The sequence below is a fragment of the Gouania willdenowi genome, chromosome 7, assembly GCF_900634775.1.
Source record: "Gouania willdenowi chromosome 7, fGouWil2.1, whole genome shotgun sequence".
In the NCBI taxonomy this organism is placed as follows: domain Eukaryota; kingdom Metazoa; phylum Chordata; class Actinopteri; order Blenniiformes; family Gobiesocidae; genus Gouania; species Gouania willdenowi.
The window spans coordinates 3,786,324-4,041,843 of NC_041050.1; the positions used below are offsets into that span (position 1 = coordinate 3,786,324).

The 255,520-nt window shown below is 36.8% G+C and overlaps 9 protein-coding genes across 14 annotated transcripts; 4 read left to right on the forward strand and 5 right to left on the reverse strand.

Moving 5' to 3' along the window:
- Positions 1-3,531: 3,531 nt before the first annotated feature.
- Positions 3,532-27,238, reverse strand: hipk1a (homeodomain interacting protein kinase 1a). Of its 2 annotated transcripts, none has more exons than XM_028452286.1 (16): positions 26,930-27,238; positions 24,910-25,640; positions 11,501-11,874; positions 9,913-10,036; positions 9,712-9,831; positions 8,422-8,508; positions 8,176-8,357; positions 7,940-8,093; positions 7,132-7,336; positions 6,643-6,761; positions 6,431-6,582; positions 6,212-6,346; positions 5,545-5,697; positions 5,283-5,476; positions 4,520-4,632; positions 3,532-4,083 (listed from the first exon to the last, which is right to left on the reverse strand). In XM_028452286.1, exons 2-16 carry the CDS (start codon positions 25,636-25,638, stop codon positions 3,712-3,714), a joined length of 3,213 nt encoding a protein of 1,070 aa, XP_028308087.1. In that variant the 5' UTR covers positions 25,639-25,640; positions 26,930-27,238; the 3' UTR covers positions 3,532-3,711. The 2 variants fall into 2 exon arrangements, with proteins under 2 accessions (XP_028308087.1, XP_028308086.1); XM_028452285.1 differs by having other exon boundaries at positions 6,431-6,585.
- A 1,099-nt stretch (positions 27,239-28,337) lies between these two features.
- On the reverse strand, positions 28,338-118,955 carry LOC114466662 (arf-GAP with coiled-coil, ANK repeat and PH domain-containing protein 3-like). Its single transcript, XM_028452287.1, has 25 exons — positions 118,556-118,955; positions 78,253-78,310; positions 74,351-74,470; positions 73,817-73,870; positions 62,087-62,145; positions 61,734-61,917; positions 59,889-59,933; positions 59,648-59,743; positions 59,316-59,390; positions 55,967-55,978; positions 48,985-49,097; positions 46,992-47,043; positions 46,572-46,672; positions 44,589-44,700; positions 43,106-43,320; positions 41,646-41,715; positions 40,090-40,184; positions 39,788-40,005; positions 39,616-39,705; positions 37,860-37,952; positions 36,474-36,700; positions 36,264-36,373; positions 35,444-35,554; positions 35,289-35,350; positions 28,338-28,962 (listed from the first exon to the last, which is right to left on the reverse strand). Exons 1-25 carry the CDS (start codon positions 118,600-118,602, stop codon positions 28,856-28,858), a joined length of 2,526 nt encoding a protein of 841 aa, XP_028308088.1. The 5' UTR covers positions 118,603-118,955; the 3' UTR covers positions 28,338-28,855.
- A 12,404-nt stretch (positions 118,956-131,359) lies between these two features.
- LOC114466676 (uracil nucleotide/cysteinyl leukotriene receptor) lies at positions 131,360-134,372 on the forward strand. The gene is made up of 2 exons (XM_028452309.1): positions 131,360-131,493; positions 132,522-134,372. The coding sequence occupies exon 2, from the start codon at positions 132,539-132,541 to the stop codon at positions 133,502-133,504; it is 966 nt and encodes a 321-aa protein (XP_028308110.1). The 5' UTR covers positions 131,360-131,493; positions 132,522-132,538; the 3' UTR covers positions 133,505-134,372.
- Positions 134,292-149,402, reverse strand: ints11 (integrator complex subunit 11). 2 transcript variants are annotated; one of them, XM_028452298.1, is made up of 17 exons: positions 149,192-149,402; positions 148,899-148,996; positions 147,352-147,425; positions 147,009-147,237; positions 145,199-145,297; positions 145,086-145,120; positions 144,868-145,006; positions 144,719-144,783; positions 143,741-143,930; positions 143,580-143,663; positions 142,411-142,500; positions 141,380-141,542; positions 141,198-141,308; positions 139,871-139,932; positions 138,909-139,051; positions 136,981-137,110; positions 134,292-134,595 (listed from the first exon to the last, which is right to left on the reverse strand). In XM_028452298.1, the coding sequence occupies exons 1-17, from the start codon at positions 149,217-149,219 to the stop codon at positions 134,530-134,532; spliced, it is 1,806 nt and encodes a 601-aa protein (XP_028308099.1). In that variant the 5' UTR covers positions 149,220-149,402; the 3' UTR covers positions 134,292-134,529. The 2 variants fall into 2 exon arrangements, with proteins under 2 accessions (XP_028308099.1, XP_028308100.1); XM_028452299.1 differs by lacking the exon at positions 141,198-141,308.
- Positions 149,403-150,561: 1,159 nt separating this feature from the next.
- Positions 150,562-154,286, forward strand: cptp (ceramide-1-phosphate transfer protein). Of its 3 annotated transcripts, none has more exons than XM_028452314.1 (3): positions 150,562-150,633; positions 150,724-150,884; positions 153,243-154,286. In XM_028452314.1, exons 2-3 carry the CDS (start codon positions 150,742-150,744, stop codon positions 153,763-153,765), a joined length of 666 nt encoding a protein of 221 aa, XP_028308115.1. In that variant the 5' UTR covers positions 150,562-150,633; positions 150,724-150,741; the 3' UTR covers positions 153,766-154,286. The 3 variants fall into 3 exon arrangements, with proteins under 3 accessions (XP_028308115.1, XP_028308116.1, XP_028308114.1); XM_028452315.1 differs by having other exon boundaries at positions 150,562-150,629; XM_028452313.1 differs by having other exon boundaries at positions 150,568-150,884.
- Positions 154,287-158,932: 4,646 nt separating this feature from the next.
- ubxn10 (UBX domain protein 10) lies at positions 158,933-160,563 on the forward strand. Its single transcript, XM_028451977.1, has 2 exons — positions 158,933-159,405; positions 160,287-160,563. Exons 1-2 carry the CDS (start codon positions 159,116-159,118, stop codon positions 160,561-160,563), a joined length of 567 nt encoding a protein of 188 aa, XP_028307778.1. The 5' UTR covers positions 158,933-159,115.
- Positions 160,564-161,910: 1,347 nt separating this feature from the next.
- Positions 161,911-171,281, reverse strand: ddx19a (DEAD-box helicase 19a). Its single transcript, XM_028452301.1, has 11 exons — positions 171,081-171,281; positions 170,915-170,978; positions 170,654-170,834; positions 169,333-169,425; positions 169,154-169,256; positions 168,973-169,087; positions 167,799-167,973; positions 166,178-166,415; positions 164,631-164,793; positions 162,225-162,413; positions 161,911-162,143 (listed from the first exon to the last, which is right to left on the reverse strand). Exons 1-11 carry the CDS (start codon positions 171,144-171,146, stop codon positions 162,082-162,084), a joined length of 1,449 nt encoding a protein of 482 aa, XP_028308102.1. The 5' UTR covers positions 171,147-171,281; the 3' UTR covers positions 161,911-162,081.
- Positions 171,282-173,351: 2,070 nt separating this feature from the next.
- On the forward strand, positions 173,352-221,150 carry vwa5b1 (von Willebrand factor A domain containing 5B1). The gene is made up of 22 exons (XM_028452316.1): positions 173,352-173,505; positions 176,966-177,125; positions 177,213-177,374; positions 179,585-179,804; positions 181,584-181,738; positions 186,679-186,810; positions 188,178-188,302; positions 191,296-191,472; positions 195,084-195,194; positions 198,885-199,087; positions 202,435-202,549; positions 202,691-202,876; positions 204,660-204,858; positions 205,539-205,735; positions 207,843-208,074; positions 208,976-209,269; positions 210,898-211,035; positions 212,896-213,030; positions 214,235-214,306; positions 216,295-216,364; positions 218,557-218,680; positions 219,851-221,150. Exons 2-22 carry the CDS (start codon positions 176,987-176,989, stop codon positions 220,418-220,420), a joined length of 3,756 nt encoding a protein of 1,251 aa, XP_028308117.1. The 5' UTR covers positions 173,352-173,505; positions 176,966-176,986; the 3' UTR covers positions 220,421-221,150.
- A 16,226-nt stretch (positions 221,151-237,376) lies between these two features.
- mul1 (mitochondrial E3 ubiquitin protein ligase 1) lies at positions 237,377-242,949 on the reverse strand. Of its 2 annotated transcripts, none has more exons than XM_028452303.1 (5): positions 242,847-242,949; positions 241,102-241,234; positions 240,031-240,118; positions 239,788-239,908; positions 237,377-238,468 (listed from the first exon to the last, which is right to left on the reverse strand). In XM_028452303.1, the coding sequence occupies exons 2-5, from the start codon at positions 241,219-241,221 to the stop codon at positions 237,736-237,738; spliced, it is 1,062 nt and encodes a 353-aa protein (XP_028308104.1). In that variant the 5' UTR covers positions 241,222-241,234; positions 242,847-242,949; the 3' UTR covers positions 237,377-237,735. The 2 variants fall into 2 exon arrangements, with proteins under 2 accessions (XP_028308104.1, XP_028308105.1); XM_028452304.1 differs by having other exon boundaries at positions 241,102-241,229; positions 242,847-242,932.
- Between the last annotated feature and the right edge of the window lie 12,571 nt (positions 242,950-255,520).

The window sequence follows — 255,520 nt, forward strand, 5'->3', positions numbered from 1 at the left end:
CTTTAACACACGGTAGGTGAATGATGTTCTGTCTCACTCTGACAAAAAACAAGATCTAGACACAGCAGAAGGAAATGTCTAACTGTCCTATGTTGGTATCTTGCAGTCCGCTGATGTGCAACTGTCCTACGTTAGAACCCGGTGCTGGAACCCTCCTGGCAACTTTCCTACGTTGGAACTCGACGCTGGAACACCCCTGGCAACTTTTCCAAGTTGGAACTCGACGCTGGAACCCTCTTGGCAACTGTCCCAAGTTGGAACCTGGCGCTACAACCCTTCTGGTAACTAACTCTAACCCAGCTTCACCTAATTATTCACCATGTTATTTTTCTGTCTGCTGACATTTTTTCTTTTAATGCATGTCTGCATTTGTTTTCTTAGGTTGACCCAACACGTGGAATGTTTTTCTTCCCAAAAAAAAGCCTGATTGTTTAATATTGAAAATAAAGTGTTGGACAATACCTAATATCAAACACATCTATCAAAAATGAATAATAAAGATTCAATTAAATGTAGAAAACTGTCCTGCTTGGGTTTCATTACATTTTGATGATTTGTCTTTTGAAAGTACTCATTTAGTTTGTATTTTCTAGACTGCAGGAGTTTTAAGCAGCTTTGGTCAAAGACACAATATGCAAAATATTACCAGTTAAGAGCTTCAGTTAAAAATGTTTTTATTTGATTGATTCATCTTGTTTATTTCTCAATTTTTTGGTTTAATTTTAACAATTTACAAAGCCACTCAAACTTTTATTAATTTTTAGTTCATGTGATTAAGATTAACAGTTGTTATTAAGGTACAATAGGCTGTATTATTGTATATCCAGTTATGTGACCCATTAACAGTGACTTTGAGTAATGTAATTTGTTGTAAATTACATAATTTTAAATAAATTAAGTAAAAAATCCTGCCCTGTCATTTGGAATGCACATGTTTATGCTGAGGCTTAGACTAGTTTTTATTACAATTACAGCTTTTTATAATAGTTTAAAAAAAGTTTTTAGTAATTGTCAACTTCTTAAAGTAGCTGAAAAGACTTGGTGTGTGATTGTCTGTTTCAGGAATATATAAAAAACAAACTATCAGCGGATGTAGAGAAACCCCAATGTGGCACAAGGAGAACATGCAAACTTTACACAAAGGTTTCTAATCTTTCTTAGATTTGCTGAGAATTAAATCTTGCACCCATTAATCTGAGTATTAACTACAACCTGGTACTGGACTAAATCGTTTTTCTGCTAGTTTCTAAATTAGAGATATTTATACATGACTGTTAAAGTAGGTTTTGTGTTTTTTTTTTTTTTTTTTTTCTTTGTGTGTTTTGAGTTTTTTTTAATACAGTATGTTAATTTGTAATTTTCTGTATTTTTGTGCTCCTTTTTTCATTTTTCTTTTTAAAATTGTCATTTTGCTGTGATTTTGGGCGTTTTTCTGTCATTTGGTTCATTCATGGCATTAAAAACAGATTTGCATTCCATCATATGTCCATAAATGTTGCTTTTAACACAGCTTTAAATTAATATTTAGAGAAGTCGTGGCTTAAATTAAGGCTGTGTTTGTATCAGCTCATTATCATAATAATCAGGTATGCAATCAAAAAATATAATCATGACTCAACCTTTTTTAACGGGTTTCTTAGTAGATTTTATTGCAGGTTAAGGTTTATTCTATGTCCTTAATGTAACGTCACACATCACAGTGGGAGGGTTAAAACCACCCTTAATACCTCAGATTAAATATTTATACAGTAAATTATATAATTTAGAAATGACCAGGATTTTGTTCTCATGGAAAATGATTTATTTTAACTTTGTTTCAATATGAAATTCAATGCTTCACATCACAGACGTCACGAGAAACATTGTCTGATATTATCGTCTCAGTACAAATAACATCACAAATCCATCTGCCAGTTTCACAGTGAATTCTACAACATGTTGCACACATTTGGGTGGAAAAAAATAAAATGTCTGTGAAAGCATTGTAAGCACATAAAAACTGAAAGTTTTTCAAAATAAAACTACCAGAACATGAAATAAAAAAAAAACACCTTTAAAATAAATGTCAGCTTTACTCTTTCTTTTGTCTGAACACACACTAGTCAGTTGACATTTTAAACATTTAAACATGATATAAATATTTCAATGATTTACATTGTAAACACAGTGATGTGTTCATATACAGTACGTAGATTTACATTTTTTATAGTGCAGTTTTAACACAGAAGAGAATTTAAAAAGGAAAGAAAAAAACTCAACACGTTAGTTTTTGGGAGAGTCTGGATTTGAACCATCACACATCAGTAACAAGTGGAATTAACTCACATGTGCTGTCCCTAATGAAAGAAAAAGCATAAAGTGCAGCAACATTGTGCAGCTAATAAAATTGCCTGTTTGGCTTTTTTTTTTTTTTTTTTTTTACAGCAATGACTGACACAGTTTTTCTAATAACAGATGATTTTTGGGTCTATATGGTCTAGCTCTAGCAGAACGGTTGCTCACATGTAACAGACCTTCTCCACGCACCAAGTCTTTTCAAATTAAATTGTCAGAAATTTAAGTTTACATTTTTTTGAGATAACCAGAATACTTGCCACACTGTGTGTACAGTAAATAGGAAGGTTTTCCTTTTCATTGATTTGTGTGGAATACATTAAAGCAGTGGTTTTCAACCTTTGCAGCCCGCCACCTTCAAAATAAAGGTTCTAGAGACCGGGGACCCCACTGGGAGAACATTTTGGGGCCCATCCAAGAAGCAGAAATGATGGTCCATTGTTACATATCCGTGATAACCACGTTTATTTATTTATCTGAATAATATCCACTGTTATCCAGGAAGTTTTGAGCCCATAGTGTATAGTCATAGAGATGTAAATCCTTGTTTTAATCAGAAATAAAATGGGTTAAAAGTGACCAAAAATGGTGGAAAAGGTGGTGAAATGGGATTTTACAAACACAAAAAGTTGTAAAAAGGTTTCAAAGTGTCAATATTACCTTAATAGTGGCAGAAAAAAGTAGAAACAATTGGTTTAAACGGGCAAAAAATGGGCATGACAATTTGTAAATGTGGTTAAATAAGCATGAAATATGGTGAAAAGCAGTTAAAATTGACAATGGGTCAACATATGTGACATTAGTGCCAAAATGTCTTGAAAGTGGATAAATTTTGCAGAAAAAAACAGAAAAAGAGTTCAAAATGTCAATATTGGTTTAAAAGTGGCAGAAATAAGGAGAGGAAGGGTAATGTAATTTAAAAAGTAGAAACAATTAGTTGAAACTGGAAAATAATAGTATAACAAATCGTGAATATGGTTAAATTAGGAAAAATAAGCATGAATAAAAGTGAAGAGATTAAGTGACAAAAATGGGTCAACATAAGCAACATTAGGTTGCAAAAGGGTTTAAGTGCTGAAAATATCTTGAAAGTGGGGGAAAAATATGTTAAAGGCATTGAAATATGATGACATGTCAGAAATGGGAGTAATGTAACAAAAATACATTAAAAGAAACAAAAAAATGGCAAAAAACATTGCTGAAAATAGGTTAAAATATGGCAAGTTTGTTAAAAATAAGCAAAAACAGGGTCAAATTAAGTTTAAAAAATAAATATTTTGTTTCTTGAAGGCATCTGGCGACCCCCTCCCAGTGTCTCGCAACAACATGGTTCAGAACTCCTGCATTAGAAGGTGATTAACATCTAAACCAGTGATCTTACAGGTAGGGATACTGGTTTGGTTTTCTCTGGTAAGCAGCACTGGAGCGATGGAAAGGAGGGGCTCCCAGTGATTGTGACTGGTTTCCGTACTGTCCCACTGGGCAGCCCCCCAGGACCAGGCTGTTCTTCTCCAGCAGGGCCAGGGAGGGGTACGCGCTGCCCCCCTGCATCTGATCCACGGCCTGGGACACTGAGGCCAGGGCGGCCGACGCTGGGTAAGCGTAGAGGCTGGGGGCGGAGCTTAAGAGGGTGCTGTCATTGAGGCGATAGGAGGAGGAGGAGACAGAGGGGGGGTAGGGGGGCTGCTGCCTGAAGGAAGCTCCGCCCACTGTCGGATCATGGCTGGATGATGTCACAGACAGCTGAACCTGAAGAAGGCAAACACTTTATACACTACATTCACTAAGCAGAAACAATTATAAAGAAGATACCACAGCACACCTTCAAACGTCTAATGAGGGCCATTTCTCAACCAGTTTGGGTTCTATTGAGCAGCAAAAAAATTATTTTAAGATAACAGTGGTCGTAATGTAAAGTAACAAAATACATGTATATAAGATAAATGTAGAAATGAAAGACTACTGTGTAGAATAAACACAAACGTACGGTATATCTATATGGTAATTAAAAAATGTTATAAATGTTAGAATAACATTTTCTTATCTTTGTCTCACCAAATAGTTCTGACACTCCTGTTTTATATTTACAGATTTAAAATACTAAAATCAATAAAATGATATATTCTTAATATAATTTTTTAGATAATCTAAATGTGTGTATAAAAATCAAAGGACTCATCAATACCTGACTGAGGTTGAGAGGCTGAGGTTTGCTGGAGACGCTGCAGTGATGACGATCTGAGGTCGTTTCTCCACATTCACCCAAACACTGAACCACAGACTTCTTCTTTCCAACATCTGAACAGGAAGTGCTTTTGTTAGTATCTTGTGTGTTCTTGTCCATTTTTTTAGGTCATTTAATGTAATCTTGTGCTTCTTTGGAGTCCTTTTCTACATTGTTATTTTGTGTGTTGAAGTGGTTGCTTAATGTGTCTTTGTTGTGATTTTGTATGTTTCATGTGTCATTTTGTGTTTCTTTGTGCATTTTTGGAGTTATGTTCTTGATCTGTGAATTTTTTGGTCATTTTATAGCTATTTTGTGTGTTTAAGTAGCTGTTTTATGTGTTTTTGCTGTCATTTTGTGTATCTTTAAAATCTTTTTGTTTTTGTCATTTTCTGTACTTTTATTGACACTTTTTGGTATATTTGTGTTGCCAATTAGTGTGTTTTTGAAACAATTTTAAACCAAGCAGCAGCCATGTTGAAAGTCTCAGCTCTGTTTGTACCTGAACCACAGAGATTCCTTGCTTTATAGATAGATTTTGTGCATTTAATTGGTGTTTAATGTGTCTGCTGTTTTGTGTGTTTTTGGAGTTATTTTGTGCTGGTTTTCATGGTCCTTTAAACTTCTTGCATTTAGACTTTTGGGGGCCACACTAACTTAAACCAAGAGCCACACGTGTCTGTTGTGTATCATAAAGTATTGGATACATGTGCGTCACACACACCTGGCACTGCTACAGACTTGTTGGCTGAACTCTCTCCTGATTGGTTCTTCACTGACGGCGTGACCACGGCCAGCGACTTGCACGTCTGGGCGGAGCCTTTGGGGCCCAGGGGGCTGCTATTGGACGAATCCGAGTCCTGGGAGTCGTGCACCGTCACACAGCTGATCACATTGGTCCTCTGACTCGTTCCAGAGCTGAAGGTCAAAAGACGTGAAGTGAAACGTTCTGAGTTAGAACAGAACAGGAAGTGACGTGATCTCACCACTTAGTGTCTCCCTCGTCCTCTGAGTCGCTGTGGATGGTGATGATGCTGACTGCAGGGCTCGGTGTGTCAGAGATGATGATTGGCTGAGACTGGTCACCAGCAAACGAAGGGTTGTGGACCACGGTGGTGGGACGGACCAAGGACACCGGCCTGGAGCACAGAGAGGAACACACATTAGATTAAACATAGAATAAAGAGACGTGAGGAAAAAAGAAAGAGCAGTTCAAGTTTTATACAAAAGGCTGACATTGCGCTGTCATTATTAGGACATGATACCTGTTTGTCATTTTGTGTACTTTTATTGACATTTTGTCCTTTTCTGTGTTTTGGGAGTTATTTTGTGTGTTTAAGTGATTGTTTAATGTGTCTTTGTTGTTGTTTTGTATGTTTCATGAGTCATTTTGTGCATCTTTTATATCTTTGTGCATTTTTTGAGTTTTTTGTGTTTTTTAATTAACAATTGGTGTGTTTTGGAAACCATTTTGTATTTTTTTTTGTCATTATTTTGTATATTTTTGAAGTCTGTAATCTTTATTTTGGGAATATTTGTTGTCACTTTGTGTTTTCCTAGTCAAAACTTTAGAAATATATCTTTTATTTTTGTGAAAAACTGTAATGGAAACACAGCGTGTGTGTTAGCTTAGTCCTATGTGCGTGCGTGTACCTGGCTCTACTCTCAGCATGTCGACCCTTCCCTCTCTTGCCCTGCTGGGGTCTCTGATGAGCTGCTCCTGCAATGGGACGTCCAACACTTGAGTCTTGCAGGCTGACGTTGTCGTACTGGTTGCCATGACGACCCCTTTGGAGAGCAGGAGCAGTCGTTTTCTTAGGGATTCTGTCAAACGTTCACCTTTGTAATCCTGACAGACTAGTGCACACCTACCTCCAGCCCGACGCGTGCTGCTGTCCGTCAGGGACCTGGGTAGTTAGGGTCGACTCTGGAACCACAGCTTGGCCCGTGTTGTGAATGGCCATACTGGGCATCTGCTGCCACGTGGAGGGAATGAGGATCTGCTGCGTTCCTGCAGGCCAGCCCTGCTATAGAGAAACATTGAGTCAGAGTGGTGAGCGTAGAGTGACGTCTACGGTTGGTACCTGTGTCAGCATGCTGGGCTGGATGTGAAGGGACTGGGAGGACTGGTTCTGAGAAACCAAAGGTACAGAGTTGTCCATTCTTACTGGGTAACCCGGTGGCTTATTGGAGGTTTGAAGACCTGGACAAGAAAAGAAGTAGATTAAACTTTGTACAGAAAGGTCCATAAACACATATTAGTAAATGTGGAATCAGGGACTGAATCATTTTACTGGCGTTTGTCTGTTGGCAGGATTACTTCAAAAGTACTGATCTACATTTGAACCAAAGATAGACCTTAGGCTATAGATTTTTTGTTGCGTAATCTCACATGATTTTAGCGTAACAGTAATCTGAAGCATATGAAAATAAAATTAATAACAATAGGTGAATTTAGTATGTTTGGTATAATGTCAGGCAGTTTAATAGCCAGTTCAATCTAAATGGAAAAAGAAAATGAAACAGACACAATGTCAGACCATGATCAGTGAGTGTAAAGTGTTTATTCTCACCCTGGATGGTTGGAGGACAAACGATGAGCGTCTGTTGGAAGGGTTCTGTCTGCGTGCAGAGCTGCGTGGGGCGGCTCTGCAGAGGAACGCCCTGCTGGGTCAGACCAGGGATGTTGATGGTGGCCTGCTGGTAGAGGCCCGGCTGGTAGTTGAGTAGTGGAACGTTACTGCTGAGGGATAGGGACTGACCTCCAGTGGAGCTCATCTGAAACACATCAAGGACATAAAATAATGGACATCACATATAATACATATAATATACTGCTTTGATAGTTTATAATAATAGGTTTTTTGGGTAAAAGTCCAATTCCTTTGCAAGCTTGGAAAACGGACGCGTCGCAACACAGATATAATAATAATCAAACATTTAACTTGCTTGTTTTTGTCCCAAATGTGCAAAAACGTGTGACATTGTGAATATATGTATGTGTGTACGTCACATTATCAACATTGATGTCAGCATTTGGAGTAATGACTTCTGAGCATTTATACAGGAACAAATTATGGGTTTCTGTGTTTTTGTACTCATTTTGCATAATGTTCTCTAATTTTATGTGCATTTATTGTTTTGTGTTTTTTATTTAATTAGTATATTTTTCTTGTCATTTATGTGCTTTTGGAGTCATTTTGGATATTTTTTTTGGCATTTTGTTTATTTTTCTCTTATTTTGTGTATTTTTGATCCATTTAGTATATACTGTATATATATTTATTGTGTTTGTACTCATTATTTGTGTTTTACAAGTAATTTTGTGCATTTGTGTTGTATATTGTGTTTTTGAAGTGAATGCAATGGGTGCGTCCTCACTTGATTGTGCTGGTTTAACTGGCTGCTGAAGGTGACTGTGAGGTTAGTGGCTGCACTGGGAGCGTTGTTGTTGCTCGCAAACAAGTTCTTCCCATTTTCAAAGGCGCTGCATCTGCGTTTGCATATATCCATGTTCTGGAAGCAGGACTTCACACTGAGGAGGAAAACGTTCCATCAGGACTAAGAATCTTTGCTACATGTGAACATCGGAAGTAAAAGAGGCTTCATGGTTTTACTGAGAGCTGTGAGGAAAGTGCAGCAGGTGTGTCATGGTAACAAACGGGTGGTTCAGGGTCTTCATGGGGGTGATCCTTTTATCTGCGTCCAGCGTCAGCATCTTCTTCAGCAGGTCTATGAACTCCCGCCTGTCAGCCTTCTCAGCCAGGATGTCTGTTCCCTCCAGGTTGGTCATGTTCACCTGCAGAAAGGCATCATTAGCATCTGTTAGCATGTTAGCTTCAACAATTAAACCAGAGCCCCACCTGCATCATGTCATCCAAACAGTTAAAGATGTATTTTCTGGCCTCTTTGGACTTGATGCCCATCTCTGCCTCGTGCTCTGCAGGAGTCTAAAGAACATTCACAGAATGATTCAATGATTGATTGAAATGTTTATTTCAAATATGTAAACAAAAAAGAATAAAAAATAAAGCAAAACATTTGAACATGAGACACTGAATATGCATTTGAAAAGGATAGAGAAATATGATTTCTAAACTCCCTTATAAACTTCTCAACTAATGAGTTACAATGGCAATGTTCCATACTTGCTATGTCCTCAAAATGTTGTTGTAATTGTGTTTTCATTAACTTCTGTGTGTGCCAAGGAGTTTTTTCTCCTAAAGTGGCACAGTTTGGGACCTGCCTTTTCCCCCTCTTCTTATCTCATGTTTTTCCACTTCTCATCTAAGATACAGGGCGCCGCCCTTGTGGCGACCAACAGTGCTCTCGCTCCTGTCCTCTCATGTTATGTGATTGTCTTTTCACGTTTCTTGGACAGGATGTAACTGCAATGCAAATTTCCCCGTTGTGGGACAAATAAAGTATATCTCATCTTATAAATGCAATGAATGCACCTCAGCATCAGAAGGCACAAAAATTGTAATCTAAGAAGTCGAAAAGAAGATAAAAAGTCAACATAACACAGAAAATAACTTCAAAAATGCAGAAAACCATAGAAAATGACTACAAAAACACACAAAATGTCTACAAAATTACACAATATGATGGAGAAATACACAAACCAACCATAAAAAAAAAAAACTAAAGAGAAACAAGAGCACATGAAATAATATAAACACACCAATTGACAATCATTTCCCCAAATGACAGAAAAACAAAAAACACCAAAAATACATAACATAACTCAAGACGAATTGCACTAGAGGACACAAATTTTCTTCAAACAACTACATTTATACACAAAAATAGCAGAACAATTAAATCAACAATATAGATATGCAAAACATACTCAAAACATACTGTACATAACAAAAATAGAAAGATGAAAGAATACTGTATATACAAAGCGACAACATAAATACACAGAATGAGTCCATAAACACACAAAATAATGAAAAAAAATGCACATAACAACACAAAAACATTCAAAATCTGAGAAAATATACAAAACAATAAAAACAGACTAAACTCTTTAATGTTCCCTGTATTAATCTTCAGATTTGTCGCTATTTTAAACGCTGAGATGTTATTGAGATATTGACCATGTTGTGGCCCCTCCCTGTCTTAGTGTGAGCTGCAGTGTTTCCTACTTTGAGTTTCCACAGTGGATAGCTGGAATCTGGGCCTCTGTTGAAGAAGCGGCTGGTTTTGGTTCCCGCACTGAGCAGGTATTCTGCTGGGAGGCCCTGGGTCTGAGAAATGTAACGAATCTAAAAGAAAGAGGAAAAAAATGCATCAGTAGTTGTTCATTTTAGCTTAGCAGTTGTTTATACAGTCATAAAAAAGATGACCTGGTCATATTCAGAGGCACCAGGATAAAGTGGCCACCCCAGGAAAAGCTCTGCAATGACGCACCCTAGAGACCACATGTCGATAGCCTCACAGAACGGAAGGCCCAGGATGATCTCTGGAGCTCTGGAACCACAGAAAAGTCCAACAGAGGAGAACGTAATGGATTACATGTACTCACGTTACTGTAATTCAGTTGTTTTTATGGGTATTTTTTCAGTATATTTCTAAATCAGTTATTTTATTTGTGCTTAAGTACACCTAACCGTTACTTAGTAAATTGTTTTTATTTTTTTTATTTAAAATGATCAATGAACATTTGAATCAAAAAAAGTTTTATTCACCAAGTACAGTTGAAAAACATTACAAGGAATTTAACTTGGTGGATGGTGTGAACAAAAAACAAACCAGAAACACTATGTAATAATAAATATAATAATAATAATAATAATAATAATAATAAATATAAAGGTAAGGCAAATGTATTTGTATAGAGCATTTCATACACAAGGCAACTCAATATGCCTTGTGTATGAATAAAGGATGGATATACAGTATATAAATATATAAATAATGCAGGTAACATTGTGAAACTATAAAAAACTAAATGACCAGACCATTGACCAAACAGAAAACTACGTGTACTTTTATAACCCGAATATAACCATTTTACCTTGTATTTTTATACCAAATATTGATAGTACACTTGTCATTTTAATTGACAATTTCTGAACAGAAATACTTTTATTTTCATACATAAATGAAGTATTTTTACTCATAGTTTTATTAAAGAGAAATTAGCTTTATTTTAAATTCTAACACATTTGAGCTCTACTTAGTAGGATACATCAGTCAGGGTTGGGGTCAATTACATTTCTCAGTTACAATTACATTTTCAATTATCAATGTTCAATTATAATTCAATTACAGTGGCCAGCATTTTCCCCAATTACAATTAAATAAAAAATATTTTTTTTATCCTTAGAATGTCAATTACAATTACAATTAATCACAATAATTGAGCCTGGAATAAATAACCTAATAAAAGTTAACCTTCTTGTGTTAGCTTTCTGTTAGCATCTCTAATGCTAACGGGTCCTAAATCAGCTGTAAAACACACTAAAAACAATTATCTATCATCTCATTTATTTCCTATCTATTGGTTACCTTGTTTTTAGGCTTCCTAATCAATAAAAATATAGGTTTTAATATTTATGGTGTGGACGTCTGAGCCTTTTTCATGTCAGTGTACCCCTAGATTTATATATATATTTTAAATTGTAATAAAGCTTGATATGGAACATATTTTAATAATTGTTAACTCCATACTGTATGTGTAGAACTGTACATAGAACTGTAATTTGCGTTTAATTATAATTGACGATTTTTATAGAATTTTCATGGCAATTACAATTACAAAGTCAATTATCTGAACTCAATTACAGTTATAGTTACAGTTAATTATATTTACACCATGATTGTAATTAATTATTATTGAGCCCAACCCTGACATCAGTATTCTTCACACCTCTGCAATGACAGAGATCCAATCAGAGAACATCTAGTTTAATGCTAATGCTGGGTTCTCACCTGTAATATCGTGACTGTAGGTAAGTGGAGCAAACAGCTTTAGACACGTGGCTGGCTGAGCCAAAATCAATGACCTTCACCCTGTAGGGCTGCCTGGACGGGTCCACCAGCATGATGTTCTCAGGCTTGAGGTCAGCGTGGATCAGACCCAGGCTCTTCAGCTTCATGAGGGCGGTGGCCACCTGCTGCAGGATGGGCCTGATGCACTTCAGCAGCAACGGGCTGAACTTACTGTGCTTCAGGAAGTCGTACAAGTTCTGCTCCAGCATCTCAAACACCAGGCACGTGTGGTTCTTGTGCTGGAAACACTCGTACGAGCGCACAAAGTTGAACTCGTCAGCGTTTTCTGTGCTCAGCCTGCTGAGGATGCTCACCTGAGGAGAGAGAGAGAAGAAATGACATCACTCATGTTTCTTTCTGAGATGAGACTATAATAAGGCATGAAAGTTTTCAAGGATAAGGCTATAGTAAGGCATCAAAATGGAAAAGCCTAAAAACAAGCATAAAGATCGAAAAATCACCCAAAATATACATATTAATGAAAAAAAAATTTAAAAAGTTGCGTTAAAACAATCATTAGATCCTAAAAACGACTGTAAATATAATATGCATACTTCAAATGGGCTAAGAAAGCAGTAAAGCAAAAAAACGACAAAACTCAAAAATCACCCAAAATCGAAAATAAGGCTATAATAAGGCATATTTTTCAAAAATTAAAAAAAACAAAAATTGAGTTAGGACCATCGTTAGACCCTAAAACTACTGCAAATATAATGCACATACTTAAACAGGGCTATGAAAGCAGTAAGGCTCAAAAAATGACAAAAATCCCAAAACACCCAAGATCTAATTTTTTTTCTAAAATTTCAAAAAAAAGAAAAAAATTAGTTAAGACCATCATGAGACTCTAAAAACTACTGCAAATATCATGCACATACTTAAACTGGGCTAAGAAAGCAGTAAGGCTAAAAAAGCGACAAAAATCCCAATCACCCAAAATCGGAGGTAAGGCTGTAGTAAGGCATATTTTTCCAAAATTTCAAAAAAAAAAAAAAAATTGAGTTAAGACCATCATTAGACTCTAAAAACTACTGCAAATATAATGCACATACTTAAACAGGTATAAAAAAGCAATAAGGCGCAAAAATGGAAAAAAAAAAAAAAAAAAAAAATCACCCAAACTTGAAGGTAAGGCATATTTTTCAAAAAATTCAAAAAAAAAAAATTTAAAATTGAGTTAAGACCATCATTAGACACTAAAAACTACTGCAAATATCATGCACATACTTAAACAGGGCTAAAAAAGCAGTAAGGCACAAAAATGAAAAAAAAACTAAAATCATCCAAAATCAAAAGTAAGGCTATAGTAAGATACATTTTTTACAAATTTCAAACACATTGAGTTACGACCATTAATAATCCCTAAAAACTACTGAAAATATCATGCACATACTTAAACGGGGCTAAGAAAGCAGTAAGGCTAAAAAAACGACAAAAATTCCAAATCACCCAAAATTGGAGGTAAGGCTAAGGCATATTTTTTCAAAAAAAAAAAAAATTGAGTTAGGACCATCATTAGACCCTAAAAACTACTGCAAATATCATGCACATACTTAAACAAGGCTAAGAAAGCAGTAAGGTACACAAAAAAAAAAAAAAAAAAAAATCACCCAAAGTCAGAGGTAAGGCAATTTTTGTTTTTTTATTTTAAAAAAATTTAGTTTTTTAAAACTACTGCAAATATCATGCACATACATAAACTGGGCTGAGAAAGCAGTAAGGCTAAAAAAAATGACAAAAATCCCAAATCACCCAAAATTGGAGGTAAGGCATATTTTTCCAAAATTTCAAAAAAAAAAAAAAAAAATTAGTTAAGACCATTATTATACCCTAAAAACTACGGCAAATATCATGCACAAACTTAAACAGGACTAAGAAAGCAATAAGGCTAAAAAAACGACACAAATCCCAAATCACCCAAAATCGAAAGTAAGGCTATAATAAGGCATTTTTTTCAAAAATTTCAAAAAGAAAAAAAAAAAAATTTATTGAGTTAAGACCATCATTAGACTCTAAAAACTACTGAAAATATCATCCATATACTTAAACAGGTCTAAGAAAGCAGTAAGGTACAAAAATAAAAAAAAAATCACCCAAAATCGGAGGTAAGGCAATTTTTGTTATTTATTTAAAAATAAAATGAGTTAAGACCATCATTAGACCCTAAAAAGTACTGCAAATATAATGCACATACTTAAACAGGGCTAAGAAAGCAGTAAGGTACAAAAAATGACAAAAAACTAAAATAGCTGAAAATAAAAAGTAAGGCTATAGCAAGGCATTTTTTTTTGAAAATTTCAAAAAAAAAAAAAATTGAGTAAGGACCCATTAGACCATAAAAACTACTGCAAATATAATGCACATGCTTAAACAGGGCTAAGAAAGCAGTAAGGTACAAAAAATGACAAAAAACTAAAATAGCTGAAAATAAAAAGTAAGGCTATAGCAAGGCATTTTTTTTTGAAAATTTCAAAAAAAAAAAAAATTGAGTTAGGACCATCATTAGACCATAAAAACTACTGCAAATATAATGCACATGCTTAAACAGGGCTAAGAAAGCAGTAAGGTACAAAAAATGACAAAAAACTAAAATAGCTGAAAATAAAAAGTAAGGCTATAGCAAGGCATTTTTTTGGAAAATTTCAAACAAAAAAAAAAATTGAGTTAGGACCATCATTAGACCCTAAAAACTACTGCAAATATAATGCACATACTTAAACAGGGCTAAGAAAGCAGTAAGGCACAAAAATGACAAAAAACTAAAATCACCCAAAATAAAAAGTAAGGCATATTTTTGAAAATTAAAAAAAAAAAAATTGAGTTAGGACCATCATTAGACCCTAAAAACTACTGCAAATATAATGCACATACTTAAACCGGGCTAAGAAAGCAGTAAGGCACAAAAAATGAAAAAAAACTAAAATCACCCAAAATAAAAAGTAAGGCTCTTGCAAGGCATTTTTTTGGAAAATTTCAAAAAAAAAAAAAATTGAGTAAGGACCATCATTAGATCATAAAAACTACTGCAAATATAATGCACATACTTAAACAGGGCTAAGAAAGCAGTAAGGCACAAAAAATGACAAAAAACTAAAATCACCCAAAATAAAAAGTAAGGCTCTTGCAAGGCATTTTTTTTGAAAATTTCAAAAAAAAAAAAAAATTGAGTAAGGACCATCATTAGACCATAAAAACTACTGCAAATATAATGCACATACTTAAACAGGGCTAAGAAAGCAGTAAGGTACAAAAAATGACAAAAAACTAAAATAGCTGAAAATAAAAAGTAAGGCTATAGCAAGGCATTTTTTTTGAAAATTTCAAAAAAAAAAAAATTGAGTTAGGACCATCATTAGACCCTAAAAACTACTGCAAATATAATGCACATACTTAAACAGGGCTAAGAAAGCAGTAAGGCAAAAAAAATGACAAAAAACTAAAATCACCCAAAATAAAAAGTAAGGCATTTTTTTTGAAAATTTCAAAAAAAAAAAAAATTGAGTTAGGACCATCATTAGACCATAAAAACTACTGCAAATATAATGCACATACTTAAACAGGGCTAAGAAAGCAGTAAGGTACAAAAAATTACAAAAAACTAAAATAGCTGAAAATAAAAAGTAAGGCTATAGCAAGGCATTTTTTTTGAAAATTTAAAAAAAAAAAAAAATTGAGTTAGGACCATCATTAGACCATAAAAACTACTGCAAATATAATGAACATGCTTAAACAGGGCTAAGAAAGCAGTAAGGTACAAAAAATGACAAAAAACTAAAATAGCTGAAAATAAAAAGTAAGGCTATAGCAAGGCATTTTTTTTGAAAATTTCAAAAAAAAAAAAATTGAGTTAGGACCATCATTAGACCATAAAAACTACTGCAAATATAATGCACATACTTAAACAAGGCTAAGAAAGCAGTAAGGTACAAAAAATTACAAAAAACTAAAACAGCTGAAAATAAAAAGTAAGGCTATAGCAAGGCATTTTTTTTGAAAATTTCAAAAAAAAAAAAAATTGAGTTAGGACCATCATTAGACCATAAAAACTACTGCAAATATAATGCACATACTTAAACAGGGCTAAAAAAGCAGTAAGGCACAAAAAATGACAAAAAACTAAAATCACCCAAAATAAAAAGTAAGGCTATAACAAGGCATTTTTTTTGAAAATTAAAAAAAAAAAAAATTGAGTTAGGACCATCATTAAACCCTAAAAACTACTGCAAATATAATGCACATACTTAAACAGGGCTAAAAAAAAGCAGTAAGGCACAAAAAATGACAAAAAACTAAAATAGCTGAAAATAAAAAGTAAGGCTATAGCAAGGCATTTTTTTTGAAAATTTCAAAAAAAAAAAAAAATTGAGTAAGGACCATCATTAGACCCTAAAAACTACTGCAAATATAATGCACATACTTAAACAGGGCTAAGAAAGCAGTAAGGCACAAAAAATGACAAAAAACTAAAATCACCCAAAATAAAAAGTAAGGCATTTTTTTTGAAAATTTCAAAAAAAAAAAAAATTGAGTTAGGACCATCATTAGACCATAAAAACTACTGCAAATATAATGCACATACTTAAACAGGGCTAAAAAAGCAGTAAGGCACAAAAAATGACAAAAAACTAAAATCACCCAAAATAAAAAGTAAGGCTATAGCAAGGCATTTTTTTTGAAAATTTCAAAAAAAAAAAAATTGAGTTAGGACCATCATTAGACCATAAAAACTACTGCAAATATAATGCACATACTTAAACAGGGCTAAAAAAGCAGTAAGGCACAAAAAATTACAAAAAACTAAAATAGCTGAAAATAAAAAGTAAGGCTATAGCAAGGCATTTTTTTTGAAAATTTCAAAAAAAAAAAAAATTGAGTTAGGACCATCATTAGACCATAAAAACTACTGCAAATATAATGCACATGCTTAAACAGGGCTAAGAAAGCAGTAAGGTACAAAAAATGACAAAAAACTAAAATAGCTGAAAATAAAAAGTAAGGCTATAGCAAGGCATTTTTTTTGAAAATTTCAACAAAAAAAAAATTGAGTTAGGACCATCATTAGACCCTAAAAACTACTGCAAATATAATGCACATACTTAAACAGGGCTAAGAAAGCAGTAAGGCACAAAAAATGACAAAAAACTAAAATCACCCAAAATAAAAAGTAAGGCATTTTTTTTGAAAATTTCAAAAAAAAAAAAATTGAGTTAGGACCATCATTAGACCATAAAAACTACTGCAAATATAATGCACATACTTAAACAAGGCTAAGAAAGCAGTAAGGTACAAAAAATTACAAAAAACTAAAACAGCTGAAAATAAAAAGTAAGGCTATAGCAAGGCATTTTTTTTGAAAATTTCAAAAAAAAAAAAAATTGAGTTAGGACCATCATTAGACCATAAAAACTACTGCAAATATAATGCACATACTTAAACAGGGCTAAAAAAGCAGTAAGGCACAAAAAATGACAAAAAACTAAAATCACCCAAAATAAAAAGTAAGGCTATAACAAGGCATTTTTTTTGAAAATTAAAAAAAAAAAAAAATTGAGTTAGGACCATCATTAGACCATAAAAACTACTGCAAATATAATGCACATACTTAAACAAGGCTAAGAAAGCAGTAAGGTACAAAAAATTACAAAAAACTAAAACAGCTGAAAATAAAAAGTAAGGCTATAGCAAGGCATTTTTTTTGAAAATTTCAAAAAAAAAAAAATTGAGTTAGGACCATCATTAGACCATAAAAACTACTGCAAATATAATGCACATACTTAAACAGGGCTAAGAAAGCAGTAAGGCACAAAAAATGACAAAAAACTAAAATCACCCAAAATAAAAAGTAAGGCATTTTTTTTGAAAATTTCAAAAAAAAAAAAATTGAGTTAGGACCATCATTAGACCATAAAAACTACTGCAAATATAATGCACATACTTAAACAGGGCTAAAAAAGCAGTAAGGCACAAAAAATGACAAAAAACTAAAATCACCCAAAATAAAAAGTAAGGCTATAGCAAGGCATTTTTTTTGAAAATTTCAAAAAAAAAAAAAATTGAGTTAGGACCATCATTAGACCATAAAAACTACTGCAAATATAATGTACATGCTTAAACAGGGCTAAGAAAGCAGTAAGGTACAAAAAATGACAAAAAACTAAAATAGCTGAAAATAAAAAGTAAGGCTATAGCAAGGCATTTTTTTTTGAAAATTTCAAAAAAAAAAAAAATTGAGTAAGGACCATCATTAGACCCTAAAAACTACTGCAAATATAATGCACATACTTAAACAGGGCTAAGAAAGCAGTAAGGTACAAAAAATTACAAAAAACTAAAATAGCTGAAAATAAAAAGTAAGGCTATAGCAAGGCATTTTTTTTGAAAATTAAAAAAAAAAAAAAAATTGAGTTAGGACCATCATTAGACCATTAAAACTACTGCAAATATAATGCACATGCTTAAACAGGGCTAAGAAAGCAGTAAGGTACAAAAAATGACAAAAAACTAAAATAGCTGAAAATAAAAAGTAAGGCTATAGCAAGGCATTTTTTTTGAAAATTTCAACAAAAAAAAAATTGAGTTAGGACCATCATTAGACCCTAAAAACTACTGCAAATATAATGCACATACTTAAACAGGGCTTAGAAAGCAGTAAGGCACAAAAAATGACAAAAAACTAAAATCACCCAAAATAAAAAGTAAGGCATTTTTTTTGAAAATTAAAAAAAAAAAAAAAATTGAGTTAGGACCATCATTAGACCATAAAAACTACTGCAAATATAATGCACATACTTAAACAGGGCTAAAAAAGCAGTAAGGCACAAAAAATTACAAAAAACTAAAATCACCCAAAATAAAGTTTTTTTTTTGAAAATTTCAAAAAAAAAAAAATTGAGTTAAGACCAATGGAAACATTATGGAATTTTTTTCCAAGATGCCTTACTCAAAAAAATTGAGTAAGGCATAAAAAATGGGGAAAAAATGATTGTTTTTTTCTGAGGTAAGACATAAAAATTAAAACATTTTCAAGGTAATTCCATTTAGCCATACCTGCATGTCATTGGCTGATCTTGTTAGATTTAAGAAGCTAAGCAAGGCAAGGCCTGGTCTATAATTGGATGGGAGACCACTGAGAAGTCATCTGAAGTAAAGCATAAAAAATTAGAAACATTTTGGATTTTTTTTCTGAGAAAAGGCATTGTTTTCCCCCCAAAAAAAATTAGACCCTAAAAACTACTGCAAATATAATGCACATAGTTAAAATGGGCTAAGAAAGCAGTAAGGCACAAAAAATTATGAAAATCTAAAACAGAGGTAAGGCATCATTTTCAAAAATTTCAAAAAATAAAAATTGAGTTGACTATTATTAAACGGAGGTAAGGCATAAATTGGAAACATTACGGAATTTCTTTTCCAAGATGCCTTACTCAAAAAAAATTGAGTAAGGCGAAAATGAATTTCTTTTCTGAGGTAAGGCATAAAAATGGAAAAAATTTCCAAGTAAACCCATGTGGTCATACCTGCCTGTCATTGGCTGATCTTGTCAGATTTAAGAAGCTAAGCAGGGTCAGGCCTGGGTAATGCTTGGATGGGAGACCTCTGAGATAAGACTGTAGTAAAGCATCAAGATGGAAACATTTTGGATTTCTTTTTCTGAGGTAAGGCATCATTTTCAAAAATTTCAAAAAAATTGAGTTAAGACCATAAGTAGACCCTAAAAACTACTGCAAATATAATGCACACACTTAAACAGGGCTAAGAATGCAATAAGGCTAAAAAAAAAAACGACAAAAATCCCAAATCACCCAAAATCGGAGGTAAGGCATAAAAATGGAGAAAGAATGCAGATTTTTTTTTTTGTGAGATAAGCCTAAAGCAAGGCATAAAAATCGAAAATGTTGGAATTTTTTTTTCTGAGGTAAGGCATATAATGGAAATATGTCCAAAGTAAATCCATGTGGCCATACCTGCATGTCATTGGCTGATCTCATCAGATTTAAGAAGCTAAGCAGAGCCAGGCCTGGTTAATGCTTGAATGGGAGACCACTGAGAATTCTTGTCATTTATTTATAAAGTGCTTTTTGCAGATAAAATCACAAAGTGCGGTACAGAGCTGTGGTGAAAATACAAGTGCAACATCAAAATAGAATAAAACATGGGTTCATATACATCATAAAAGAAAAAAAAAAGCGTTTAAAACCCAGTTAACTGAAAGCTTTTCTGTAAAGTGTAGTCTTCAACAGTTTTTTAAAAGTGACCACACAGTTGAGCTCCTGGAGAGACTGGTGCAGGTCATTCCAGAGTCTGGGGGCCACAGCCTGGAACGCCAGGTCTCCTCTGGTTTTAATTTAGTTTTTGGGATCTTTAAAAGACCCTGACCTGAAGACCAAAGGCTTCGCCCTAAAGTGTAGAGGCACAACAAGTCTGAGATATATTGAGGGGCCTGACCATGTAATGCTCAGAAACTATGCCTTACTGTAGCCTCTGAGATAAGGCATAAAAATGGAAACATTTTGGATACTTTTTGTGACTTAAGGCTATAGTAAGGCATCATTTTCAAAAATTAAAAAAAAAAAAAAAAAATGAGTTAGGACCATCATTAGACCCTAAAAACTATTGCAAATACAATACACATACTTAAACAGGGCTAAAAAAAAAAAAAAAAAAAGCAGTAAGGCACAAAAATGAAAAAAAAAAAAAAAAAATCACCCAAAATTGGAGGTAAGGCATATTTTTCAAAAATTTCAAAAAAAAAATAAATAAATTATTGAGTTAAGACCATCATTAGACTCTTAAAACTACTGCAAATATCATGCACATACTTAAACAGGTCTAAGGAAGCAGTAAGGCTAAAAAAACGACAAAAATCCCGAATCACCCAAAATTGGAGGTAAGGCTATACTAAGGCATATTTTTCAAAAATTTCAAAAAAAAAAAAAAAAAATTGAGTTAGGACCATCATTAGACCCTAAAAACAACTGCAAATATCATCCACATACTTAAACAGGTCTAAGGAAGCAGTAAGGCTAAAAAAAACGACAAAAATCCCAAATCACCCAAAATTGGAGGTAAGGCATATTTTTCAAAAATTTCAAAAAAAAAAAATTTAAAAATTGAGTTAAGACCATCATTAGACTCTAAAAACTACTGAAAATATCATGCACATACTTAAACAGGTCCAAAAAAGCAGTAAGGCACAAAAATGGAAAAAAAATAAATAAATAAATCACCCAAAATTGGAGGTAAGGCTACAGTAAGGCATATTTTTCAAAAACTTCAAAAGATTTTTTTAAAAATTGAGTTAAGACCATCATTAGACCCTAAAAACTACTGCAAATATCATGCACATACTTAAACAAGGCTAAGGAAGCAGTAAGGCTGAAAAAACGACAAAAATCCCAAATCACCCAAAATTGGAGGTAAGGCTATAGTAAGGCATATTTTTCAAAAATTTCAAAAAAAAATTTTTAAAAATTGAGTTAAGACCATCATTAGACTCTTAAAACTACTGCAAATATCATCCACATACTTAAACAGGTCTAAGGAAGCAGTAAGGCTAAAAAAATGACAAAAATCCCAAATCACCCAAAATTGGAGGTAAGGCTATAGTAAGGCATATTTTTTCAAAAATTAAAAAAAAAAAAAAAAATTAATTATTGAGTTAAGACCATCATTAGACTCTTAAAACTACTGCAAATATAATGCACATACTTAAACAGGTCTAAGAGAGCAGTAAGGCTAAAAAAACGACAAAAATCCCGAATCACCCAAAATTGGAGGTAAGGCTATACTAAGGCATATTTTTCAAAAATTTCAAAAAAAAAAAAAAAAATTGAGTTAGGACCATCATTAGACCCTAAAAACAACTGCAAATATCATCCACATACTTAAACGGGGCTAAGGAAGCAGTAAGGCTGAAAAAACGACAAAAATCCCAAATCACCCAAAATTGGAGGTAAGGCATATTTTTCAAAAATTTCAAAAAAAAAAAATTTAAAAATTGAGTTAAGACCATCATTAGACTCTAAAAACTACTGAAAATATCATGCACATACTTAAACAGGTCCAAAAAAGCAGTAAGGCACAAAAATGGAAAAAAAATAAATAAATAAATCACCCAAAATTGGAGGTAAGGCTACAGTAAGGCATATTTTTCAAAAACTTCAAAAAAAAAATTTAAAAATTGAGTTAAGACCATCATTAGACCCTAAAAACTACTGCAAATATCATGCACATACTTAAACAAGGCTAAGGAAGCAGTAAGGCTGAAAAAACGACAAAAATCTCAAATCACCCAAAATTGGAGGTAAGGCTATAGTAAGGGATATTTTTCAAAAATTTCAAAAAAAAAAATTTAAAAATTGAGTTAAGACCATCATTAGACTCTAAAAACTACTGCAAATATAATGCACATACTTAAACAGGTCCAAAAAAGCAGTAAGGCACAAAAATGGAAAAAAAAAAAAAAAAAAATCACCCAAAATTGGAGGTAAGGCATATTTTTCAAAAATTTCAAAAAAAAAAAAAAAAAATTGAGTTAGGACCATCATTAGACCCTAAAAACAACTGCAATTATCATCCACATACTAAAACAGGGCTAAGGAAGCAGTAAGGCTAAAAAAAACGACAAAAATCCCAAATCACCCAAAATTGGAGGTAAGGCTATAGTAAGGCATATTTTTCAAAAATTAAAAAAAAAAAAAAAATTGAGTTAGGACCATCATTAGACCCTAAAAACAACTGCAAATATCATCCACATACTAAAACAGGGCTAAGGAAGCAGTAAGGCTAAAAAAAACGAAAAAAATCCCAAATCACCCAAAATTGGAGGTAAGGCTATAGTAAGGCATATTTTTCAAAAATTAAAAAAAAAAAAAATAAATTATTGAGTTAAGACCATCATTAGACTCTTAAAACTACTGCAAATATCATGCACATACTTAAACAGGTCTAAGGAAGCAGTAAGGCTAAAAAAATGACAAAAATCCCAAATCACCCAAAATTGGAGGTAAGGCTATAGTAAGGCATATTTTTCAAAAATTAAAAAAAAAAAAAAAATTGAGTTAGGACCATCATTAGACCCTAAAAACAACTGCAAATATCATCCACATACTTAAACAGGGCTAAGGAAGCAGTAAGGCTGAAAAAACGACAAAAATCCCAAATCACCCAAAATTGGAGGTAAGGCATATTTTTCAAAAATTTCAAAAAAAATTTTTAAAAATTGAGTTAAGACCATCATTAGACCCTAAAAACTACTGCAAATATCATGCACATACTTAAACAAGGCTAAGGAAGCAGTAAGGCTGAAAAAACGACAAAAATCCCAAATCACCCAAAATTGGAGGTAAGGCTATAGTAAGGCATATTTTTCAAAAATTAAAAAAAAAAAAAAAAAAAATTGAGTTAGGACCATCATTAGACCCTAAAAACAACTGCAAATATCATCCACATACAGGGCTAAGGAAGCAGTAAGGCTGAAAAAACGACAAAAATCCCAAATCACCCAAAATTGGAGGTAAGGCATATTTTTCAAAAATTTCAAAAAAAATTTTTAAAAATTGAGTTAAGACCATCATTAGACTCTAAAAACTACTGCAAATATAATGCACATACTTAAACAGGTCCAAAAAAGCAGTAAGGCACAAAAATAGAAAAAAAAAAAAAAAAAAAAAATCACCCAAAATTGGAGGTAAGGCATATTTTTCAAAAATTTCAAAAAAAAAAAAACAAATTGAGTTAGGACCATCATTAGACCCTAAAAACAACTGCAATTATCATCCACATACTAAAACAGGGCTAAGGAAGCAGTAAGGCTCAAAAAACGACAAAAATCCCAAATCACCCAAAATTGGAGGTAAGGCTATAGTAAGGCATATTTTTCAAAAATTTCAAAAAAAAAAAAAAATTGAGTTAGGACCATCAATAGACCCTAAAAACTACTGCAAATATCATGCACATACATAAACTGGACTAAGAAAGCAGTAAGGCTAAAAAAATAAAAAAAAATCACCCCAACTTGGAGGTAAGGCTATAGTAAGGATTTTCAAAAATTAAAAAACCCTAAAAACTACTGAAAATATAATGCACATACTTAAACAAGGCTAAGAAAGACGACAATAATTACAAATCACCCAAAATCAAAAGTAAAGCTATCGTGAGACAAATTTTTCACAAATTTCAAACAAACTGAGTTACGACCAGTAATATTCCCTAAAAACTACTGCAAATATCATGCACATACTTAAACAGGGTTAAGAAAGCAGTAAGGCACAAAAAATGACAAAAAACAAAAATCACAGCTAAATTTTCAATAGGTTTTGGTCAAAATGGAAGTTCAAAAATTTATGGCTGTCTTTTGATGTCCCACTTCTCTAGATGATCTCCAGCAACTTTGAGCCCATCAGTGAAACGCTAAAACATTTGTCTCATATTAAATTCTCTTCACTCTGTAGGGAGCGCTAATGCCCGTTTTTCCACGTTGAGCTGGTTTAGGGCCGGGGGTTTAACAACTGATTCACATTTGATGGAAATTTGAGTTCATATGTGCAAATGAGAGCATTCTCCAAAAATGGAATATTTTGTCATTGTTGGCCAAATTTCACGGCTCCGCCCTGCAAACTTGTCCCACTTCTCTAGATGATCTCCAGCGAACCCTGTCAGTGAAACGCCCTAGGAGAAATGTGTTAAAATACAACGTGAGCAAAAATAGCAATTTTGCAATTTTCAACTCAAGATTCTGGACTTCCTGTGTATTTTTTTCTACGATTAATGCATTTTTTTTGGCAATTCCTATCTCGTAATGCATTTTTGGCGTACTTGGGGATGCTGGCGCGTCAGTTTTTTGCATTTTTAAAATCGGAAATAGCCAAAAATTAGAGATGCTCACAATTTAATTTTGTTTGAATGATTGTGACTCTACATGATGGTTTAGTGGGTGAAAAGTTGGTGAGTTGGTTCCGACACCGGGAAAGAAAGAAAGAAAGAAAGAAAGATATTCGAGCACAATAACAATGTTTCCCCCTTTTTGAGTACCATGAACTATACATTTTCGGAAAGCGCGAGGGCATGCCTACGACATAAGAAGGGTCCCTGGTCACTGACGGGCACGGTGCGTTTGAATAGGCTCCGCCCCTTCCCTCGTAGGGTGGCCACTATATGAGAGCAAGATGCCCTTCGCCAGCTCGTGGCGCTCGGGCCTAAAATAAAAAATTGTGGAATTTTTTTTCTGAGGTAAGGCTATAGTAAGGCATAAAAATTTAAACATTTTTGATTTTTTTTTCTGACTTAAGGCTATAGTATGTGACCTACTGACCAATGTGATGTACGACTGACTTATGTGACCTACTGACCTCTATTTGGCCCTGTCGAGCATAAGATGGATGGTTCTTGAGTATTTTAATGGCCACTATCTCATTGGTGCCACGTTTCCAGCACTTTGCCACCTGACCGAAGGTTCCCCGCCCCAGGAACTCCAACACCTCGTAGCTGTTGGACATGGAGCAGAGGATCTCGTGCTGCACCAGTTGGTAGTCGCCCTCACTGTGGGAGTTGGTGCTCTTGGCGGTGGAGGCGGAGTGCGCTATGGACTGAGCCGTGGTGGTCCCGCCCCCTCCACCTGTGCGGTTGGAGACCACGGGGGCGGACAGTTCCTCCAGGATCTGGACGCTGTCGCTGCTGTCCACCTCCTCGCTCTTCCTCTTCAGGCTCAACGGCTTCTGGTGAAGGTTGCACGGCTGCGACGACGACTCTGCGTCCTTGATGCGACGGCTAGAGGAGGAAGATGACGAAGACGAGGAGGGCGGTCCACGGAGGCTCCCCGTGCTGTCGGCCGCCCGCACCACCGCCTGTTCACGTGAACCGGCCATCGGTGGGCGGGTGGAGCCGTAGGCCACCGTGCTGAAGCTGGTACCAGAGGTGGAGGGTGCAGCAGAGTGGGCGGGGCTCTGCTCGTAGTAGCTACACTCTCCATGCTGATTGGATGAATCCCAGACCGAGTTCTCCACTTTGAGCCTCTTTGAGCGACAGTAGGCCGTGGAAGAAACGGAAGGAGAGGAGAAGGTCTGGAGCTGGGACGCCATGACTGAAACCATCAACAACAAATATGGGATTAAGGATTTAAAGTGTGAAACATCAAAGCATGTCCATCCTCTTTATAATGGTTGTTACGGTTACGGTACAGGAATAAAACATTCAAAATGGAAAAAAATGGAAAATTATGATTTTACTATGTAATAATAATGTAGGAAAATGGGATAAGCAAATTGAAATTGTTACAAAATTTGGTAATACTTTTCATGAAGTTTTATAAGTAAAGCTAACATTATGCTGTCATTACGTCATTAGCATGAATAAAGTGTCATAAAGGTTTTTGTTATTAAGCTGTCATTAAGTGTTGTTTGATTTAATTTTATTTCGAACATGAACACAACAGTAGTGTATCTCACAATGAAAAAAAAATTATGATAGCAATAGTTAAAAATAATAATAATAATGAATTCTCCTACATTACACCTAGTTACTTCATGCCCCCTCTCACTTTACTACATGATTACGATCCACGTGTAATATGTATGTGTGTATTTGCATGTGTATGTATATATGTTTTAAGTTTTTTAGTTTTTTTAATCTTCAATTAATATTTTGTTCAATATTTTCACTTGTCTTTTGATATACATTTTTGTGAACTTTGTTTTCTATATTAGTTGTCCTCATATAGTAAAGTTTAATTGTGCATTTTGTGTCAAGTGTTTGTTCGTTTGTTGACTTTTATTTTAAATTGTTTGTGTTTATAGAAAGGGGCGGAGCTCTCATACAAGCCGTTTGGGCTTTGTTCCCTCCTTGCACCGTAAATGTAGCTTTTCTTAATGTGCGCTAAAAAAATAAACAAAATGAAATGAAGTGTGTGCTAACCCTGACCTTCCTTTAAACAAGCCACACTACAAAACTCACTCATACGTGCTGTCCCTTAGAGGAGAAAAAGCCAAAAGTGGCACATATTGTGCAGCTGTTTGTTAATTAAAAAAAATGTGCCTGTGTGGCATTTTTCATCAATAAATGTAACCCTGAGTTGTTCTTCTGGTCAGATTTAATTTGAATTAAAATTATGAAGATTTATATCGTACATCGCAATTTTGAGAAAGAATATCGAGATTTGGTCGATTTCGCCCAGCCATACCACGAGTTGCATTTACACACTGATTCATGTTTTCTCTGTCATTTTTACTTCTCCTGTGGGCCGAATTCGATGCCCCAAGGGGCCGGATTTGGCCCCCGGGCCTTGAGTTTGACATAAGCTATTGACTTTTTTTTTTTTTTTTAATTGCATAACATTTTTTCATTGTTATGTTGTATGATTTATCTCCTCTGTACCTGTCTCTGATGATCCACCACCTAGGGCCTCCTCCTCCTCATCCTCACGCCGGGCTCAGTGCGCTGTGATGCGGCTGACCAGCTGCGAGGCTCCGGTCGGAGCTCCGGTCCTGCTGCTGCTGCTGCTGCTGAGCTAACAGCTACAGCTAGGCTACAACAACCTTCCGACTCATGTCCCGCTGTCACATCGTGATTCAGGCCGTTTTAATGAGCCTCAAAGCGCTGGAGGTGTCGGGCATCATCCTCTGCATCGGGCCGATCGGAGCTCCATCATCACGGACTGAACAAACGGCCCTTTTCCGGTGCTCACAGCGGAGTGACGTCAGTCACCACGCCGCAGATTGACTACTATCCCTGATTCTCTGTTTTTAAATATTACTGATACAATCATTGTAATAATGCTACATGCAAAGCGTAATATAAAGTGTTTGTGGCATTGGGAAATGTAATTTCTAGTCATGTGTGTGTATTTTTGTTTTTTGTGTATGTTCTCATCCGTCCATCACTAAAAAAACACAAAATCACATTTTTAATGTTGAAGTATTCCAAAGTGTCCAAGGTGTTTGAATAACATGCATAAAAAATAAAAACACACAACAGAGTGAATGTACATTTATTTTATTTATTTAAAAACATAACTTCTATGGGATGTAAAAACTTAGTCACTGTTTCATAGCTGACATATTCTAAACATTTTGCTCATTTTCCTCATATTTAGCTAATTTTTCTTTCATTTGAGACAAACTCATGTAAAACAGCATGTTCTATGTCATTGTTAAAAAATGTGCACACATGGAAAATACATCTAAATGTAAAGGTTACATATAAATGATAAATGTAAATTCTAAATATTAAATGTAAATCTAAATGTTAAGTCTAAATCTAAATGTTAAATCTACATTTTTAATCAAAATATAAATGCTAAAATTAAATCTGAATGATTTAACATTTACATTTATTTTTCATGTCTACATATTTTTAACAATGATATAAAACATGCTGTTTTACATGCATTGCTGTCTCAAATAAAAAAAAAATGAGCCACAATAACAGTTAGGCTAAAACAGTATATAAAAAACACACTAAAAGTTCAAATTTAGCTCATTTTTCTTTCATTATGGCAGAAATGTATGAAAAAAAGCATGTTCTATAACGTTGTTAAAAATGTGTCCACAGGATAAATAAATCTGAATTTAAATGTTAAATCCAAATCTAAATCTAAATGTTTAAATGTAAATCTCAAATCTAAATGGTAAATTTAAATCTAAATCTAAGGCACTGTTCCAAATGAGATGTATTATGTGAGGAATACTGTATGTTGGCTATGAAACAGTGACCGAGTTTTTACTTTTCTTACCCCATATACTAGGTAATGTTGAACCATTCATAAAGAAGAACAAACACGTCTTATCCTCCATCTTTTATTCAGATATATTATCATTTCTTTGTTTACAGTCGCCGTCGCACTGCTTTAATAGTGGTACGTTTGAGAAAGACACAACAACGTGACTACACCAGTGTAGTCGATGCAAAATACACCAATGGACAAAATGTCAAAAGCTCATCAAGAGACTCCAAGATAATCTAAGTAGAAAAAAACACAACAGCTGGCACATTTTAAACCAATAAGTGGAGTATAAATTGTAAGTGAACTACATGCATTAAGTATGAATAATACATAGGTAACTGATGCTAACTGTAAATGAGCAAATAAATCAAAAAAACAAGTGCTTATTAAACACACACAGAGGAAATGACCAGCAAGTCCTCCAGCAAAACCATCCTATCAAAATAAAAGTTGAATCCCATTTCATATCTTTACACTTCATGTTTTCTCAGGAACATAAAGCAGGAGTTTCGTGGCTTCTCCTCATGACCAAAGTGACACTTTCAAGTACTTTGTCTCGTCTGCGGAGGCTCGGAGCGTCACCTGAAGGAATGTCTGAAATGCAAACTCCTTCGTTTCAGCTTCTCCGGGTTGTGTGAAGCCATGTGGGAGAATTCACGCACGATGTCCAGGTACGTGGCGTCTCCTGATGAAGCAAATCACACAAAGTCAGGAGGAATTCTGTGCTTTTAACTCAGTAAAGATGATAAAGTGACCTCGAGCTACAATAAAGACAAGAGGTGAGACGCTGTAAACTCTCCAGGTAATCTAAAGCACATGTGTCAAACTCATGGCCCGGGGGCCAAATCCGGCCCTTTGGAGCATCCAAACAACAGAGAAAACATGCATCATAAATGTTAATGAAACTCAACAATATTTGCAGAGGTTCACAGTATTTCTGGTGCTTATATCGCATGATTGCAGTTATTTTTAATATTGAACTTCAATTTTCCTCAAATTATTACATAATATTTCCTTTAATTAAATAGAAATTGGTCACAAAATCTAGAACATGTCAAATGAAGATCCTGTTAGGACTGAAATCTGCCTCTTATTGCATGGATATTGTCGGTTTCTTACATAATTTGTATTTTATGTATGCGTGGAAGTGCAAACTATAAAGTGTAATATAAAATTTATATAATATTGAAATTACTTGTTTTCCTGCATACAATCTGTGGCCCTCTCGAGATCAAACTGCTTCATATTTGGCCCCTGGACTTAATTCTAAAGACTTGAATGAATGTAATGTGTGTTTTAGTTTAGTTTAAGTGAGAAGATTGGAGAGATCATAGTGAGAACATGCAAGATACCAGATCCAGCTGGAAAGAAGTCAGGAGAATGGAAACTTTGGGGCCCCCTAGTGGCTCCTGGGGCATCGTCCTTGTGAATGGTCTGATCCAATGGTCAAATTATCAATATTCATACTTGCATTTATAATAATGACCAATCTCAGCATTAATACAGAAAAACAAAACAAAAGGTTTGTGTGTTTTTCTTGTCATTTTGTGTATTTTTATTTTTGTTTCGTATATTTCTCTGTCGTTTTGTGTTTTTCATATTTTTGTTTAGAATATTTCTAATTTTGTGTATTTTTATTGTCATTTTGCATATTTTTTATTGTCGTTTTATGTATTTCTCTGTCATTTTGTGTATTTTTGTTGACAATTTTGCAATATTTTTTATTGTTGTTTTGTATGTTTCTCTGTCATTTTGTGCATTTTTGTCATTTCTGTTTTTATTGGAGTCATCAAGTGTGTTTTGAGAGCATTCTTGTCATGTCGTGTAACCTTTTTTTTAATATATTTTTCTTGTCATTTTGTGTATTTTTGTTGGCCCCTGTGTGTTTTGTGCATTTTTGTTCTCATATTGTGTATTTGTTGTTGTCATTTTGTGCATTTTTCTTTCATTTTGTTGTTATTTTGTGTATTTTCCAGTCATTCTGGGAACACTGGGAGCCATTGTACAACACATCCTATTGAAGCTGATCAATAGGTTTTTAGACAGAAGAAGAAAACCTAAAAACACATTAAAGCATCCCAGTTAAATCCGTGCAGTGTGAAAACACTTAGTGAGAATATTAGTGATCAGAAAGAAAAAAGAAAGAAATAGTTAATGTTCAGTCACACTTTGTTTATTGTTAGAAGACACTGGGAGGAAAACATAAATATCCGTTAGTCTCACTATCAACATGGATTAAATACACAAATCATTTCATGACAGTCATTGAAATGAGAACAGTCATAGACAGAAGAGATTAGATACAAAGACAAGGTTAAAAAACAGGTTGGAAACAACATAGGTTCATAGGTTTTACTTTACAACAGTCATCGTATAGACTCAATAAACTGTACAACATGGTCCGTCAACGCCTTTTTACACAGGTTTTTATGACTGTTTATAGTATTAGTTGTGAGAATTACAAAGCCTTTGCACCAAATACCAATTACTAAAATCTTAATAAAATATTAGTGAGCGGGCGTGATCTCTCCCACCACAAACAGAGAATCCGTACGGATGAATCAGGGAGTTTAGACAGAAAACTCATTCCTTTTCCAATTAGTAGGAATTCAGAGGCCTTTACTATGGACACACAGTAGGAATAAAGGAAACTAAAGCCAAATTTAGTGTGAAATTTGAGTCCAGGCTACCAAACAAACGGCCATTTTAGCAAAATAGCTTATTTTCCAAGCAAATCGCAACTGCATCTATTCAAAGTGGAAGATGAGAATAAGGGTGGCCTCTAGTGGCTATATCTTTAATAATCCTAGAGACAAATGAAACTACACTCACTCTGGGACTTTTTGGTGACCTCAGGTCAGAAAAGATATAAACAGTGTGTTGATCTTTGGTGGGAAATTATTGCAGTTTCTCGTGATTGTGCCAAGCGGTGTTAGTTTACATTGTACAGTTTGACTCTGATCCCAGTTTATGATCATTTGGATGTATAGCAGTGCTAAAAACTGGCTGTAATTAAAACTGAATTATTTGGTCATCTACACCAGGGATTCTCAACCTTGGGGTCAGGACCTCATTTGGGGTCACGAGACACTGGGAGGGGGTCAATTTGAGCCCATTTTTACCCTTTTTCTGCAACTTCACCAAACTTGCCATATTTTTGCTACATTACTCCCATTTCTGCCACTTTCAACACATTTTCAGCACTTATAAACCCTTTCCACCACTTTTCCAACTAATGTCACATATGTTGACCCATTTTTGTCACTTCTAAAGTCTTTTCACCATATTTCATGCTTATTTTTATTTTAACCACATTCACAATTTCTCTCACTCATTATATAGTTTAAACGTTGTTCCTACTTTTGAAGTTACATTACCCCAACCCCCACCCCTTCCCCATTTCTGCCACGTTTAACCCAGTGTTGACATTTTCAACCTTTTTTTTTACCAGTTTTTCTGTGTGTTTTTGGCCACTCATTTTCAACTTTTTAAAATAAATCCCATTTCACCACTTTTGGTCACTTATAACCCATTTTAAAGTAATTTACATCTTTAAGATGACTAATATACTATGGCACAAATAATAATAAACTTTCTGGATAACAGTGGATATTATTCAGATCAATAAATAAATGTGGTTATCACAGATTCATAGAACAATGGACCATCATTTTACTGACTTTATGGATGGACCCCAAAAATCTCTCCCCTTTATTCCCCCTGATAGATGACCCTGTCTCCACATGACTGTCTGTCCCTGGGTACCCGGTCACCTTTATTTTGGGGGTCGCGGGGCTGAAAGGGTGAGAACCACTGCTCTACACAATGATTTATGTTTACTCAGTAATTTTTGGGCCAAATTACTCTAATCGTGCACTTCAGATGAAGAAATAATTGACTATAAACAACATTTGGTCTTGAGGTAGTGATGCTAGCACGTTAAGTTCTTCTCTAATAATGAAGTGACCAATGTGGGTAATGTGTGCAAAGTTTCTGCCATTTCATGATTTGTTGCAATGATTCAGAAGATTAGCAACTTAAATCTTAGCATTAACTACCAATACCAAACATGTACCACTCACATAAACCCACTAAAAGCCACAGTGCTTCAGAGAAGTTGGACAAAAAGCCAGTCATGCATTAAAAAAAACTAAAAAACAATGCTAGAATGGCCAAGGAGTGAGACACAACACTACAAACAACAACAGCTCGCCGTACAAATACTGTACACGTAGGAATACACGTTGAGAGCGTGACATAGAAAAGTCCACGTTAGGTGCAGATTGTCGTTACCACACAGCTGTGTGTGTGTGTGTGTGTGTGTGTGTGTGTGTGTGTGCCGAAGAAACGCTTAAAAAAATACCCTCTGCTTTGAAAAAAATACTGATTATCTTGAGCTGACGGACTCATTGCACTCTTGCTTTTTCCTTCTTCAAAATAAGAAAATGAAAAAACACTGAAGGTGAGAGAAAGTGCATCACGGTATCGCTTTGAAATAAATAGAACAGCTTCCACCTCGAGGTTAAAGCCATGAAATGATTCAGGGATTCACACATCTGGAGATTCCTCCATCGTTTGACCACATCTGCATCTGCATCCTTCAATTATTATAAGGGTCATTCCACGTCACTTAGTTTGTTCCATGATTATTCAATAGACACACTGTACATTTTTAGTTTGATAGGATGAATACATTTTGAGAGATGAACAATATAGTGATGGGGGGATGTGTCGATTTTTGTGCGTCATTTTTCTTCCATTTTCAGCTTCCAATATCTCAGGAACTACATCACATAGGAAACTGAACTTTGGTATAGTAATACAACTCCACCTACTCTCTCAGAATATACAAAAATATCTGCTATACATTTTATCTGGTGGACATGCCAGCTCCTTGAAATTGAAAGAAAGTTTCTCAGGGTTTGGGTCTGGAACATGTTTGGGCCTTCAGTAAACTACTTAGCATATGTCTCAGCTCCCTGTAATTTAATCAGCTTAGAGCTATGAACATAGACTGTTCACATCACTAATGATTAGTCACATATATGCATTGGTTCTTGGGTGACAGTCTGTTGAAATCCAAACTTTTTTTTTTCCTATTTTCATTGGCCCATAACTGCATGTGGAAATGTAAGAAAAAATCAGCTCTGTTTTAATTTATAGTATAAAGATTACTCTTTCTTGGGGTACAAAACTATTTTTCTTTATGAGACTTCTTCATTTTTATTTTGGACCCCAACTTTGGGTTATTTCACTACTCGGAAATATTGAAAATTCTTTACGAGGCCATTGTAGCTTGCCTCCGTTTCTTATAATCGAAACAATTGGTAAAAATTTGACAATTTTTTTTAGACCCAAGTGTGTAAGATGTCCTGAAAATTTGTTGAAATGACATGGAACGATCATTAACTGTTGTTACCGTCACATGGAAGCAGTTTTTGGTTACTGATGTTTTCTAGGAATCGTTCATTTGTCAATCAGCTTCAGAAAAAAGGTGTAAAATAAAATGTTTTGACCACATTTCCTTTTAGAAATTATGTATATTTTAAGGAAACTTAATATCACACCATATCTACCAAACTGCATGTCAAATATTTTGATTTGTCTGGAATTTAACCTTTTTTTGTTGGTGGTTTGTTATCACATTTCATCGTTTACACTGTGATTTGTACAAGCAGACGGAAAAACCCTAAAAACCTGGATCGTGGGATGTTTTCAGGGTTGAAAATTGTCAAATAAAAGAAATCCGTGTCTGTCAAGTGTTCTAAATAACACGAGCAATCTTTTTATGCCTCTAATGAATATACAATCTCAGCTTCTCACCATAATGTGCTTAATATTGGGAGGAGATCGAATTAGCAAACTTTAGAGGCAATTATTTGTGATCCTGTGGTGCTTTCACAGCTATAGTCCAGTGGACTGAGAAGAAGAAAAAGAAGAAGAAGAAGAAGAAGAAGAAGAAGAAGACGACCAAATCTTTGCGGTCCTGAAGTTTAAAGTCCGTCCGTTTTTATTCACTGAACACACGCAATTTTGTTTGCGTTTCCTTGTCCTGATGATGTTTCCGTTTCAACGTCACGTCCTGTTTTTGGTCCTACTTCCTATATTTGGTCCAGGTTTGCGTTCTAACATCATAAAAACTGGCTTCACTTGAGACCAACCGAGACCCAAACTTTACAATGGACCAGACTTCAAAAAAGCTTTCAAACCAACGCAAACAACGGACTATCTGAGGAAATGAAGCCTGCTGCGGTCCAAAGAGGTATAGTATGTGAAAGTCAATCACGTTCTATGTTAGGGGTTTGTCAGTTTCAGGGGCCAAATACAGACCAGTTTGATCTCAAGTGAGTCGCATATTTTAGGTGGGGAAAAAAAAGAACAATTTTAACATCATTGTGCCCTAATTATTAATATCAGTTCAATTCACTTCAACATTTTATTGATTTTGCTACCAATTATTGTGTAATTTAGAGTAAATTTGTGGAATTGTTTGTGAGAAACTGGCAAAACTGAGAGTTCTTTCAACAATTTACAATTTAAAATGACATGCATTCATGTGATGTAAACACAGGACAAATGCAAGCCCCCACAAATATTGTGGAATTTCATTAAATTGGTCAATTTGAGATATCTACAACTGAATTATTTGGTCATTTACACAATAATTCATGTTTTCACTGTCATTTTTACTTTCTCTTGCGGGCTGAAATGGATGCTCTAAAGGGCTGGATTTGGCCCCCGGGCCTAGAGTTTGACACGTGCTCTATGTGGTTGTCACAGAAGTGGTCAAATGTTTTAAAGGGAACTCCAAAGGTAACTAGTGTGCAGTAGAGTGAGACACTGGACATATCGAGGCTCAGAGACCATCAACATGTCCAACGCCAGCTCTGTTTTAGAGTGACTACACACAGTTAGCTGTTAGCAGTTAGCATTCAGCTAGGTGAATACAGATAAACTCCTGAATGCATTTCTTATACTGCTGCTCGGTGGGGCTGCTGATGGGGTATTGACCTGGTTGTCCAAACGGGCCTTCGGACTCTCGCATCTCCTCGTTCATCCTGGCCAGTCGCAGCCTGGAGGAGAGACAACAGAAGCATTAGTTCTGGAGGGGTTTGCTTCAAATGGAGTCTGTTGAGGGGGGGTGGGGGTGGGGTGGGGACACCTACAGGGTGACGATGTCTGCGTTGGCTTGGTGGACAGCTATACTCAAAGGGTCGTGGCCGTCTGCATCACCATCGTTCTGTGTAGCTCCTCTTTTCAGGAATAAACACACCTGTCTGAAATTAGACAGTATTTCATTTAGAGAGGCAGAAAATACAAAAGTAGTACAATCACGTCGAGTAGAACAAGGGTTCTCAACCTTGGGGTCAGTAAGTAAGATAATTTTTTTTTAACAATTTGAGCCCAATTTTTCTTATTTTTACCCCTTTTCTGTAACTACACCAAACCTGCCATATTTTAACCTATTTTCGTCACTTTTTCTTGCCATATTTGTCAGTTCCTACTTTTTAAATGACCCTGGCACCTTGAAGATAATGTAATAGTTCCAGCGAGATTCATTTTGTCTTCTTTTTCAATAGTATGTAAGTCGTAAGTACGTGAATGAAACTCAACAATATTTGCAAGTGCTCACAGTTTTCACGCTGCTTATATCGCATGATTACAATCATTTTTAATGTTAAACAGTTGGGAAAAAAACCCTCAAAATTTCTACAAAATTATTCACAAAATATTGGAAATTTTAAAGTGAACATCCTGTTGGGACTCATATCTGTCACTTATTGCGTGGATATGGTTGGTTTTCTTACATATTTAGTATTTCATGTAAACGTAGAAGTGCATATTTGGCCCCTGAACTAAAATGAGTTTGACACCCCTGATCAATCACATCAAACAATGACATGATGAATAAATCATCTCTTTATAAAACGTGCATGTGATCAAAGCAATGCATGGAACAGACAGTTCTGGCTGTCAGTGACTCACCCCGTGTGTCCCAGATATGTGGCGTGGTGCAGAGGGCCCCTCCCTCTGGCGTCTCTTTGGTTGACGTCAGCAGCGTTCTGCAGCAGAAACTCGCAGGCGATCAATGAGCCCTGCACACACACACACACACACACACACACACACATACACACCATGTCGTCACTCATTCCAGAATCCCAGTGAATCACGTGTTCCTGCAGATCCACTCACTCCGATCACGGCCTGTATGAGCGGCGTCTTTCCTTCCTCGTCGTCGTTAGCTGAGTTTACGTCTGCGCCGTGAGCGAGCGCCTCAGCCATCACCGGCAGGTTACGAGCCTTGGAGGCTTTGTAGAGCAGCGCTCCGGGATGGAGGTCCCTCACGTCCTCCGGGTCGGACGTCTCTGGCTCCGCCTCCAGCTCGGTGTCGCCGCTGGAGTCGTCCGACACCTCGCACTCTGACGGGCCCACAAAGTTAGAAACACATCAATGACGTGTGTGCATGTGAGTCAGGGTTGGGGGTCAATTACATTTTTAAATTACAATTACTTCTTCAATTATCCATGTTCAATTACAACTCAATAATGAATACGGTGACCAACACTTTTTCCAATTACAATTAAAATGACAGTTTTCCCGCTAAAACTCAATTATAAGTACTTTCTCAATTACTAAAGTTAAACTAGAATTCATCACAATTACTGAGTCTGAAATAAATAAGCCCATAAAACTTAACCTTGCTCTTGTGTTAGCTTTCTGTTAGCATTTCTCAGTTTTGAGTCAGTTTTGACTAATGTCTTAAATCAGCTGTAAAATACACAAAAAAATATTATTTGTTTTGCATCTGTTGGTTCCCTTGTTAAGCTTCCTAATCAATGAAAATATTGGTTTGAATGTTTTAGGTGTGGGAGTATTATTGTTTCTCATATATATATATATACACATTGTTATATATATTAAACACATCAATGATGTGCATGCGTGTAAGGGTGTAATAAAATAGTTTTGTTGATATATTGCGATATTTCACCGCTCGATTATTGTATCGATCCAAAAAATGTCCAAATATATTTTTTTAATGTTGTTTTTTAATAAAGAAACTATTTAATTGCGCTAACATTTGCATAGCATGTAAACGCCTGGTCACTAGGTGTCAGTGAACCACATCAAACCCTGTTAAACTACTTCACTCCTAAATGCATTTTAGCTGAAAGTTGATGACACTTTATTTTCATAAAACATATTGGATTCTTTTATAGATGTACATGGTTACTGCTGTTTTTTTTTTTATTTATTAAGATTTTAAAAACTTAACAGAATCAGAATCTGTTGTAGAAGCAAAAGTTAAACTTTCTTGAAAATCAACCACTTGTTTTTGTTGTTGGTACTTGAATTACTGTTAGTTACTATTTACATGTTCTCGCAAGGTAAAAAAAAAAAACTGTATTCTACACCATTTTGTACTTGTAAAGGTGAAATTTATTATTATTGATATTGCGATATATCGGCATATATCGTATCGTGACATGAAAATCGTGAATTGTAAGGTATTGCCAGATTCATGGTAATGCACACCCCTAAGTGCGTGCGGTCGGGCTCCAGGCTCCACCCACTCACCCTCCTCTGTGACGCTGTCGACCACTGAGCCAAACACCAGGACGTCTGAGCTGCCGTCTGTGCTGCCCCCCAACCCGCTGTCGCTGCTGAGGCCTGTTGGACCAGGACACGTTAGTCACCTCTGCCGCATCACTATTCTAGTCTGCTTACTCACACTTACAGTCAGCCAGGATTTTCAAATTCAAACAAACACCAAATATATTAGAAAGTAAAAGTGATTATTAATCAGAAAAAAAGGTTATTATAAACAGTCGATGTCAGAGATCTGGATCAGTGATCCTGATCATGCTGCCATTATCATTCACACTTTAAAGGTTTGGAAGAAATTTCTATCCCCATTAACAACCATAAAGTAGGTCACAATGTATGGTAGCCTCCATTTTATTTTGAAAAATCTTGATAAAGATCTGATCCTGATGAAATGTAGTGGTACCAGGTATCAGGAAAACCTCTGTCATTCATCAAACCAAACTCCGTCAGATGAAACTTCCTTAGGCTTCAAAATAAGAGTCATCAGAATAAACGGCTGCAAAAAAAACCGCCTCAGCCCGTAAAACACAACGTGACGTATTTTGAAGAAATAGAACATTGTGCTGCTTTGGATACGAGATTAAGTTGTAAGCTGTTATTTTCTATTTATTTTTAAAGGTTAAGCTACATCAACGTTTCATTTAACTATATATTTATTAATCAAACAATATGTTGATATATCTTAAAGGTATTGTGGAGGATTTTTTTTTGGCGTCTAATTCCAGGTGGATCATAAAGACTATTGGTCCTCTTAATTGTCAATCATTCTGGTGATATGTTTACGTAAAGCTCACCCCTATCTGTGCATGCGTACTTAAAAGTGTTAATGTGTCTCGTCAGCTACGGTTTCAGCCAATCACTGAAGCTCGCCGTTCTTACGGGGTTAGGAGATTCTTTCACACGATGGCGTGCGCTGAACGCACAGGTTGGGCTTCCCACTGATGCCTCAGTCGTAGGTAAAGTTAGCGTGTATGAGCGATGCCGACACCAACTTGTAAACAGAGCTGTGCACGCTCTCTCGCACACGTTTAATAGGCGTTCCCTCTTGGGAGCAGGTAGAGTGTTGCGCATGTGCATTTTTTCAAAAAGTAGAGAGGGCGTTTCTTTTCTAAACTAAAATCATCTTCTATACCTTTGACTTTTAGAAAATAAAAGGGTTCCTTCAAAAAAAAAAAAAAAACACCATGTCATGTTTTACGTCCTGAGGCCGTTGAGTCTGATTACTTTTATTTTGAAGCCTGAGGACGTTTCATTTGACGGCGCTTGGTTTGAAAAGTGAGGCCTTTTCATCGGACTGAGGTTTTGTTGAGTCATGACTCAGTTTAGTCTGATAAATGACAGATTTTCCTGAAACCTGAAACCTCAGTCTGAGACCTGAGGATGTCCTAAAAAGTGCACCGTAATGTAAGCTTTTATGTATAAAACTTCAAATAAAGTGTTAACAAATCACTTTTCAGATCCAGGAAACTGGGAATTGTTAAGTATCAAATCGGAGAATTAAAGTGTAACTAAAGCCCAAAGCCACTTTTTACTGCCCTCTATGGGTTGAAATGAGTGATTTTTATCACTTTGCAGATCTAAGAACTACAACTTTACCAAATAATTCCACAATACTTGGTATTTTTTTGCTAAAAACCAGTACAAATGTCCCTGGTTCCCACTCTGCTGGTTGTTTGTCTGGTACTTCTGTGTTGGAAGTGAACGGGGGAGATGATGAGTGTCTTACTTCGAGGTCCTGATCCCGTGTCAAAGTAGGAGAAAAGAGAATCCAGCTCGTCAGGACAAAACAGCGACTCTCGTCTGAACTTTGCGGCTGCTGCGAGAGAAACAGGTTGGAAGCGTTTCATTGGACGATGGCGCTGCATTAGAAAGAAAGAGTGATGGGGATTGGCTGGTACCTGCAGAGAGGGTGGAGGGGGAGGTGCTTCCAGCCTCCTGATGGTATCTCCTCCGTGCTTTAGGCACCGTGGTAGCACTGTTGTGTCGTCTGCACTTCTTATCACTCCACCTGCGGTCAGACTTCCTCTCCCCGTTGATGAGGATCTCTGTGGGCCCCAGCTTCTTCAGGAACTTCCTCTCCACGTATTTGGCTTTGATCCAAGCTTCCTTTTCTTGTCTGGATTACACAACATCAGATTTTAGAGGCTGACTAATCGATGTGAAACACGCTTGTTATCTGACAAAGAAGAAGGTTTTGAACCTTGAGCTGGTGGGCAGTGGTTTTTTCAGCCCTTGTTCTTGGTACGACCCTTCATAGATGTGGTTGATGATGCCGTTTCCGAGCTCGCACATTAGCTTTGAATGAGAAAAGGATGACGTAATGTGACGAGAAGGTTTTCAGTATCATCAGGCAAGAGTTTATCACGTCAGGGACCAACATGTACAGGTATGTACTGGTCTGTGTCATAATAACCGTCACTGGTTCACAATATTTCCATTCTGGAACACTTGTCTTTGCTGGAATCTTTACAAATAACCTTTTATTCATTTTTCTCACACATTCAATATTAGAAAACATGAACGACCTCTGAAGACAAGTACATTTTATTTTATTTTAACAAATATTCATATTTCTTTTTACCAATTGTTCTGTGATTATTCAATAAGGCCACTGTACATTTTTAGTTTGATCAGACGAATATACTGTATTTTGAGGTTTGGACAATTTAGTGAGGGAGGTATGTGTCCATTTGAAAAAAAAAAATGTTCTTCCATTTTCAGCCAACAATATCTAAAACATTACATCACATAGGAATCTGAAATATGGTATAGTAATATAGCTCCATCTACTTTCTCAGAATATCCAAAAATATCTGCTATACATTCTATATGTGAACATCTCAGCCCCTAAAATTGGAAAAAAGTTTGTCCGGGTTTGGGTCTTCAGTAAACTATTTAGCATATGTCTCAGCTCAAAGCTGATGAAATTACAGGGAGCTATGAACATAGACTGTTCACATCACTCATGATTAGTCCCAGATATGCTTTGGTTCTTGGGGTGACACGCTCTGGAACTCCGAAAAAAAATACTTTGGGTTACTTCACCACTTGCTGATATTGAAAATCTTTTACATGAGGCCATTGTAGCTTTCTTCTATTTCTTATAATCATAACAATTGATAAAAAAAATTCACAATTTTTTGAGACCAAAGTTCATGAAACTGTTGTTACTGTCACATGGGACCAGTTTCTCTTCACATATCCACATTTTCCTAAAATAAAGGCTCATGGTTAGGGTGTTATTTTCAATGAATTGTCCTTTTGTCAGCCAGCTTTAGAAAGAAAAAAAAAAAAGAGTAAAATAAAACATTTTGACCACTTTTCCTTTTAGAAATTTTGTATATTTTAAGGAACACCTGATATCACATCATATCTACCAAACTGCACGTTAAATACTTTGATTTGTCTGGAATTTAACCTTTTTTGTTGCTGATTTGACACAGTTCATCATTACGCTGTGATTGTGAAAGCAAACAGAAAAAGGCTAAAAAAACCTGGATTGTGGAATGTTTTCAGGGTTGAAAATGTTTCTTTATGCAACTTCATTTTTACTTTGGACCCCAATTATTAATATTAAAAATCCTTTACATGAAGCCATTGTAGCTAGTCTCTGTGTCTTATAATCATTTATTGTTTATTAGTTGTTCTACTAGTAACACAAAAAATATAATAAAAAAGAATTTCTCTTTGACATGGAATGACATTATTGAAATAAATACATTTAGAAATCAGATTAATTTCCTGTTTCTTGGTTACCTTCAATAGTTCTGGTTCCCACGAGTCCAGTGTGAGGGAGCGAACCTTTGAACAGTGAACCCCGAGACTCCTGTAACACACACACACACACAGACACACACAGACACACACACACACACACACACACACACACACACACACACACACACACACACACACACACACACACACACACACACACACACACACACACACACACACACACACACACACACACACACACACACACACACACACACACACACACACAGTGTTTTGCAGACAATGAAGCTGTAAAATTAGAGGAATTCCTCTTTAAAAAGGCCGATGAGGCCAACAACACAACAGTACGTTTTATTCTTCAAATGTCCAAAGGAGGGGCTTCAACGTGCACTTTGAATAACTGCAACAGTGTTTTTCCACAACTTTCAGTGTCATGTAAATTTTCCGTCTGGTTTCCAGGGAACCGCTGCGTGAAAGGGAAGAACGCTGAGTGAGGGCCCAGCGAGGGGCCAGAGGGTGGGTTCACACTTGTGTTTTTTACACAGGCACTGATTATTGATACTTTGAACATAAACAGAAGAGGCTCTTTTAGGCCCAAAGCCGTGTGATGCAACAGCAGGATGTGACTCAAGCATGACATCATCACCATCAGGGTGGAAAAGCTCATTCATAGGATCGCTACTATGGTTGAGGTCAATTACATTTTTAAATTACAATTACGTCTTTAATTATCCATCTTCAATTACAACTCAATAATAATTACAAATATCTGGATTTTTAAAAATTATGATTAAAATCAAAATTTTTTTTTTCAATCCAATCAATTTTTCTGTCTGTATTGCCCTCGATTTACATTTTTTTTAAAAATGCTATATTGATCCTTAGAGAACTGACAGGTAAACTTGATATTAAACATATTTTAATAATTGATAATTACATGTGTAAGCCATAAAATTATAACGTGGTTCCTCAGGTTTGCGTTTAAATTTTTATATAATTTCCATACCAATTACAATTACAAAGTAAATTATCTGAATTTAATTATGATTATAACAGCAACAGACTTCTTCCAGTTACAATTACAATTTTGCATAATTTCAATTAATTAACAATTATGCGACTGCCATTATAATTGAAGTTAGAAAAATTTGGGAACCAATTTTGCTCAAATTTATTAGGCCCTTGACTCCTCTTCTATTTAGATATGTTTATGAATTTATTTTTCTGTTACTATTATTATTGTAATTATTATTGCTTGATGTATGTATGACTTGTGTGTGGATACTTTTATGACTTTAATTCATCTGTATTTGTACTTATCTTTATGTGCATTACATCTCGCTGTTTTAAATTAAAAAATGTTCTGAATAAATAAAATATAAAAAAATAAATAAATGTTTATCATAACCCAAACAATCTGAATTGAGTGCAAGTGCGTCTCTTCCCAGCTGATTAGGACGTGGGTACGTTCTGTGTACCTGTGGATGCCGGAGCACTCGATGCACAGCAGGACCCCCAGGTTGATGGAGGCCCAGCGAGGGTCGGCCTGGCCACAGTCACAGCATCGCTCGTTGCCCGGCAGACACTGGATCCTCTGCAGGATGGTCTCCACCCGGACCCCGCTGCTGCGCTCCCTCGGCTCGTTGGCTGAGTCGATGCTGCTGGTGGATGGAGACGCGGTTCTGTCCAGGTTCTGGAAATAACATCACATCCACTTTTTGTTGAGTAAGATTTCAAATGTAGCCAAAGGAAGTCATTAGCATTATTATTACTTACTTGTGCATGTATCAGGGTTGGGGTCAATTACATTTTTCACTTACAATTACATTTAAGTGTATTTTTCTGTTGTTTTGTTCACTTTTCAAGTAATTCTTTGTGTTTTTGCTGTCATTTTAAGTTGTGTATTTTCATGTATTTTTCTGTCATTTGTGCACTTTTTAAGTCATCAAGTATGGGTAATTTGGTTTAATGTTGTATCTTCTGTGTGTATTTTTTTTTTTTTGTAATGTTGTGTAGTTGAAATGTTTGCATACTTTTCTTGTTATTTTGTGTGTTCTTGTTTCTTATACACCTGGGTATTTTTGTGCATTTGTTCGTCTTTTTGCTGTATTTTTCTGTTGTTTTGTGCGCTCTTCAAGTTATCTTTTGTGTTTTTGTTGTAATTTTAAGTTGTGTATTTTTCCATGAATGGTGTAGGGTTGTGTCTTGTGTGTATTTAGGTGTAGCTGAAAAGTTTGCCTATTTTTCTTGTTATTTTGGATGTTTTTGTTGTTGTTTTGTGCGTTTTTTCTTGTTTTGAGTTTTTTTTTTGCTGTAGTTTTGTGTATTTTTTTGTCGTTTTGTGCACTTTTGAAGTCATCATTCCTTTTCTTTTTAAGTACCTGTAATTTGGGTTTAAGTTGTATCTTGTGTGTATTTGTCTTGTTTTGTATACACCTGGGTATTTTGGTGCATTTTTCTGTCATTTTGTGTGTTTTTGTTACCATTTTGAATATTTTTGTTTTAGTTTTGTGCACTTTTCAAGACATCTTTTGTGTTTTTGTTGTAATTTTAAGTTGTGTATCTTTCCACAATTTGGTGTAATGTTCTGACTTTTGTATATTTTTGTGTAGTTGAAATGTTTGAATTATTGTTATTGTTATTTTGTGTGCTTTTTGTTGTAGTTTTGTGTATTTTTCTGTTGTTTTGTGCACTTTTTAAGTCCTCATTCTTTTTAAAATTGAGTAGCTGAAATGTTGTTTGCATATTTGTCTTGTTTATTTGTGCTTTTTTGTTATTGTTTTGTACACACCTGGGTATTTTTGTGTGTTTTGTGTATAGTTTTGTGTTTCATAATCCTTCCAACTTCTTAAATTACAGTTTTTAGGAGATTTGTTTTGGGTGCTGCATAAAATTAGACCAATGTTAGAAAGAAAAGCTGTGATTTTGTGATGAATTAGTGACTAAATCTTTGTGACTTGCCTCTATGTAGTAAGTGTCGGGGCTTTCTCTGTAGGCTGAAGCGATGCTCGCCTGCACCGCCTGAATCCAGGCCTGTCTCAGCTTCTCAGACTCAGCCTGCAGCATGCAGCTCCTGTAACACACACGCACACGCATGTCTAATTAATTACAGACTTTGAAATTAATGAATCTACATAAATCTACATTCAAGCAACATTTTTCCAATTTGAATTGATTTTTGTACATGACTGAATCAATGAAAACAATAAATGAGCCAAAGCAAGACTCGAGGGTCAAGTTCGGCCCACCAGAGCATCTAGTCCGGCCCACAGGAAGTCAAAGTTACAGCAAAATTCAGGACTTTTTGTAAATTACCATATTAATTGTACATAAAATGCAATGGGTGTTGCATAACTAGATTATATTTACATTAAAATTCTAAGATTTCTGACAAATGACATTGCAAATTTCAAGAGAATTTGTTGCAAATTGTTACAATTTGCACACAACTGGACTTTTGTTTTCCATCCTGTGTTTTTATTCAAACTAAAATTATGGCCCACGAAGCACAGGGACGACTTCTCCTCGGGTTCTCCTGTTTTTTGTGTTGTGGTCTGTGCATCAGTATTATGGGCATACTGGGAACTTCTGCAATTCCACACCGTTTGGAGTGCAAAAAAAAGTTGGTTTTTTTTGTGCAGATTTTTTTGTATAAATTCATAAATCGCAATTAACTCGTTAAAGTCCCAACCCTAGTATATAATGATTAGACATGTTTTGGATTTAAATTGAAGTATATCAAAGTGTTCCTACTTGTTCAAACAACTCATTTTAGTTCAGGGGTAAATAAGAATCAGCCTAATCACTAGTGGGCCACATTTTTAATACAGGAAAACGAGTAATTTCAACATTATTGTGCTTTAGTTTGCACTTCTACGTGTACATAAAATACTAAATATGTAAGAAACCAACAATATCCAAGCAATAAGTGACAAATTTCAGTCCCAACAGGATTAAATCGGGGCTTTCGCCTTCAATGGTCATATATGTTATTACATATATGAAATTTGTCCTCAGCATTTAACTCATCCCTGAGGAGCAGTGGGCAGCCATACTGTGGTGCCTGGGGAGCAGTTAGGAGTTAAGGGACTTGCTCAACATCCCACAGTGATGGCCCGGATGAGATTCGAACCGGCAACCCTCTGATTACAAGCCGAGCGAAAACATTATGTAATAATTTAAGGAAAATTTGAGTTTTTTTAAACTGTTTAACATTAAAAATAACAATTGTGGGATATAAGCACCGGGAAAAACTGTGAGCCTCTGCAAATATTGTTCCCCTGGTGGGAAATAGAGGTATGACAGGTGGGGTGTGACAAACTTTTCAATTTCATGCCTTTCTGAAATCATTAACACCAAACAAAATGTAGCTGAAATTAAAAGAGCATTAACTGATTAGAAAGCGACCGGAAACAAAATGTAAATGGCAACTAAAATGCCAAAAAATAAAGACTTAAAATGGCTAAAAAAATCTATTTCTTTTTTGGTTTTCTTAAGCTTTTTGCCACAGATTGCAAACAATGTTTCTTTATTTCCTGTATTTCTGACACTTTTAAATTTGGTTTTTATGCATTATGATTTTTTTAATTTAGTTTTTGAGGTTTCATTTATTGAAATATGATGTTATTTGTTCCCTGTGAGTTTATTTTATACGTGCAGTGAATTTCTTAATTTTTGATTTATTATGAAATATGAAAATTTGAAAATGTGTTATTTGTCAGGTTTTTGGGGGGCGATAGGCATGGGTGGGGGTTTAAAGTTCACCTTTGTTTAAAGTGGAGAACACCCCAAAAAAGTTTGAGAACCAGTGATTTACACAATGATTCACGTTTTCTCTGTCATTTTTACTTTCTCCTGTGGGCCGAATTTGATGCTGAAAGGGGCCGGATTTGGCCCCTGGGCCATGAGTTTGACACGTGATCTATAATAAAAGCCATGTCTCACTTTGTGGGTGAAACGACCTCAAAGCAGAACCTCCTCTCGATGTCCTCGTACGGTTTGACCGAGCACAGCCGCAGGTCCTCCACCACCACCGTCAGCGAGTCCTGAGAAAACACCAACGCCACAGCTTTAGAAACACAAACACACTAAGAGACATTTCCCATGATGCCTGAGAGCACAAAAAAACCTGAAAGCCACACTTGAGTGCTAAGATATCTGATCTTTGTACTGATGGAGAACATCAGAGCAGCACTTAACCTCTCAGAGTAACGCCAGGAGAAGGATGAAAACACACACACACACACACACACGCGCACACGCGCACACACGCACACGCACACGCACACGCACACGCACACGCACACGCACACGCACACACACACACACACACACACACACACACACACACACACACGGACTCACCTTCAGCTTCTTCTGATAGACCAGTTGACTGTTTTGTATGGAGAACCAGCGCCTGAGGGGAAGATGGAGATAAACAACTCTACATCAGTGACAGCATTCAGGCTTGTTTGTTCACACAACCTCACACACTCCAATCCAATGTGTGTGTTTACACACTCCAATGTGTGTGTTTGCCCTTTAAAAGACTGCAGTCGGGGGTGGACAGGGACAAAAATCAACCCAGGTATTTTGTGTCGAGACCAGTCCACTACATTATCAGTGACACCACGTAGAAGCTGTTATTAAGTCAGTGATGCTCAACATATGTCTCTTTATGTCTTAATTTTTATTATTATTCCCCCAGAAAAAACCTTAAAGGGGGGAAACTTTTCAACCCCTTTTTACCAATTTCCATTTTGCAACTTCCTTTGTCTGATTTTTGCCCCTTTTTAAAAAAGGTTCTGACACTTTTTTCCAACTTTAGCTTCTTTTTGCCAATAAATATCCTTTTTTTTCCCTATTTTCTGTCAATTTTTGCATGCTCCTTTTGACACTTTTAACCAATTTTTGTTCTTTCTTTAATTTTTTGGGCCACTTTTCATCCAAATGAGCTAACTTTTTCCCAATAAATACCACTCATTTCACTTTTTCCATACATTTTGCCTCTATTTGATCCACATTTTTGCCCTTTTTCACTATTGTTTGCCACATATTGCCCTTTTAAGCTTCCCTTTGAAACTACATACCACCTGGTTCCTCTTTTGGCTCGTCTTAACTGCTTTTGACCCATTTTTAGCCCCTTTACACCTTTTTCTTGCCACGTTTTGGACCATTTTTCACCACCTGTTATCATGTCTGCCTCCACTCACTCGTCAAATAAAAAAAAAAAAACATAGGACTGGCCTGCTCAATGGCACACAAAAAATACACAAAAGTACAACAACAAAAAAATTTACAAAATGAAAACAAATTAGCAAAAATAACAGTAAAACACAAAATTGACTCATAACATACAATACATCAACATCATCATTACACAGAATGATGCAATAAATACCCAAAATGATTTATAACGCACAAAACAGCAAAAATAACACAGGAAAATGCAAAAGAATAAGAAAAATACACAGAATTCTTTGTTCTTTCCTGTATTAACGATCAGATTGGTCATTATTGTAAATACTGACATGAATGTTGATAATCACCATTTTGTGGCCCCCACTGTGATACAAGTTGTGAATCTCTGATTTCTTACAGTTTAGGTTGTAACCCAAGATTTTATTTCTAATATTACAATACTTTTATTACTTCACGTTCAATTTCTATATTTTGTCTTAAATCCTTTTTGTTTCATTAAATGAGTCATATTTACAACATTAATAGTTTTTTTTTTTTTAATCTTTAACAAACAAATATGTCCAAATTCATTAAAAACATTAAAAAGTACTTTTCGGATTTTTTTTTTTAATACAAATGAGGTCGAGCAGCCATTTTCAGTGGGATATAATTTCATTAGATTGCACTTTTTTGTTTATATTTTTGTTGGAGTCATGATTTTCTCCACATTTTCTTTATTTTGGTTGCTCTATAAAACCAGAAAAAGTTAAAGATGTCGATATAACCCTCTGTGACCGCAGGGGGGGCAACAGTTCCAACTCTGCGGTTTGGTAGTAGTCAATGAAGCAGAGAAGAAGAGCTCTCCTAAGGGACCTTTATCAAACTTATAAAAACAGTGCAGGATCCCTTTAAACACATAACAGCTGATCACAATGACCAAAAGTGTGAAATTGTTCTTAACGTTCCACTCTTTGTGGCCCCTGAACTCAGGAGTTTGTCACCAATGACGTTGTAAACTGAACTGCATAATACATGTTAGTTTTTTAAAGGATTCATCACATTTAAAAAAGCACTTTTCATTGAATTTCTATGTGTTTTATGGTTAGAATATTGCTTTTATATCAACAATCAGATATTAGGGTGAGTAAAAGGATCCTTATGTAATGAATTGTTTTACCTGTTCCACGTTTTGAAGGCGTTACTGGCCCTCTTGAACAAGTAGCCCTCCATCACGACGCCATTCGGTGCGTCCACGTTGAACTCCACCTTGGAGTCGTCACATGAAAAGTCCTGAAGGAGAGCAAACAGCAGCCAACGTTAGTCCCTGATTGGCCGAGTCGTCCTCGGTTGTGGTTCAGACAATAATGTGACGTCTGAAGGACATGAAGCAGAGCGTGGTCCTGGTATACCAGTGCACTGTGATGGCGCTCACAAACAGACCAAAGGGTTACGATTCATGCACTCATGTAGAAACGGTCACGTGGACGAACGCGTTTCCATTACAAGTTTTCCTGCGTGGCCCAATGGTGCATTTCATAACTCAACAGATGCGAGTGTGATGATGCAAATCATTACATAAATATATAGAGAGAGTGGACCACAGGGAAAAGGAGCAAAGAGACATTTTGATGCCACATTATGTATTACTATGAGAGAAAGATGTCAAACAATATCATCTTTAAAATAATGCAAGGAGGCACAAAGCACTGAGATATCAATGAGTGGAAATAAACTGTTAAAAGGAAAACTGAATATGAATCAGATAATGAACATCAATTTATTCATTTAAATTAACTCACTGATTTTAATCTGTTTACTGTACTAAGACCTTAAAGAAACAAGAAGGAATAACTGTGAATAATATTTATAAAAATGAAAAAAGAAAAATAATTATTTCAAAAACATTATTAAAAACACAAATCAATCTTTGATTTAAGTCTGACTCACAAATGGAAGGTCTGGGGTTCAAGTGTTTGAAATGTCACACTCCGTACTCTACACTACGAACTAAATGAGTATATACTGTCTACTACTGTATATACTATATGTATGAATAGGATGATGAGCGTTCCCACTGAAGTATATTTCCAAGTCCAAGATGCATTTGGAACCTACAATGTTAAAAACCTGAATCACACTGAGGATAAATATCTATGTTGATTCTCCAGCTTTACTTTGAAAGTTCTGAAAACAGTTGAAGTGAGAAAGTGACCAAGTAGAATATCAACATGTGCTCATTTGATCCATAAAACTCACGCACACACATTTCATTCCAATATTTCAGAGATTTTCAGAAACCCTCCATTGTGCTACTGACAAAAATTCCGGTTAACTTCAAAACAAGAGCCCTATTTACAAAAGTGTTAAAAAGAAACTAATGGAAGACATGAAGAGATGCTTTTATTTTGAAAAGGGGATATTTGATTTTTAGCTTGAAGCTATTTCCAGGACCATTTTACATTCTACTCGCAATGCATCATGGGACAGTTGAATATGACTAGTGTTTCCACCGTGTATACTTAAAATGTCCTCATATAGTTTATACATCCTGGCATTTTCTCACATACTCAGTCTTTTCATACTATCTCATTGTGAACGCACTACATACTAACTTTGACATAAACTCTAGTATGAGTAGTACGTTAATCAGAATCTTTATTTATCCCCGTGGGGTAATGAGAAGTAGCCAACATTTATGTGTTGGTCAAGTTCTTCTATAGAAGCACAAAGACACAGCGATCAGCAATGGATCATTAGGGCAGTGAGCAGAGGTGAAAGTAACTGATTACAAGTATTCACATTACTGTCATTGAGTAACTTTTATGGGTACTTGTAATTTTACTTGTACTTAAAGCTGATATCCGTAGTTTCTGAGAAATCTGTGTTTATGTACGATTCTTTTAAAATGCAAAAGAATGCCTGACTAGTCTTTTACTATGGTCTACTGCTGGTGGTCATTCATATACATTTATATATATAAGTTATAAGTCCTTCCTTCGTCCTATAGACCCCTATACACATGGAAAGCCAATAGGTTTCGACTTCCTGTAGCGGAGACTGTCAATCAAAGTGAATACGCGTGCGTAAACCGTGCACGGGAACAAGGCAGCGCGTCACAACAGCAAACAGGAGCGCTCTGAAACTATACCATAAAATAGAAACCATAGACTTCCTTGTTATGTTCTGCTATGTGCGTGCACAAAATTAGAGGCGTGGCTTCTGGTGGCGTGGCTTCTGGTAGATTGGCAGAAGCAGTGGGAAGAAGTGGAGTGGTTTAGGGCGGGACATCGAGATGTTTGCTTTTGAATTTTTTCTCTCTCTCTTTTCATCCTCCGCAAAATCGCTTTAAGTACGTCTTAAAAGAAGTAATTGGTTACATTTCTACACCCAACCATTAGGGAGTAAATTATTATTATTTTGTTTTAAATTGATCAACGGACATTGTCCAATCAAATGCATCACATCATAGCCGACCAATCAGATGCTGGTTATTTTTTCAGTTTTAGAGTTCATAGCTATACTTAGAGACTGAGAATTTATTTTATTTTGAATTGAATTCATTGGTGTTAATTTATTATCATTTTTTTAAATGTACATTTTGACAAACCTTTTATTTTATACAGATGCCTTTGTGGAAAATAAATTAAGTTCCAATTGTGTAAAATTTTATCTTTTCCTTTTGAAGTTCCTACATGAGATGTTTACTGTATGCAAGGGAACCGTGGCAACGATTTAATACCAAAAATAAACGTTTACTTTGAGTACTATTTAATTGAGCTGCTTTTTACTTGCACTTGTGTATTTTATGTATGACTTACTTGTACTTGAGTACAATTTAAATCAAGTACCAGTACTTCTACTTGAGTAAAATATATCAGTACTCTTTACACCTCTGGCAGTGAGTATAAAAACTCTGGACCAGAACAAAGAACAAAAACTTAGAGAAAAATCTATTAAAGATAAATATCTGATTAGAATAATGGATGTTATGACACTGACTACTCCAAAAATCTGCATTTAAAGTAAAGATTTCTAATAGAACGAGTGTAAATCCACCCACCAAGCTGTGGTCCCACCGGCACAAGATCTTCATCTTCAAACACTTGGTGCACCCCAGCAACATGGGAAATATTCACAGACTTGTATCCAGGGTCACATCTGCAGCTCTAACAATCCAAACACTGACTGTACAGTTACTGCTAGAGATTAGCATACAGCTGCACAAGTAACCACCACAGGGGGCTGTGGAGGAATGACGGACATCGCAACACTTTAACGATCTGACTGGTTTGACGCTCTGAGGAGCCCCTCCCCCACTGAGTCACTGGATCAGAGCCAGGCTCTCAGAGTGGAGGGGCCACACATGTATCAGCCAGGGTTTGGGGTCAATTACAAATTTCAGTTACAATTACGTTTTCAACTACCCGTGTTCAGTTACAGTTAAAATACAATTACAGTGAATCTAAATTGTTTTCTTATCCTCAGAAAGTGAATTACAATTATGTTCTCAATCACTAAAGTTAAATTACAATGAAAAAACTAAATAACCCAATAAAAGTTAACTTTACACTTGTGCTCATGATAACAGGTCCTAAATCAGCTGTAAAACACAATAAAAACAAACATCGATCATCTAATTTATTTCCTAACTATTGGTTACGTTAATTGGCTTCCTAATCAATGAAAATATGTTTGAATATTTTTGGTGACAGTATACTAGGGCTGCACAATTAAGAGAACACTGGATGCCTCTATACTGGCTAGCTATAGACCAATCAGAACCTTCCATTCATGGCCAAGATCATTGAGAAGGTGGTCTTCAACCAACTGAGTCAATTCTTAACATTCAACAAAATATTTGATAAATTTCAGTCAGGTTTTCGTTCTCATCACAGCACTGAAACTGCTCTGATCAAAGTGATCAATGACATAAGGTTGAACACTGATTCAGGAAAAGTATCTGTTCTCATTCTGTTGGATCTAAGTGCTGCATTTGACACTGTAGATCATACAATTTTGTTGCACAGATTGCAAACATGGGTTGGACTAAATGGAAAAGTAATGCAATGGTTTAAGTCATACTTGGAGGAACGAAGCTATTTTGTAAGCATTGGAAACTTTGAATCTGACAGATTACCAATGTCCTGTGGGGTTCCTCAGGGCTCTGTTCTTGGACCTCTTCTGTTTAGCCTTCATATGCTTCCTTTAGGACAAATTTTACAGAACTGTAAGGTTGATTATCAGAGCTACGCAGATGACACACAACTATATCTATCACTGAACCCAGATGACTATGGTCCCATTGAGTTGTTGTGTGACTGTTTAGAAAAAGTAAACTGCTGGATGAGTGAAAACTTCCTTCAACTAAACCATGAAAAGATGGAGGTGATTATCTTTGGTAACAAGGAAAAGAGGACTGCTGTCAGCAAGTATCTTGAGTCTCGATCTTTAAAAGCTAAAGACCAGGTCAAAAACCTTGGTGTTGTGATTGACTCAGATCTGATCAAATCTATCACAAAAACATCTTCCACCACCTAAAGAACATCTCCAGAGTGAAAGGTTTAATGACTCAGAAAGATCAGGAGAAACTGGTCCACGCTTTTATCTCCAGCAGACTGGACTATTGTAATGGTCTTCATCAAACATCTACAGCTGGTTCAGAACGCTGCAGCTCGGGTCTTAACCAGAACAAAGAGGTCAGAACACATTACTCCAGTTTTAAAGTCTTTACACTGGCTCCCAGTCAGCCTCAGAATAGACTGTAAAGTTCTGCTGCTGGTGTATAAATGTGTGAATGTGTTTGGTCCAGAATACATCAGTGAGATGTTAGTCAGGTATGAACCCAGCAGGTCTCTCAGATCAATGGACACAGGTCAGATAGTGGAGCCCAGAGCTCACAGTAAACATGGTGATGCTGTTTTTAGTTGTTATGCTGCAAAGAAGTGGAACAAACTTCAGCAGAGCTGAAGTCAGCATCACATGTGAACATTTTTAAATCAAAGTTAAAGACACTTTTTTTCTCTACTGCATATGATTGAGAGAGAGATTTTTGGTCATGTTGTTGATGTAATGTGTTTGTTGATGATTTTACTGATGATTTTAATTGATTTTACTGGTGATTTTAATTGATTGTAATTGATTTTACTGGTGATTTTAATTGTTCGTATTGATTTTAAACAATTGAATGTTTTATCATGTAAAGCACATTGAGTTGCCTTGTGTATGAAATGCGCTATACAAATAAATTTGCCTTGCCTTACCTTAATCGAATTTTAATCGTGATCACGAGAACATTATTTATATTTAATATACAGGCTTTGCACTCTGTAACAGTGTATTTATTTCGTTAGCCTTTGGTACATTTTACATAATTGGGTTAATTTTATATTGTATTTATTTATTTATTTATTATAATTCCATTTTAAAGATTACTTTTGCACTGTAAACCATACAGATATTGTTTTTTTAAAAGTAGTGCAATAAAACCAGATTTTTCTCTAATATGATAATAATTATGATTATAATCGTGATTACAATTTTGATCAAAATCATTGTGATTATCATTTTGGCCATAATCGTGCAGCCCTACAGTTATACCCCTCAATTTCATTATATATATATTTTATTTTTTTTTTATTTTTAAATGTGGGAAAGCTTAATATGAAAAATATTTTAAATATTCTTAACTACATATGTACATAGAAATGTAACATGGTTCCCCAGTTTTTGTGTTAAATCATAATTGACCATTTTTGCCATAATTATGTCAAACAAAGAGTTCGGTCTGTTTTTGTTGCCATTATGCATATTTTCCTGTCGTTTTTAAAATATTTTTTATGTTTCGTACATTCTTGGAGTCATTTTGTGTATTTTTGTGTGTTTTTGGAGTCATTTTGTTTGTTGTGTTTTTTATATTTTTGAGTGTTATTGTAGTCGCCTTGTGTATATTTTTGTTTTCATTTTTTGTGTTATTTTGAGTCATTTTCTGTATTTTTGTTGTTGTTTTGTGTAAATTTTCTGTTGTTTTTCTGTTACTTTGAATTACTTAGGTTACAGTTACTTTGTACGCAATAATAATAATAATAATAATAATACACAAATACACAATACTCAAAAACACACTAACCGACAACAAAAACAAACAAAACCTCTCCATAAAAAACACATACTGATAGCAAAAAAACAATGACACCATAAAACACTAAACGACTCCAAAAATCCACCAAAAAAAAGCTAAAAAAAAGATCAGATACAATCACATTTTTGTGGCTCCCGCTCTGACCTCCATAAACCGACATATAAATCAAGAGTTTAAAGGTAAAATATAAATATAGGCAACATAAATGTGAAGAACAACATTTTTCCAAATAAACCACAGTGCTCTGATTTGTTTTCCTGCTTGTTCTGAGATAAATGAGGCTCTTTTGTCTGCTCTAGGTTTACACAGAGGACAGGGAATAAAAAGCAACAGGAACTCATTTCCTGAAGAAAATCAGTGAAAAGCCTCTAAAGTAGAGAGTAAACCTGTGAAAAAGTATACATTCATTTCCTTTTTTTTTTTAATGTTTTAAGTGTGGATTAACTAAACCTGGAAGAAAAACATTTTCCTGACACTGCTGTATGATAAGCAAAATTAAAAAAAAAAAAAAAAAATAGATTTTTCTGAATATTTAAAACATTTTTTCCTGTTTTTTTTATTTATTTTTTTTTTGAGTAATTTTTTTCTGGTTTCCGTGCTAATTCTTTTCCTTGACTATTTTTTAGAGGACATTTGAAACAACAGATGCATTTATTTATTTATTGAAAGCAAACATGGCATTGAAGTTATTCTAAAGTGCTCGAATCTGGCCAAAAGTGGTATCAGCGGAAAAACCCTGAAATTGTGCGAAAAATATGAAAAAATTTGTCCGAAAAACAGGGGAAAAAAATGGGTCTGAAAAACATTACAAAATGAGTCTGAAAAACTTTTTAAAAAATGAATCTGAAAAAATGTAAAAAATGCCTGAAAAACTGAAAAAATAAATCTATAAATACATAAAATATTCAGAAAAATTTGATTTTTTTTCTTTTTCAAGTGAATGTAATATGCATGAATGCTTCCGTAGTATGAACCAAAAATGTGCTTTAAAGTGAAATTATATTATCAGAGCGAAACTCACCTGCATGAACGTCTGCGATGAGGAGACGTCATTGGAAGCCACATGGAAGAAAAAGAGAAAACAGAGCTTTAGAGTCTCAAATGTGGATAACTGGTGAATGTTTCTGGTCCAGTGCACTTCTTACTGGTTTTCCATCATTTTCCTGTAAAAGTCCTCCACATCCGCACCGTCACTAACTACCTGTTACTGAATCCAGCTCGTCACCTTGTTTTTTCCAGGAGTAATGGGTGCGTGTGAAGCTTAGCGTTGAACAGCTTTGGTTAAAACAAGAAATCGATAACCGGCTACTGACATGTGACCTCACCCACAGAGAGCGCCACACCCACTGCGTTTGACTGACAGATGGTAGTTGACCCTGAGGGACAGAGCCCCCACCCCGCCTCCCCAGACACGAGCGACTGATTTATGAAACCACAAATGTATAAGTCCTCAAAACAGTCACAAAAAAGGTCCAAGAGCCACACAAAGATGAAAACTATATCAAACAACCTCCAGTATCACAACCTTAATTAAATATCTGCAGAAAAGATAGAAAATAATCCACAGAAACACTCATAAAAAGGCATCAAATTAGCTTCAAAAAGCCAAGAAAACACAGTGAAAGAACTTAAAGATACAAAAGTGGAGTATTTTGGTTGATGCTAAATTGTTTTAGTGTATTAATTTGTATATGGAGGACGAGGAGTTCCACAATTAAATAAATAAATAAATACATCGTTGATTCATTTATTAAAAGTGTCAATAATAAACTAAATGTGTCAATATTTGCCTAAATCCATTGTACCTTTCATTTTTTTTCTGAAAAGTATGAAGTATAAATATTTCACTGTCTATTTATTTATTTCATAATCTGATGTTGCAACACTTCATGGATTTATTTTATCTGTCAAACTCACTCGTCACAGTCTGTGAGGGTGGTTTCTCAACACTTGATTGGTTACCTTCACATCAAGTCAAGCTTAATCGATCCCCAACAATGGATTGAGGCAGCACTAATAAACATAATGCTGATACTCTGGGTGGCGCTATACAATCTCTCTCACCAACTCCCTGGAAAGTTCATTCACATCCTCCATTGTCGTAGTCGCCATGATTGGAAAGAGTCAAGACCAAAGCAATAGATTTGGCTGGAACACCAGACCATGAAATAAATAAATAAATATTTCAATATTTACAGTATACTTCAAACTTTTCGGAATGAAAAAGAAATGTCAAATGTGTGTTGCAAATGTAACGTTTTATGTGACAAAATGACAATAAATAAATCTTTCTGATTTCTTATTCCCGCAAAGATGAAAAGCTCAACAAACAGTTCATGTAAATTTAGAAGAAGCACAAAAACTTAAACTGAGACATGGTGATTATTAACTCATAACTCATAATAGTAAAACAAAAACACCTACAAGATCAAACATAATGAAGCTTTTTGCTCTTTTACAGAATGTTTTATCTATCTGCAAAAAAAAACTGATTCCAACGTTAAACTTCAAGGGTGAGTTGTTTCACTAATCATCAATAAACCATCTCACTCACAGACAACTCGTTTTAAACCGCAACTAAACTTCTAAATCAGCACGATTTACAAGTTGCTGACACACAGCAGACCACGGTGGGATTATTACTTAATCCCACTTGATTTAAGGCCTTAATCAATGGCAGCACTTTGTTAGGGGGATTAATCAAACACGACCCAGCTGCTAACGGCTAATCCTGTCAGTAGTCAAAACAAGCACATGCTCCTCAGGTACAGTAAGCACGGCTAGGCTAGCATGCTAACTAACCCACATGCATCGCTAATGAGATTACTGTCCATTAATGGGTTAAATATTAATGATAATGATAATATAATGAAAACATCATTTCAGAGACCGAGCGTGTTTTTGGATGTATAACATACTGTATCACTTCTGTCACTTCCTGCTCGCTAACCTAGCTAACCCAAGTGAGAGCTGCTAACCTGTTTTTTTGGAACGTAAATCATTTCTGTAAGTATAAATATTTGTATCAATTGGTGTTTCACTGTTGTGTATTTCAATCATGCCATGCTAAACACTATGCTAACTAAAGGCTAAATCAATGCTAACAGCGACACTGCACTAAATGCATTAAATTGGTTTTTAAAAAATGAAGATTTATTGCAGTTTTAAACAAGAGGGAAAGATTTGAGTGGTAAAGAAGCTCCAGACCAGGGTTCCTCGTCTAATATTCGTCCCGTAGCTTGTACCGTACATAACTCACTGAATAGCTAAAGCCATGTTTCAGTAAGGCCAAGAAAAAGATTTAAATTACATTTTTCTAATAAAGACCCAGAGAATAGGCAAATTCTAATCTTATCCAGACTTATTTTGTTTGACTTCATTTATCCCTTTTTGTTGTACATCATCATCTTCTTGTTGTTGCTGTTGTTGTTGTTGAATACATTTTGCATATTTAATCATGGAAAGCACTTTTAATTGCCTTATAATAATTACTATTTTTTCCATATTTTACAGAATTTGTTTCTCAGACAACTTGCTTAATCAACCATTATTTTAAATTAATGCATTTAAATTCTTCCGTGCTTTGACTGGACTGTAAGTCCTCGTAATGGTTTGTTGTTATTTAATTTTTAAAGAGCAGAATTTCTTTATTTCTGTCAGCTGACAGGTCAATATTTGCACTTTTTTGGTAAGACGTCACAACTATCCATTTTTTGAATGCGTTTCATTCAAATAGTGTTTTTTTTTCATAATATGTAAATGAAGGTATGATGTCATTATTGAATTACATTTTTCACTGTATATTTTATTGTATATTTCCAGTAATTTGTATTCTGTCCAGATATTACAGATGAAAAATAGCCTCCTGGTTAAATCTGTTACATTTTCTGTATGGATATTAATGTACACTGTCACTGTTAAATAAACCAATGCAATAAATAAAAATAATACAGACATATAGCTTTTTAATGAGGCTCATCAATCAGCACCCCTCATTGGCCAGTTTAGGTCATGTGATAGGTGCACCACGTGACTTAAAGTTCCGTCAGTTGTATTTTAGCTCATATTTATTTTTAGCTACCCTGCTAACCCTTTTATTTTAGCCCTAACCCAGGAAACACCCTAAAATGTTTATTTTTGTTGGATATGTAATTTTAACGGTGGAATGTGCCTTGTTAAATATGTTAAAATGAAAATATATACAGTATATGTCAAAAGTGGGATTCGAACCCACAGTAGTGGAAGGAAGAATCCTTGAGTCAGGCGCTAAGGATCGTGCCCCTAGTCCTGGGGGCTATGGCAGTGTTTAACGTATCTCTCGACACTTTGGTCATTTAACCAATCCTTGATGATTTGTTTTGTTGACTCACCCTCTGCTGAATGGCTGCATGTTTATGCTCCATCTCCCTCTTCTCCATGGCCGAGTCGATCACCAGCTGATCCAGCTGCAAAATCAGTTGCTCCACGTCAAAAGTGCACAGAGTGTTCATGTTGGCAATGAAATGACACGAACGCTCACTGCAGTTTAATAAACACTGACAGACTGACGACTGTGGTGGTGGTCACATGCACAGATCCTCCAATCACAGGCTGGGTCAGAGGACATTGATTGAACTTCCAATCAACGCCAGTTAAAAGGCCGTTATGTAATCATTGAGGAGTTTTAGTGGGACATTATGGACAGAGAGGGACATTATCTCACCTCAGCAGCCAGTTTCTTCATGTACGGGTCAATCTCATCCAGCAGGTTGTAGCCCTGCTGGAACAGCGAGTACTGGGCGTGCATGAACGACAGCATCTGAATGGGAAACAATAAAAAATCATGAGAAATATCACATGATATGATTATAAAACACAAAGGCAAACTACAATGGCCTCAAGTAAAGGACTAATTCCAAACTTGTGCATCCACAGAGGGTTTAAATGTGTCTGCATCGACTTACAGAATCAAGGATCTCAAATTTCTTCTTCGCCTGAAGGACGTTGGTCTGAAAAAACAAACATGAGTGACATATTCATCAACATTCATGTCAGTATTTAAATTAATCTTCTATCTGAGCATTAATACAGGAAATAATAAATGTGTTTGTGTGGTCTTCTTCTTGTTTTGTGCGTTTTTGGAGTCCTTTTGTAATTAATTTTTCTCATTTTGAGATTTTGATGTGATTTTGTATATTTTCCTGTTGTTTTGTGTGCCTTTTGTTGTTATTTACCTGCAGAGTCATGTATTATTCTGTCATTTTGCAGCACTTTTAAAGTAATCTTTTGTGTTTTTCTTGTAATTTTACATTGTGAGTCTTTGATTAATGTGGTGTAATGTTCTGTTATTTGTGGGTTTTGTCTGCATTTGTGCTGTTTTGTGTATTTTCTATATTTTTCTATTATTTTCTAGTCATTTTTTTAATTATTCTTATCCTTTTGTGAGTTTCTGTAATGTTTGTCAATGTCATTTTATGTGTTGTCATGTAATTTTGCACATTTTTTGAGTACTTGGTTATCGATTTGTATATTATTCTGTTATTTTTGTGTATTTTAGTAGTAGTTTCACGTTTTTTAGGAGTAATTTTGTGTATTTTAGTCCTTTATAGGTGTTCCATGTCTGTCTGTAGACTAGTCAAACTGTTGGAGTGTCTCCATCTAGTGGACACCAGCATTCTCACACCACTAACAGCATCTTGATGGTTTTTTTTTTCCTTCATCCCTAACACATTTAAAGTGAATAACCTAAACTCTGTTTTCTGATACGGATGCCTATGAGGAAGACTGCAGTTCAGCTGACGAAACATGTCAGGAGATCAAAGTAAACTTCCTGGAAAAAAGTTGTCAAAAAGTTGATTAAATGAAACCATAACATAATAATATACAAAATCATAACCAAATATAAAAAAAACCAAATACAATTACATGAAAAATAGACAAAATATTTAAAATTACAAAGATACACAAAATAATATAAAAATATACAAAATGAATTCAAAAGTACACTGTCAGAACTAGAACTGTCAGGTTGGCCATGTCAGTAACAACATCAGCAGATGCCTCTGAGGAAGACTGCAGCTCAGCAGACGAAACATGTCAGGAGAGCAAAGTAAACTTGCTGAAAAAAAGTTGTCTGAATAAATAAAAACTTAAGGTACCAATAAAGTTTTGCTCAACCATCCTCAGGGAAGGCTGGTGACAGTCACAACCAAGCAATATAATAATCTCAAAATGGCGATAACGAATATAAATCTCAATATTTTTAAAGGAATCTTCCACTGTTTTTACAAATGTGGCCTAAAACCTTTGAAATGTCCTTATTAGAAAATCTATGCCAAAACTAGGACTACTTTACGCTGTGCGCCGCCATGTTGAAATTACATCATTGATGACGTAAATTGTACCTTTTAATCCATTGAGTTCTATAGCAGTGAAGCATTCAGGATCATTTAGCAACTCGTGCTGCTTTGGTTTGTCTCTAAAAATCAGTAAAACTTTGATGTAAAAAATTGATGTAAACAGCTGAACAATATGTGCTACTTTTGGCTTTTTCTCCTAAAAGGGACAGCACGTGTGAGTGAGTTCTCTAGTGTGGCTTGTTTAGTAGAAGGTCTGGGTTAAGACAAACTCAGTGATCTTACTGGGCTTTTAATGCTGTTCTGAGAATTAACAAAAGCAGTGACTCCTACAAAATAAAATATTACAATATATATCTCAGAATTATGGAAAAAAATGTAGACTGTTTGACTGTACTCTATGAATAATATTGAATACTGTGATGTAATTTGTACTGTGTATTTGTGGCTGACCTGCAGCACGTAGTCCAGAGCCAGATGTCTGAAGCACTTCCTGGTGATGCTGAGCGTGCAGGTAGCTTCCTCCACCTCGTGGGGTTTGTTTCTTTGAGCCTGGGCGTTCTTCACTTGTGCGATTTCCAGGTCCTCCCTCACTCGGTCAAAGTGCTTCTTTGTCTCCTTGAACTTACGAACATCTCTGACGACGACAAAGTCACATTCACCATCCTCCGGATGCACCAAGCTTAAATATTTAAACACACTAAAAAGCCTTTGGCACAAGTTGCTTTGCTTTTTGTTTTTTTAAGGCGTCGGCATTTGGCCCGTCTTCACCTGAGATACATCTTTAATGAGAGAACCGTACTCACTCTTTAACAAAGTTGTGCAACTGCTGCTTCACCGAGCGCTGGGCTTGATCAAAAAGGATCTGAAACAGACGAGAAGAAAACACGTCAACATATCGTTAATTCTGGGTTTGTAAAAAAATGCTTTTATTGTAGCTGTGTCAGAAAAGGAAATAACTAGTAAAGAACAATGTGTCTCCATAACGATAATAATAGCACTAAAAGGTGGACATAGACCAGTGGTTTTCAACCTTTTTTGGATCGTGACCCCATTTTAATATCACATATTTTTGGCGACCCCCAAAGATTTTTTTTTTTTTCTAGAATTTGTTTTCATTGTGAGTGGCTCAGATTTTTTATAATACTGTATTTTATCTCAATTAGATTTTTATTTCAGAATGTGAAAGTATAGAATAAAGTGGTTTGACATTGTTTTAATTTGAAAAATAATTGAATGAGAAGAATTTAATTAAAAAAATTATACATACTGTATATATACATATATTCACTGATCAATCAATAATCAATAATACATTTTGTGTTTCTTTGAGGTATTTTGTGTATTTTTGCTGTCAATTCATACATTCCACTGTTATTTTTGTGTATTTCTAGTCGTCTTGTGCAACTTTTGGTTAAATTTGTGTATTTCTGTTCACATTTTAGATATTTTTGTTATTTTTCTTGTCTTTTTGTGTTTTTCTCCTGAATTTTACATGTGTCTTTAAAACATTTTATGTATTTTTATTGTCAAGTCATACTTTACTCTGTAATTTTTGTGTATTTTTAGTCGTGCTGTGCAAGTTTTAGATTTCTTTGGTGCTATTTTTATGTAATTTTATATTTTTGTGTCATTTAGTTTATTTGTGTCTAAATTTCACTGTTTTATATTTTAGGGTGCGTTTTTTTATTAACTCATTTTGTCTGTTTACATTGGGGGCCATGTCTGAGCTGGAGGTGATAAAATGAGCAATATATACATCATATTGATAATCAGTAATTACAAGACATTTCAGGCTGGTTGAAAAAAAAAAAAAAAACTGCCATAGAACAAAGTATTTTGGCGGGAAATCCCAGTCAGCGTCGAGCCAACAGGAGGCGACAGAGATAATCTTTTGGACACATTATAACTATAACGCTGCTCATTAGTCTTTAATGAGTGTTTAGGTGAATGAACGAAGCTCATTATGATCCATCAGCGCTGCTCCAACGCCACAACAGTACGGCGGCGTTTCACATGGAGCAGCGTCTGAGCACATGGTCTGACATCCTGCTGCTGCTGCCTGGGCTGGAAATAGGTCAGTGTGGCAGAAAGGGAGGGAGATGGGGTGGGGGTGGGGGGGGGGGGTGCATGGAAGGAGGAGGATTTTGGTAGAGTGTGACTCTCAAAGGTTCAAATCCTGCATCAGTTTTTGCTCTAAAGCAGTGGTTCCCAACCTTTTCAGCTCACCACCCCTCAAAATAAAGGTTCCAGAGACCAGGGACCCACATTGTAGCTGAAGGTGGTTGAACACAGACATGAACATTGAAGAAGAGTCATGTGGAGACAGGACCATCTATAAGGGGGAATATATGGGCTCAAATTGTTCAGAAAATATTTTATGGTACAATTTTTACATTTATTTTCCATGTTTTTTGGAGTCATTTTGTGTATTTAAGGAGTTGTTTTGTATATTTTCTATTATGTTTATATTTTGTTGTATGTTTTTGTTATCCTCGTGTCAGTTTATGTAATTTTTTAATGTTTTTTTTTGCAATTTTGTTTATTTTTGGAGTAATGTTTGTGTGTATTTTTTGTTTTGTGTGTTTTGGGAGTAATTATATGTATGTCAGGCTGTGAATTTAGAATTTTAGGCATTTTAATTGAGAAATTACAGGCAGTGACAATGAGAAACACGCCTCTAAATCCACGATAAGGGGTAAAGATTGTAATGAGCAACTAACGGAATTAAAACAGCACTGAAAACTGTAATTTCACCAACTTTAAAAGGGTGAACTCATAAAGAGGTCAGTTTTATTGTATTCCGCCACTTCTAAAAGTGTTTGTTTTGATGACAGGTCAAAGCTACATTTTATTGCTCTATAACCTCAGTGAATCCAACACTGAAGTTGGCGCTTTGCTGTAAAGCCGTTAAAGAACCCAAAGAAAACGTGAAAGTGACAAAAGGCCGTCCCATCACATCTTAAAGTGACTCCTGAAAGTGAAGCCAGTGCTGTGGCCTCCTGTGCCTGATTAGCAGAGGCTCTTTCAGGCAGGACGGAGGCCCCACGTCCACTGGAGGTCATTGAAGAAGTGAAACGTTGGTGAGAAGCAGGAGGGCTGCTGGGAGACTTCCTGTTCACTGGTGGGATCGGTGCAGCTCTGAAGCATTCCTGAGCTGCTTTGTGGCAAGTTGATTTTTTAGTTTTTACAGGACCAAGATGCCACGGGCTCCTTTTAAACCAGGGGTGTTAAAATCATCTTAGTTCAAGGGATTGAAGTGGGCCGGACCAGAAAAAAACATGTTTTTGTGGAGGGTTCCCAGTTTGCGCTTTCAAATCTGTGTACTGTTCGTTCTTTTTTAATTCCATTTCAAAACTAAATCAAAATAACAAACTGTGATTATTTGGTTTTTCTAGTTCAAAACCAAAACAGATACAACAGAAATACGAAAAAACAGATAAGCAGCATTTTCTGTTTTAAAATTAAATCTTGTTCTGTTTGTGAGATATTTAGAGATTTATGGGTAAATTAGAGCGAGACCTTAATAACGTTACATTCTGTCGGAGCGAACAGGACCAGAACTGAAGTCTGCTGCACCGGGTTTCCCTTCCCAGGTCTCCACACACACACAATAGGACTTTTTAGGATTTATTCCATCAGTTTTCTGCTCCGGTTTTCATTCAGTCTGTGGATGTTTTAGCTCTTAACAAGCTGCTCACGGTTTAAGTTTTGGAGTGTTACGATCCAAATAATATCCAAATTAACTGGTGACTGACTATCAACTGTGAGGAACAATAGATGTTACAACTTTGACACTTTCGCAAAAACAAATACACAGCTTTTCTGAGGGCAGTAAAAACATTTATTTTGCACGATATAATACCGCTAGCCACTAACAGCTGCAGTCAACACGCACAGAAGTTAATAACAAGAAATGAGGAGCACCAGTAGGTTCATTACACCACCTCTGGTTCTTTAATCACATATCATATGCATGTTTTTCATAACTTCTATTTTTTTTCATGTATTAAAAACGTTTTAATTAACCAGTTCAGCAGTAATAGGACTTATTTGTTGCTCCTTTTTGTCAGGAAGTAAAAGTCTGCCCCCGTCTATGGGTCCACTCTGTGTGGTGTGCTTAAAACATGAAGCTTTCGTAATATTTTTCCTTAAATATCTAAATATCACTCAAACAGAACAAGATTAAAAAAAAAAAATGAAAAATGCTGCTTGTCTGGTTTTTGCTTTTTCTGAATTTCTGCTTTGGTTTTAAGTCCGAAAAACAAACACTGTTTATTTGTTATTTCACCAGTTCAATGATTATTCCACAAGGAATATGTAAGTCACTTACAATATCCTGAATGTTAAGCAATCAGTCAACAATTGCCAAAATTTAGTGAAATAATTTGCGTGGTTTTAGAAAAAAGTTGACGTTCAATATTATTGCAAATATATGCATTTTGGTGGAGTTTTTCTTATTGGGAATGTGGAGGGAGTGAGATATCTAAACCTTCATGTTAATTTACAAAGTGTCATGTTTTTGTTGTAATTTTTACAACAAAACCCTCCTGAGGACCTGACTAGATGCTCTGACGGGCTGAATTTGGATTGTGGTACCTGATGTTGGAGCATGACGACATAGCATTGGCTGACAGGTCAACATTTAAAGTTGGCTAAAGCAAAGATAGCACATCTGGAGCTAAACATCTGTCGGGCAAGGTTTGCTTGTAGTGGAAGTCATGCTTCATGTTAGAAACGGACCACACACGCCTGACATGGACTCCGTGAGAAAAGGTCTAAAACTCCAACAATCTGTGGTGTGAAGGTGCTGAAGCTGCAATAAGACACTGATTACCAATGCTATTGTTTTATAATTTACACTGTAAACTATTCTATTAACACTGGCACACATTCTGGACATTATAGATCAGACATGGGCAATTTCCATCACTGCAAGGGCCACAAAAATGTGACTGTAACAAATCTACGTGGTACTTTATCAGCAGTTAGAATAATAAGCAATTATTACAAAAAAGAACAAAGGGTTTGTCTGTTTTTGTTGTTTTGTGTGATTTTAAGAATTATTTTATGTGTATTTTTGTTGTTTTGTGTGTATTTTCGTTGTTTTGTGTGATTTTAGAGTCGTTTTGTGTATTTGTGTTGGTATTTTGTATGTCTGGAATCATCTTGTGTATTTTTCTGTCATTTGGAGTGTTTTTGTTGTTGTTTTGTGTGTTTTTAGCATCATTTTGTGTATTTTCATTGTTGTTTTGTGTGATTTTAAGAATCATTTTGTGCATTTTTGTTGCTTTTATGTGATTTAAGAGTCATTTTGTATGTTTTTGTTGTTGTTTTGTGTGTTGTTGGGATCATCGTCAGCATCAAGTTGTTTTTGTGTATTTTTGTTGTCAGAAAAAATTGTCTGAAATCGTTTTTGAGTATCTTTCTGTCATTTAGTGTTTTTGTTGTCATTTCACATGTTTTTGCAGTCTTGAGTATTTATGATGTTGTTTTGCATGTTTTTTTGTAATTATTTTATATAAATGAGTTATTTAGCGTATTTTCGTTGTCATTTTTGCATGTTTTTGGTTTTATTGTTGTTTTTTGTATTTTTGTTATCATTTGATACGTATGGAGTTATTCAGTGTATTTTTGTGAGAATTATTGCATGTTTCTGGAGTCACAATCAAGGCCCTCTTATTAGTTCAACATTTCCACTTCGTAGGTGCCACAGGAAATGTATCCCATTATTCCCAAAACATCCTCAGAACTCAATAACATACAGCACAATCCCTTCTTCAGTATTCACTAACCAAATATACAAGTAAACATTTGATATACTCAATAGTCTCAACTGGTCAAAAATAAATTAATACTTAATTTCTCTCGTGTTGGACTTGTCTTTTATTTTGAAAGAAACTTTTCTTTTAACAGGCATGCTGTAAAATGCATGTTGTACAGGAAAATCTATGAATTTATGTTTAAAAAATATTTTATGTGTGTACAAAAGCTATTTTTCAAAAACTACCTTTGGTTGGTTGAATTCTATAAAAATTTAATGACCGCAAAATGTGGGTCCCACGGTGAGACCAGTTGAGAACCTCATACATCATAGGCTTGTTTGACACAGAAACTGTTTAGAACACTGTGTGTGTCTCAGATAAATCACATCAGATTAGCAGGTCTGCTCTAGCTTTATTTTCTTTTGTGCATCATCAGCAAATACTCCTAAAGCTAATGTCTTAAAACTGTTTTCCAGAAGAAGAAGAAGAAGAAGAAGCAGCATAGCTTGCTTCCTAGAATCACGTGGCTGATATCACAAGTATCTTAAAAACACAAGGCGTCCCATTATTCGGACCTCAAATCTTCCCAGCTTCCTTTTCTATCTGAAAGATCAGGATAAACATTATGTCATGGTGGAATCCAGAGCAAATGATAACTATTGAGCATTCCATAAAGGAGACGGGAATATCTGGTACATCTTCAGCTGCCTGATATAAGAGGAGAGGAATGACAATGGACTACTGTCAGTCGACTAATTCTCCCCTCAGCTCAGGAGCAAGTCCAGACATATTAACGAAACCCGTCAAGTCTTTACTGTTATTTCTCATGAGTGTAATCACTCAGCTTGAGCCTCTCTATTAAAGAACAGAATGGATGTCATTGTGGCTCCACAACAAACAAAACCCTCCCAGGTAACGGAAGTTCTTCAACGTCAGTCCAGTTTCTCTACAATGTGTGCAGCACTGTGCGTAGTACTCGTAGCTTCACAGCATGAACACACTGGGTTCAGTTCCCCAGGGTCCAACTTTCTGCTCTTGTATATGATTAATTTCATGTCATTTCAACAAATGGCGCACGCACTCCGGTCTCAAAAAATATTACTTTTTGAGATATGGACAATTTACTGACGGGGGTATGTGTCGATTTTCGTGCATCCCTATTTTTCTTCCATTTTCAGCTTCTAATATCTAAGGAACTACATCACATAGGAAACATAATTTGGTATCGTAATACACCTCCACCAACTCTCTCAGAATATACAAGAAGATCTAAATCCGTGTATCATTCGTTCATTTGTTTTTTATTATGTAACAAAAACATGAAAAAGGAAAAAAAAAAAACACTCATTAATTGATATTTGTTTCCAAAACCAAAATGAAAAAAACGGAAATCGCCTTTAGCAGGTGTTGGGCACAGAACCTCCTCATGGACATTTCGGAGGATTTAGAGACTCCTAAGTGTTGCAAAGCTAAAGATATCTCGGGATGTGCAACGCTTCACTTCCGGGTCACGTACTTTGGCAAATCGGTAATGGAGAAAACGAATAAAGGTGTTCGTTTTCTGTTTTTCGTTTTCTCTACCGAAGCAAAAGAGCTTGAATTTGAAAAACAAGGCGTTTTCCATTTTTTCATTTTGGTTTTGGAAACATTTTTGTTTTTTAATGTTTTTGTTACATCATGAAAAATGAATGAACGAATGATATACAAGATGATCTGCTATACATTTTCTCTGGTGGACATGCCAGCTCCTCAAAATTGAAAAAAGGTTTTGTAATTGGGTCTGGAACATGTTTGGGCCTTCAGTAAACAACTTAGCATACGCCTCAGCTCTCTGTAATGTGATCAGCTTTGAGCTATGAACATAGACTGTTCACATCACTCATGATTAGTCAAAGATATGCATTGGTTCTTGGGTGACAGTGTCTTGAAATCTGTAAAAAAAAAAAGTTTTTTTACTATTTTTATTGGTCCATAAGAAAAAACATTACTCTTTCTTGGGATAGAAAACATTTTTTCTTTAAGCAACTTCTTCATTTTTATTTTTGGACCGCAACTTTCACGACTCTGGAATATTGGAAATCCTTTACATGAGGTCATTGTAGATCAGCAGACACCTCAGAGGAAGACTGACAGTTGAGAGTCGAAACATGTCAGGAGATCTAAGTACATTTCCTTAAAAATAAATTTGTCTGAATAAATGAAACCTTAACATATAAACTTCCAAAATAAGACAAAATTAACTTGCTGGAACCATTGTAGTCGTGTTATTCACGTCTTTAGGACTTCTTCTTCTGCTGTTGTTGAGCGTAACTAACAAACGACCCTGCTGTGAAAATGATTTAAAGGAATCACAACAAGGACACATGGGGCCCAACATCTGCACGTGTTTAGCCATTTCATCGCATGTCCTGGCGTTTGAGGACAGCTCACATGTTACTTCATGAGTGAAGAATGCAGGCAGCGATGATCAGGAATTCATCTGCAGGCAGAAGCTCCTTCACACGGCTTCTTGTTTTGTTTTCCTGTTTCCATATAGAACCATATAGAACCACATACAACCACATGCAACCAATCACATAACCACACATAACCACATATAACCATGTAGAACCAAATATAAATCAAGCCAATTTACCACATAACCATATATAACCACATGTAACCACATATAACCACATACAAATTAGGTCAAGTTACCATATAGCTATATAGAACCATATAAAACCACATAAACCGCATGTAACTAACCACAAAACCATATATAATAGGGATGTAACGATTAATCGTAAGGCAGTTAAAAATTGATTCATTGGTATCACGATTCACATTGATACTGTGAAAATTTAATCGCAGTACGAGCTATATATATATATTTATCCTTCCCTTGTCCAGAAGTGTTGGTGGAGAGCAGAATCTGCTACTACTTTCTTTCTGGCCGCCTTCTACTCTTAAACATGTTCATAAATGATTCCTTACCCCTTTAGCAACAAAAAAAATATCTGTAATATTACGTGAATATCTGTAAAAGTCACGATTTTCTATTAGCTCTGTCTTCTAGCGCATAGCATCTCTTCTTCCCTGCAACAATATTTGCATGCCAACCGACCACTGGGTTACCAGCACCCTCTGCTGGTCCAACCAAATATCTGACGTAAATACAGCGCAATGAGTTAAGGCACAAAATAAATTTTCAGTTGCACTTTTAAAAAGAAAAAGAACTATTATGCAGTTTTGCATTGTTTACTATATATAACCACATGTAACTAACCACATATAACCATATATAACCACATAACCATATAAAACTACATATAACCATATATAAATCAAGACAATTTACCATATAACCATATACTGTATAACCACGTATAACCACATAACCATATAAAACTACATAGAACCACATGTAACCATATATAACTAGAAGACGATGGCGTCCCACGTGGGAATTCAATCATTTAAAGTGCGCTCTCTAATGCAGGGCAACACGTGTTTCATCCCAAGTCATTCAGACCCTTTAAAGCATGTTGTGTAAAAAACATAAGTGCATTAAAACTTGTTTCCCAACATTCCACACACGTATGATCAAACCAATCGTACTGACTTGTATGTGACCCCGTTGTTTGCAGTGCATTAAGAGCTGACAGCTCACATGTTTGCATGTGTCAGTCTCATCTCATCTCTAATGTATGCTCACAGAGTCAAACACCAATCAATAATTGATAGAGTATTCAAATGGAGTTTCATGCTTGAATTAAACAGAAACTGATAAATAAATAAAAAAAACTGTTGGCCTGATTCTGCTGATGTGGAAAAACAAAAAAGGAGTCATTGTGAAATCTTTGGGAAGAGGAATCGCAGTAGTGTGGTTCAAAATATGATGGTATAAGATAAAAAAAATGTTTTCCAAATTTTGCTAGATCACATTTTTCCTGTTTGACAATATAACGTCAGTAAACAGTTGTTTTACTATTTTTATTGCTCAACAGAAGAATGCACAACTTACACAGACATCAGAAATGTGAATGATATAAAGGTGAATTTGGTCATTAATAGTCTCTCCCTGTATTTATACTAAATGAGTAAAAACATACGATTGTGAGGGAGATTTTTTTATTAGGTTATTTTTTATTCAATATTCCTATTGATTTTTAAGCTGTTGATGGTTTTCTGTTGCACTTTCTGATCATGTAAAGCGCATTGAATTGCCTTGTGTATGAAATGTGTGATACAAACAGATTTTCCTTGTATATTGATAATGAAAATAGAAAAAACATCAACATTGTGGAAAAAGCGTGCCAACCCTAAATGTGCAGCAATTCACTCTATTTTTGGTACAGATGCTTAGAACATCAAACGGAACAAGGCAAAAAGCAATCTGGCAGAATTCTGTGAAAATGTATTTTGTGAACCAACCTAACTCGCAGTGTTGGATCTGTGTGAAAGTCAAACAAGGGAAACAAAGTGTTTTTAAACTCTTTGTGTGTGTGTGCAAAGTTCAAACGTTGCTTTCTGCAGCCATTCTCTATTCTGGAGCGTCTGCTGTGAGGGGAGCGCACAGCGGCAGCTGCTGCACAGCGAGCAGCAGATATAACCAGCATCATATCTTATTCATGGACTCACTGCTGCTGCAGTCCCAGAGCTACGGGAGTGACACACAGTCAAATGCATGTGGCGTCTTTCCACAATAAAACACAAGCATGTACGAGGTAGAAGAAGAAGCCAAAAAAAGCTACATGTTTTTTTTTTTTTTTTTTCATTCTAGCGTCTCTCAGGTCAGACGTGATGATGCCTCCAAACTCAACATGCTATTTCCAAAAGAAAAGAGCAAATATCTTTAGAGCCCTATAAATCCATTTTATTTTTTTTTCCAAATTCCGTGGTTTCCATATTCATTTTTCAAAATTCCATTTAAACAAATAAAATAATCAATTAATCAAATACAGTAAATACTAAGTAAAAAATAAAACTATTCATTAAAAAAAATGAAGGTCAAAAATAAAAATGTAATTTAAAATAACGAGCGGAGTTTCACAGACACAAAAGTTAAGCGGGAACTGGTCGGCTCCGTATATTGCAGTAGTTGCGTAGTTTTTTGGCAGTTTAGACGGTGTTTTAAATGGTCAGGATGGGGGGGAGGCGTACGGTGCACCTAATGAGCGGTCCCTGCAAACATTTCCCCAGAAAAAAATGTTCTTTGCCTCAAAATGACGGTGTTTCATCCACATTCTGTCAAGTGGATTCCGTTTTCATTGGTCGATTCCGTGAACGTGGAAAGTATAGGGCCCTACATCTTATGGAAGCCTGATGGGTTCTGCAGGGTTTAAGAGGAGATGCACGACTCCAATCAGTGATTGATTCACTCGTGCAGCTTTTGATGGATTCGGATCACCACACATTGAAAGAGTGTTGCACTTTAGCGCTGCAGGGGTTTGACACAGTGTAGGTCAAAGTTCAGAAGCACAAGCCACTGCTGTGTACACACACGCATGCACGCCATCTGCCGTGGTGAAAAAAAACTACAAATTCCTAAAAATGACTACTAAAAGCGCATTTCTAACACTTTCCCTGTGCCTCTAACCACTGATATAATCTCAGTTATCACAAGGTTTGAATGTAAATCAATGGAAAAGAGGCCATCAGGCTATGAAGAACAAAACTGAAACTAAAAGAACGTCACATTGAGAATGGTTGCTCACGTTCACTTTCCACTCACTAATCAACATTAATCCAAAATAGGTATAATTTAAAAAAATTATTACATTCATGCATGATACAGTATAGGCCTACATAACGTTGTAGACATACACATGTACAACCACACAAAGCATTCCTAGGTGAATGAAATATGTTAAATAAATCACAATGTGGTTCTGTTTTCAGTCATCGTGAGTTTCTGTGAACGCTCTGATCAGCGGGTCCCTTTAAATGTTGTCGCTGCCGAGAGGAAATGTGGGGCTGCATTATCTGGTCTCCTTTGGTAAAGGATGCATCAGTGTTTCCTAGGCTAAAGGAGGTTATAAAGGAAGCATTGAGCCCCCTTTTGGAATGTTCCTTATCGTCGCCGCCACTTAAGTACTTCCGGGGGTTAAGGAAAAGTGGATAGGAAAGGAGATAGGAGGGAATATTTGGACGTAGCCCTCAGAATCCAACCTCCACCATGTTCTACTGCCTCTACACTGGTTATCTGCAGTATTAATGAACCCTGACAGCAGCACACGTGGCCATATTGTGCAAACATCCACACCATGTGTAAAACAGCCGACATCACAGGTCAAGGTTACCCGGGGTTACTCGTCTCCAGCAGTCAAAGCCAAGCCACGCCTGCCTGGTTAACCCTTCATTTGTAGTGTTGACCTCCTCCCTGCCTATACAGACTGCAGCAAATCAGGGGGGGGGGGGGGGGTTGGGGGTGTTGGAGCCAGACGTGTGATGATGTGCGACATTGCATCTTTCGACCAGCTCTGGGAGAGAAATGTGTGACACGCATGCACAAACTGCAATTTAAACACCCGTCAAGCTCAAATTAATGGACTTCAAAGCGTCCCGGAGGTACAGGATGGAGGTGGCAGGGTGGGGGGGGGTCAGGAGCTTTAAAGGTCAGTGAGAGGAATGACCAGCGGAGCAAATCTGCTGCTTTGTTTACTGTCAGAGAAGCTAAAGATACTGTAATAACTAAGGTAAAGTAAATACATCTGTAAATCACATACATTAGCTCAAAATGCAAAGAAATGTTGTTTAGACTGAATATGAAGCACATGGCTGACTCACCATGTGGTAGTTTATGATCTCCTGGAGGCTTTCTCCGCACTTTTCCAAGCAATCCTGCAGAGAAATTGTCACAAACTTTTACTTCACCAACAAAACAAACAGACAAAGCTTCTATTTCAGACAATTAGAAAAATAAGCAAAGTATAAGCTGCTCTCACTGAATTCCTAATTTATTCAAAAGCGAAAAAGAAGGAAAACAAACTCTTCCACATCACAAGAACTGAGTCAACCCCGAATAATGACACTAAAGGGAATTTGAGCTGTTTACGGGAATCTGAGCCGTAAAAACAGACTGATTCAAACCTTCTTTTCTTTTGTTAAACTCGTGGAAAACACAAATGTGAGCAAGGCTTCAATAACAAACTCCCAATTAGTTATGCAGCCGAAGCCAAGAAGTCTTTTAATAGTGCTCAAAGTCAGCAGCAGTGAAAACTGAAACTGGAACGCTGAGGAACAACTTTCCAGAGCGGACTAACTCTAATCTAATCAGGTTTATTCACTGTTATTCCATCCAGCGAGTGAGCAGCGACTCACCGAGATCATCTCGTCCTTTTTGCACGGTTGGGACAGATCCCGAATGCCGTTGACGAACAGCTTGTTGGCGCTGATGTAGGCCTTCCCTGCTTCGATCATCCCGCTGCATAGCTTCACCAGCTGAACAGAAGATGGAGAGAAGAAGGCTTCAAAATAAAAGAGCTGTGGGAGATTATAACAAAAGCTCAACACATGAGCAGATGATAAGACGAGTGTTTGATTTTTAATCCCTGCTTTACACATAAATCCTCAACCGTCACCAGTAAACACAGTAAGAGATGCAGATACAGAACTGTTTCACATAATTATTCCTGATTACATCTCAGTGACTGACAACTTGGGTAAATTCTACATCTTGAATCTAAAGACAGGACACTAGCTGGGTTTCCATTACAGATTTTTGCAAAATAAAAGCACTAATTGCGCTTTGAACATGTTTCCATTGAACATTGCTTTGGGCTGCAGCCTTGTAACTCTTGTGAAATCTCATCATGCAAGACAGAGACAGACGCTCCAAACCTCCTTATAACACTCTGTATTCCTTTGTTGTTTCACATTTAATGTGGCACTAATCATTTTAAAGTATAATGCTAAGAAATGTCCCGGTCTCCTCCTCTGTTTACACGTACCGCGTCATGTTTTCTTGAAGAGAAGCGGTCATGTGACCAAGGTTAATGAAAACGCAGCTACTGATGGAGTCTTTTTGTCTCATTACCACTTTTTATACTAACTACTCATTTAATATACACTTTACTTTAAGTTCTACATATAAAGGCTGATATTACCTGTCATTAGCATTAATAAAGAGTCTCTGACCTCAACCCTACCTAACCCCACAAGATCCGTCCACCTAACCCAAAAAATGCAAACATAGCTCCAAAGATGTCATATTTTAGCCAAAGGTGTCATAATTTAGTGAACAATACTTGTTGACACTCTTCATGACACCTTATGCATGCTAATGACAGATAATGTCAGCCTTATGTATGTCTGATTACAACCTTTTATAACTCATCTAATATTTACCAAAAGGTAAAGGTAACAGAGCTGCTTTAACAGGATTTAATATTAGACTAAAGTTCTAGTATAATAGGGGTGTCAAACTCATTTTAGTTCAGGGGCCAAATAGCATTTTTGATCTTAAGTGAGCCGCAGATTTTAGGTGGGTGAAAAAAGAGCAATTTAAACATTATTGTGCTCTAGTTTTCAATATCAGTCCCAGCATGATCTTCTCTTCAACAATTCTTGATTTTGTAACCAGTTTTTGTGTAATTTAGTGGAATTATTTGTGAGAACTTGCAAGATTTTTATTAAAAACTTGTGAGATTCTTTGAATTTCTTTTATTTCTTTCCATAATTTGTGATGAAAAATGACTGCATTCATGTGATGTAAGTGTAAAGAAACTTTGAGTCCCTACAAGTATTGTGGAGTTTCATTGAATTTGTGAATTTCATACGTCTACAATTGTGTTATTTAGTAATAGGAACAACCATCAATGTTTTCTCATTTTTACTGTCTTCTGTGGGACGAATTTGATGCTCTTAAGGGATGGATTTGGCCCCCGGTCCTTGAGTTTGACACATGTTCTCTAGTAGGATACACAGTCTTTTGATAGAGCTTGCAATTAAGGTTCACGACAGGTACGATTTGAGCAATTTTGACTTGGGACTCATAAATCAAACTCAAAGTATTTGGAGAAATTACAGGACACTTAGGAATATATGAATATTTCTTCTTACAATTACTTCTCAAACTGTGGGGCGGACCCCACAACAGAATGCACCCCCCTAAAAATATTTGTCATTCAGTTGTTTTTTTTGTTTGTTTTTTTTAATTACTTTTCTAAAATATATCAATTGTGGAGAATAACTACGGTATTTGGACCATTTTCAATAAAGTTTACATTTTTGACCCATTTTGTTAAAAGGTTTGTTGGGATGGGGAGGCCCCGAAGATTTATTGTTCTTTAAAGGGGTCACAACAGATTACATGATTTATTATGGGTACGTACCAGACAAAAGTTTGTGTCATCATCCATTGGTTTGCATTTAGCCTTCATTGGGGATAAAACATTGACCAAAAATCGTGACGTCCATTTACCATTTACCATCGTTTTACATTATAATTCTACGTCCAGCTCGGCTCCTGTAGACGAATGCAGGTGTGCTCCAGATGTGATCATCTGCTGCCACCATGCACAGATGTGAAATAACTTCAGCCCATTAACAAAGCTACAAAAGTGTTAACACACACTGGTAATCCATCGCATTGGTTTTTTCATGCTTATGGATGCCCACACTGAACCAAATAAAAGATGTAAAAAAAAAAAAAAAAAACTGATTTCCTGTTATTAATAATTTTGTGCTCAGATGAAAGACTTTGTGTTTCAGTAAACGTCATCTCTCTAAGAATGGCCCATTGCCTCCCAGCTGCTATTTATTACATTTATATCTATAGACATGGTGAGTATTGGGGCTCTTTTGGTGCATGTTGGATGACTGAACACATGCAGCGCTGAAGCAAAAACACATTGCAAGGAACCTTCCTTTAACGCTTTCATCAATCTGACAGTTTATCTGCATAAACAGCCCAGTTTGATTCCTTCTAAACAAACTTTAGATGCTGTGGTGATGTTTGATGAGTGTTATTTCTAGTTAGCTCTAATTTAGATTTGAATGTGATAATAACTTTCACCTTACTAGTGTATAAACCCTGTCTGTCCTGAATCTTTCATTTCTAAAGACGCCAGCAAGGGTTGTTTTACTTAGCATTGGTACAACGCATACAGTAGCATTAGTACAACACATACAGTAGCATTAGTACAACACATACAGTAGCCTTAGTACAACACATACAGTAGCCTTAGTACAACACATACAGTAGCCTTAGTACAACACATACAGTAGCATTAGTACAACACATACAGTAGCATTAGTACAACACATACAGTAGCCTTAGTACAACACATACAGTAGCATTAGTACAACACATACAGTAGCCTTAGTACAACACATACAGTAGCATTAGTACAACACATACAGTAGCATTAGTACAACACATACAGTAGCCTTAGTACAACACATACAGTAGCATTAGTACAACACATACAGTAGCATTAGTACAACACATACAGTAGCCTTAGTACAACACATACAGTAGCCTTAGTACAACACATAGCATTAGTACAACACTTAGCCTTAGTACCGTACACGTAGCCTATAGTAGCTACTGTACACTTAGCCTTAGTACTGTACACTTAGCCTTAGTACCGTACACTTAGCATTAGTGGCTACTGTATACTTGGCTATAGTAGCTACTGTGCACTTAGCCTTAGTACCGTACACTTAGCATTAGTGGCTACTGTATACTTGGCTAAAGTAGCTACTGTGCACTTAGCCTTAGTACCGTACACATAGTAGCTACTGTGAACTTAGCCTTAGTACGTACACTTAGCCTTAGTACCGTACACTTAGCATTAGTGGCTACTGTATACTTGGCTATAGTAGCTACTGTACACTTAGCCTCACGATGTACATGAGCAAGTCTGGAAAAACTTTTGAAAATTACAATTCTACATGGATATCTTCATTAACGTTTCAAAGCAATGCTTTCTGGGAAATAAACATTAATCACTTGATAAAAAGCAATGACCGAAATAAACGTTTTAAATTATAGATATTATATATAACATATATCAACTAAAGTTCAAATGTATTCATTGAATGAATGAATGAGAACAAACTCTTTTCAATGAGAGAAAAATACCCTGTTTTTTTTATGCAAACACCCAAAAGAAAATCCAGATTTAGATGAACATAATTAGACATAATGACCTGCTACTGTCAAGTAAGAGTAACTCTATTAAAGAGTTGATGAAGAGAAACAAAGGTGTCTGTCTTACCTTGTCTAGTTTTGCTTCGATCTCCACAACCTCTGTCTCGATCTCGTCAATGTTTGCCCTGAAAAGCAAAGGCAGAAGTTCCTCCATGAGTGGATTGATGGTTCAGTAAGTGACTCCAAAGAAACATCACCAGCTCATTTATCTCACTGGTGAACAGAAGAAGAACAGACGCTCTATGATCTGTGTGTGTTTGACCGATCCCAAAGCATCAGTCTGAGTGACACATGGAGTTTTGTCGAACCAGAGCTTAGACATGCTTCTGCGTCACTGGGTGACATATTTGGGTTTTCTTTGAACGAGCCAGACGTCGTCCAGGGAGCAGTTTGGTTCTGTCAAAACAAAGTAACAGACGTGGGATCTGAACAGTGAGGGGGTGGGGGGGAGGCTGGCTCGCTCATCTTTCAGCCCCTGATCCTGATCCACCTACACACACTGTCAGCACCGACACCACCCAAACCACATCTGGAGCCCCCACCCGCCTTAGAGGCATCGCTTACACCCAGAGGTTGCATGATGTAACCCCTCAAAGCTAAAGTTTTCCACAATGCAAACTGTGTGAGTGCACTGGATATCCCTATTGAGGCATTCCATGTCTCAAGACATTCCACGCACTTTGGAATAAAACAAACACACCAGGGTTGGGGTCAATTACATTTTTCAATTACAATGTTGTCTACAATTATCCATTTTCAGTTACAACTCAGTTATGATTTCAGTGAACGAGATTTTTTCGAATTACATAAAATTTAAATCACAATTGTTATTTTTTCCCACGAAAGTCAATTACAATTACGTTCTTAAATATTTAACTTCAAATTCAATTCATCACAATTACTGAGCCTGAAATAAATAAGCCCATAAAATGTAACGCTTCTTTTGTGTTAGCTTCGTGTTAGCATCTCTAATGATAATGGGTTGGTTTGACCCATGTCTTAAATCAGCTGTAAAATATTATCTAATTTGTTTCTCATCTCTTGGTTACCTTGTTAGACTTCCTTATCCATGAAAATATTGATGTTCTTGGTGTGGGAGTTAAAGCCTTTATTGTGTCAGTATACCCCTAGATTTCAATTGGGATTTTTTTATATTAAAATGATCCTCAAGAGAAGCCACAGGACGTGGGAAAAGTTGATAATAAACATATTTTATTGATTGTTAACTACATATGTGTAAGTCATAGAACGGTAACTATTTAATGACAGTTTAAGTGTACTACTTATCATATTTGCACTAGTTTTTAGGGTCTTATTAAAGCCTTATCTCAGAAAAAAAAACTTTTTTTTCCATTTTTATGCATTGGCATGACAATTTCAATTAAAAAGTCAATTATCTGAAATCAATTACAACTCAATTAAGATTACAACAGCAACAATAACAATAACTAACCACAACCCTGCACTCTGTTGATGAGTTGTTTTTTTCCCAGATTGATTGGTTTTGTAATAAAAGCCTGTGAGGCAGATATCGGCCACAGCTGGCAGCGTGCACAACTTGCAGCTCCGCCTCATCTCTTCCTCTCTGGCCTTGGGTGGATTAGCCAGCAACTCAGTCGGGCTCGGGGGACGAAGCGTGGCACGTGTTGTCCTTCATCCCGACACTCTCCACCTCCTTTTCCATTAAATGAAGGAGAGAGCGATGCAGGAAAAAATCCTCCAGGGAGGAAATGTCTGTCCGAAGCCCCTGACGCACGCTGAGTGGAAACACGCATTACCTCTTATAATCAATAGCATATTATTCCACATGAGGCGAGTATTTTTTAAAGTCCAGCTGATCTCCGGCTGCACCACACCCAGGGGTAATCTCAGAGTGAGGAAAGCTGTTATCGGTGCTGATGTCACTGCTATGACTGCTCACTTCATGGGTTAACGCTGAGATTAAGGGCTCTCGCTTTTCAGGGGGAAAACTTCCCTCACAATTACCGTTTGTACCGATACTGATATTAGTATCGGGAGGAGTCCCGATACGGAACTAAAAGGCTGGCATTGGTATCGATAATACTAACTATTCAGGGTTCTCACCAGGAATTTTTCACAGCATCGTCTGGTTGAAGAACACTGTTTATATTGGACGGTAATTACACGGAGGATGCAGACAGGCATCATCAGGGGCAGCTAAATGGCTGCAGGGGTCCTCGGGGTCCTCAGGTGAAGACAGGAGCATCCGAGCAGTACTGAATAAACCGTGCGGATGATGTACAGTATGTTTCTCTCAGTTATGCAGATTAAAAAGAGTTCAAACTAGCGATGTCCCAATACAACTTTTTCACTTCTTTTATTACTTATTTTGTAGTGTGGAATGTTAGAAGAGGTTTGATCAACTGATGTTAGTCAAACAGAGAACAATAGTCAGCAACAGTAGGGATGAGAAAAACTGAGCCAATTATTATTAACCAATTGGTTACATTTGAACCTTCAACATAATATCTACAGTATTCTACAATTGAATAAATATAATATATATATATGTGTATATATTTGTGTCCTAGTGTGGAATAATTATTACAACGGTACCGATTAGAAAAGGAAAAAACAACACAAAATCCCACCTAACGTTGCTGAAAACTGAACGTAGGGGGTGCCATCGCTTCGTAGGGGAGAAAAAGTACAACGTTGGGGGCCCCTACGCTCAACAGCGCTGGTGAGAACCCGGCTATTAACACATCGATGCCAATTACCGCATCAAACACTTCTTCAAACTACTTTCGATACACAGTCCAACCAACGAAGAAGAATCCACCAAATGTGTTACTGCGTACCTCGGCAAATGATACCCAACCCTACTCCCTCTGTTTATATATTCTATATTCTCTACTTCCATTATCAAACCCAAAAGAAGACCTGAGATCTCTGCTCCTCAGTGTGGATCCACATGAGGAAATCCCACCTCTCTGCTCCAGATGTGCAGACTCTGCCTCAGAGGACAAGGCTCCCCTTAGGGCTCACCCCCCACCCCAGGACCCCTCCTCCAGACCGCCACTATCTCCATGCACATGGCTGCCATAATGGATGCACAGGATGCCCCGGGCCAGTAGCCACGGCAACAGTCTCCTAAGTGGGCCGTGGAAGTCCCCGATGTGCTAGTGAGCTGACCTTCATTTGCACTAAACAGACAAAAACACAACGCAACGCAACTCACAACCAAACAGGCCAACGGTTCTAACACAGGACAGACTCAAATAAATATGGCTTCCCTCCCTAATGGCAGATTGTGTCTAGAAGTGTCAGGCAGGATTGGTCTGGGATCGTTTACCTGACAGTAGTTAGAAAGTGGTGTAAAAACATAATAAACACTGGTTTGTGCTGAGCAGGAGGGTTTCTGGCTGGTGGTTGTGCTGACGGGGCATCCAGACGCTACCATTTACTGCCTCAAAGTTGCATAACATCTACATTTCTCCGTAAAAGCTGCTTCTCGTCTTTAATGCTTTTAGATAATGCTGATTTAAATACTGTTACATTAATGGTAGCAGTGTGCTGCGAGGGGGCGTGTCAAATGAAGTTTCCATCACAATCAGCAAACGTGGAAAAACTCTTCACGTTCTTTACAATGAGGATTATAGCAACAAAATGTCGAAACATGTCGGGAAAACGTTTTTTAGATAAATGAAACCTGAACATATTATTTCAAAAAAGACGAAATGAAAATCACAAGCTAACAGGCAAACCATCAATCATCTGGGTTGGGTTTCAACGTGATTTTTAATTTGTATCTTTAGAAAAGGTTTTTGGTTCAAATTGAGAATTATAGATAAAAAGAGCAAGATGTATGTACTGTATGGGTCTGAAGCAGTGGATAAAGTGTGACTCAGTTTTTATTTGCTAAAGTGGAATAACAGGTCATCACAACACCTGCAGTGTGAAACATATTCACTATTTCTTCAACATCTCTTTGAAATATGATGAACAGTCGCACTCAGAGAGCGTAAACCTCCGCCAAGTGGTAATTTCTCCTCTTTTCCAGATATTGACAGTGATACTTGATCATTGTGCTATGATCTTTAAAGGCTTGGAAGAACTTTCTATCACCATCAACAACCGTACAGTATACGTCCAAATTTATTGGCAACCCCATTTTGTCAATAAATCACAATCTGGACGCAATTCAAGTGAAACGTGAGTCAAATTTCATAAAGATCGGGTAATTACAAACAAAGGTATGAAGTTATGAAATTTCGCCAATAATGGGAGATTATTTACTTTTGAAAATGATCCAGAATCAATATATTGATCAGGATTCTCTCCAAAATGGAATGAAATCTATCGAGTAAAGTCTGTCCGTGAGCGTGAGCAATCCTGCCACCAGATAAACAAACAAACAAACAAACCCTTTTGAACCTCCTTGGTCAGTTTGAATTACCTAACTGTAATAACATTTACAGTCTAATGTTTATTGTTTTATATAAGTCTTTGTCATATATGAATATTGTAAATACACTGAACTGTTTTAAGGTGAACTGATTAATCCCCATTGAACACACACTAGTCATTCTATGCAGAGTTTGCATGTTTGCAAAAGAGCTTTAAACTTGTTACATGTAACATGTTTATCAATATTTGATGCTCTTGTGAAAATATCTTTAGACAATCGTGTTTCAAAGTTGAAAATTTTCCATGGGAAATAATGGAAATTTAGAAAATTTAAGGTTGGCACTTAATAAGGATGTTAAATATAGTTAAATATATTTCACATGGCACACTCCTTACAATTGAGGCCACGCCCTCCTGTATCCATGCACTGAGCACGCAGTGTCATTTTGTTTAAATTTTGTTTCAAGGTTTTTGATGTTTAATATTTAATTACCTTCTGCAAGTCCTAACAAACAAGATTCTTACAAAACTTGAAGATCAAAAAATTTTTTTCCAGTTAATTCCAATAAATAATTACCATGAAAAGTTTCTATTTTTGTTTATACCGAAAATGTCCACCCCTTTGCAACCATAATACAAATAGTGATTGTGACGCCAATTGTAAAGGTCTATTCTGAGAAGTGAAGTTGAAAACAAAGCTAAAAGCCCAGAACGTCCTGGGATAAGTGTCTGATCCACAGAGGAATGCAGAAGTACCGGCGTACGTACGGGTGAAAACAGCTGCGGCGTCAAACCGACGTAGGTGATCGCCACAAAGTGTTGTTCCCACACTCTCCAGCATCCCAACTCCTGATTTAAAACCAGCCACAGTGGGGAGAAAAACACAGGGTGGAGGTGGAGGAGGGAAACCAGGGCGTTGGAGACAGGGCAGCTCTGTCTGCGTGTCTGAGGACCTCATTGTTACAAAAGGAGGTTCCTGTCTGGGTGAAAGCAGGAGCGTTTTGTTCTAGTATTGATTGCTGTAGCGCCCTGATGGAGGCTGAATGAAGGGGGGTGGGAGGGAGGGCTCAGCAAGCAGCCTTTAGGCTTCAGTTATTCTTGGCTGTGTGGGTCCTATTACCCCCGACTCCTCTTCATCCTCCCCCCACACTTCAGGCGGACCAGTGCATCAACTAAAGCAGGGTCAAGAGGGCACCAGTGGCTATGGGATGGCAGGGCAGCCACTTAAAATAAACCTCAAACAGTGAAGTATCCCCAACAAACTCAAACCAAACACATTGGGGATGGGTTTATAGGCTGGGGTCTTATTTTTAAAATGCTCTGCTCCTGAAGGATGACCTGCCTGGTCCTGTTCAGGGTCACTGGGGTCTACTGGTGCTTATCTCCAGCTCTCAATGGACGCTGGGCGAGGATACAAGCAAAGGGTGATGAAAAAAAATCAATCATGGATTAGAGCTGGGCAATATATTGACATTCAAGATATATCAAGTTTTCTATTTTGGGGATATAAAAAATTGCAATATCACCAATATGAATAATTCAATTGCCACACAATTTTTAGTTTGATTGGATGAATACTTTTTGAGATATGGCCAATTTAATGAGGGGGGGTATGTGTTGATTTTCCTGTGTCCTATTTTCTTCCATTTTTAGCTTCCAATATCTAAGGAATATATTTTTCCAATTTTGAGGAGCTGACGTGTCCACCACAGGGATGTATAGCAGATCTTTTTGTATATTCTGAGAGAGTAGATGGAGCTGTATTACTACACCACATTTCAGTTTCCTATGAGGTATAATTTTTCAGATATTGGAAGCTGAAAATGGGAGAAAAATGAGGACGCACAAAAATCAACACATACTACCCCTCATTAAATTGGCCATATCTCAAAAAGTATTCATCCGATAAAACTAAAAGTTTTGTGCCAATTGAATTATTATGGAAAAAATATTGAACATTTTCTAAATTTTTGAGATCGTAGTGAGATGTCCTGAAAATTGGTTAAAATTACATGGAATGACCCAAAGGTGAAATTTCTAATTGATATCGTGATATATACAGTATCATATTGTTTAGTAGGGGTGTTGAAAAAAAATCGATTCCTGATATATATATATATTTTTAATAAAGAAAAAAAAAAAAATATATATATATATATATTTTTTTTACCTTTATTTAACCAGGAAAGTCTTTTCCACTGCAGGAGACATTGTAACTGTACAAAGAAGTGCTGAAACCTGGGCATGTTGACCAGCTTGTGTTTTTTCAAAAAAAAATCTAAAAAGAAAGTTCTAACTTTCTGCATTTATTTGTTGTTCTAGGCAAATACTTCAGTTAAGTTGCACTAAAGCCAAAGTTGGTTTAAAATCCACAGGCAGATTGTATGTTATTATTTTATTTTAAGTTTTTAGCACATGGCATGTTAAAGCCAATGTTTTGAGTGTAAAATATGCCAATAAAATATATTTCACACATAATGTTCTCATGAAGGTGTACACATTTACAGATAAGTTGTTTCTTAAGTCATATATACTGTATATATATATATATATATATATATATATATATATATATAAATTAAAAAAAATCGCAATAATTGCCTTATACTTTAATATCTGGATATATCGTATCATATCGTGACCTATGTATCGGGATACGAATGATATCGCCAAATGCCAGGCATTACTCACCCCTATTGTTTAGTACCGGGATATGTTGTAACGTGGCATGCAAATCGAGAGCATGCGTTTGTTCTATCTCGTCTTATCAGTGCGAGGAAAATAAATCATTTTATCAACTAATGCTGTGTGTACAGGAAGCTTGTTTTTGGAAAGATCTGTTTTTGTGTGGATATAGCCTAAAACTAGGACAGGACAGGACTGGCCCCACCCCCCCACCCCCCCTCCCCCTCCCTTCCGAGGCCGAACTTTGCACTGAACCAGTTGGTGACACATTTACTTCAGCGCATTAATTCAGGATTTACACAGCTCCATTAGCTAAAATATGTAACCCAATCCTAATGCATTTAAGGTCCACAGGGAGTTCAAACATCTTTATTAATACGTGCAACATGTGCACAAAGGCTGAGTATTATATATATATATATACATATATATATATCACAAGCACAGGCTTTCGTTTCCACTTGAAAGCTTAGATGAGCCCCTCTTACTTTAAAGTTGCTCGTAGAGTGCAGACGCGCTGTAAACACGGCTTACTTCACGTCGATGGAGCTCCAGCAACACGTGTCAACACTAATGGCTTCACATAAGTGACATGTCTGTGGTTCGCCATAATTACTCATTTATGTTTCGATTACAACACGCTCGGAGGGCAGCGCATTAGGCCCTCACCGAGAGCGCAGATTTAGTCGTATGGATCGGATGCTATAGGCCCCCCATCACTGGGTGAACACGTATGGCTGCGACAGGCGTCATCAGCAGTGGAAGTTAGCTCACCACCCCCACACACACACACACACACACACACTGTTTTTCTACTCTGTGGGTCACCAAACAGCTGAGTGGTTGTCATTCACCAACATTTATCCAACCCCCCAACTGAGCCCACCCACTAATCCAGTCAATATAGAGACCACCACCATAACATCTTATGAACAGGGCAGATAATCAATAAATCATCAACTAGAAGCTAAAGATTATATTAACCTAAAGCCATTCAAATGTGAAGCCCAGAACAAACCAACCGATGGGATTATACCGTGTCTTCAGCATAAAAAATAAACATATATATATATAAAATTAAAGATTTTGTAATTAATTAATCTACATCAGGGGTGTCAAACTCATTTTAGTTCAGGGGCCAAATACAGAGCAGTTTATCTTAAATGGGCCACAGATATCAAGCAGGAAAACGAGTAATTTAAACATTATTGTGCTCTAGTTTGAACATAAATGATAAAATATATACGGCACCAATTTTTATTTTATTTGGTGAAACTTTGTGGAATAATTTGGAGAAAATTGCAGGATTTTTGTAAAAATTGAGAGTTCTTTTGGGATTAAAAATGACTGCCATCATGAGAAAATATTGAAGTTGTGTATCAATTTGAAGATATTTACAGCTGAATTAGTTTAATTTGGACAACAATTCATGGTTTCTCTGACTTTTTTTGTTTCTGCTGCGGGCCAAATTGGATGCTCTAAAAGGGCCGGATCTGGCCCTTGGGCCATGAGTTTGACACGTGTGCTCTAAATTATTGGCCTCGCAATATTTGACACGAGAAGCAACATTTTACCAATATAAATGGATTATGGTATATGACTGAATCAATGAAAACAATAAACGATCCCAGTAAAGGGAGAAAGTCAGAAGTTACAGTAATACAGTATTTGTAAAGTGTTGTCAAACATAGTAAAGTGAATTAGAGAGCAGCTGTTCAACTGGTGAGAGCCGCTAAGTTGCCCCCACATGCCTGACAGCCTAAAAGGTCACACAGAGTTGTGAAAGACAATTGGTCAAGGTCGAGCTTACATTGTTACAAACGTCCAGATGTAGAGAGGAGGGGTACATAGTTACAATTATTACAGACAGTTAGGGATGTAACGATTCACTCAACTCCCGATACGATTCGATTCACGATACTGGGTTCACGATACGATTCTCTCACGATTTATTTTACAAAATGGGACTGTAGAAAAATGATGACCGAAAAAAAGAAATAGAAAAAAAAAATAGAAAATAAGGTACTATTTTCCTTTTATTTTTCATTGTCAAAAGAATCCCTTGATAAACTATTCAAAACAGTGCAATTTAACTAAAAAAAAAAAAATAAATAATGGAATAATACAAATGAAGAAGAAACCTATTAATTTAAATTCTGGTTCTATAGTAAACAATGCAAAACTACATAATAGTTCATAATAGCAACTGAAAATGTATTTTGTGCCTTAACAATTGGACTTAAAAAAAACAGTCATTGCACTGTATTTACATCAAATATTTGTTTGGACCAGCAGAGGGCGCTGGTAACCCAGTGGTCGGTTGGCATGCAGCTATTCTAGCAGTGAAGAAGAGATGCAATGCTAGCAGACAGAGCTAATAGAAAAACCATGTAATATCAATCATGCAATCATGTAATATTACAGATATTCTTTCGGTGCTTAAGCAGTAAGGAATCATTTATGAACATATTTAAGAGTAGTAGGCAATTCCGCCCACCGCCTACGCTTCTGGACAAGAGGATAGATAAAAAAGTACTGCGATTCAGAGTATAGATATGAACCGAGATACCTATGAATCGATTTTAACTGCCTTACGATTAATTGTTAGATCCCTACAGACAATAAATGTCTAGTCAGATCCTGTGACTAGCAAAAAAGAAGAAGAATTTAGTTTCATGGTTTAAGTTCATCCAATTCCACGTGACTTTACACTAGGGCTGGACGATATACTCGGTTCATACTGAATACCAGTATATATTCTTGTTATGATCTGAATTCTTAATATACCACCTTACCGGTGTATTTGATTACACAACTTTCGGAACACTACGCTGCGCCGCGTTTCAGACCGGACACTTTTCAACGTTGCACTTCTAAATAAGAAGGTAAACAGTAGCGCTCTGGTGTTAGCTATGGTGTAAATCATACCTGTAAATGGATCAGAAAGACACAATTGAAAGCTCTGAAGCTGCATGTGAGCATGTGCCTGTGTGCGCATGCCTCTGCTACAGGAGAACAACACTCACGGACATGGAGGCACGGTTAGCTTAGCATGTCGGCAGTAATACACAAAAGAGAGAGCAAAGGATCGTCATTTGTAATTCCTATAACGTGGAAATAAGTCGTGGTGGAGCTGCAAACCAAACTCTACCTTATTCACCATGAGAAACCACCACACCACTGAGTATTTAAAGCTAGAAATCAAGCTAATGCTAAAGCTAAGCTAGCGCGGCAAAGAGCTATTGGGCTGCTGTTGTAAACTTATTCTACAATACTCACTCATCATGACAGTAAAACAGACCATCCTAAGTTAATCTACCGCAGTAATTCCTCTCAACCAGTAGAAAATGTTGTGAACACCTGATTATGCATGAAAAAAAATAAACACCGTCATATACCGTGAAACTGTTAGAATTTAGAAAAATACTCTCAAATAAATTTTTGGGCATACCGCCCAGCCCTAATTGAAAATTTTAAATAACTTATTCAATCTTGCTTAACCGGTGACTGTATGTAATTCAAATAGTACATTTTTAGGCTCTTGGAAGCTCAGAATCCATTTTTAAGAATTAACAAAATAACTATGAATTCCAAGAATAAAAAAGGTCCATCAGAAAGAGAGTAGAACACTAAAAATGACACCATCAGAGAGCTTTGCTTAGTATCTAAAAACATGTGAGAGAAACCAAACGTCACACATTATGGAGCCAGCTATCTTTCATATCCACTCATACTTTAATACTCTGTTTACACACAGAGAGAGAGGACAACATCAACTCTGCCAGGGTGAAAGTCAAACCTCTGTGTGTGTCTGCAGGGCTCAGAGTGAAGCCAATCCACGGTGACGATAACCAGAATGAGCTCAGCCATGCTACAAAAAAATCTCCATTTTAGCAGCGAACCATTTATTTTTACATGACAGGAATTGTAATCTCACAGATAAGAATGAGAGCTGGAGACGGAGAGACATCAACTGCTGGAAATAAAGCAGCAGCACAATCCTGCAGAGTAGAAATAACATTTTCTTGTTGTTACTGTATGTGATAAGAAGAAGCCTCTGAGTGTCTCAAAATTTACGGGTTTTCTTTAGTCGCTTCAGTTCAGTTTCAATTTTAAACATTTTTTTTAATGAATGGTGTTGATAAATAAACAGATTTTTAAAAGTTAACATTGTTGCAATGATAACACTTAGTAAAAATGCTGAGATAGATACAATAAACAGTACAATAAATGTGATTATGGGCACAAACTAATCGTTCCTACTTTTTAAATTACATTACCCCACCCACCCACTTCTGTCACTTTTAAGCCTATGAATAATGACACTTTTAACTACTTTTTCTGCCCGTTTTTGTACACACTAATGTGCAACTTTTAACCAATTTCTGTGGTTTTTAAAATCCCATTTCACCACCTGTTCCACCATTTTTGGTCACTTTTAACTCATTTTATTTCTAATTAAAACAAGGATATACATCTTTAAGATGACTATATACTATGGTACAAAAACAATAAAACTTCCTGGATAACAGTGGATATTATTCAGATAAATAAATAATGCAATCTTTGCTCCTTTTAATGCATATTTGCTACATCACTGTCATTTCTTCCACTTCTCCATCAAACTTCAATGCCTTTTCCTCACATTTTTTCCACTTTTCAAGACATCTTTAGCACTTATAAACCCTTTCCACCACTTTAACACCTAATGTTGCATATGTTGACCCATTACTGTCACTTTTAACCACTTTTCACCATATTTCATGCTTGTTTTTGCCAATTTGACCACATTCACAATTTGTCATGCCCATCATTTTTCCAGTTCTTTCTAATTGTTCCAATATTGACACTTTGAAACATTTTTACCACTTTTTCTGTCTAATTTTGGCCACCGTAATTTGCAACTTTTAGCCAATTTCTGTGGTTTTTAAAATCCCATTTCACCACCTTTTCCTCCTTTTATTTCTAATTAAAACAATGACTTACATCTTTAAAATAATAGTCAACTTCCTGGATAACAGTGGATATTATTCATATAAATAAATAAATGTGGTTATCACAGATTCATAGAACAATGGACCATCATTTTACTGACTTTATGGATGGACCCCAAAAATCGCTCCCCTTTATTCCCCCTTATCGATGGTCCTGTCTACACATGACTGTTCTTCAATGTTCATGTCTGTGTTCAACCACCTTCAGCTACAGTGGGGGTCCCCACTCCCTGGAACCTTTATTTTGGGGGTCGTGGGGGGGCTGAAAAGGTTGAGAACCACTGGTCTAAACCTGGGACACTGAATTACCAACAGAACCTTTATGTGGAAACTGGCTGACGTTAACAACATGATCACATCGTCTAAAAAGTAGGACTCAAAAACAGGACAAAGGGAGTGTGGATGCTGATAGATATTCATCTCTCCTGTCTGCAAAGCTACAAAATCAACACTAGAGCAGAAGCAACGTCCTCACTGAGAAAAGCCTTGTGTATATCTCTGGCTTTAGCAGCGCTCCACCTTAAACGACCAGTCTGCATGCTAAGGTTGAACTTTTGCCTGTCTGCTCCCCTCCTCCTCCTCCTCCTCTTCCTCCCTCTCAGCTGCTGCCACACCCCTGCCAACTCTGTGTCTGACAGAAGCCGCTGTGGCGCTGCTCCACACACCACAGCATGTAAATCCATGAGGAGGAAACGGGCAGCTCGGCTTTTGAAACATCGCCTGGAATCGAATGCTTTAAAAAGTAATAGGTGCAAGAGAAAAATAATACAAGACAGACATTGAATGAGTTTCAGACTCATAAGCCACACAAACAGTCTGACTATTGTCAGTGAATGATAATAAATCTTTATATAAAACCAATAGTGCACCACAAAATGACTCATGGTCACCTCAACGTCTACCCAGTAAATTCCTCGTCTGAAAAGTGCCTATTTACCAGAAACATTACATTATTACCACCTGAAAACATTTAATTCAGCCAAAATAGCCTCATAACAGTGAAAAATGTAACTCCACTAGTAGTAATGTAATAATGTAATTAGAGCCTTCGATACTTGATACTGTAACCTCCATGTTTGAGAAAAATATCACGCATTTAAAAATAAGTAAATAAAAATCCCCTAAATCATTAAATGTGAAACATTTAGAAAACACTAGCAATCAGACTTTTCATAAATACAGCAAAATCTTGCACAGTCTGATTCGATCTCATGAGATTTGGTGCAATTTGAGGAAAAAAATTCAACTATTTACAATATTTAACCTACTTAACGGCCTTTTTTGGCATAATTTCAGTACATTTAGTACATCAGTGTACTGTATGCATCAAACTGATGATCCACCATTCTGTGAACCTGTGATAACCAGATTAATTTATTTATCTAAAGTATTTTAAGTATATTATTATTATTATTTACCCCATAGTATATAGTCATCTTAAAAATGTAAATTATTGTTTTAATCAGAAATAAAATGGGTTAAAAATGATCAAAAATGGTTGCAAATTAGAGTGGCCAATAAAGGTTCAAAGTATGTCAATATTGGAACATTTAGTAGTTTAAACTAAATAATCATGAATGTGGCTAAATTGGATAAAAATAATCATGAAATATGGTGAAAAGAGGTCAATAGTGACAATAATGGGTCAACATATGCAACATTAGGTGGAAAAAGTGGTGAAATGGGTTTATATACAGTAAGTGTTGAAAAAGTCTTTAAAGTGGAAAACATGAGCAGAATAGGCATTAAAATTTAATGAAGAAGTGGCAGAAATGGGAATAATGTAGCAAAAACACATTAAAAGGAGCAAAAATATGGCAAGAAAAAGTGATGAAAATAGGTTAAAATATGACAATTTTGGTGTTAGTTGCAGAAAAAGGATAAAAGATAAGCAAAAATGGGCTCAAATTATTCAAAAAATACTCTTAGTTTTTTTGAAGGAAACTGGTGACCCATTCCCAGTGTCTCATGACTTCAAATGGGGTCCTGACCCCAAGGTTGAGAACACCTCTACTAGAGGATATATTGAAATTGTTCAAAGTAAAAATTACAGAAAAAAACATGAATGAAAACCATTATCACTACATATTTCAGCTGCAGATACTTCAGTTCCTCTAAATACTCAAATCAAATAATTCAAGGATTTTTCAATCTAAATTTTTAAATTGTTCAGTATAACTACACTTGTATCCCAAACCCTGCAATTTCTCACAGTCCCACAAGCAATTCTTCAAGAAAAACTATGCAAATTCAACAATTCCTGAAGTCAAATATGATAAGAATGTCATTGTTTTATTCTTAAGGATGTTCCAAGTGAATTACAAGTATTGTTTACACAGTGAAAAGCAAATTAAGGCACAATATTGATCTAAATTGCATGTTTTTCTTCAACTAAACCTGTATTTTTGTAGTTCGGATCAAACTGGGTTGTAAAAAGCCCCTGAATTAAAGCAAATTTAAAACATCTGAAATAAGGGAAAGTTGATAAAACAGGAATAATAGGAAATGAGTATACCCTGAAACAGAAATTTGGTCATGTAAAAAGGAAAATCCGAGGCCTGATGTATTAACCTACTGAAGTAGTAATTGTGTTATTGCTTTCTTCTTCATTTGAAAGTTCACGTTAATTTCCTTTCACAATATTTTCGATATCACAACAGAAGTCTTTTAAGGTCACCTCTGCTCCCTGTGCTTATACTAGATTCCTCTGCAGGCTTTTATTTTGAAACCCAAAACATGTACCGCGCGAAGCTTCCTTTCATGCAGTTGCCAAATTAAATCATCTGAGCAAATTAAAAATAAACACAGCCGTTTGCTGTTGTTCTCCTACTACATCATGGCTTCTCACTGGCTTTCAAAAACAGGTTTCCCATTTCTCTCCGACTGTTTTCCATAAAACTCACTCAGCAAAGCCTTGGAGAAAAGCCTCATCACCCCTCGTGACACATAAACTGATTTTCCTGTATGAAAAGTGGCCAGATGCCTCTTTAAAAAGCTTCCTCACGTGAGAGCTAATGTAGAAAAGAACTGCACTCAGACATGGTTTCATCCTATTTGCTAGTCTGAATGTATCATCATCATCATCACCATCATCTATGCTGGAGGACCTTGAACAACACGTGTGCATGTTTTCATATCAACTCTTGGCTACAGTACTGTAGTTGTGTTGTAGGAGTCAGGCCAGAGTTCCACAGGCGGTGAACGCCACGATGCAGCCAAACAGCCAGGGATAACATTCCCACTTAATCTGAGGAGATGAATCCTCCCCTCGCAGCCCCCGACAGCTGAAACATTCCCATTCTGCTGCCAACTTTAGATAAATCATTTTTTTCCCCTCAATACGTTCCCCAGTACCGGTAATAATGTATGAATAGCTGTGTTTCCATTACAGGTTTTTGCAACTAGAAAAAAAAGATATATTTGTGCTTTGAACGTGTTTCTATTGAAGGTTGTTTTAGAGCCTCGTAACTCTCGTGAAAACTCATCCCGCGAGACTTGGCTGCAGGAAGATGGACGTTCCAAACCTCCTTTGTTGTTTCACGTCTAATGTGGCACTAATATTTTAAAGTATAATGCTTAGAAATGACCCGGTCTCCTCTTCTGTCTACACCTACAGTGCCATGTTTTCTTGGAAAGAAGTTGTCATGTGACCAGGTACGACGTGTATCCCCCAATTTCGACTGGATGCGGCTCCGCTGCGTTACGCCTCCGCCGCGTCACCGGAGCTGATAGGTTTTCACTTTAGTCTATGTGTTAATTTCCACCAGGTCCGCTGTGTTAGTCCGGTGCCCTCCGCCAGATATACGCAGGGCTTGTATTTCTAGCGGACACGGAGCACGACGCATCAATCAGCACAGAGCAAATGAAGCTAAACAGCAAATTAAGCACGTATTCCGCAATATAATATCAGGCTACTTTTCAAAATAAAGCACTTCAGATTATATTTCAAGTAAAAACATCACCAAAAAGTCATAATGTGTAAAAACAAATGACATTCACTATATTGTTTCCTCTCATACTGTAACTGCACTGTAAACCGCAGCAACTTTGACTTAGTTCATGTTTTACTGGTGCAGTTTTATCTCTTCTCTGTTGCTGTTGATAAAAAATGTGTCTTAAATCCAGAGTCCAACCTTCTTGTACTCCTTCGTTAGGAACACTGACCTGTTTATATGTTTATTGTTGCGTTTATAACACATACATTTAACTGCGTTCTCGCGCGATTATATAAATATCGTGAGAACTGATCTGTCTAGTGACGTCACAGTCGTTCAACCGTAGTGCACCATGGCGCACTCAAAACGCAACCGGTGTGGATTACCGGATGGCGGACAGCGGGGAAAAACCGGATCGGTGTCGTGGCGCAGCGGAAACGTATCCAGTGGAAACCCCCAGTCATTGTGGAAAAAGTGTTTTCGTTGAGCTAATGCGATACCTTTCAATACCGAAATGTCTGAAAAACCTCCCCACAAAAGCGCAAAAACTTTTTAGCGATATTTGAGCGTTTTTTTTTAGCATTTCCATTAGCAGTTTTTATTGCACCATTTGGATTTTGTGCATTTCCAAGGGTAAAGGAAACCCAGCTGACAGCTGTGTTTCATTAGAGATTTTTGCAAAAAAAAGGCGAAATTACTAAATGTCGACAAAACACAATTGTGCTTTGAACGTGTTTCCATTGAAGGTTGTTTCAGAGCCTCGTAACTCTTTCCATAGCGCTTCTGCGACACATTTCATTAGTAAACAATTTAAAACTTTTCAAATGACCCATTTTTAAAACTCCCTACCACCCACACCAAATAAAACTCAATTTATTAGTTTATTCTAAGTTCAAATCCTTTGGAAAACTTGCAAACAGACTCCTCTTTACCCTCGTAGTCAAACATTTAGAAACTACAACGGCTATGAAGTTAGTGAAGCTGAAACACGAAATTAAGTTTTGTGCTAATTAATGTTTTCTTTCTTCGCAATATTTTAAAGCTGCAAATAAAGATTTGAAAAACAAATTAAGACTTAGAACAAAATCTAAAAAAAAAAAAAAGAGCATTTGGGAGTGTTCTTTTCTTGTTTGTCTCAGTGGTTTTCAAAGTTTAAAAATAATCATTCTTTTCAGCAGTGGAGTAATGTTTGAGGTATAAAAGGTAAAATTCTCACAAATTGTGTTCACTGTTTGCTTCAAAAGGGACAATCCCAAGCTTTAAGATACTGCCCATTTGTTCCTTTAAATCCAATGTGTCAAACTCCAGGCCCGGGGACCAAATCAGGCACTTTGGAGCATCTAATTCGGCCCGCTGGAGGAAGTAAAAATGACAGAAAAAACATGTATCATTGTGTAAATTACAAAATAATTCAGTTGTACACATTGATACAAATTTACACATTTCCCATGCTTATATAAAACGATGGCAGTCATTTTTTAATCTCAAATTGGTGAAAAAAACCCTCGTTTTTTTCAAAATCATGCAGATTTCTTTAACTTATTCTTCTAAATTAAATAATTGTTTATAATATCAAGGAAATATAAGTTAATTTATGTTTGAAATCTTGAGATCAAACTGGTCTGTGTTTGGCCCCTGAACTAAAATGAGTTTTAAGAGTTCTCAGTGACGGTATCTTCCACAGACTTTCACACAAACCCTGTGGTTGGAGCTCCTTTTAACATTTTGCTGCTTCGGCGTCAATAATTGATGACACAGGGTCTGGATACGGAGCTCGAGCTGCTTCACGTAACAACAAAAGGATGCGGCTCCTCTAAAAAATGCATCCGGTGTTCTTTGTGAATTTTTAAGCAGCCATGTGACCTGAAAATTCCCACTGACGTCTCCGTGAGCTTAGAGAGGAGAAAAGGAAACAATGGTTGGAAATGTGGCCAGAGAGTCCACTGTGACCTCAGAATGCTGCTGTGTCAGCGATAGGTTGGTCCTGTGGTTCTCGTCAACAACAAAAAACGCCTAAAAACACCGGAAGTGCCTGCAGGGCCTTCGCTTTCACTACTTCAGAGGATGGAGCAGCAGAAATGTGAGCACAAAGCAGAGCTCAGTGGGAGTCAGGGGAGCAGCTGTGATGCAAGAGCCTGTAACTAATCTAGACCCAAGGTTGGGTTGGGTGGGACCCGTGTCTAAGATTCAAATTAACTGTGATGATAAAATCATGGCTAGCCAAAAAGAAACAACAGTGGACAAAAACACGTCGAACCGCTACAATTTCATTGATTTTAACTCAATAAAGTAAAATTTTATTACACTTAAATGGCAAAACAAAAAGAAACAAGGGCGCAAACCTCCTCTATGTCAGTTATCTGACATTTCCATCCACATAAATAGACCTTATAGTACAGCGGTGTCAAACTGATTTTAGCTCAAGGGCCACATACTGTACAACCCAGTTTGACCTTGAGTGGGCCAGACCAGAAAAATCCTTATTTTTGTGAAGGAAAATGCACAAATTCAAACAAAATCCTGAATTTTGAGTAATTGGTGAAAATTCCTTGAATTTGCAACACATTTTCTCAAAATTTGCCCAAATTCTGTTGGATAATTTGCAAGAATTTTCCAGTTGCAATGTAATATTACTGTAAACAATGTAGTACTGTAACCCCCCATCTTATTTTATCAACAACTTATATGGTTATCTATATGGCCCCCCCCGATTTTTGAAAAAAAATATGCGGCATTCAGATCTGATCAGGCTAAAACTCTGTGGTATAGTTGATAAACCAACCTGACATAAATTAATTCGCTATAAACTGAGATATACATTTTTGAAATTTCAACAATAATTAAAAAAAAAGGAAAGTTATCCAGATCCCCTTCAAAATTGAATGGAATCTTCCAATGGTGTAAGGTCTATCTTTGGTTAATTTAAGTCAAATTCTGTTAAGTACTTTTGACGTAATCCTGCTAACAGTCAAATAAATAAATAAACACCAGTGAATAAATGATGGAATTTACTTCCTCAAATGGAAATAATTATAGGACACTTAAAATACAGTCACCTACATGTTTTGGGAGGATATCTCGCAATTTTCACCATATTTTACACATGAAACGCTACGTAATCTTGTGTGGTTTAAGTGTGACATTTCTGCTACTTTTGAAATATAATATTGATAACAAAAATTAACTCCATCCATTCATTTTCTGACCTGCTTGGTCCTTTTTTTCTCAGGGAAACGGGGGTCTGCGAACTCTTTTTCTCGCTTTTGGCCGAGTAAAGCACGTTTTTGAAATGCACTGTACAAATACATTTGCCTTGCCATGCCACAAATAATGACATCTATTTAAGGAAAGCCGATGAAACACAGAAAATTTAAATTTCAAACTGGGAAAGGGAATTCTGAAACGGAAAATCGGAGGCTCTGATTATGTTGTCATTTTTACCTTTGCTGTCGTTCAAGTTCAAGAGTTTCCCACTGTGATTAAAACCAGCTAACAACAGGGAAAAAGCTTTTTAACAGTAGCAACAACCCGACCTCCTGATTACCCAGCTGGGTTTAGTCTGCGTGTATAACGCAGTGACAGTAAAGTGGAAGAAGTAGAAACAACGTCAGGAAAAAGTGTTTTACAACTGTCTCCTATGGATTGTAACACAACTGTCATGAAAGGACATTGTAGAAGTGTGTGTTTGTTATTGTGTAGAATGTGTGCAACATTATAAGATGGGAGTTAAAAAAAAAAAAAAAAAGGCCAACGAAGGGTCAGGATATGAGAGGTCTCATCTGGCGGCGGCGCAGGTTTATATTAACTCAGGGTGGTCTGAGATGACTCCAACGCGGAAAAATGTCAATGAAGATATTCAGGATGAGGGGGACGCGAGAAAGAACACACAAAGACACGCTGTGAAGATCCAGAGGAGGCCTGGCCTGGACAATAAATCTGATTTTCTGGGGCTGAGTGAGTAAATACAACAACGGAGGATAATTAAATCCATCTGAGTAACACCCTGACATTTCTGGTGAACCAACGGACTTTTCCATCTTGTGAATACAATCCCAGTACAGGCGTGATGTGTCCAGTGGTATTGGGGCTGAACTGGGAATCTTCCCAGCATTTTTGTGGGCGAAACAAGCAGCTTGGCGTTGCACTAGAAAGACATACCAGACGTGTGAAGCATTCAGCCAATTCCTGTTGAGAAGATAGATGCTGCTCACAAAAAGCAGAAGTTTGATGAAAAATGGGTGGGAAAACCTTAATAAGAAGCTTTAGATGCCGAGTGCTTTATTATTAATGCATAATCAACACTTCCTGTTTGTCCCGGGTTTAACTCATGGGTCAATAAATGGCCCACGCACTTCAGTCTCAAAACTTCACCAATTATTTTGTGATTATTAAATAGGCACAATGAACATTTTTAGTTTGAATGGATGAATATTTTTTAAGATATGGCCAATTTAGTGAGGGGGGTATGTGTCGATTTACTTGTGTCCTTATTTTTCTTCCATTTTCAGCTTCCAATTTCTCAGGAACTACATCACATAGGAAACTGTAATTTGGTATAGTAATACAGCTCCATGTACTCTCTCAGAATATATGAAAAGATCTGCTATACATCCTATCTGGTGGACACGCCAGCTCCTTGAATTTGGAAAAAGGTTTGTCTGGGTTTGGGTCTGGAACATGTTTGGGCCTTCAGTAAACAACTTAGCATATGTCTCAAATCCGTGTATCATTCATTCATTTATTTTTCATTATGTAACAAAAACATGAAAAACTAAAAAAAAAACACTCATTATTTGATATTTGTTTCCAAAACCAAAATTAAAAAATGGAAAACGCCTTGTTTTTCTAATTCAAGCTCTTTTGCGTCGGTACAGAAAACAAAAATTGGAAAACTAACACCTTTAATAATTTTCTCTATTACAGATTTGCCAAAGTATGTGACCCGGAAGTGAACTCTCATCCGACGTTAACGGCTATGCTAACAGCAGTTCAGCATTACAAGATCGCTGCTTCCAACTGTGCATCCGAAACGTGTCCTTTTGGCTTTAGCTGGTGTTGGGCACAGAACCTCCTCACGGACATTTCAGAGGATTTAGAGACTCTTAAGTGTTGCAAAGCTAAAGATATCTCAGAATGTTTAATGCTAAACTTCCGGGTCACGTTGTTTGGCAAATCGGTAATGGAGAAAACAAATAACGGTGTTCGTTTTTCATTTTCTGTACCGAAGCAAAAGAGCTTGAATTTGAAAAACAAGGTGTTTCCCGTTTTTTCATTTTGGTTTTGGAAACAAATATCAAATAATGAGTGTTTTTTTTTTTGTTTTTCATGTTTTTGTTACATAATGAAAAACGAAGAACTAGGGATGTAACGATTAATCGTAAGGCAGTTAAAAAATTGATTCATAGGTATCACGGTTGATATCAATTTTCTCACAATTGAATCGCAGTACTTTTTTTAACCAGCAGAGGGCTATCCGGAAGTGTTGGCGGCGGGCGGAGTCTGCTAATACTTTCTTTCTGGCTGCCTTCAACTCTTAAATATGTTAATAAATGATTCCTTACCCCTTTAGCACCGAAAGAATATCTGTAATATTACTTGAATATCTGTAAAAGTCACGTTTTTCTATTAGCTCTGTCTGCTAGCATAGCTTCTCTTCTTCACTGCAAGATATCAGCATGCCAACCGACCACTGGGTCACCAGCGCCCTCTGCTGGTCCAAACCAATATGATGTAAATCAGTGCAATGACGGTTCTTTTTTTTTTTTAAAGTCCAATTGTTAAGGCACAAAATACATTTTCAGTTGCACTTTTAAAAGAAAAAGAACTATTATGCAGTTTTGCATTGTTTATTATAGAACCAGAATTGAAATTAATAGGCTTCATTTTAATTTGTATTATTCCTTTATTTATTTAATTCAAGATTTATTTTTAGTTAAATTGCATTGTTTTGAATAGTTTAACAAGGAATTCTTTTGACAATGAAAAATAAAAGGAAAATAATACAGTATTTTCTAGTTTTTTTCCCAAAAAAAAAATTGTCTACAGTCCCATTTTGTAAATGAAAAAATCGTGACAGAATCGTATCGTGAACCCAGTATCGTGAATCGAATCGTATCGGGAGTTGAGTGAATCGTTACATCCCTAGAATGAACGAATGATACACGGATTGTAATTTAATCAGCTTTGAGCTATGAACATAGACTGTTCACATCACTAATGATTAGTCAAAGATATGCGTTGGTTCATGGGTGACAGTCTCTTGAAACACAAAAAAATACTTTTTTTATACTACTTTCAATAACTGCATGTGGGAATGTAAGAAAAAAAATCTGATCTCTGTTTTAATTTATAGTATAAAGATGCATTTTTCTTGGGATATTTTAAACATTTCTTCTTTATGCAACTTCGTGATTTTTGTTTTGGACCCCAACTTTAGGGTTATTTCACCAGTCACGAATATTGAAAATCCTTTACATGAGGCCTTTGTAGCTTGTTTCTGTGTCTTATAATCATTTCACTAGTAACATAAAAAAATGTAAATTTTAGAACATGACAAGTGTCCCAGTGTGGTTTCAGTGGAATGGCTGACATCAGGCATCAGCAGGGCTGTCATTTCCTCCTGCCTTTCCTTACAGGTGTTTCCTCTGGATGACACAATGACGTCACGAGTCACGACCTTTGACCCCTTTGTGGTCAGCACACGGAACTGGCCTGTCAGTGGACAACAGAGTAACACGACTACTGAACGCTTGTGTCTTCTAAACCTCATGTTTTTCATATTTTGCATTCTCATTTTGTTTTTAATCACCTGTGTTTTTAAAATGTTTTGTTGCTTTAAATGTACAGTATAGCACTTGTTAGTTAGAAGGGTGCTACACAAATAAAGTTTTAAATGACTGACGTTGATTTGATACCGACATGTAAGGATGAAAGGGTGAATTAGAAAGTGAATTTCTTTTAGAGGAAATCTATCAGTTTCATTTATTTTGTTGGGCCTTCTCGTCATTCTCTTTGTTAGATTTACGGGTTTTATTGAACGGAGAGGAACTGGGTGTGGCTGTGCTAGCGTCAGCACCAGAGGAAGAACGGAGAGGACAGCTTTTGTGGATTTCCAAGGGAAAAAAAAGTTCCATGTTGTTGGCAAACCACATTCTCTGCAAAGAGAACATCAACAGCAGCGAGAATACCATAAATAATGAATAAAGGTTGGTTAAATCAGTGGTTCTCAACCTTGTCAACCATAAAGTCAGCAAATTGATGGTTCTATGAATCTGTGAAACCCACATTTATCTATCTAAATAATATTCACTGTTATCCAGGGAGTTTGTTATTATTTATTATTATTTGCACCATAGTATATAGGGATCTTAAAGATGTAAATTCCTGTTTTAATCAGAAATAAAATTGATTAAAGTGAAAAAAATGGTGGAAAAGTTGGTGAAAAAAACTGAAATTGGTTAAAAAGTGGCCAAAAAACAGAACATTTTAAAGTGTCAATATTGGAACATTAGCAGGAACCATTAGTTCAAACTGGCAAATAATGGGCATGACAAATCGTGAATGTGGTTAAATTGGCAAAAATAAGCATGAAATATGGTGAAGAGAGGTTAAAAGTGACAATAATGGGTCACCGTATGCAACATTAGATGGAATAGTGGAGGAAAGGGTTCATAAGTGCAGAGAATATCTTGAAAGTGGGAAAAAAAACTGCAGAAAAGGCATTGAAATGTGATGAGAAGTGGCCGAAATGGGAGAAATGTAGCAAAAATTCATTAAAAGGAGCAAAAATATGGCAAAAAAAAATTGATGAAAATAGGTTAGAGGTTAGGTGGATTTGGGGGTGAGATGCTAAAACAAGCTAAAGAAATTCAGGATTAGCTTAAATCTCATCTAGAGGTTGTCGGTACAACATACAAATATTCTTTAATATGCAAGATAATTCACAGGTTACAGACATGAGAAAGAGTGTAACACTGAGAGGAAACGTCCGTCCTCCTTTAGTCTGTGTACAGCCCATTACTCACTTTGATCCATGTTAGAAGGTGTCACATGATTTAATACGCTGTGACTTCAGTCAGGGTGTCATAATAACCGAGTCAGCAGTTTCCTCGCCTGTGCACATCATTCCCCCAGGGTTTAGCCCTTTCCTTTCTTACGCACTTCCTGACTGTTCCCAGACCGGGTTCTGGCCCAGGCGTGACCGAGGATAAGCCCACGCACCGCACCACAGAGAGAAGCGGGGAGGACAGAAGTGAAGAGAAAGAAAAAAGGGGAGGGGTCGGTGGGGGAGTACTGTAAGAGCCAAGGGGTAGTGAAAGGGATGGACCAAAATCGAAAACAGATGCCGAAGCATGTGTGATTCAGCATTTTAAACGCCAGGAATCCAAACGCCAGAACCGACAGTTGATTGTTTTCTGGTTCCGCCTACGGGACCAACAGCCACAGCTGTATACACCAAGTCCTCCCATTTATCGATAATTTCATGCAGTTTCCAGATTTCCACAGGGCGATGAAGGTAGATCGCAGCCTGATGTTGACACACCTGGAAACGACCTCGCCGCTTCCCTCCGGAGAGCAAGACTTTCCAAGCAGTGAAAATCACCAGGGAGGACATTTCAGAGACGTGACATTTAACAGTTTAATACGTTAGTCATAACTTTTTTGGATGTCCTGTCGAGCGAGGGTTATCTTTGGCTTTGGTGTAAAGAGTTGGGAGACTTGAAAAAAAAAAGGCCAGTTAGAGGTAATCATCTCTGGACACATGACGCAGGGAGACGAACACAGAGTTTCTCAACGAACATCTAAACCTCCTTTAGCACATTATGAGAAGACATTTGACAGATGGGCTGCAAAACTGAATTGATAAAGGATTTTTGTGAGCAGGAAATAACCCCCCCCCTTACTGATCTAATTTGGATGTAAAATGTGATTTTAAGATCTCAGAGATGGTAGCACTAATGGAAAAACCAAAAGAAATATAATCAGATTTTAAAATCGGAGGTGGGTATAGAGTTTCAATAATAAACATTCTTTAAAAAAAAAACGCTTAGTAAAGGCTCACATAAGATTAGAAAGAGACAAATCATTTTATGAAAATGACTAGGCAGGAAATTCAAAAGAAAAAGACATGCCTAAACAACCTACGGTACTCAATAAATACTCACTAAACTTCTCTTAAAAAAAAAAAGGGGTTTTGGGGTTTAAATACTCCTTAAAGCTGCAGTATGTAGATTTGTTCTGGCTTAATTTGGTGAAAAAAGTAAAAATGGTTGCGAAAACAGTGTAAATGATCAAATAATGTAGTTATGGATATCTCAGTAGGGTTGCAAAGGGGTGTAAAATATCTGGCAAATTTCCATCAAAGCTGAAGTTCGGGAATTTTGGCAAGATTTTAAAAAAAACTGAAACTTTTCATGGGAAACATTTATTAAAATTAAGCAGAAATGAAGAGTAATTTTATATCACTGCATCATATCCAAACATAAATATTGGCATCCATGCAAAAAATACAATTTTCAATAGTTTTATTTGGAATTAGAACTTAATAATTATTCAAGAAGAGTTTCATGAATTTGTCACAAATTCAATGAAACTCCAGTATATTTGCAGGGGTTGGCCGTTTTCCCATGTTTGTAGAACATGATTTAAGTAATATTTGCTCTCAAATTTTTGAAAACAAGCTATTTTTTCCAAAAATCTTGCTCAAGTCACTACCTGTCGCCTATTGCTTGGCTATTGTCGGTGCCTCATATACTACATACTTTCATAGCATTAATACAAGGAAAAGCAAAGTAGCACTAATGTGGAAATTGTTCTTTTCCCCTCCTATGCGGGCCGCTTGAGATCCAACTTATCCATATTTGGCCACTGATCTAAAATTAGTTTCACACCCCTGCTCTAAAACATCAGAAAACTCTCCAATAACAAGAAAAAGTCCCTTAATTTATCACTTGTCTCTACTGAGAAAAAAGTCACAAAGAGCTCCTTCTACATACTGCAGCATTAAATAACACCTCAAAACGTGCCATTAAAGGTGAAAACACAGATGGACCTGATTGGATGACAAACCACTCTCAAATTTTAACAAACCAAATTTTTTCAACAGTTTCCCTGCAATTTTCCTTAAAAATAATATTTCAAATCAACCAACATTTATGAGCATGTGCTGAAGGTGCTTGCACGTGCTTGTATTACAGATAACAAATAATTAAATACATTTAAAACAAGTATGAAATCATTGCCGAACACCAAGAGGTTATTCCTACCTAAACACTGGTGCTAAACCATCTAATGTAATCGACCTGGACCTCCAACCACAACATTAAACACAAGCTAATTCGCCTTATGACATTGGCTGCTTTTGCAACTCAGCCTTTGATCTCACAACTCTACAAAAGCCTCATGAAAGACACCATAACCAGACAACCCAACCAACCCCCACAATAGCAGAGCTCGATGCTAAATAAGCTATTATAATAATCATGATCATATCGGCTGATGAGCTTTCCAGATCAAATGAAATCTCTGTGCAGACGTTTCTTCTCCTAGTTTTTAGCGTCCATGCTAATCTTGGCCGCAGCTTCAGCTCCGGGCAGTACATCAAACCCTCAAACGGGAAGCTAGAGAAGCCTCATTATTGCTTTAGGGTGACCTAACAGCTACAGAAGAAGCCTTTATGTGATCTGAACAGAGGGAGAAAATAGCTTTGCGGCTGTCCTGTTGAATCACTAATTCACAATGACTTCTGCTGACAGATCTACTTTAAGAACATTAAAAAACGCTAAGCACAACCAGTAATCACCACATGGAGCGTACCATCTCTTAAGACTATACGAACACGGGTTGGACTGGAAAACATGAGTTTCCTGAAGAAAATGTTTAGGAATGCTGAGAAGTGATTAGACACAAAGGGTTGGATTTAAGGTCATGCTGAGTACAGTTTGTGCCTTGATCTTCTATTTTTCCCCTGTAACTGTGTCATTGAATATGTAGGAAAGACACAGAAATAGGGATGTAACGATTAATCGTGAGGCAGTTAAAAATCGATTCATAGGTATCACGGTTCACATCGATACTGTGAAAATTGAATCGCAGTACTTTTTTTAAACAGTAGAGGGCGCGATATATTTATCCTTCTCTTGTCCAGAAGTGTAGGCGGTGGGCAGAATCTGCTACTACTTTCTTTCTGGCCGCCTTCTACTCTTAAACATGTTCATAAATAATTCCTTACCCCTTTAGCACCGAAAAAATATCTGTAATATTACGTGAATATCTGTAAAAGTCACGTTTTTCTATTAGCTCTGTCTGCTAGCATAGCATCTCTTCTTCACTGCAAGAATATCTGCATGCCAACCGACCACTGGGTTACCAGCGCCCTCTGCTGGTCCAAAAAAATATCTGACGTAAATACAGTGCAATGACTGTTTTTTTTAAAGTCCAATTGTTAAGGCACAAAATACATTTTCAGTTGCACTTTTAAAAAGAAAAATAATTATGCAGTTTTTCATTGTTTACTATAGAATCAGAATTTAAATTAATAGGCTTCTTCTTCATTTGTATTATTCCTTTATTTATTTCATTTAATATTTATTTTTAGTTAAATTGCATTGTTTTGAATAGTTTATCAAGGGATTATTTTGAGAATGAAAAATAAAAGGAAAATAGTATAGTATTTTCTAGTTTTTTCCCAAAAAAAAAAAAAGAATATTTTTCAGTCATCATTTGTCTACAGTCCCATTTTGTAAAATAAATCGTGAGAGAATCGTACCGTGAACCCAGTATCATGAATCGAATCATATCGGGAGTTGAGTGAATCGTTGCATCTCTACAAAGAAATGTCAAATTCCTCCACTGTTTCTATAAATATGGCCTAAAACCTTTGAAATGTACTTATTATAAGGTCTATGCCTACCAAAACGCATTATTTTGCACCATATTTGTTTAATTCACTTTACAGTTTTACAGCCTGTTTTCCACCATTTTGAAATCACATGATTGATGACATCACACAGCCACATTTGCCTGTAAATGTCCCATTGTTTCCAATTCAGTGAAGCATTCAGCTTGTTTTTATGATCATTTAGCAGCTTTTTTGGTGAAAATGCTAACTTGTGCTGCTTTTGGTTGTTATAAATAATCAGGAAAAGTCAAAGATGCCAATATACCGCTCTTTTGTTTACCGAAAAAGAATGAAAACAGCTGAGACAATCTGTGACTGAAGGGGGCGACAGTTTCAACTCTGCGGTTTGGTAGTAGACAATAAAGCAGAGAAGAAAAGCTCTCCTTAATTACAAATGTCAGAGTGACTGCCCTCTATGGGTTGAAGGCCAGCTATTGTAATTGAATTTTGCTATTGGCTGAAATTACATCAATTATGTCTTTTTGGATCAGTGACATCACTAACTGTCACTTGGCCCCGCCCCTCCTATAAAAAATGGGAGGAGGGATAAATATGTATTTTTGTCTAACTTTACATGGTGATAAATTAATAAATGTGCAGTTTATTTTGGTTTACGTGTTCAAAAAGTTCAAACTGTTTGTAAGAAGGTTAAAAGAAGAAAATATTAAAAGAATACAAATCTGTATTCTGACTAACTTGTTTTTTTCTCCAAAATATGATACCTATGTATTTAAATTGAAAGGAGTCAAGTGCATGATTAGATCTCAATCTTTGATTTTATTTTTTATTTTCATTGGGATTTGAATCAAATCGTTGGTTGAGTGTATCCTTCCTTTACACTACTTATGGTTTCTACCAAAATAAAGTCATATTTTTCAAAATAAAACCAATGTTAATTATAATGTAAAACGGACAGAAAAAAATGATCAGAAATGAATACAGATTATTATTTAACCCCTTTCTTAGGCGGGTTAACATTTCCCTTCGTCCCCTCTCTCTATTTTTCAAAAGTTGATTATTTTAGTTTACGCTCACGCTGACTGAAAGGAAAGACCAAAGGCTGTGACTTTCATTGTAAAAGAAACATTGCGTGCTTTTCTTTCCCTAACATTAGTCATTGCTGCTCGCTTTCAACACGACTCCTGTTGGAAATACCAATTTTATCCCAACTCGTACATCATTTAGGGTTTCAAGATGTTGCCGTGGTGCTGATTCAATGTCTGCACGCTCAAGCTGTGGTGACAACAGATGGCCATTCTAAAAAAGGAGTCGGGTCTGAGGTTTGCCTCTTACATATCATCCTGCTTACAGTTCTTTCATAGAGGTCCTGGTCTTTGTCACTGCCCAGGATGTCACACGGTTTAGTATTTGACATCGATTCTTCAAGGCTTTGTGTGTGCGCAGTGTGTGAAACGCCATTCATCAGAATGAAACGAGAGGGACAACCGGGGGTTCCTGCAGAAAGCCGCGTCCCCCGTCACAAAAACAGAGTGACATCATCTCTGCATATCAATGCATTTCACAAGCTCCATGTAAAGCCACAACTATAAGGAATGAAGAGAATAATTGTCATCATCAGACTACTGAATCAGTATCTCTGAATCTGCACACATTGGGACTCCCTTAATGAGTGGTTGCTTTTGGAGAAAATTTGTTTTCCTCGTCATCTCTCGGTGGTTGCAGACTATATAGGCAAAGAAAACCAGTCATTTCAACATTGTGATCTGGTTTGCAAATTCACAGTTAAATGATATGTAAAGTATGGAAAGCACCGACAATATCCAAGCAAAAGGTGACAGATTTCAGTCTGAGCAGGATATTTACTTAAATTTCCTTGATTTTGTGACCAATTTTTAATCTAATTTCATGAAATTTTGTGGAATAAAAGGGAGAGCTTTTTGGCGCCCATCCATAAAGTCAACAAAATGATGGTATCCACTGTTATCCAGGAAGTTTCTTATTATTTGGGCCATAGTATATAGTCATCTTAAAGATGTAAATCCTTGTTTTAATCAGAAAAAAACATGGTGGAAAAGGTGGTAATCAAAGTTTCATTATTGGAACAATTAGTAGGTACAATGAGATCGTTAAAATGGTGAATAATGGGCATGACAAATCATGAATGTGGGAAAATTGGCAAAAATAAGCATGAAATAGGGCGAAAAGTGACAATAATGGGTCAACATGTGTGACATTAGGTGGGAAAAGTGGTGGAAAGGGTTTATAAGTGACGAAAATATCTGGAAAGTGGAAAAAAAATGTGCAGAGAAAGGCATTGAGATTTGGAGAAGTGGCAGAAGAAATGGAGTAATGTAGCAAAAATGCATTAAAGCAACAAAAAATTGTGAGAAAAGTGATGAAAATAGGTTAAAAATATGGTGTAGTGGCAGATAAGGGTAAAAATAAGCAAAAAATGAGCTCAAATTGTTAAACAATATATTGTTAGTTCTTGAAGGCATCTGGCGACCCCTCCCGTGTCTCGCAATCTTAAGATGAGAACCCCTGCTCTAAAGGGCTGGATTTGGCCCCCGGGCCTCTTGTTTGACACTGGTATACTAACAGGAAATAAATCTTGCCCCAAACCGACCCCTGACAGAAACATGTTCCCTTATCTGTTGTGATTAATGTGGTTTTTCCTTCAGTCTGAATGTGTTCCTGCTGCAGGCCTCAGGCTAGACTTAGAGGGAAGTTAAAGGGAAACTGATCTGATTTAATTTGAATAATAATAATAATAATGCATTGGATTTTATTTAGTTCGTTTTACACTGATGTGCATTATTCTTTCACTCCACACACAGTGGTGGTAAGCTACTATTGTAGCCACAGCTGCTCTGGGGCAGACTGACAGAAGCGAGGCCGCTATAGTACGCCATGGGTCCCTCCAACCACCACTCACTCACATACCACATTCATACTACTCGGTATTGTGGGTACAGTGCCTTGCCCAAGGACACAATGACAGTGACTTGGCTAGAGGGAGATTCGAACCCCCAACCCTACGGTTATTGGACAACCCACTCTACCACTGATCCATTAGGGCTAGGTGTCAGGTGATATATCGAGGTTCAAGATATAGATATGGGAAAATTACAATAATGTCATGTAATGAAATTCTTCTCTGCATTTATCCATTTCCTCGAGAGGTAGAAATATGACCCATATCGATATACATACATATTTAGCTTGTTTTGTTTTAAAATACTTGTTTAAGGAGTTGTTGCTTTAACTACTTCTCAGAACAGGATCAAAAGCACAGTTCTGAGTGCGTTCTAAACCCAAACCTTCCCCCTAAACATCCTCCACGCTACAGAACTCACTCACACATGCTGGTCCTTTATCGGAGAAAAAAGCCAAAAGTAGCACATATTGTGCAACTGTGTCTGTGTGGCATTTTGTATCAGCAAATTTTCCCCAGAATGGTCTCTTTGGTAAGACTTTATTGAATTAAAAATATCAAGATGTATTATTGTATATCACCATTTTGAGAAGAAATATCGAGATATGAGTTTGGTCCATATTGCCCAGCCCTAGAAGCAGCTTAATAAATCCTAACACATGTGTATAACAAGTGGAACACACTTGCCCTCACTTCCAACTTTCTCTTTAATAATCTTGGCACATGCTCCATCCTGCTTGCCCTACACGCTGTGAAGCTGAGGTTCTAAAGGCTGAACGCCCTTCATCTGGTCTCGTTTAAATAAAAAGATAAAACCCTCGTGGTCTAATGGCACTGTGCCGTCTCTGCAGGAGCTGCGATTAAAAAATTATCATCAGATCTATTTGCTGCGCTGCTCGGATCAGGAAAGTGGGTATTGGATGTCGAGGCCAACCAGGTGAAACACCTTCCCGTGCAGGGGATTGAGCAGGAAAAAATTGGGGCCAATCCCCGATTACGACGCGCAGCCATCAAACGGCTCTCTGCTGACTTAATCCCTGTCACTTTCATTACCTGCAGCGCAATGAGCGTCGCTGTGGGTTCTTAACAAGATGGTGAAAAAAGCCCCGCGGGCCGCCGAGCGCTCTCGGTCATTAAATCAAGCTCACAGATGAAAATTAAAATAGCAGAATAGATTCATAGGAGTGGGGGGAGACGCTTGTGCAGCAGCACTTTAATGAATGTAATGTGGAAAGCACACAAAGGTCACCGAGTTGGTGCCAAATCCGACAAATAATTTCAATTACTGGGAGATAAAGGGGGAAACGAGTGCAAACAGGCTATACGCCAACAAATATAGTTATTGAGGTTTATCCTAATTGTCTAAGATTATTTTAATCATCCATAATAAGTGCTACGGTGTGGCCAGAGTCACGGTCCTGGGTGAATGTGGTTAAATTGGCTAAAATAAACATAAAATATGGCATAAGAAGACAATAATGGGTCGACATATGTGACTTTGGGTGAAAAAAGTGGTGGAAAGGGTTTATAAGTGCTGAAAATGTCATGAAAGTGGACAAAGTGTGCAGAAAAGGCACTGAAATTCAACAATAAGCATGATATACGGTGAAAAGAGGATAAAAGTGACAATAAGAGGTCAACATATGCAACATCAAGAGGAAAAAAATAGGGTGGAAAGGATTTAAAAGTGTTAAAAATGTCTTGAGAGTGGAAAAATTGTGCATAAAAAGCACTGAAATTCAAAAATAAGCATGAAATATGATGAAAAGAAGACAATAATGGCTCAACAAATTCGACATTAGGTGGAAAAATGTGGTGAAAATGTGGAAAGTGGAAGAAATGAGCAGAAAAGGCATTGAAATTTGATGGAGAAGTGGCAGAAATGGGAGTAATGTAGCAAAAAGGCATTAAAAGAAGCAAAAATATGGCAAGTTTGGTGTAGTTGAATCTAATGTGTAAAGCACATAAAGGTCACCAAGTTGATGCCAAATCTGACAAATAATTTCAATAACTGGCCCTGGGAGATGGAGGGGGAAACGAAAAATATAGTTATTGAGGTTTAGACTAATTGTCTAAGATGATTTCTATAATAAATGCTACGGTGTGTCTTCCACCCTGGGTGAATGTGGTTAAATTGACAAAAACAAGCATAAAATATAGTAAAAATAGGTTAAAAGAGGCAATAATGGGTCAATTTATTTAAGATTTTCTGTCTTTGTTTTAAAGAACTTTTCTTATCTACTACATTATTTATCTACTATACTGTATTTTGGTAGATATAAGAAATTGTTGAGTACTTTGAGTATGCCGAGGTCAGCCAACATGTTCTCTTGGTTTATCCTAATTGTCTAAGACGATTGTAACCATGAATAATAATAACAACTGCTACGGTGTGTCTCCCACCCTCGGCTGGCCGGGGTCCCGGTCCTGGGTGGAGCAGTCTTGGCTGAACAGAAGGGCCACGCTGACACACATTCCACATGGAAGGAGGTCAGTCTGAAATAGAGCAGAAGCAACAAGACAACGCAGAAACAATCGCTTCCAGCTCCGAGCAGCTGGAGGTGCAGATCCTGCAATAACACAAGAGACGCTCGCAACAACTCCAGCAACACAAAGATGTGTCACAACCAAACACCAGGATGACCCAGATGACTCAGTTTGGGCATGGCTCCGAGCACCAACAGGCCCTTAATGCCACCATCAATCTGAGTAGAAGACGTAGGGTCTCCTGCTTTCTGTGCTCGAGGAAAAACAGACGAGAATCAGAGAATTACACTCCTGAAACCAAAATATTATCATCATTATTAATAAACATTAATATTATTTTATGCCAGGGGGTGGCAAAACTCATTTTAGTCCAGGGGCCATATATGGAGCAGTTTGAGTAATTTGAACATTATTGTGCCCTAGTTTACACTTCTACATATACATAAAATACTAAATATGTAATAAACTGACTATGTCCAAGCAATAAGTGATAAATATCAGTCCCAATAGGATCTTCACTTTAAATTTTCTCGATTTTGTGACCAATTTCTATTTAATTAAGGGAAATATTATGTAAAATTTCAAGACAATTCCACCACTTATAAACCCTTTCCGCCACTTTTTACACCTGTTTTGGGGCAGTTTGTCATTCTGTGCCATCACTAAGCAATTATTCTTCTCCTGCTACTGCAAATTCTATTAACAGCAACTTGTTGTGTATTCCTAATATTAAACCCTGGAGGACAGAGTGTTTGAAATATTCACATCATCAGTTTGACGTCACTCTGCTCTCTAAAAAATGACTGACGCTCAATGACTGCACAGCCTTGAAATCTAATTTTCTCCACATTCTCCTTATTTTCTACTGAACAACTTCCCTCCCTTCTCCCAGGCCTCCTCAGGAATGTGACGTACACCCCTCCCCTCGTCCCGTCATCTGACGATCCGCGCCACAAATCCATTCGTCTTGTCATTTTCTCACAAGCAGTGAGCGCCACAGGTCACTGGCCTTGGATTCCCCGCTCAGTGACTCAACGTGGTGGTGATCTTATCCACGAGGCCGGCTCTGCCTCCAGCCCCACCCACCCCCCGCCCCTCAGAGAGGACGGCTCATCAGCGCCCTGGGCCATTCAGATGCAGAGAAAGGAGTCTGTCTTCCAGCGGATGTGAGGAGCTCACTGCACAATAGTCATATTCTACTGAAGGACCGGAGGCTTTACGGGAACGGAGCAACAGGGAGGCTGAGAATCCCGTCAAATGGCAAAAACCAGCAATAATGGAGTTTCCTCTCACATTATGAAGCAATGAGGCTCAAAATGTTAGACTTTTCTTAAGCTTATTCTAAGAATCCCGGTGTGTTTATCAGATTAGGACCATCTATAAGGGGGAATAAAGGGCAGAGATTTTTGGGGTCCATCCATAAAGTCAGTAAAATGATGGTCCATTGTTCTATGAATCTGTGATAACCACATTTATTTATTTATCTGAATAATATCCACTGTTATCCAGGAAGTTTATTATTTGCGCTATAGTATATAGTCATCAAAAAGATGTAAATCATTGTTATAATCAAAAATAAAATTGTTTAAAAGTGACCAAAAATGGAGGTGAAATGGGATTTTAAAAACCACAAAAAATGGTTAAAAGTAGCACAATAGATTGGCCAAAAAAATAGGCAGAAGAAGTGGTAAAAAGGGTTTAAACTCAAAGTGTCAATATTGCAACAAAAATAGTGGGAACAATTAGTTTAAACTGGCAAAAAATGGACATGACAAATTGTGAAAATATGCTGAAAAGAGGTTAAAAGTGACAATAATAGGTTAACATATGCAAAATTAGGTGGGAAAAGTGGTGGAAATTAGGGCTGGCCGATATGGCCTTTTATAAATACCGCGATATTTTTAGGCCATGTCACGATACACGATATATATCTCGATATTTTGCATTACCCTTGAATTAACACTTTGATGCACAAAATCACACCAGTATGATGATTCTATATGTCTACATTAAAACATTCTTGATCATACTGCATTAATATATGCCAATTTTAAACTTTCATGCAAAAAAGGGGATATCACAACTAAGTCAAAGTTGACATAACTGTATTTATTAAACAGTGAGTGGCTCAAACATAAAATTGTCAACAGAAAGTGCACGTTCTGTGCAAAATTGTCACAGAGACATTTCAAAACAAGACATTAGTGCAGGATGCAACTCACATGGCATTTCAAAACACAAAATTAAAGTGCACTTTTTGTACATAATGCCACTACAATATTTTAAAACAAATAGTGCCCTTTTGTGCATGTTGTCATTAAGATGACATTTCAAAACAACACTAAATTTAAGTGCACCTTTTGTGCATAATGCCACTAAGATATTTAAAAAAAAAAAAAAAAAAAAAAAGTCCGCGAGTTTAACGGTATGGTCATTTTCAACACCGCACAGACTACAAGCTGCGATATATCGAGTATATTCGATATATCGCCCAGCCCTAGTGGAAAGGGTTGAAAATGTCTTGAAAGTGGAAAACATTTGATAAAATCTGTGACTGATGTGATCAAACGGGATTTTAAAAACCACAGAAATTGGGTAAAAGTTGCAAATTGTTAATAAAATCACCAAAGAATAGGGAACAATTAGCATAAAAAGTGGTATAAAGGGTTTAAACTGGCAAATAATGGGAATGACAAATCGTGAATGTGGTTAAATTAGCAAAAATAATCATGAAATATAATGAAAAGAGGTTAAAAGCGACAATAATGGGTCACCGTATGCAACATTAGGTGGAAAAGTGGCAGAAAAGGTTTACAAAATGTCCTGAAAGTGGAAAAAATGTGCAGAAATATTTTAATAACAAAGGACAGTTTTTGGGACTCGACTAAGCAGGATATACATGGGGGAAAAATAATAGTAAACCCTAAACATATGTCACGTTGTAGCTGGTTTGATGAAAATAATTCATCCCCAAAACATATATAGTCATCTTAAAAATGTAAATCCTTGTTTTAATCTTGTTTAATAAAATGGGTTAAAAGTGACAAAAAGAAATTTGCAAATTAGAGTGGCAAAAAACAGACAGAAAAAGTGGTGAAAGGGTTCAAAGTGTCAATATTGGAACAATTAGGTTTAACTAGAAAATAATGGGCAGGACAAATCATGAATATGGTCAAATTAGAAACAAAAAAAACATGAAATATAGCGAAAAGAGGTTAAAAGTGTCAGTAATGGGTCAGCGTATGCAACATTAGGCGGAAAGGTGGTGGAAAGGGTTTATAAAATGTCCTGAAAATGGAAAAAAATGTGCAGAAAAGACATTGAAATTTGATGGAGAAATGGCAGAAATGGGAATAATATAGCCTAACCCTAACCCTAACCCAATTTGATGAGAAGAAGTGACAAAAATAGGTTAAAATATGGCGAGTTTATTGTAGTTGCACAAAAATGTGGGAAAAATAAGCAAAAATTGTCTCAAATTGTTCAAAAATTATTCTTAAGTTTCTTGATCTTCGCATGGCAACGTGACGTATTGCCAGTGGAGGAAACGGCTCAAACGTTGCCAGTGTTTTGTCAGAACAAACACAAAGTGTGAGAGTTCCTGTGGTCGTGTAATCACTGCAGACCAACACAGATGTGCATACAGGCAGGCTGATGCATCACATTAGTCTGAGCTCTACACACCACAACGAAGACCAATGGAAAAAGTTGCTCAGTTGCTCTGCTTTGTGATCAACACACTTGTTGCTCCCAGTTTTGGGCTAAAACCAATAAAAAGCCACTGATTTAACTGCAGTTCTGATGATATCACATAATTGTGTTAGTGTGGGAAGCAGTGATGTGTCATACAGTGAGCAGGCCTGATTCTCCTGCTGCTCCCTATATTTCCACCTCCAACACTGTTACATAACAACGTTGCTCGAGAGCCACTTTTAGCACTAGGGAGAAAAAGATACAGTATTTCTGTTACAGGCGACAAAAAAAGAAGCATATTCTCTTGTTTCTACTCCTCAATTTAAAGATGATCGTCCATGGGCCGCAGGACAAAAACTTGGGTAAAGCTCGGGGCAAAAAAAAGTTACAGAAAGTCTCTGCGTTCCGTGTGTGTCGCACTCGGGGCACACACACACACACAATCTGTGTGACTCTCAGCAACAGCTTGACATGATAATACTAAAGTCTGCGTGAAGCAAATTCAGCCATTTTCTTCTAAACACATTAAATATGTATGAATGTTTTCCTTAAAACATGTAAAAAGCCATTTAGAATGTAATTGTGGAGCTAGGCTTCACAAGCTGTTTCAAATTTCTGTGTTCAGGATTTAATGGGGGGGGTCAGAAATCATAACGGAGCCATCATTAGCATAAATCTGACCCTGCTGCTGAAGCACACTAAACTTCTACGACCTCCAGCGAGCGCAATTTGGCCCCTAGTGGAAAACAAACCATATATTCAAACTCTGGGGAATAAAACGTGTACGCTTGTACATTTTCAATTAAATATGATTGAGAGAGAGATTTTTGGTCATGTTGTTGATGTCATGTGTTTGTTGATGATTTTACTGATGATTTTAATTGATTTTACTGATGATTTTAATTGATTTTACTGATGATTTTAATTGATTTTACTGATGATTTTTATTGTTCTTATTGATTTTAAACAATTGAACGTTTTATCGTGTAAAGCACATTGAGTTGCCTTGAGTATGAAATGCGCTATACAAATAAATTTGCCTTGCCTAAATTTCACCGCGATTGTGTGTTTCGCCTCTAGTGGGCGCAGTTCTGACTCTACCCGGGAAAGATGCACATATTCAGACGTGGGCGGAGCAGACCTTTCCGCTGACACCTCGTTTGGCCCAATCCGAGCACTTTTGGAAAACCAATGGGAGAAGCAGCATCAACGCTAGAGCCACTTTCACACTGCTCTCCCCCATTGACACAGTACACCGAGACGGCCTACTGTGTTTCAGTGTTTCAGTGCTTGTTTTTCCATGATTTTAAAACCTAATTTTAGATACATAACAATTTTTTTTATGGCACATATTGATCAGCTGTTTGTTAATAAATGTGCCTATGTGGCATTTTTCATCAGCAAGTTTAACTTCTCTGGTAAGATTTTATTGAGTTAAAAAATATAGAGATTTATATCGTATATCGCCATTTTGAGAAAAAATATCGAGTAATGGGTTTTGGTAAAACATCGTCCAGCACTACTGCTCAATAAATAAATAAATAAATAAATAGTTCAAAAGAAATCCTTGCTTTGGAGGGAGCCGCAAAAACAAGAAAGAAAGAAAGAAAGAAAAAAACCACAGAAATCTGAACATCTATTCTCTGCACGACAATCCCAGATTTCAGATTCCCTCTCTTGCATTTGAAAATCTTAGAACTTCTTCAGTTTAACCTGAAGAATCTCGTCCACACACACACGTTTCCCTCTGTTGGAACAGGGACCATGAGGTTCAGATGTGGCTGCTACAGAAAATTCCAGCCTTATTCATGTAACCTCAGACTGAATGGCGGTCAGGGGCGTTTGTGGAGGAAACCATCAGTTTCCTCTTCTTATCCACTGATTACTGTCTATACTGAACCACGGCCAAAACCATCACTTTGATTGATTTACCAGAAAGACGCGTGACGGAAAATCATTCAGCAGGTTCCTTTTTTAAATTCATTCCTCGCCTGGAAGTGAAATTATTCAAATGCTTTATTATTATTAGAGATGTTTCCTCATGGTTTGTTTACGGCTGTTCATCAGAAGTCGAATATAGGAAGTAAAATACACATAGCGCTAATATTTAACATTTAACATAAAAAAAAACAGAAGTAACTGAATTAACTTCCAGAAAGGGGAGGAAAAAAAAAAAGAGTATCGCCTCATTAAAGCTGGGAAATATATTGAGATTCATGGTATATTGAGTTTTCTATTTTGGCGACAAATTATTTTATTTTGTGTCAAAACACTTGTTTTAGGAGACGCTGCATTCGATACATCTCAGAACACCATGAAAAGCACAGTTAGATGGATTACTGAGTGCGTCCTAAAATAGATCTACCACTAAACAAGCCACACTACAGAACTCACTCACACGTGCTGTCCCTTAGAGGAGAAAAAGACCAATTTAATAGATGTGCCTGTTTGGCATTTTGCATCAGCAAACTTAACCCTGAATTGTCTTGCTAGTCAGACTTAATTTGAATTAAAATTACCAAGACTGATATCGTATATTGAGATTTTGAGAAAAAACATTGAGATATGAGATTTGGGGCACATCCATAAAATCAATAAAATAATGGTCCATTGTTAATGAATCTGTGATAACCACATGTATTTATTTATCTGAATAATATCCACTGTTATCCAGGAACTTTAGCATTAGTTGGGCCAATAGTATATAGTCATCTTAAAGATGTAAATCCTTGTTTTAATCAGAAATAAAAATGGGTTAAAAGTGTAAAAGAAAAGGATTTTAAAAACCACAGAAATTGGTTAAAAGGTGAAAATTAGAGTTGCCGAAAACGAATAGGAAAAGTGGTAAAAAAAAATAAATAAATTTTTTAAATGGTTCAATATTGGAACATTTAGTAAGAACAAATAGTTTAAACTGGAAAATAATGGGCATGACAAATCATGAATGTGTTTAAATGTCAAAAGTCAGCATGAAATATGGTTAAAAGTGACAATAATGGGTCAACATATGCGACATTAGGTGGAAAAGTGGAGGAAACTGTTTATAAGTGTCGAATATGTGGAAAAAAATGTGCAGAAAAGGCATTTAAATGTGATGGAGAAGTGATAGAAATGGGAGTAATGTAGGAAAAATGGATAAAAGTCATTATCATCAGAAGTCAGTGAATCCACACAGAAACTCACATCACGTTAAAGCTTAGATCATCTGATTCTAGAATGGAAAAAAACGGAATAATCATCTTTTTGGGGGTTTAAACTCCACATGTATGAAAAGATGGATATGAAGGAGTGCGCGTGGGAACCTCAGAACAGAGGCGCGCGCACATGAATGAGGAGTTAATCAAGATCCAGAAGTAGTGAGTTCAATAAAGTGGACATATTATTATTATTATTATTATTATTATTATTACCTGAAGCGGGGAGAGTCTTTAATGCAATCCTCAAAATCCACCGTCATTGTGGGCTGCAGAGAGGCTTCCACAGGCTCAGAACGTGGACTTCATCTTCGGGGTGAACACAGAGAGATGTGGGTGTGTATCCGTGTCCTGGTCCAAGGGCAGTAGTAGCTTCACTGTAGCGGCTCCACAACTTCTCTTTAGCGGCTCCACGGCTTCACTGTAGCGGCTCCACAACTTCTCTTTAGCGGCTCCACAGCTTCTCTTTAGCGGCTCCACAGCTTCTCTTTAGCGGCTCCACAGCTTCACTGTAGCGGCTCCACAGCTTCTCTTTAGCGGCTCCACAGCTTCTCTTTAGCGGCTCCACAACTTCACTGCAGCGGATCCACAGCAGCTCTGAGCGGCTTCTAGCGTTCAAGTGTCGGCTCTCTGCGCCGGAGCCCCCGGTGCGTTCAAGTGCTCCTAACCAGGCTCGGAAATATCCGGATAGGTCGGTTTTCATTCACTTGTCGATATAAACGTTGCCTTTAAAGCTATAGAGAGAAATGTGTGTCCTTTCTATGCAATCAAGCAAAAAATCATTTTGAAATAATTAAAAAAAAGATTTGCAAACAAAACTATAATTACTATTTTTATTTATTTATTTATTTTTTTTAATGCTGGTTTTATTTACAAATCAAAACTATGTTTTCATGAAACCATACATTTTGTTTTACGTTTCCTCAAGTTTTGATTGCGTTTCAACTTCAAGCTTATGAGCGGGGCCTCCTACGGACGATGTTAGAAGTCTTCTTATTGGGCAGTTTCAAAAGATGGCGAGTCGTATGGAGAGGAATGTGTATCTTTTTTTTATGAAATAAAACAAAAACAAACAAAAAAATGATTTGAAATACAGTTTTAAAAAGACTTGCAAACAAAAATAATGGATTTTTAATTTCAAAAATATTGCAAACAAAACTATAATTACGTTTTCTATTTTATTTCTTTAAAGCTGCTTTTGTTTACAAAAAAAATTGTTCTCATGAAAATATAAATTTAGTTTCTGAATTTTTGGTTGCATTTCATTTTCAAGCTTAAGGGCGGGGCCTCCTCCGGACGACGTCAGTTGCAATCAAACAAAAAATGGATTTATAATTAACAAAAAAAAAAAGGATTTGCAAACAAAAATATCATTCGTATTTTTGATTATTTTAAATTGCTGGTTTTGTTTACCAATTAAAAATGAGTTCTCATGAAACTATACATTTTGTTTTCGTTTCCTAAAGTTTCATTTGCATTTTCTGAAGTTTTGGTCGCGTTTTCTAAGTGTTTGGTGTGACGCACCATCTTTCAAAACTGACCAATAAGAAGACTTCTAACATCGTCTTGAGGAGGCCCCGCCCACAAGCTTGAAATTGAAATGCAAACAAAAATTCCGAAAACGCAAACAAAATGTATAGTTTCATGAGAACACATTTTTGATTTGTAAACAAAAGCAGTATTTTTTTTAGAAAAAAAAAAATAGTAATGATAATTTTGTCTGCAAATTTTGTTTTTAATTTCAAATCCATTATTTTTGTTTGCAAGTCTCTTTTATTTCAAACAAATTTTATGTTTGATTATATGAAAGAAAGAAAAAAACACAAATTTATCTCCATAATATTGTAGAATTTCATTGACTTTGTGAATTTGGAGGCGTTGAGATATCTGAATTAATTTGTAATTCATCCAATGATAATTATTTTTTCTGTCTTTTTCAACTTTTTCCTGTGGGCCGAATTGAATGCTCTAAAGAGCCGGATTTGGCCCCCGGACCTTGAGTTTGACAGACTCACTTTAGTGTATTTTAATTCATCTGTTTCATGTAATACGTTTACTACTATTTTCAGAGGGAGCATTACTATGAAACTTTTTGAAAATATGTGTACAATAGATGTTTTTGTGACTATTCTTTGTAATTATGATTTTGTGATGAAGTTTCTTCAAAGCTTCCCTATTGTTGTATTTCAGCACTGCGTCATTCTATTAATTCTATCTCTATTTATATAGTTCATCTTTGATCATAGTGTAAGTAAGTGGATACCGTTCTGATCGTGACTGCTTTGAATTCCCAGCAACACGTGAATGCAACACAGTAGAATGCTGACGTCACGTTCACGTTTATTTGAATGAAGCCAAACATACCGCCACCACAACTGTTACAATGTTTATTGTATTTTTACTAGTTTAATTACTATTAAAACTAAAGTCAAATATTGAAACCGGGACAGTTTATTTAATTAATTGATTTAATTATTTCTTTATATTTCTTTACAAAGGAAATTTTTTTAGGACTCGACAAAGCCAGGATATGGGAAAAAATAATAGTAAACCCCAAACATAAGTCACATTGTATATTAAAAATAGAATAAATTGTTCAGTTTTAGTGTAAGGGTTTTACTTAATGTCAATGTCTCAGGTACAATATTCTTAAGTAATAATTTAATCTGGTTTGATGAAAATAATTTATCCCTAAAATATGTATAGTCATCTTAAAGATGTAAATCTTTGTTTTAATCAGAAATAAAATGTGTTAAAAGTGACAAAATGGTGTTGAAATGGATTCTAAAAAAAAAAAAGTTTCAAAATAAAGTGGGCTAAAACAGACAGGAAAAAGTGGTAAAAAGGGTTCAAAAGTGTCAACATTGGAAGGATTCAGAAGGAACAATAAGTTTAAACTGGCAAATATTGGGCATGACAAATCATGAATGTGGTTAAATTTGGCCAAAATAAGCATGAAATATGGTGATAATAGGTTAAAAGTGAAAATAATGGGTCAACATATGTGACATTAGGTGGAAAATTGGTGGAAAGGGTTTATGAAATGTCTTGAAAGTGGAAAAAAAAGTGCAGAAAAAGCATTAAAAATTGATGTAGAAGTGGCAGAAATGGGAGTAATGTAGCAAAAAATGCATTAAAAGGAGCAAAAATATTCCAAGAAAAAGAGGTTGAAATATGGCAAGTTTGGTGTAGTTGCAGAAAAATGAACTGGTGACTCCCTCCTAGTGTCTCACAACCCCAAATGGGGTCCTCCGCTAAGGTTGAGAACCACTATTTTAAACTACTTAATGGTAAAAGTCTAACTCCACCACGTAGGCACAGATTAAATCAACCTATGAATGACACACTGTTAGTTCCACCCAACTTTCTCTTTTTCCCATGCAGCCTTTTTAAATGTCCTCATGCTGAGTGCTTCCATTTACTCTGCTCGGCTATTATTAATTCACAGGAAGCTCGGAGAAAAAGCGCCTGCTTGGGATTTCACCGTGGCTCCATTGTTCCTTGCCATCCCGCCTCATAGACAACTATGTCTCAGGCCATGAATGGAAATGATCTCATCGACTCTTAGACGACATATTGTGTCTGATTTTCCTTGATCTTTATTAAGAGATATCCAAAGTGAAACCAGAAGACTCCTGAAAAGATCTCGTAATCTAACCCAGAATATTTCATGATGGTATTGGTCAAATCAGGGGTTCTCAACCTTGGGTTCGCGAGACACTAGGTGGAAGAATATTTTCTGAACAATTTGATCTAATTTTTGCTTCTTTTTACCCTTTTTCTGCAACTACACCAAACTTGCCATATTTTAACCTATTTTCATCACTTTCTCTTGCCATATTTCTTTTCCCTTTAATGTAGTTTTGCTACATTACTCAGATTTCTGCCACTTTTCCATCAAATTAAAATGCCTTTTCTGCACTTTCTTTCCACTTTCAAAACATTTTCAGCACTTATAAACCCTTTCCACCACTTTTCACACCTAATGTCACATATGTTGACTCATTATTGTCACTTTTAACCTATTTTCACCATACTTCATGCTTATTTTTGCCAATTTAATGACATTCGTGATTTGTCATATACGTTATTTGCCAGTTTAAATTAATTGTTCCAATATTGACACTTTGAACCCTTTGGCCATCTGGCATACCGGGCATCGTCCTGGTCGGCAGTTGACCCTGGTCGTTTTTTCGCCGAGCAAGTGAAGCAGACATGGTAACAGGCGGCCAAAAATGGTCCAAAAGTGGCAAAAACGTGGCAAGAAAAAAGTGACTAAAATGGGACAAAAGCAGTCAAGAGTGGTTATAAAATGGGCAAATGAAGAGCAACCAGGTGGTATATAATGGCAAAGAGTAGCCTACATGAGCAAAATAATAATAATAACTCGGCAAGACCTGTATTCGCAAGGCAAATACGTATTTGGCATTTGAAAATTGAAAAAAATTGGCAAAAATAACAACCTGTATCTGGATTTGTTGACAATTTTCTTCTTTTTGCTAATGAAATTTGAAGCAATAGTGCAGGAAAAAATAATGTCTGACCTTGACCTTACATGTGACCTTGAGTGAAGGTCAAGGTCACACGTTGAAAGGAAATGTTGTTCAATGTTACCAGTCTGAGCACTGGATCTCAATCTGTGGCCAAGTTATAAGGAAAAAAGTATTTTGTTTTGGCTGAGCTTTGAGTTCTCACTTTGTTCACTTTTCTGAATAGTTCTTGACCTTAAATATATGAAGGTCAAGGTCATACATTGAAAGGAAATGTTGTTCAATGGTACCGTGGCCAAGTTATAAGGATTTTTTTTTTTTTGGTGACGTTGTGAACTTTGACCCCTACCAATATTTTTACTGGTAGATCATGCAGCTTTGGTCCACGTAAATAATCAAACTTGTACGATAAATATTGGTAGAGATATGGAAAATGTTGGTTTTTTACACTTGACGCAACCTTGACCTTGACATTGCGGCTCCAAAATAGGTCGACTGCACATCCTTGACATTGTCCCTATGATATGACATACATGGCATTGGTGCTGCATGAATAGCCTCGAAGGAGTTCCACAACAAAGGAGTTGCAGAAGAAAAATAATAAGAACTCCTACGATTATAATGTATTTGGCAATTTATTGGGCAATTTCCAATTGCCAAATACAATAATAATAACGCAGTGGATTTTATATAACGCTTTATCATAGACACTCAAAGCACTTTACATAATTAAGGCATTATTATTCATTTCACACTTAGTGGTAGTAAGCTACTATTGTAGCCACAGCTGCACTGGGGCAGACTGACAGAAGACTGACGGCCATAGTGCGCAATCGGCTCCTCCGACCACCACCAACACTCACTCATACTAGGCAATGTGGGTGAAGTGAAAAAGGGCAAAAATATGGAATAAAAAGAGGCAAAATGTAGGGGAAAATGAAAGTGGTGTTCATTGGGCTTAAGTTAGCATATTTGGATAAAAAGTAGCCAAAAAAAATCAAAGAAAGGACAACATACAAAAACAACTTGCAAAAAATTTGAAAAGGGGCAAAAATGGGACAAAGAAAGTTGCAAAATGAAAATAGGTTAATAAAAATAAAATGTTCCCGCTTTGAAGGTTTTCTGGGGGATAATAATTAAAATTAAAACATAAAAAGGCACATGTTGAGCATCACTGAGATAATAATAACAGCTTCTTTGTGGTGTTTCTGATAATGTAGTGGACTAGTCTGGACTCAGTTTTTTATGGTGGAAGTTTAGTGCTAACATGGAAAAGAAAAGGAAAAGCTTTTCCTGCCATTGTTGCAGAGCTTCATCTCAGGCCTCCTAACGGCTGACTGTGGTACTGCACTGCAGCGTGAAATCACAGGGAGAGGGTGTGTGTGGTTGTGTGTGTGTGTCTGGGATGGTGACCTACTTTTACACAGAGCTTGTAATGTGTTTCCCTCTGACTACTGCAGGTGCAGGGAATGGATGTGCTTTACTACTCGTGCACGTGTTTGAACAGAACAAAATGTGCCCAAAGCCACGAGCTAATCAGCTCTAATCCAGGATTCAAAGGTGCCATTTATGAGTGTGGATACAATAGAAGCTGATGATGATACGTTTTTGAAACATAATGAATGAATAAATGAATGAATGGTGGGAATAAAGCTGGGAGTAGAGAGTACTGATATCTCCTACTAAAGTAGAAGTACTGCTACTAGGATGAAATTGTTCTCAAGTACAAGTACAAGGAAAAAGTAGCTCATTTAAATAGTACTGAAAGTAAAAGTTACTAGTTACTTCCACCCCCCATGTTTATTGTTGGTAATAATGTCACGGTTCCCTTGCATACAGTAAACATCTCATTGAACTTAATTTATTTTACACAAAGGCATCTGTATAAAATAGGCAGTGGATATCTGTGCAGTTACCGTATCAATATACCAACATTCTATCCGTACGCAGCGCTCCTATTTTGCCAGTTTAGGTCATGTGATTGGTCAGCCATTGGTCAGTTTAGGTCACGTAACTAAGACTAAACCTAACCATAAAAAATGTTGCGATACTGTGTTATAACCAAAACCCTAATCCTCAAACGCTACGTACATGTACTTCGGTAATCGTACCAATAGCACCGGGGGTTGTCCGTACGGCAACCGTACGAATAAACACTTTCTATAAAAAAAGTTTGTAAAAATGTAAAATTCTCTAAATACTCTAAAAGCATCGCTACATTTATGAACTGTAAAACAAATGTAACAAATTTATTTTTATGTTTTAATACATACAAGTAAAATTACTGATTTAGAAATAAACAAAGAAAAGTACCCATAAAAGCAACTGAATTACAGTAACGTGTGAACATGTAATCCATTACTTTCACCTCTGGTTTCACCTCTCAAAATTACATTAAAAACATTAGTCTTGAATAGTCAAACTAATTTTAACTCAAAGACAAAATTCCACCCAGTTTGATATTAAATTGGATCAAACGGGAAAAATCCAAGCATTTTTTTTATCAAGGAAATAACAAGAATTTTCCGAAACATTACTATACAGGGGTTTATTTCATAATTCCTGTTTTGTCAGGAATTTTCTCTTAGAGATGGGTCAACATTATCATATTTATAAGATCGTTACCAAAAATTACTGGCGGGAATGGGTTTCCATAGATTAGTGATAAAAATCCAAACTTTAAAAACTTCAAAAACTGCTACCAACAAATGTAGTTTGATCATATGGATGGTGAACCCCTGAGTTATGATTATTAATAATAATAATAATAATTGATCAATAGAACAGAATGATAAAAACAGTGCAATACATTATATAACAGAATAATGTAAAACAAAAAAGAAATGTAAAAGAACAATGTAGGAGAAATAATGGAATAAGATGAAAAATTAATTTATTAGAGATTGTGCAGATTTGTAGAGATGGGATTTAGCTCCGCCCACCTGCTGGCCAATGGTTTCTATATGTGGGGGTCACAGCACATGTAGAAATGGCCTTTTAATCAAGCATCCATTATCATTGCCTGGGCAGTAATGAAGACAGACACACTTAATATTCATGTGAAGACATGATAATCTACAAACATGTCATGTGACCTTTGCAGTTTCATCTCTGCCAGAAGCTGTTTACAGTCACTCTGCCATATCTGCTCATTTATTTAACAGTGCTGCCATCACACATTATATAAAGTCCATGGAGCAAAAGTCCCAACCCGAGAGCTCTGTCCTACATGGCGGGTAGGTGTGTTTCATTCAGTGCTTCAGTGGTGAAGCAGTAGATACATAGTCAGTAATGATCATTAAATGCAAACTCGAAATACATGAAATCATTTTAAAGAAAAGCTGCAAAGGCAAACTTTGACCTTGAGTGAATGGAGGTTAAAATCTGTTGTAAAAGCTGTTGCCAGATTTAAATATTTAGCTCCATCACTGCTTTTGACCCATGTTGTGCGTTAGAAGGGGAGTGATACAAAAAGTGTTTTTACTTAAACATTAGGAAAAGGGGAAAATAAAAAAGCATGAATTACAATCAAAAACATGTTAATTGAGGAATACCTGGAATAGTGAACGATGAAATTATTCTATCGCAAAGATACAGCACTTAAAAACTCACTCCGGTCACGTTGGACCCATGTTGTGCGTCAAAGGGTTAAAGAAACAGCACTAGGCTGGTTTAAATTCTATTTACCCACTTAGTTCATGTTAATAATCTCTCCAGAGTTAATCATGGAGTTCCACAAGGTTCAGTTTTAGAACCAATATTCTTTACATTATATATGCTTCCGGTAGGTAACATTATTAGAGTTCATAATATAAATTTCCATTGCTATGCAGATGACACACAGCTCTATTTGTCAATGAAATCAGATGAAACTCATCAGTTATTTAAACTACAGGCCTGTCTTAAAGACATCACATCCTGGATGAACCGTAACTTTCTCCTTCTTAACCAGGATAAAACCAAAGTCATTTTATTTGGTCCAAAACACCTCAGAGAGAAATTATCAGAGCAAATAGTGTCTCTGGATGGCATTACTCTGTCACTCAGCACCACAGCAAAAAACGTAGGTGTTATCTTTGATACTGACTTATCCTTTAATTCTCATATTAAGCAAATATCAAGGATAGCCTTCTTCCACCTCCGTATTATCTCTAAAATCAGGAATATCTTGGCCCAGAGTGATGCTGAAAAACGAATCCATGCATTTGTTAGTCGGCAGAAGTTTGAATGTGTGCGTGTTCACTGTGTCAGGGAAAGACTAACTGCTCTACAGTCCACAGGCCTCTGGATCGTGCACTGTGCAGCATGCTGTAACTGTGAGTGATCTCTGTGAGGGGAGCAGTGACAGGATCCCATAAAGAGCAGACATGAGGTGAGTCCAGGGTCAGATGGAAAATCTGGAACAGAAAACAATAGAATAGAAACTCCTCAGGAAGCCAGTGATCCGCTGAGACAGAAAGCAGTGAATCACAGGGACTGAGATGATGACCTATGGGTGTGAGGACAGCAGGGAGCTGAGTCAGCATCACTGAGGCCACGTCTCCCCAAAAAACACATCGTCATCATCATCAGGTCAAATTCCTGTCAACGAAATCAAGGAATGTGACATTTTTAAGCTACAATTACCTTTAGAAATACAGTACATATGATTTTTTTTTTTTATAAAACTGTGCACTGCAACAGCAACTTAGGTTACTTTGTTTAAAGTTGCTGGAGATTATCTTTTTTTTTTTTTTTTTTAATCAGATAAAGGCACAGTGTAGCCTCTTGGATCAATAAATTCATCTGCTGTTCTCAAACTTTTCAGCCCGCGACCCCCAAAATAAAGGCCCTAGAGAGCGGGGACCCCCACTGTACCTGAAGGTGGTTGAACACAGACATGAACAGAACAGTCACGTGGAGACAGGATCATTATTACATTATTATATAATGTAATATAATTTCAAAAGTAGGAATAATTAGTTTAAACTGGCAAATAATGGGCATGACAAATCATGAATGTGGTTAAATTGGCAAAAATAAGCATGAAATATGGTGAAAATAATGGGTCAACTTGTGCAACATTAGGTGAGAAAAGTGGTGCAAAAGGTTTATATGTGCTAAAAATGTGTTGAAATTTGATAGAGAAGTAGCAGAAATGGGAGTAATGGAACAAAAAAACATTAAAAGGCAAGAAAAAGTGATGAAAATAGGGTAAAATGACAAGTTTGGTGTAGTTGCAGAAAAAGGGTAAAAAATAACCAAAAATGGGTTGAAATTGTTCACTAAATATTCTTAGTTTCTTGAAGGACTCTGGCGACCCCCTCCCAGTGTCTCGCGACCCCAAATGGGTTTCTGACCCCGAGGTTGAGAACCCCTGCTGTAGACGGATGTATAAAAGTGTTTTTTTTACTTAATTCTTACGGGATTTCTTGTGTTTTTTCTCTAGTCAAGGAGGGCAGTGATTGGCTGTTCTGCCATTGTTTTGATTTATTCATCTTTGAGGCCTATACTATGTCTTTATCTGATTAAAAAAACATTTTCCCCTGCAGCTTTAAATCCCATGGTGATGTAAACAAATGTTATAAATTAAAAAAAGACTTTATAAAATGTATCTGAGCAGATGACGAGTGCGTTCCTCTCGACACTTTGTCTTTTGTGTTGGACCCATGTTGTTTCACGTTGTTTCAGGAGGGGAAGAAAAGTGGGGCAAGAAAAGCTGGAGGCTCGCCTCCTCGTGGTGAAGAGGAGGAGAAAAACAGAAAGGAGGCTGCGTTGCTATGGCAATGATGCTGCTGTGGGAGGAAAGATGAGCCCTGATCAGAGCAGATGCTCAACATTCAAGTGTGAGCCTTTAAACCAGAGACGATCAACTTTTATCACAACAGGAGATTGTATCACATCTGAGTCACATGATCAACATTCATCATCAGTGTTGAGAATAATGATCGATCTGAGCATTAATACAGGAAAGAACAAATTATTTCTGTGATTTTGTTTTTTTTTTGTGCGTTTTTGGAGAAAATTTGTGCATCTAGATGTTTTGGACGTCATTTTGTCTAATTTTGTTGTCATTCTATGTATTTTTCTGTCATTTTGTATAATCTTTCATTATTTTTGTGTATTTGTGATTGATTTCAGTGTTTTTGTAGTCATTTTGTGCATTTTTGTTGTCGTTGCATGTGTTTGTCGAAGCATAATGTGTATTTCTGCTGTTGTTTGGTATAGTTTTCTGTCACTTTGTGTATTTATATGAATTTTTGTGTTTTTGTTGTCGTTTCATGCGTTTTTCGATTCATTTTGCGTATTTTTGTTGTTGTTGTTTGGTATATTTTTTTATCATTCTGCATATTAATGTGATTTTGTCAGTTTTATGTTGAAATGGGAAGCCATTTTGTGTATTAATGTGTGTTTTGGAAGTTGATTTCCGTCATTTCTGTGTATTTTTTTTTTTGCATTGTGTGTAGAATGTAGTTATTAATAATTATGTACTCAAAAATGATAATAAAAATAGTAAAAACTAACAATAAATGTATCCAAAAAAAACTTTAAACCTACGAATGAAACTCACTTAGTCTGATAACTCTCTGCTGACATCTTGTGGTCATCCCCTGAAGTGCAACTTTGAAGTTTCAATCTGTGCTTTTCTTTCTCCTTATCGTGTTTATTTCTGTAAAACACACATTAAATGATATTGTGCTGGAAATGTATTCAAAAAGAAATACCAATGATAACTTACTGAATAAAGAGTCAAACATAAAGCCCAAATCCGTTATTTTGTAATCGTGTGTTTTTTGGAGTGAATTTGTGTATTTTTGTTGTCATTCTCTAAATTTTCTGTTAATTTTGTGTATTTTTGGTCTTCTTGTGCAACTTTTGGTTAATTTTGTGTATAATTTCACATGTTAATGTATCTTTGTGTATTGCTGTTGTACTCGTATGTAATTTTCTGTGATTTTGTATGTTCTTGAGTCATTTTGTGTATTTTTCTTTTATTTCCATGTATTTCTAGTGTTCTTGTGCAACTTTTGGTTGATTTGGTGTATTTCTGTTGTAATTACATGTATATTTTTGTGCTATCTACAGTATTTGTGTATGTTTTTGAGTCATTTTGTATGTTTTTGAGTCAATTTGTGTATTTTTGTCATCATGGTACATAATTTAGTGGTTTTTGTTGTCTTTTTGTGTGTTTTTCTATGATTTTATATTTTTGTTATTATTCTTGTTGTCAGTTTGTATAATTTCCTGTTGTTCTTCAGTATTTTTAGTCTTCTTGAGCAATTTTGGTTGATTTGGTGCATTTCAGTTGTAATTACATGTATATTTATGTGCTATCTTTGTGTATTTTTGTTGTCTTTTTATAAATTCTTCTGTAATTTTGTATGTTTTTGAGTAATTTTGTGAATTTTTGTTGTGATTTTACGTATTTCTGTGTTTTTTTTTTAGCTAAACACAAGAGCAGCAACATGAACCCAAACACAACTCATCCCATTGTCAAACCACAAACTGTCGTAACAAACCACTGTCTGCATGTTTGCACTCTGCACACACACACACACAGTAAAACCAGTGAGGTTTCCATCTCCTCAGTCACAGACAACAGATACAGGACATTTGTTCTACTCACTTCTTGTAGAAAGTTTGTCTTCTTGCTCACTTATTGCCATCACAATCACACTCATTACACAAGTTATTAATATTATTATTATTATCCGACTTTCCGTTACCACTACATTTTCTAATTAAATGTAAAATCAGGAAAGGAATGATAATATAATCTTCACAATTTCAGATTCACTGATGCTATTTTTTCGTTGAAATATCTTTAGTTTTTCCATCGAGGTGAAAACAAACCCTCGGCTACTTTTGAAAAGGTTAAAACCTTTTAGGGGTGTCAAACTCATTTAGTTCAGGGGCCAAATATGGAGCAGTTTGATCTCACAGGGGCCACAGATTTATGCGAAAAACAAGTAATTTCAACATTATTGTGCCCTAGTTTGCACATCTACATATAAATAAAATTAAAAAAATATGTAAGAAATCAACAATATCCAAGCAACAATTGATATCAGTCCCAGCAGGATCTACACTTTAAATTTACAAGGTTTTGTGACCAATTTCTATTAAATAAGGGAAATATTATAGAAACATTTGAGTAAAATTGAAGGATTTTGTATAATTTTTGAGTTATTTCAACTGTTTAACATTATGTGATATACTGTGAAAACTGTGAGCACCTGCAAATATTGTTGAGTTTCATTTACACAATGATTCATGTTTTTCTCGGGCTGAATTGGATGCTCCAAAGGACCTTATTTGGCGCCCGGGCCATGAGTTTGACACATGATTTAGCAGACGTGCTGTTTTTTTGTTGCTCTAAAAAAAAAAACTAGTTAAAGAAGCCAATGTAATTAAGCCTTCTTTGTTTACTGAAAGAAGTGTTGAAAACAAATATATATATTTGTCACTGGTGAGTAGGAGGAGGAAAGCATGGGCTCTATAAATCATCTCAGTATATGTTTTCATGCTTTGGTTTCCTGTCGATCATAACTGAAACAGGAAATGAAGAGGGCTGATCAAAGAGCCTCATAGTGAGTTCTCACTGTATTCTGACAGATGCAGCATAAACTACAGCAGAACAACAACTGGATTTGAAGAGTGAGAAAATATCAACGCTTCAACTTGGTGAGTTCGTATTTATTCATTTAAGGTCTTTTCAGTGTCTTCAATGGTTTAAAATAAATACGAAATGTTAAATGCAATGAAAAACAGAGGGTGAACAAAGAGTAAGATAAGTCTTCTTTTTTTATTCTAAGTCAGTGGTTCCGTGATGTCATGGCAGGAGGACACGAGGGTGGGGGTTTGAGGTGGGGGTCATTGAGCAGAGAAAAATGGTTAAAATAAAGGAATAATTACTGTTTTAAAATATGTGATTTCACATTGCATGATTGTTTTTATGAGTGTTGAAAAAGAATCATAATTTTGACCTTTTTCAAAAAGGCAACATTTTTTTCAAATATAAATGAAATAAATTGTATATCATACCATTTTGCACTTGTAAAGGTGAACTTCGCAATTATTGATATTGATATCATACTGTTTAGTATTGGATATATCGGATTCATGGCAATACACACCCCTATTATAGACTGGGAGTATAAATATATTATATCTATTCAATTGTAGAATACTGTAGATATTATGTTGAAAGTTAAAATGTATGTAACCAATTGGTTAATAATAAATGTGTCAGTTTTCTCGTCCCTACTGTTGTTGAGTATTGTTCTCTGTTTGAGTAACTTAACTTTATTAAGCCTTTTCTAACATTCCACACTACAAAATAAGTAATAAAAGTATGTGTGATTCGTGCTGATATCGCATTGATATCGGTATCGTCCAACACTCAAGGCCGCAATATCTGTATCGTCTCGGAAGTGAAAAAGTTGTATCGTGACACTACTAGTTAAAAACAGGTGATGTAGAAAAAGAACAAGTAAAAAATATTTCTGCTCTCTGTAAATAATGCGGATCGGCAAACGCAGCAGTCGAATCGGACGATACACGTACAAAACACAAAAATATCGGCCGGCAGATGTCTATCACTACTCTGCTCTAGCCACTGGAGATCCAAAAAAAAGTAAAAGTAAAGGGAGAATGATGGGAGACACTGAAGCAGAGCGATGTATAACTTTATTGTAAATGTATCTCTACAGTCAGACTACAGTCTAGGATGAACGTGACCAACACCACCAGCTGCAGTGAGCCCCCAGAGCAGTACCAGCACTACTTGTTCCCAGTGGTCTACATCATCACCATCTTCATCGGTCTCCCTGGTAACCTGGCGTTCCTGTCCACCTTCAGGGCGAGCCCTCGTACAGCGTTCAGCGTGTACATCAGGAACCTGGCCGTGGCCGACCTGCTCATCCTGTGCGTGCTGCCCTTCAGGGTCCACTATCACCTGCACTGGAACGACTGGGCGTTTGGGGACGTGGCGTGTAGGATCACTGGGAGCGTGTTCTTTGCTAACACCTACCTGAGCATCTGCTTCATGAGCTGCATCTGTGTAGACCGCTACATGGCCACGGTGCACCCGCACATCTACCTGAGGCTGCGCAACTCCTGCTGCTCCATGCTGGTCAGCGGCACCCTGTGGTGCGTCGCTGGGGTCGCCGTGCTGGTTTTCAACCTGATGGGACCTCTGGAAACCGAAGTGGACCACCAGGGACACCGGCGCCGTTGCTTTGAGAACTTTGCAAAAAAGGAGTGGCTCAACCGCATGGGCCACTACAGCATCATGAGTCTGATCTTCTTCTCTCTGCTGCCTAGCGTCATCATCCTGGTGTGTTACCCGTTAGCGGCGCGACGCATCTCAAAGATACGAACCAAAGCAGCCAAACGAGCCGTGAAGATCATCTGCATCATCCTGGTCATCACGCTGCTCTGCTTCCTGCCCAACCATGTGGTCTACCTGCTGCAGGTGCTGCACCGTAACGGCATCATCCAGCGCTGCTCCTCCTTAGCCCGTGCCGTGCACATCGCCCGCCGGGTCACCACGGCGATGTTGGTGCTCAACACTTGTTTGGACCCGGTGCTGTACTACGTCACCAGCAACCACTGCAGCTGCAACTTCAGGAGGATGTGGCTGTGGGGGAGGGTGGCCAGGAGCAGACGAGTTTACACCATCACAGTGAAGTGACGAGAGGAACAGAGATGATGTCGTGGGTGTCAAACTCAGTTTAGCTCAGGGGCCAAATATGGAGCAGCTTGATCTCAAGTTGGCCACAGATTATATGCAGGAAAACATGTAAATTTAATGTTACTGTGCACTAGTTTGCACTTCTATGTATTATGTAATAAACCGACAATATCCAAGTAATAAATAACAAATATCAATCCTTGGTCCCCGGGCCTTGAGTTTGACATAATGCAACAAGAAGGTGTTTCTAAGGTTAAAAGAGAAGAGATGATCTGATAGTTCTGTACATGATAATCACTGTAAATAAGTATATCAGTCCCTGCAGGATCTTCACTTAAATTTCCCTGATTTTGGGAATTTGTGGACATTTCGTGGAATACTTTGAGGAAAATTAGCTAGATTTTGGAAAAATTGAGAGTTCTTTCAACAATATGAGATCAAAAATGATTGTCATGTGGTGTAAGAACTGGAAAACTGAGCTCTGCAAATATATAGATTTAAATACATGTTTTGTATTTGGAGAGGCTGAGATATCTACAGCTGAATGAGTTGATAATTTACAAAATGTTTCACGTTTTTTCTATCATTTTTACATTTTCTTGTGGACCGAATTGGATGCTCCAAAGGACTAGATTTGGTCCCCGGGCCTTGAGTTGGTCACGTGTCGTAGGCAATGCAACAAAAAGGTGTTTCTAAGGTCAAGAAAGAACAGGTGATCTGATCAGGAAAAGAAACACAAGTTCTGATTGTGCTGTCCATTATAATCACTGTATTTCTACAAAAAGCGTCATGTAAAAACAATGTTTATTCACAAGGTTTTGTGCATCAAAATGTGTTTGTGTTTTTTGTGCAACAAATCAGGACAGAACAGTGTCTCCTTACTGTTTAACTGAACCCAGCAGGGTCAGTCCAACGGCTGCTGCTGATGTTCAAAAGGAGAATCTCAGTCTGAGGTCAGAGTTTGGAACCACTAGAGTTTAAAAAATACGTAATACTCTTCCAAATGTTTTGGGATGAAGGACGTCTCAGCACAGCCCAGATGGAAGCCCCTTTTTCAGCAGCGATGACAGGAAACTTCCCAGGTCTTCATCCTGTCCAGCAACAAAAATAGGGTTTGAATTTAAAAGTACAGTAATTTCCGGGCTATTGAACGCACCATTGCGTTAGCTTCATTCCAAAAATTTAGCAATTTTCCAAGAAAAATTCACATAAAGGCCGAATTCCATTGGCTGATGAGGGTGCCCTTCAGATGACTCAGCCAATCAGAACAGGCAGGTAGGCGGACTACTGTACTCCTATTAGATTTAACGAAGATTTCTGTGTATTCTGATCAGTTTCTACTGATAAGTTTCCTTCTTCACATGAAGTCTCCTCCTCACTGCTCCACGTCTGCATATCAGTCCATTCACAGCTTTTAATTAGGACTTTTTACCTGAACCAGACTGATATAGCATTCCCTCCGACCACTACCATGCACCATCACCTCAGGAGTGATCACATTGAGTTCAGACTCTAGAATCTGGACGCGATCGCTTCTGAACAAACGTAACTTGTTGATTTGGAAAATGTATGCTGTTTATTGTTTCCTTCTAAATACTGGCAGATTGTTTTTACTGTATCCAGTGTTTGAGTGTGTCAGTCACGTGAGTCTCTCTGTCAGCCTCAGAGTCCAGTGCGCAGTCACTCCCGAACAAACCTAACGTGGAAATATTGACAACTTTATCCCGTTTATCATTTCCTACTGTTAAAAACTGGCTGAGATATCTTACATTTTAAACCTTATTGTGCTTTTTATACACTCTTCCCACCGTAAATACATACGTGCGCACAGGGGTGTAGCACCACATTTTGGGCCCTGGATACAAACCATGTTGTTGGTCCCCTACTGTAAGTTTTTTTCGACCAGATATTATTACTTTCTTGCATTATTATGTAAGCTTTCTTTTTTCTTCACATTAACCTAGAGGTTCCCAATCTTTTTTGGGTCGTGATCCCATAATGACGTCACAAAAGTCCAACGACCCCAGAGACATTTTATTTTTCAAGAATTAGATTTTGTTTATTAAAATGTGTTACAAATACAGAGTAGCCAGGATTAGTCCACAAAGTGACAAATGCGCCACATTAGATATTTTTATACTGTATCTTTTTTGAGCTAGATTTATATTTGAGAAAGTTTAAGCATAGAATAGAGTTATTTGATATTTATTGTGTGTGATGTGTATTTATTTGCTAGGCCAGGGCCCTGATGCAGCATGAATATTTGTTTTAGTGCAAAACTGTGATTAACAACCAGCTTATTTTCACACAGGGCCCTTTTCATTCCAATATAAATAATGATTAAAATGCATTTCATACATATATATATATATATATATAACAGACTTCTGAGCCCTGTATTAAGGTACTGTAAATGTCTCAAATATGGCCACATAAGAAGACTGTAAACATATATTAATGTGTTCACTGATTGTTGGAAAATGTGTAAATGTATTTGTTTGAGAAGTTCTCAAATCAGACGACAGGAACGTTTTTAAAGACAAACAAGTCAGAGGTAGAAATGATCAGCCCACGTGTACATTTGTTTCCATGTTCTTCGCTCACTAACAGTGACTAAGCATCTGCCCACATTACTATTTTCACCTCTTGTGGTCGTTTACAGATCTCACCCCACATCTTATGTTATTTCTGATCTGTTCTGATGAAACTGTAAAGCAGGAAACAGTACTTGGTGTCCTCTGACATTTATATTTGTGTTTAACCTCATTGTGGTTCAGATCATACAGCAGATTTATGAGTCACTCACTTTTCCTTTCAACAATGTATCATCCAGAACATTTGGTCCTGATCTCTCACGAGATTTGAGGTTTTCAGACTTTACATTTACAGCTTATTTCATATAATTTATGATATCAAAACTTCAGTAAACTGTGTATGTAATTAAAGCTAAAAGCTGTGCAAGTCATTTTGAGATGTAATCCCTAACAATAAATACAATAAATTAAAAATAATATATTAAATATAACATTTTTTGTTATAAAAAACATTGTTGTAAAAAAATTAAATAAAGTAAAATTGTAAAAAAAAAAAAAATAGAAAATACAGAATAGAATTCAATTATTTTCAAAATGAAAATTATTTAGAAATAAAATCTAAAAATAGCCACATAATGAAGGTAATTTTATTATGTAGGTGACGACATAAGATAATTTAACATGGCAGGAATTATTGTTGTTATTATTGAATCTCCCCCCAAACAAAAGCGTAACAGGACGGAATCAAATTACATCGTATGTAACACGAGATCAAAACAGGTTAAACAAGCTATTGTTGAAAACACATTTGTCAGATTTCTGCTTGTTGTACAAAATTTTGTGGTGATTTGATCAAATGTTTTGTATCTTCTTTGTCGCATCAAATCTACGAAGCTTCATGATTTTAATTAAAAATAATGAAGTCAATGTGTGACATTCTACCTGATAACTCCATGAGAGCAGGAGGACTTTGTTGTTCGGATCTTCAGCAGAAGAAGAAACTTTGATGACGATGGACTCCACCATGACGGTGCCGTCGGGAACGTGTTGGATGGTGTAACCTTTTAAAAGACTGCAGCCACACAACGTGGGACAAATTAAATTACAGACACAGTAGAAGCAATGAGTGCAGAGTAGTGCTATGTGACATGGAGAACATCACAATATAGATAATTTATATCCTGATAACAATACATACCTACTAGGGATGTAATGATTCACTCAACTCCCGATACGATTCGATTCACGATACTGGGTTCACGATACGATTCTCTCACGATTTATTTTACAAAATGGGACTGTAGACAATTTTTTTTTTGGGAAAAAAACTAGAAAATACTGTACTATTTTCCTTTTATTTTTCATTGTCAAAAGAATTCCTTGATAAACTATTCAAAACAATGCAATTTGACTAAAAATAAATCTTGAATGAAATAAATAAAGGAATAATACAAATGAAAATGAAGCCTATTAATTTAAATTCTGATTCTATAATAAACAATGCAAAACTGCATAATAGTTATTTTTCTTTTTAAAAGTGCAACTGAAAATGTATTTTGTGCCTTAACAATTGGACTTTAAAAAAAAAAAGAAAAAAAAACGTGATTGCACTGATTTACGTCATATTTGTTTGGACCAGCAGAGGGCGCTGGTAACACAGTGGTCGGTTGGCATGCAGATATCTTGCAGTGAAGAAGAGAAGCCATGCTAGCAGACAGAGCTAATAGAAAAACGTGACTTTTACAGATATTCAAGTATTATTACAGATTTTCTTTCGGTGCTAAAGGGGCAATGAATCATTGATTAACATATTTAAGAGTAGAAGGCAGCCAGAAAGAAAGTATTAGCAGACTCCGCCCGCCGTCTACACTTGTGGATAGCGCCCTCTGCTGGTTAAAAAAAGTACTGCGATTCAATTTTCAGAAAATCAATATCAACTGTGATATCTATGAATCAATTTTTAACTGCCTTACGATTAATCGTTACATCCCTAATACCCACATATAGTATTTCTTCCTTAAAATTACATGAAATAAACAGAAAATTGCTATTCATTATATATTTTATTATATAAAAAAATGAAATGTCCCAAAATAAATGGTACTTCCCCTTTAAGAATCTTCTCAATGAAGGGATATTCGTGACTTTTGCTCCATATACTGTTGTCACATGTTCTGATTTGTAAATTTGAAGGTGAAAATGCCACCAGGGGGCTCAAAAACCAACAATAATGTTCACTGCTATCGTTTATAAACCGTACCTGTAGTGAATTTCACTCCATCAAACATCATATTATGATAGGAGAGTTCGGTTCATTGATATTTTTTAAAAGTCCTTCTAGAGCAGCAGGAGATAAATCAACACTTTCATTTGTGAGACACGTTTGCATCTATTTTGCTTGGAAGTGTCACATTGGCTGTAGTGACACAGTTTGTAACCAGACTAAATGATGATTCCGGTCGCTCCTGGGGGACCCAATCTGGGTGAAAAAAGCAGTGTTTCACCTCCACATTCCATGGTATCCATTTTCTGCATCTTTGTCGCACTGAACTAAACACTTAACGCTTATTTTAGCAACAGAGTGAGACCAAGATCACACACATTAAATTAGCAATATAAACGATAGAGGTTTATAGACGTTTTTATATCGCACTACGATACACAGACCCTTTCCAAATAATTTGAATATCATGGAAAAGTTGTTTAATTTCCATAATTCTGTTCAAAAAGTTAAACTTATACCCAAGCTGCTTGAGGTCCAGTATGAAATAAAATATATTAACAACGTTTCCATGATATTCTATGTTTTAGGATAGAGTCTGTATATCGTTATATGGGGTGTTTGAGGTTGGTTGGTTTGGTTTTCTCACCTCTTTAGGTGTGTGTAGATTCTGTGGAGTGTGTCCAGGTCGCTGTGCGGGTCCTGGAGCTGAACGCGACAGGTGAAGCGTAGCTGATGCTCATTGAGCCCCAGCTCCTTCAGGGCCTGCTCTGACGACACCAGCTTCATACTCTACGCTCACAGAGAGGAAGCGTTGAAATGTTACATTAGATTGGACTCAGAAATTACCAACACTTTCTATTGTCACACAGTGTGACTTTTATGCATCGTACAAACAGATTAAAAAGTGTAAAAAGGGCAACACAACATTGGCCACGTTTACGTGAGAGCTTTAATTCCCCTTTAATTCAGAATAAAAGTTAAATCCTCTTTAAACTGACCTTGTAAACACTTAATTCAGAATGAAGATGGTAATTCCGAATTAAACTTAAATCCAAATCAAGTGGCTGGTTTATTCCGATTTAAATTCCAAATTAAATCATTCCTCAATCTTGTAAAAGCGGAATTGAATAAAACAATGTTTTCCATGTAAACCTCAATTCAAAATTACTATTTCCATGTCAACATGAAGTAGAACGCTTTAATTCTGAATAATTTAATTCTGAATAATCAATTCTGAACTAAAAAACATCATGTAACTGTGGCCATAGCATCAGACCTCTGGTATTGTGTGCTATTAATGACTACTACACTCACTGAAAGTATTACCGGCGGCTGTAAATATACATAAAAATATACATCAAATTGCATGAAAATATACAAAACGACAACAAAAATACACAAACTGACAGCAAACACAGAAAATGACAGAAAAGTACACAACAGCAGCAAATATACACATTTGCTGAATAAACTCACATCATGGCCACAGAAATACACAAAACGAGAGAAAAACGTACCAAACAACAACAAAAAATATGCAAAACAAGAGCAAAATAGTCAAACGCCGGTGAATATGTGACGTGGCAGAGGTAATAAATGTACACTCACGTTTTCCTTCATGATCAGAGTCCCGTGCATGGTACGAGGTTTCTTTGGATCAGGCAGAGGACCTATAACACAAATACAAATGTTACAATTCTACTACAGAATAGTGTTGTAGTGCTGGAGATCACATGATAAGGTCTTGGTCTTGTCTCGGAGAGGTTAGATTTTCCTTTATGACCAGTAGAGATGAGCACTGATTTTAAAAAACTTAAATAATGTGATGATAAGAAAAATGACTGTAAACTGTTCCTGATTAATTAATGTTGTAATTTGACTTCAAACATTTAGCATTAGCATTTAGCATTAGCTCACTGATTGGAAATCTTTTCCAGTTTCTTATGTGTCAGATGTCTGTAAACACTGGACATTGGTCCATCTCATTTTTAGTCAGAAATCCTTCTGAAACTTTAATCCCCATTCACGTCACTAATAAACACCCGATTTTCACTTATCAGTGGCTTTTAAATGCATACAAGGAATGTTTCTTTTTTGCAAGAGTTCAATCTAACAAATTTGTCAAGATTTGAGATTTGTGCACGTTGTGCTTTCAAAGAGTTGCAGAAGCCTTGCTTTTGTCTATTAAATGTATTTAAATGAAAAGTCAAATGATAGAGAGACCACTTTTTAACTGTTCAACCTTGTCATGGTTCAGAAAATAGATTTTTATGATCTTGGTCTCGAATCACAAAAAACTTGGGGCTTGGATAATGTGGTCTCGGAAAAACTCTTCTTAAAGGGCCTGTACTACAAAGCTGGATTTCCTGTTATCGCTCTAACTTCATTCCATGTGTGCTAATTTTTAAAGAACTATCCAATAGTGACGTATGTTGCTCTACACAGTTTATCCGTGTTTGTGATTGGTCTGAGGATGCAATCTCCACCCATTTCACTATAGTGCGCACGTAGCCAGGCTGAAATCACCTCTCTTAAAGTGAACGTATTTATATCCTGCTTTGTAGTACAGCTGCTCTCCGACAGAAAAGGTTTGGTTAAGTGAAGCTAACGGACAGTTATCAGGATATACTTATCCAGTTTCGTAGTACAGGCCCAATATGATAAAAAGCTGAACTAGAATATTTGCTTTTCCTGAAGAAAATGCAATTGCGGATGCAGGTGCTGGCCCACGTCGCACTGCATTAGCTAGCACTAGCATTAACATAGCATTAATGTTAGCATTAGCATTCGCCTAGCAATAGCATTAGCCTATTATTAGAACTAACCTGGCATTAACCAAGCATTAGCCTAGCAATGACATTAGCCTAACATTAGCATGAATCTAGCATTAGCATGCAATTATGTCACTAATGAATGAGAACAGAGTGATGAACACCTCCCAGAGCCATTTCCCTCTTCAGCAGGTTGAGTGAGATGTCCACAGGAACACTGGGGTTGGTGCTCACAGTGATCGTTTCCCCGTTAGCTGGCATGTAGCAGTCAATATCTGCCATATGGAAACACAACATTCACCAAAATCTGGTTCATCACCTCACACACACTGAACCTGGCACTCACTGAACTCCTGCTCAATCTTCCCCTTGAGGAACTCCATTTTTAACGCCTCTCCGTGCACCAGCAGCATGTTGCGGGGCTCGGCCATGCGAATGAGCTGCATGATGCCTTTGGCGTCGGCGTGCGCGCTGAATGACATGTACTCCACCTGCAGCTTCACATCCAACTGCAACAAATGGAGAGTTACAGTCAGTTCATGTTATTTCTGCAAGCTTTACACTTTAACTTCACGACACAAATGTCATTGTTTATCAAAGAGTGGCAATATTCTGATAAATAATGTTTTACTTCCAAACTCAAAGTTGCTGGGAACATAGATCAATGAAATCAAAGATAATTTCCTTAAGAAAATATATGTCAAAGGTTGAAATTGCCAGTTGAAAGTTAGTTTTCACCTCCACTGTAAACACTCTGTTTATTGACATTGTCGGAAATGCTTTGTGCATTGCATTGTGGGATGTGGAGTCCTGTACATGGATGCATAGCAGTGTTTTTCTGTCATTCTTACTATGATTTCTTGTGTTTCTCACCAAACAACGAGGACAGTGATTGGCTTAACTCCATTTTTGTTTTAGATTGTTCCTAGTATCCCCTTTTACATCACCTCATTACGCCAGAATTTCAATTTTGGCAAGATTCAGATCTGTCTGTGTAAACCCCAAAACAAACATCTGCCATTGTTTTACCACAACTTTCAGTAAAAACACCACAAATGTGTTGGGAAGTCACGTTGGCAGAGATTTTAGGGCGTAAACACAAGAAATCACAGTAAGAATGAAGTAAAAACACTTGTGTACAGGACTACACATCCCACAATGCAATGCACCAAACTGTTCCCACAATGCAATAGAGTATGTTTACAGTGGAGATGAAAATAAACATTCAAAATGCAATTTCAACATTTTACATCATTTTTTCTTGCCTTTCTACAGTTGGTCTGCATTATAACAGAAAAAAGTGAAAATGTGCTGATTTCTTCACCTTTTATGAGTAAAATCTGTTAAACGCTACGAGATGATGACAATAATCCTTACCGTTGATCTTCCTTCCATCTCCAGTTTTCTCTGCCCGTTGAGGATTTTATGACCAATTGTTCCTTGTACACAATAACCAGGCATGATCACCTACAATGAGAAAATATATAATGTATACATTTATCACAAACCAGATTCTCTGATCTGAGGGCCACATTATCAACATCCATGTGAGCATTTAAAATAATGACCAATCTGAGCATTAACACAGGAAACAACAAATGGTTTGTGTATTTCTTGTCGTTTCGTGTATTTTTTTGCGTATTTTTGTTGTTCTGCATATGATTTTTCTTTGTGTTTTTATTGCTGTTTTCTGTGTTTTTTGATTCATTGTGTGAATATTTGCTGTTTTGTAAGTTATTTTTCATTTTGTTGTGTATATTTTGTTGTCGTTTTGTCTATTTTTGGATTATTAGTTTGTATTTTGTAGATTCATGTGTGTATTTGTTGTTTTGAGTGTTTGTGGCATAACTTTTAACTATCTAAGATGTCTTGTCTATTTTGCTGTAATTTTCCATGTTTTTTTACAGCCATTTTGTGTAATTTTGGAGTCATTGAGTGAATATTTGTTGTTTTTCATTGTATGTGTTTATGTTGTTTTGTGTATTTCTGGATTCATGGTGTGTTTTTGTTTTGAATATTTATTTTGTGTGTATTTGTTGTTTTTTTTGCATTTTTCTGTGTGTATTTTTGGAATCAATTTGTGTATTTTTCTTTTCTTTTTTTTGTATATGTGCTATGTGCGTTTTTCGTGTCATGTTATGTATTCTTGTTGGCGTTTTGCATTTTTTATTGTCATTTTGTATATATTTATGCTATTTATGTGTTGTTTTATAGTTATCTCATCTGTTTTCGGAATAATTTTGATAATTTTAGTCGTCTTATGCGTATTTGTTTTTAATTTGCCGTAGTTTTGTGCGTAAGCCGCCGGTTACCCATTGTCTGATCTAACCAAAGAACTACAGCAGTGGTGTCATGTAATTTGGGGAAATTTGGTGGAATAATTTGAAGAAATTTGAAAGAATTGGGAAAAAGGTAGAGTTCTTTTATCAATTTGAGTTTAAAAATGCCATTATTTGATAAAAGCATGAGGAAAACGGGAGTCCTGCAAATGTTGTGGTTTCATTGAAATTGTGTATTATTTTGGAGATATCTACAACAAGACTCACCATGTTCTTCTCATTGCCAGCCCATTTCTTAAATATCTGCAAAGACTGCCCAGCGTGGAGCATCCCCGGCGTGGCAAACACCACCTGCACAATTTCACCTTGTTACACTTCATTTCCATCCATACAAATAACAACGAAGACATGCAGGTGGGAAACATCACCATGGGTCCAGGATTGTCTGCGTAGGAGCGGTCGAAGGCCTTGATGTGCTTGAACTCGAACATGTTCCTCTGGACAAAGGTTTTCCGGATCTTCTGATTGGTCCAGGTGATGAAGAGCTTGTAGTAGTGATTGGCTTTCTCCGTCAGCCCCGTGGAGAAGTAGATCGGAGCCTTCAGGTTCATTCTCTCCCTGTGTGAGCAGCAGCAAGGATTAGCAGGTCTATGTCAGGGGTTCTCAACCTTGGGGTCAGGAGACACTGGGATAGCTAGATGGCTTCAAGAAATTAAGAATATTTTCTTAACAATTTGAGCCCATTTTTGCTTATTTTCACCCTTTTTCTGCAACTACACCAAACTTGCCATATTTTAACCTATTTTTGCTCCTTTTAATGTATTTTTTCTACATTACTCCCAATTATGCCACTTCTCCATCAAATTTCAATGTCTTTTATGCACATTTTTTCCACTTTTCAAGACATTTTCAGCACTCATAAACCCTTTCCACCACTTTTTTACCTAAAGTCACATATGTTGACCCAATATTGTTACTTTTAACCTCTTTTCACCATATTTCATGCTCATTTTTGCCAATTTAACCACATTCACAATTTGTCATCCATATTATTTGCCACTTTAAACTAATTATTTCAATGTTATACAATGTCAAGTTAGCCACGCCCAGAAAGAAGTCATAAGGACACATCAAAGCGATCAGCAGACGCCTCTGATGAAGACTGACAGTTGACAGTCTTAGCATGTCAGGAGATCAAAGTTCCTGAAAAAAGTTGTCTGAATAAATGAAACCTTAACCTAATAATAATAATAATAATAATAATAACATTCCTGGGGACACATTTTTTATCACCAAAAAATAAAAAAAATAATTCATAATAAAAATTGATAAATTCCTCTAAATAAACAAAATACAGTATATGCATGTGCATGTGTGTGTGCAGGTAAAATAAATGCTAACTCTACCAAAATGTTTCCAGTAGAATGCAGAGTTCTTGAGCACGTCCAAGAGCAAAAACCGGGATGAGAACCTGTCGTGTTGAAATGAAAACAACAATATTAACCCACAGAAAAAAAAGTATGAGTAGCGTTAATGTACGGTGTGTAAGGTTTACCTTTCCTCCTCTCTCTATCGACTCATGCACCTTCTTCAAAAAGTCCCGCTCTCTGCATCTCTTGGAGTCGCGGATGGTCGTAGCATACGTCGACTCAGAGATGAGAATGTCTGGACGACATTTGTCGATCCACGCGGCTCTAGGATTTACACATCGTAGCAGAATAAAAATGTAAAAAAAAGAACATTTTAAGACTCTCCGACAGAGTTCAAACTTACCCTAAGTGTCTGTCTGGTGTCATGTTATAATCTCCCTGAAATAATAAAAACAACACATAACTCATGAGTAAAATTAGAAGAAAGTAACAGAGTTTAGGCTTATTTTCACCTACAGTGTAAACCACAGACTCTGATCCAACTTTAATGAGCACCATGGCAGCTCCCAGGACGTGGCCAGCGTAGTACGCTTTGAGCTCCAACTCATCGTCCACCTGCCGCCATCACAACACAAACACAAACACACTGCGAGTGTCATTAAAGGGATCCTCCAAGGTTTTTACAAATGTGGCCTAAAAACATTGACGTCTTTATTATTAGATCTATGTCTAACAAAACACATTATTTTGCATCATATTTGTTTAATTACATTTTACAGTTTCAGAGCCCGTGTTTTGCCATCTTGAAATTACATGATTGTAAACTGCCTGTAAACATGATGTAGTTTTCAATTAAAGTGAAGCATTCAGCCTGTTTCTTAGATCATTTAGCAGCTTTTTCAGTCAAAATGACAACTTGTGCTGCTTTTGGTCGCTCTAAAAAAAAAATCAAGAAAAGTTAAAGATGCTGATGTAGCCATCTTTTGTTTACAGAAAGAGAATAAAAACAATTGTGACCCAAAAAAGATCTGTGACCGCAGGGGGCGACAGTTCCAACTCTGCGGTTTGGTAGTAGATAATGAAGCAGAGAAGAAGAGCTTTCCTAAGGGGCCTTAACTCTCCCTTAAATAGTGCATGTCTGATGCTCTAATGCAGGGGTGTTAACGTAATTTTAGTTCAGGGGCCAAATTGAGTTCTTTGACTGCTGGAAGATCTACAACTGAATTATTTGATAATTAACACGATAATTCATGTTTTTTCTGTTTTTTTATTTTCTCCTGAATGCTGAATTGGAAGGTCAAAAGGGCCAGATTTGGCCCCCGGGCCATGAGTTTGACACATGTGGTCTAATGGCTGAAATTAACGAGTAAATCACGTACTGTCAAAGACACACAAACCTTGAGGATAGAAGTCCTTTGGGTGGGAGCCCTTCAACAGTCCGTGATTACTTGCTAACTTCAGCCACCAGAGCATGTCTTTGCACTGTTTAAGGGGGTGTAAAGGTCCCCTAGGAGAGCTCGTCTTCTCTGCTTCATTGTCTACTACCAAACTGCAGAGATGGAACTGTCGCCCACTGCGGTCACAAATTTTTTTCAGCTCACAACTGCTTTTATTCTCTTTCTGTAAACAAAAGAGGTTTACATCAATATATTTTACTTTTCCTGATTATTTAGAGCACGTGACAAACTGAAATCCGGCCCTTCAGAGCATCTGATTCGGCCAGCAGAAGAAAGTGAAAATGCATCATTGTGTAAATTACCATATAATTCAGTTGTAAACTGCTGTTGAAAGAACAATTTTTTTTCAAAATCCTGCAATTTTTACCGCAAAATCTCCTAAAATTAAATAAAAATTGTCTAATTTATAACTGGAAGTACAAACTTAGGCACATTAATGTTGAAATTGTTTGTTTTCCCGCCTAAAACCTGCAGCCCACTTGTGATCAAACTGCTCCATGTTTGGCCCCTGAACTAAAATGAGTTTGACATCCCTGATTTAGAGCAACCACAAGCAGCACAAGTTGTCATTTTGACTAAAAAAGTTGCTCGATGATCTAAAAATCAGGCTGAACGTTTCACTCCAATCGAAAACAATGGGATGTTCACAGGCAGTGGGGCCATGTGACATCATCAATCACATGATTTCAAGATGGCGACACACAGGCTCTAAAACTGTAAAGTAGTCCCATTTTTAAAAGGCAATTAAACAAATATGGTGCAAAGTAATGTTTTTTGTTAGGCATAGATGTTCTATTAAGAACATTTCAAAGATTTTAGGCCACATTTGTAAAAACAGAGGATCCCTTTCACTGCCGTCCTTGCTGCACCTGCACTGTTTGGTGGAGGTTGAGAGGAACCACTTTCTTCATACAGTCCTTGATCATCTGTGAGGTAAAGAAGTTGGTTTCTCCCTTTTTGTCCACCGTGATCTTGCGGAAATCCTCCAGTAAAATAGGGCAGATGGCCTTGGTGGGGTGCGTCATGTAGATGGGTCCGTCGTAGCCCACCATCTCACTCATGTAGGGCAAAGCGCCGCAGTGGTCCAAGTGGAAGTGGCTGTGAAGAAACAGACGTAACTGAGCTGATGATTTCAGGACAAATTTACAGCGACACACACACACACACACACACACACACACACACACACACAACACACAACACACAACCAACCTGATTATGACACAGTCCAGAAAGTCTGTCAGGCGTCCATTCTGTGTTATGTAAGAAAAGTCTGGAAAGCGACGCTGAAATGAAAATACAAAAATAACTTTGATAACAAAAGTGGAAAAAATAAATCCGTTATACCATTGGTGTCCAACTCATTTTAGTTCAGGGGCCAAAAACAGACCAGTTTGAGCTTAAGTGGGCCACAGATTTTAGGTGGGAAAAAGAGAAAATTCAACATTAATGTGCACTTCCATGTATAAATGATATATAAATAAAAAAGTATGATCTTGACTTAAATATCCCTGATATTGGGAATTTGGGGACATTTTGTAGAATAATTTGAGGAAAATTTGCCAGTTCTTTTAATAATTTGAGATTAAAAATGACTGCCATCATGTGATATAAGAACTGGAAAACCAAGCTCTGCAAATATTGTGGACTTATGTTGAATGTTTGTATTTGGAGGGGCTGAGATATCTACAACTGAATTAGTTAGTAATTTATAAAATGTTTCATGTTTTTTTTCCTATTATTTTTACTTTCTCGAGCGGCCCGAATTTGATGCTCTAAGGGGCCGGATTTGGTCCCCGGGCCTTGAGTTTGACACTTGTGGTTAATATTGATTCAATTCTACAATAGTGCAAAACAAATGCTTTCAAATTTAGAGTTTTTGAAAATTGATAATAAATCTTTAAGCGCAATGGTTTTATGAGTTTTATATATTTTATATATGTTAACTAAATGTAATATTTTAACCATTTTCTATTCCTTTAACCCAGAAATGTTGAACTTCTATCAGAGCGAGGGCCACAAAAATAAATTCAAAATGCATGCATATCAATTTTTTTTATTTTATTTAACCAGGAAAGTCTTTTCCACTGCAGGAGACATTGTAGCTGCACAAAGAAATGCACTGAAACCTGGGCACAGCTTGTGTTTTTTCAAAAAAATGTAAAAAAAAAGTTGTAGTTCTAGGCGTATACCTCAATTAAGTTGGATTAAAGTCAAAGTTGGTTTAAAAGCCACAGGTAGATTGTACGTAATTTTTTATTTTAAGTTGTTGGCACATGGCATGTTAAAGCCAGTGTTTGAGTGTAAAATATGCCAATAAAATATCTTTTATACATAATGTTCTCATGAATGTGTACAAATTTACAGATTAGTTGTTTCTTAAGTCATATTAAAAAAAAAAATCTCAATAATCGCCTTGTACTTTCATATTGGGATATATCGTATCGTATCGGGATATTAATCATATCGCCAGATGCCAGGCAATACACACCCGTAGTTAATACCATGTCTTATCAGGTTAATAAATGGTCATTGCATCTTTATATAATGTATTAACTATTTTGCTTTATATTTTAGTAGACTACGTCTGTAACAGATTAAGTTAAGTCGACTAACATCTTTATTTAGTTAATTAAAACTAGACAATAACTGAATTAGTCCTGATGACATTTTTTTTTTATTTTTTTTTTTTTACTGAAACTAACTCTCATTTTATTCCAAATGCTGTGACTAAAAGTAATTAACAATGTTTTACTCACATCGTCGTTGTATCCCATGTGCATCCCACAGTCCAACATGATGTTTTTGCCTCCAATAGAAACCAAAATACAGCTGCGGCCCACATCCTGTCCAGCACCTTGGAGAGAGAATAAAAGTCCACATTAGCTCATTAATGTTAAAAAATAAGAGGGAAAAGTCCGTTGTCTGCTTTAGACTATCGAATACTGGTATTAAAATGTTCTATACGCCTTCAGCAGCTGAAAAGCTACAGCTACAATGATACATTGACAGTGTTGACGGAACTAGCCTAGCATGCTAGTTAGCTACGTACCGAGCGGGGTGACTTTAATTTCGGGCATTTTTTGTCCTCAAAGTGGCTTGTTACTCAAGCTAAATACATACAACCAATGTTGTTCAAAACCGCTTTTCAACGTTGTGTTAAATTGTTACATTGGTAGAGTTTATGTGTGACTCGGATGCATAGAAATAATGTCGAGTTTAAGAACGAGCTCAACTAAATTACTTCTCGGGTGACCTGTTAACGGCCTTCAAAATAAAAGCACGTTACTAGTTCAGAGGATTGCTAAACTGTAGACGTGGGACGATATACAAAGTTACCATTATAATTAAATTATGCAATTTTTATAATACAACTAGTTACTATTAGTAAAAAAAAAAAAAATCATCCAAAATACAGAAAATGTCTCGGGGAAAAAAACATATAGGAAAATACACATAGGCTAAATGAAAAAAACAAAACAAAAACAATAGACAACAAAAATAATCTAAATTAATCTAAAGACATACAAAAAACGGAAAATATACAAAACAACAACAAAAATGCACAAAATGACAATAACGTACACAAAACAGATGCAAAAAATGCACAACATGATTCGAGAAACAGACACAACAACAAAAAAAAAAAACTTACAAAAACAACTCAAAAACAGAACAAGAACAATTACACACAAAAAAAAAATCAGAAAAATTATGCAAAACAATACGAAATTTTACAAAAATTACAGGAAATGTAAAGAAATACACCAAAGACACTAAATCAAACAAAATTACTCCAAATTCACACAAGATGAATACAAAAAGTATAGAAAAAATATATAAATACATGCATAATGAGGACAGAAATACACAAAACTACGGAAAAACGAATCTAACAAAATGACAAAAAATCACACAAGAACAAGAAAAAACGCACAAAATCAGAAAGATTCTGCCAAACAACAACAAACATACACACAATGACGAAATAAAAACGTACAACATTATAGAAAATAACAAAATATACACAAAAATGTAAATAAAATGCACAAAAATATTAAGAAGTACACAAAAGACACTAAACTACAAAAATAAGAGGAAAAAAATATAAATAAAGCAATACGTATAAAGAACAAATACACAAAATTATAATAAATTATGAAAAATGGATAAAAGAAATTCACAAAATAATAATAACACAAATCTGAAAAATTACACAAAATGACAAAAAAAAAAAAAAAAAACACACACAAAATTATTTGTTGTTTCTTGTGTTAATGCTCAGATTGGTCATTATTCTAAAAGCTGACATGTATGTTGATAATGTGTCCTTCTGATCAGACAATCACAATTTTGTGGCTCCATCTCTACTCTAGAAGGTGCCTTATTTTGAAGGAACTGATCATTTTTGCTTCCGGGTGACTTGTATACGGATCAGGGCGCATTTAGAGAGAAATGCTCACCTTTTTCTATCGGTTTAACCTTCCTGTGTAGGTAACGTGTTACACTTTAGTTGTTATTCTGTAAACTTCGCGTTTTAAACACGTTTACGCTGTGTTTTGTCGCTGTTGTGTCGCTCCGTAGAGTTTCCGTGTAGAAACCATGGCTGGTTCCGTGGCTGAAGGAGAAGAAGACCAGAAGAAGTTCTGTTTACAGGAGGTTCTGGATGCCTACAAAATGTGTCTTTCTGAGGATAAAGAAGTTTCCCTTCAGCACTACGTGACGGGCTGGCGTGGACTTGTGAAGTATGTGATTTAAAAAGGTCTTAATGTGTATTATTAACACATTCTGTTTACCTTTCGTTAACACAACATAGTGTTGTTTAATATGGTCAAGGTGGGCTGTTCATCCACATTTAATAACAGATAAGGGTTTAAATAAAACATGGGTGTCAAACTTTCATTATTATTATTATTATTATTATTATTATTATTACTACTACTATTATTATTATTATTATCTTGTTATTTTATTTAGTTTGCACATATTAGTCCAACTACTCTTTATATTTATGTTATACTTCTTTTTTTATTTATTTTTCTTCATTCTAGTTGATTGTTATTATTTAATGTTTACACTATCAGAGAGAGCACAGTTCACCAAGACAAATTCCTCGTGCATTTTCAATACATTACTTGGTCAATAAAGTTGATTCTGATTCTGATTCTGAGACTAATGGCCCGGGGGCCAAATCCGGCCCTTTGGAGCATCCAATTCGGCCTGCAGGAACAAGAGAAAACATGAATCATAGTGCTTATATCAGTCATTAGTCATTTTTAATGTTAAAGTTCTTACAAAATCCTTCAATTTCCCTCAACTTTTGATTTTAATTAAATAAAAATCACAAATTCTAGAAAATGTAAAGTTAAGATCCTTTTGGGACTGATATCTGTCACTTATTGCTTGAATATTGTCAGTTTCTTACATATTTAGTATTGTATGTATACGAGGAAGTGCAAACTCGGGAACAATAATGTTTAAATTACTAGTTTTCTTGAATAAAATCTGTGTCCCACTTCAGATCAAACTGCTCTGTATTTGGCCCCTGAACTAATGTGCGTTTGACACCCCTGAAATAAAAGAAACACACAGTGAGCTGTCATTCTCTGACCCAATATAATAATACATGTTTTTATTGCACGAAATATGGGCAGATTTAACAGGTGATTTTAAAGCCAATGCTAGCAAAACATCCGGAAACCTGTGAGATATTTGCATGGGCGTTTTTAAGTTAAACTAAGTGTTGGATTGCTTTCCAAATGCACTGCATTGTTTTCGTGTGCCAAAATGTGTCACAGGCTAATGTGTGCATTTAAGGTGCAGCTGGTTGCACTGGTTTTAAATGACTGTGTTCAGTATTTGGTCAAACCCTTTATAAAGATCACAACCCTGAGCTGTCATGGGATTTAACCAATACACACATACTAAAGTCAACTCTAGGTGCTCTCATCTGTCACTTTTAATTGCTAGTCTGAGGCGCAGCTTTTAAAATTAAAAACAGATGCAAATGACAAGGAAATGTTGATTATATTTGCTTTAAATAAGGAAATTGTCGTGTGTACCATGATCATTCATATTTCATAGGCTTTTAAGACATTTCTATTCCATCAATAACCATACAGTAGGTCTAAATGAGTGGTACTTATATTTTTTGTGTGGAAAAATTGCAATGAAATGCGCAATCTGAGTCAAATGTCATAAAGAAGTTAATTAGAACCTGAGATATGGATTGATTACATTTCGTCAGTTATTAGAGAGAAAGGGATTTTTTCCATTTTTGAAACTGATCCAGAATCAATATATTGATCTGGATCTCCTACAATATTTTTTGGAATCTTAAGGTACGAGATATCAGAAAAACTTCTGTCATTTATCAGAACAAATGAACTCATGACTCAGCAAAACCTCCGTCAGATGAAACGGTCGAATTTGTCCAACCAAACGCTGTCAAATGAAATGTCCTCAGGTTTCAAAATAAAAGTCATCAGACTCAACGGCCTAAGGACGTAAAACACAACACAGCATTTTATTTTGAAGGAACTGGTAGTACACATGCAAAGTAAGTTGAAAAGCCTTTCTTTCTTTTTATCTTTTAAAAGTTAAGATATATCAACGCATTGTTTGATTAATAAATACATAGTTAAGTAAAAATGTTGATATATCTTAACCTTATAAAAATAAATAGAAAATAACAGCTTTTAACTTTACTCTCGTATCTGAAGAAGCACATATTGACGATGTCGTGTATTTTGTAACATGGTTACATTTCTACACATATGTGCACATTGTGCCCCTCACTAATGGGGCACAGTTTGGGACCTGCCTTTTTTCCCTTTCTTCTTACTTCTTGTTCTCCACTTCTCATCTAAGAAATACGGGGCGCCGCTCTTGCGGCAACTCACAGTTCTCCTACCCCTGTCCTTCCATGTTATATGTTTCATGGATGGAATGAAACTGAAATGTAATTTTGTTGCTCTGTAACATGTGCAATGACAAATAAAGATTGATTGATTGGTTTCCCAGTTTTGCAAAATGTATGTACTACCATGTAACCAAAGCACAGAGTTCTCATGAGATGTTCTTATTGTTCTATGAATCCACAGGCTTCTGAACAGCTTGGGCAGCGTTTTCAGCTTCATCTCTAAGGACGCCGTCAACAAGATCCAGATCCTGGTGGCCCTCATGGCCGGTGATAGCGGCTCCCACTACTCCACGGTGCAGCTGATGGTTGAATACGAGCTCCAGAACCACCTGGTGGATCTGACCAAACGAGGAAACCACCCTGAGTCAGGCTGCCGTACTCTGCTCCGCCTCCATCGGGCTCTCAGGTGGCTCCAGCTCTTCCTGGAGAGCCTGCGCACCAGCACCGAGGACAGCAAGACCTCAACCATGTGTTCGGAGGCGTACAACGTGTCCCTGTCCCAGTATCACCCGTGGGTGGTGCGTAAGGCGGCGGGCATGGCATTCTGCATGCTCCCTGGACGTCAGGAGTTCTTTGCAGCGCTGAATGTGGGCTCCACGGAGCAGGCTGTGGCTGTGCTGGGGGAGGCCCTGCCTCTTATTTCTGAGGTCTACCAGGTGACTGAGGAACTGTACGCTCAACGGAACCTTCTGGATTTACCCTAGAGAGCCAGGTGTGCAATTACAGCGAGTAGAGAATGAAGGGTTGAAACCACATCATCATCATCATCATCATCATCAGGGTTTGGGTCAATTATAATAGTTTAAAAAAGAGAGAAGAAGAAAAAAAACATAAATGTAATTGATAATTAATAACAATTATGGCATAATAATAATTTTAATTGTAATTTCAATAATCTTTTGCCGTTGTAAATTAATTGTAATTGGCATGAAAATTCTATAAAAATTGTCAATTATAATTTAACGCAGAACTGGGGAACAACTATGTAAAGTTCTACACATATATAGTTCATTATTAAAATATGTTTCATATCAACACATTTTACCATTTTAAAAATATATAAATCTTGGCATACACTGACACAACAAAGGTTCAGACGACCCACACCATAAATATTAAAACCTATATTTTCATTGATTAGGAAGCCTAACAACAAGGTAACTAATAGATAGGAAATATATTAGATGATAGATATTTATTTTTAGTGTATTTTACAGCTGATTTAGCACACATTATCATAAGAGATGCTAACAGAAAGCTAACACAAGAGGAAAATTAGTTAACTTTTATTAGGTTATTTATTTTAGGCTCAGTAATTGTAATTAATTGTAATTGAACTTTAGTAATTGAGAACGTAATTGACTTTCTGAGGGATACAAAATAATAAAAATGTAATTGTAATCGGGGGAAAATGCTGGTCACTGTAATTGTAATTGAACATGGGTAATTGAATGTTTAGCTGCTCATTTTAAACACCTTGGAAACCAAAGCTGCTGAATGTAAACATATGCTGTGTCGTCCATCATCTAAAAAACGTCCCTTGCGCTCGTTTGTCTCCTTCCCACAATAATTGACCAGCATGCATCTGTGTTGGTGCTTAAATCACCAGTTAAATGCTTTTTTTTTTCCGCTGATGTTGGTGTGAAAACAAATTTCTCAGTTCTTAGGATGTGGTTTTTTATGTGTAAATCATGCATGCTCTGCTCTTACCTAATCTAACAGAAGCACTTTAGAAAAAACAAGAATGTTTTGTGTTTGTTTTATTACCACCAAGAGCTGCAGTTTTTTTTTTTTTTAATAATTATCTATAACTGATCAAAAAAACAAAATTGACTGAGCTTTTTAAAGGTTTACAACAGTTGAGTAATGGATCAGAAAGCACTAAAGCTGATGTTCAAATGTCTGTAATGATATTTCCAGTTTGTTTTTGTTTTTGCACCGAACAAAAGAAAATTGTGGAGATTTTTTTGAAGATTTTTTTGGCAAAATGAACAAAAATGAAAATGATACAGTTTGAATGACGTCTTAAGGTTTACTGGGGGGGGGTTAGTGACGCTACCTCAAAGTTTTCCACTCCTGTTAAAAGAGAAATGTTAAGCTAATAGAGACCCCCGTGTGAACCTACAGGACTGTGTGTGTGTGTGTGTGTGTGTGTGTGTGTGTGTGTGTGTGTGTGTGTGTGTGTGTGTGTGTGTGTGTGTGTGTGTGTGTGTGTGTGTGTGTGTGTGTGTGTGTGTGTGTGTGTGTGTGTGTGTGTGTGTGTGTGTGTGTGTGTGTGTGTGTGTGTGTTAGCTTTGTGATACACTGATTTAATAACTGACAACAGCATCTAAACTCTTGAATAATTAAATATTATCAATCAAACATGAGTGGTTACAATTGATTCCTATGACAAAAAAAGTGAAAAATGCTTTATTATTTTTTTGGGATATTGTATAAAAGCATAAAATAGGACCAATATTTCAGAGTTGGTTTGTCTTTACTCTTACTCTGTGTAGTCATGTGTTTTTGTTGGTTCATGTACTATGGGAACTGTTGTCAAAACAATCTAAATGTAAATGTTTATATCTGGTAATATTTGATGTCATCTGATTTTAAAAAGCGCTGATCAACCTGTATTTATGCTTTCTAATGTACTGTAGAATGTGTACTGTATAATTAAATTAAACAATAAAAACTTGAATCAGACGTACCAATGTTTGCCCTTGTTTAATATCTTAATCATTGTTTCTAAGATTGTCTAATGGGAATTAAGGGCTAACTTTTTCACTTCCGATACGATACCGATACTGCAGCCTTAAGATTCAGTCAATATCAGTTTGATATATCAGTCAGCATTAGAAGAATATGAAAAATAACCTTAATAAATCTAACAAAAACAGTATATCTGAGATTTTAGATGCAGGTTAATATAATCTGGTTGGTTATATTTTTTTAAGCATTTATTTTTAAACAATTTTCAAGTTTCTCATGACATCCAGAAACAGATTCTGTTGTTCAAACCTTTGAAAGAATGTTCATAATGATGCTGCTGCTGCTGCTGCTGCTGATGATGCTGATGCTGATGCTGCTGATGCTGCTGCTGCTGCTGATGCTGCTGCTGTTGTTGTTGTTGTTGTCGTGTCCTTTTTTGGAACGAAGCAACATGTTTGCTCTTTTATTTGGCTGATCAATTGTTACACGTTACTAGCGATGTCCCGATACAATTTTTCACTTCCGATATGATACCAATAATGCAGCCTTGAGTATTGGCCGATACCGATATTGATCCGATACGATATCAGCACGAATCATACATAATTTTATTACTTATTTTGTAGTGTGGAATGTTAGAAAAGGTTTGATCAGAGAACAATAGTCAATAATTCAAGTTCACTTTAGTTATTTTGTGGTGGGAACAACTGAGGGCGGTGACAAAAACAACAAAAACTTATTGGAGCGCTTATATTGGAGATTTTAGATGCAGTTCGATAAAATTCGATATTCATTTTCTGGCTGATATCGGACCGATATCTGATATCAATATCGGATCGGGACACCCCTACAAATTACACACACAAATTAAAAGAGCATCTTTGCCAGCTACTATCAGTGATCCTGAAATGTCTATCCCCAATAATAAGAATACATTAGGTCACAATTTATGGGCACCCCCATTAAAAATCTGAATCGGATCCAGATTAAACGGTGGATTAATTGAAAAATTATAGCTACATAACTGAGTCAAAATTCATAAAGTTGGATCAATTACAAACTGAAATATGATTTTATAAATTGTGTTTATGATGAAAGACTGGCATTTTTTCAAACTGATGCAGGATAAGTATATGTAATGGAATTTCCCATGGTGTATAAGGCAGGGGTGTAAAACTCATTTTAGTTCAGGGGCCAAATACGGAGCAGTTTGATCTCTAGTGGGCTTCAGGTTTTAGGTGGGAAAACAAACAATTTCAACATTAATATGTTATAAATTAGACGTTAAGTAAAAAAGGCATCAACAATATCTAAATAATAAATGACAGATACTTCAATGTCCTTCGATTTATTTATTTTTTGAACAATTGTTTATTCAATTTAGGGAGATTTTGTGGAATAATTTCAGTAAAGATTGTAGGATTTTGGAAAAAAGTTTTTTCAACAACTGAATTATTTGGTAATTTACACAATGATTAATTTTCACTTTCTCCTTAGGGCCCAATTCAATTCAATTCAACTTTATTTGTATAGCACAAATGACAACAAAGTCATCTCAATGCAAATCAGATGCTCTGAAGGCCAGATTTGGGTTTGACATGTGTGGCGTTTATTTTTGGTTAAAATTTTGTCAAAATCCGATAAGAACTTTTGAGGTAATCCTGCTCAAACAAATAAATACAAGTTGGTGAAATGATGACCTCCTTGGCTGATTAGTCACAAAATCAAAAAATTCCTCCAGGGACTGATTTCTGTTATTTATTGCTTGAATATTGTTGGCGCCTTACATACATCATATATACTATTTACATCTGGAAGTGTGTAATAGGGCACAATAATGTTAAAATGTTGGGTTTTTTTAAACCTATAATCTGTGGCCCACACTTGTGACAAAACTGGTCCATATTCGGCCCCTGAGTAAAAATGACAAACCTGGATTAGAGTTTAACACAGCCCACTCTTTGCAGATAGAATATCTTTGTAATCCTCACACACACACACACACACACACACACACACACACACACACAACTACACAATGTACCAACACAATGCAGTCAGACCAGTTCCATTCCCTCTGTAACCAACAGATAAACTGCTTCACTAATGTTTTGTGTTCAACTAGAGTTTGAAATTATGTTTGTAGTATTTTAGGAATACTTTATCATTCTCAGATTAATATACATAGATACAATAAACAGGTAATTTTCTTGATTAGATCAAATCCGATGCAGTTTCGTATCACTAAGTAGCAGTAGTTTTAATATTGTAACATAAAAAGCTTTTTTTAAGCTTATTTACTACTTTTTTGACTTGTTTCCGTGGTGATAAAAACCCAAGAAACTGTTTAAAGTTCACTAAACTTTGTCATTACAAACTCAGAAATTGATAGCAATGGTTACCTCAAAAAATGTACTGTTATTTTGCTTAATGTTTAAAGGAAACTGTATTTGTTATTGAATTATTTTGCGGTTGGACACGCCCCCTGACAGAAGATGGTGTTAAAACATAGCTATAATCATATGGAAGTAGATTTGTGTCTTTATTATTCAATTTAAAAAAAACACACACACACAAACATTTCAGTAAAAAAAACTGACTTTCAATCAAAGAAAAAAAAAGTGTTCAAATGCAATTATTTGGGTCTCAAATATAATTTTGTATTTGAACAGTTTTTTCTTTGATTGAAATGTTTTATTTTATTTATTTAATAATAAAGACAGACATGTACTAACCTCAATATGGTGCAAATACAAAAATGGTTACTTCAATTTAAAAAAAAAAAAAAAAAAACATTTTCTTGTTTAAATGCAATTATTTGGGTCTCAAATATTCTTTTGTATTTTAACACTTTTTTTTTTTGATTGAAAATATTTATTTTTGATTGAGGAAAACTTTTTTGATTGAAGTAATTTTTCTTTTAATTTATTAAGTTTTTCTTTTTTGATTGAATAATAAAGACACACATCTACCTCCATAATAAACTAGTTCACAATTTTTTGGGGGTTCAAAATTACGTTTGTAATATTTTTCAGGAATACTTTAATATTCTCATAATAATAAACAGGTAATTTTGCTGTTTAGATTAAATCAGATGCAGTTCTAAACTCCAAACACCAGGGGGCTCCCTAGCTCTATCCGGTTACACGTTGTCATAGTAACCGCTCTAAACGCTGAAGAGGAAGAGTCTGCCTGTAAATCCTTTAGATTTTTGAGGAGATTATCATTTTATATTACGTATAAGCGCTGTTAATACCATTTTTCGGTTGTGTCTTGAAGCTTATTTACTACTTTTCGACTTGTTTCTGTGGTGTTAAAAACACAAGAAACTGTTTAAAATTACTAAAACTTTGTTTTTTCATGTATTCAAACAAACTAAAGTCCTTTATTAAAGGGCCAAACGGACCAGGTGTGAATAGCCCGTTACATGCAGAGAACATGCGGGATCCACCGGACAGAACCGCCCGGTCCCGGTCCCAGTGTTCACTGGAGACCAGTAGGATCCAGGACCTAAACCAGTACAAAGTGCTTCCATCCATCCAGAAGAGGATCTCAGGCTCTGAGGTGGACCTGGACCCCCACCACCAGTCTGCTGGTGCTGGGACCTGCAGCTCTGATGGAGAGTCCACAGCAGAGAGCTCCACATGGAGGTACATGTGTCTGATTATTCACAATAACTTTGCAATCAACAGAAAAAACACTAAAAATGTTTTGAGTTTTTTTTTTTTTTTGATTGAACCTTTTGTATTTGAAATGTTTTTATTTTATTTATTTATCTAATATTAAAGTCACTCAATCAAAAATAATAAACAATTTAATCAAAGAAAACATTTTCTATCAAAAATAAAGGTTTTTAAAAGAAAAAGTGTTTAAATGCAATTTTTTTGGGGTCCTCAATTTTATTTTTTTGTATTCAATATTATTTTGATTGAAACGTTTTTATTTTATTTATTTAATAATACAGACATACAATTACTACCCTCATTATGGCTCAAAAACAAAAAAGTTTACTTCAATAAAAAAAAAAATCAATCAAAAGAAAAATCACTTTAATTATATATATATATATATATATATATATATATATATATATATATAAATTACACACATGTACTACTACCCAAATATAACTTCAATATAAAAAACTTTTTCAATCAAATAAAGTTCAGTTAGATAAAATATATATATATATATATATATATAAACTATTTTTTAAACGCAATTATTTGGGTCTCAATATTTTTTTTTGCATTTAAACTTTTTTTCTTATATTTAGTCTTGATAGATTTTTTTTAATTATTTTTTTGATTGAAAAAAGACAAATGTACTACCCATATGGTCCAAATACAAAAACTTTACTTCAATCAAAAATAAATATTTTTAATCAAAGAAGAAAAATAATGTTCAAATGTAACTATTTGGGTCTCAAATTATTATTATTTTGATTGAAAATATTTAATTTTGATTGAAGTGATCTTTTTGGATAGAATTTTTTATTTATTGAATAATGAAGACAACTCTCCCTCCATAGCTCCACAGTGTGTGGGAACAACAGCAGTTTGCTTCTGGCCATTCGTGCTCCCTGTGGTGAGAGGTTTGTGCAGCACTTCCTGTCTTCAGACACTCTGCAGACAGTGAGAATCATCACAGAGCAGAAGCTCAGCAGCAGCTACACAGGAGCCTCCATCCACACCATGGATGTACCACACAGAACCTTCACTGAGCTCAACATGACTCTGGAACAGGCTGGTATCTCCAACAGGTCTGTGCTGGTCATCACTCAGCAAACTCAACCAGAGCAAACTTAAAGTCTTTCATTCATTTTTTTTTTTTTTAAGTTCTTTATATTAAAATATGTACGTTATTAATTGTATTAAAAAATCACCTTTTAGATGTTTTTCTCCCTCTGTGAAGCGTATCAAGTTCTGTTCTGTTAAGACAATAAAATCCAGATACCATATTAACGTTTGTGATTGTAATAATTAGATGTCATAAACCACGTGACAAACTCATGGCCCGGGGGCCACATCCGGCCCTTTGGAGCATCCAATTCGACCCACAGGAGAAAGTAAAAATGACAAAATATGAATCAGTGTAAATGTAACTCAACATTTGCATGAGCTCATAGTTTTCCTGCTGTTTATATCACACGATAGCAGTCACTTTTGATAATATATTTATATGAGCACTATGGGATGACTGTCATAATTGGCACTATATAAACAAAGTTTAATTAAATTTTTTGTTAAACTGGAAAAATACTCAAAATTCTTACAAAATCCTAAAATTTTTCTGAAGTTACGACATATTTTCCTTAATTAAATAAAAAGTGGTCACAAAATGTAGGAAATGTAAAGTGAAGATCCTGTTGGGACTGATATTTGTCAGTTATTGCTTGGATATGATATTTCTTATATATTTTTGTATACGTAGAAGTGTAAACTTGGGCAGAGTAATGTTGAAATAATTTTCCCACATAAAATCTTTGACCCACTTTAGACTAAACTGGTCCACATTTGGCCCTTGAACTGAAAATAATTTGCTTTAAAACCAACACTAACATCTAGACAGGTGCAAACATATGTTAACAAAAGCAACATTAGGTGGAAAAGGTTTTTAAGTGCTGAAAATGTCTTTAAAGTGAAAAAAGTGCAGAAAAGCCATTGAAATTTGATGAAATGGCAGAAATGCATGAAGGGAGCAAATATATGGCATGAAAAATTGATAAAAAACAGGTTAGAATCTGGAAAGTTTGTCGTCGATGCAAAAAAAGGGTAAAAATGGGCTCAAAATGTTCAGAAAATATTTTTGTTTCTTGAAGGCATCTGGCAAACCCCTCCCAGTGTCTCATGATCCCAAGGTTGAGAACCCCTGGTATACATTAGTAACTGAGCATATCTGGTGCTTTTTGGTGAAACTGTAATTAGTAATCATACCATTTTATGCTACCTTCCATTACCCAGAATTCCCTCCTTCGACCACTTATTTCCAGTCAAAACCATGAAGCCATTTTTGTGCTGCCATAATATTTTATGAACCATCATAAATACAGAAAATCAAAGCCAACATGTGAAATCTAAGGCTTTAGAACATGAGGCATGGTTATTTATTTTTGCCACAGAAACTGAGCATCACATCTGGTAACTCCCACTGAGCTGCAACAGAACAGTATTTACAGTAAAACACTCGACATGCATTTTTTTTTTTTAAACAAACAGAAGTCGACATGCAACATTTAAAGGATCAAACGCATTCTTTCATCTTTAACAAATCTAATTCACTCCAAACATCAAAACACTGCACACGCTTTAGTTAGCTCAGGGCAGTTAGTGATACAGCTCCTCAAACTCTCCCAGATTCTCAGAGTCAAGCTTTGTGATTTTCCGACCTGCAGAGTAGGAAAACAAAACATTAGGTTCAGCATTATTTAAACAGGGGAAATGGATCTAAAGTTTATAAACAAACCGACCAAAATGTGTTTCAATCTCTTGGATGATGGTTAACAAACCAGAATCCACCAAGTTGACGGCAAAGCCTCGTTTGCCGAACCGTCCGGTGCGTCCGATCCGGTGAAGGTACGTCTCGCTGTCGGCGTTCCCGTCAATGTCCACCGGCAGGTCAAAGTTCACCACTAGAGATATCTGCGCCACGTCGATACCTGTGACACACGTCAGCCCTCAAACATTTAAGTCCCACCTACTATCATCTAATATGACTAAATATAAAGCACATTCATTTTTAAATATTCTTTTAGTATTGATCAACCTGATATGAGATGGTATTAATATTAGTAAATAAAAAGATTTGATCTAATCTACTATCAATCTGCTTATTTCCTATTGGATCACCTAACGCACGTGTCAAACTCAAGGCCCGGGGGCCAATTCCAGCCCATTAGAGCAGGGGTTCTCAAACTCTGGGTCGCCAGATGCCTTTAAATAACAATTTGAGACCATTGTTGCTTATTTTTACACTTTCTGCAACTACATCAAACTTTCCATATACTGTACTAACCTTATTCTCATCACTTTTTCTTGTCATACTTTTGCTCATTTTAATGTATTTTGCTACATTACTCCTATTTCTGCCACTATTACATCAAATTTCAATGCATTTTCTGAACTTTTTTCCTGCTTTCAAGACATTTTGAGCACTTATAAACCCTTTCCATCACTTTTCCACCTAATGTCACATGTTGACCCATTGTAGACACAACCTGTTTAACATATTTCATGCTTTCACGACCATTATTTGCCAGTTTAAACTAATTGTTCCAATATTGACACTTAACCCCTTTTTACTACTTCCTGTCCATTTTTGGCCACTCTAAAGTGCTACTTTTAACCCATTATTAACTATTTAGGGATTAACATCTTTAAGATGACTATATACTATGTAGCGTGGTGTTTACTTATGACACATGGTGAAAATGTGGTCTTGCTTATTTTCACCAATTTATCCACATTCACAATTTGTTGCCAGTTTAAACTATTGTTCCTAACCAACCCCCACAAGCCACTGTAATTTGCAACTTTCAAACCAATTTCTGTGGTTTTTAAAATCACCAACTTTTCAGTCAGGTAGTATCCAGGCCATTCTGATCTCAGCTCCGACTACAGTAAAAGTTAGCCAGTTTGTAATAGTAGCATAACAGCATGAAGTTGCTAAATAACCACGTTGGATTTATTCACAAGCGATCGCATCAGCATTCTGACTCAGAATCCGACTTGCTGTGATTGTTCCACAGTAGTTCACAGTAAGAACAGCGGACAAAGCGGTGTATCAGTCTGGTTCCACTAAAAAGAAACCATAAAAAGCTATAAATGGACTGATACTGTATGCAGACGTGAGGCAGTGAGGAGGAGACTTCATGTAGTAAATGAAACTCATCAGTTGAAACACTTAACATTTCCGTGGAACCTAACCTCGAAACTCCAGGTACCCATTCCACGATTGCCAACGTATAAAGAGTGTACTAAAAACAAAAATTAAAAAAATCAGGGTACAACGCTTGTGGATAAACGTCTTCATGACCACAACAGAATTCATCTCGAAGCTGCTTTACAAAGGGGGAGGGACTTGCTGCTTTTAAAAGGATTGCGAACGGACCAGAATTTGGCGACATTTCTCATGGACAGGTAATAAACATGTTTTAATCAAAAGTTATGGCACTAACAATAAGTGTAGTTTTTGTAGTTATGCGACTTTTTTATGTTTTGCAATGCGCGTGTACAAACGTAAAAGGGGTAGTTTCTGGTAGATTGGCAGGGGAGAAGTAAAGCTGTTGAGGGCGGGACATTGAGAAGACGTCTCAGAAACTCTGGATAGCAGCTTTAAGCCGGGTTTTAATGTTATTTATAGTGTGTTTTAAAAACAAATCTGATTATCAATTAATCTACTGACATTAATCGATTATGAAAATAAATCATTAGTTGCAGCTCTAGTGCTGATAGACTAACAGCACCAGGATGTCTTACGGACCATATCACTGCTGTACAGCTGATCTAAATACTGTGAATTACTGTTACATCTTGGGCTACACACCACTGTACACTGTGCAATTTCTTGTTTGGCGGACGAGTAAATAAAACAAATCTTTTGTCACTTACTGTATTACTGTAAACAAATAAAACTCGGTTGTATAACTGCAATATCCCACTTGAGGTCGTAATCAAATATCAGCACTGGTGTGATATTCTACAGCAGCCAAATCACACCAGTGCTGATATTTCAGCACAACAGCACATTGAGTGTGATATTGCTTAATTGTGGACCCCGACCAGTTCCAGAGCCGATTATCAGAACAAATTCACTTAGTGTACTTGGTCGGGAAAGGAGAAATCAGAACCTCACGTTAGCTTCGGTTTTGTCTCACCTCGAGAACACACGTTTGTGGTAACAAGAACTTTCTCGAGGCCGCTCTTGAATCGATTGATGATCGCCGCTCTCTGCTCCACGGTCAGTTCTCCACTCAGCAGCGCCACCTGGTGACCTTCATTGACGAGGGCTGTACAAAGCCACGCAGCGATCTTACGAGTCTAAATGTTTAGATTTACATCAGTTGTCAGATATCAAGGCAGGAATCGAACCGAGTTAAAGGGTACCTGTAGTGAAAATGTGAACAAAAAATGTGTTTATTGTATAATCAATAAACTAAATATGTGCACCGTTTTATAAAAAACATTAAAATAACTTTTTAGAACAATTTTATACCTTCGGGCATAAACTATAGAGAGTCGCCATTTTGAACAGGATATGACGCGCAATTGTTATCGGCATGGTGCATTGTGGGATAACGGACAGAGGTTACCACTAGAAACAAGCCATGGCTGAGTAGTTAGGTGTTGAAAGTGCTCAAATATGGTAGCAACTGTGATAAAAGCTGCATGAAAGGATATCTGTTCATGGACGGGAGATGCACCGAGGATCAGCACCTAACGGCGCCCTAATGAACAGCTAAGTTTATTTAGCAACAAGGAAATAAGAGAACATTCTGGTGGGGGTGTTTCCATTACAGATTTTCACAAAATAAAAGTGATATTTCTAAATGTCGAACAAAGTGTAATTGCGCTTTGAACATGTTTTGATGGAAGGCTATTTTGGAGCCTCACAACGCCTGTGAAATCTCATCCAGCAAGACTTTGCTGCAGAAAGATGGACGCTCTAAACCTCCTTATAAAACTCTATTCCTTTGTTGTTTCACATCTAATGTGACAGTAAAAACTTTTAAGTATAATGCTAAGAAATGTCTGGGTCTCCTTTTCTGTTTACACATACTGCATCATGTGACCATGTACGTCACGTTCTGTGCCGCGTATTTGCGGAAAAAGGTTATCCCACAGCGCTTTTGCGACACATTTGAATATTGAAACGTCCTCATGAATGCATAAAAACTTAAGCGAATTTTGGAGTATTTATTCGATATTCAGCTTTTTCCATTACCAGTTTTTATTGTGCCATTTAGATTTTGTGCATTTCCAAGGGTAATGGAAACGCAGCAATAGTAGTGCTCTTAACAAGTACGTTTACAAACTGCATTGAGACTTTCGGTGAAGAAATTCAGATGCAACTTTGGCTTAGTGCCCATTAGTTTAACCTGCAGATCCCTCTTATAGCAGCTCAGCTTGAAGCATTCTTCACATACCACCAAATTTCTTTATAGCAGAAATGTTAAATGTGCATCCTGTACAGATATTATGGAGCCAGCATCTGGCCAACTCTGACTTAGTGTTGTCATTTGGCTTGGATATGCTAACGATCATTCTAAAAAGTAAGTTTGTGTGTGTTTTTTTTTTTTTTTTTTAAATGCACATGTTTTGTTTATCAGTAATACATTCAACACATTTTTGTTTATACATTTTCACTACAGATACCTTTTAAAGTTCTTCTTTCTCAAAGCAGAGTGCAAGTATTAAAAATCACCTGGCAGAAGATCATGGCCTGTGCAATGGTGAGGCACCCGTACAAGTTAGAAATGGCCTCGAACTTCTCCTCCTTGTTTCTGCAGACCATGTAGAACTGTTTGATGGTGTTTAGCGTCTCCTCTTCGCGCTTCAATCGGATGATGTTGGGGTCGGGAACCACCACCTCGGCAAACCTCCACACCGAGTCCTCAAATGTGGCGGAGAACAGCAGCATCTGGCAAGTTTTCAACAGCTGCCTGTTTCAGGGAAAAAAAAAAAACAAAAAAAAAAAAACACATGACAACATAGGGCCAAGCGATATGGACAAAAACTATTTTTTCTCATACTGACGATATAAATCTAGATTATTTTAATTCAAACAAAAAGACAGTCATCAACACCCCCCGCCAGATTGGCTCTCATTATAACTCAACCTTTTCCTAAATCTAAGAAGTTTGATGTAGACATAAGAAAATATGATTTCTAAGAAAAACTGTCCCCTTTGAAGATACCTCAAACAAAGTCCAAAAAGACGGAACAAGGGCAATAACTCCGGAGAAAATAATTGTGCACTTGTCATTTTGGAACTCCATCACGGTATTGATACCCTGAAGCCACATATCAAATGTGGTTATCCAATCTAAAACGGTTTCTGAGAAAAGCTGTCTAATTTAACTCAGACGGACAGACTTCAAACCTATTTCCCTTTTCACACTTCATGGCGGGGGATAATAAAATTATTATTCCTTTATTTTTTTCATTCAAGATTTATTTTTAGCTAAATTGCATTGTTTTGAATAGTTTATCAAGGAATTCTTTTGACAATGAAAAATAAAAGAAAAATAGTACAGTATTTTCTAGTTTTTTTCCACAAAAAAAAAAATTTGTCTACAGTCCCATTTTGTCAAATAAATCGTGAGAGAATCGTATCGTGAACCCAGTATCGTGAATCGTATCGGGAGTTGAGTGAATCGTTACATCCCTACCCGATACAAGCTCTCCGATAAGTTTTTGTTGGTTTTGTCCCCACCCTCAGTTGTTCCCACCATATACTGACAGCAAAAAATAACTGAAGTGAATTTGAATTGTTGACTTTTGTTCTCTGGATAACATCACTTGATCAAGCCTTTTCTAACATTGAACACTACAAAATAAGTATTAAAAGTATGTACGATTCGTATCGGATCGATATTGGCCAATACTCAAAGCTGCAATATTGACATCATATCGAAAGTGAAAAAGTTGTATTGTGAAATCTTTAACACAAACACATAGTAGGACAAAAAAAAAAAAAAAAAAAACAGACAATGGCACAAAACAAAGAAATGCACAAAAGAACAATAATACACAAAAAAATGCAATTTGGAACAAAAATACATAAAACTAAAATGAACAAAAGGAATAAAACAATTACAAAATGGGATATCTATTTTCATAAACAGCTGCACAATATGTGCCACACAGCAATCCATCTAACTGAGATTTTCAAAATGAGAATTTTAACACAAAATAAGCTATGGAAAAAAAAAAAAAAAAAAAAAATCAATACTGTATTTAATATAGAAAACTTAATATATTGTCCAGCTCTATGACAACATCTCACAGCTATCACTTCATCAGGTTCTCAGGTGGGGACTCACCTTTGGATCCGAATGCTCTGATCGCGATGACCCTGTGTGGCGATCATCACGTCCGCCTCGTCTAAAACGAACAGGGTGATCTTCTTGGGGTCGATGATCTTGAACCTGGTCCAGTCGAGGAGCGTGCCGGGCGTACCGACAACGATCTGCTCCTGCAACGAAATGCCTCGCTGCACTGAGAGCACACACACATCTCAGGTTACAGATTTGTTCGCAAAAACTAAATACACACTAAACACAAAGTTCATCAAATTGTAAATGGAAGGAAGATACCATGTGCAGCATTTTTATTAAAATGTGAAATGCAATTTATAATAAATGAATAAACGGTAAAATCAGCAAAACCAAAGTACATAATTATTGTCTTCTAATTTCAGTGTGAACTGAAAATATAAATAATTTACCAACAGAAAAGTTTAGAGCCTTTCTTCAAAGGATGGATCGATGTGTTCGTCTGATGCTTAGTTTAAAAACAAACTTCCCTCCGGCTGCAAAAGGTGTACATTTCGTGTAAATTATTTGATGGAACTAACCAGTAAATTGGGAATATCGCTAAATTACTTGAATGAGTTAACTGAGTTTGTGAACAATGCAATCATAATCTTTATTCATGTTACACATTACGTTAGCACTCTGATGAAAATGGTTAACCCAATTTAGTTGTTTAAGCTCATTTGTTGTTTTCATTGATTCAATCTAATATCAAAATACATTTAAATTGAACAACGTTGCTTCTCGTGTCAAATATTGTTATGCGATTAATTTATATTAATCAATTACAAAGTCTCTAGATTTTTTTTAATTGATATTTGAAATGATAAATTATATTTCTCCAGCTATATTTATTATTCCTGTTGAGGGCAAATCTTTAATTTTGTAAATACCCTGTTTTATTCCAAGTAAAATTCCCTATTTAAAAAATTACTGGAATTTTGCAACCCTAGTTAAAATGTTTTTAAATATTTGCTCATATTTATGTTTGGATATGATGCAGTAATTGAAAATTTTTCCCAATTTCTGGTTAATTTAAATAACTCACATGAAAAGTTCATATTTTTCAATATTCCAGAGCTTAAGTTCCTGTGAAATGTACTGGAAATTTCCCACCACTTTTCAACCCTACTCAAAACAAACCATTTCTAAACAATTACAATGTGTTCGTGTGCATCCTTACGTCCGTTCCCACGGATGCCGTACGCCAGCTTCACATCAGGACAAAACTTTCCCATCTGCTCGATGACTTGACCGATCTGCAGCGCGAGCTCATATGTGGGCGCGACGCAAAGGCACTGAAAGACATATTTGACTTTAATGTGAAGACAGCTGTGGGCTTTGATGGGATGTTTCCTACCCACCTGTGGCCACTTGTTTTCAGGGTTTACATGACTCAGCATCGCCAGGGAAAATGCTGCGGTTTTGCCGGTGCCGGACTGCGACTGTGCGATGAGATTCTGAGGCCTGAGCGGAAAAGTACGCAAACTTATACCTGAGCAGCAAAGTGGAATCATTAAAACATGCATGGTGGTGAACTCACGGCTCTGCCAGCATCATGGGCAGCGCGCTTTCCTGGATTTTTGAGGGTCTGTTGAAACCCATCTGGTATACACCCCTCAGCAGGTCTGGTTTCCTGTTTCATAAAGGCAAAAAAAGACATTCGTGAAGGCAAGGCAAATTTATTTATATAGCGCATTTCATACTCAAGGCAACTCAATGTGCTTTACATGATAAAACATTCAATTGTTTAAAATCAATAAGAACATTTAAAATCATCAGTAAAATCAATTAAAATCATCAGTAAAATCATCATTACATCAACAACATGACAAAAAGTCTCTCTCTCAATCATATGCAGTAGAGAAAAAAAGTGCCTTTAACTTTGATTTAAAAATGTTCACATTGGATGCTGACTTCAGCTCCGCTGGCAGTTTGTTCCACTTCTTTGCAGCATAACAACTAAAAGCAGCATCACCATGTTTACTGTGAACTCTGGGCTCCACTATCTGATCTGTGTCCATAGATCTGACAGGGAAGCTGATGTCACACACTCAAATATTCGTGGTTCGGAAGCCCCACCCACTGAGATAAAAACAAACATCAGCAAGGAATTTAACGTTTCCGAGATGAAAATCTCACAGTGCCTGTGTTTTTACCGTGCCAGGATGCCCGAGTGGTTTAAGTCGCCACACAAGCACACTCCGCTGCTGTGGGTTCAAATCCCTCTTATGTCACGTATAGATTTACATTTTAACATATTTAACAAGTCAAATTCCACTTTCAAAAATACATGTACAAAAAAATAAAATAGACGTTTTAAGGTATTTCCTGAGTTAGGGTTAAACTAAAAGGGTTAGCGGGGTATCTAAAAAATTAATATGAGCTAAAATAAAACTGAGAACTTTAAGTCACGTGGTGCACCCATCACGTCACCTAAACTGGCCAATGAGGGACGTTCATACGTTTCCGTATCAATAGCCACAACCATTTTTAATTCAAGCATTTAACCTATACTTTAACCTGAGTACTGAAAAGTAGTAGCCTACTTTTGCCACATCTGCTATGCTCAGAAAAAATTAGCACAAAAAACTGAAAAAATAAAATAAGTGTCCGAAAAACAAAAAAAAATGTAACATGAAAAATGTACTCCAAAAAACAGAAGAAAAAAAATGTCCAAAAAACATGAAAAAAATTACCCAAAAACAAACCAAATTATTCAGAAAAAAAGGGATATTAATATTCATTTTTTCAAAAGTGAATGCAATAAGCTTCCATAGGTTTGTGAGTGATTTGTAGATAAAATTGTGCTTTTGGTCTCAACATATTTAGTGATTAAAGTGGTTACTTCACGTCACACTTACAGCCTCAGCTCCTCAAAGCTCTTCACAGAATACAGGGGGGACGTGGGGTCGGCCTGCAGGACCACCACCTGGTTACGGTTCTCCACCAGAGTTCGTCTGATCAGCTTGTTGAGGAGGGACTGCTGGGCCAGGTCCGGCTTTGTCCCCGCGTCCTCCGACTCTTGCGACTTTACGAGGTTGCCTGCACAAAGGACCGTGAACGCACCATCATATAAACTGCGAATGGCGCGGATTTGATTTGGAAGTTAATTAATAAGTTACCGTTTATATCTCGTTCTATCTTAAGGGGGCTCCGCACACGACCTGTAGCCTTTGAAAGGTCCAACTGGGAGAATAAAATAATTAAATGGCACATACACCCTAGCCATGCTAGCTTCCATGCTAACTTTAACATTCGGGCCTATTTGTAATTTGTTGTAAAACTCACCTCAGTAGACTGAGACGCGGTCTCTTGTTTATCAACAGCGCATGAATCCCATGAATCCTCGAACATTTTCAATCCAAATGTGTCTCCTTATGTAAAGATAATAAAACTTTTAAATGAAAAGTAACGTGCCTGCCGAGGACGATGAGGAAGCTGCTCGAGGCCTCAATCAATCAACCTGCACCTGTTGGCCCGTTACTGCTGCGTTCATGTTCATGGGAATTTTCACTTTGAGACGACACAGACAGCCAATCAGAGCTTTTCTATTCCACCCCGTGATCAATCCTAAATATTGATCCAAAATTAATCACTTAACATTCATTTTAGAAATAAAACTGTGTGGAAGATTGTGGGTTATTTAATATGTAGCCTATTTGATTAGTTCATCAATATGGAGTTAAAATCATGCCCAAACATCTCAAACGCAGCAAATTGACAGCACATTTTAATTCAGTTTTAGTCACAGTCTATTGACGAAAATGCGATTTAGTTTATGTAAAATTTTACTCATCAGGAGTATTTTTGTTACAGTCTAGTCTTAGTCAACTTAGTGAAAATAAGATTTTAGTTCACTAAATCTGTTTTAAATATAGTCCACTAAAATATAAAGCACAAGAGTTTAAGTGGTTTAAAATCCAACATGCTAAAGTCTAAATTGTGCAAAAACACTATAAAACAATAACATAATACACAAAAATGAATATCCATAAACCCCACAAAAAAAGCCTCCATAAACACACAAAATGAAGGAAGAATACACAAAGGGGCGACAAAAAAAAGGTACATAAATTACTCCAGAAACCTGAAGCAATAACAAAAATACACAAAAATGACTCCAAAAACACGCAAAATGGCAATAAATATGCAAAAAGACAACAACATATTACATACAAAGATTAAAAAAAAAAAAAAATCCAGAACAATAACAAAAATACACAAAAATGAATTCAATAACCCAAAGAAACAACAAAAATTCCTTCACAAACACATGCACAAAATGACCAAAAAACACACAAAGGGGCAAAACATACACATAAATTACTCCAGAAACCCAAAACAATACCAAAAACATGCAAAAATACAGAAAAATACAAAAATGACTGCAAAAACACTGAACAACAACAACAAAGATAGTTGATGCTGCTGTATCACAAATCCACACTCAGATTTGCGTATACAAGGTCAGACCTGACGTGAGATCTGATCGTACTGTACGCTCACGAGTCACGTCAGAACTGGTAAAGACCAAAGCTTTCGTGAAAATGGTCATACACACAGATCTGAACATAAACAGTTAATAAATGAGGGCCCATGACTCCAAAAGCACACATGACCACAATAAAAATACACAAAATGACAAAAGAAAAGAAAGAATTACTAAATAATATACAAACCAAAAATTAAATAAAAAGGTCGACCTACGTTCCTACCCTCAAGATCGTGGGTACAAGCGGCTGAAATTAGTTTCCTCTGTAGGGTGGCTGGGCTCTCCCAGAGATAGGGTGAGAAGCTCAGTCATCCGGGAGGGGCTCAGAGTAGAGCCGTTGCTCCTACGCATTGAGAAGAGCCAGATGAGATGGCTCGGGCACTTAATCAGGGGCATCTCTAATCAGGGGCATCCCGAGTGAGGTGTTCAGGGGGACCCAAGAAACGCTGGAGAGACTATGTCCAGTGGCTGGCCTGGGAACGCCTCGGGATCCCTCGGCAAGAGCTGGAAGAAGTAGCCAGGGAGTGAAGTCTGGGCCTCCCTGCTAAGGATGCTGCCCCCGCGACCAGGCATCGGATAAGCGGCAGAAGATGGATGGGTGGATGGATTAATGGATGGATGGATTGATAGATGGATGGATGGAAATTTAAAAGAAATACACAATAAATCAAAAAACACACAAACCCTTTGTTCTTTCCTCTATCAATGCTCAGATAAACAGAAATATTGATCATGTGACCAAACACAATCACATTTTTGTGGCCCCTGCTGTGGTAAACAGGGCAGGAGGAGTTGGGTTGGGGGAGGAGTGTACAGGTGTGATACCTGGGGGGTTGACAGTTGTGGGCTGAGTGGGCGGTGCTGATGCTGGGGATGGAGAGGTGGATGTTTGGTCCCACACTTTCCTGTTTTAGTCTCCTCCAGCATCCACAGGAGGAGGAGGAGGAGGAGGGGGAAGATGAGAGTGCGTGGAACACTTTGTGTGACCACATGTTGCTGCAGCAGCTGCCTCGCTCCGCTCTGCTCGTGCACTGTGTCTAACTGGTGACGCATGTGCGCTACTTCCGGCCACCTGTGGCAGAACCAACGGCACCGGGAGGGACGGACAGATGTCTGAGAGGAGGGGGACATCTTTTATCTTTGATCTTTTTTTGTTTTGTTTATCATAAGTGGACTAGTGACTGAGAGCCGCGCTGCATCCTCAGCGGAAACAAATGAAAGGTAGGAAACATCTGCATGGAAACATCTGTCCTCCGATGCATTTAAGAATGTTCTTCTCATTAGCTCTGTGTCTGTGTCTGTGTCTGTGTCTGTCTGTCAGTGAGAGGATGAATAAATACATAAATAAATAAGACTGCAGGTGATGCGTTTGTGTTCCATGCAGAGTAGACACACGTACACACAGGCTGTTCCAACAGGTGTCTTGTGTGTGTGTGTGTGTGTGTGTGTGTGTCTCCCCTTGTGCTTTGGACACTAATGATGAGTGACTGACTGATGATGATGATGATGATGATGATGATGATGATGATGATTTAACACAAACTAAAAGTGATGCATGTTTTCAAACTTGTTATTGTGCACTGGTTTCTACCCTTATTTTCCATCATCTCAAGCCTATTTCCTCCAAAATCCTGCTCTTTTTTTCCTCCTGTAGGTTTGATAATATAGTTTCTATGAAGGGACAAAAGAAGCGGTTGACTCAACACATGATGGCACTGTTGAGATAAATAAATAGTGAAACACTCTGCTATTGCATGTCTCTGACCTTTTCTTCCGTCGTTGTACAAATAATAAACCATGTGTTCCTGAATGGGTTTGTTATTAATTGGGAGGATTTCCTCAGGGAGTGTGTAAGGATAAAGTTTGATTTAATTAAAGGGGATGTGTGTGTGTGTGTGCAGGTGAATTCATGTGTCACTTGTGAGGTAAACACTTTAGATCTGTGGCTGTCTGATCAGTGTGCAGGCGAGCAGAGCAGAGCTGTCTCTATGGATATTGCTTTCGTCATATCTCTGCCTGCCAAGGATCTGGCCATGCAGCTAGAACCCACTTGACAGACCCCATACCCTCCCTCCAGATTACTGTTACATTAAGAGCGAACATGGAAGCAACAGATATCAGAGTAGTTAAGCACCTCCACTCCTTCCTGTGCATGTTTGACACACGTGAACTTCTCCAGTGCACTTTTCTCCTCCTCTTTAATGTGATGTTTTGATGTTAATGACTCCTTGTATTAGTTTTACAGCCGTGACCTTCAGCGCTTGTGTCAGTTTAGTTCATGGCTTTTCCTGGTTTTCACATCATATCAGAGACGGCCATTGATTGTGGAGAACCTGCAGCTCTGAGCTCCAGCTTCACTGTCTGAATCTATAATTACACCCTGCGTTTAATGACATTAATATGGGCAGTGACTGTGTTAAATAAGGTGATGGTCACTGGGCAGCAGTTTAAAATAACTATATAGTACTAATTAATCTTTTATGACGTGTGGTGTTTATATATACATATGGAAGCATTACTTTTTTTCTGCTAATTGGAGTTTCTGAATTACATGTGTCAAACTCAAGGCCCATGGGCCAAATCTGGCCCTTTAGAGCTACCAATTCGGCCCACAGAAACAATAATACATAAGTTTTATACATAAGGCTGACTTTACGCTCTGTCATTAGCATGAATAAGGTGTCATGAAAGCTGTGATTAATTGTCATTTGCTAAATTATGACACCTTTGGAGCTATGTTGGCATTTATTGGGTTAGGTGGTGGGATCTAGCTGAGTTAGGTCGGGTTAGGGGTTAGATTTAGGGGTTAGGGTACTGAATGACACTGAATGACAGCCTTCCTGACATTTCATTCATGCTAATAACAGGTGTCATATCATAATAATCATAGTTTCAATTAGGATAAAACATTTATTTATTTCAAGCAACTTGATGCACTTTAAATCTTTTCTGTTACAGATTAAAAAACAATGTTAATAAAGTTATTCTTTGTTATGAGTTGATCTATATTTCTTTTTAGTTTTCTTTATTGTTAATAAAGAGACAATGTTATGCAGAGGTGTACTGATAATAATTGTATAGACAAATGATACTATTTATAGTCGCGGCGGAGAGAAATGTTCTCTTCTTTCTAAGGGGGGCGTAACAGAAAATAATTGAGAAGCCCTGCAATAATGACAGTGCAATGTCAGCCTTCGTGTATGAAACTTGAAGTAAAGTGTTACCAAAAACAATAATTATTGTGTAAATTACCAAATAATTGAATTCTAAATATCTCAAATTCACAAATTCAATTAAAACTCCACAATATGTTGAGGGGTTTTAAGTTTTCCCACGCTTATGTCACACAAATGCAGTCATTTCTGTAACGTGTTTTTGAAAATTGCTTTATAAATAAAGTTTATTATTATTGTTATTCATATTATTTGGAAATTATGGAAAGAAATATAAATGTTTCAAAAAATCTTGCAATTTCTCACAAATAATTCAGCTGAATTACACAATTATTGGTTACATAATCAATTATTTTGAAATGAAGATCCTGCAAGGACGGATATTGAAAACTAGAGCACAAAAATGTTAAAATTGCTCTTTTTTCCCCCACCTAAAATTTGTGGCTCACTTGAAATCAAACTGGTCCTTATTTGGCCCCTGAACCAAAAGTTTGACACCTTTAGTTTAAATGGAGTTGATTAGAGACTATTTCAGAATCAGAAGTCCTTTATTTATCCCAGGGGAAAATGACTTGCATTACAGCCGCTCAAGAAATATTACAAATAAAAAGAATTAACGTTAAACAAAGAAAGAAAGAGAAGATAAAACGTACATAATTAAGTAAAAAACTGTTAATTAAATAAGGATTAAATACACACACATCCCAGTGGTAAAAATAAAATGAGATAAATAATAATAATAATACAAATATAGAATATACACTGCGTGCTCCTGTGACAGTGGAGGAGATTGCAGCATCAGATAAATCACACTAACGAAGAAACCGTGTAGAGCAACTTTATTCACAATTTAGGAATAATTCGGTAACACATTACTTGAAGTTTTATATACATAAGGCTGACATTACGCTGTCATTATTATGACATGACAACTGTTATTATCTTGAATAAAGGTGTCATGATGAATGCTGTCATTAAGTGTTGTTTGTTACCCTAAGCCCTAAACCCTAACAGCTAGCCCTACCTAACCCCAATAGATCCCTCCACCTGACCCAAAACATTGCAAACATAGCTCCAAAGGTGTCATATTTTAGCGAACAACACTTAATGACTGCCTCCACGACGCCTTTTTCGTGCTAATGGCAGCGTAACGTCAGCCGTATGTACAAAACTTCAAATAAAGTGTTAGCAATATGAATAATTCAAATCCATAATTTAGACTAAAAACAACACTGTTGCAGCAAAAAAAAAACAAAAAAAAAACAGGAAGGAATGAACACAGACAGGAAGCTGCTGACAATGGGTAAAATCTCTTTAAAGCTTGCGGGTAAATGACCAAGTAAAAAATTGTAATGGACATTGTGACGCTTTTGAATCTTTGTTGTTCATATTCTATTTTTCTGGATGTAAATGTTGTTGTCGATTGCTCGGGTCTCATGAAAAAGAGGTTTATTACCTGGTCTGATAAAGGATGTAATAATAAAACTTGTGTATTTTCTGGCGAGCAGAGTTTGAAAAGCAGCAGCAGCATGCCTGGGCTCATTAACAAGGAAAACCGTAGCGCTCTGCCGCTCAGCATGTCCGACATCACGTCCTGTGTCCGAGGTTACACTCTGGCTCTGACTGCTTCTATGACTTATGAAAACATTGAGGATCATGCAATCGAAGGTGAGTAAGACTGAAAGATCCAACCCTGTGTGCCATCTGGTTGAAACTCACTGTTTCAATCTCCGTCTGCTTCTTTCTGCACTTTAGGGATCTTCATTTATCCACTGGAGGAAAACTCAATTGTTGTGGGATTCGAGGCGATGATATCCAGTCAGATCATAACGCTGCAGATCAAAGACAAGGCCAAAATTGACGATTGTTACTTGGATTGTTGCAACACATCAAACGGAGCTCTGCAGAGTGCCAGCGGTAAGGCTGGAACACTAATGCTTCAGCTACACATTGAATAGTCAGGTTTATCTGGAAAAGTGTCGATAGGAAACAACCATTGAGCAATACTCTTAGGGGTGAGCAATATGGAAAATAAATCAGGATTTTATTGCGATTTTTTTTCATTCAGATCATTTTAGACTATTTTCAAGTTATTTATCAATAAAATAAACCAATTCACCTACTTGAAATCATCACCATAAATGGAAAAAAAGGATAAAAGATCATTTAAGTCAGGGTACTTTTCAAACATTTAAAAAAATAAATTATGTAAGCATTTTATCAAACTGGTTCCAAGTACAATTAACATCAAACAAAAGGGCTGACATGTTCTTTTAGTCACACACAGTCTTCTTTGTTTAACTAAAGTGATGTAGCATTAGCATTGGGAACACTTGCTACATAACAAGGCAGCATATCAGTCTAGTGATTTCCATTTGTTTTTGAGGTAACACACTGATGTTCATAAAATCCTACTTTAAGCAGTGTTTGAATCCCTCATTTCACACAGTTTGGACAACCATAATCTTTACAAGATAAAATGTTACTGCTTTGGTTACATTAGGCCTGGGTGATCTGGACCAATATTCATATCTCTATATTTTTCCTCAAAATGGTAATTGGCGATATAAACTTGATTTATTCATATTTTTTTTAATATAGTTTTACAAGAAAAACAATAATGGGTCAAGGTCAATATCAAGTTTTTGTGCCACTTTTGACATTTTCCTTCATTAAAGCTGAAATGTGTGATTCAATTCTGTAGTGTTGTTAAACCACATTCAGGATGTGGTCCCTTTAATAAAGTTGCAGCATGGAGAGGTCACGTGAGAGGTAAGGCAAGGCAAATTTATTCGTATAGCGCATTTCATACACAAGGCAACTCAATGTGCTTTAGTTTACATGATCAAAAAGTGCAACAGAAAACATTCAACGGCTTAAAAACTCAATAAGAACATTAAAATCAGCATTAAAAACATTTAAAATCAGCAGTAAAAACAATATATGTGTGTAAACAGCCCCAAGAGTTGGTGCAGATTGACAGAGAGTTAGTTCCAGAAGAGAAATACATGCAAATGTATGTGATTTGCCAGAGAGAAAAAACTTTGGATGTGTTGCATATGGGCATATGGCACAGATATGCAAATGTACACTACAGACGGTTCTATGAATTCTATGATTTGACGATCTAATATCGTCAGATCGCACACCCCTAAATACTCTGCATAAAACCATGAACATGTCCAGGTTTAATTTGAAATAAATATTGGGGAATTATTTATCATTTAAAGTGCTCGTTTCCATAATCAGTCCCTGTGCAGGTCAACAAAGCCACCTGTGTAAAACAACACATTACAATATACATGGAAAACAGAAGCAGAAGAAGATTTAAGATGCAAATTGGATTCAAAACATTGTAGATTTTTAAACTAATCAGGAATAAAGCTGCATGGTACCAGGATCAATCACACTTTAGAGGCTTAGAAGAAATGGTCCCACTTTATTTGAAGTTTTGTACATAAGGCTGACATTACGCTGTCATTATCTGTCAGTAGCATGAATAAGGTGTCATGAAGGCTGTCATTAAGTGTCATTTGCTAAATTATGACACCTTTGGAGCTATGTTGGCATTTTTAGGGTTAGGTAAAGGGATCTTAGGTAGGGTTAGGGTAACAAAGGGTTAAAGCAGGGGTGTCAATTAAACTCAATTTAATTCAGGGGCCAAATACGGAGCAGTTTGACCTCAAGTAAGCCATAGATTTTACGCGGGGAAACAAGTCATTTCAACATTATTGTGCCATAGTTTGCGCTATACGTATACATAAAATACAAAATATGGAAGAAACCGACAATATTCTAGCAATAAGTGACAGATATTAGTCCCAACAGGATCTTCAATATAAATTTCCTAGATTTTGTGTCATATTTCTATTTGATGAAGGGAAATATTATGAGTTTGACACATGTGGGTGAGGGTAAAGAACAACACCTAATGACAGCTTTCATGAAACCTTATTCATGACATTGTAAAGTCAGCCTTATGTATAAAACTTCAAGTAAAGTGTTACCGAACAAATTTCTATCCCCATTAATAGCCATACAGTATGAACCCCCCATTTTACCACCATGTGAGAAAGTGCTCCCACTCCCTTTGGTTGTGTCTGTGTCTGTCTGATCTGTTGTTGTAGGACACATAGTGTTGGACGAGGATTTCGAGAGGGCAGTGTTGGTGGTCAACCTCGGGCTCATCCCTCCGATGGAGACGGTGCATATTTTGGTCAGCACGTCCTCTGAACTCACCACTCTACCCAGCGGCGGAATCTGCGTCTCGTCGCCAGCGGTGTGCACGCCTCGTGTGCAGAGGAACATCAACGAGGAGCTGGGACTGTCCCCCAACTTCTGCAGAACGTAGGAAACATCCACCTCATTTAGCCGTGTTTGTTGTTCTTATTTAGGCAATATGACACGAGAGGGAGTGCTGTTGTGCTGAAATAGCATTACTGGTGTGATATGGTCATGGAGATCAGTGTTTCTCAAATGGGGGTACGTGTACCCTTAGGGGTATGTGATGGCACTTGGGAGAGAGAGGAAAATGAACAAAGTGTCAGTCTTGGTTCCACCCCAGGTGTGAGATGACCTGAAATTATACAAACTATAGAAATAAATCTATCAGGAGCCACTAAATCTGTGTTTTTCAACCTTGGGGTCGGGACCCCATTTGGGGTCACCTGAAATTTCTGAAAGATTAAAACAGATTTTCGAAACAACTGTATTTATACAGTTTCACTTTGTGAAATTCAAATCTAGTTCAACTAAAATGCAGTAAGAAAATAAATATCTGAGCTCAAACATGATCAGAATCTAATTATTTGGGGTCGCCCAGAAATTTCTGATATCAAAATCTGGTCACGATCCAAAAATGGTTGGGAACCACTGCACTAAATACTGTTTATTTCCACTTATTTACAAAATGTGATTCTTTAAAATGTGTGTTATCACTCGTTCATTCCATCATTATGATCTATGGTTGTCTTTTCATATTATTCTGAGCAAAAATGTTGCAGTTGGAGAAAAAATGGGGATGAAACGCTTAAGAATCACTGGTGTAGATAATCACACCAGTGCTGATGTTATTGCACAACAGCATGACCTCAAGTGTGATATTGCTTTTATCCAATCCAATCCACTTTATTTATATAGCACTCTCTAACAACAAAATGTTTCCAAAGTGCTGCACATGAGATCATAATGCAACACTTCTGCATAAGCATTTAATTAGTTATAAGTGACAAGAGATTATGATCGGCTTGTTTATTTAATAAATTTGCTCCGCTAACAAAAGTAGTTACACAAGTTGAGAGCACACAGTGTACGGCGGTGTGTAGCCTAAGATGTAATAGTACTGTAATGTTTGCTGGACGGACAACCCCCGGTGCTATTGGTACGGTTACCGATATACAAGTACGTAGCGTCTTAGGGTTAGGTTAAGGGTTAGGGCGACCATGGCTCAGGTGGTAGTGGGTCGTCTTCTGATCGAGAGGTTGGGGGTTCGATCCCAGTATCTGACTATGTGTCGAAGTGTCCTTGGGCAAGACACTGAACCCTAAGTTGCTCCCAGTGGTTGACTAGCGCCTTGCATGGCAGTCCTGTCCCACTGGTGTGTGAATGTGAGAGTAATTGGGTGAATGAGCTGATATGTAAAGCGCTTTGAGACTGCTTCAGTGTGGTGATAAAGCTCTATATAAAATCAAGTCCAAAATCAAGTCCATTAGGGTTAGGGTTAGGTTATAACCCAATATTGCAACATTTTTTAGGGTTAGGGTTCGGGTTTGGTTTAGGGTAAGATTTAGTCTTAGTCACGCGACCTATACACTGGCCAATGACTGACCTATCACGTGACTTAAACTGGCCAAATAGGTGCGCCGCGTACGGATAGAATGTTGGTATATTGATACAGCAACCGTATGGATAGCCACTGTCTAGTAATTAACGGTATTTAGATCAGCTGTACAGCGGAGTGATATAATCTGTAAGAAGTCCGTGTGTTGTTGTTACTTTATATCAGCACTCTTGGAATGTCTGTCGTCCAATCAAATTACTTGGTCAAAACTAAGTGTTACTGTATGAATCTGTTATAACAAGCTGCTTTTGTACTCTATACCTTCATTCAATTTGTTCCACTCACAGCCGTGACAAACACCCTCATGGCTCCAGTCCACTGGATTCGTCCCTGAACGCCCCTCAGCTGTGGCTCGCTTCACTTCTTGAGATGGAGTCCATTAACTCCATGGACTACGAGTTCAACTTTCAGCTGGAGATACGAGCTCCCTATCTGCTCGCAGGTCAGTGAAGCCTTTCTAATATTGGTTTTCAGAATGCTGTGTTTTGTAATAATAAGGTGCTCCGGTTGTGCCCAGGCTGCCTGTTGTTTGCAGTAACTGTGCTTTTGTTATTTCTGAGAATAACTTTTAATATTAAAAGTTATTAGCTCTACTTTTCAGAGTGTGAGCTGCTGCCCCCTGTGGGCCATGTTATGTCATTTTTGTAAAAAGTTTCCACAAAGATTTTACCTTTTTAAAATAAATATTGCCTGGAGTTTGCACCGTTTATTAGCGCACGTAGTGAAGGTTTGCGCACGTTTTTACAGGCACAAACCTTTAGTCTTTATCTAATAAAACATATTTGTTGTTTAGTTATTTATTTATTTCACATTTATTTATGTATTATGTACAGTCATTCATTCATTCAATAATGTATCTATATATCTATTCACATAATTATTCATATCCATTAATTCATTCATTCACCTATTAATCTGTTCATTAATTTATATGTGTATCCATTCATTTTTTTTATTTTTTTTGTTATTAATGTCCTTAATTTATTTATGTATTTATTCATTTTGTTGTTTATTGACTTATTTAGTTAGTTAGTCATTAATTTTATTTATTTATTTATTAATTCATACATTTACATATTTATCTTTTTATTTATTTATACATTTATTATCCATTAATTTATTTGTCTATTTTGTTATTAGTTTCATGAATTTATTTATGTATCTATCCATTTATTTATTTTTTTTATTTTCAGGTAACAAACAGCACGTGCAATCTATTTGCCCATGCACCCAATTTTAGCACTCCTTATTTGGGATCTTAGTAAATCGGGCCCTAAAAGTTTAAAGTCGCAAAGGATTTGTTTTGTTGTGGCTTTTCCTGTGAGAAAGTTCATCACTGCACTTTGTAAAAATAAATGTTGAATGCAAAACTAAGCAGAACCAGTCAGACTGCAGAGGAGCAGTCACATTATATAAGGAGATGTTTTTAATTCTCTGTGTAGAGCTGATGCTACCTAGCAACCTGCAGAAACTCAGAATAAATGATGGTTTATTAGAAATGTACCGACTGTTGTTTGGCTCTATGAAATTCACCTTGGGTTGTGCCTGAGGCTGTGGTTTTAGATTAATTCTGAACATGTTTGAGTCTACAGATCTGCTTGAAAACAGAGGATTTGTTGGGTTTATATGTATTATATTCTCATTTTAAATGCTGTGATCTGGGCCTGTATCAGATTATTGCGTATACCAAAACGACAAGTCCTTGATTAAATGGCGATTGTTAGAACAATACTTTTTTTTTTTATGCGTGTGACATTTATTGTCCTCTATTCTGTCTTTTTTGATTTACATCCGTGCTTTCATTCTTGCGCTAGCTAAAGGGCCCTCAAAGACCTTCAAATAAAAGGCTGTGATTGCCCGGTAAAGCTTTGCCTGATTTGAAAGCACAGATACCGTCAGATGACTCAAGTCGTTCATTAGTCCGTCCATCACAGAGATGCGATCTCCCCTCGGAGGCCCGGGTCGACCTCAGGGTTGCTTCCTTGGTTGACGGGCAACAAGAAAGCAACTGTTTCAAAGATCATTCATGGAGAACAAACACAGTGGGAATGATACATTTCAAATCATGACCAGGGTTTCAATGAAAATGTTTAATTTATAAACCTCTGAAACACTATTTGTGAAGTGTCTTTTATCTTTGTTACAGCCTGACTTTAAAGCCAAAAGTTTTTTGTTTTGTAAGGGGTCAAAGTCAAAGTCATTTTTAATGTCAGTTTTTTCAACATGTGCTGGACATTTTTCTCTGAGCCACGGTGTAAACCAACAGGTGAAAATTTTTCAAATATTTACAGAATATAAAGGGTAAAAATGAAAGGACAGATTTCCAAAATACTCCAGATACTGTGCAAAAATGTGCAGTTCGAAAAAACAACAACAACAGCAGCAACAACAAATGTGCATGGACTTGTATTAACAGCAAGTAAATGAATATAAGGCACTAACTTAGCGAATGAGGGTCATGATGAATGGATAAAAACAGAATGACAACATTGGTAACTAGAATATAAATAGAGCAGCAGTCAGGAGCCTCCATGCATTTCCACAAATTACATATTGGCCTCAGTGGGCGTGCGCTGTAGCTGATTCCACTCATCGTTCTTGAAGCCAAATTACAGCACTTAGGGCCGCTTCCATCTTGCAAATTTGACGTCATTTGGAGCCAGAGTCTGCGCAGTAGGGTCCGGCAGGGGTAACTCTGGTAACATGCGCCGCCCATTTGGCGTACTGCCCTGATGAGTTACGCACCCAGCTATACCACGAACATAAGTATCTTTCCTAGTGGAAATTCTACCAACATCTTGTTCAGATGATCAGATCATAGAGGTTAGTACTAGTACTAGGAGCTCAAAGAAGAGGAAAAAACTGAACGGAAAAGTTTAATGGCGTCTTGGCTTTCATTCACGACGTAACTGCTATTCACAAAGAGAGCTAAGCGAGGCTGTCAATCATTGTCATATATGACTTCAAATCCCGTTTTTCAACCTCAAATAATTTATTTACAGTCACTGACTGTAGAGCCGAGGCTGCAGCCCCTCCCACCCACTACAGTGCAGACGGGTGCAGCGGAGGGCTGTACTACACTTCCTCAATTTATCGAGGCAAAATGAAAGCGGTTAACTTCTTGAATAAGCCTGCATTCTGAGTGAACTCATCCTTTAGTAACTCCGTTAAGCTGATCATTTAAACCGTAAAAGCGGAGCCGTCTATGATAAGTGCTGTAAACATACGGCCTGAGAAGAAGTGATCAACCCCTCTCTCTCTCTCTCTCTCGCTCTCTTTCTCTCTCTCTCTCTCTCTCTCTCTCTCTCTCTCTCTCTCTCTCTCTCTCTCTCTCTCTCTCTCTCTCTCTCCCCTGTCATCGGCTCTACACACACACACACACACACACAGTTTCCCGGTCGTCGCGTCACTGGAGCGATGAAGTGATGGAGTGACCAAAAAGCACAACTATGTTCAAGTGACTCATCAGGGGCGATTGAAGTGACTGCAGTTGCTACAGTCGCGTTCGGTGTGAATGCACCTTTAGATTGCCCTCTAGTGGTGACCGAGAAACAATCTCGTCAAAAACGCAAATCTGAGGAAAGCTACATTTAGCCAAACGTGCTTGATGCCGTTTTGCTACTACGTACTTTTGTGAAAGTGGATTTTCATCTTTGAAAAACATGAAAACAAAATACAGAACCAGACATTTTTCGTGGAGAGCGATTTAAGACTCGGGACTCTCTCAAATTCAGCCAAACATTGAGTTAACTACATCCTCTCAACCTCAACCTTCTCATTAAAGTTGTATTTGACAGATTCAGACTGATTAATACATGTATTTAAGTATTACTGGTATATGTTGGTACTGTCATACATTGTTTCTCATAAAAAATGCCAGTAGGCTAATTAATTAAACAAATTGACTGACAATTCTGAATAAGATGTTTTATTGTGTGCTTACTGGTTATTATTATTATTTTTTAATAATATATTATTCCACCACAGGAAATGTAAAATTCAGGGACAAATTTCACTATAGGGATACATTGTATATGACATTATTATGCTTTTTAAGTGTGTAGGAATAGGGGGTACATGGCTTCAGAGGTACGGGACTGGGAAAAGTTTGGGAAACACTGAGTTAGAGAGTTACTCATGCATGTTATAGCTTTTCCACAAATAAATACTCAGAGACACTGTATAGTAATTACATTTTATTCAAAAGACTGATTTGAAGACGTAAATGCCATTAAGATTACGACAGCGACAGATTATTTAAATTAGAATTACAATTATAATGTTGTTCTGTTATTTGATTTTGATGTTAATGTTTTCTTTTTTTCTGTTTTTCTGCTGCTTTTCAAAGTTTTGCTGTCTTGACGTTCCTTTATTTTGTCTTGAACTGACTTTATTTTATTAATATTTATTTTTTCTGTTAAATAAAGTTGAAATGTTATATCGGGAGCCCTCTTCTTCAAGCCCCTTGAGGGTTTTTTGGGTTTTCCCTGGCATGCTTCTAAAGCAGACATAGGCAACTGGCGGCCCGGGGGCCACATGCGGCCCTCAGTCTAATTTTTTGCAGCCCCCAAAGTAAACGTGCAAAATGACAGAAAAATACACAAAACAAGAGCAAGAATACATTAAAACATGCAAAGAATTACAACATTGCAGGAAAATACAGTAAAAAACATGATAAAACCACAGAAAATGTTCCAAAAACACACAAAACTACTACAAAAAATGAACAAAACGACAACAGTAATACACAAAAATTACTCTGAAAAATATACAAAATTACAGAAAATGACAACAAAAGTACACGGAAAAACAAGAAAAACACAAAAAATGACTCGGCAAAACCACAGCACTAACAAACAAACAAAACGACAACAGAAATACAAAAAAATGTCTCCAAAAAAATGCAAAATGACACACAAATACACAACATGACTCCAAAAAACATATTTTCCAGGAAAAATACACAAAAGGACTACAGAAATGCAGAAAATGCTTCACAACGAGCAAGAAAACAACAAACATACACAGAATGACAGAAAAACACATAAATTACTATAGAAACTCTGTTCTTTCCTGTATTAAAGCTCAGATTGCTCATTATTCTAAATGCTGACATGAATGTTGATCATGTGACCCTCTGATCATATGAACACATTTTTTTGGGCCCGCTGTGATAAAAGTTGCCTACCTCTGCTCTAAAGTGAATTGATTTCTGTTAATGTCTGTCTACTGTGGATATTATTATGTTTTGTTGTATTTGAAACTGCACCAAATAAAAAATAAAAATGATCCATTAATTATCAATAACAATAACAATTATAATTGACCCCCACCTTGGTCTCTGTTCTAACTGTTCCGTTGTTGTGTCTGATCCCTGTGTAGGTGTGGAGAGTCCGTCTCACGCTATACGCGCTGACGCAGACCCTCTCGCCCGCTCGGCCACCAGCGTGGTTATCACTCTGGCTGACAAGTACACTTACGACTACCCTGTCAAGATCCTCATTTATCCCAGTGGTGGGTCTGTGGCAGCACACATAATTACTGCTTATTCTTTTTAGTGTGAAATGTTTTGATATTGTTTTTATTCAATGCTGTCACACTGCTGCGGGAGTTTTGGTGCCTGTAATGAGAGCAGAAGGACGTGATTCACTGCTTTACGCTGTGATTCTGAGAGACTCATCAGGAAAAAGGAAGCCCTCGGCCCCTGATGTAGACATGCCATTAGAGTCATGCTCTATTGTGTGGGTGTCATCTTTGTTTCCCTCAGTCTGGACCTGCAGTGTGTGGGGTTGGCAGGTGTCTCCCACAGGCTTCACATTAAGGCTTTGTTCAATAACAGGCCCACGGCTAGTGCTAGCCAATTTAATTCCATAGTGACCGGAGCAGGGTTTTTAAGTGAACACCATGAATGCTCCGCTCCAGCCTCGGAAAAGGAGAGGAGAGAGAAACCCAAGAGTTTAAAGAGGTCAGCAGGGAGAAAAAAAAGACAAAAGAACAGCCTGTGTTTTCATTATCGGCTCAGATGATTAATGCCCAAGACTCGCAGCAAGGTCTCCGACAGGCTAAGGAAGGATGATTTGGAATTTTAAACAGATTTTTCTCAATACCTCACTGTCATGAAGGGCGCCTCAAGATGTATTTGAGAAGGTGAACGATAAAACAAGCGTTAGAAGCCAATATTACATGCATGCAGTTGGGAACCACACTTTAAAGTGTTTCAAACAGATATTGACCACTGCTCCCCCAAAAATAAATAAATAAATAAATAAATAAATACATAAATAAAATGTCTCCCAAAACACATAAAACAAGAACAAATACAGAAAAATGACTCTAAAAACACACAAAATGAGAAACAAATACACAAAGGATACCAAAAATATGCTAATAGACTCCACAAACAAACAAAACAAGAGCAAAAACACGCAAAATTACACTAAAAATGCACAAAATGACAGAAAACAAACAAAAACAACACTAAAACAACAAAACACAAAATCAGAACAAAGACATACAAAGAATACCAAAAGTACACTAATACACTCCAAAAACACATAAAGCAAGAGCAAAAACACATAAAAAAAGATATTTAAAACACACAAAACAAGAACAAGAATACACGAAAGGAAAGAACGACAAAAACACACTAATAGACTCCAAAAACACACAAAACAAGAACAATGAAAGAAACATATACAAAACAAAAATAAAAAATACACAAACAAATGTAAAAAATAAGAAGCATTTTTGTTTACCATGCTGCAGCAGAATTTTAGGATATTTGATTTTGGTAAAATTAGAAACTGAAGTGAGTGTTTTAACATTTTATATTTGCAGCATTTACTGTTTTGTCTTAATTCCCGGTAACTGTGACTCCACAGAGCCTCACCTGCCACACGTGCTCATCGAGAACGGCGACATGACGCAGGAGGAATACGACGAGTATCTTCACGGTCGCAACGATTTCATCAAGGCCACCAAGAAAGACTCGAGCAATGAGAGGAAAGTGCGTGTGTCACTGATATTATCCTGTGGCTGTACCTTTAACTGTTCACTGCTTTACATTTTGATACTAAAACTATAGACATCTTGTTTGATTGATTTGAGCTAATTCAATATATTGCATGTGATCTTTTCTGTTGTTTTACTGAGAACAAAACACAGTGTTAATGAGTTTTTGGAGCAATCTGAGGATAAAGGTTGGTTTACATTCCCTTTTACAGCTAAAATACATGTTTTACATCTTTAAATTAACTATAAATATACTTATTGCTCTACTGTTGGCACTCTGATGGACTGAATACCTACCAGTCAAAGAACCTACTTATCATCTTTATGAATTGACTTCAGATATGGACTTCATATTTAAAATTTCTGTTTTTAATTCTATATCTTTATGCTGCAGAAGCGCATGCTCTGAAAACAGGCAACATTACGTAGAGTTAGATATTATGCACGATTTGACATGTTCGGTTCTTGATGAAAAATATTGTTTGCTAATGTGATGTATCGTCCGAAAACGTGTAGGTGAGAGTTTATTCCGTGTTATAAAACTATTCCAAATTCAGGAGGTGAAGACTGTCGTATCGCAAGATTTCATAGCGAGATTTTATGTGATATTGTCCCAAAACATGCATGTGAGGGTCATTTTTGCAATTTTCGCTTGATTTTATTTTAAAAAAGGAAAGAAAAAAGTAGAAAACAATGACACTATTGCTTTGTCTTTGTTAGGAAGTGAATTGTGTCATTTCCATCCATTTTCTACGAACATGGAAAATCGAAGGTGCTCGTCAAGTTGTAGTTGTAGACTGCATGCACTAATACACATATATAACAGCTGCTAATGGCTGGAAAGCTCCTCGCATGCTATTGTTAGTCCTCTGTGTAGAAGGTTTTGCATTGGTGGAAAATGAGGGTCTGCTCATTGGTGTATTGGTCAGCATCGTCGCTACACAGCAGTATCCAGACAGGATTATACCCCAAAGCTGTTCTCTTTCCAGAACTCATGCTGGTGTAGAAATGTGACTCCATGGAGAGCAGCTGGATAACGATAGTCCAAAAAAAAAAAAGTTTTTCTGAAAATCTGCAGATGAAATGTGGTGAGGTTTGTGGCAGGAGATGCAAAGTCGTCAAAGGTATTGTAACGATTGCCTGGTTATATAAGACTGGGAGGGTGTCAACAGATGCCTTCAAGAAACTAAGAATATTTTCTGAACAATTTGAGCCCAGTTTTGTTTATTTTTACCCTTTTTCTGCAACTACACCAAACTTGCCATATTTTAACCAATTTTCATCACTTTTTCTTGTCATATTTTTGCTCATTTTGACACATTTTTTGCGACATTACTCCCATTTCTGCCACTTCTGCATCAAATGTCAATGCCTTTTCTTCACATTTTTTCCACTTTCATGACATTTTTGGCACTTATAAACCCTTTCTACCTAATGTTGACACATTGTTGCCAGTTTTAACCTCTTTTCACCATATTTCATGCTTATTTTTTGCCATTTTTCCCACATTTAAGATTAGTTGTCTCTATTATTTGCCAGTTTAAACTGATTGTTTCTACTTTTTAAATTACATTACCCCCCCACACCCCATTTCTGCCACTTTTAAGTCAAATGTGGTTTTAAAAATCCCATTTCTCCACTTTTTCCGCCGTTTTTAATCACTTTTAATTTAAATTTTATTTCTGAATAAAACAAGGATTTAGATCTTTAAGATGTCTATATAGTATGGCCCAAATAATAATAATAATAATAATATAAAAAAATTGTCTGATAAAAATCTGATTAAAAAAAATGAATTGTGTCCTGTAAGGGTGTAAGAAAAAATTGATTCGGCGATATATCGCCATATTTCACCGCACAATTCGATCCAAAAAATTCCTTAAGACGATTTTTTTTTAATCATGTTTTGTTTGTGCTAGCATATGTTAGGTTGCTTAGGGTTACTTCATACTTTACTTTTTTCAAAATAATTGAAGAACTTAACAGAATCAGAATCTGTTGTAGAAGCAAAAGTTAAACCTTTTTGAAAAATGTAATTTGACAGTTTGATAAACCTTCCACTTGTTTTTGATATTTGTTCTTGAATTACAATGCACACCCTTAGTGTCCAGCACAGCAACTTTGATCTTTTAAAGAAAAATCACTCTGAAACTAAAGCTTGTGCCAGTTATTTCAGATCAAAGAGACAGGTTAAACACACAGACACACACACACACACACACACACACACACACACACACGCACACACACACACACACACGCACACACACACACACACACACACACACAGTGTGTTGTAAATATATTTTTAAAGGTAACTAATGGTGTGAAAGGAGCCAACCATGACTCAGCTCGATCATTATAAGGCTGATATCAGCCCTGAGTTGTCTGCTTTGACATTATTCTGCATAATTATGCTAGAAAACACCAGAATCCAATGACAGTAGTCATCATGAAATGAATGAAGATTTGTTAAAAGGATTTAGATGGCTGCAGATTATCTCACTAACTTTACTTCTACATCCTTGTGTTTGCAAAATTTATTGCACTTTATTTGAAATGCATTTAGAACAAAATTAATTATTTTCATGAAGACGTAAGGAAAGAAGACGGTATCTATAAGCAGGAAGTATTACATGGCACTATGAATAGTTCATTACCTCATTAGAACTACACAGCTGGTCATGCTTCATTCTAACCTCAGATGAGGTTGTTAAGTGACCAACAAACCTAAACCTAAGCGGGAGGAAAGAGAGGGAAAGGGGGGTGGGGGGGAGCACTTAGCCATAAAAACGTGTTTCTATGGAAACACTCCAAAGGCTCGGCACATTTTCTTTCACATCCTGCACCTCAACAATAATTGATGCGCTCTGTCTATTGATCTGATTAAATCGTCCCTTTGAGGCTTCCCAGCGTTCGTATGTGTGCAAATGTGGATGTGGTTGATCTGATCTGATACAAGCGTGTGCATGTGCTCTGTGCCCACAGGTAGAGATCATTCACAGGAGGCTGCACAAAGACATCCTCCACAACCCCGTGGTCATGCTCAATTTCTGCCCCGACCTCAAGTCTGTGTGCTCAGACCTGAGGAAGGTTCACGGGGAATTCATCTTCCTCATCGACCGCAGCGGCAGCATGAGTGGCATCAACATAAACCGAGTCAAGGTATTCCTATGTGATCATGATCTACCCATATGTGGCCCTTTGGAGCATCCAGCCAGAGGAGAAAGTAAATATAACAGAAAACATGAATCAATGGCCACGTTTACATGGGAGCTTAAATTCCTCTTTAAAGTGGAATAAAAATGAATTCCTCTTTAAACTGACCTTGTAAACACATAATTCCTAATGCTAATTTAATTCAGAATTAAAGTTAATTCCGAATTATGTGGCTAGTTTATTCCGTTTTTAATTTCCGAATTAGATAATCCCTCTTTCTTGTAAACACTTCACTTGGTTAAAGCTGCTTTAAGTTAATTCAGATAATTTAGCGCTTGCGTGACTTGCGGCGATGACGCCCTGGGAAGACATAATCCAAGATGGCGGGGGCCCGGACTTCAGCCTAGACTATTTAATAAGAGCCTTAAAAGACATGAATATAATGAAAAGAGTGGATGGACGGAAGCATAAACATGCAGACTTTCACACGGACACACACACACTTATTAAACTCGCACGAACCGCGGTAAATGCAGTAAACGGAACAGGCTTCACCGGACGGCTGGCACTAGGACCTGGAGGCGGAGTAAATGCATCCCCGTATTGCATTCACAGGCTGTAATATCACAAGTTTATCATTTTACCTGTTGTTAGAGCTACTATCTTTACCAGGGAGCAACTATTTATTCCTGGTGATTGTTTTCTAGAGTTTTACGCTTATCTCTCTTACGCTCCGCGGTCCAAACTGAAACCGTGTGTTATTGTCGAGCTGTTGCTTCAAAACTACAATCAAAATAAAAGTGAAAACAGTTCTCGTGTGTGTTCTGTGTTACAGCTGACAATAAAAGGTTTGTTGTGTTTCTCTGCTTCTGTGCAGTTTTGATTGCTTGAAACAGCGACGTTACGAGACAAAAAGCTTTGCTGCTAAATACTAAAATGTGCAGGAAAACATCTGAAAAAAGAGTGAAAGATGAAAAAAGTAAAACTACAACTGATCAAACTGCATTTGCAGAGAAAACTGCTGCTGTACGCTGAAAGTGAAGTCATTCTTTACTGCATTCTCACAATAAGACAGAAAATATTCATAATATAAACTATAGAAACCTGTGACAAGGCCCCATAATGTGACACACACGCACGACAAATTTAAAACCCTTGCTTTTTACCGTTTCTATGGTGAGTTTCATTGTCGAATTCAGCCCGCAGGAGAAAGTAAAAAAGACAGAGAAAACATGAATTATTGTGTGAATGAAACTCAACAATATTTGCAGGGGCTCACAGTTTTCCCGGTGCTTATATCACATGATTGCAGTAATTTTTAATGTTAAACTGTTGAAAAAAAAATCAATATCCTTCAATTTTCCTCAAATTCTGACATATTTTCCTAATTAAATATAACTTGGTCACAAAATCTAGGAAATTTAAAGTAAAGATCCTGTTGGGACTGATATCTGTCACTTATTGCTTTATTATTTATTTGCTTAAACTAGGCAAATTTTAATGTTTAATACATCAATTTTTAAAATGCAAAATGAAAAGCGATTGCAACAGTTCATTTACAGTAATTGCAATAATAAAACATGCACAGTGTTGACCTTCGACAGCATGTGCAGACAAGGTAAAATAAAATGAAGCAGCGGTTTGAACAAAGCGACCGGCTTACAAGTGTGTGTTCAAATAAAATATATAGCTCTGTATAAAAGAAATGACTATATACGAAGGTTGGGTGAATCTTCTTTCCAACAAATGATCTTTGATTTATTGATCTATGAGGGTTATACATTATGATGGTTTCCAGTAGCTTTTAGTGTCACCACAGGATGTAAAAGTCATTTTATTTGTGTTCAACCAGCTCTGGAGAAAAGGTGTACACTAGCACTTATTGATCAGTTTGAGGCGGCCTTTGAAGTCTCAATACATTAACACTTTTCTCAGTGTTTGGCTCCTTGTAAAGACGCGCTGTCCTTTGTTAAGTGTGTAGTTGTGAGTCATAGAGGCTTTAGTTTAAACCAGGGATATAAAACTCATTTTAGTTCATTGGCCAAATACGGAGCAGTTTGATCACAAGTGGGCCGCAGGTTTTAGGCGGGAAAATGAACAATATCAATATTAATGTGCCCAAGTAAGCACATAAAGTATAGGAGGCATCAACAATATCTAAGCAATCATTTTTATACATGAATAGTGCTTCGAGATGACTTTTGTTGTAATTTGTGCTATATAAATAATGTTTAATTGAATTGAATAAGTGACAAATTCTTTAATGTCCTTTGATTTATTTATTTTTTGACCAATTTTTATTTAATTTGGAGAGATTTTGTGGAATAATTTAAGTAAAAATTGCAGGATTTTGTAAAGATTTAAGGGTCTATTCTCCCGTCTATTCTCTCCTATGCGTATTCTCCAGTCCAGCTGCTGCTGCACGATGCACGAGTCTGTGTGGCTTCAAATGTAACTAAGTCCATATTTCTAGTGCAATATAATGTTTCACCTTATGGGGGCGCTGCACTTATTCCAGGGTTAGAAGGGCGTAAGAGGAAAAGGACTTACGCACACCAGAGAATGCACGTAAAGCCAGATTTGAATTGGAACGCCCACATTTCAGGGCTGCTCCACCCACAGTGCATAACTGGGATGAAGGCGCGCAGCAACTAATTTAAGTACAGGGGGAGAATAGGACAAAACAAAAACAGCGCCGCTGCGCGGCATTTTGGACTTATGCACATGGGAAAATAGAGCCCTTCGATTACAACTGAATTATTTGATCATTTACACAATTTTTCATCTTCACTTTTTCCTTCGGGCCAAATTGGATGCTCCGAAGGGCCGGATTTGAGTTTGACACGTGTGTTTTAAATAATCAGGAAAAGTTAAAGATGCCGATGCAATCCTCTGTTGTTTACAGAAAGAGATTGAAAAAATTCTGTCACCGCAGGAGACGACAGTTCCAACTCTGTGGTTTGGTAGTAGACAATGAAGCAGAGAAGAAGAGCTCTCCTAAAGGACTTTTACTCCCCCTTAAACAGTGTAAATCACAGATTTCTATTCTCAGGAGTTTGTGTCTTCAACAGTCCGTGATTTACTCGCTAACTTCAGCCATTCAGACCACATGTGTCAAACTCATGGCCTTCCAATCTGGCCCACAGAAGAAAATTTAAAAAAGACAAAAAAAAAACATGAACTATTGTCCCCTTGGCCTTGAATTTGACACATATGGTTTAAACAAATCTGTGTAATGCTACAGATTTCTAGGCTTTAGCTCAGAGTGTGTGAAAAGTGTTGAAAGGTCCATTTATAAATCCATCTAAATTTGTATGAAAAGATATGAAATGGGTTTTTTTTTGCAAACCCTGACAATGCTTTGTGTTGGATTGTGTGTGATTTGTGCTCTTTCACCTCAATAAGAGGGTCGTGGAAATGGTTTTCTTGTAGAAAGTAGCCCATCTGCTGGGGAGGATGAAATCAAATTTCTTGATAGCACTAGACTGCACGCGCGCTAATCTCAGTAAATCTGCTGCACAGAAGTAACGGACATGGGGAAGAAATATAATCACCTCATGAACATTTCATCTGCTATGGAAATGTCAGCATGTCTTCTCTTTGGTTCTTCTTTTAAGGACGCCATTGTGGTCATTCTCAAGAGTTTGGTGCCTGGATGTCTTTTCAACATCGTCGGGTTCGGCTCCACCTTCAAATCTCTCTTCACAACCAGCCAGATCTACGAGGAGGTAACACGTCCATAACATCAAGTCTCTCTTTATTGGCTGTGAGTGCTCACAGTCAGTGACGTGCTGTGACCACTAGGGCTGGGTAGGCACGTTGCAAATCGAGACCACCAATGACAATGTCATATGTTTCTGCTGTCAAGTGTTAATTCAATTCAAATCAATTTTATTTGTATAAAGCAATTTCCAACAAAGTCATCTCAATGTGCTTATCAAAATATAAAATTCATAATAAGAAAGAAAAAACCCAATAAGATCCACATGAACAAGTGTTTAGCCATCTAACAAAATCAACATCATAAATACCATTAAAGAAACATAAACAATTATTTAATATACCCTCCATACTCTCCAACAAGATATATCTCATGACACGACAGCACGTCTGTTGTTTGTGTTGGAAACACAGAAACACAGAGAAAATGATAACTCAGAACAGCCTCAGTGAGGAGCATCCACAAAGTCAATCCTTCCTTTTGTTCCATTCACTGTGAAAAGTATGAAACATGTTCTGACCTTACCTTTGCTGAAGCTCTGGTAACTCAGGTGTTGGTTTCCATCTTTTAAAAGCTGTCGTTTTTCCTCAAAACAAAGTTTCTCTATCATCTCTAGCGCTGTCACCCACCCACTAGTTAGAGAACGTAGCAGCAGCAGTCACGTGTCATCTATTCACTAATGTACTGTGAACTTACGTATAGCATTTAGCATAGCGCAGTTACGTGCAAAGGCAGCTCTCTGCGCTGCCTTTACGCAAAACTTGATGTCACATTGGGGACCTGACTGCGCATGCGCAAACACGTAAAATCACGCAATGAGAACGGAGGCAGAAGAGCGACGTGCCTTTGGGAGGGGGCGTGGCCTCCCTCTGGCTTACAGCGGAGCGAAAAAAAAAAAAAAAAAGACTGTGCAGCTGTAACAGGAAATAGCGCTGTTTAGTAATTTGGGCTATGAAACGCACAAAATGCGGACACTTTCAAACTGATAGGTACTGTCGGCTATTGGAAATGGAAAAATAAATAATTTATAATTAAAAAAAAAAAAAAAATTATAATTAAATAATCAAAATATCAACTCACCCTTGGGTAGGCACTGCCTACCTTGCCTACCCTGACGGCACGTCACTGCTCACAGTGTGGTGTTTCACAAACTTGTATTTGTAACATTGTTGTTGTAAATATATGTATCATATTTGTATAATTATTATTATTATTAGTAGTAGTATTATCTATCTTACTTTACTATATTTTTTACTATATTTTATTAATATAGGAATTCTGATTCTGATGGTGAAAGTAACAGATTACTCACGTTACTGTAATTGAGTTGCTTTCATTGGTACTGAACTGAGTAATTTTACTTGTACTTAAGTACGTATTAAAATAAGTGAAACTAAAAAAAATGAAACAACCAGACAACAATCAAATGCATCACATCATAGCCGACCAATCAGATTAAACGTAATGCACCGCGCCAAAACAGCATTGAATGATGGTTATTTTCTCAGTTTTAGAGTTGATAAATGTAACTTAGAGTCTGATAATTGTTTTATTTTGAATTTAATTCATTGGTTTTATTTTATTTTTAAAATAATTTTTCATGTTGACAAACCTTTTATCTTATACAGATGCCTTTGTGTAAAATAAATTAAGTTCCAATTGTGCAAAATTTGGTCTGTTCCTTTTTAAGTTTATACATGAGATGTTTACTGTATGCAAGGGAACTTTTACTTTGAGTACTTTTTAATTGAGCTACTTTTTACTTGCACTTGAGTATTTTATGTATTATGGACTTATTTGAACAATTTCAATCAAGTAACAGTACTTCTATTTGAGTAGGATATGTCAGTACTCTTTACACCTCTGTTTCCTGTGCACAAAAACACGTAGAACGATAGAAAATGTGTCATTCTACTGTTAGAATCTGAAGCTGAAAACTCAGGTCAGCGTTCCATCAATTGTTCCATCAATTGTTAACACAGTCTGATTAGAGCACATGAGAGAAAAATGCAGCTTTTATCATCAAACGTGACTGAAACATGTAACCTCGTAATCACCCTCCCTGTTCGCAGGGTTTCTTATTAATGCCAGCGACTCTCCTCTTCACACCTTAATCCCGCTGTGCACGACTGTAGCACAGCACAACTGCTAATTATTCTCCAACATAAGCCTTTCATATGTGGCACTAATGGAATGAGCAATGGAAACACTAAAGAGGAGCAAAAGCTTAGTTTTTTTTTTCCAGCTGTTGTTTTTATTTATTGAGCACGATTCAATAAATCAGAACTCTCCAAATAATGACAGAAAAAAAGACTTCCATTTTATCTAACACAATGTTGCATCTTTGTAAAAATACATCAGAACAATCAAGTCCTCTGACTTTGTAGACATCCAAAAAATCATTAAAAATTACATTATCATATTCCTTATGTACATTATTCCATATTGTACCTTGAAAGCATGTTTTGTCTGTAAACTGCTTTAAATTTATGAATGTCTCACTCGACACTGCTTCAGATCCTCCGTTAAAACGTTCCATAATCCAACAGCACACACAGATAAGCTGAATCTTTTTTGTTTTTTTAAGTTTTTTAAAGTTCATCTGACCTCTAAGATTAGAACTTTGATGTTGATAAGTAAAACGTTTTTGAATATTAACTGGTAGTAAGTTTTTGTATGCTTTGACTATAACTTTGATGGTCTGAAAATCAACGATATCATAAAATTAGTGTTAGTGCAGTTTCATTTATATAAAATAGTGCTGAGACTTTATCGCGTTAATTGCGATTAATTAACTCATTCACTGCCAGCCATTTTCAGAGCAGCCAACCCCATATTGCCAGGCATTTTAAATGATTTTCACTGATTTTTAAAGACCCAAAGAATATTTTGTACTATGACAATCTGCATTCTCACCAGATTCTGAAAGATTAAAGTCTTGAGTTTCATCAGAAAAATTAATTTTGTTTCTCGCTTGTTTGGTTCTTCAGTAATCAGCAGTTGAATAGAGTCAAGTTTCACACAAAGCTGAGAAAAAAACGTCTTTTTCTGAAAAAACCTATTAGTGACTGAAGCAATTTTTTTAGTGACACCTCAACAGTGGTTTCCTACTATAAAACTACAAAACCAACACTGAAACCAGGCTTGTGATGGCAAAATTATTATTATTTTGCTATCTGGGTCAGAGTTGAATGGATTTCTTACTGTATTTTGGCATTCCTCCAAGTCTCTCCCCCCGTCAGTCTCCACACACGCAACTTTCTCCTCCTCGCGGACATGCCAAGTGTCACCGCTTGCCCCGTTTTTTGATTGTTTTACCTCACCATCACAACACTCTCAATAGTCCACTTAGTTCCACACATGCTCTGGTCGAGTGTGAGCTGCTGTGAGCTGGTGGGAACTTCAGCATCAACTCTCGTAGCGCCATTTTCTGTCTTGCAAACTCCTTTCCTTTTCCTCTGAGCTCTGTTCATCACGGTGATCTCTCATCCAAAGGTGCACTGCTTACATGGCACCAGTTGGTCACTACATCATGGTACAAGCTTGATATTCACAGGAGAGCTTCGTCACGCCGTCTCCTAGCAACTCCAGCCGAAAAACACAATGAATGTATACCCACAATAGTGATGCACAGACCACTACACAAGAAACGGGAGAAACTGAAGATTAGTAACTCCTCCCCTTTCTCTTGCTATAGGAAGCCTTGGCCATGGCTTGTGAGTACATCAGGAAGATCCGAGCCGACATGGGCGGCACCAACATCCTGGCTCCGCTCACCTGGATCCTCCGGCAGCCGGTGTTCAGCGGACATCCCAGGCTCCTGTTCCTACTCACGGACGGCGCCGTCGACAACACGGGCCAAGTCATCGAGTTGGTTCGCAACCATGCACGATACGTCAGGCAAGCATCAGCATCAGCCTGTAGCCAGGGTCAGGGTCAATTATTAGTGTAGTTGTGTAATTGATAATTAATTACAATAATAATAACATAATTATAAGGGTAATTGCAATTGGAAAAATCTGTTACAATTCAATTACTAATCGTAATTGAATTGTAATTGAGTTCAAATATTTGACTTTGTAATTGTATTTGGCATGGAAACTACATGCAATTTGTGAATTACTATTTAATTAAACACAAAACTGTGGAACCATGTTAGAGTTACATACATAGTTAACAATTATGTAAAATATGTTTCAGATTAACATTTCCCACCACCTGTCAGTTCTTTTGAGGATAATTTTACCCTTTAAAAAACACCCACATTAAAAATATGAATACCAATATGTTCATGGATTAGGAAGCCTAACAAGAGATAAAAACAAATTGGATGATAGACAATATTTTCAAAACCCTTTATCATATGAGATGCTAACAGAAAGCTAACACAAGAGGCTCAGTAAGTGTAATTAATTGTAATTGAACTTTAGTAATTGAAAACGTAATTTTATTTGACTTTCAGGGGAAAAATAATCATTTTAATTTTAATTGTAAATTGGGAAAAAATGCAAATTTGAGTTGTAATTGAACATGTATAATTGAAGATGGAAATGTTATTGAAAACTGTAATTGACCACAACCCTGCCTGTTGCACACTTTCCCTAACATCCACAGCAGTGAGCGCCATCGCCATGGTTACCACAGCATCTGTCTGTGCCTGTAAAGAAGTTTCTCTGTCATAACAAACGACGTCTTCTGTTTATGCTCATTATGCAAATAGCAAACAAAGCAATTGCTTCCCGTCTATCTCTGGTTATTAAGATGCAACACCTGTTCGCAGAGCTGCTGTAATCCTCTCCGAACATGCAGCCTGTGAACATGCAACATGTGTCGTATTGACGGCAACAAAAAAAAAAACATGTCTGCAAGTGATCACACACACAACAAATTGAAGGCATGGGGTGTCTATCAGTATCATCCTGGGAAATTATTTTGCCAGTTTCAGGTCTCGCTCTGTCAATCCGTGCTTCCGCTCAATGTGGAACTATAGATTTTTGTCCTCCCTCTCGTTAATGTCCGACTGCACTCAGATGATTGCATTGGGGACGCCGACGTTTCCAGGATCATTATCACGCTGTGCTTACAAATCAGCACAGCTGGTGAGAGACAACATCAGACATCGATTCCTAATCCTTCCCAGTGAGTCATCATCGTGACGTCAGGGAACGCGTAATTCATTTGTACGTATTCTACGCGTAATGATCGTATGTGCTTAGTGACAGCTAATCAACAAAGGTCAAAGTGGAAATGTAGTTCGACTGGTCGATGGACGATCACTGTGATGAGCTCATGGTGCATTCAGTCCAGGGGTGGACTGGCCATCTGGCTTACCTGGCATTTTAGCGGTGGGCCGCTTTGGTCCACTACATTTTCGTTTTTTTTTGATGAGCGAGTGGAGGCAGACAGGCTAACAGGTTGCCAAAAACGGTCCAAATATGGCAAAAATATGGCAAGAAAAAAGTGTAAAGTGACTAAAATGGGCCAAAAGCAGCCAAGAGTGAGACAAGGTGGTATGTAATGGTAACGGGTAGCTTAAATGGGCAAAGTTTGGTAAACAATAGTGAAAAAGATAAAAAAGTATAGAACAAAAAAGCTAAATTTTGGGGGTATTTATTGGTATTTATAGCTTATTTGGATAAAAAGTGGCCAAAAAGAAAGGACAAAAGTTGGATAAAAATGTCAAAAATAACTTGTAAATATGGACAAAATATAGGAAAAAAGGGATATTTATGGGCAAAAGGTATAGCTAAAATCTTAAGAAGGTGTTTTTGAAAATGGGACAAAGAAAGTTGCAAAAATGGCCAAGCAACAAAGGTAAACAGGGGTTGAAAAGTTTCCCCCTTTTAAGGTTTTCTGGGGGAATAATAATTAAAGTTAAGACATAAAGAGCTACTGCGATGGACTGGCGCCCTGTCTAGGGTGTACCCCCGCCCAGCGCCCAATGAGAGCCGGAGATTGGCACCGGCAGACCCCCGTGACCCTGTAAAACAGGAGCAAGTGGGTTTGAAAATGGATGAATGGATGGACATAAAGAGCTACATATTGAGCATCACTGACTTAATAACAACTACTACATGGTGTCGCTGATAATGTAGTGGGCTTGTCTGGACAGAAAATTCCAGGGCTGAGTTTTTTCCCAGTTTACATCAGATTCAGTCACTCTGGGCTGTAGAAAGATCAACTTTGTCCTTCATCCTGTAGATTTGACCAAAATTGATAACACACAAGAAGGTACCGTAATTTCCAGAATTTCATGACTACTCCACCGTTAGTTCTCGTAAATTGGAATGCAGTTTGGTATGAATATTCTATGAATTAATATGATGAGACGCTTGGAGCCCTTGTTTTGACATGGGGCCTGGAGGCCCATCCCCCATTTCCGGTAATTTCCAATTTTATGGGAACATAGTCATGTGATATATCATTTCAAAGGTACTTCAACGTAGATTACGATTATGCCTCGCTTACTGCAGTCAGTAGCCGGAGGGGTCAATTTTTTGGGCAAATTCCATTAAAGTTGTTTTCTCATTTATTTGTGAGTCAAGTATTGCGACAGTTGGTGGTACCGAATCATTGACACATACCAATATATGAATGGGGCCCATTACTCCGTATGGGCCACTGGGCCCCCAGGGGCCCCATTTTGTTACATGGTGGAACCGAGTCATTTGACTGAAATCTTGGAAACATGGTACGTGCTATTCGGTTCCGCAGGCCCAGCCGTAATTCATCCAAACTTGTTATGGTCATTTTCACTGGATCCAGACTGATACAGCACTTCATTCATTCTTCCTACCGTCGGGACTCTGAGTCAGAATGCGGATGCGATCACTTCTAAACCAAATAAATGTTTTATGTGGCAACTTTATGCTGTTTATTGTTTCTGTCTATTACAAACTGGCTGAGTTTTACTGTATCCAGGCTGTTTTGATCTCTGCACCGTCTCTGTTTGTTAGTTCTCCTTACGTAAGCTTTTCCATCAGCCTCATAGTCCACACATGACATGACAAAACAGACAAGGGCGAAAACACATACATACCCACAGACACAAATGAGAGCTGAAGCGATTAGAAGGAAGGGGGTAAAATCTGCACACAGACCGTGAGAAACGGAACACATGCAATCTGACGAAATATGTGAGGCACCTTGGCAAAAAAAAAGGAATAAGTCAGCATGAGAATAAGGACAGAAACCTGATGGCTGATATAATACCTCCTGATTATTATTACTTTGCTGCCTTTGTGCAGATGCTTCACGTTTGGCATAGGGCAGAACGCCTGCAGGAGGCTGGTGCAGGGACTGGCCACAGTTTCCAAAGGAACAGCCGAGTTTCTGTCTGACGGCGAGCGCCTTCAGCCCAAGGTACACGTTTCCAGCTTGTGTGCTTTTGTTTGTCAGAGCACACAATGTCCCTGGTGTCAAATGCAAAATGATCTCTGTAAGATGCTTTTCAGAAAGCGTGTTGTCATTTAGATTGTGGATGTTTTTGTTTCTTTCTCACAGATGATAAAGTCCTTAAAGAAAACACTGGCTCCGGTTCTCAGTGACATTTCCATTGAATGGCTATATCCTGAGACCAAAGAGGTGCTGCTCTCGCCCGTGGGCAACACGTTCCTGTTTCCAGGGGACAGTCTGATTGGCTACAGCGTGGTCTGTGACACCACACGCTACCACGCTAATCCCAAATCTGTAAGACAAGTGCATTCACCAAGAATTTTCTCTCTTCTTAGCCTTAAAGCATCCCCAAATTAAACCACTAAATCACATGTGTCAAACTCAAGGCCGGGGGGCCAAATCCAGCCCTTTAAAACATCCAAATTGGCCCGCAAGTGGAAAGTAAAAATGCCTCAGAAAAAAGTGTAAATGACCAAATAATTTAGTTGTGAATATATCAGAAGTAGCGTTGCAAATTTCCACGGGACCTTAAACACAGGAATTTTGGCAATATTCAAAAAATAGAAACTTTTCATGGGAATTATTCATTGAATTTTAGCAGAAATTGACAAGATTTCCCCAAATTAAATAGTCACTACCTGTCACTTATTGCTTGGATATTGTCGGTGCCTTTTATACTGAATACTTTTGTATCATTTATACATGGAAATGCAAAGTAGCACTAATGTGGAAACTGTTTGATTCCCAACCTCTGGGGCCCACTTGAGATCAACCTAATCTGTATTTGGCCCCTGAAATAGAATGAGTTGACACCACTGCTCTAAATAATCCCTTTTTTTTGTTAGTTTTTTAAAGCTCAGATTTACCGGTACATCATTGGTCCTACCTTTTTTTTTTACATATTGTATGTGAAAAATCCCAATACAGTGCTGATGTGTGTCGTCAAAAACTGCATTAGCCTAGCATTAACATTAACTAGCATTAGCCTAGCATTAGCATAAACTAGCAGTAGCCTAGCATTAACATTAACTAGCATTAGCCTAGCATTAGCCTAGCATTAGCATAAACTAGCAGTAGCCTAGCAATAACATTAACCTAGCATTGCAATTAGCCTAGTACTAGCCTTAACGTAGCATTAGTATTAACCGAACATTAGCATTAACCTAGCATTAATATTAACCTATCAATAACATTAACCTAGCTTTAGCCTAACAATAACCTATCAATAACATTAACCTACCAATAGCATTAACCTAACAGTAGCATTAGCCGAGCAATAACACTAGCCTGGCATTAGCCTAGCAATGGCATCAGCCTAGCATTAAAATTAGCCTAGTACTAGCATTAACCTAGCCTTAGTATTAACCTAACATTAACATTAACCTCGCTTTAGCCTAACAATAACCTACGAACAGCATTAGCCTACCAATAGCATTAACCTAGCATTAGTGTTAGTAGAGCAATAGCATTAGCCTGGCATTAGCATTATCTAACATTAGCATTAACCTAGCATTAGCATTAACCTAGCATGTTGTAAAAGGTTTAAAAAGTTGAAATCGGTTAAAATTCAAAGTTTAAGGTTTAAAATGTTAAAATGACTGATGTGGATGAGAAAATGAATGGTAATTTTTGTTAAAGTCAAATCATACTTTAGTGCTTTTCATATATACAAAACAATTTGAAGTGATTTACATCATTAAAACCCTACATAAATAAAAACAATCCATATGTAACCCCAACAACATCACACAATCCCACACACACAGACACATAGAAATAAGACGTCACATGATACCTGGCTGGTACGGAGGATCTTTTTTTTTTAACAAAAAATTGAATAGTTTTGTCTTGAACATAGCAGAGATGTTCTGAATTTTCAGAAAATGTTGAAACATAACTTGTTGAATATTGGTAAGTATACGGATAACAATAGTGAGGATTTGTCCTGGTTTTTATGTGCTGATGGTAATGAGCAGTGTTTCCTTCACGTCAGCTGAATCATATGAAGATGCAGGTTTTTCTAATCCCTGTGACCAATGCTGAACTAATCTGTCTCATCTATTTAAAACCTGTTCAGGATAAAAGGAGGCGGTACAGCATGATGCGATCTATCGAGTCGGCCAGCTCCGTGTTTTACCACTCGCAGGAGGAGGACGTCACAAAGAGCAGCGTTGACAACCAGAGTTTCCACAGAAACAAGGAGGCGGCTTCGTTCGACCGCTGTCAGGACTCCACGACGGACTTCAGCACCGTCACCAGCGAGCAGGAGCCCATCGGTAAGCAGAGGTGGCAAAAGTACTCAAGTAAAAATACAGATACTTGAATAAAAAATTCCCCTCAATTTAAATGACCGTAGTTCTAGTAGTTTTCTGAAAGCTAATGAGTTTCTCTTTACAGCCAGTATCATGTATTTATGCTCATTTTACTCACACATGACGGAATCATTAAAGATGCTGCTTTGTTTGGACGAAATCGTCACACGTGAGGAAAAGAGAAGAGAGACTAAAGTCCAAGAGAGAGAGATTAATAGAAACCAAAGAGCGGTGGATTTAATTAAAAATGTTATTTATTGAAGTGTAATGATTATTTACTGTTCAGTATGTTTTTGGGGTTTTTGTTGTAGTTCTAATTTCTAGGAGGAGATGTTTCTCATTGTTTCAAATATTGAGATGGTAAATATGAGGACAAATTGTTATAATGTATAATAAAGGGGATTGACTTCAATCATATATTTACATTTTAAACCTTATGGACAATAACAGCTTATATTATGTAGTATTTTGCCATTTCAAGATAGATACAAGAAAATGTTGAGTATTCCGAGATTGGCCAAAATGTCTTCTTTTGGAAATCCAAATAAGGTCACCCTAATCAGGAGTGTTGGATCAAAATCAGTTTCTCTACTTTGTGATTTTCAATAATTACAGTGTTTTTGCTTTTCTTTTTTTCCCCTCAGGTTTTGATAACACATCTCCAAGAAGGCGTGCGTACAGTACCAACCAGATAACTGATTACAACCCAGCAAAGAAGCTCTACACTCCCAGTGACCCCACCAGTGTGGTGCTCAAGAATCCACTGAGAAGAACCAAAGTTCAGGAGCTGATTGGCCAGATGAGCCCTGAGCAAGAGGCCCAATGGAAGAACGACTACCAGGTGAGAACCTGAGGGAACTTATACTGGTGTAGGTGGGACCAGCTTTACTGATGCAGAACAATGTCAACTTTAAAGCTTCTGAAACACATAACTGACATTTTTAAAAACCAAACCTATTTGTCATCCAAAAGTCTCTGATAGGGATTGACAAATGTCACGTGACTTGAACTTGGGAAAGTCTTGAAGAAGAATGTAGGGTCATTCTATGTCATTTCAAAAAAAATTCAGGACATCCCACGCACTTTGGTCTAAAAAAAATTAGATTTTTTTTACCAATTGTTCCGTAATTATTAAATAGGCACAATGGAACGTTTTAGTTTGAGCGAATGAGTGGTCTGCGTGTCAGCTTCCAACATCTCAGGAACTACATCACATAGGAAACTGAAATTTGGTGTAGTAATACAGCTCCACCTATTCTCTCAGAATATATATGGGTCTGGAACATGTTTGGGCCTTCAGTAAACAACTTAGCATATGTCTCAGCTCCCTGTAATGTGATCATCTTTGAGCTATGAACATAGACTGTTCACATCACTAATGATTAGTCACATGTATGTATTGGTTCTTGGGTGACTCGCTCTTGAAATCTGAAAAAAATCCTTTTTTTTTTTTTTTTTTTACTATTTTCACTGGCCCATAACTGCATGTGGAAATGTAAGAAAAATTCTGATCTCTGTTTTAATTTTTATAATAAAAAATTACTCTTTCTTAAGATATTAACATTTTTTTCCTTATGCAAATTCTTCAATTTTATTTTGGACCCCAACTTTGAGCTATTTCACCACTTGCAAATATTGGAAATCCTTTACATGAGGACATTGTAGCTTGACTGTGTGCCTAATAATAATTGCTTAGGCTGAGTGTAATCAAGACAGGACTAATGTGCCCTCTATTGTAATGAAGAGCTACATTAATGAATGACAAATAGGTCTGAACATCATCGGAGGGGGGGATGTAATAACCACACTGAATCCACTGGGCCCAGACCTTAGACCTCCTAAAATTACAGCTGAGAGATAATTACTTTCTTAGCCGATTCATTTCTAACGTGGTTTATATCACACCAACACTGTACAACTGTTTACTCTAATAAATAAAGGAACATCCCTAATAAGACAACATTACAGGGCCTTAGCATTTTTAATCCCATGTTTCATACATTTCCAAAGCCAATCTACAATCTCTGTAGCCATAGCAACATAATTATTCCAGTTCCTACACAATAATACATTTGAGACCATTAGGATGTGCAATTCAGACATGAACAACTGTCGGCTTGAAAGGGCCAAATGTGGCCCTTCTTCTAATTTTGTGCGGCTCTCAAAACAAATCCCCCAAAACCTTTAATTTAAGAAGTTGGAAGGAATATGAAGCCTAACATAAAATGCAAAATAACTCCAAAAACACACAAAATGTTAAAAATGTCAACAAAAGTAACCAAAGTAACAACAAAACCATTCCAAAAACACACAAAATGACAACAAATACACACAAAATGATAACACATGCAAAAATGACCACAAAGACACACAGAATACCAACAAAATGACTTAAAATGGATGAAAATAGACAAAACAACAACAAAAACACAGAAAATTACTCCAAATATGCACAAGTTAACACACATAACAGAAACACGCATTATGACTTCAAAAAGACACAAAATGACAACAAAAAATTCCTAAATGACAGAAAAATACACAAAATGACAACGAAGACACACAAAACAACCACCAAAATACACAGAATGACTACTAAAACAAACAAAACATGTACAAAATCACCACACAAACAGACAGAATGCCAACAAAGTTACACAAAATGCAGAAGTTAAGAACAAAAATACAGAAAATGACAGAAAAATACACAAAATTGTAAAATGCACACACTAAAATGATGACAGAAACACACAAATGACTTGAAAAAGACACAAAAGGACAGAAAAATCCCTAAATGACAAATATTAATGCCTATATTTGTCATTATTTAAAATTCTGACATGAATGTTGATGATGTGCCCCCCGCTGTGATAACAGTGGTGCATCCCTGTTTTATGGATTGTGTAACGATACATTTGCGTTGTTTTCTGTTATTTTCTGTCTTCCAGCCACAGCTGGTGAGTCTGTGTGCCGCCTCTTCCAGAGGGCGTCCTGCTGTCTGCCACAGGCCGCTCCCTCAGACGGAGCTGCTCCTGCAGCAGGAGGCCGATGCAGAGCCCGACGCTCAGCCACATGTAACCACTCCCCCTGGGAGCGGCGGCAGCGGGACGCCTGGCAATCAAAGCACCAGCGGGTCCACATCCACAGAGAGTCCGTCTGTTGGCAGCGGGGGAGACGCAGGTGAGATCAGAGCACATCTGTCCTGATGTAGCGCTATATCAGAAACTATATTGGTTAAAACAGACAGAAAAAGTGGTAAAAAGGGTTCAAAGTGTCAATTTTGACTTTAAACGTGGCTGAAATGAAGGGAGGGGGGTTGAGGTTATGTAATTTAAAAAGTAAGAACAATTAGTTTAAACTGGATAATAATAGGCATGACAAATTGTGAATGTGGTTAAATTGGAAGAAAATAAACATGAAATATGGTGAAAAGAGGTTAAAAGTGACAGTAATGGGTCAACATATGCGACATTAGGTGGAAAAGTGGTGGAAAGGGTTTATAAGTGCTGAAAATGTCTTGAAAGTGGAAAAAATGTGCAGAAAAAGCATTGAAATTGGATGAAGTGTCAGATATGGTAGTAATGTAGCAAAAAAAGAAAAAGTGATGAAAATAGGTTAAAATATGGTAGTGTAGTTAGTGTCGTTGCAGAAAAAGGGTAAAGATAGGCAAAAAAGGGTTTAAGTTGTTCAGAAAATATTCTCTGTTTCTTAAAGGCAGGCCCCTCCCCTTCCAGTGTCTTGCGACCCAAAATGGGGTCCAGACCCCAAGGTTGAGAACCCCTGAGCTCAACAAAAATGTTCTTAAAAACTAGTATTTTGTCCAGTCAGTTGCTAATATTTTTAAGTTGAAATCTGTCAAAATGACAGATTGGCCTCAGAAAAACGGCCAATGACGGAAAATATTTGCTTAACGTGACCCATGTTTGACAGACGCAATCCTCGGCCCGTAGATCAGCTGCAACATGCGTTTGTGTGCTCTGATATATATATATATATATAAGCATGAGCACACCTTTATTAAACCAAATCCTTGGACATGCATCAGCCTCATGATGTTATATCCTGTCTGTGATATTTACAGAGAGTTATGGACACATGTTATGTCAAGCCGAGACACCACAGGAGACTCAGAGTTCAGACCTGAACATGACCAACCATCACAAAAACGACTGCAAGGCGGTGGTGTCCGGGCTGTTGTGTGGGAAACTCATGAAGTGGGAGGTGGTGTTTGACGTGGAACCTTTTCTGAGTGGACGAGAACGCGAGGAAAAGGTTCACGAGGAGCTGTGGAACGAGACCTTCCACCACCTCGCTGGACGATCCATCATCCGCGACTTTGAGCACATGGCGGACAAGGAGTGTGAGATAGAACACGGTGAGCTGTGTGTGTATATGTGAGATGAATTAATCATGTTCATCATCTCCCACACGTTACCCCACGGTGTGGCCTTGTTGTGCTATTTACTGACACCTGCTGGTCTGGAGTATTTATTTACAGTGGGACAAAAAAGTATTTGGTAGCCACTGATTGTGAATGTGGTCCCACTTAAAAGATGAGAGAGGTCTGTAATTTTCATAATAGGTACAACTGTGAGACACGGAATGTGAAAAAATAACATCCAGGAAATCACATTGTGTGATTTTTAAAGATTTGATTTGTAAATTAATGCGTAAAATAAGTATTTGGCACCTACAAATAAGCAAGAATTCTCACTCTCACAGACCTGTTACTTCTCTCTCTAAGTCGTAATTATGAAATACTAAATCGTAATTATGAGATATCATAAGTATGAGATCCTAAGTCATCATTATGAGATACTATTTCACATATATCAGACCCTATGTCATAATTATGAGATAATAAACCATTATTATCTAAGTATCATATCAAGTTGTAATTATGAGATACAAAGTCATTATTATGAGATCCTATCTGATAAATATCAGATCCTAAGTCATAATTATGAGATAATGAGTCATAATTATGAGAGCCTATCTCATAAATATCAAACCCTAAGTCGTGATTATGAGATACTAAGTCATAATTATTAGATACTAAGTGATCCAAGTCATTATGAGATACTAAATCATTACCAATAAGTAATAATTATACAATCCTAACTCATTATTATGAGATACAATCCCATAAATATCAGACCCTAAGTTGTAATTATGAGATCCTAAGTCGTAATTATGAGATACTGAGTCATAATTATAAGCCTGTCTCATAAATATCAGACCCTAAGTTGTAATTGAGATGAATGAGATACTAAGTCATAATTATTAGATACTAAGTGATCCAAGTCATTATGAGATACTAAGTCATAATTATGAGATACTAAGTCATAACTATGAGATTCTGTCTCATAAATATCAGACCATAAGTCATAATTATGAGATACTGAGCATCTCATAATATCTAAGTAGCATCTCATAATTATGAGATACTAAATCATAATTATAAGATACTAAGTTACACATTATTCATACATATCATATATACTGTAAACAATAAGTAAATAAATACATAAATGAATTACAGAATGAATAAATGACTGACTGAGTTTGAACATGATGGAGTTTCACCCATTGTTCTAGTCTTTGATCAGATTTAGCTTTTTCACATTGTTGGAAAAGTTTGGTGCATTGCATTGTGGGATGTGGAGTCCTATAGACGGATACATAGAAGCTTTTATATTTCATTCTTTCTGTGATCTCTCGTGTTTCTTCACCAGACAAGTGTTTTAATGAGTGCTTTTTGTTTTGTTTTTCTATTTCTTTGTGTTATTTTCACTCAAAACAACTGTCACTTATTATTTTTAATTAATTAATTAGCTTTCTTCCACCTGAGATTACAAATTCTTAGGGATATATATTTTGTTGATGGAATGGTCATTAATCATCGGTGTGTAATGTCACAAAGTTCACAGTGTACTAAAAGTTATAGTGTAGTTTGCAGTTATTGGTTGTGTAATCTCTTTTTCTGTCTTCTGTGTTTTTTAGGCTCCGGCAGGAAGTACCAACTCTACGCAATTCACACCAGTAAAGCCTGTAATATCCTGAGCAAACACACAGCGTTTGTTCCCATTGATCTCGACACCAACGAGTATTTGCCGACATGTATTGAATACTTAAACCCTGGTGAGGAGAAAAGTTCTGAAGTACTTGAGTAAGAGATTGAGTGCAGGAGCTGGTGTTGCATTCATGGCTGTCCATTAAACAGGAAGCTTTTATTAGACGCTCACCAGCTGCCAGTTCCCGCCTCCTGCTGTGCAGACTGAACGGTGACTTTCAAATTAAAGATGTCTCCAAAGTTACACACTCAGCCAAAGTATCTGGTGCTCAACATGATCACTAGTATCACTCTCTCCTGCTTAAAACTGAACAGAAACCTAGTGTTTCCATATCAAATTCACCATTTGAAGAAGAATCCACTTCCCTGGACCTCTGAAGCATGTGTTAAACTCAAGGTCCGGGGGCCAAATCTGGCCCTTTAGACTCAGCATCCACTTTTTTGGCCTGCAAGAAAAAGTAAAATTGACAAAGAAATCATGAATCATTGCAAATTACTAACTAATTAAGATGTCAATGTCCCAAATTCACACATTTAATGAAACTCTACAATATTTTCAAGGGCTCGCAATTTTGCCGTGCCTATAACATGCCTATAACAACTATCACACAGAGTTGCGCAAAAATTGGTAAAAAAAATCAAGGATTTTTGATGCAAAGATCCTGCTGTTGAAAACTAGGACACGATGATGTTTGGATTGTTTACTTTAATGGTAAAAAAAGAAAAATCAGTTCTGGATTGGTCTCAGCAGTTTCCGAAGTTTCCATTTGGAGTCTACGAACCAACCAAATTTGTCCGCCAGTGTATACAAATAATAGAATTTTAACATTATTTTTCTTGATTTTGGTCACAGCTTGTTTTTAAAGCGTAACTAAACCCCAAAACCACTTTTTTCTGCTGAAATGAAATATATGTGGTATGAAGTAGTGTTGTTGATTGATCCTGGTTCATCTCTCGACATTTTAGTCAAAGTATTTTATTTTGGCGTATTTAGTTGTAAAATTGTCAGAGTGACTGCCCTCTATGGGTTGAAACCAGGCTGTTACAATTGATTTTTCTATTGGCTGAGAATGACATTCTGTGACGTTATAGGTCACAAACCAGCACCGTTAGCTCCGCCCCTTTTATAAAAACAACTGACCACAGCTCTACGATCTGGTTGGATTGAGAGAAGAGTGAATAGAGAGGTTTATTTAGTAATAAGTAGCTAGTTAGCATAGCATAGATTGTTCTTTGGCGATTTTATAGCATAGACTGGGCGTGTCTTAACTGAGCCCCACCCATAATCAAGGCTTTTTAAAATTTCCCTCCTTGTGGCAGATCAGGAGAAAGCAGCGGTTTAGTTACTTTTTAAGTAATGATGGTGAGTCAACATGACGTCAGAGCAGTTGTGAACCACTGATTGAAACCACATGTGTCAAACTCATGGCCCGGGGGCCAAATCCGGCCTTTTGGAGCATCCAATTCAGCCCGCAGGAGAAAGTAAAAATGACAGAAAGAGAAACAGGTGCTCACAGTTTTCCTTGTGCTTATATCTTATGATTGCAGTCATTTTTAATGTTAAACAGTTGAAAAAAATCATTTTAAAAATACTTAAATTTTCCTCAAATTATGACATATTTCCCTTAATAGAAATTTGTCACAGAATCTAGGAAATTTAAAGTAAAGATCCTGCTGGGACTGATATCTGTCACTTATTGCTTGAATATAGTCATATTCTTTGATATTTTGTATTTTTTGTACACATAGAAGTGCAAACTATGGCACAATAATGTTGAAATTACTAGTTTTCCTGCCTTAAAACTGTGGCCCACTTGAGATCAAACTGCTCCGAGTGTAAAAGTCTGGTGTGAAGCAGGTAATAATGGATTTGTGGACAATGTTATTCAATGACATCTTGAATTAAAAGTGGTTTTTTTTTTGTTCAGTTGAAGGTCTGAAGAGGGGCTCACACTCGGGGTCACGCTCTGGGAGCAGAAAGAACAGAGGATACTCCATCGGGCTGGGCCGCTCTCAGTCAGGAGGCGTGTCAGAGGACATAGAAGATGCTCCGCTGCCTCACAGTAAGCTGCACACTTTAGTTTAGTGCTTTACTCCCATTAAAGGAGGTTCAAATCCTTGGTCAGTAAGAGACGAGTGAAGACGTGTTGTCTTTTTGTTCACATATTTATTTATAGTTTGACTGTAATTGTTTGCTTCTCCAGCCCTGGAAACTCGAAGATATGAAGCTTTTGAAACTCTTAGAATAACTGCTCATAACTCCAGTAAAAGGCCACAAGTTTAAACTGGTTTCCACTGCTGGCATAGCAACAGCTCACTGAGACCAACAGAATATCTGCCAAACATTAACACAACGCAGTGTGTTAACTTAACGAGTTAAAGCAGGGGTTCTCAACCTTGGGGTCGGGACCCCATTTGGGTTCGTGAGACACTGGGAGGGGGTTGCCAGATGCCTTCAAGAAACCAAGAATATTTTTTGAACAATTTGGGCCCATTTTTGCTTATTTTTACCCTTTTTCTGCAACTACACCAAACTTGCCATATTTTATCCTACTTTTTTGCCATATTTTCACTCCTTTTAATGCATATTTGCTACATTACTCCCATTTCTGCCACTTTGCCTCCCATTTTGCCTTTTAGTTCACATTTTTTCCACTTTCAAGACATTTTCAGCACTTATAAACCATTTCCACCACTTTTTCCACTTAATGTTGCCGCATTATTGTCACTTTTAACTTTTTTCATGCTTATTTTTGCCAATATAACCACATTCACGATTTGTCAAGCCCATTGTTTGCCATTTTAAACTAATTGTTCTTACTAATTGTTTCAATATTGATACTTTGAACCCTTTTTTTTACCACTTTTTCTGTCTATTTTTGCACATTCTAATTTGCAACTTTTAACCAATTTCTGTGGTTTTTAAAATCCCATTTCTCCACCTTTTCCCCCATTTTTGGTCACTTTCAACCCGTTTTATTTCTGATTAAAACAAGGATTTACATCTTTAAGATGATTGTATACTATGGCGCAAATAATAATAAACTTCCTGGATAGCAGTGGATATTATTCAGATAAATAAATAAATAAATAAATGTGGTTATCACAGACTCCCCCGGTCTCTGGCACCTTTATTTTGGGGGTCTTGGGCTGAAAAAGTTGAGAACCACTGAGTTAAAGCCCGACCATCAGTCCTTTTGTCTTTTGTTGACGATGACAATAAATGACAGCTTTCTGGTAGATTCTAAATGTATTTTGTTTCCTCAGATGGAGAAGACTCTCCGTCCCCATGCTGCACCCCGTCCTCCTCGGGCTGGGAAAGGTGCAGCTTTGCAGAGGGTGAGTACAACATTTTAGGCGTTTTGGTGGTGGGGATTCCTGTGACTTACACAGAACTTTCAGATCTTGCCACGAACCCTAAAAGAAGCCAGGAAACAGAAAAACGCTGCTTGTCTGGTTTTTCTTGTTTCTGTATTTCTGTTTTGGTTTTAAGTTAGTGAAGTCAGTTCTTTCGATTTGATTTTTTTAAACGGAATAACCAAAGAACGAACAGTACACAGATTTAATGAGTAAAGCCTGAAACTGAATTAGGAAATTTTGAAATGGAAAATCAGAGGCTTTAAGCTTGTTAATTTAACTTTTTGGTCATTTATAGAAATATAAAATGATATGAATAATGAATAAAATAATTAAAGTTATGTTAAGTTGCATCCCACGTTCGACCCTTAATTACGTCCCTCCTGTGGTTAATTAAGTTGATTAGGTATGATTTGAAAAACACCTCCAGCTTTTAACAATAGGAATAATAACCCTTCATTATCACTGTGTGCATGTAGAACAATTAGGACAAATCTGAACTAATTTTAGGTCAGGATCCAAATACGGAGGATTCTGATCTCATGTGGGCCACAGATTTTATGCAGGAAAACGAGTCATTTCAACATTATTGTGCCCTAGTTTGCACTTCTATATATAAAATACTAAAATATGTAAGAAACCGACAATATCCAAGCAATAAGTGACAGATATCAGTCCCAACAGGATCTTCACTTTACATTTCTGAAAGTTTGTGACCAATGTCCATTTAATTGAGGAAAAATTGTCATAATTTGAGGAAAATTGAAGGATTTTGAAAGAATTTTGAGTTTTTTCAACTCTTTAACGTTAAAAATGCACTGGGAACCCCTGCACAATTTACAAAATAATTCATGTTTTCTGCCGTATTTACTTTCTCCTACGGGCTGAATTGGATGCTCCAAAGGGTGAACAAGTGCACATATGTGAATTAGACAACTCACTATAGGAACAGTATGTAAAGCATTACAACAGGAATATTTATATTTATAGATGGTTTCTCATCTATAAATGCAGTTTGTCCAGTTGTAGTTTTACTTTTTCAGACATTTTACTGCACATTTTAGTATTTGTTTGCACAGCTTTTAGTCTCTTATCTTTGCTGTTTAAATCAATAAAAACTGCTTCTATGCTGTTTTGATTGATTGATCATTTAATTACAAAATTTATATTGGTTTTAGATCAGTGGTTCTCAAACTTTTTGGGCTCAGGTACCCCCTTTGTCTGACTAAAGTATTAGAACATTCTAATCAAGATCATTTCTATCATCATTTGGTATGTTTTTTGGTGTCATTTTGTGTATTTTGTTGTTGTTTGTCTGTTCTTTTCATTATTCAGTATATTTTTCTCTTATTTTGTGTGTTTTTGTTGTCGTTTTGTGAGTTGCCGGTAGTATTTAGTATGATTATCATTTTTAACTAAAAATAAACATTATAAAACCCCATATTTTTAATGCTTTCATTTGTTAAATTCCTCTCTCTCTCTCATGTACCCCTTGTAGTGTCATTGCGTATCCCTTGGGGTACTTGTACCCCCATTTGAGAAACTCTGTTTCAGATAAACTAGGTGACAGTCTGTTCATTCGTCACTGCAAATGTAGTTCTTGTCTTTTTAATACGTCTCCATCTTGTCTTTAATTGTGTTTATGCAGATGTGACATTTTTAAGTGTAAACTTCAAGACTTTTTGTGCACAAAACACTGAAAGTACACTAAAAAAAAAGAGAAATGAAGAAGAAGAATAAAGAAAATCCATACAAAGTAAATGTAAAAACTGAGATTAAATACAGTAAATGTAGCTGTATCTTGTGTGTTAAGATATAAAAAAGCAGCTGCAGGGATGTCATTGATCAGCTGCATGTGACAGGTATGTTTCACCTCTTTAATATGTGCAACGAGGGCTGAAGTGAGCTTGTGCCTCTGTCTCTGTTTGTCTAACGCTGCATCTGTTGCTTTCTTTCCTTCTGTCTCCCAGTGGCCCAGAGGAGTCCGTCAGTGACCTCCGACCAATCCCAGAAGTCAGTGGAGAGCCTTTTCTCTGCCAGGTGAGGGATTCAAAGCTGTCGGTTTAACAGCAGGGATGTTTTTTAACGTTGCTTTTTGTTTGTCACATGCTAGAAAGAGAACACACTGATGGTGATTCATTTCCCTCATTATTTCCCCTGTTTTTAAAGATTAATACAGCAGGACAAAACAAGGTCCGCCAACCGCTGTCATTACCAAATGGTTCATTTCTATTCCTTTTAAAACAAGACAAAGAGCCTGCAGTGGTGTGAGGCTGTACTCGTGCTATTTTCTGCATAAAAAGGACGAGTTCACATAAGCACTCGTGGACGGTTAAGGTGAAAAGTAAAAGGGCCACATGCATTATTATAAAAACACTGAGCATGAAAAGCTCATGGTTTTAGACGATTAAAGAAGCCAAACGTTCAAGCAAATGATCGTTGATTCATTCACCTATTAGGGCTGCACATGTCTTTATCTGTTAGAAACACATACATTATTGCATTGCCAATAATCGGGTGATTCCATGTCATTTTAACAAATTTTAATGACATCCCAAGCATTTAAGTCTCAAAAAATTCTGAAGTGTTTAATTAATCATCCAATAGGCACACTTTAAATGTTTAGATTGATTGGATGAATACTTTTTGGGTCTGGAACATGTTGGGCCTTCAGTAAACAACTTAGCATATGCCTCAGCTTCCTGTAGTTTGATCAGCTTTGAGCTATGAACGTAGACTGTTTACATCACTGATGTTTAGTCACATATCTGCTATTTTCATTGGCCCATAACTGCATGTGGAATGTAAGAAAAACAAATTTTTTTTACTTTATAGAATGTACAGCAGATCTTTTTGTATATTCTGAGAGAGTGGGTGGAGCTGTATTACTAAACCACATTTCAGTTTCCTATGTGATGTATTTCTTGAGATATTGGAAGCAGAAAATGGAAGAAAAATAAGAACGAGTGAAAATCGACACATACCATGTCCATATCTCAAAAATTAATAATCCGATCAAACTAAAAATGTACTATTATTAAACGCACACTGTGTAACTTTTGGCCACTAGGGGCGCTAGACCTGTACCTTTTACGTCAAGTGCCGCAGCACTGTGGCAAAAATCAACAAACAGCCAGTTGGGCCAGCCTCCCTTCATCTTGTGATTGTGTATGCAGACAGTAGTTGACCTGGAACTTTAGGATAAGGATTGGCTCTCAGGGCTGGGCTCGCGCCGCGGCTACAGTCTATGGGCTGGAGGAGCAGCCGCATTGGTGGCGCTCCCCCCTCCCCGGTCTTGCTGCGGTCATCGGGCGACCCTGCGCACGCTAGGGGGGGAGCGGCGAGGCTTCTCCGGCGGTGAGAAGAGTGGGCGGTGACGGCTGCTGCTCCAGCCCATAGACTGTAGCCGCGGCGCGAGCCCAGCCCTGAGAGCCAATCCTTATCCCAAAGTTACGGATCTGACTTGCCGACTTCCCTTACTAAAGAATCCACGTTTAACTGAACTATGGCAGTGATTAGTGCACCCATTACCCAACACAAAACTACCATATTGTGCTCTTTAGGCTGTAAACAGAGGCTAAACTCGTTTCCGCTACCCTCAGCAATGGCGCCGGGTCGGGAAATTCCCGTATGTTGTGACGTCACGTGGGAACTATGTTCTCCAGGCGTTCTCCAGGTCACATGACCTGGTGAAAGACGGTCCGTCTTCTCCAAACTTACATGGTCGGTATTTCAAGAGGGAAGCCCTTCTCTGAGCATTGATACTGTCAAGCTCTGTATATTAGCCTGAGGAATCATTTAAAATAACTCATATGGGTCAAAAGTCCACGGTGTGCCTGTTCCTTCTTTTATTGCATAGGAAGTTGTATTCAAGTACTTCACCTTTGGGAATGAGATAAAAGAAAAACAAAAATGTAATCTGTGCACCTAAAGATAGAATAGTTATCAGTAGTTTTACATTTGTTGATGAAAATAAATTAATGAGTGAAAGTTACTTCCTGTAAGTCGTTTAGCAGTTTCATTAGGGGGCGACGTTTCACCCTAATCTCAACAACACTGCATCTTTTCACAACTTGAGCTAATAGACATAATAGTCAGAATTATGTTACATGAAGCTTTGAGACTTACCAAGAAAAGGAGAAAGCCCTAGTTTTGCGTCTTGAGTGCAGCAGTTCTTTGTGTTTTAAATACCAACCCCTCCCTCCCTCCCCCCTCCGCTCTCGTCTGTTCAGGCTGGCCCTCAGCAGGACTCGTCTCCTGACTCGAGCCGCTAAAGGATTCATGTGTCGATCTCACAGCAAGTCCGGTGATTCTATCGGAGAGAGTGACAACGAGAACAAAGACTACATCCCTCTGGTAGGGCTGGAAATCTATACGTGTGTGAATGCTGTACGAGCTATTTCTGAGACGACAAAACATGTGACACTGTTTGATGAGAGTGTGTTAGAAACATAAAGAGAGTTTGTTACTGGCTATTTCATCTATTATTGTAATATTCAAAGCCGATATCGGACAATATTTGATAACGTGCCGATAATATTGTGCATCACTACTTTATGGCCATCACTGACTAAATCATGTGGTAAAAAATGACAGGTTGGGTTTGAAACGTCATACTAACGTACTTTAAACCAGTGGCTCTCAACCTTTTCAGCGCGCGACCCCCAAAATAAAGGTTCCAGAGACCGGGGACCCCCACTGTAGCTGAAGGTGGTTGAACACAGACATGAACATTGAAGATGTGGAGACAGGACCATCTATAAGGGGGAATAAAGGGGAGAGATTTTTGGGGTTCATCCATAAAGTCAGCAAAATGATGGTCCATTGTTTTATGAATCTGTGATAACCACATTTATTTATTTACTGATCTGAATAATGTATTAATCAGAAATAAAATTGATCCAAAGTGACCACAAATAGTGGAAAAGGAGGTGAAATGGGATTTTAAAAACTGCAGAAATTGGATAAAAGTTGCAAATTAGAGTGTAGAACAATTAGGTTAAACTGGCAAATAATGGACATGACAAATCGTGAACGTGGTTAAATTAAGCATGAAATATGGTGAAAAGAGGTTAAAGTGACAATCATTGGTCAACATATGCAACACTAGACGGGAAAAGTGGTGGAAAGATCCTTGAAAGTGGAAAAAATGTGCAGAAAAGGTGTTGAAATGTGATGTAGAAGTGGTAGAAATGGGAGAAATGTAGCACAAATGCATTAAAAGGAGAAAAAGTATGGCAAGAAATAGCGATGAAAACCTCTGCTCTAAATGGCCGAATTTGGCCCCCAGGCATTGAGTTTCACATGTCCCCCCATGTAATATACATCCCGGTATTTGTCACGTACTCAATATTTTCATACTATCTAATATGAACATACTCCATCATCATTTTGAGGTCAGACTTAGTATGAGTTAGTATTTCCAACACAGCCATTGTATGGCGATATGATTAGCATTCTAGAACAAGGCGTGGTACTAAAATCAGCGATTAATCACTATAAACATGCTTTTATTCCTTGGTGCAGGTGTTGCTGCAGTTGGCGTGCGGTGCGTTCCCTCTGGACGCTGCTCTGTGTGAAGCCATCAACGTTCCCATGGATAAGCTGAAGTGGAGGTCTCCCTTCACCAGCCACCGCACCAGCCTGGGCCACGTGTCTCACTCCAGCAGCAGCCGACGCACCGAGAGCGCTGACGACGGATCCAAATCAGCTTATGACTCAGAGACCAATCAGCAGCCTGCAGAGATCCCTGTGGGGGTCCACAGCCCCTCTCATCTGTCCAGGAATGGTTCCTCAGACACAATGTCATGGAGCTCAGAATCGGCAGGCGTCCAACTCAGGCTGCCAGACGCTGAGAGCACGCTGTGGGCTACGGCCGTGGCCCTGGCCTGGCTGGAGCACAGCTCAGCCAGCTTCTTCATCGAGTGGGAACTGGTGGCGGCCAAAGCCAGCATGTGGCTGAGCGCGCAGGAGATCCCAGAGGGCCGCGATTTAGCCTCCATCAAGGCGGCCGCCAACCAGCTCTTCATCATCCTCAGACACTGGGACGAGAACCTGCAACTGAACATGCTGTGTTACAACCCCAACAGTGTGTGACTGTACGGCTTCATGTCCCCTACGCTGGATTTAGTCTGTGTAGCTTCTGCTTCCCCTCCAAACATTACCCAGGCTCCCGAGGGGCTGTGACGAGCATTGTGATTGGCTGTCGTGTTCGGAGCATGCTATTGGACCAACGACCATCAACAATTTTATAAATTGTGCGTAAAACCTCAGCCAAAAGCAGCGTATGAACGTTCACGTGCCTTTTTGTAACAGTGTCGTCAAAAATGACATTTACTGAAAAACAGACAGAAATGTCATTTCAACAAATGGCCCACGCTCTTCAGTCTCAGAAAATTAGGACATTTTGACCAATTGTTCCGTGATTAATCAATAAACATACTGTAAATTTATAGTTTGATCAGATTAACTCTTTGTGAGATAAGGCCAATTTAATGTGTCGATTTTTGTGCGTTCTTATTTTTCTTCCATTTTCAGCTTCCAATATCTCAGGAACTACATCACATATGAAACTGAAATTGAATATAGTAATACAGCTACAACGACTCTCTCAGAATATACAAATAGATCTGCTATATATCCAGGGGTGGACTGGGATAAAAATTCAGTCGTGGCATGTCCACGACATTATCAGCGACACCATGTAGAAGTCGTTATTGAGTCAGTGATGCTTAACATGTGGTTCTTCATGTCTTCATTTTAGTTATTATTCCCCCAGAAAACCTTAAGGGGGAGGTTTTTAACCCCTTTTTTTTTTTTTACCAATTTCCATTTTTCTTTGTCCCATTTTTGTCCCTTTTCAAAATGTTCTGACACTTTTTTTCCGACTTTAGCTTCCTTTTGCCAATAAATATCCCTTTTTTGGTGCAATTTTGGAAGTAATTTTTGACACTTTATCACATTTTTGTCCTTTCTTTATTTATTTTTGGCCACTTTTCATCCAAATAAACAAACTTTTTCCTTTTCCCCTACATTTCGCCTTTTTTTGTTCCACATTTTTGCCCTTTTCCATTACATACCACCTGGTTCCTCTTTATTGGCCACTCTTGACTGTTATTGGCCCATTATAGTCACTTTTCACTCTTTTCTTGCCTAATTTTTGCCACTTTTGGACCGTTTTTGGCCACCTGTTATCATTTCTGCCTCCATTCGCGGTACAAGGTACCTTATCGGCAACTCTTTGAGTCGACGGCCCACCGGGATGATGCCCTGTATGCCAGATGGCCAGTCCACCCACATAGCATGTATAATACATCCTAACTGGTGGACATGCCAGCTTCTCGAAATTGGCAAAAAGTGAGTGTGTGTTTGGGTGTGGAACATGTTTGGGTCTTCAGTAAACTACTTAGCATATGCCTCAGCTCCCTGTAATTTGATCAGCTTAGAGCTATGAACATAGACTGTTCACATATACATTGGTTCTTGGGTGACACACTCTGGAAATCAGAAAAAAATACTTTTGTTACTGTTTTCATTGGCCCATAACTGCTCGTGGGAATGTAAGAAAAAACACCGAACTCTGTTTGAATTTAGAGTATAAAGATGACTTTTTCTCGGGATATAAAACACATTTTTTTTGGCGACTTCTTACTTATTTCACCACTCGCCGATACTAAAAAAGTCCTGCGTGGGATTGTCCTCAGCATTTGTTGAAATGACATGGAATGACCCACAGATCAGTCACATGATTATGACTTTAATCCATCCACATCCAGACCTGGTCCTAATGTTGTGGCTGATCGGTGGATCTGGACGCTCACTTCAAGTATTGCAACCTTTTTGTTGTCTGCTCTGCTACCACCATAATGTTGTTATTACTGTTTTCCAGATTCACTGCCTAATAATATCACAGAAGATATGCAAAATATACCTTTTATTTAAAGCATGAGCTCCAATGCATTTTTATGGAATGAAAAGTGTTTGGTTTTATTCTCGTGGCTCTACATGTTTTAATGTTTGGGTTGTGCTTTTATTTTGTACAATTTGAACCTGGATATGGTTATTGCTGTAGTTTAAAAAGAACAAAACAAGTTTAAATTGTATGCAATGCTTTGTAAATGTAATTCAACTACTAAAAACAACAACATGCTCATTTAACACTTTAGTTTTCTAAATATTTGGACAATTTCAGCATTTGAGCTCTACACCACCACAATGGATTTAAAATAAAGATGTGCTTTTAGTACAGAATCAGGGTTTTTAGTTTGCATCCAAAAAATGTATGAAATCAGAAGTTAAGAAAACAAATATTTTAATGTTGTAGCAGTTAATAATGGCTAAAGTCATTATTCTACGCAGTACAAAGTACAAAGAAAATGTTTTTTTTATTTAAATAATGCAAAAATTCACAATCAAGCCCTGGTTTTATGAACCATTAGAGATTTTTTAAAAGAAATAAATCAGCATCCGTTTGTGGCTTGGATAGATCGAGAAGTTGTTTTTAGAAGCTGAATAAAAGACAAATAATGTGTTACATTTTAATTGTCTGAAGAATAAGTGTAGCAAGTGAAAGTTTAGTCGTGGAGGAAAAGGCGACGGCCAACTGTCACAGCTCATTTACCGCAAGTGCCTCAACAGCTTGGAAGTCGGCGTGAAATGTACCTCTGTCTGCTGCAGTAACAACATCCAATTATTTTTACATACGCAGATAAAAAAAAATCAAAATAATAAAGCCTAGGATTCTTTCCTTGGTCCATTTCAACATCTTCTTTGCATTGAATTTGCTGTATTTTGCCACAGTGTTGCTTTATTACTCAGGTATTAATTTCTCCCACTCAGGCTGAGTTGCATCTCTATTGCTGCATGAGCATGTGTTTGAACTGGTGTTTGATTACTGGAATCCGTGAAAAAGAGAAAAATACAAACATGAATGTCATAAAGTAATATTTTTGTGCAGTAATTGCAATGGTAAGTGCAGCTGTATTTGTAAGAGTGGTATTTTTATGGTGCAGTATCTCTGGACTTGCTGTACTTCTCTGTTTGTGCCTTTGTAAATACTTGTGGACAGTTTGAGGCTGTTTGGAAGCTTCTGTTGTGTCTTTTTAACTGTTGACGCTACGGTGCAGGTGCATGGAATAAAACTGTTCTGCAGTGCAAATGTGTGAGTGTTGGACTGTGTGACGCTGACTTTAAAATGAGACGTGGTCCGATTCATTGCTACTAGTCTTAAATATTGCTCATTTGAACAAATTCTGATATTTTTACCAATTGTTCCGGAATTACTCAATTGATACACTGTAAATGTTTAGTTTGATCGGATGAATACTTTTTGAGATATGGCCAATTTAGTGAGGGGGGGCATGTGTCGATTTTCGTGCGATTTCCGCACGTCCTTATTTTTCTTCCATTTTCAGCTTCCAATATCTCAGGAACGACATCACAAAGGAAACTGAAGTTTGGTATAGTAATACAGCTCCACCTACTCTCTCAGAATATACAAAAATATCTGATTTACATCTTATCTGGTGGACATGCCAGCTCCTCAAAGTTGGAAAAAAGTTGGTTGGGGTTTTCGGGCTGGAACATGTCTGACAGTCTTGAAACACAAAAAAAAAACAAAAAACTTTTTCTATTGGCCCATAACTGCATGTGGGAATGTAAGAAAAAATCTGATCTCTGTTTCAATTCATAGTATAAAGATGACTCTTTCTTGGGATGTAAAACAATTTTTATTTGTGCAACTTTTTTATTTTGGACCCCTACTTTGGGTTATTTCGAATATTGAAAATCCTTTACATGAGGTCATTGTAGCTTGTCTTATAATCATTATAATCATTCATTGTTTATCAGTTTTTCATTAGTAAATTAAAATATAATAACCATGGCATCAGATAAATATTTATTTTTGAAAAAATAATATTTATTAAGTTCTACATTTGATCTATTTTTCCTTCAAAATACATTAATATATAGTATATTTGTTGAAATGACATGGAATAACCCTCATGTTAAATCCACATCCCACAATGCAATGCACAAAACTTTTCCGACAATGTCAATAACAGAGTGTTTACAGTGAAGATGGAAACAAAATTTTGAGTAGCAATTTCAACCTTTTATATCTTTTCTTGATTGTAAGCCCCAGCCAGAGCCAGAGTCTGAGCAGTACGGTCCGGAGTGAGGAGCCTTGGTAACCTGCCCCGCCCATTTAGCGTACTGCACTGATTACTTATGCAAGACCAGCTACGCCACAAACACAAGTATCTTTCCCGCTGGAAATTCTACCAACGTGTTATTCAGATCATAGAGGTTAATACAAAACTACAATATATTTCAACTCAAATATCTAAACATACTTTATTTAAAAATGATGCGTCTCGGCTTTCCTTCACAACGTAACTGCTATTCACTAAGGGCTCTATTCTCCCATGCGCGTAAGTTCAAAAAGCCGCACAGCAGCGTTGTTTTTGGCTGTGTGCTATTCTCCCCCTGTACTTAAGTCAGTCGCTGAGCCCCTCCATCCCAGTTATGCACTGTGGGTGGAGCAGCCCTGCAATGTGGGCGTTCCCATTCAAATCTGGCTTTATGCACTTCTAACCCTGGAATAATTGCAATGCCCCCATAAGGTGAAACATTATATTGCACTAGAAATATGAACTTAGTTACATTTGAAGCCACACGGACTCGTGCATCGTGCAGCAGCAGCTGTGATCACTCAGCTGCTGCTGCTGCTCGATGAATTAAACGCAGACTTCTGTCCAAGTTGGTCACAGTGAACTATTTTCATACTATGTCCAACGTAAAGTCATAGTTTGATCCCCTACTGAGTGAAACAAGCTGTCATATGCAGATGAGGATGAGGACCACAAACTGTTCCCACACATATTTTAATGAGGCTCAGCGCTGGTTGCTTTAAACAATTTATATTTAAAAGTGCGTATTATGGAAGACAATAGTTCTGTTTCACTGCAAACATCCCTCTGTATTACAGCAGACTCTGCAGCTGTGTTATTTCCTCATATCTCCGGCGCTGCTAGCGCGGTCACGCTTTACAGCGATGATGATGATGATGGTAACTGTGACTCGGACAGAAGAATACGGCCGATCCTCAGTCACACTACAATAATCTGATCAAATCAACCTGTTATATTGTTTATCAATGAAGGCGTTTCAATATAAAAGTGAACTTTATAATTTCCACGGATTTCAATGACATTTAAAAGCGTTGGGAAAACTCCGTGTTCTGTGATTTCAAGACAGCCAAAAAAATGACATCACCAGCTCCTTTCCTTCAGCCCGCCTTCATTCACAGACTTCACAGTTTTGCTCTACTTACACGCGGTGGGCGTGTCAGGAATCTGGAATGGAGAATACGCATAGGAGAGAAGTGTGTATGGGAGAATTGACCCTAAAGAGAGCTATGCAAGACCCGCGGCTGTCAATCATCGTTATACAGTATTTGACGTAAAATCCCCTTTTTCACCTCAAATAACTTAAAACAAACTTCACAGAAAAATGAGCACTTGAACACAATGTAGGGTGATAATAACTAATGATCACAGCAGTTTGACCCACATCCCATGTGTTATCATTGAGGAGGCGGGGTTTATGAGCTATACTACAGCCAGTCAGCAGGCGGAGCTCTAAAAATAAAAGCTTCACTCCACCGGTGAGCTTGTCCTGTCCATTCTTTTTAACAGTCTATGGTAAAAACTCAAAGCGTTACTCGAGCACTAGTAGAGTGAACAATGCTTGATACGACTGATGTCAAATTCATGGTCAAACAACTTTGCGTAGCTTTACTTTATCACAGATACAGACACAAGTTATTTAGACGCTACTAAAACGTGGAGATAAAGAGGCAATAATTACAATATATTGGTGAAACACAGTTGGAGGTTCACAGTGAGGGTTGATCAATACACAACAGTAAGAAATCTGGGTGAATACACAGTAGTGACAAACAGTGAATTTAGTTTTAGTCCTAATGGTTCATCAGTATGCTGAGTGTGTTCTGCTGAATCAGCAGGAAATGTCCAACCAGTGATAGTTTACTTAAACCTGCCTCCAACTCGAAATCAACTGATCTGATGAAAGTAGCTCAGCTTTAAGAACATTTACAGTTTATTGATCCCTGATTCCATCACCAGTGAAAGATGTGATGTATTGTGTGTGTGTGTGACACTAGCAGCAGATCCTCCAGGATCGTAGGCTGTGTTCACCGAGATAAGACACGCTCTGCTATCGCTAAACAGGATTAGCGGATGAAGGAGATGAAAACATGCATCGTAGTGAAGGCGTTGACAGTGATATTTGTTTTCTACAGAGCTAAGCTGTGAAATATTTAACCGTGGGTTGAAGAAAAGAGAATTTCATGTAGATTTCTGCACATTTCAAGAAGTAAACCTGTGTGGATTCGTCTTTTTAAAGGATGCCAAACTCTTGTGAAGAAATTTCTTTTATGATAAGTGAAGTGAAGAAATTCTTATGCATGTGTTTCTACCATTTATTCAGAAAACGTATGACACGCACATATTGTCTGAGTCCTGAATCTTCTCTACTGACATCATAATGTTCTATGAGAGCTGTCCTTTGTCTAGAATGTTCTGTACCAACCCTATAACCTTCGACCAGAGCTGTAGCACTTACACTGAAAGCTGCTCTATTATATCTCCTTGAAATAATAATACCTCCCTTTGTAGTTGGAAGTTACATTTATATCTATTTACAATGTTCAGCGCCTCTAAATGACACGCCCCCAGAGCAGAGAGAAGTGCTTGTTTTTCCTAATTTTATGTACTTAGCAATTTTTTCATCTTTCAAATTTGGCTCAGTGGTCAATGACATGTTTCTGTGGTGTGACACACTTATTTCTGCTTTCCACAGACTTTAGGTAAACACATGCTCAGTGTGAGGTCTGAAGAAGAAGAAGTGAAGGTAGAATGACTGACTGCGGAGGCTGGAGAACGTGCACGTGATGCTTATGTTATGATTGTCTTCAACACTCAGTCGCACTGCACTGGGTTTGAACAAGCAACCCAAGTTAGCACCACACCACAAAGCACAACTTCCATATTCACCAACCAACATATCACATGTTCAAGAGAAATAAAATACAAAAAATCCCCTGATGGGGATAAAGTTTCAATACTGGTCCTGTTGCTAAGTTTCTAGACGTGTGCGTAACAAATTGCATAGGCTTCAACAAATCAACATTAAGATTCTTATGTTGAGTTATTGGCTCTAAGAGTAGCTTTTACCATGGCAACATCTGGTAGCAAACGACAGTAAGAACTGTGAACGTACCCATGAGCAGAGCTCCTCCTCATTGGTGAGCATCGTGTTCACCAGTGGTTCTCAGGGTTTTTTGGCTCAAGGACCCTTTTCTCCTATTTCTGAATCCAAGTCCCCACTTTGTCTGACTCCGACTACAACATTTTGCTCAGAATACGATGAAAAAACAACTATAGAGCATAATGATGGATAAATGAGTGACGCACACATTTTAAATAAGTGGAATAAAACAGTATTTCAATCACTCTCTGATCTTAATGCGAATCAGAATCAGAAAGGTACTGATACAGTTTAAAACAGCACAAGGAACTTGACTTGGTAGTTGGTGCGAAGAACAAAAAACAAAAAAACAAACCAGAAACAACAATAATAATAATGATAAATATCAAGGATAAGGGATAAATAAAGGATGGATAGATGATAAAAGATATACACATACTGTATAGAGCAGCAGGTAATATTGTTTAATAATGTGCTTAACAGAGCCAAGTGCTTGCATTAATGGCACTTGGCTATGTTAAATAAATATGGAAATTTGATTTGATAGATATTGAATTTGAGCAAACATGAAAATAATGGTTTTGCTTTTTAATTTTTTAAAATTATTTTTAATCTTTTTAAAAATCTTATTTTACTTTATCTTCTCTTACTTTTTGTGAATATTGTAAATACGGCACAAAAAATGCTTGACGATATCTATTAATCTGTAAATATTGAGAAGGTTGAATATTAATAGACTGATCCCAAGATATCGAAAGGCAACAAATAATAATATCGTCTTTTGCTCCTTTTCATTCAAAATGTGTTGATTTGGAAGTTGTGTTGCTAAGACTGTTTATTTTTTATTTTTTTATTTTGAATGAAACAAAGAAAAAAAAAATTGAAAAAAAAAAATCATCAGCGGTTGGGGGTTCGATCCCACTCTATACCCGTCTGTGTAACGAAGTGTCCTTGAGCAAGACACTGAAGCCTAAGTTGCTCACAATGGTTGACTAGCACCTTGCATGGCAGCGCTTTGAGACTACGTCAGTGCTTATAAAGCGCTATAGATGGACTAAACAATAGCACAGGGGCCTATGAGCAACTATAGGGGCCAGTCACAACAATTTAGACTTACTCACACACCAAAGTCACAGTGTGTGATGTCAGCCAACAAGCATGATGGGAAATGATTGACACAGAAATGGAAAACTGGCGGTCCTCAGCCTAATTTTGTGTGGCCTCCAAAGTAAATGCACAAAAAATGACCCCCGAAACACACAAAGTGACAGGAAAAATAGGCTGCCTGCTCTTGCTGCTGGCCTGACTGCTTCTTCGGGCCCGGGGGCGGCTCTTGGGTTTTGCAGTGGCGGTACTTGGAAATACATTTGTCATGGATGCACTGGCCTTGGGCTGTGGGATAACACTCATACTGGGCTCAACCTTAGACACGTTGTTCCCAAATACCTGTTTTATGGAATTTCCACTCACCTCTTCCTCTGTTCACAGCCACCACCATTATTCCTAAACCACACACTGGTCACCAAACTGGCTTGACAACACAACAATAAACACAATATACACAACCACAATTTCACATCGCATCACTTAAAACTATTCCTCACCCATTCCATATCCTATCTTGTATCCCTCTTCCCTGCTAACTTCCCCACCCCCCTCCAACCCCTCACCTTGGTGTAACACTGCCCTCTCTTTTTTACATCCTCCCTTTAATAAAGTATTTCTTACCCTTCCCTAGGGAGGGCTGGTGACGGTCACAATTATGCAATGAAATAAATAAATTTATTTAATTGCAATAATAAAATATGCATTGCTGTCAAAAGATTGCACTTCTTGTAGTGTTAACCTTCGAAAGCATGTGCAGACAAGGTAAAAAAAAAAAAAAAAAAAAAAAAAGGAAAAATACATAAAACTGCAAAAATACACAAAATGACTGAAAAATATCTAAAACATCAATACAATTACACAAAAAGAGAACAAAACATAAAGAAAACACCTGAAAACTTTACAAAACGTGTGATCTGGGGTTGATGGAGATGTAATAAAGAGCTAAATGCTAGTTAGCATGAAATTGAGTGTTTGCTTCATGAAGGTTAGCTAAAATAAAATTACTATGTAACATGCAAAGCTTTAAGTGAATTAGCGACTGCCAAACAAGCTCAAAACAGCACAGTCTATAGAATAAATATATCTACTACAACAAGTTCACATTGATATTGTTTTATTAGTAATATATACTGTATGTAGCCTATCATTATTTCATTGGCTGATAAATCAAAATGAGTGTGTTTTGTGTTCGCCTTAAAGTTGATGATGATCTTGGTTTGATTAGAGCAACAAAAAAGCACTAAAATATATTGTGATAATATCAGTTTCATGTTTTTAAAGCAGTCAGGTTGTAATAAATTAAACAATATTTGGTCAAAACTGGTGTTTTATTTCATTTAAAAATAGAAAAAAGTTTCCTAAGTTGTCTAATATATGTGTCCAGACTGGAAAATGTTGTAATTGCTGATTTATATTGTAAATAAATACATGAAATTGGATGAATAGACAATATACAAATAGAATAAAAATATGAAAAATGTATATATTCATACATATATTTAAAATACATTATTAAATAAATATAACATAAATAAAAGTGGGATAGAATAATTTATATGAATAAATTGTTACTTTAGAAAGTAATGATTAGATTTATGTGAAAATAAAATATATTTATTTTTAAATAAATAAGATAAAATTGTGACCAAGTGTTTTTTCTCATCTGTCACTTGAACATTTCCCCTGAGGCCAATTATGCAGAAAAGCCTCCTCATGTGAAATATAAAGGTAACAAACATCTGGCTTTTAAAAGTCATATTGGCAGTAGCAGCTGCGTCTAAAAGCATGTCTGAGATATGCTGCGTTTTAATAAAAAAACACATATTACTGTCACTGTTCAGCACGAACAAGCATTAAAGTGCAGCCAATGTACAAAGGAGTCTCTCAATAGTCAGGAGTGTCTCTCTATAATAATGCTCTGTAAGTGGTGGCTTTGTACAACAGCTTCCTTTTTCGGTCAATAACATCGATTCAAACTACAGAATTCTTACCTAAGACCTAAATGTCACAGCAGCAGTAACGGCGGGCATACACTGAGCCATTTTTGGCTCATTTTGAGCCTATTTTTGATTAGTGCGTCTATTTTTGGGATCGGGCCGAGTCTCTGCTAAATCATATGTTGTGCATCGTGTAGTATACATGGTGTAGTATACATGGTGTAGTATACATGGTGTAGTATACATGGTGTAGTATACATGGTGTAGTATACATGGTTTGGTATACATGGCTTATTATATATGGTTTAGTACACATGGTTTAGTATACATGGTGTAGTATACATGGTGTAGTACACATGGTTTAGTACACATGGTGTAGTATACATGGTGTAGTATACATGGTGTAGTATACATGGTGTAGTATACATGGTTTGGTATACATGGCTTATTATATATGGTTTAGTACACATGGTTTAGTATACATGGTGTAGTATACATGGTGTAGTACACATGGTTTAGTACACATGGTGTAGTATACATGGTGTAGTATACATGGTGTAGTATACATGGTGTAGTATACATGGTTTGGTATACATGGCTTATTATATATGGTTTAGTACACATGGTTTAGTATACATGGTGTAGTATACATGGTGTAGTACACATGGTGTAGTATACATGGTGTAGTACACATGGTGTAGTATACATGGTGTAGTATACATGGTTTAGTATACATGGTGTAGTATACATGGTTTAGTATACATGGTTTAGTATACATGGTTTAGTATACATGGTTTAGTATACATGGTTTAGTATACATGGTGTAGTACACATGGTGTAGTATACATGGTGTAGTATACATGGTTTAGTATACATGGTGTAGTATACATGGTGTAGTACACATGGTTTAGTATACATGGTTTAGTATACATGGTGTAGTATACATGGTTTAGTATACATGGTTTAGTATACATGGTGTAGTATACATGGCGCTCTTCTTCTTCTTCTTCAGTTTAAGCAGTCAGATCATGTCAGATCGTGTCCGTGTTGGTCCGTATAGTGTGAGAACATACGCCACACATTCAGACTCTGTAATTGAGTTCAACAATTGAAAGAGTGTTTGCCTGCCTTAATGTGAGCGTATGTTTCCACTGCTGATGGACTCATTATCACATAGACATTCAATGTGTTCGACACCTCAGTCGTATCAGAGGTGACATTTTCCCTGATGATAATCCTTCTTACTTCACTTTGTGCAAAGATGAAATTGCTTTTTGTGTCATTGGTTATGATGAAACAGGCAAGAATCACAAAGGTCACACTCAGGTTCATAGACAAACGTTCTGCAGTGATTTGGCTTCAGAACGACCACTTTCACTTTCCATTATAAACAAAACAATCAAGAGAAATGATTGTGGAATATATGACATGATATCACTGTTTGACACAGTAGTTTCTGCAGATAAGGTTTTGTAGGGTTTATTATTTTTTAATGCTCCTATATTACTGGGGTCAATTTGACCCCATTCAATGTTTATCATTCAAAACAATAATAGTTTACTTATTTGTTCTGCTTCATATATCATGACTTTTCCTAATATGATGGGCAGCAAATGTATCGCTTGTATTGAGCATGGAGCAAAATTCATTATTATCACATGACACCTGTCATTAGCATTAATAAGGTGTCATGAAGGCTGTCATTAGGTGTTACCCTAACCCCACTTGATTCCTCCACCTAACCCAAAAAATGCCAACATAGCTCCAAATGTGTCGTGATTTATAGAACGACCCCCTTAATGACAGCCATGACACCTTAGTCATGCTAATGACAGCGTAATGTCAGCCTTATGTATAAAACTTCAAGTAAAGTGTGACGCAAAATTCTTTGACTTGCATCCCAAAACAAGGAGAACAACCTACGTAGTGAGAGAACATGCAAACAGGTGTGGTTAGAGGATGTAAATATGAATGACTTTAACATCGGAGAACATGTAAATGTTCCTCAGAGCTAAACAAACATCCGTCATCTTCCAACACAAGACGTGTTCATTTGTTTCTCCTGCACAGAGAAAAGCTGAGCCCTGATTGGTCGAATGCCAGCGATGCCTTTGATGCTGCTGAAGAATCTGCTGCACTGAAGGTTTCCATGGTGTTGATCTGAGCAATAATATTTGCTGCACAATGAGAAACAGAGGTTTAGAAATGTTGTCGTATTGCTGGGAAACCAAGAGAAATGTGAGCTTTGGGAGGATTTTTAGCCTCATTTATTAAGAAAATGTATACATAAGTAAGCATAAAAAGATCAAAGGAGATAGAAAGTCCATAGTGGAGAAAAACTGCACAAAAACCCCTCAAATTAATTCATTATTGTTGCATATTTTATGTATGAATGTATCAATGTTTATTTGAAATGTCTTTCTCTCTTGAAATTGACTTTTTTTCATTCATTTTTTCATTTGTTCGTTCAAAATACGTATCCAATTTGATAGTTTGATAAATATGTGAAAAAAATATTATATAATGCTCATTAATATAAATATTTATTAATTAAAAAAAATCAATAAACAAACAATTTTTTTTTTAAAAAAGTAGTTAAATAACTTCAAAAAGCAGAATAATAATCACAAAACATTAATAAAAATGTACATAAATTGATAATCATCATATCAATAATATATTTATTTGTGCAGAGTTTTTGTCTCAGGCACATCATGTGTCAAACTCAAGGCCCGGGGGCCAAATCCGGCCCTTTAGAGCATTAAATTTGGCCCTCAGGAGAAAGTAAAATTGATTTAAAAAAAAAAAACATGAAACATTTTGTAAATTACCAACTAATTCAGTTGTAGATATCTCAGTCCCTCCAAATACACGTGGATACAAATTTACAAATTTCCCACGCTTATATCACATGATTTATCACGTCATTTTAAAATCTCAAATTGATAAAAAAACCATAATTTTCTCAAAATCCTGCAAATTCAATCAAATTTTCAACTAATTTAAATAAAAATTGTTTATAATATCAGAGAAATGTAAGTTAATTTAAGTTGAAGGTCACTTAGTTCTTGGATTTTGTCAGTCTCATATACTTCATATGTAATTCATACCTGGAAATGCAAAACTAGAGCACATTAATGTTGAAATTACTCTTTTTCCTGTTGAGTTTGACACCCCTGGTCTAAGGCAAGGCAAGGCAAATTTATTTGTATAGCGCATTTCATACACAAGGCAACTCTGGTTTGGATCTTCAACCAAACTAGACAGACACAGACTACAAAGGATAGTCAGGACTGCAGAAAAGATCATTGGTGTTGATCTGCCCTCCATCCAAGACTTATACCTGTCCAGGGTCAGGAAACGGGCAGGTAGCATCACTGCAGACCCCTCCCACCCTGCACACAATCTGTTTAAACTCCTCCCCTCTGGCAGACGCTACAGATCACTGTACGCCAAAACAACCCGCCATAAAAACAGATTCTTCCCCCAGGCTGTCACTCTGATCAACACTAAACAGTCAAAGAGTGTCAGACCTGTTTCTGTGAAAAAACCCTGGAACCAAACATAACAACCTTGGATCAATCTGACACTGAGAATGTTCATGTACATACCTTTAATTTAAATGTTCTACTGCACTACTTATCAATGCTCTGCACTATTTTCCTTTTATTATTATTATATTTTATTATTATCTTTCTTTTCTATTATTTTCCTTCTTTTATCTTATTTTTTAATTTTTATTTTGTATCTATTTACTTATTTTTATACTATTATTATTATTATTATTATTATTATTATTATTATTATTATTATTATCATCATCTTGTTATTTGCACATTCTAGTCTAACTACTGTTTATATTTATACTTATGTTTATACTTATTATCATCTTTTCTAGTTGATTGTTTATTGTTGAATGTTTCACTATTGGAGAGAGAGCACAGTTGACCGAGTCAAATTCCTCGTGTGTACAACATACACTTGGCCAATAAAGATGATTCTGATTCTGATTCTGATTCAATGTGCTTTACATGATAAAACATTCAACTGTTTAAAATCAATAAGAACATTTAAAATCATCAGTAAAATCAATTCAAATCATCAACAAACACATTACATCATCAACAACGACCAAAAATCTCTCTCTCAATCATATACAGTAAAGAAAAAAGTGCTTTTAACTTTGATTTAAAAATGTTCACATGTGATGCTGACTTCAGCTCTGCTGCAGTTTGTTCCACTTCTTTGCAGCATAACAACTAAAAACAGCATCACCATGTTTACTGTGAGCTCTGGGCTCCACTATCTGACCTGTGTCCATAGATCTGAGTGACCTGCTGGGTTCATACCTGACTAACATGTCACTGATGTATTCTGGACCAAACCCATTCACACATTTATAACCAGCAGGAGACACTTTACAGTCTCCTCTGAGGCTGACTGGGAGCCAGTGTAAAGACTTTAAAACTGGACTAATGTGTTCTGATCTCTTTGTTCTGGTTCAGACCTGAGCTGCAGCGTTCTGAACCAGCTGTAGATGTTTGATGAAGACCATTACAATAGTCCAGTCTGCTGGAGATAAAAGCATGGACCAGTTTCTCCTGATCTTTCTGAGTCATTAAACCTTTCACTCTGGAGATGTTCTTTAGGTGGTGGAAGATGTTTTTGTGATAGATTTGATCTGATCTGAGTCAATCAGAACACCAAGGTTTTTGACTTGGTCTAAGCTAAAAAGCTTTAAACATACACATCTATGTGATATATTCAAAGAACGAGACAATATTTTCAGAATAAATGTGTAAATATTGGTGAATTTGATCTATTTTTATATTATTGAAAGCATTGAATCACATTCATGAATTAGTGATAACTATTGTTTTCTCTCAGGCAGGAGCTTCAGAGTCTGATGGTAATTATTTGGCTTTGTTTTGGTTTTTTTTAGTGGCAACAGGAAGCAGAGAATAAATGTCCTTCCTGTCCGTTAACTGTGTCTGTCTGACATTTATCTGTGGCTCCTCCAGGATGAGCTGCTGAATACTAATGCACTGATAAAAGTCCACAAGCAATGATGCCCTGGGGACTGTTAGAGTGAATAGTAGAATAAAAAACATTTCTTTTGTGCTCAACATGCAGTTAGACGACCTCCCAGCACTTCCTGCTGATATGGAATTAAACTGAGTGGAAGTAGTTTGTTCTGCTTTTTATTTAAACTTTTTCTTTTTCAAATACATGCATGACACGCATAAAGAAATTACTCATTATATCCAGTTCAAAGTGAATCAGAAATGGGAAAAAAAGGGATGGTAAATGAATAAATATTTGTAACTATTGATGCGCTTCATCTTTCTTGAAGGCCAACATCTCCCTCTGCTGGTAGATATTCACACCTATTGATTCCTAAAAACTGATTTTTCATGAGTCACACAGACTGGGAATTTTCATTTCGAGAGTCCGCACATTCTCCCAGATTGTGTCGAGTCATGAAATACCAACAAATTGCATTTCAATTAAATTGGTCACAAAATCTAGGAAAGTAAAGTGAAAATTTCTCTTAAAATTCCCCCCAAAAATTCACTTTTTTTAAAAACTATTTTTTTGTTTTCATTTATAGTATCAAGATTACTCTTTCTTGGGATATAAACATTAAGCCCTGGGGGCCAAATCGGGCCCTTTGGAGCATCTAATTCACCCTGCAGGAGAAAGCAAAAATGACAGAAAAGATAAATCACTGTGTAAATTAAACTTAATATTTGCAAAGGTTCACAGTGCTTATAGTCATTTTAATGTTAAACTTGAAAATATATTATTTCCCTTAATTAAATAGAAATTGGTCCCAAAATTTAGGAATTTCAAAGTAAAGATCCTGTTGGGGCTGAAATCTGTCGCCAATTGCTTGGATATTGTTGGTTTCTTATATATTTTGTATTTCATGTATACGTAGAAATGCAAACTAGGGCACAATATAGGTGAATTTACTAATTTTCCAACATAAAATCTGAGGCCCACCTGAGATCAAACTGCTTGGCATTTGGCCCCTGAACTAAAATGAGTGACTCCCCTGCTGTAAAGGACCGTATTTGGCCCCCGGGCCTTGAGTGTGACACGTGTACTAAAGGTAAACAAAGGCATCAGTCAGTAACTTCCAGGATGTCATGTTATGTAAAACGTCTCGACAATTTCTGATAAAATAGGTTTTTTTTCCCATGATGACAGAAAAGCTTTATTTCACCCAAATAAAGACAAAGTGCACATTTGATTGATACAGCTGATTGGTAACACAATGCTCAATCATTTTCAAGTGTGACAGGACGTCAAAATAAGACCCCAACAGTGTTTGGAAAAATCTGTGCGCTGCTCGTTCTTTGGTTATTCCGCTTTAAAACTAAATCAAAATAAAAGGTGTGGTTATTTTGTTCTACAAGAGCTTTTCTGATTTAAAATAAAATCTTGTTCCATTTGTGATATTTAGATATTTACGGGAAAACTATGAAGGAGAGCTTCATGTTTTAAGCTCACCACACAGAGGGGACCCACAGATGGGGGCAGACTTTTACTCCTGGTCAAAAAACAAGTCACATTACTGACGAACTGGTGAGTTTAAACGTTATTAATACATAAATACATCAAATTTAAAAAATGCATGTTACGTAAAGCATGCATATACTGTATGTATATACAAAACAATGGGCTATCGTCTTAAATGGACAATTTCTGTGACCAGAGGAGGAGAAGGAAGACTGTTAATGATTTTACTGCTGCTGCTGTGATAAACACACACACTGAAGCAGCGTGTGTGTTAACGCCCACTCATGCATATCCATGAAGGCCCAAAAAACAGCTTGTTTTCAGGAGCACTCTGAAAGTGGTGACTTTTCAAAGGGCTAAAACTCCAGAAAACAAGCGAGTTTGGGAAAATAAACCTCAAATACTATGTTGTTAGAACAAATAGAGATGGGTGGAAAAAATGCATAATACTGGACCTTTAAATAACCAAATATCACACAAACAGATGACTTAATTTTAAAACAGGAAACAGAAAACCAAAGAACAAAGAGCAAATAGATTCTCCACAGGTCAGCTGTTGTATAGTGGCACCACTCTGTGGATGTCCGCCCTGCAGATGGGACACTTCTTTGGTAGTGGCAAGGCATCGTAGCACTGGTTGCAGGCACACACGTGGCCGCACTCTAGGAAGACGCAGGAGCGCTCGCGGCTCAGGCACACGATACAGGAAGTGGGCGACAGGCTGTCCTCCTCCACATTGAGTTCACGCAGACGCTTCCTCTGCTTCTCCTTGAACTCGTCCAGCACCGTGCGCTCCTTCCTGCTCTGCCTGTAGTGCACGTACCGCCTCCACAGCATGTAGAGCAGCGCCGAGCACGCGACCACGCCCAACAGCATGGTGAGGCGCCGCCACAGTCGCATGGTATTCTCGTGCTTCCTGAGCAGGGCCTGGTGGTCCAGCCTGGTGAGGAAGTAGCAGAAGCCCTGCTGCTTGGGGGGCTGCAGCTTGATCAGGTTGTTCTCCAGCACCAGCTCCCCCACCCCCGTCATGCTCTCCCCAATGCGCAGCATCTCCTCCGTCTCCTGGATTCCCTTTGGACGCTCGCCGCTGAAGAATTGCCAGACCACGTTAGAGAAGGACTGAGGCGTGGGGTGAAAGTTCTGGTACGTGGTCTCTAGGTCCAGCTCCGTGGCGTCTAACGGGCGGATGACGCGGATGGCGGTGGCGACGTCTTCGTCGTGAGAGCCGAGGGCGAAGGGGACCGTGTTTGTGCGCTGGTGGATGATTTTCTCTGTGTTGCTCCTGTGAACAAACAAGCTTTGTCTCAGTCATTTTCTATTTTAACTCCAAATATCGCCAAATTTGTCATATGAGCGTTTTTAAATTCACGGAAAATAAAGAATTCACGCACTGAAATGGAAAAAGAAATCCAAATCTCTCATTATTTAAAATCAGAAACCAGCATGACACAAAAATGCCTCACATGCATGTTTAGTTTTGGGACAATATCACACATTCACAAACAACTTTTCCCTTCAAAATGAGAGATTGAATGTCTAGCAATAATAATCCGGCGCTACGTGTTAAAAGCAGAGCTTCATCTGAACTGGGTTTTTAATGTGTTGGTTTATCAATTTAACATTAACATAGACCTGGCATTAACATTAGCCTAACATTAGCATTAACTAGTATTGGCATTACTATAACATTTGCTAGCATAGCATTAACTAGCCTTAGCATTAATCTAACATTAACATTGGCCTAACTCTAAAATTAGCAATACCATTAGCATAGCAATTACCTGATATTAAAATTAACCTAGCAGTGGATTAGCATTGACATTAGCCTGCATTAGCATTGATCTAACATTAACATTATATTAGAATAACATCAGCATTAGCTGAACACAAGAAATATTCTAATACTAGCATTACTTTAACGTTAAAATTAACCTAGCAATGGATTAGCATTGACAATAGCCTGCATTAGCTTGCCTTAGCATTAATCTAAGATTAACATTACATTAAAATAACATCAGCATTGGCCCAGCATTGACAATAGCATTAGCCTAACATTAAAATTAACTTAGCAATGGATTAGCATTAGGTACTGATATTTCAGCACAACCGCTCATGTGATATTGCTTTTATACAATAGTTCTACAAACGCATTTCATTAGTTAACAGTATTAAACGATAAGAGATTATGTAATATATATATTTTTTTTTATTTAATCAGACATTTAGCTAGTCCAAAACAAATAGGTCCACAACTGGAAGGGAGACAAGGCTGCTAAGTTAATGCTAATGCATTGCATGCATCGTCACTAATAAGCATAGTTGAATCTATTAATCCTATTTACAATGTTTGGGATGTTTTCAGGAAATTTAATATCCTGTAAAGTCATTTAAACAGGGAAAAATGATGAAACAGAAATGAAATGGAAATGGGTAAAAACAGGTATGATCGATTTTTCTGTTTCAAAATGTGAATTTTCCTGTGAGTGGAGGCCCTTCAAATCATTATTTCTTATTAACATTTCTAAATTATGAAATGAAGCTACGTATTATCTCTGATTCCCAGCTTTAGCTTCGCTCCGTTTGCAGCGTTCTGTGACGTACCACAGGTGTGTCGTGCGGTTCCAAACCATCTTCTCCTCTTTCAGGGTCAGACGCTCAATGACCCCTTTGCAGTTTTCAACAAACTGGCTGCTCAGGGTTTCCTTCACGGATCTCACCACACCTACAGTGAAGCATGCAGAAACTCTGAATCAGCTCGTCTGTGGTGCTTTTCCCTCATTACTGAAGTAACACGGATCAGGTTATTTGTGTGTGTGTGTGTGTGTGTGTATATGTGTGTGAGACCTTCTATGACTGCATATGGGACACATCTTCCAGCTGATTCAGACAAGATGGTTTTCAAATCTTGGTCAATGGACAATTTCTTTGCTTCCTGTAGAAAAAAAAACAATATTTATGATTAAAAATGGAAGGCAATAAACCTTTTAAAGCACGTGTCAAAGTCAAGCCCCGGAGGAAGAATCCCACCCGTTCGAGGAACAGAAAACAGGAATCATTGTTTAAATTATACACCTCTGTCACTCCAAATACACAAATTCATTTAAACTCCACAATATTTGCAGGGTTCAGTTTTCCCATGCAGATATCATATGATGGTGACATGATCACATGATCATTTTTAATCCTAAACTGTTGAAAGAACTCCTAGTTTTTCCAAAATCCTGCTCGTTCCTCAAATTATTCAACAAATTTGACCAAAATTAAATAAAAAATGGTCACAAAATCCTCCGCCAGGACTCGCCACCTTACTGTGGTGGAGGAGTTTGAATAGCTGAATGATCCTGAGAGCTATGTTGCCATGGTGACAGGTAAGACAAAACACAGTCAAAAAAAATAAAAAACAAAACACAAAAACACACAAGCCAAAAAACAACAAAATTTGCAAAAAAATATAAAAACTCAAAAATGTTTAACAAAGTAAAATATAATGACTAACACAATGACAAACAAATGCCTAAAAAATACTTCAAATACACACAAAAGACAAAAAAACGACCAACATTTAGAAAATTTAAAAAAAAACACAAAACACAAAATACATAAAAAAAAAAAGACTACAAAAATACACAAGACAAAAAAACCAACAAAACAAATTAAAAACATGATACAAAAGTAAAACCCCACACATAATGACAAACAAATGACTACAAAAATGACTACAAAAACACAGAAAAGACAAAAAACATTTACAAAATGCCTAAAAATACCTACAAAATTCCCACAAGCCTAAAAAACTACAAAAACACAAAAAATACCTAAAAAACTACAAACACACACAAGTTAAAAAAACCAAAAACCAAAACCAAAAACTTGATATCTTGAACTCAGATGAGTTTAAACTGCCATGTGACTGACCTTTAACCTGGCCACCGTGCTGGCCCTGCTCCTATAAATAGTGTAGAAGATGGCGGTCAGAGCTGAGCTGGTGGCCAACACCACGACCTGAGTCATCGATGGTTTCCCACTGGAATCCATCTCATCATCTGCTCTGAGAAACATGAAAAAAGAACTTAAAACAAACAGAATTCATTTAAGTAGGAACAATACATCTCACTTTACACTCGTCAGGAGGCTGCGACTAATAAAAGCTACTTTAATACTTGATTTGTGTACTCGGATTTGTAAAATCCAGCACGGTGCCAAGAAAAAGGCTATTTATTATACGAGCTGTTTATTATTCTGTCCTACAGGGAGATTTACTATTGAACTAAACTCATCTTAGATTTAATGAGAAGCATTGGACATTTTTCATCCTGAGAAAATAAGACAAAGGCTTTGGAAAATCGCATTTTAACATCTAGTACAAATTTGTAAAGTCAGTTTTATATAGATATATATATATATATATATATATATCACTAAATTAGGAGAACTGACTCTGAAGCACTTGTGCATGCAAATATTTATTAAATATTATATATATATTTTATTTTTCCTAGTTCATACATTTATAGATTTTTCACATGAGAAACTCCGGTTAAAAATTTTGTTATATATATATATTTTGTTAGAATTTATTTTGTGTTTTTGTTGTTTTGTGCATTTTTGTTGTCATTTTGTGTATTTTTTTGTCGTTTTGTGTATTTTTGTTATCATTTTAGATTTTTGGAGTAAGTTTTGTATATTACTGTAGTCATTTTCCAAAAATTACAGTTATTTTTGTAATTTCATACTTGCATTGTGGGTTTTTGGAGTTATTTTGTAAAGAACTTTGTTGTCCTTTTTCCACAAGAAGAACTTGGGTTAGAAATATATATTTCTGCCCACATAAATTAACATAAACAATTAAAAAAAAAGCAAAAGAAAAAAAAAAGCACTGAATCCTTACGCATTAATAAATACAATATTTCTAAATAGAAAATAAAAAAAATATCTACTATACTACCTTTAAGTATTATCAAGGACTTAAGTATTTAAAGTCCAAACTTAAACACCTTCACAATTAAGTGTAACATGGTATTTAAAGAGAATAATTGGACACATTTAGGTTTTTTTTTTTTTTTTTACTGTGAAGTGAAAATAACCGCACGGTTATAGACATGATAACCATTTGAAAACTGGAATTTATTGTAAATAAATAATGAGTAAAAGTTACGAGAATATACAAAGATGAAAAATAAATAATCTTTGATTTTGTGATTGCCTTTATTTTCAAAAATTATCATTCGCTAAAAAAAACGAAACATAAGGCAACCATTGCTTCTGTCTTAGAGTAATCACAGTTTCATTTTCAGATTCCCATTTAAAACATTTTGCCTCACCTATTTTTAACACAACAGCATTACAGCAGTATTCAACTATTCACCGACAAAACCAACACCTTTTCACAACGTAAACACCCCTAGTTAGTGACTAGTTTAATTCATAATAGCCATTAAATGATGTAAAAGCTCTAAAGAAAGAGTTTAGGTTCAGCTATCGTTAGCAAACTTCCTTGGCTTTAGCTTAGCCTAATTAGCAGGTTAGCAACACAAGCTTTACCTAAAAAGGAAAAGTCAGTGTAACAAACCGTCAGATGGAAATATACTCTGGCTGTCAGGTTATGGAGAGAACAACCATTATTATTATTATTATATTATATATTATTGTGTAGGACTGACCTGTGCTCGTCTTCGTCCTTCTTTTGTCAGCAACACTTAGCAGCGTTTTTGAGGACAAGAAGGTGCAGTTCACCGTGCGGCCACAAGGGGTCACTATGGTTACTGACACGGAGTTATTCTTCTTCGTCTTCTGAATTCCGGCAGATTGAATGCTTTACGGTACATTACTGCCCCCCACAGGTTGAAATTAAAATGCACGTTGTTCCACTCACGTAGTAAGTTTATGTGGCGGCGATTAACCACAAGAATTCCTTTCAAAAATATGTTATTATTTAACAGTTTGCTCTAGTACATCGATAAGCAACTTTTAGTATATTAAGAGGCCACAAAAACTTTTTTTTTCTATTAATTTTGTGTTTTTGTTGTTTTGTGCATTTTTGTATATTTTAAGTCATTTTGTGTGTTTTCGGAGGCATTTTTATCTGTATTTTTTTGTATTTTTCTGTCATTTGGTGTGTTTTCAACGTCATATCGTGTATTTTTCTCACATTTTATGTATTTGTTTTATCATTTTGGATTTCTGGAATAAGTTTTGTATATTTTTGTTGTAGTTGTATATTTATATTGTGTGTTTTTGGAGTTATTTTGTGTATTTTTATCTGTCATTTTGTGCACTGTTCAGTCATTTTATGTTTTTTCTCTTGTTTTGTATACTTTCTTTTCATTTTGTGCATTTTTGTTGTCATTTTGTGTATATCTGTTATCATTTTTTTTTTAAATTTTTCCGACTAAGTTTTGTATATTTTTTGTTGAAGTTGTATACTTATATTGTGTGTTTTTGGAGTTATTTTGTGTATTTTTCTGTCATCTGGTGTGTTTTTGGAGTCATTTTGTCTGCTTTTGGAGGCATTCTGTGCATTTTTCAGTCATTGTATCTTTTTTCTTTCTCGTTTTGTATACTTTCATTTCATTTTGTGCATTTTTGTTGTCATTTTGTGTATTTCTGTTATCATATTGGATTTTTGGGGTACGTTTGTCAATTTTTTGTCATCCTTGTTTGTGTTTCTGCTTTTGTTTTGTGTGGTTCTGTTATTTTGTGTATTTCTTGTTGTCATTTTGTGTATTTTTCTGTCATTTTATGTTTTTTCTCTATTTTTTTGTGCCATATCAAGTTTTTACACCAATTTGAAGACAAGTAACAGGGAAAAAATGTGTCTGCTGCGTGACTTTTTTAAAATTATGTGGTTTCCTCAAGGGACAACCCTCATGAATATATTTTGTTAATGTTATTAGCTTAGTAAAAGGACACACATGTACATATGATTATTTGGTAATGCAGTAAAAATGAGAAATGTTTATAATATTTAATGTTACCAAGATATCTTAGAGAAAGGAGAGACTGTTCACACCTTGGATTCATTTCTGTAGATTCTATTCTGGTTAGAAAGTGGGAACGACACGTACAGTCAGTGACTCTGAGCTACTATAACATTGTGACCACTGAACCTAAAAAGAGATTGAACACATTGTTCTCCCTGTTGATTGGTTCAGAGCGGCAACAATCGACACGGGTTTGATCAAGTGTGACAAAAGGTCAGCAACTGATTGATAATTTGACAGGTTCTGAGTAACAGGGAAAGTGCACAGTCTCGTGCTGTGTCTGTTCTGCAAAGGTCAATATGTGTTAAAAGTGATTCAAAGGAGGAAAAGCAGGGAAGTATTGACAGGTTATGCAGCCAAGGCTTAATAAGTTATTGATCTTTGTGGGAAATGAAAGCTATAGACCACATGAGCTATAGCTACTTTTAGCTAATAGACATAAGAAATACACAACAATAGACTGCTGTATCTGTGTGCACTGCATAGCTAGATATACATTTACAACTAAAACAGTTTAATCTTAATCCTCACTACCATTATTCCAAATGATAATATGAATTTTGTTCAGTAGCCATGATATGTGACACTTTGGCGCAATGTATCGCTCTTTAATCAATACCTAATGCCTGTGACCTCGTGATGTAATTTTGTCAACAGGAATAAAATCCACAAATTCCACTGGGGTTCAGGTGCACAATTTTATTTCATATTTTAAAAAAAATTTTCACAAAAGAAAAAAAAAAAAAGAACCCCAACAGTATGGGCCGCCAATTGTAAAGTAGAGCATCCTAAAATGAACAGTAACTTTTCACAACATTTTGCAACAAACCACATTTAAAACACTTGTATGTTACTTTTGATCGGATTTAGAGAAATATTTGTGAAATTTTTTTTTCTTGTAAAAATATAATTTCAATGTTAAGTCAAAATGTTAAATCTAAATCTAAATGTTAAATTTTAAATCTAGATGTTAAATTCTAAATCTAAATGGTGAATCCAAATCTAAATCTGAATTTTAAATCTAAATGATAAATGTAAATCTAAACGTCACGGGTGAAACTAAATATTTAATGAACAAGCTTTAATTTTGGTACCTCCGGGAAATTTGCATATTAACTAAATATTAAGTTTCACCTCACATTTAAATTTAGCATTTAATATTTAAATTAACATTTAGCATTTAGATGTAATATTTACATTTAAATGTGACATTTAGATGTACTATTTACATTTAAATGTAACATTTAGATGTAACATTTACATTTACATTTTCATTTTACATTTACATTTTACATTTACATTTTACATTGACATTATATTTTTTTTATGAGATAAGTAATTATCTGCCAGGTTCTGTTTAGTTTTCTTCACTTTAGCCCTTGTTTTGCTCTTTTTGTTCTATGCGTCTTTGTTTATTCTGTCTAGTTTCATGTGTTAACTCTTGTCTTGGTGTTCCCAGGTCTTCCTGTGTCTCCTCCTTCCAGTGATGTCGGTGTGTTTGGGTTGTGAGTGATTAGCTGCCTCCTGTTTTGCACCCAGGTGTGGCCTGTTCCCAATCAAATGATTACTGGTTCATTGTGAATGTCAATGTTACCCAGTACCCACCCTCATGTGTGTCTGTGTTTTTGTCTCCTGCTCCTTGGCTTCCTTGTGCCTTTTTGGATTTGAGTTTTTGTAAGTTTTTGATAATTAAAATGGATTGGTTTTATGAATGTTACGCCTGCCTGATGCCTGATTCTCTTTCTGCGCTTGGGTCCTCGTCCACAACTCTGACACGTGATAATATCACAAATTTCAAAAATATTGCTGTCAATCTGGTCAAAAGTAACAAAAATGTTTTTTTAAATGTGGTTTTTGTTGCTAATGCACTAATTGGTCCTAAACTTTGTTTAATTTAAGGACACATGGAATTAGAAGAGATGAAGTTCTTCTGAAGCAGAGCAAGTGACAGCGAATTGAAAAATGAAATAAAAACAGTTCTGTTCATCCGTCTACAGCAGGGGTTCTCAACCTTGGGGTCGCGAGACACTGGGAGAAAACTAAGAATGTTTTACTAAGAATTTGAGCCAATTTTTGCTTATTTTTACCCGTTTTCTGCAACTTCACCAAACTTTCCATATTTTAACTTATTTTCATCACTTTTCCTTGCTATATTTTTGCTCCTTTTAATGCATTTTTGCTACATTATTCCCATTTCTGCCACTTCATCAAATTTCAATGCCTTTTCTGCACATGTTTTTTTAAGACATTTTGTGCACTTGTGAACCCTTTACATCACTTTTCCCCAACCTAATTATGACCCATTATTCACTTTTAACCTCTTTTCACCACATGCTACGCTTATTTTTGCTAATTTAACCAGATTCACAATTTGTCATGCCCATTATTTGTCTGTTTAAACTAATTGTTCCAATTTTGACACTTTGAATGCTTTTTACAGCCTTTTCTGTACATTTTGGAGACTTTAAAGTGCATTCCCACTTTAGCTCTGTCGCGCACAAACTCTTTTTTGCTTGTTTGTTTTGGTGTCTTATTCCTGTTGCTGCAGCAAATGTAATGTTTATTGTATTTTGCCATGTGATAATCAACTAGCTTTACCTATGTCCAGGGTGCCTACTGTACATCTGGCCTAGGACTACAGATGAAAACTAGCCTTTTGACTAACTCTGGCATATTCTACAGTTGAGCTGTTATGTTAATATGCACTGTCTTTGTAAATAAATAAATTTGAAATATACATGAATGACCGCCGGCAGTAGATCATAGTAAAGAATATTTTTTTCGGATTTCAAAAGAATCATACATGAACATAGATTTTTCAGAAACTCCAGATATCAGCTTTAATTTGCAACTTTTAACCAATTTATGTGTTTTTTAAAAATCCCATTTTACCGCCTTTTATTCTGATTCTGAGGAAATTGGTTTCCTACACACGATGTCCGGCTCTTTCCTGCTTTGTTGAACTCTGATTCTTTTCATCTGCATTTCTTTATCTCTTTTTTACAATCAGCGCACACAGAAATGAGACAGTGCAGTATTCACAAATTAAGGCCTAATCACTGCCCAATGTGAGGCCGTGCTTCACTGATCGTCTGGCAGATCCTATACAGAAAACCCCACAGTGGTCCACAGTTTGGTCATTAAATTCGAGCTCTCCCTCTTTACTCCGCTGCCTCTGCTGTCCACACGCTCAGCCATAAATCAGCCGTCTATGAGCTGGTCCTCTCCCTGCCAGGCCCCTTTCATTGATTATACTATGCTGAGTAAGTGTAGCGTGATAAAGAGAGAGCCCAATTCAATTAGTCTGACCCTGCTGGACAGAAAAAAAGATAGCTGTTGTTGTCTTGGATGAACTAATCTCTGACTAAGGTCAAGGAGGCACAATTTCTAGTTCACAAACATTTTATTGGTCTTTTTTTTATAGTGTTTGCAGCAAGAAAACTACTTTGTGTTCATCGCTCGCTGAATTTTTAACAGGGGATGTTGCTTAGATAAGGGTAATTGGTTTGCTATGATAACTTTCTTCAACAATGCGTGGTGCGTAAGTGATGGAAAATTGAAGTGGAAGAGTAAAGTGATTTTAAAATGAAAAGAAATGAGGAGATGAGTCAGTAAATGCAGTTGTTTGTTGGTCAAACATTGTGTGTAGGGTTGATAAAGCTCAAAAATAAATCTAGTAGTGATTTGTTTCAGTGAAAACAACACGACCACTGACTGTTTCAGTTACCCTTAGCGTGTTTTTAACCTATGGCCACGAACTATCCCGTAGATGTGAATTATTGTCTTCAATTCACCTTTGAATATGTTTGGTCATGGTAATGGTCATCAATGAAAGGATTTTATTTGGCATTTTTGAAATCAACTCCAGAGTGAAAATACTATAGGTTAACAAACCATGTCTTATCCGTAAACGTGATATCAAATATTCACACTACCTTTTCAGAATTGTATCACTTTTAGGTCACATGTAGGTTCATTCCATGTCATTTCAACACATTTTCAGGACTTCTCATGCACATTGGTCTAAAAAAAACTGACATTTTTACCAATTGTTTCCCAACTTTATATCACATGCAATTTTTTTATTTATTTTTTTGCAAATTGTTGAAATAACTCTCAATTTGTCAGAAATCTTGCAATTTTCCCGTAATTATTTCACAAAATTCCTCCAATTAAATAGAAAAAAAAATTGTCACAAAAATCTGTGGTTCACTTAAGATCAAACTGATCCACATTTGGCTCAGGAACAAAAATACGTTTGACACCCTTGCTTTAGAAAGTCAACTTGGATCGTCTCCTCAGAGCTCCACCAATGCCTGCAGAACTCCATTTTGATGGTTGACATGTGCCAAAGTGAAGTTCACCCTCCTATGTCACAACTACGGAAAATCCCGGAGCAAATTTCCGTGATTTTACAGCTAGACGTCTTCTAAAAGACGTCTAGCTGGTCTTAGGTCCTAGGTGTATTTTTTTTTTTTTTTTATCAAATATTTTTTTATTGGCTTTTACATTGGGAAGGTACAACGCAACAATATACCAGATGTGCATCAGTGGTAACCCCACAATTGGTACAGTAGAACACAACATAAATCCAGGGAGCATTAAAGGACAAGTCACCCTTCCCTAACGAGACAAATCATTCAATCACGGCCATTCACACCACAAACAACAAGGTGGACAAGACAATCACAAGTCAGGGGTTAAATAATTACAGTTAAAAAAAAAAAAAATAAAAAAAAAAAAAAAAAATTTTCACAACAACAAAATTAAAACAAGGAGTAAAAAGAAAATCAAATGAATAAATAAATAGGACAATCAGCAACTCAGTTCATTGTGTTTCAGCTTCAATGTGCAAAGTATCTATATGTCGTAAAACAGGTCGCCAGATTTTATAAAAGACCTGTAAGGAACCATTCAGGGAGAATCTGATTTTCTCAAGTCCCACACATCGCAAAATCTCCTGAATCCATCTATTATGTGTAGGTGGGGATGCATGCGTCCATTTGAGGAGGATGAGCCTCCTCGCAAGCAAGGTAGTGAAAGCAATAATATGTTGTGAGGTTTTAGGCCAATCAAGTGATGGGGGCAATCCAAAAAGAGCGACGAGAGGGTCAGGGTTTACTGTGCGGCTAAGGATCATTCCCAACGTGTCGAAAACGGCACGCCAAAATTCTAAAAGTTTGGGGCACGACCAAAACATGTGCATGTGATCAGCTGGTCCGAGTTTACATCTGTTACAGGAGTCCGCTCTATCTGGATAAATCCTAGCTAACCTTGCATTGGTGAAGTGGCTCCTGTGCAGGATCTTGCACTGTAGGAGTTTGTGCCTAGCGCATATTGAGGATGTGTGAACGAGATTAAGGATACGGCTCCATTGTTCATCAGATATAGTTATCTGGAGATCTCGATCCCAGACAGCTCTCAGGGAATCCAGGGAGGTCGGGTTCATTCTAAAAATTGAATCATATAAGATTGAAGTTAGGGACTTCTGCGTTATTTTTAGACGAAGAAGGGAATCCATCAAGGTCTCAAGGGGGCAATTGGGAAAGTGAGGGAACCGGTTTTGCAAAAAATGCCGGATCTGGAAAAAACGAAATAAATGAGACTGAGGGAGAGTGAACTTTCTTGACAAGTCTGCGAATGAAGGGAAAACACCATCAATATAGAGGTCTTCAAGGGTCTGTAGACCCTTGTTTGACCAAGATTCAAATGCAAGGTCGGAACAGGATGGGAGGAATAAAGGGTTTCGGAAGACTGGGGCTAATTTCGATAAGGAATGTAGACCAAATTGTTTCCTAAATTGACTCCAAATTTTTAAGGTCTCAGAAACAACAGTGTTCTGTGCTACACGTTTGGTTGGTAGGGGTAACTGTGAGCAAACGATTGACCATAATGCGTTAGGTGAGGAGGCTAGTTCCATGACGGCCCATAGAGGACGCTCCTTGGGAGCAACCTTAACGTTCCAGAAAAGGACTTTATTGACATTGCTAGCCCAGTAGTAACGGCGAAGGTCCGGTAAGGCCAAACCTCCAAGGGATTTGGGAAGTTGGAGAGTCGACCTCTTTATGCGAGCTCGTTTGTTACACCATAAAAATGAATTAATCAACTGATCAAGGGTGGAAAAAAAAGATTTGCGGACGAATACCGGGACATGGTCAAAAATATAAAGAAAACGGGGAAGAACTGTCATCTTGATTAGATTGACACGTCCCACAAGAGACAAGGGGATAGTAGACCACCTAGCGAGGTCCGATTTACAGCGTTCGAGTAGTGGTATGAAATTTTTAGCAAATAATTCGGAGAGTGATTTCGTCACAATAATGCCAAGGTATTTTAATCCTTGGGTCGCCTTTCTAAATGAAAAAAGGGAGGATGGGAGGTTCTCTGCAGAGGAGTTAATTGGAAGGTACTCACTTTTGTGCAGGTTAATTTTATAGCCAGACAACCCTCTGAATTGTTCTAAAATATCTAAGATAGCAGGGATGGATGAGGCTGGGTTGGCGACATAAAGCAGAAGGTCATCTGCATATAGGGATAGTTTGTGAGAGATACCAAATCTAGAAATCCCTTCAAATTTCCTTTCGTTACGAAGCCATAGGGCTAAGGGTTCAACTGCAAGAGCGAACAGGGACGGAGAAAGAGGACATCCCTGCCGGGTGCCACGGAATAAGGAAAATGATTTTGATTTTATTCCATTAATATTAATACTAGCCACGGAGGAGGTGTAAAGAAGCTTAATCCATGATATGAAGTTAGGGTTGAAACCAAATTTATGTAAAATAGTGAACAGGTAGCCCCATTCCACACGGTCAAATGCTTTCTCTGCGTCTAGTGATAAAATGATTTCGGCTGGATTACAGTCTGATGAGGAGCATATAATGTTTAACAACCTTCTAGTATTATGAAAAGACTGTCTCCCAGAGACGAAGCCTGTCTGATCTGGGTTTATTAGAGTTGGAGTGACCTTCTGAAGGCGAGTGGCGAGTACTTTGGATAAAATTTTAAAGTCAACATTGAGGAGTGAAATGGGCCTGTAACTGCCACAATGGAGGGGATCTTTGTCCTTCTTAAGCAGCAAGGTTATTGATGCTTCTGAAAATGTAGAAGGTAGTCTCCCATTTGTGAACGCATCATTAAATACCCTCACCAATATAGGAGCTAGCATGTTGGAAAACGTTTTAAAAAATTCTGTGGAGTATCCGTCCGGTCCAGGAGATTTGAAGCTTTGTAAAGAGCTGATAGCCTCTAGGACCTCGGCAACTGCTATGGGGGCTCCCAGATTATTAAATACATCATTGTCTACTTGAGGGTATGGTAAACAGTCCAGAGAATTATGCTTTGACCAAATACAAGAGGAGATCTCAGATGAGTAAAGTGTCGAGTAGTAACAAGAAAAGGTATTACATATTTCCATGGGATCCATTGTGATTGACCCATTCGGAGACATTATTTTGGGTATATGTCTAGAGGCACTGGCGGCTCGGGCTTGGTATGCCAAAAGTTTGCCAGGTTTGTCACCTTGTTCAAAGAAGCGTTGCTTTGTTTGTAAAAGCTGAATCTCCACTTTACTGGTTGACAATAAATCGTGTTGGGATTGTAACTGCAACCTTTCCTTATACAATGCGGCTGAAGGGTTAGTGGCATATTCAGCATCTAAAATATGTATTCTATCTGATAATTCTTTTAATTTAGAGAGTTCTGTTTTTTTAAAATGGGATACAAATGAAATTATCTGCCCACGTAGATAAGCCTTGAAGGAATCCCACAGTATATCACTGCTGATATCAGGCGTGTCATTAATTTCAAAGAAGAAATTTATTTCTTTAGTAAGAAAATCTTTGAATTTAGCTTCCGAAAGCAACTGTGAATTAAATTTCCAGAATTTGTGAGTCTGTCTGCAGGGGGAAAAAGAAATGTCAACTGATGTAGGGGCATGATCGGAAATTACTATACTGTGATATTCACAGGCAACAGTATTGTGCAAAAGCTTATTATCCACCAGGAAAAAATCAATTCGCGAGTAGGTACGGTGAACGTGAGAGAAAAAGGAGAACTCCTTATTAGAAGGGAACCTGGTCCTCCAAGGGTCCACCAGTCCCAATTGGTCAGTATGAAATTTCAAGGTGGCAGCCGATTTTGTTAGTGTGGTCTGTTTTGTAGATGATTTATCAAGAGTTGTATCCTGCAACAGATTAAAATCACCCCCAATAATGATGAGATGGTCTGATAGATTAGGCAGAGAGGAAAAAAATTTGGATATAAATTTTTCGTCGTCCCATGTGGGAGCATACACCGAAGCCAGAACCACAGGAGTATTCTGCAATTTGCCCGAGACTATAACAAAGCGTCCATTAGGATCACATATAGTGACAGACGGTTCAAAAGTGATGTCCCTGTGTATAACAATCGCAGCACCCCTCACCCTCTCAGTAAAACCAGAGTGAAACACGTGACCCATCCAAGCTCTTTTCAAACGAGAAATTTCAGAATTGCGAAGGTGAGTTTCCTGTAAGAAGCACAGATCCCCCCTAAGGTGTTGTAGGTGCGATATTACCTTGTTGGCCTTGACAACATTGTTCATTCCCTTGACATTCCATGAAACAAAGCGGATAGTCCTACCAGACATCAAAATGGACCTTCAGAGTTGGCTGAACGAGCTGTAAAAAGAAAAGAAAAAAAAGAAAAAAAAAAAAAAAAGAAAAAAAGGGGGGGGGGGGGGGGGGGGGGCACAATACAAAAAACTGGACTCCCAAAGACATACACACACATTCATTCAAAACAAGTAAGTCCCTTGGGAAAACAAAACTCCTGTATCGTACAAGATACAAAACTCTTCCTCCTATTCCGGTCACTCCGGCTCCAGTCACTCCCGCTCCCATTGCAGCAGGGAACATACAGAGAATGAACCCCTAGAACAAGGTATAGCAACTGCTTAGCAGCGAGTGTGAAATTAAGCCCATCTAAGGCAACAAGGTTTCCACGGTAAGAACTAAATATTATAACATCCAAAATATAATGTAATAAAATAGAAATTAAATAAATATATAAATTGAAGAGGTAATCGTGTCAAAATTAGTATAAAATAGCTGCTTAAAGTGTTCGTAAGATGTAGAACTTGGAATGTGCAGGTAATAACATTATACATGAATGGATTAACAGGTTATCTGCAAAATGAAATATTCAATCAGTATATGTATATTAATTCACCATTGAATCTGTAAAATAGTGTAGATATATATAGAGAGAGATAACATTCCTCCTGAAAATGTATATTTGTGAAAAGCATATACTGGGCAAAGCAGACCTGGAAAAGTACAACACCCAGTAAATTAAATGAACTGAGCTTCAGTACCGATTCCCGCCACCAGGTGGGAAAGCTCAGCAGGTCAACACCGCATTAGTAATGAAAAGAGAAAAGAGAGGAAAAAAAAAAAAACTTCAGTGTGTCCTGTGCAGATCTCACTAAGAATGCTTGGCAGCAAGGTATTCTTCAGCATCCTTCACGGACGGCAGCCGCAGTCTTTCCCCTCCCTCCGTAGTGATCAGAAGCTTGGCCGGGTAGAAAAGTGAAGGTTTCAGCCCCCGCTTATACAGCTGCTGCATGACGTCCCGGTATGCGACCCGCTGCTCCATCACCTCGAGGGTGTAGTCTTCATAAAGTCCGATGGGCTTACCAAGATACTGCATGTCAGATCTTCTTTTCCGGGCCTCTCGAATCACTCTCTCCTTAGTCTGAAAACTGTGAAACCTGATTATCACTGGCCTTGGTCTTTCGCCTTGCTTCGGCTTCGGGGCCAGGGATCGATGCGCACGATCCAAAACAGGGGGGGTTGGCAGAGTATCCTTTCCCATAAGCTCGTGCAGAAGGGAGGCAAAAAAGGTCGTTGGTTGAGGGCCCTCGATTGACTCTGGCAGCCCCACAATGCGGATGTTATTCCGCCGGCTACGTGACTCCAAATCCGCGGCTTTGGCTTTTAGCTTAGCATTGCTAGCAGTTAGCTCTGCACACTTAGTCTCCAACGAGTCCAAACGATCGCTCACCAAGTTCGCATTAGCTTCCAGTGATGAGATGCTCTGCCCGTGAGCGTTCAGGGTAGTTTGCACAATGTCCAGCTTTGACTCTAGTGCAGAGATAGTGGTTCTAAATTCCACGGACAAGGCAGCCCTATGCTCCTCCAGTAGGCCAGTGAGCGCGGCCATTGTAACACTGCCATCCATCGTGCTATCCTTGGGCAGAGAATCCTTCCGAAGCTGCTGTTGTTTTGCTGTCCTGGAAGTCATTTCAGTGTCAAAACATCAATGCTTACGGTGTTTTCCAATTAAAAGGGGGTAATTCTAGAGATATAATGCAATGAGTTCAGGAGCGGGAGAAAACGTGTCTACTCCTCATCCACCATTACCGGAAGTGTCGGTCCTAGGTGTATTTTAATTCTTTCTTATTGTTATAAACATGTAATCACTCATTTTTTTTATCAAAAGTTTGATAGTTTTTGTTTTCATCAGAGTCGCTAGGACTTAAGAGATTTACTAAATCTGCACTTTCATTATTTACAATTGACAAGAAATAAAATAAAAAAAAATAAAAGCATTTTTTTTTTTAGCATTACCATTATGGGCTATTGGCAGGGTTTATTTGAAATGTCTGACACAAAGATCCTCACCAAAGTCGAGTCCTGCCGGTGGAGGGAAGTGATTCAGGGAGAGCTGCTGTGCTGAGACATCAGCAGTGAAACACCTTGAACTAGTCCGCAGTGAGTCACGGTGCCTTTGATCTACAGCGTGTTCCCACTCTCTCCTATTGGTCCTATGAGTAATGACCTAATGAAAGCGCACGTGGCTGAGAGGAGTTTCCTCCATAGAGTAGCTGGAGTTAGCATAAAGCTACTGTCGGGCGAGAATCTTTTATATCCTGGCGGGAGCCACTGCTCCACATAAAGAGACGCTATAGGTCAATATGTCTTGGCTCACCAGGAAACTTCCTGGAAATCTTCTTGAGGAAGTACTTGGCAGAGGAGAGAGTTGCCTAAGGTTGCCAATCGTCCCTTTAAACAGGGGTTCTCAACCTTGGGGTCACGACCCCATTTGGGACAATGGGACGGGGTCTGCAGATGCCTTCAAGAAACTAAGATTTATTTATTTTTGACAATTTGAGCCCATTTTTGCATATTTTTACAATTTTTCTGCAACTGCAACAAATTTTCCATTTTCTAACCTATTTTCATCTCTTTTTCATGCCATATTTTTGCTCGTTTTAATGCATTTTTGCTACATTACTCCCATTTATGCCAAATTTCAATGTTTTTTTTGCACATTTTTTCCACTTTCAAGACATTTTCAGCACTTACAAACCATTT

Bases quoted from the DNA above. Each gene is read 5' to 3' on its own strand.
- mul1 (XM_028452303.1), bottom strand. From the start codon at position 241,221: ATGGATTCCAGTGGGAAACCATCGATGACTCAGGTCGTGGTGTTGGCC. The intron at 240,119-241,101 runs GTCAGTCACATG...TTTTTTCTACAG, and splicing joins GCACGGTGGCCAGGTTAAAG to GAAGCAAAGAAATTGTCCAT. The intron at 238,469-239,787 runs GTACGTCACAGA...GTTTGTTCACAG, and splicing joins AACCGCACGACACACCTGTG to GAGCAACACAGAGAAAATCA.
- vwa5b1 (XM_028452316.1), top strand. From the start codon at position 176,987: ATGCCTGGGCTCATTAACAAGGAAAACCGTAGCGCTCTGCCGCTCAGC. The intron at 186,811-188,177 runs GTGGGTCTGTGG...GTGACTCCACAG, and splicing joins GATCCTCATTTATCCCAGTG to AGCCTCACCTGCCACACGTG. The intron at 214,307-216,294 runs GTGAGTACAACA...TCTGTCTCCCAG, and splicing joins AAGGTGCAGCTTTGCAGAGG to TGGCCCAGAGGAGTCCGTCA.
- ints11 (XM_028452298.1), bottom strand. From the start codon at position 149,219: ATGCCCGAAATTAAAGTCACCCCGCTCG. The intron at 143,664-143,740 runs GTGATGTTTCCC...GAAATTGTGCAG, and splicing joins CAGACAATCCTGGACCCATG to GTGGTGTTTGCCACGCCGGG. The intron at 134,596-136,980 runs GTAGAATGTCAC...GTTGCTGGACAG, and splicing joins TGCTCTCATGGAGTTATCAG to GATGAAGACCTGGGAAGTTT.
- hipk1a (XM_028452285.1), bottom strand. From the start codon at position 25,638: ATGGCGTCCCAGCTCCAGACCTTCTCCTCTCCTTCCGTTTCTTCCACG. The intron at 10,037-11,500 runs GTGAGAACCCAG...CTGTGGTTCCAG, and splicing joins CTACAGTCACGATATTACAG to AGCTCCAGAGATCATCCTGG. The intron at 6,347-6,430 runs GTAGGTGTGCAC...TGCTCTCCAAAG, and splicing joins CAGCACGCGTCGGGCTGGAG to GGGTCGTCATGGCAACCAGT.
- ddx19a (XM_028452301.1), bottom strand. From the start codon at position 171,146: ATGTTCGAGGATTCATGGGATTCATGCGCTGTTGATAAACAAGAGACC. The intron at 170,835-170,914 runs GTAACTTATTAA...TCCTTTGTGCAG, and splicing joins GATAGAACGAGATATAAACG to GCAACCTCGTAAAGTCGCAA. The intron at 162,144-162,224 runs GTCGGTTTGTTT...CCTACTCTGCAG, and splicing joins AGAGATTGAAACACATTTTG to GTCGGAAAATCACAAAGCTT.
- LOC114466662 (XM_028452287.1), bottom strand. From the start codon at position 118,602: ATGACGGTGGATTTTGAGGATTGCATTAAAGACTCTCCCCGCTTCAG. The intron at 40,185-41,645 runs GTAACCAAGAAA...TCTCATTCAAAG, and splicing joins GGGAACCAGAACTATTGAAG to CTAATGTGCGAGCTCGGAAA. The intron at 39,706-39,787 runs GTACCAGCCAAT...TTTCTCTCGCAG, and splicing joins CCCCTCCACCCTCTCTGCAG to CAGCCGCAAAGTTCAGACGA.
- cptp (XM_028452314.1), top strand. From the start codon at position 150,742: ATGGCTGGTTCCGTGGCTGAAGGAGAAGAAGACCAGAAGAAGTTCTGT. The intron at 150,885-153,242 runs GTATGTGATTTA...ATGAATCCACAG, and splicing joins GGCTGGCGTGGACTTGTGAA to GCTTCTGAACAGCTTGGGCA.
- LOC114466676 (XM_028452309.1), top strand. From the start codon at position 132,539: ATGAACGTGACCAACACCACCAGCTGCAGTGAGCCCCCAGAGCAGTAC.
- ubxn10 (XM_028451977.1), top strand. From the start codon at position 159,116: ATGTATTCAAACAAACTAAAGTCCTTTATTAAAGGGCCAAACGGACCA. The intron at 159,406-160,286 runs GTACATGTGTCT...CTCCCTCCATAG, and splicing joins GCAGAGAGCTCCACATGGAG to CTCCACAGTGTGTGGGAACA.